Source organism: Notamacropus eugenii, chromosome 3, assembly GCF_028372415.1.
Source record: "Notamacropus eugenii isolate mMacEug1 chromosome 3, mMacEug1.pri_v2, whole genome shotgun sequence".
NCBI lineage: Eukaryota > Metazoa > Chordata > Mammalia > Diprotodontia > Macropodidae > Notamacropus > Notamacropus eugenii.
In genome coordinates this window covers 326,511,658-326,800,015 of record NC_092874.1, presented here as the reverse complement: position 1 = coordinate 326,800,015, position 288,358 = coordinate 326,511,658, and the positions used below count along the sequence as shown (strand labels likewise).

The 288,358-nt window shown below is 36.4% G+C and overlaps 1 protein-coding gene across 1 annotated transcript; it reads left to right on the top strand.

Annotated features, from left to right (window-relative positions):
- Positions 1–71,341: 71,341 nt before the first annotated feature.
- On the top strand, positions 71,342–255,086 carry LRRC2 (leucine rich repeat containing 2). The gene is made up of 9 exons (XM_072596867.1): positions 71,342–71,521; positions 95,733–95,877; positions 140,088–140,295; positions 170,904–171,060; positions 192,520–192,656; positions 234,274–234,419; positions 236,487–236,639; positions 238,201–238,337; positions 252,889–255,086. Exons 2-9 carry the CDS (start codon positions 95,753–95,755, stop codon positions 252,936–252,938), a joined length of 1,113 nt encoding a protein of 370 aa, XP_072452968.1. The 5' UTR covers positions 71,342–71,521; positions 95,733–95,752; the 3' UTR covers positions 252,939–255,086.
- Positions 255,087–288,358: the final 33,272 nt, after the last annotated feature.

The window sequence follows — 288,358 nt, the reverse complement described above, 5'->3', positions numbered from 1 at the left end:
CTCTCATCTTGACTTCTTCCAAGAGTCTTATTTTCTTTTCAAAAACCTGAAGTGGGCTTAGTTATTTGTCCATCTTCTCTCTTGAAGCTAGAATCCAGAAGTTCCTGAAGCCCAAAGAGGCTAAAGAGACTTGAAGAGCTCTCTTAGCTGCTGTCACCAACCATACCCTGCCTCTTATGCAGGTGTAGGGCATTGATCTCCACCAGTAAGGAGAGTCCCATACCAATGGGCTCTAGGACAGGGGTTACATCTACTTTTTTAGGTACAAAAGAGGAAAAAAGGAAATAAATCCTCTTTTCAAAGTACTTTAATCCTGAGATTTCTGAATGAATTGACATTGCATTTCTGTGCCAACCTGGCTTAATGGGGAAGAATCAAAAGGTACAACTTATGAAATTACTCTCTTTATGGGTTATATTATTCTTTAGAGTATATTTTAAAGCATATTAGCCACCATATTCAATTATTCCTTGAAAAGGCATGGAGAAATATTTATCATTTTAGCACTCCTGTGAAATTCCTGAGAATTCTATCTGTGGAGCACCATTGCACCATCTAGGTTCATTGACAACAATGAACATTGACAACATTTCAGCTGTGTCCAAGTCTTCATGACCTCATTTGAAGTTTTCTTGGCAAAGAGACTGGAGTATTTTGTTATTTCCTTCTCCAGCTCATTTTACAGATGAGGAAGCTGAGGAAACAGGAGTAAGTGACTTGCCCAGGGTCACACAGCTAGCAAGTGTCTGAGACTAGTTTAATTCAGGTCTTCCTGACTCCAGACCCAGCACTCTATCCACTCTGCCTCTTGGCTGCCTTTCTAGGTTCACTACGGTTAAAGCATGTAAATCACACCTGGAGAATCTCTTTCAGTATAAAATTCTCTCACTAGACCATAAAAAAGACATATAAATCCAATAACAAAATTATTTCATTGAGTGTTAAAGCAATGTAAATTACAAGGTTAGAATCATTCCCAGACCCACACATAAACGTGTCCAATCCAACTACTCCTTAAATGGTTGATGGGATAGAAAATATCTGTTAGACTCTCTATGGAGTCTAATTAGACTGAGTAAAATGCACAGGGAAGGTAGAGATGAGTCAATGACTACAGGTTCCTGCCATTAGATTGGGTGCAGTGTCACAGGGCTGAAGCAGTCGGCAGGGAGGAATTTTAAATAGCAGCAGCTTGGAGGGCTGTGACTAATAGACAGTTTTCCTCTTTAAGCCATAGGGAGAACGAGGAAAGACAATGGACACTACTGGAGAAGTATACAGACAAATAGGTAGTTGAAGCTCCGGTTGGTTCAAGTGCATGATAAGGAATATGAAGCAACTGAATGGTTTCTATTCAGCTGTGCCTGCCCTTCCTTTTCCCTCCCCCTTCCTCCTTCTCCCCAACTGGATTCTTCATTAACAAGTGTGGATTTGAGTCTTATTTTCATGAGCCATTTCCTTTATATTCTTTATTTTCTCTTTCTCTCTATAAAAGTGGGATTGACCCAGTTGTGTATTGTGTGTGAAAGTGTGCTGAAACAGCTCTAGAAATTCAGGAAACTGATTAGGAAACTTTCTTTCCAGGATGGGGTTGGGATTCCATTACCTAGCATGTTATAGAACTTCTCTGCTAAATAATTCTTAGTTAATTTGTGATCTAGTTAGTGTGGCAGATTAAGCCTTGTCTATGACTTGGCCCCAAGAAACAAAGTACTCTGTCTTTGTATGTCTATATCTTTCTATCTTTGTTCCCTGTACCTGTCTCTCTTTCCTTCTCTCTCTGTCTCTCTCTCTTCTTCCTTTATTTCCCTCTCCCCAACTCTGTCTCTGCCTCTGTCTTTTTCTCTTTCTGTCTTTATATTTCTGTCTGTCTGTATCTCCCTGTCTTTTTCTGTTACTTTCTGTCTCTGTCTGTTCCTATCTCTTGAGGTGGAAGTAAGGTTATCGTACTATCATAGACTCTCTTATGTTCTATGACAATATCTGGTGTTACACTAGGAAAATGTTTGAGGCCATGAGAAAAGGTTTCAGTTAGTTCCTCATCTCTTAGCTACTTTTTCTTGCTTAGAAGATCTATGAAACCTCATATGGGCTCCTGAACCATCAAGATTTTAATGCTGGTCTTGGGTTCAGGGTTCACATCTCCTCTTCTCTCCATTCTGATCACAGATTGTATGTAGTTCCCTCCACCTCCAACTCACAGTACCTCTATAATACCCCAGGATACCCCAGACTCCAAGTATAATTGTCTCTGCACACTGCAGAGACACCTATATTTTCTTACTTTCTGCTGATTATATCCCTCATTTTGGTATTTTTTCTAGGTCTCTGATATCCAGATATTTGAAGTTCTGGAAGTTTTCCAACAACAGTAGGATGATTTCTATCTACATACCATAGATGTATCACAATTTAAGTAAAATTTCCATATTAAAATATAGATTCATCAAGTGGATTATTTAGGAGGTGACTAATTTACTAAAGCATTCAGCATAATATTCTATGAAACATAACGCTTCCCTAGTACATTTGGAAGAATCTATCTATCTTACATGAAAATTACCTAGAATAATTGGACTGTAAACTCTTCTAAATCAAGAATCTACAGAATTTAATTCAGGGGTGAGGATGTGATCGCTGCTTAAAAAAAAACTTATTGAATTAAACCTATTTATTCTATAAAGAGTAAGATGACAACTTCTAGGGTTAGCCTTGCTGCTTCTTGATTTGTGACCAAAAGTAAGTCATTTACCTCTCTACTGTCATCAGTTTTTTCTTCTCTCAAATAAACAGGTTAGACTAGATAGTTTCCAAGGTTCTTTCCAACTTAGTCTATTACAACTTAGTTTCTTCTCTGAGAATATTGTCATTGAATCTTAGGACTCAGAAAGTATCAACGAGGATCTGAGAAGACTTTTTCACCTAGAGTTCCCAAATATCTATGTCACTGAACTCAGCATCAGAGGAGGATGCTAGAAGAAAGATAGGGTTATGGGATATGGGTAAGTGGCCGTGAGGTAAGGAATGTGGTTGGAACCAGAGCTAGATCTGAGACTCTGAACAAGAGTTGGAAATGTTGGTTCGGTCAGCATCTCACTTGTTAATCTGAGAAGATCATTGCACCTGAGGAACATTGTGAGTAGAAGTAGGGATGATATGGACCAGAGTTGATCAAATGCCATTGGAAGTAGCAGATAATGGAGTGGACAGGTGAACCATCTACATCAGGTTTCCTTTCCCTCTTCCATCCACAGTCTTGTTCATTAGCTCTTCAAATATCTATTTCCTAGTTCCCTTCCAACCCATGGAGACAGGAGGAATTCGAGGTCAAAGAGAGAAGCTAGTCTATTCTCTATCACTAGAGAGCCAGTATTCCTAATGAGTCATTCCTCAATTAATTTGTTCCCTTGCTATAAATTGATTCCAGTGGATACAAAAAGCTAATGTTCAACAACTTTGGTGTGGTTGATGGTAAGAGGAGTGGAGAAATTTGAAGAGGGAGATTTAAGCTTCCCCTCAAACCCGCCTCCCAGCATCCCAGTATAAGCTAGAATTGAAGGGTAAACCCTGGGACTGGTAGGATGCAGAAAGCAAGTATATGGAGCTTCTTTATATTGTAGACCCTTTGACATAAATGTCAGAACTCCAAAAAGAAAAGCAAGCTAAGAAAAATCCTAAGAGTGAAGGAACTGGCCCTGGGATTACTTGGTTTTGAGGCTATGCTTCTCAATGCCTGTTTTTTGAGGGGAATTTTAGAATCAAATCCAGACTCCATAAAACTCCAGAAATGAGACTTACCCATGGATACCCTGTTAGACATGTGGCTCCCTTATTACACACTAGAGTTCTATTATTATTTTTTTGTTAGAAGATTGCCAGTTCACGTTAAGAAAGATTGAACTATGGCTTTTTGTACCTTTCTTCCACAAAACTATTTTGCTAATCCAAATATTGATTCATCCATACATTCCTCAAATAATAATTATGTGCTGACTATAATTCTATCTATTCTGGATAGAATAGATACATGTAGCTATATCTGGTTGAACATAAGTGATAACAGTTATTATTTGGACAATTTGTAGATAACTACTTGACTATTTTTAGCTTTCATGTTACCTCTTGGCCCCTCTGGGTATAATAAAATATTCCTTTTATTGGCTACTGAGAATGAAGAGCCAAAGATTCCATGGACCCTTAAAAAGGGAGTGATTCTGTCTGTCTCGCTTGTATTTCAAACCTCCAGATGGCATTCTGATGAACTAGGACTTCCTATGGGTGGAGTGGGGAAAGTAGAGTTAACTCTTTCCCCCACCCTGGCTGTCATATGGATATGAACACATGGTAACTAAAGGATGGGAGCTGCCTAGGTGAGACAGAGACTAGATCAAGAGTTCCAACAGCCAGGTGTTAGAGGGGTAGAGCACTTGGCCTGAAGTCAGGAAGACCCAAGTTCACATTTGGCTTCAGACGCTAACTAGCAGTGTGATCTTGGGGAAGTCAATTAATTTCTGCCTGCCTCAGTTTCCTCAACTGCAAAATGGTGATAATTATAGCATTTATCTTCCAGCGTTGTTGTGAGGATCAAATGACACAATATTTTTTAAAACATCTAGCATAAAGCCTTGCACATAGTAAGTACTTATGAATACTTCTTCCTTTCCTTTGTTCCCTCATCTGTTTTGTGTTTCCTCAGTAGAGGTGCCCAAATATTGACATTGAGATGGATGTGTCCAAGGTTAGGGACTACCTTGTGAGTCCATGAGATCTAGATGTCTTGGGTCATTTTGTTAGGAACTGACTGGTGATAGGACTGAAGGAGTTTTTACATTAGACAAGGTGTTCACCAGCAAGATGAGGAGCCTGTCTCTTGGTTTGGTTAGCCAGGGGACAAGGACTCTGAGGGGCAGTGCAGAACTAAGGCTAACTGTAACTATGCTGGTCCAGCAATCCTACAGAGAGTTTCATTTTCTCAGGAGATTTAAATCTCACATTCCTAGGAACATGTAATAGGCAATATAAACTAAGTCATTGACTCCTAACTTTAAGCCTTTCTGTCAATACCTTCTTGTTAACATTTTACATTTAGCATTTCTTTTGTGTATAGGAAATGAATACCTGTCTGCACTCTTTGGACTTCTCCATCATGCTAACAGGAACCTCATCATCCTATAAGCTCACATCGGTCTTGGTTGGTGATCATACCTAATCAGTATCCTCTGTTCTGGGACCTCTTTGACTAGAAGGCAGAGTAGAAAGCTCCTCCTCAAATTTCCATTTAAGGAGGACCCTCAGGCCTGTCATCACTTTATTTCTCACCCAGATGCACCCCTTTAGATGTTTATGCCCCCTTTCCCATACCTGCCTTTACTCCCCTGTTCTCTTTTGTATTTGTATTCACTGAGTTTAGTTAGCACAGTGCCTGACACATAAGAGGTGCTTAATAGATGTTTATCGACTGACTGATTAGTTTTAATATTGAATACTTTTATACTTCTCCCTTTGGGAGGATTTTAGACATGAACCAAAGCCTAAATATTAAGCATCCTCCCCACCTCCTAGGACTCTACAGTGGAAGTTTAATGGACTTGAAAAGAGTTAGAGAAGGGAGCCCAGCTACTCCTAAAGAGACCAAGTTCCCCTGACTAAATCCCTGGGACCAGTTTCATGTGTCCAAAAGAAATAGGCTCTTAGTGGAGATGGAAGGATGCAGTAGCAACAGCTCCTGACCTTAGCAATGGTTTTAATTGCTAGAAGAGTATTGCAAAATATGAATTATCTAGAAATTAAACTTTGTGGACCATCTTTGGTCTTGTAAGTAGCCTTGTAAGTTTCACATAGTAGAATTGCAGTTTCTGCTTTTTGTTGTACTATGGTATAGAAATGTTTGTTTTATTCCATAAATTAAAAATTTTAAAAAGTAGCTAGAAAAAGCAAATGAAACGTTCTCATTCTCTCTCTCTCTATGTCTCCCCCCCCCATAGCCATCCACCCCTCCCCCCTAAAAAAACACCTTTGGAAGCAAAATTGTATAATTGTATAACTGACTGCCAGGCATAATTGAGTCAAGAGAAGACGTTGGCATGAGGAGGAAGGGTTGCAAATAAGGACAATTACCATAATGGACTGAGATTTTTAGAAAAATAGGTAGTCATAAAAATAAGTAGAAAGCATTTTTGTTTCCTCTCCTGATTTACCTGTGATTGTCTAGCCTGAATCCCTATTTGGACAATCATTTAGTTTTTCTGCTTATATCAAAAACTTGGATGTTTTCTGTCCTCAGACTCCCTGGTACCAAAGTGGTCTGGATTTTTTTAGTTTATACTTGCACTTTTCTTGATTGAGGCCTTGTACCTTCTACTCCCAGAGAGGGATTGCCCTACCTCACTCAGACGTTTGCCTAATCTCCCTCACATGACATCCTGGCCTCTAGGGTTTAATGAAAAAACAACATAAAATATGCATGAATGCATGTATACATACATATATAGACATTTATACATATATATTCAAAATGATTGAGACACTTGAAGATTACATTCGTTGTGAAGTAATTACACAATTTCCTCCACAGAAGGAAAGTAGCTCTCTGATTAACTGGAACCATCCACAAAATAACTTTTCCTCAAGAAACCCCAAAGTCCTAGAATGACAGGAGAATCAAAAGATAAGAAAAGTAGAGATAAGGCAGAAGACAGAGATGATAAGGAGGGGAGGTGCCAGGTGTGGAAACTGGGAGCACAAAGGATGTTGGGCAACAGGCATTGACAGCAGAACAAAAACTTACTATGAGAAGGCAGGAATTAGAACAGAGGTGTCAAAGCAGAGCTCCTAAGTGCAGCAGGAACCAGACTAAAATATAATTGACAAATATTTAACAAAATAAATAAAAATGCAGCACAACCAAAAAAATTCTAACTTGGGGTTTCTAAATCAACATACAGCTGCAAGGACCCAATTCTGTTTGAGTTTTATGCCACTGATCTAGAACAATTCTATAGTAGCAGATGAAGATGAAAAAAATTGGATAATTGAGTCTGTAGGAATATTTTCTATGTACAATAATACAGTGGTGGTGGGGGTAGAAACACCCTACCCAAAGTAAAAAGAAAAATTAAAAAATGTAGGACAGACAAGATAATTCATAATTTAATATTTTAATGGGTATGTGATTTCGTCAGCATAACAAATTACATTCTCCATAAAGCTGAGTGTGGGTGTGGATACTCGAGTGTTGCTAAAGGAGTGTCAAAAGGTGAACTCAGGACTGCTATGCCAACCCTCTTTCCATACCCACCTTCCACTTGTTGTGCCCTTGTTAACTTTTTCTCCATGTTCCAAAGCATTTTGGTCAGTATGCTTTGGAATATATTCAGTAATTATTACCCCACCCCATCCCACCAAATCCAAAACTTTCACTTACTGACTTAATATCTGTTTCCCTTGATGTACTCTGTTCTCAGTCTCAAAGCTATGAATTCATCGGATTAGATCTACTCCTCTATTAATGGCCATTCAATTTGCTAGTAGTATTAAGTAGCATCAAAATGCATATAAATATTAAAGCAATGCACGGTATGCATCAGTAGGAATTGTGACAAATATTTCTTTCTTCACCCCCACTCTCCAACCCCCATCCCTACCTCTTATTTCAGTTGGTCTGGGTGGTATGGAAGAAAAATGATAGAGATTTAAACACGAGGTGGAAATTTCTCTATGGCTGTTGTTCTGGTGAGGAAGGGGGCATGGGGGAGAGAGTAGTAGATAGGGTTTTGTGCAGTCTCACCAATTGTAGCAAACTTGTCATCTTCAGTTGGACTTGGGCTGACCTCCTCCTCTAGCTACTCCAGCTTTCTCTCTATCCTAAGGGTGGGGAATCTGTGGCCTGGAGGCCACATGTGGCCTTGTAGGTCCTTGGGTGTGACCTTTTGACTGAGTCCAAGTTTTACAGAACAAATCCTTTTATTAAGGGATCTCTATCCCTTTATTAAGGGGATGAGTTCTGTTTCCCATTTCTCTTTGGTATGAGCTTGGTTGAGCTGATACTCCAGTATGAACTGCACCCACTTGTACTGCTTGTACCCACCAGATGTTGCAGTGCTGCCCCTCCTCCATGCATTGCCTCAAAGCCAGAGAAGCAGATTCCTGAACAGCCTGCCTCTCTTTCCTTGTCTTATCTGTTTCATTTTTATATTGCTACATGATTCCTCAGCTCTTGGTGGAAGCCCATCTCAAGCCTCTTAATTCTAGTGTCTTCCATCTCTTAATTACTATTTTTTTTATCTGATAGCTTGCTTGCACATATTTGTGTATTGTCTCCCCCTTTAGATTGTGAGATTCTTGGGGACAAGACTGGTTTTTGCCTCTGTTTGTATGCCTGGTGCTTAGCAGAGTGCCTAACAAATAATTAGCACTTAGTAAGTGTTATTGACTGACTGACTGGTATTGGAAACAGAAACCTGGGCATTGTTATATACTTGCACATCTTCAACCCAGAAGTTAATTCTCTATCTTCTGTGGTCTTCCACTTTTTGTATGACAATCTGTCTGGAAGAAATGCGGTCTAACCACCTAGATTCAGAGTCTGAATGCCTGGTTCTGCCAATGACTACTTTTATGAACTTAGGCAAGTTACTTAACCTCTGTAGCCGTCAGGGTCTTCATTTATAAAACATCACTCCTGGAGAACATATGACCTTAGGTCACCTTATTTTGAAATTTTTGTCAATTGACAAATAATATTTTTCTAAACAAAATAATTTTAAATACTGGTTCATCTTCGTGATATGATAAAGAATCAAGTACCCTCTTCAAAATAAAGTTATAATTTCACATGTCTAGAATTTTCAAGTGACAGATTTATCATCTCTTGTTTATATTACATGTTAAAATGAGAGCAAAAATAATTTTTACTAGTTTTTATAATTTTTAACCTTTATTGAAAAAATTTCATAGCTATAAGTCTAACTGAACATATTAAAACTTTTAAACTAGATTATTGACCTAATTCTGAGGAAGAGGAGAGAGAGTGTATGGAACTCTTTTCGGTCCTAATATTTTTTTCTGTCCCAATATTTCCTCAATGATTCAATCTATGGATGAGGATTTAAGATATGAAGTGTTTTTACACAAGTAATTTTATGATAATCCTCTATATCTGAAGGAGCTGGTGATATAGTGGTTAGAGCAATGGACCTATAGTCAGGAAGATTTAAGTTTAAATCCAACCTCAGATTTTTACTTAGCTATGTGACTATGGGCAAGTCACTTAATGTCTGTTTGCCTTAGTTTTCTCATCTTTAAAATAACTACTTACTTCAGTGGGTTGTTGTGAGGATCAAATGAGATAGTAGTTAGCACAGTGTCCAACATATAATAGGCACTATATAAATATTAGCTATTGTAATTATTCAGGGGATCAATGTAGAATATCAAATGTCAAACATGCTTTGAGTTTTAGATAAATTTATTTTTTATGCTATATTGCAAGTTTGTGTTAATATTCTAATATTTAATTCAACAAGCTTGTGTTAAGCAATTAATGTGGGCAAGACACTTAGTCATTACCATTGAACAATTTGACTTATCGCCCTTATGTCTAACCCTTGACTCCATGGTCTTAGGGTGGAAGCCTAGAAAAATTACTATTCAAATGGTGCTTACTGAGCAATTAGAGGTAGTAACTATATATTAATGATCTAGACATACCTGAAACTTAAAAGAGGTTTTTAGGGGAAAAAAATTAATAAGACAATTCAGCAAGGGGAGAGCTGGAAAAAGATGTGACTGCCTCCCTCCAGATCCCTATAAGTTTCATATTATATAGCATTCAAAAAAGAGTACACACGGAGTGGACAGTGACCCTGGACAAGTCATTTATCTTCCATTTGTCTCAGTTTCCTCATCTTTTTTTTTGACAACAATTCTCAATTTATTTGAGCTAAACAATTCAACTGCTAAATTCAGAAAAGCCAGTAGGCATTTTCCAAAAAGGTTGCTTGAGATGTATATCAGCAGATAAGTATAAACATTAAAAAAAAAATTTAGGCAAAGTCAAAACACAAGCTATTGGACAAATCCAAAATGTGAGCTTTGGGTAGTTCCCAAAATTTTTTGTGTAGTAATCCCTGGCTTCACAATATAAAAATATTTGTTTATCTGTTCAAGAGTGCTAGACACTAAGTATTGCCAGAAATGTGCAGAAAACATTCAATACTTGCCCATCACATGGCTAATAAATGCTGAAATTCGGTTTGAACTTACCTATCTGTTATGCCACCTGGCTGCCTCTTCTATCCCCTGTAAGATGTGGGATAATAAAATTTTTACCTTGACCTCAATGGGTTATTGAGGGAAAAAAAGCATTGGAAGTCTCAGCCTGACATCTGTTCTGTATGTGTTACAGTCACTGTTACAGAGGACCTAGAAAAGACTTGCCACCAAAACCCCCTGCATTGTCGATTGTTTCAACATCAGAAACTGACATTTTATCAGTGAAAATGACATTAAAGAAGAGGTATTACCATCTTCTTTCCTGTTGTATCCTAAGGACTTTCCACCTAACACACAATTGAACTTTCCTTGGTGTTGTCTCTCCCTTTAGGGAGTGAGCTCCAGGAGAGAAGGGGCTACCTTACAATTCTATTTACATCCCCAGTACTTAGCACAGTGCTTTGCACATAGTAAACATTTAGTATATGCTTTATTGTTATTATTTATTATTAACAATTATATTATTATTAATATTAGGGACAAAACTCTTGGAGAAAGCAAGGAGGTGGGAGTACTGAATTTATATCCATGATCAAATTTTGTGTTTTTTTCTATCCTTTTAAGTAAACTTACCTGTTCATAAGAAAAACAAAATGATTCCTCCTCCCACTCCCAGCAAAATTTTGCTCTCTAGGTCTGTGAGTTATTTGAAGTGTGCATCTTGCATTCTTGTTTTCAGTTCACAACAAGATCTTTCCAATGACAAAAATCTCAAGTCTCAGAAAAATGCCAGTTGAAAAACTGGTCTAAATATCCCAAGGCAACAAAGCAATGTGAATGACTTGGGGAATCAGTACCTGAGACAGTTCAGACTGCCCACACAACTCAAATAACTATTGATCCTATGATAGTTCCATACTGTGAAAGTCACCAACTCAATGACAAAGCTATAAACTTGCTGGGATAAGGATACAGGTCAGTGATTCAGTAAATTAATTGTTCACTTAGCTTGATATTTGGCATTAGTTCCTGCCGTGTGGTGCAGGCATAGAACTGAGCCTTCCCTTCTCATTTCCTCCCTATAACTATACTCTTTTCAAACCTATCTATTTACCTACTTGAACACATGACCATACCCCACTACCCTAAAACATTAAAGGATTTTTATCAGACATGACTAAAGTTCCATAATTCTATCTTAAAAATTGGTAGTAGGTTATATAATACTGAAAAGAAAAGGAAAAAAAGGAAAAGAAAAATTTAGCTTTTGAATTAAGATGATCTAGGGTGCAACAGAAAGCATTGCTTGTTAAATTTAGGATCAAATAATTGAATGAAATATGTAGAGAATATAAGATTCTACTATGCTTATTGTTTCTTGATGCCCAGTGTGACATATTGGAAAGGGTTATGGATTTGGAGTTAGATTTGTATTTCATCTATACCACTTACTTACCACTCTATTGGGGGGCAATTATTTAACTTCTCCAGGCCCCAGTTTTTTCATCTAGAAAATAAACGGATTGGACTATGGCCTCTAGGCTTCCTTTCAGCTCTGAATCTACCATCCTGCTATCTCTGTTCTCTTGTTAGTGACTGTGAAAAGGATAAAAAAAAGCAGAGGCTGGAGTTATAGATCCCCTTTCCACAGAACATGGTGACCATTTTTTAAACTTTATTCCAAAGTCAATATCATTTCCTTCTCTTCTGGTTTTTAGTTTTGTAAAACAAATGTTGCTCCAAAATTGCCAATGACTTTTGTATTACAATGCCATCATGGGTTACTTGGAGAGACAACAAGAGATGTAAAATTCTGAAATGGCCAATGAAATCAGACCAGAGGATTGAAGTAGGTGCCAAGTGGAAGGTTGTCTCAAAAGATTTGGAAAACTGTAGTAAATTGCTCCAGTCAATAATTTTGAAACATGTGCCCTCAAACTCTAGGGAAGATAAAATCTTTTTTGTAAACACGTTTCTTCCAAGAAATTGTTTAAGACATTCTCTGAATAGCTCTCATTAATCCTAATTTCACTTGTGATCTACAGGCTAGTGGTCTATATTATCATTATTCTTTTCTCCTTGGGTAAAGGAGAAATGGTATCTTCATTCTCATTCTGTCAAGGATTGGTTTGTATTTGTTTTTAGACTGCTTATTAGCATATTTGTCTTGCTGAAATGGTACCAAGATGGAGCAGGGACTGCTCCATTTTTTCATCTTAATAGTTCTAGCACTTAACACAATGCCTTGTAGATAATACTTAATATATGTTCATCATATTAAATTTCATAGCGATCATACTAAAGACACACATGTTCTTTTTTGTCTGGGGACCAATGGAATCCAGGGCCATTTGACTCTGCCTGCCCATTGGTGTCAGTTGGTCAATGATTAATGTTAGTGACAGTAAGATGAGCATTTTCTCTATGGGGATTGCACCCCTCCCCCCCCCCCAGTGAAGGCTGTGGGGGTCAGACTTGAAACATGACTGATAGCTATTCTCAGGGATTTGGGGTTCAATGTCCTGAGTTGTTTCTATCAGAGTCTTAGGAGAAGTGATGGTTGAAGTATTGGTAGTAGTTCGACTCACTTGTACACATTTGCCTCCTGTCTCTCCCTCAGGGTCTTCTGCCCTGACCTTGGTTGTACCTTTCAGAGAATTATAGAATGTATTTTAAAAATTCCTTCTAACTTACGTTTAGCTCCAAATTGGGATCTTGTGCCCTCTGAAATTATGTTGACTATCTCACCCCCACAGAAGTTGTATGGAAGTTGGATTGCAAAGCCCACTTCCTTCACCAAATCTTTTTTTGTTGATCCATAGATATAAATGAGCAAGGATAAAAACAAAGTGAATAAAAACAAGGGCATCATCCTTTCCTACCTTCCTTCTCCCTTTTGCTATTTGTATCTGTCACTAACAAAACTCCTTGTCTTTGGCCACCACAAAGAGAGCTGCTATAAATATTTTTGTACGTGCAGCTCTCTTTGTGGTGGTCAAAAACTGGAAATCAAGGGGATGTCCATCAACTGGGGAATGGCTGAAAAAATTGTGGTATATGAATGTAATGGAATACTATTGTGCTACAAGAAATGAAGAACAGGAAGACTTCAGAACGGCTTGTAAGGATTTATATGAACTTGCCAGGCCTAGAGGCCTGAGGGCTACCCGAGTCTTACCTTACCTCGCAGGTCTTCGGCTGGCCAAACCGGATAAACATATGAGAGAAGAGACTTTCCAGAGTCGAACAAGGGTTAGGCTTTATTCAGGGTCTCGGTTACATGTGCAGGGGGAACTCTTCTTTAAGAGGGAGAGAGAAATCTCCCAAGGAGGCAAAGATCTTACAGTAAGAGATTGGAAGCAGAAGTGTAAGTGGGGAGAGAGGGGGAGGGGAGAGCGAGGAGAGGAAAAGGGAGGAGAGGCCTTCTGTCTGTCAGGGCCCCTCCACGCTAAGAGTGCCTTCAAGCTTTCCTGACCCTAATTAAGCTCTCCGGCCGCGTAGTTTGCACCTGAATACCGTGCCTGTTAGATAACAATAGGTGTGCCCAGATCCAGGTCAGTCTTGAGGGCGGGGATGCTCCTCCCATCACGTTTCTCACGGGAAGAGGCGGAAATACACAAGATAGCTCGGTCTCACCCCTCAATTCCCTGCTGTTTTCTGGGGGGCCTCATGAGAACTCTAAGATTTAGAAGTTCCCACCTTTACCCGCCCGAGACTGTCCACATGGAATTGAGCTTCCACCCCCAACATGAACTGATGCTGAGTGAAAGGAGCAGAACCAGGAGAACTTTTCACACAACAACTACAGTGTGCGAGGAATTTTTCTGGTAGACTTAGTACTTCATTTCAGTGATTCATCATGGACTCGAGGCAAAATGCCTTCCACATGCAAAGAAAGAACTATGGAATTGAATTGTAGAATGAAGCAGACCATTTTCTTTTGTTTTATGTTTTGTTTTGTTTTATGATTTCTCCCGTTCATGCTACATGATCAAAGTGAAAATGTATTTAATAGGAATGTATGTATAGAACGTATATAAGATTGTACACCGTCTCAGGGACGGAGTGGGGAGGGAGAGGGGAAGGAGGAGGAGGAAGGGGAAAAAATCTAAGATATACGGAAGTGATTGTAGAACACTGAAAATGAATAAAATAATTTAATTTTAAAAAAGAAATAATAACAACAGTAACAAAAAAACTCCATCTTTTCTTCTTACTGTGGTCAGAGCAAATCTTCAATGTCTCCTTAGACACTGATGAAGAAACTGAGACACAGAGAGAATAAATGGCCTGCTGGGATTACAAAGCATGATGTAGTAGTAAGAATACTGGTTTTAGATTCAGAGGACCTAAGTTCCAATCCTGGTTTTACTATTTTTATTTTAAATGAAAGTCACTTTACCTCTCTTGGTTTGCTTTCTTAATTTGCAAAATAAAAAAGTTGTGTTAGAATGCCACTTCTCAAATTGTGGTCTGAGATTCCTGAAACTCCGGCCAAGAAATCTACATGGCTGAAATTATTTTCACAACAATACTAAACTATTAAAAATTAATGTAGCAAATATTGGTAAATATAATCCATATAAACAAATGTAGTTTGGGGGTTTAAAAGTAATTGTTAAGAATCTCTTTACAAGAGATCCTGAAACCAAAAAGTTTGAGAACCCCTAGACTAGATGAGCTCTTAGGTCCCTTTTAGTTCTAAATCTGATTCTTAACATCAGAAGTTGAGATTTGAGCTTCAGTCCTCCAGTCCTAAATCTAAAACTCTTTCCACTATACTGTTTAGAAGTATAACATGGCTATGCCATTTCTAAACCTGTCATTCTTTTCATTAATCCACACTATTTCTTTCATCCTGACTCAGTCATTAACTAGCTATATGACTTTGAACAAGATGTTTCAACTCTTTGTGTTCAAGGTGAACCTTAAAATCAGGTGATTGGGTTAGATGTTCTTTAAGGTCCACTCTTGTTCCAAAATTGCATATTGAGAAGTGCATTAGCTAACTGCATTCAATATCACTTACTAAAATAGGCTTATTCCAATAAAACATCCTATCAGAGTTCATTTTTGACAAAGAGTGATTCAGAGAAAATCTCCAATACTGTTAGTTCACTTAGATCTTGTTAAAATTTGAAGTAGATGTAAATCTCATAAAAATGAGCTATATGGAACATCTATATTTCTTTCTTATAGTGTCATTTTGCTAAGATTCCTACATTACTAGGCATATATTTCAAGTCTGTAGGAGCTAGTGATGAATTGGATCCTTTATAAACTAGAAAGTGAAAAAAATGATGAGAACTAAGGGGAAAATACTGTACAACTGATTGGCAAAGTGATTTCCATTTTTCTGCCCAGGATTGACATTCTTTCCCATGAGAACACATTTCTCCTTAGTTTATTCCTGTTAGCAATAATTAGTCTACCCATGGATCTTCTCAATAATGTCAGGGTCTCTAGAGACACAACTAATTAGACAGGTCTACAGTCCTACTTCCACATTCTCCATCCTGTGTGAGAAAACAAGAGAAACCATTCTAGATAATAAGACCTTTTAGTAGAGAAGTATGAGATAGCTACTATCCTTAGCTATAGGCAAGTGATTCTTACAAAGGACAAATATCAAGAGATGAACTTCCTTTTGCTGTGAGGGTGGGGGGAATAAAGAGATGGTTACTTAGTGGAGGATATTGGAGTGATAGCAATTACAATTGTGCACAAAAAAATAGGACAATGGCATGATAGGGGACATAGAGATGCCCCAGGACTCTCCCTCCAAGCTTACTAAGGTCTAGTTAATTACTCACCAAACAGATCCTCCCCATTTTTGGTGTCACTATGCAACCTATTAATTATGTTTATATACAGCTACTATCAGCTGGCAAGTTAGAAGAGTTGTTGGGGGATGATAAATAAAGTGATAGGTAAAAGAAAAAGACGCTTTCCTTTTAAGGTATAAAACTGTCTTGATGACTAGTAAATAATCTTTCTGATCGATGTGGTGCTCAGGACTATAGAACTACATGAGAATATATAAAATAATTTTATGAACCACTAAAACTTAAAACATAATGTTCCATCAATCTAATAAAATGAGTCCGGTTGGATGTAACTCTATATTATTATGGACAAGCAAGAACAAAACAAAATAAAAAAAACCAAAATGTTCCATGGCCATGTCTCCAAATTTTGTCCTTCCATGCTCCCTCCTTTCAAAACCCTAGCACTGAGGATTTCATACCAACATTATTCACTATTGTTTATCAGTTACTATCTATAACCTAGATCATTATGAAATAAATAATAATTTATCCCAACTAAATGATCAAATCTAATGCAGAGCCCAACTAAGTTGTTCAGTTCTATATTCCATGATACCATCTTCCTTTTCCTACTCCTTATTAGGAGAATAATATCTGTAAAATTAAACTCGATAACCATTTGAAATTTGACATTCCCACCCATCCCCACTCCAACTCACTGGAGAGAAATTCCAGTTTCTAAAAAACAGAAATGTTTCTATTAATGTTCTCTTCCTCCCCAACCCGTCGCTTTTAGGTTACTGAATGTGTCTAATAGCTTGCACAAGTGTCTTGCAAATCAGAAATCTTTCTTGTAAGTTGCTGTATTTCCTATGTCCCATCAATAACATTCCTTTTATAATAGTGATATTAATTTCTCAACCTTAAACTATTCTGCTTCTTTTATATTTCAATTGTAATGTTCATTGTTCATTCTTTTCCTACTGTTTTTCTCTCCATTTAGGAAACTCCTGTGTAATGGACTATTGTGGTTCTTTCATTCCTCTTAATTCTCTTTATTTGTATTTATTTATTTTTTTCTTTTTTTTATTAATTAATTTATTTAACTTTTAACATTCATTTTAACAAAATTTTGGGTTCCAAATTTTCTCCCCTTTTGTCCCCTCCCCCCCAAACACCAAGCATTCTAATTGCCCCTATGACCAATCTGCTCTCTCTTCTATCATCCCTCTCTGCCCTTGCTTCCATCTTCTCTTTTGTCCTGTAGGGCCAGATAACTTTCTATGCCCCTTTACCTGTATTTCTTATTTCCTGGTGGCAAGAACATTACTCGACAGTTGTTCCTAACACTTTGAGTTCCAACTTCTTTACCTCCCTCCCTCCCCACCCCTTCCCTTTGGAGGGCAAGCAATTCAATATAGGCCAAATCTGTGTAGTTTTGCAAATGACTTCCATAATAGTTGTGTTGTATAAGACTAACTATATTTCCCTCCATCCTATCCTGTCCCCCATTACTTCTATTCTCTTTTGCTCCTGTCCTTCCCCATGAGTGTCGACCTCAAATTGCTCCCTCCTCCCCATGTCCTCCCTTCCATCATCCCCCCCACCCAGCTTATCCCCTTATCCCCCACTTTCCTGTATTGTAAGATAGGTTTTCATACCAAAATGAGTGTGTATTTTATTCCTTCCTTTAGTGGAATGTGATGAGAGTAAGCTTCATGTTTTTCTCTCACCTCCTCTCTTAATCCCTCCACTAATAAGTCTTTTGCTTGCCTCTTTTATGAGAGATGATTTGCCCCATTCCATTTCTCCCTTTGTCCTCCCAATATATTTCTCTCTCACTGCTTGATTTCATTTTTTTAAGATATGAGCCCATCCTCTTCAATTCACTCTGTGCACTCTGTCTCTATGTGTGTGTGTGTGTGTGCATGTGTGTGTGTAATCCCAGCCAGTACCCAGATACTGAATAGTTTCAAGAGTTACAAATATTGTCTTTCCATGTAGGAATGTAAACAGTTCAACTTTAGTAAGTCCCGTATGACTTCTCTTTGCTGTTCACCTTTTCATGCTTCTCTTCATTCTTGTGTTTGAAAGTCAAATTTTTTTTGGAGCTCTGGTCTTGTCATCAAGAATGCTTGAAAGTCCTCTATTTCATTGAAAGACCAATTTTCCCTGAAGTATTATACTCAGTTTTGCTGGGTAGGTGATTCTTGGTTTTAGTCCTAGTTCCTTTGACTTCTGGAATATCCTGTTCCACGCCCTTCGATCCCTTAATGTAGAAGCTGGTAGATCTTGTGTTATCCTGATTGTATTTCCACAATACTTGAATTGTTTCTTTCTAGCTGCTTGCAATATTTTCTCCTTGACCTGGGAACTCTGGAATTTGGCCATAATGTTCCTAGGAGTTTCTCTTTTTGGATCTCTTTCAGGTGGTGTTCTGTGGATTCCTTGAATATTTATTTTGCCCTCTGGTTCTAGAATCTCAGGGCAGTTTTCCTTGATAATTTCATGAAAGATGATGTCTAGGCTCTTTTTTTTATCATGGCTTTCAGGTAGGCCCATAATTTTTAAATTGTCTCTCCTGGATCTATTTTCCAGGTCAGTTGTTTTTCCAATGCGATATTTCACATTACTTTCCATTTTTTCATTCTTTTGGTTTTGTTTTGTGATTTCTTGGTTTCTCATAAAGTCATTGGCCTCCATCTGTTCCATTCTGATTTTGAAAGAACTATTTTCTTCAGTGAGCTTTTGAATCTCCTTTTCCATTTGGCTAATTCTGCTTTTGAAAGCATTCTTCTCCTCATTGGCTTTTTGAACCTCTTTTGCCAATTGAGTTAGCCTATTTTTCAAGGTGTTATTTTCTTCAGCATTTTTTTTGGGTCTCCTTTAGCAGGGTGCTGACCTGCTGTTCATGCTTTGACTGCATGTCTCTCATTTCTCTTCCCAGCTTTTCTTCCACCTCTCTAACTTGATTTTCAAAATCCTTTTTGAGCTCTTCCATGGCCTGAGCCCATTGGGTGGGCTGGGATATAGAAGCCTTGACTTCTGTGTCTTTGCCTGATGGTAAGCATTGTTCTTCCTCATCAGAAAGGAAGGGAGGAAATACCTGTTCACCAAGAAAGTAACCTTCTATAGTCTTATTTCTTTTCCCTTTTCTGGGCATTTTCCCAGCCAGTGACTTGACTTCTGAATATTCTCTCCACACCCACTTCACCTACGGATCCTCCCAGCCAGCGCTTGGGGTCTGAGATTCAAATGCTGCTTCCCAGCCTCAGGGCTTTGGGCGGGGTGGGGCTGCTATTCAGTGTGAGATTAAGTTCAGGTGCTCAGGTGGGGGCAGGGCGGCCTTATGGGCTCAGTTCCCTCAGGGGGTTTATGCAGAGACTTTCAACAATGGATCTGGGCTCCTGCCTGCTTGGGGAGCCCCGGTCTGCTCCCACCTCCGCTGTTGCCTCCCGAGGGGGCCTGAGTTGTGGGGGCACCCCACTCCCCTCTCGACCCACCAAAAAGACCCTCTCACGGACCCCCGTCACCTGTAGGTGGAGGCACCCGCACGGCCACTGGAGATCCCATCCCTGAAGCCTGCTCGGATCTGCTCTTCTCGGTGCCGTGGCAGGGCTGCGCTTGGCTCCCAGTCCTGGTGCCCAGTCCATGGTGCAAAGGACCTTTTGCGAGAGGTTTGCAGGTCCCTCTGGAACAGAAATCTCCTTTGCTCCAATGTTCTGTGGCCTCTGGTGCTGCAGAATTCACAGTGAGTTGCTATTTACAGATGTTCTATGGGTTGTGGGTTCGGAGCTATGTGTATGTGCGTCTTTCTACTCCGCCATATTGGCTCCGCCCCTTAATTCTCTTTAGTTAGTAATATAAATAAGATCAAATTTATAAAACATTTACTCAATTTGTCAAAGAACTGAATTCAACTAAATCATTTATTCATATTAGCTCCTACGGAGAAAAGGGAAGTTTTTCTTTTCGTATTTTTTTCAGGAGGTAATTGATAGATTTTTTTCTATCTTTATTCTTCTCCCTTAACTTTCCTCCCTTAAATTAAAGCATTCATTTAAAAAAAAAATTTCTCTTTCAGCAGAAATATCTACTAAGAAATCACTTAAAATTCTGAAGTTAATAAATACAAAATAAAATGAGCATTTTCATGTATGAAATAGAATAGCAATTGTATGTGAAACCATGAATCTTTATTAGATATGGCTTTTTATTTTATGATTAAAATAAATTCAACATGTAGTTTTCAAATCTATCTTACTTGTCTGTGTTTTTGGCTTTCCTTCTCTTTTCTTCTGTGCATTTAAAAATACTTCACCCTCTTTTCTCTCCAAATTTTTCTACTAGTTCCCTTCTTTTCCCTCCTTAACATTCTTTTCCCATTGGAAAAAAATAAAATATAAAAAATTTGTAGCAAATATATATGGTCAAGCAATAATATAATAATAGTATCTTCTATATCTCATGATTGGAGGATCAAATGAGATGATACTTATAAAGTACTTTGCAATCCTTAAAGTGCTATATACATAAATATTATCATCAGGTAGTGCTGATCTGCTTGCTACTGTATCACCCAGCAGATAGCTTCACTCCCTGTCTCTTCTTGCCTAGAGAGTGGCTTAAGTGCAAGTCAGAGTCACAGACATAGCTATGTCCATTCATATTGTGAAGATGTCCCCCAAACCACTTACTCTTCTTGCAGAAGGCCCTCATAAGTGACTAGCAGGCGTATGAATTGTATGCTTGCTCAGAGGGCTAAAGCGGTTGTTCCTTAAGAAGACACAGCATTCTCCCTCCTTGGCAACAGCTATAGCTCATGGTATGTTGACTGTGCTGAAGTCACCATCAGGAGCTGGTCTGTATTTAGCCTTCTGTCAATAGTATGATATCATTTGAATGCACATCCATGATGATCTCAATCAACTCATTGTCTCTGAGTCTGCCAACTACTTTTCACAGTAGAGTGGAATTTCAAGTAGGTCAAAGACATTGCACTTAGGTGTATGTTCAAAATCAGAGATTCCTATGAATTTCATTTTGTCATCCAGGCCCATGGATAGTTTCAGTTTTTATATTATAAGATTTTATATTATAGGAATCACCTACATTCTGGGGCAAGTTCAGGGCAGGGAGCTGTTTATATGCCTCGACCATTTATTAATAAGATGACTCTTATTCTTATAAATTTGAATCAATTATATATACCTGGAAATGAGACTTTTATCTGAGAAACTCCATGTGAAAGATCTTTTCTCCAGTAAATTCTTTCCCTCCTAATTTTCATTGCATTATTTTATTTGTGTAAAAGCATTTCAATATTATATAATAAAAATTTACTATTTAATTCTCTGGGATCCTTTCCAGCTCTTATTTGGTTATGAATTCTTCCCCTATTCATAGATTCAGAAGGCATGGATTTCTTTGTTCTTATTTATTTATGATGTGATCTCTTATATGTAGGTTATGTATCCACAAAAACTAGGCTTATATATGAAATTCTGAATTTCCATTTCATACTGCTTTTTAAAAGTAAAAAAAAATAAGCTCCACATATAAAACAATAAAATAAAAACAACAAACTCCACATTTTATTATATTGTGTGGAACTTATAATTTTTCTCTTTAATTTTTTAAAAATGAAGATCTGCTTTTTCTACCTCCCACCTACCCCACTCAAGTTTTTCTTGACTCTTGTCTTTGTATCTCAAAGTTCCTACTCAGGTCTGGTCTTTTCATAAGAAATGCTTAAACATCCTCTATTCCACTAAAGGTCCTTCCCTACCCCATAGGACTGAACTCAGCTTTGCAAGATAAGTTATTATTGGTCATAGGCTGATACGTATATGTATACACACACATACACACACACACACACACACATAACACACACACATTTTCCTTTTTTAATATTGTATTCCAAAATATCCTCTCATTTTGGGTACATGCTTTCAGGTCTTGTTAGATCCTGACTATGGTCCCTGGTACTTGAATTATTTCTTTTTGGATGCTGTGACATTAATTCTTTGATGTGAGAGTTTTAAATTTTAGGCTGTGGTATTCCCAGGATTTTTTCACTTTGGGATTTTTTTAGGAGGTAAATTGATAGACTCTTCCAATCTTTATTTTACCCTTTTGTTCTGGTAGTAGGATATTTTCATGCACAATTATTTTTTTTTGAAATATAGGCTCCAGCCTTTTTCTCCTATTTGATTGTGGTTTTGAGAGTCTAGTGACTCTTAAATTATTTCTCCTTGACCTCTTTTCCAGGTCACATTTGTTTAAAATATGAAATTTCTTACATTTTCTATTTTTTTCCTATCTTTGAATAGTATAATGTATCTATGCTTCTTTTGGAGTCCCTGATTTCTGTTTTGTCTATTGTAGTTCTTAGGGAGTCTGGTTTTTGGGTAGGTTTTCATTGTTTTTCTATACTTCATATTCTTCTAATTCTTTCTTCAAGAACTTTTGTTTCCTTTTTTTTTCTCTTGCTTAATTTCTTCTAGGTATTCATATAGTTCTTAGGGAAAAATCTATTTTTTCCTTTGACTGTCCACTTGCATTTTGTAATGGAGTTATTCTCTCCTTTTTTGTGTGAGGGGAGGGTTCTAGATATGTAATGATTTTGTACTCTGGTTGACATTTTTTATTGATTTACTCCTATTTCTAGCTTTAATTCCTGTATTTGGACTTTGTGTCAAGGCAGTTTCTCCTCCTCTCTATGCTTTTGGGTGAGGTAGTCAACCCTACTTGGTATCAGTCTGGGTACCCTGGATTCCTATGATAACTTTCTCTTCCTGGTTTTAGGATCTTCTGAATTTTTCAGAGCTCTGTATCTTCAGAGTCCTTGATGGCATCTCAGAACCTGGTAGAAGGAACCTTGGAGACCTTGGAGGAAGGGTTAGTTCATCAAAGCATTGCCACAGCCACTCTAGTGGCTTAGGTTTCTAAGATCTTCCACTAAAGGGGCTTTTTCAGACGTCCTCTACTGTTGATGCATTTACACAGAAAGCATTTTAGGCTTCTTGTAAATCTTGCCTTTCTCTGGTCTTGCAAGGAAGCTATCACCTTATTATCTACACTGGCAATGATTTTGCTTGTGGCCCCCTTTCCTATTTCCTAGCCACAGAATTTTGTGTAATTTTGCAATGAAAGGAGTCACTTACTGTAGTATCTCATTTGATTTGTTGATTACTATTTATTAAGGAGACCTTACTCTTGATACGGCTCAGGTGTAGGCTGTGTGGTTACCTTGTCAGAATCCAGCTGGTCAAGGACTGGCCTGGCCCCATCTCCAGCTGTGGTCCTGTTTGTCAGTTAGGCCTTCAGCCTACCCTGGCTTGTCTCTTCTCAGAGCCTCCTCAAAATTCTGACAGTCTTCTTACACAACCTTGGACTGGATTGCAGGGTTTTATATCCATTTTTCTTTGGCTTTTCTTATCATTGGTTGTGGATTGCTTCTGGGTTGCTTCTAAATTCTAACATGATGCCATCTCACAGTTGGGTAGAACAGTGGATGGATTGCTAGGTCTGGTTTCAGCAAGAGTTGAGTTCGAATCTGGCCTTAGATATTTACTAGCTGTGTGAGTCTGGGAAAGTCTCTTAAACTCTATTTGTCTCAGCTGCACTATCTGTAAAATGGGACAAATAACAGTATCTACCTTCCTGAGTTGTTGTATGTAGCAAATGAAATATTTCTAAAGTGAATAGTGCTCGGTGCATAGAAAGGGCTATATAAATGTACTTATCATCCTCATTATCCTCATCATCCTCATCGTCATCATCATCAACAACATCAACATCGTCATCGCCAGAAGTTTTCAAGTCACTTTAAGTAGTAAATGAGTATGATAACAAATGAAATCAGTTCAGTCTTTGAGAGAACTATTGTTGTATCACACAGTTTCACGGTGGGAGGGAGCGGGAGGGAGAGAAAGAGAGAGAGAGAGAGGGAGGGAGAGAGAGAGAGAGGGAGGGAGGGAGAGAGAGAGGGAGAATAAAGTAACAAGGGAATAAAGCTGCTTGCAAATATTTAAATATCTTTATTTCTTACTTAATAATTTCTAGTAAATCCAGAGATTAACCCAATTTCTCTCCAATTACAATTTATATGTTCTGTTCTGTTTTGGGTGGATCAGGTAAAGAGATCTTTGCTCAAATTGTGAAAATTCCTACTTTCTTTTAACTCACTTCAATTTTTTACATGTTCTCACTTGAGGGTTAATTATATTGGCCTGAAAGAGAAAACAAGCAAATAAGCTCCTTTCACCATTTTACAATAGATGGTCAAACGATTCTGGGATCCATTAGGATTTTAGTTTTGATAGGCTCTTATTAATAACTGATTGAATTCAACTTTTTTTTAAAAACAGGGATGTAACTTTTTTTTTAATCCCTCTCTCTTACTCAAGTTCCCAATAGATGAAACCTTCCTCACTCATTTTCTGTTCCCATTTTTATAGCTACCTACCTAGAAAAGGGAGTGAGGAGTCACACAACTACTTGGAATTGTTACAAATAATTTTAAATATGTTTGCTTCCCTAGGAACAGGCAAGCTGAGAAAACCTCCTTCTGGAATTTAGTTCTCACAAAAGACAAGGTTTGGCATGTGCCTTTATATAGAATGTGCCTTTATCATAAAGGACTGTATATATACAACATACAAAAAAAAACAAGGTTGATTTTTTTGAAAACCAAGGTGAACCAGTATTATATGTGACAGATAAAGAAGCAGACATACAGACAAACACACTGGCTACTAGGACCAGAAAAGAAGGGACAAAAATAATTCTCAGAAGAAATTATCAGAAACCAGAACCCTCCTGAGCATCTGGGGGATGTTAGAGAACATTGTCCCACAGCTGGAGGATTACTAAAGAAAAAACTTCTCTCATAACTGGGACATCATTAGAGAGATATTTTTCCTCCCTGAGGAAGATCTTCCTCTTCTGCCCTTTGTAAAATTCCATTTTATCTGTTCTACCTGATTTAATTAAGTTATATATAAGGTTGCTGGAAAGGTTACTTGGGATCTATTATATTTTTTTTTGTATAGTGGGTCTATACTCAGCATATAATAAACCAGATGTTAAATGTATGTTGTTAAATATGACTGGCAGCAGTACCTATCAAGAAATTCTTGGATAATTTGTATGTCAGGGACAACATTCCTTGCCATAGGAATGCATTTCCCTGCAGTTTCTTTATACTGAAGCACTGTGGCATAGGTAGCATGGTAGATGGAGAATTGGTTATTAAGCAAGGAAGATTTGGGTTAATGTCCCACCTGATACATGTCGGCTGTGTGACTGACCTTCAGTCATTTTACTGCGGATACTGACTAGCTGATTGACCCTGGCAAATAACTTAATCTCTGTCTGCTTCAGGTTCCTCATTTATAAAATTGAGATAATAACTCCTATCTCCCAGGAATTATGTGAGGATTAAATGAGATATTTGTAAAGTATTTGGCAAACCCTAAAAGCCCTACATAAATGCTAGCTATAATAATAATTATTATTACTTAACCTCCAAATACTATAGCCAACCCTTTAAGCAATGAATTTCAAAGAAGGTGTCAACTTGCTTTGGCAGAGGGAGGATTTTATATTGTTTTATATCTCCCAGGTATAGGATAAGCCTGTTTTATTCCTACACAAAAAGAATTCTAACCAATAAAGCAAGGCAGCTAGGTGGCACAGTGGATCGTGTGCAGGGTCTGGAGTCAGAAAGACTTTAGTTCAAATCCAGTCTCAAATACTTGCTAGCTGTGTGACCCAGGACAAGTCACCTAACCTTGTTTGCTTCAGTTTCCTTAATTCCAGTCCCTGAAGGAGAGGTAGCCTTTTTCCTGGTGCTATATGTACTTTTGATCCTATCTCTCCCAGTATTTTCCAGATTATCCTCACTTATCATTCCTTTATCTTCATCTTCAGTCTCTGCCTATCTCAAACTGAGACCTCTTAAGTACCTAGCTAAAAAGACCAATGTCTCCCACTGCATCCAGGGCTATCTCCAGTGGTCTTGATCTATATCTTGCCATTGAATCCTGATGGCTCCTGAGGAGGTAGTGAGGCTGGTGACTTTGCATAGCCCTCCCTCATTTAAATCAATTCACTTGCATGTCATGGCATCACCCCCACCCCCCACAGATGTCATGATCCTCTTTGACAAAAGACAACCAATAACAACAAAATGAACTCGAAAAAAAATGGCAAACTACTCTGGTATCTTTGCCAAGAAATCCCCAAAAGGGGTCACAAAGAGTTGAATACTATTGAACATCAGCAACCACCACCAATAAGGCATTATACTGATATAAATGGTTAAAAGGCTAGTAGTCAAATCTTCTTGGGACACTTTCAACAGGGCTACTCATTAACTTATTTTACATTTCACTTCCATTGAGTACAGCTTGATCAATACCAAGTAGGCTCTTTTCTTTCCAACAGTTTGTCTCTCTGTGGACTACTCTACATTCTTGGCCATCCACCTTTGCCCATTTGACTGTTGTCACTGCAGCTGCTCCAGTAGCTGATAGCGCACTACTCAGATGCACAGGAAAGACATGCTAGCTGCTCAGATGCCAACTGCCTTTCCATATCTCACAAGGTTCTATACTGAAGGGGAAAAAAAGACACAAAAAGGAGTTGGCCCCCATCTCAGGCGCAGGCTTACTTATGAAACTGTGTGTTTAGAAACCGTGTGACTGATAGGAGTCGAGAGTAGGAGATTTCTCAAGAGTTCCTTATACTCATAAATTGCAGTGCCAGCCTCTCCTTTCTTCATGTTAGCAATACTTAGTCCTAGTCTATCCACAGGTCTTTGCAGCAAAGTCAATTTCTCTGGGAACACAACAGGCCTACAGCCTTGCTTGTATGACCTCCATGTTATATGTCTATATCAATGAGTAACAAGGAAGGAGAGCTGAGCCAGGTATTCCAAGGCTAACGGCTGGGGTCAAAATATAATTTAAGCATTTTTTTATTTTAATAGCTTATCAATTTTTCATATTGAAAAATGCTTTTTGGAAAATGTCCATGTTGCATGTTCTGGCCTCAGACTTGTTTAGGCCAAGAGACTTGCCAGAAGGAACAATTCAAGGTCGAAAGAGCAGGAGGTGCTGCTCATGGAGATCACCATCTTGTGGCTAACTCAGATATTGCATCTGGAGTTAATTCAACCCCTTGCCAGGATTTTTCCTATGGGATCCCACAAATGAGCCCAAATATCAATATCTCAAAGTGTATGTCATACATCTTTTGATATTCAAAACAATACGTGAGGGAGAGTGCAAGAATTATTAACTCCATTGTTATGACTCCATTAGAAGTTAATTGGCTAGCTTGAAATAATCAAATAGCTAATGTTGGAGGTTGGATTTGAACCCTGTTTTCTCCTGACCCAAAATCCAGTACTCTTTCTACTATTTCACACTGGCTTTTACAGAAGGTCATGTAAAAAAGTCAGTAAAACATGGTCTCTTTCCTCATAGAGAAGGCAAAATAAAACACAGAAACACATGACCATACTATGCGTCTGGGACTGTCATTTTTCATTGTTACATTCTAAGCACCTAAAATAATAGCAATAGTCACTCAACAGATTCTTAATAAATGTTAAATTGTTGATGTGATAAATCTGGGAATGGTATAGAGTAATTTGGAGCAGAGAGAAAACATAATTGTTCTAGAAAAGAAAGGACTCTAAGTAAGTTGGAGGAAGGTGCTTGTCCTCCTGAGGTAGATTTGGAAAGTTGTCAACTCCCCTTGGTTTTCACTTCAGATGAGTTGGAGAATCATTCTGTGAAACCACTTCCTAAGTAGACTTCATTGTCGATTATCTTTAGAGCTTTGAATGGTTCTAAAATCATTTAAATGTAAAGTAAATTGAAGAGGCAGGAATGGAAAATCCTTTCTGCAGTTTCTATATTTAGAAACTGAATGCATTTTTTTAGTGAGAACATTGCCTAAATACCCTAGAATGTCTTGGAGTGTTTTCAAATATGTCTTACTCTTTGGTAGATGGATGGACTGCTTCATACTCTAGAAGAGGCAGTAAAGACCATTTCTTTTGCGCACTTTTTTATATGTTCATTTTCCTCATGCCAATTTGCAGATCAGAAAAAATATGCGATAACCATTTGGAGCCTTAGCGAGAGCAAGAGAACAGCTATTCCTGCTTAACAAGGAATTTATGTTATTCATTTAAGGATCTCAGATTTGTGCAGCAATTAGCCATTATCAAGGAAATTGACTACTGAACAGCCGCAGATTAGTGGTTTTCAGAAACAGCTTCCACTGAAGGCTACTGGTACGTTTGTATTCCTTAGACCAGATATTCTAAAACTTTTTGATCTCAAGACTCCTTTAAACTCTTAAAAATCATCAAATATTATCCAGAGAGATTTTGTTTATTTCAATTAAAGCATCTTAGTGTTGTTATGAAAATAGGTTTGACTTTTTGGACACCTGAGGATCTCTTGGGGACCCTGGACCACACTACAAGAACTGTTACCTTAGACTTTCCAAAATGAATATCTTTCAATTATACAACTGGATAGTTATAAACATGATACAACTATAGGGAGCTGGATCCCAGAAATAAAATTTCTAGAGACCCTTTGTTAGGGGGTGACTTCTATGAAACAGAATCATATGAAAAAAATGACAAATTTAGGATTAGAATGGATCTTGGAGGTCAGCTATGCTGAAATCCTTCATTTTAGAGAGGCAGGAAAATGAAGCCCAGAGAAGGAAGTGACTTACCAAATGTGACAGGTAATCAGTAATAGAGGCAGTCTTTAAATTCAGGTCCTGTAACTCTAAATCCAGTGCTTTTCTCCCCTCTGTACCACACAATGCAAAGGAATGAAGAAATAGTCAAAGATGAAGGAGAGGGAAGGACCTGGACAATTTCACAAGCTAAGTGAATAGAGATTTAAAAAATGCTCTATGGCTGAAGATATTCTAACTCTGGAATTTTTCATTTTAGCTCAACATTATTTTCATTTTCCATTTTGGTTGATTTCCCTTCTTTTTCCTTCCTTGTTCACTCATATCTCTACTTCTCATGCACTTTAAGTTTCCTTTTTCCCTAAGGAACGAGTATGCTTTGCAATAGAAACCATTATTACTATTATTACAGAAAAATCATTCTATTTATCAGTTTGATGGAATTCGTATAGAAATCATCATGGGGTAAGTCATAATCCTTACCATTATTCTTTTCTATTTAAAGTTCTGTAGAAAACTGCACAAGCTGATAAAATAGTTGGTTTCTACAGTTGAAGAAAAGTGAAAGGAGGCAAGCCCATGCTCACTAAAAGCATTCTTGGTAGCCTCTAATATTAGACAAGGCAATGCAAGGTGGCTGATATATACCTCATCCTATCCACACTTGATTTTCTCTCTCTCTCTATCTCTCTCTGTCTCTGTCTTTCTCCCTCCCTCTCCTGTTTTGTCTCTGTTTCTCTCTATCTCTTTCTCTGTCTTTGTCTCTCTCTCTCTCCACATGCACACACACACACACACACACACACACACGTATTTAGGACTCAAGATTTGGAAAGAAACTCATTCCATGTAGCTAGAAGATGAGTAATATTTGATATGAAAACATCTATTAACAATGTTGTTCTTAAGTTAACGTGGATCAGTGTTATGTCCAGGTGATTGTTTACCCTCCACAGATAACTTAGTTCCAGTACAGTTTATTGGTTGAGCCATAAACTATACCTTGAAATCTATATTTGTAGTGTGAGGGTTTAACTTCACAGTGAACTACTGGTGAAAAATTTTAGCCACAAGAACATGTCTTGCTTGATACACGGTAGGGGCTAACTTCTAGTGATGTGTTGTATAGTTTTTATTGTTTTTGTGCATAATTTGCATTGAGCAGCAAGTGTAGGTTCATTTAGGGAAACTTCTGTAATTTATGATGGTCCTGAATTGACATCATAAATCCTTCCAATTCTATAAGCAAATCCACAAGACTCAGCTCTTTGTTCAATATTCTTTTGTTGACATATTGTTGGAAAAGTTCATGTCATCTATAATATCACCTACAGAGGGCCTCTTGATTAAAGTCTTGAATTTGAGACATTTCATAGGTTCCTCCTTCTAGAGATCCTCTCCTCTCCTCAGGTCTTCTGCCCAGTGGAAGGTAAGCTTCATGGCCAAAAGCTTCTTTTTCTTCCTTTGAGTTTACTGGCTACATCTGTTGCTCAGAGATCAAGCCTTAAACCCAGTTCACTTTGGAGCTCGCAGACTGGACATCAAATCCCCACCCACCTAGCACAGAGTGAATGTAATAACTAAATAGCAATTGTTTCTCTTTTACCCAGGAATCCTGAGGGTCTTCCCCTCCCAGTTTGATTTTTTATCTTTTTTTTTTTTTTGATTAAAAGAGCCATCCTTTGAGTAACTTAAAGAATCTTGTTCATTGAATGGGTGTATCTCACTCAAAGAGAGAATGTGATAAGACTTAGCCTGAAAGGGCCAGGGTCTCACATTGCATCCTGGGCCACCTCCAGTTATCCTGACAAATATCAGGCCACTGGACTCAGATGGCTCAGGAGAAGAAAGTAAGGTTAATGACCTTGCACAGTCCTCCCTCATGCAAATCAAAGTCAACTGCAAGTCATGTCATCATCTTGATGCCATGGTCCTTTTTGAGAATGAAGGATAAACACAACAACCTTCTAGAGATAAATTCTGTTTGGTTACATTTATGCTAGTATACTAGTATAAGTTTAACAACTGACTCTCAAAAAGGTAGGGAGTACTTTAATGCTTTAAGGGAACAATTCCTTATTTGTAGCATTTAGAAATTTCTGTTTTATAAATGTCGTTACTGAGAATTTAACAATGGTCTCATAGGAGCTGGTTCAAGTTTGTTTCAGCACACCCCTGGTTTACATTTGACAAATCTAATGGCATGTATTCATTATCAGCCTTTACACTTGGTGAAGTGATGTCTGCATATTCAAAAAGCATTTCTGTATATTTTTAAAGATATACTTATATCCTGTGCCCTGAGAATTCCTCCTTTTGAGGAAGTGTTAATCTTTCTATAGCTGCTTTAGTATGATGAGCTCTATGGTTTGTTAATATTGTACAAATTTTCTTAGGATACATTTCAAGTTTGTTAGGGTCTGTTTTATCCTTGAAGAGCATACATTAAAACTGGTATTACTTAGGTGTTAATTGCACAAAGGATGTTATTCTCATTGATCTTTGACTGCAAGATGTCAGTTTGTCTTTTAGTATATTCAGCCATAGCTTTCTGCTCAATGAATATATCTTTCCTGGAGGAGACCAAGGTAGTATTAACCTCAACATTTGAGGTAAAAGCTTTTAGCTTAGTATATATTAAAAATTTTATACCTTTTGAGTCCAAATGACATTTTGAGATAATTGGAGAACAATTCCAATTATATAGCTTGATCTCATCCAGGAATATCAAGTGATTAGTAAAATAGTTGGGGTTCAAATTTCCTTTAAATTTGAAATTCATACTTAATATAGAAAAGAGGATTATAGATTAAAGTCTAAGCAGGGCCATAATATGCTTAAATTTTCTACTTGAAAAAATGCTATGTTTTGTCTAAATTTTCCTTGACATTATTTTGTGGTATGTTTTAAAAAGAGAACTGTTTTCTAGTGGACTCCAAATATTTTGCTTTAATCATTATATAAGAGTACATGCTCAGAGCAGCTCTACTGGCTTCTGGTTGACCCTGTAGGGTATCTCTTGCATGGGTGCTTGGAGAAGATGAGGCCACTGTGTCCAGTCAACCTTGGGTGATTCAACACTAAAGTATTTGAAAACCTTGATGATAATCCCCTTATTGACCAAAAACCTGCTGACTCAGTGGAACTTTGAAAGGGAATGACTTGCCCTCATTTGCTTTTTCACCTCCCAGTTGTAGATCATTTCAGGATCCTCCTGCATGAGAAAGGAGAGAGAGGTTGTCTTGCCCTTACTCCCACCCCTGATAACTGCTTCATATGACAGCTACAGGGAGTGGTCATCTAGGTGAGGTGAGGCCGGTGGCCCTCTGGGCATCTTAACTCTGGCATGTTTCCTTTCCATATCATAGGTGACCAAACAGCAGTCCTGAGAGGATTATGCCTATCTTGAAGGCAGTCTTATGAGTTTAAAGGGTTGGAAACCCTAGGTTCCTTGGTCAGAGTTGATTGGTGGCATTAGAGAGGATTGCACTGACAAGGGAAGGAGCTCAGCCCCTTAGTCTGACATGGACATGGAGGAAATTGTTTTGCTAGTACGGAGCTGAGGTGAAATATAGCAATTCCTATTCAGCAGTTCCCCCAAACTGCTTCATGGGCTAATGTTTAAGTCTCATCTTCCTGGGAGAAAATAACAGTAGCTTTTTATTGTGCTTATTTAAGTTTCTGTCATCAATGCATGATGGTAGGAGCCTTTGGGGCTTAGCATTTCTTTTGTGTGGAAAAAATAAATGCTTTTCTCATACTTGATTCATTTGTACATTGAGTACATTTCTACTTTCTCCTGTGGGAAGAAACTAGACATGAGTTAAACTTAAACTTTAAGAAAATTTTCCCCAAGAGGTAGGATGTAATGAGCCAACAAATACAAAAAAAGTCTGATCCTTCTTCTAGATTCTCAAGCTCTCTCAGAGCTGACCCAGCTATACTCACCTGTGTCCAGAGTAGAGGGACCTCTCAGAGGAGTGGAAGAAACCACATTGACCCAACCCTTTGAACTCCCTGATCTTCCTAATACTAACAACCTTTGCCCTTCAGACATCAAATAGCACTTTTTTCATACCTCTCTAATGCACTTACAGCAGCTGGGTGGGGCCATACTGCATAGAACACCAAGCCTGGAATCAGCTGAACTCATCTTCCTGAATGAAAATCTTCATTCTTTTCCAGAATATATTCTTGACTCTCTGTACTTTCCCTGCCATGCCTCTGCATGGTATTCTCCATTAGAATGTAAGTTCTTTAAGGACAGAGACTTTTTCTGATTGTTTGTGTTCATAGAGTTCAGCACAATGCCTGGCACAAAGTGTATCAGTAAGCACCCCAACATACACAGGGGGTCCTGCTATCACAGGTTCTTAGATCTGCATTCATAAAAGGAAAAGCAACTTTTGAGGCATTAACAATCACTTTAATCAAGCACAGGTATCAGAGAAAATCAAAGTCAAAATTTCAGAGAAATCAAAAAATCAACAAACAGTGCTTCCAAACTGCCGGACCACTAACATACATCTTTACCAGACAGGGAAGCACCAACATCTGGTTTTTCAAAAAGCCGCCCCCCTTTCCCCTGCAGCAGCTTCCCAGAGTTTCATATGGCACCCAGACCTTCTTCCAAAAACTAATGCATTGGAGAGGGAAGTCTTTAAAATAGTTTTTAATTTTAGTAATATTATTGTCTTACAGTTTTAAACCTTGCCTTTTGATCATCTTAGAAACTTAGAACTATATTCCTCATGAATGTATATTATTGTCTTCCAAGTTGGAGATAAGACAATGACTTGTATGTTGTGGTATGTTGATTTCTGGTAATGAGTTTAAATGAAGGCGTTTATCTTAATCATCCTCAAAGGGAGATGTACCATGTGTTGACCTCATTGTCCATGGTCTCCAAAGTGCGGCCTGCACACTCCTAGGGACCTGTGACGTTGGGAAGATGTGCCACAACTCATCCTTCCAATTATAACCAGGCATGGGCTTGCTTTCATGGCTAAACCACCCCCTTGTCCCATAATCTTTCATCACTCTCTACTGCTTCCTTCTACCAAGGACTTTCCATGGCTGTGTCTTCAGTGTGGATATAACCTAACTATGATGCAGACAAACACAGCCACTGGATAGACAAAATTGTCTGCCCTTGCTCTGACCCCACCATCTGTCCACATTCTACAAGATTACTTTTTGACTAGAGGAGGCATGCTTTAGCAGAGTAGAGGTTAGTGAATAAGAGCCCTACCTTACTCTTTTAATTTTTGTTGAAATAAGTCACTTGAACAAGAAGGCATGAAGGGTTGCCATCTGCATCTCAGAGCTTAGTATGTTATCTTTTCCTCAAAATCCACCCATGCTTCTCTGCTATTGAGAGCACCACTTCCCTTCTTGTTAAACAGGTTTGAAACCGTGATGTCTCTCATCCCATATATCCTCTCAGTTGCCAAATCTTATCATTTCTACCTCCATACCTCTCTTGTATTTGCCCTTTTGTCTACTCACAGGGAAGCCACCACAGGTTAGTCCCTCATCATTTGTCCTTTGGATTATTGTAATAGTATCCAAATTGATCTTCCTCTCTCAAGTCTCTTCCCCTCTCCAATGCATCCTTCACATGACTGTCAAACTGATTTTTGTAAAGTACAAATGTGACCCCTACTCACTAAACACCAATGGTTCCCTAGTGACTCTAAGATCAAATATCACTTCATCTTTATCTCAGCCTTTTAAAATGTTCATTTAAGTCTATTTTATAACATAACAGTACATATATTACATATCACTTATAAATACACACATATTAGAGATGTGTTTAAATTTTTTTATTGATAGGGGTTGAGGATCAAAAAAGTTTACAGCTCACTGCTCCGATGGATTAAATGAGTTGGCCTTCACTTAAGCCAATTCAATAAATATTTATTAAGGATCTATAAAAGATGTCAGAATTTAACCTTGGGACTTAGGCTTCATTAATCCATCATCAAATTCACTGGACCAGCTCTTCCCTTGGAACTGGTCGATGGGATTTTTGCCTTCCATTCCAATGTTCTTTCACCTTGCCCTTCTTACCCAATTTCCCCAATCCTTGATTCTGGATGTCCCATGTCTTCTGGACATCTCTGGTTCTTTAAATTCTAGTTAACCTACCAGTTTTCATTCTTTGGACACTGTTAAAGTCTTTGGCTGTTCTCTAGAAACCACTTTCCTGTTTTACTTTTACTCCTGTCTCCATATACTCCAGATAACAACAGTGAGTTTTCTCAGGTTGATTTATAAAGGAAAAGAAATTTTTATTAATTCAGAAAAACTGAAATAAGTATATATGAATCAGCTTAGTGGACATTGACCTGGACTTGGAGTTAGAAAGATCTGTCAAGAAGTGCTGCTTCTGACACATTGAAGTTGTGACTAAGGGCAAGTAACTTAACCTTTCAGTTCCCTCGACAGCTCTTGAAGAATATAAATTAGAGATGACTTGATGATCCGTATGAGAAATAACTTTCTGCATGGGGGGTTCCTTATATGAATGAATCATCAATTCAGTTTTTTTTTAACAGTGCATATGAAGCATCTATGGAGAATTAGCTGGTTCCAAACTTCTTAAATTTCGTATAATAAGATTTGCTCTGTTTAAGTAAGCTATCTTAATTGTCCCTCATTCAGTAGTGGAACACCATGTCATCTACTTCCCCTTGGTGACCCCAGATAACATATTTTGATAATATCTGAAATGAATTAAGGGTTCCCTGTCCTTTCTTCCAATTCTAGGCTCAGTAAGAAAGTAGTCTGCTGGATTTGTGGTTCTCTATTAGAGTACTAAGCAATCATCTAACTAGTTAACTTCCCTTCTCTTTACCAAGGGACAAATAAAAAAATGTGCAGCATTTTGCAACAGTTTTCATCAATTCAAAATCAGATGGGCCTAAACGCAGGTAAATTTCAAAGTTTGTAAAAGGGAACCTCATTCTTTACATCACTCAGTGGGGATGGGGTAGGAAGAACACTGTTGTAGGTGTTGGGAGAAATCAAAGTTTCTATATGACATGAGACCTGCATGAAGGGAGCTTATGGTCTATTCATGGAATAACATATATAATAGCAATGATAATACAAAATAAAGTGTGAAAGAGTTGAAGAAAAATACTATGTGAAGTTTGAGGAGAGGGGGAAACTGATTGCTAACAAGGGAATAAAGGCAGACTGTAACTATTATCATTATCATCTAATATCATTGCAAATATCATCACCACCATCAAATACTGTTCAAGTGCCCACTTGTACAATGAAATATGAGGTAAGATTGTCTGTGAAGTAGGGTTGGCGGTAGCTTAAATTAAATTATGTATAAGCATTTATATATGATGCCCTCATTATGATTAGCTTTTAATTTTTATTGTAGTTTTATGAAAGGGGGATTATTTGCTTTTTAAAAAAACAGTTTCATTGATGTCTGTTTTTATATTGCAAATATTTACTGCTTTATGAGAGGACACAGATAAATAAAAGTAATAATACCCTGACTTCATCTGTAAGTTCATGAAACATTTCACCCCTGAAATACCCTGTCCTGCTTCTCTATTAAAAAAAAACACACACAACAAATATCTATTTTTTCCACATGCCATTCCATTGGCAGAAGGGGAAGTACTTTTCTTGTAACAAGTAAACATAGACAAGCAAAACAAATTCCCCAATGACAGTATGCAAAAATTTATATGTCTCATTCTGAACTCTATGACCTCTTTGTAATATATAGGATGTTTTATCATCAGTCCTCTGGAATCATGAATGATCATTGTACTGAGTACAGTTCTCATAGCTTTTAAAAGTTGCTTGCTTTGACAGTGTTGTTACATCAATTGTTTTCTTGGTTTCAATAATTCTAGTCTTAATTTTATTGATAATGAGTAAGAATTAAGTCTTCCAAATTTTTCATTTTTATAATATTGATGTTACAGTATAAATTGTTCTGTTTCTGCTCACATCCCACTTACTTTTATATTACAGAGTCACAAAATCTTTATGAGAATAATCTATACATATATTAAGGGTATGCTTGATGAAGACATGAAAAGGGAACAAGTAAGTAGTCACATATGAAATTCTACTACAGATAGTATCTTCATAAACATGTAATTGACTAAAAAGTTCAAAGAATACAAGATCCCACTGGGACTACTGCTTGCTGACTATAACAGGGCATTTCATTTGATAGATAAAAATGTGGCCTTAAAGGCTTTGCTATGCATATGATAAAATTATAAATGATTCATTGAAAGATAATAAAAACTGAGATAACTTTGATGATTCTTTTCTTACTAATATTAAGAGAAGCTCACACAGAAATATGTCTTTCAAGGGGATTTGCCATCAATCAGGGAGGATATATGTTCAGTAGTGTCCAAATGGAGAGAGATTACCCATATAGCTTTAGGTCCACCAGATGCTCCTCTTTTCAGATAGCAGTATTCTGACTGTACTCTCTCCAAGTGGAGCAGATAACTTTTCTGCACTTCCCAATTCTGCGCAACTTCTCCTTATGTCCTATGTAACATGATATCGGCTCAGTATTCTAGGTAGCTTCTTTTAGATATCTTGGTCTTGTCTGCATAGCTAGAACATCACAAAAACTCTCCATTGGTTATCCTTTATTCTTGTTAAATGATCAATCCCCCTCTTTTATGGTCATATATTGCTTTAAAGTCATACGAAGCTTTAATGCTATTCTTTATGTCAATTCTCTGTTGGCAAATGTTTCAGCCAACTCATTGTTGACAATTTACTGCAGCCTACTTATGCCTACCATGTACCTTTCCATTGCCCTTTGGATGAGCTACAGTTTAATTTTCTATTGACTGGGTGTTACCTGACTTATAGCAATATTATATCACCAGAGTATTCCAGGCTTTATATCTAAGGCTTAACCATTCTCCTACCAAATACCAGTTCCACAATGAATATATGTAGGGAATAGCAAAGAAGCCCATTTATTCATGTTGCAGCAAAACAGAGATCAGAGAAGATATACATAGGAGAACATGTTCCAGGTAATACATAGTGAAGGAGCTCTCTCATCTATTGGGAGGGAGGAAATGCAGCTCGACTAACAGAAGAATCCTTAATCTTATCCCAAAAGGGGAAATTCCCCACTGTTTTTAGCATAGCCAGCTGGGAATAAGGACATGATAGAGACTGCCAGCTCTTTCTGTGTCTTCCCAAAGTCTTCTCTGTCTTCAGCAACCTCAGATGGAACTGGCTTCTTCCATCTTGCCTCATCAAACTGAAAACCAGAAACACCTGAAATAACTCAAAGCTTGAAGAGGACTGAAGAAGGCTGGAACTCTCTTATCTGCTGACAATTCTACCCTAACCCTAATACAAGATAGGCCATTCACCTCCACTAATTAGGAGAGAGATCCATACCAATGGACTTTCAAAGAGGGACTACATTATAAGGACAAATAAGGAAATAAAACCTCCTTACCTATAGCTATTCAAAAGTGGAATTGGTTGTTTTGGAATGTAGTAGGTTCCCCCTCTCTGAGATATTCAATCAGATACCAGATAAACATATGCCAAGGATGTTCTATTTGTTTAGATATGGATTATATTCGATGGACCCTGAGGTTCCTTCTAATTTTGAGATACTGCTATTTCAGCAGCCCTAGAGAGAATTGAGAGAAGGCTCCAAAGTTGAAGATGTTGTGAAAAGAGGATCTGGCAGCCAATTCTTGGAACTAGAGCTGAGTTAATGGGAAGGCAGAAAAAGAATTTCATGGAAAGAGACAGAGAAGAAGAATGAAATGTCCTGCTCTTAGAGTCATATTTCTCTCTCTGCACATGAAATACATGTCATGAGGGTGTCTTTTGGGGTCCCAATCAAGGTTTTATTACATACCTGATGAAAAGATTGTAACTTAACACAGCAGACATTATGGAGTGCAAAAAGGTAGCCATGCAGCAGGGTGAGGAACTGGGTAATGCAGGCCTTGAGTAAATGTCTGTTGAATCACAGCTCCGGAATTCTGTGATCCAGTGTGGATCCAGCTTTCTTCAATTTACAACTTGAAATTTAGAATATATTCATAACTTGTACCTCTGACCAAGATATATCAGGTTCCTCTCCCCCCACTTCTTTCACTTATTACTAACAAAAGCCACTTTGACATTTACTAAAGCTAGGGTACATTTATTGGAGTTTTCAACATTCCTGTTGCTAAATGGGAATGACAAATGCCAGATGTGACAGGATGATTAATTTCTGTTTAGTACCCATTCATAGGGGTTTCTTTCAATCGTTACCTCCCCCCATATTATTTTGAAGAACATTTGATCTGAGTGTCATTTAAAGAAAGACGTTAGGTTTCTGCAGAGGGTTTATACTTTCTTCTATTTAATTCATCATCCTAGGTGATGAACTACATTGTGACCAGCTTTAATTACCTCTTGTAATTAGAGCTATCCCCTGGCAATGTTTGTCTGATGAAATCAAAGTTAATCTATTTAACTTTGGGATGGACTTTTAATTCTTCTCTGGTAACACTGACTCAACAATTCCCAGTATTTCAACTTGTAAGCAGGTATGTTCTTGGGGCTCAGTTATAGAAGAGGCTTATGTTCTGTCTTTTTCAGTCAATTAGTCAATCAAAAACTATTTGCTTAGTTCTTAATATGTGCCAGGCACTGGAGATACTGGGGATGAGGTCGCTGACTTCAGGTCACTCATATTCTAAAAAGAGAGATAACTTTCACATATATTGTATAGCCTAGCAGTAATAACCCCTGCTGGACCTAGAAGGCTGTGGTGTTATACTTTCTCTCTTTCCATTTAGGGGTTCCCCTTATGTCTGAACCAAGGTATGGAAGGACCAAGTTCAGTCCTGAAGGAGCTTAACAAACTTAATAAAAATAGAAAAAAAGAATTTTTACCCAATTCTCCCTTCCCCTCTCGGCTTAACAGTCTCTTTATTTAAGTTTTAGATTTTGATTCACGTTGAGGATCCCCCCAAGGGAAGAGGAGAAAAAGTGTACAGTAGATAAGGAAAAAGAATAGGTATTTATTTCTACTACACAAAGGAAATGCTAAATACAAAAGTTTCACCAGCATGTATTGATAGAAAACAAAAATATATCATAACTTAGAGCTAGTATTTGCTCTCCTAAGAAGTTGATAGTTAACGTTTACATAAGGTAGTTTCTAGGATTACTGAACAGGAATTTTACATTTAAACTCCAGGCTGTATTATTTAAATCATTTTTTCAAAGTACTTAATAGGCATTTATTACACACTTAATACATGCTAAAGGTATGGAGTACATAGAAAAGCAAAAAAGTCCCTGCCCTCAAGGAACTTACAGTCTAGTGGGCAATGCAACATGTACATTAGTTGGCAATATACTTATGGAGAAGAGGAAGGCAGTAGGAGTGGGGGAGGAAGGAACACTGGGAATGAGGTGGCCCTTGAGCTGTCTAAAGGAAGCAAGAGATTCTAAGAGACAAAGGTGAGGAAGAACCCTCTGTTTTGGGTATGGGGAGCAACAAATGCAAAGGCATAGAGAGGAGAGAACTAATTTCTGAGTCTGAGGGACTGCTTATAGGCTGAGTGGTTAGACTATAGAGTTTGTGGGAGGAAATAATTTTTAATAATGGTATTTAATATTAATAGTATAAAGAATTTTAATATTTTAACAATCAATAATAATATTTAATAATAAAATTTTAATAATAATAATACTATACACTAAATAATAAGAAAGGGCCACTATGTGAGAACTTTAAATGCCAAAGTAGTTTACATTTGATCTAAGAGGTATTTGAGTGCCACTGGAGTTTGCTAGGTAGGGGTGTGACATCTTCAAATCTGTATTTTAGGCAAATCAAAATGGGAGCTTTGTATCTGATGGATTAGACAGAGGAGATATTTGGAGCAAGGAGTCTAATTAGACTTCTATCCAAATAGTCCAATTAAGACATGTGAGAAATGTTGTTGAGCAAGAAATGATGAGATTTGGCAACTGCCTGGGTGAGCTAGAGTGATGAGTTGAACTTGATAGCAAAGTTGTGAACATGGGTGACTGGGAAGACATTGGTGCCTAGAAAGCAATAAAGACGTTTCAAGTGTGTGTGTGTGTGTGTGTGTGTGTGTGTGTGTGTGTGTGTGTGTGTCTTTGTGTGTGTGTCTGTGTTTGGATTGGGTGGGAAAGATAATGTAATCTGTTTTGGATTTGTTGAATTTGAGATGAGTATAGAACATCCAATTACAAATGCTTAACAGGCAACTAACTGTATATAGAGTTGGGATTCAGGATGGATACAAGTAGGGGAGTCCTTTAAACATTTAACAACTGACTGTCCATAAAAAAGTATGTATGACATACTCTTAAGTTTAATATGAATTATTAACATTTTCTCTATTGCAAATCTAGACAATCAACAAAACAATAAATCAAACCCCCATTGGTACTATTTGCCAATTTCTGAAATGTAATTGCTCATGTTAAAAATTTAACAATCAGCTCTCATGAGTCAGTTTGACCTGGCTCCGGTATACCCTAGATGTAGATTTGAGTTGACTGCATAGAGATGATAACTGAATCCATAGGAGCTGATGGCAGTACTAAGGGAGAGAATAAAGAGGAGAGAAGACCTAGACTAGAGCCTTGAGTGACACACAAAGTTAATGGATATGATATGAATGAAGATACAGCAAATGAGACTGAGAAGGAGCTACCAGAGAGGTAGAAGGATCACCAAGCCAGGGGGGTTATGAAAAGCCAGAGGAGAGTGTATTTAGGAGAAAGTGATTGAGAGTGTCAGATGCTTAGAGACATCATGAAGAATGAAAATTAAGAAAAAGATTTAGAGGAGAGAGAAGTGGAGATAGTGTACATGACTTTTACAAAGAAATTTGCTGAGAAAGGGAGGAGAGATTTAAGACAATAGATCATAAGGGGCATAGTAGGATCTAGTGAGGTTTCTGAATTTTTATTTAATTTTTTAGTATGGAAGAGACTTGTGTTCATTTGTAGGTAGCAGAGAAATAAACTAGCTAGGGAAATGTTCGAAAATTAGAGTGAAAATGGGAATGATAGTGGGAGCAATTGACTGGAGAAGTCAAGTCAAATCAAGGAAAATAAGCACTTATCAAGTGCTTATTGTGTCAGACACTATGCTGAACAATATAAATATATTGTTTATAATATATAAATATAAATAGAAGCAGAAAGAAAGATAGCTTCTGTCCTCAAGGAGTTTATATTATAGTGAGGAGGACAAGACAGAAATGGAAGTTGAAAAGAGTGGGAGAAAGTATCTACACAGGGGAATGGTGGAGAATGTTCAGATAGTCAGAAGTGGAACCTAGAATGTAATGAAGACATGACTGACCTGGGAATTTTCCTTAGAATGGAGATCCTGGGAAAAACCAGCCAATCAAAGGAAGGGGCTGCTTAGGCTTAGTATATTTCCAGTGTGAGACATCCAGGGGTGGAATGAATTTCTAGGGTGGGAAGACATGTAGGGATGGGATCAAGAGTAGAGGAATTGACTTTGGTAAGGAGAAATGTTACCTTTTCATGACAGACTTGAGTGAAAGATGTGATAGCAGGGGTGGTAGGATAATCTCAGAAGGATATGTGATGATGATGATGATGATGATGGCAATAGCTAATATTCATGTAGTGTTTACTATATGTACTATGTACTTTACTGTTATTATCACATTAGGGATGTAGGAAAATTGGGACATGCATGCATTGTTAATGGAGTTGTAAACTGATCCAACCATTCTGGAGAGCAACTTGGAGCTATGCCCAAAGGACTAAAAAACTGCATGCCTTTGTCCCATCAATAGCACAAATGAGTCTGTATATTAAAGACATTTTAAAACATGTGTAAAAAAATATTTATAGCAGCTCTTTTTTTTTTTTTGTGGTAGCAAAGAACTGGAAATTGAGGGGATGCCCATCAATTAAGAAACAGCCGAACAAGTTATGAGAAGAGAAAAACATAAAGGATGAATAAATACCTCTTTCTATTAAATGGTCAGTAAGGAGATTGTTTCATCACTGAGTAACATGTTTCCTTGGAGTTCCTAGACATTTCAAAGGGACCTCTAATGCATGTTTCCTGGGATGCTGCCTAAAGACCTGTTCCCTTTCAAGATCCATGAATTGTAGTCTAATTTACAAACACATATACAAATCACACGCGAAAATTAGGATGTAATCTTCAGGGGATGAAGGCAAAGGAAGCAGCTTGTGGGAGTGGGTGGATTGGAGTCAGGGTCCAGGAAAGGCATCATGTAGGAGGTGGTACTTTAGCTAAACCTTGAAGGAAACCAGGGAATATAAGACATGGAAGAGAGGAAGAAGTGCATTCTGGTTATGGAGGAAAGGCAATGCAAAGGCAGGAAGGCAGAATATAGAATGCTGTGTGTGAGGAACAGCGAAGGGGACAGTTTGGCCTGAAAGGGGGTAATGTTTTTATAAGACTGGAATAGTAAACATTAAATTCAATTTAACACACATTTGTTAAGTGCTAATTTGCACAGGGCATTTTTCTAAGTGCTAAGGATACAAAGGCAGACTCTTCTTTCAAGAATTTTACACTTTAATAGTGAGGATAACATGCATACTATAGGATGCAAGAGAGTAGAGAGTCACAATGAGGAAAAATTTGAGAAGACAGCAGTCCATGTTGACTGGATGGACTAGGAAAGGTTTCATGGATAGTACCAGAGTTGGACCTTAAAGTATGAGGATTTCATTAGGTGGAAGGGAGTAAGGGAGTACACCCTAGGTTTGAGAGATGGTTTTTTGGTGAATACACAGAGGAGAGAAGATGAATTCATTGTACTTTATATCCATTTTGAGATAAATGACTCCAGTCACAACTTGAAAATGATGAAAGGTCTAAAAATATTTTCCCAGTAGTTCAAGTGACTTACATATTACAAGTTATGTTTTTACCAAGTACTTTCATTTCTCTTTATTTTTAAGCCAATTCCTTTATTTGCATACTTTGTACATATTTCCCCCTTGCTCATCATGGTGCCATTTTCCAAAAGTTCTTTGATGTACCATATGCTGCAGGAAGCCTTTTTTGAGAAAAGAAATCTAATTGAAAACAGTAAACTTTAGGAGAGTAAATCACATTTTCCCAAAGATCACAACTTCATTAGCTTTGAAATAGAAAATCCCCAAACCATGGAATTTCAGCACAGCTCTACTGGATATGAAAAACAGACCACACAAATTTGCCCATGTCTAGCTTTGCATGCTTGTACCTTGGACTCTTTACTTTCAAATACTCACCTGGATAAATCAACAAAATACATCATGCCTTAAGCAGTCTGAGAGAGAAAGAGAGATATTGCTGAAGAGATAACTGTAACTGGGCAGTTGACTTTAGGGAGAATATATCCCCCTGCTTCTTTAGCTGCTGTAGGACATGCTGCTATTTGAATTGGTACTGATGCGCAACACTTCCATTGTGATCTGTGATCTGTGACTGTGTTAACTACTTAATGAAGTCATATTCACACTATTACTGCTTTGTCATTACATATTGTCTTGCATCCCAAAGAAAACTCAAGGTTAAATTTATTATGCATATTTAAAGGGGCACTGTCCAGTCCTTAGAGCATATCCAGATTTGCCCTCCCCGGTGGAGTATACAGAGTATACGCAAGATTTTCTGCTTACTGCCACTCTAACATACGGAATTTGGAGGAGCGAGTTTCCAGTCATGAGAGATTGAAGGTCTGTGAGTATCTCTGTAATGATGAAAAAGGTTTTTGGTTGGTTGAAGTCAGAAAGACTAAGATAGAATCTTGACCTGGAACTACTGTAAATGATCCCAGCAAAAGACTTCTCAATCTCTTTCCTGCCAACTTTTGAATGAGAATTGTTTTCACCTTCTCGGTAGGGAAGGTCTCTTTCACACAGATAACACATGTCTATAAATGCATTGTGCTCCTGTTATTATTTCTTTGTTATAAGTGAAGAAATATCCTGAAATGGGAGTGTGCCAACTATCAGTGAGATGACAGAATAGGGGGATCCGTTAAAGCCATCTGGGATCCCACCAACAATTGTAATCCTAGAGCTGGTGACAGCAATAACTGAGGGTGGTAAAAAGATAGCCCTGAGGAAAGACCTATCTACCAGGTGAGATTCCTCCCTCTGTAGCTAGCTAGTTCAGTTGACTAAGGGAATGGCTCACACATTAACCATATTACACGCAGAACTGAACTTGAGTGGGAGATTTCTTGAAGAAAAAAGGACTCCCAGGGTCAGGAAGGTTGTGCCTCAGGGAATATTTTATACTAACCACTCTCCCCAGGAAAGTGTATGAACCAGATTGGGGAAGGGAAGATGTTTTTGGTAATTCCTGTCATTTGCTATGCCTCTTTAGTAAATATACTTTTATAAAAGATATTTGATTTAGCCACTGGATGTTTATTGAGAAGCTATGAACTTGGTAATCAAAACTGGAGCTCGTAAACCATAGTAATAGAATTATTAACCATTCAGGGTTACTCCAATTGTAAGGGGAGAAATAATAAGCCATTGTTGGAGGATCCAGCCTTCCAGAGTGAGAGGGGATTGGGAGAGTGAGTCCATAGAGAGTCAGGATACATATATCTGTTGTGCTCCATCCTCCCTTTGAATATCTGAGTGCGTAGGCTACAAACTTATTGTCTAGTCATTAGTTCTTTTCTGCAATGGGCATACATAAATCAGCCTTCTCTCTCCTCTATTGACTAAGCAATAATCAAATCTACAATCAAATCTTTATCTCCTATCCCCTTGTCCCTAATTAACAGCTCCTAATAGGAAGTTAGATAGATAGATAAATAGATATTTATACTGGATCTTTGATTTAATGACTATAGGGAATTTCTCCTTCCTTCTACCAGTATAGATCAGCATGTGGTTTGCAATTTATAATCTTAGAGAGATGCCTGGAGGCACTGAGATATTAAGTGGTAAGATCACACAGCCAGTACGGGTCAGTGAGGGTACTTGACCCCAGGTTATCCTAACTCCAAGGTTGAGTCTCTATCCACTATGCCAAGCTTCCTCTCCTTAAAGCACAAATCTTTCAAGTTACTTAAGTCTGTTGTTTATATGTTTACAAGAATACGTTACAGATTTTTGTCTGTTTTTACTGGTTCTAAAGCTCATTTTTTAATCACTATTTTCTGTGTACAGTTGAAAGCTTCTTAGGGACAAGGATTAGGTTTCTGTAGGAAAAGGAACCATAACAGCTTTCACTTTAGTACCAGGTATTAATGTCTTATTAGTATGAGTTGCTGTTATGTTAGTGTTCAATGGGAATTATAGGAAAGTCATCCAGGAATCAGATAATTTAGATCTAGAAAGGAGTTTAGAGGTCACGTGGCTTAATCCCTCCCACCCTTTTGTAAAATAAGTTTTTTTACTAATGCCTTTTATTTTTACATAAACATCATTTCTGACAATATTTCACCACCTCCAAAACAATTTGACTCCCTTTTAACAATGGAAAACTGGCAAGCAAAAATACTCAGTAATAGTTACTGCCTCTGACAGTGTACATAACATTTCCCTCTCCTAATCTCCAGCTTCTCCGCCGAGAGGAGGAAGTATTTTCATTCTCTTTTCTCTGTTAGTGGTTTCTCAATTTCCTAGAGTTCTTCTCATTTACATTTTTGCGGTAATTGTCTATATTGTTCTTTTGTTTCTGCTTATTTCACTCTGTAGCCCCATATATGTGTTTTCCAATGTTCTCTGTATTCCTCACTTTTTCCATTTCTTATTACATAATACTATCCCATTGCATGAACACATCACATTTTATTTAGTCAGTTTTCCAACTGATGGTCACTGACTTTGGTTCCAAGTCTTTGCTATCATAAAAAGGTTAGCTTCCTCCCACCCCCTTTTATTTCAGTTTTTACAAATGAGGAACCTGAGGCCCAGAGTGGTTTTCTCAACATCACCTAGTTATTTGTTGATACAACCCACTAAGTAAAACCTGACTCTCAGTCTATTCTCTCTCTCTCTTTAAACATGCTTTATCTATCATCTGTCTATCTATCTATCTGTCTATCTATCAATCAATCTATCTATCTATCATCTATCTATCTATCTATCTATCTATCTATCTATCTATCTATCTATCTATCTATCTATCCATCTATCCATCTATCCATCTATCCATCTATCCATCTATCTATCTATCTATCTATCTATCTATCTATCTATCTATCTATCTATCTATCTATCTATCTATCCATCTATCCATCTATCCATCTATCCATCTATCCATCTATCTATCTATCTATCTATCTATCTATCTATCTATCTATCCATCTATCCATCTATCTTTCTATCTTTCTTTTTATTTATCTATCATCTGTCTATTTATCTATCTATTTATCTATCTATCATCTACCTTCTTTTCTTTGTTTTGAAACATTGGTGTCACTCCCTAGTGACTCCCCCATGTTCACACCTTACCACATTCCTTTAACACAAATAAGCAGAGTGAAGGAAGAAGAAATCAATGCATTGGACATGTATAGAACTGTGTATTTATAGTTAGCCAACTCTGCCAAGAGGCAGAAGACATATTCAGCCATAAGTCTTTTGAAGAGACAGATCTTTAAAGTTTTTCAATGTGTTTTTCCTTTATATTAATATGAGAGTTATGTAAATTGGTCTCTTGACTCTGCTTGCTTCTTTCTGGATGCATTCATATGAGTATTCCCAAGATTCTTTGGATTCTTGTCATTTTTTCCAGCATTAATAATGTTCCATTATATTTTTAACCACTAGATGGCACTCATAACCACACACTGAGATGTCCCATGCTCATCCTGGTGGATTTTTATGAGTACAGAGTGCTCTACCTTCTGCCTCTCCTTATCGGGAGGTAACACTGGTTATGTGGGGGTATTTGAATTCATGAATCAACTTAACTTTAATTTAGTTCTGGGCCCCTACCCACTGGCTAATTTTTCTTCCTTTTGGTCATGTTATATTTCAACGAATACAACTTACATAGCCTTGGCATAATGGAGCTTGTGCCTATGAAAGGAGATACACATTCAGGTATGCTGTATAACGTATAGCTTTAGGTGGATGTCTTTGGCAGTTGAATGGAAGATGGACTAGAATGGTGAGAGAATTGAGGCAGGGAGTCCAATCAGAAAGCTACTGACATAGTCTAACCATGTGTATAAGGGTAACTGGGTGGCACAGTGGATAGAGTGCTAGACCTGGACCCACAAAGACATGAGTTCAAATATGGCCTCAGATACTTACTAGCTGTGTGACCCTGAGTAAGTCACTTAACCCTCTCTGCCTCAGTTTCCTTATCTGCAAAATGAATTGGAGAAGGAAATAGCAAACCACTCCAGTATCTTTGCCAAGAAAACCCCAAATGGGATAACAGAATCAGATCTAACTAACTGACTAAACAACAACAGTCATTTATCTAAATTGTACAGGGTGATTTTACTCAGCATTGAATTAAGAAGCAAATGATACTACTTGATAATGAGGTAGTGTATAATAAGAAACATTAAGCAGTAGTGTACCATGGAAATAACACTGGTTTCATTGTCAGGGAGCTTAGGTTCATGCACTTCCTATCACTTACTGCCTGTGCTTGTTACCTTGGCTGAGTCACAACCTCTCTGGTTCTCAGTTTCCTCATAGGTAAAATAGGAGATGGTGTTGGATAAAAGATCTACTAGTTCTAAATATATGAATCATATTGAGAGTGTCCTTACAACCAATGATGTCTTAAATCTCCTTAGACATAGACCTCACTCTGGACCCATTTTGAGACCTCTCTTGAAAAGCAAAGAAGTCTGACAACTCACAGGGTGTTCAATTCACACTTTTCTTAGAACTAGTCATCAACTGGAGATGCAGAACCTCAGAGTTAGAATTTCATCTCCTTTATAGCATGGAAGTGGCGACGTAGACTCATAGAGAACTAAAACTCAGGATTGTCTTCTCTTCTGGTCTGATGCCAGTGTCCTTTTTACCTTGTCTCAATGTTGTTAACACATCACAAAGCAGTGTGAATCAAAATGATCACCAGACCCAGCGAGACACAGGCCATCATCACATGTCCCTGGTTCCCATTCACTTTGACCTTGACCATCACTCTCTGATTCCACTGGGTCATATCACTCACTCCTCTCACTCCTTCAGGCCAAAGGTCTTGCAGCTTTTTACAGTAGAGCACAGTGGTAGCTTCATAGCAAGGAACAATCCAAATTCATATGCCACAATTTGCACAACTATTTCCCAAACAATGACTAGTGGCTTCCTTTCTGTTTTTTCTTACTCTAAAAAAGCATTACTATGAATATTACATATATGCACAAATATATTCCATATGTAGCATGTATTTATATAAAATATGTATGTATCTCTAACATACATATTTACTTATACTTGTCTATACCTATGCATCTATCTATCTGTGACGTTTCCTTAAATACTTTTTCCTTCTTGGGGTATATGATTAGTACTGATATCACTAGGTCAAATGTTATGAACAGCTTTTTAATATAATTTAGTATAATTTCAAGCTGTTTTCCAAACTGGTTCAAGAATCGTATATTAGCGTGCTTGCTTCCATAGCCCCTTCAATATTTATGAAATATTGGGGAATGTGACTGTTTCCTCATTGGTGGAAATGGATGTCCTGCCCTGCAAGGGGGACAGGGCAGAGTTCTCAAGAGTGGGAGAAATAAGAGGGCTCTTCATTTTCTTCAGATCCTCCTCAAGCTGAAGAGTCTTTTCCCGCTATCATGGAGACTACAACATGTCCTCTCATGTTGCCTTCTTGCTGGAGTCTCTTCCTTCAGCAACCTGAGGTGGAATTTGCATTTTCCAACTTCTCTTTCAAAGCTGGAAGCCAGAAGTATCTGAAACTGTTGCTGAGTGTTAAGAGATTCTCACTCTAAGAGAATCTAAAACAAAACAAAATAAAACAAAACTGAAGAAATCTATTTCTTCCTCTAGCCAACTCTGCTCCATCCCTCATGCAGAGCAGTTTTACCAAAGAGGAGAGCAAGTCACAGAAATGGGCTTTGGGACTGAGGTTACATGATTCTAATCATTTGTCGTCTATGCTAATCTGATGGATGTAATTTGAAACAACAAAGTTGTTTTCATTTGAATTTCTTTTATTATTAATGAAGAAAAAAACTAGTAGTCACTGGGAAACTATCACAGGAACAGGAAGGTTCCAGTTAGGTGGATATAGAATTGAACACACACTGGCAGAAACCCATTAGTTAGAAAACACAAATATGAATGAGTATATTGGACACATTTAGCAGAACAGAAGAAATAAAATAGTATGAAGACAAAGAATGCAAAGCAGTGACATTTTAGAGGATGCCAAGGGATTCAAATTATAGTGAGAACCCAAAGGGCTAATGGTGAGAGCAGGTGGTGAAGTCTGCTAAGTTCTAAAGAATCATACAGTGATGGTGGACAACTGTGATCACTCTGGCCAGCAGACGGACGTGAGAAGTCTGGTACGTAACATTTCAAGAGGGTACAGAATCAGGAATAATGCCCTAGGAAAAACTGAAGCTGACAGGGTATTTGGAGATAGAGGACATTATAGTGCATGCTAGGGATGCTGTGAAATAATGACTTTTTTCCTTTTCAAGTTTTTGTTCCATTTTCTAGTGATTCAAGTTTGAGAAGAGTTTGGAGTAGGATTGTTGTTATTTTTTTTAACAGATGGGAATATCTAACAACACTGGATAGCCAGTGTTTAAAGACAATATAGTTCTAATACATTAGTAAACAGTTGAATCCAATCGCCACTCTGAAACCTGAGCAAACCTAGACTGAAAATGGCTTGAGGTGAGTTTATGAACTTAATGTAAGCCAGTTAGCAATTAGGGCTCACAGTAAATGGCTTTTCATCCATCTTGGATAGAATTATGCTGTGCTTCTGAGAGTCACAAAGTCACCAGATTAGAGCACTGGGAAGGTTTTCAATGGCCATGCAGTCTTACCTGTGTTAGTAATAGTGACAATAATAGCTAACATTTATATAGCACTTACCATGTGCAAGTGTGCTACATGCTTTACAATTATCATCTCATTTGATTCTCACAATCAGTCTGGAAGATAGGTGCTATTATCATCCCTATTTTATGGATGAGGAAACTGAGGCAAATAGAGAGTGTCTGAGTTTGGATTTGAGCTAAATTCTTCCTGACCCCAGACCCCATGCTCTACTTACTGCCCTATCTTGTCCACATTCTACTGTATTTTTTACAAATGATCATCCAGTATTTGCTTAAAGACATTAAGGAAAGGGAGCCCACCACTTCCCAAGGCATCATAATCTACTCGTCCACATCTCTAATATAAAGATTACCTTTATATCATCCCTAAATTGACCTCTTTTCCACTTGCATTCATTGGTCTTGGTTGTGGCATCTGGGGCCAAACAAAGCCAATCTAATCACTTTTCTACATTACAGACTTTCAAACCTTCAAACACTTGCTCTCTCCCCCCCAACCCCCACATATACACCTTTACTTTTCCAGCCTGAACATGTTCAGTTTCTTCAAATAATTCTTATGTGACATAGATGCAAGGACCTTTTCCATCCTTTCTTTGTACACTCTCTATTTTATTAACATCCAGAAATGAGCTCAATATTCCAGTTGAGATCCAATGAGGGCCAAGTACACTGACGTTATAATCTCCCTCTTCCTGAGGACAATGCCTCTCTCAATACATTCCATGCTTCCATTACCTTTTCTGGATGCCATATCTCACTGCTGAGTCATACTGAGTTTGTTGTCCCCTAAAATCCCTAGGTCTTTATCAGCATAAATGTTGCTGAAACGTGGCTCTTCAATCTTGGGTTTATAAACCTGAGATTTGTATCCCAATGTAAGACTTTTTATACTGATCCCTATTAAATTTTAGCTCATTTTTCTAGTTCAGGTGTCAGACCTTTTTTGGCAGTCTGGTGAAACCTGTAGGTACATTCTCAGAACAATGTTTTTAAATGCATAAGATAGAATATGTAGGATTAGAGAAGAAACTAATTATATTTAAATATAGTTATTAAAAAATCAGCACAAGGTGCTTGGCATACTACTAATTGCCTTTAGGCTTTGCTACTGGCAAGGACAAGGCTGGTGGATTGCTTGAACTCTGGAGATATGAGCTTTTGCAAGGCTAAAGCCAAATGAGTGTCTGAACTAAACTTGGCACCAATAATGATGAGTCTCTGGAAGCAGGAGGAGGTGGAGACTAGGTCAGAGGGTAGGGGTGGAGTGGGGATTTGAAGAAGGGAGCAGGGATGCCCGAGGAGCGGCAAATGGGTCCAGATTAGAAATTTAGTAGGTTAAAGCTTCTTTACTAAATAGCAATGGAGTTGGGCCTATGAGTTCAAACTCAAGGAGACAAGGTGATGCAGTCTAAGAACAAACATACTAAAAAATAAAAAACACAGGTCAATGAACTTCTAGTTAAGAACCCCTATGTAGCTAGTTTGGCAGCTAGGTGGCATATGGGATAAAGTGGCAGGTCTGGAGTCAGAAAGACTCATTTTCCTGAGTTCAAATCTGGCCTCAGATTCTCAGTCACTTAACTCTGTTTGCCTTAGTTTCCTCATCTATAAAATGAATTGGAGAAGGAAAAGGCAAACCACTCTAGTATGTTGGCCAAGAAAATGCCAAATAGGGTCATGAAGAGTCAAACATGACTGAACAATAACACTTAGTTTGTCATAATCCTTTTGGATCCCACCTGTAATTAATTTATATTGACTATCCCTACCATCTTTGCATCATCTGCAGTTTTGATAGCTATGTCATTTTTGTCTTTCTCCAAGTTATTGATAAAAATGTTAAACAGAACAAAGTCAAGTATTAGATCCCTGGGATACTCCACTGGGAACCTGCCATGTTGACTCTGGGCCATTACCAACAGCTGAGTCCAATCATCCAACTCTTTGTCCTGTCTGAATGTATTGAACTGTGGTATGAACTCTCTCATATCTCTCCATCTTTGCCACAGGAATGGTATGAGAGACTTTATCAATTGCTCCATTGATATCTAGGTAAAATGTATCAACAGCATTTCCCTCACCCATTCTATCAAAAAAAGAAATGATGTTAGTCTGGCATATACTGTTTTTGATTTGACTGTTTTTAAGAGCAGCTTTTCCCCTTCTAGGTGATCAGTAGCAGTCTCTCTAGTGATCTGTTCTAGAATTTCCCCAGGAATCAAAATCAAGCTTTCTGGCTTATCATCCAGTATATTTTCATTATTTCTATAACTGGATCTTATTTCAGTCCTGATTTTGATACTGTCATTTTTAATTTGACCATAAACTATCTGAAATAAGAGATTGTATTAGATAGTTCATTTAAGTTTTTCTCACCCTACAAAACTCAGTCTATCATGACCCATATAAATCTTGAATTGCATTGATTAAATGATAAAAGTCATGCCCTGCTATCCTTGTCCTTCTTTTGTGAAGCCTGAGTGGGCTGGGTGGGGTGGACAAGGGGTATTCATGGCAGAAAGAAGAGACATGTTGAATCTATTTCACTGGAGTTTTCCTTTAACAGCACAACAAATGACCTTTCAATATCCTGGAGCTGTTTACTATGAGAAAAAAAAAAGTGAGAGGGCTATGTTGTTCAGCACGAGTTCATGCAAATTCTTCAGAGATATGTCAGGGCTGGGATGGTACCAGGAATTAACAAGTTGGACCTTTTCCATCTCCCTGTGGAGATAGCATGGCTGGTCTCCCAAGGTCACCGATGCACTTTTAAATACATGATGAGCTGTATGGCCGGAATGAATTATACATGCCTTCTGGGCATCGGACTCTCAGCTCAATCGCTTTTGCCTTCCTGAGCTTTTAAGCAGACCTGGGAGACAGCACAGACAGTGATATGTGATGTTTTGGGTTTTTGGTCCTGGAGATCATATCTTTGCTTGTGAATCATTTTATTTCCTTGAATAAGAAGTTTGCAGAGATAGTCCTATCTACATCACAATATTCTTTAATGGTTTATTCAATAGGAAAGCATTCTGAAAAGTGCAAGTTTCTCATGGTTTGGTAGATCCTTTGTAAAAGAGTGGTTTTGGCCAAGGTTTGTGCTTTTTTTGTATCCTAATCCCAGATTTGAGGCATCTTGTTACACATTCCTATTCATAGAAGGTAGCTAATATTTACTTAGAGAAGCTAAGCAGTGCAGTAGATAGAGTACTCCTAGAGTTAAGAAGCCTGGAGTTCAATTCTGGTTTCAGATACTGACAAGCTGTGTGACCGTGAGTAAATTCTTAACTCTGTTTGTCTCAGTTTCCTCATCTGTAAAATATGCTGGAGAAAAAAATGACAAACCACTCGAATAGTTTGCTCAAGAAAACCCTAAATAGGGTCATGAAGAGTTGGACAAAATTGAAACTAGTGAACAACAACAACAAATGTTTACTTAATTCATGTGTCATTTTGTGTTATTTCTCTATTTAAGTTCTACTTCTATGCTTTATTGTTCATTCAAAATACATTTAAGTACCTACTGTATGCTAGGCCATGTTAGATGCAGAGTTGACCAAAAGACAAGTATAGAAAATCTGGTGACAAATGATGAATATTATATAGGCACAGGCAATAGCTAATGCCTTTCCCACTGCCTATCAACATGTTCAGGTCTCTACTATTCAGGGTTGTGTTAGTAAATGTTTAGCAATCACCTCTCCAGTTAAAAAAAAAAAACAAAACTTTTGACAGTTTTAAGTGTAATATACCTTAATCTTCTTTTTATTACTTTCTAAAGTTTAGACAATTGACAAAACAATGAATCAAGCCCTGATTTTTAGTGATTGCTGATTTTTAAGTGGTTAATGACCACACTGAAAATTTAATAATTGGCTCTCATGAGTCAGTACTAGCTTGCTCCAGCACACCACTGCCCCTTGTAAGTGCTCAGTAAATCCTTATTCCCTTTCCCCCATATCCTTATAAATCCTTTATCTGACCCTGTCACCTCTTCAAACTATTAGCTTATATCAGACCTTCATTTCACTGCTAAATTCTAAGAAACAGTAGCCTATGTTTTCTCTCCTTCTTTACTACCTCCTTACTTCTTAATCTCTTGCAGTATGACTTCTGGCTTCATTTCTAGCTTGAAAGTTAGCGATGGCCTCCTAAATGTTAAATCCAATGGCCTTTTCCCATTCCTTATCTTCCTTGACTTTTTACTGAAATTAAGTTAAAAAACACACAGTAAAATGTAACTTTTGATATTATTGACAACCTCCTGTAATGGTAATTTAAATGGGAAGATCTTTCCCATTCATTAATAGACCCATGTGACCTGCTTAAATTACATGGAAACCTAAGTTACATGTGGTAAGAGGAGGTTGCTCAATGAGTGGAACAGGAATGATGGAGCAGAACTAGGGGGAAGTGAGTAAGAGCAGTTGGAATGGAGGGAAGAGAAAACACATGCAAGCACATCGCTAGACTCACGAGTGTTTGTGGGAAGGCCCTAGTGGTGGGTGGGTGGGGAACTGGGGGAAGCTTGGAAGTAGCTTTGTTCTTGGTTACTATGACAGATTTGGCTTTCTGGTGTCTGAATAAATATTTTTACTTCTGCCTTCTATATGGAGAGTCTGTTATATTTTGCAATTCAGAACTAAGCTGACATATTCGTCGTCACCATCGGTGCTGTGAATATTGCCTTGGTGATACACCTCTCTAACCTGGATCCTCTTCTTCACTGACTTTGATGTCCTTGCTATTGCCTCATTCTCCTCTTATTTGTCTGATTGCTTCTTCTCATTATTTTTTCCTGTGCCATTATTCTTCATTCCTAAGAATTAGTACCCCCTAAGGCTCTCTTCTGGGCTTTCTCCTTTCTCTATGTTCTCACTCTTGGTAAACCAACCCTTTAGGTTCCTATATAGTCTCCACATAGATGACTCCTAAATCTCACTGCATTCTGGACTGTGACTAGTTATCTTAACTTTTATCTTGCTACAGGACTTTGATGACTCTGGAAGAGAAGAATGAGGGTGACAACTTTATACAACTCTGCATCATTTAAATCCAATTCACTCACAAGTGAGGATATCATCCCATGATATCAGTGGTCCTCTTTGAAAATGGAGGATGGAGGGGCAGAGCCAAGATGGCAGAGTGAAACCAGGGACTCACCTGAGCTCTTCCACAAATTCCTTCAGATACCTCTAAAAAGTGAATCTGAGCAAATTTTAAAGTGGCAAAATCTACTAGAAGACAGAATGTGTCAGATTTCCAGCCCAGGATAGACAAGAAAGTAGATGGAAAGGATCTGCTACACCGGGTTGGATGAGCACTGAGCACACATGCTGCACCAGCACAGACTCAGCAATAGCAGAGCAGGAATGGCCCTGGGTGGCCTGAGTCACCAGCTGCTGTTCCCAAACCTCTCAGCATAAGATGGGAGTCAGGCAGATCTGGGTGAGAGAGAATCATGGAGCTGTAGCATTAACAGAGGCTGCTTCTGGGGTGATCAGTCAACATACTGAATGTTCAAAAGTCATCTACTTGAACTTCTGGGAGCCAAGGTGGCAGAATAAACTGTAAGTGCTCTCACCCTCCCTTGTTGACCTTGAAAAACCTAGAGAATATTGCCCCAGGAAAAATTCAGGAATATTGAGGTTAGCAGAAGGGGTACAGCAGTCTATTAGCTCTGGAGGCTAGTGAGGTTGTTGGGAAGGTGATGTCCCTTTTGCTGTGATGAAAGGAAACAGGACAGGACCAGAGGCATCCTAGAAAGTCCCATGTCAGCAGAATAGCAGGAGATCATGAGCTCCAGGTGGGGTGAAGCCAGTAAGTACCAATACCAAGACCCCAGCAGTGCCTTAACACAGCCAGGGCAATTGGACAGACACCAGAACAGATAGGGTTCACCAGCCACTGAACCTACTTATGCTTTAGTGCAGCCCTAGGGGAGGAGGAGACCTCCAGCAGCCCAACCACCCAGTGTAACCCCTGGAAAACTCAGACTTCACTCAGCCTTGACACACACCAGCTAGCTCAGCACCAGGTAAGCTGTAGCATTACATAGCTTCTAGCTGAAAGAACCAGAGGCCACAGGATGCAAAGCTAGTAACCCGGGTCCTAGCTCCCAGTACAAGAAATGTGGGACAGAGCCCCCTGTGCCCCAGAAGCAGAGATCCACTTTAAAAACCAGAAAAAAGGCAATCATCATGAGCAAGAAGCAATTGGAAAAATAAAGACCATAGTATCTTATGATGGGGACAGAGAAGATCAAAATATGAATTCAGAAGAGGATAGGATTGACACTATACTCACAATCTGAAACCTCAAAAAGGAATATGAAGTGGTCTCAAGACTAAAAAGCATTCTTGGAAGTGTTCAAGAAGGATTTAGAAAGTCAAATTAAAGAGATAGAAGAAAAATTGACCAATGATTTTAAAAATGCTATTGGCAAAATGAAAAAAAGAATTCACTGAAGAGAACAGCTCCTTGAAAAGTAAAACTGGCAAACGGATAAGGAGACACAAAACATAGCTGGAGAAAATAATTCATTAAATGGAACAATTGGACAAATGGAAAAAATGGTACAAAAGCTAACTGAAAAAAACTATTTGTTAAAAATTAGAATTGGGCAAGTAGAAGCTAATGACTCTATGAGGCATCAAGAATCAGTCAAATAAAATCTAAATAATAAAAAAATCAAAGAAAACTTAAAACATCTCTTTGGAAAAACTACTGACCTGAAAAATAGATCCAGGAGAGAAAAATCTAAGAATCAATGTTCCATCAGAAAGCCATAATGAAAAGAAGAACAGGGATAGTATCTTCCAAAAAATCATCAAGGAAAACTGCCCTGAGGTCCTAGATCCAGAGGGCAAAATAGTCATTGAAAAAGTCCACCAATCACCCCTTGAAAGAGATTCCAAGTTGAAAATGCCAAGGAATTTATTGCCAAATTTCAGAAATTTCAGGTCAAAGAGAAAATACTGCATGCAGCCAGAAAGTAACAATTCAGATATCGAGGAACTACAGTCAGCATCACACAACACCTTGCAGCTTCTACATTAAAATATTGAAGGGATTGGAATATGATATTCTGTAAGACAAAGGATCTTGGACTACATAATCTTTCAGGCAAGGAGATGGACATTCAATGAAATAAGGGATTTGCAGACCTTCCTGATGAAAAGGCCAGAACTCAATAGAAAATCTGATCTTCAAAAACAAGACTCAAGAGAGGCATAAAAAGGTAAACAGGGGACAAAATTTTGCTATTTAATATGGACAAACTGTTTACATTCCTATATGGGAGGATGACATATATTAATCTTGAGGACTGAATATTGATTATAACATTTCAAAGGGATATACATAGATAGAGGGTATGGGAATAAATTAACTGATGTGATGATAAAAAACCTAATTAAGAGATGTGAAGGGAAAAGAGGAAAGGAGGAGGCAGAAAAGGGTAAATTACATCACACAAACAGATAAAAAATATTATATTAGAGGGACAGAAGGGAAGGAGATGAGCATTGTTTGTGAGCTTTACTCTCACCGGATTTGGTTCAAGGAGGGAATAACGAACTCAGTTAAGTATAGAAACCTGACTTGCCTTACAGGCAGTTGGAGTGGAGAGAAGAGGGAGAGGGTGGTTATAAGAGAGAGAAGAAGTAGTAAGAAGAAAGGGAAAGAAAAGGGAGGGGGCTGATGGAAGGGAGGGATGATTGAGGGAGATGATGGTCAGCAGCAAAATTCTGTTGAGGAGAGAAAGGGAGTAATAAAAGCACAAATGGGTGGGGGAATAGGATGTTAAGAAAGATACAGACAGTAATCATAACTGTGAATGTGAATGGGAAGAAGTCTCCCATAAAATGGAGGTGGATAACAGAATGGATTAAAAACCATAATCCTACAATATGTAATTTATAAGAAACACATGTGAAACAGGGAGATACACACAAGGTAAAGACAAAAGTCTGGAATAGAATGTATTATGCTTTATCTGAAGTTAAAAAAAAAAAACAACTCAGGGGTAGCAATCCTAATCTCAGACAAAACAAAAGCAAAAATAGATCTAATCAAAAGAGATAAGGAAGGAAACTACATCCTGCTAAAAGGTACCATAGAAAATGAAGTAATACCGTTACTAAACATATATATACTAAGTGGTACAGCATCCAAATTCTTAGAGGAGAAGTTAAGAGAGACACAGGAAGAAAGATACAGGGAAGCTATACTAGTGGGGGAACTCATTCTCCCCCTCTCTGAACCTGATAAATCTAACCTCAAACAAGAAAGAACTTAAGGAAGTGAATAGAATTTTGGAGAAAGTATATATTATAGACCTCTGGAGAAAATTGAATCTGGGTAGAAAGGAATATGCCTTTTTCTCAGTGGTACATGGCACATAAACAAAAATTGACCAGATACTAGGGCATAAACACCTCACAATCCAGTGCAGAAAGGCAGAAATAGTTAATGCATTCTTTTCAGATCATGATGCAATAAAATTTATATGTAATAAAAGACCATGGAAAGATAGACCAAAAATTAATTAGATACTAAATAATCTAATCCTGAAGAATGAGTGTGTCAAACAACAAATCATAAAAACAATCAATAACTTCATTCAAGAGAATGACAATGAAACAAAACTTAAGGGATGTAGGGGAAGCAGTTCTTATTTATGTCTCTGAATGCTTACATGAATAAAATAGAGAAAGAGATCAGTGAATTGGGCACACAACTGAAAAAGCTGGAAAAGGAACAAATTAAAAATTCCTAATAAAATTCCAAATTAGAAATACTGAAACCCAATGGAGAGATTAATAAAATTGAGATTAAGAAAACTATTGAACTAATAAGGAAAATTAAGAGTTGATTCATCAATTTGATTAAAAAAAAGAAAGAAGAAAACCAAATTACCAATGTCAAAAATGAAAAGTACGAATTCATCTCCAATGAAGAAGAAATCAAATCAATAATTAGAAGTTATTTTCCCTAGTTGTATGCCAATAAATTTGACAATGTTAGTGAAATGGATGGATATTTAAAAAAATGTTAATTGCCCAGATTAACAGGAGAAGTAGTAAAATATGTAAATAACCCCATCTCAGGAAAAGAAATTGATGAAGCCATCAATGAACTCCCTAGGAAAAAAATCTGTCTGGCAAGATGGATTTACAGGCAAATTCTATCAAACATTTAAAGAACAGCTTATTCTAGTACTATATAGATTATTTTGGAAAATTGGTGAAAAAGGAGTCCTACCAAATTCTTTTTGTGATGTAAATATGGTGCTGATACCTAAACAAGGAAGAGGCAAAACAGAGAAAGAAAATTATAGACCAATTTCCCTAGTGAATATAGATGCAAAAATTTTAAATAACATATTAGCAAAAAGATTGCAGCAAATTATCATGAGAATAATACACTTTGATTAGGTATGATTTATACCAGGAATACAGGGCTGATTCAATATTACGAAAACTATCAGCAGAATTGATCATATCAACAACAAAACTAACAGAAACCATATGATTACCTTAGTACATTCAGAAAAAGTCTTTGACAAAATACAATACCCATTTCTATTGAAAACACTGGAGAGCATGGGAATAAATGGAATCTTCCTTAAAATAATAAGTAGTATCTGCTTATCAAAACCATCAACAAGCATTGTATATAGTGGGGATAATCTAGATGTATTTCCAGTAAGACTGGGGGTGAAACAAGGATGTCCATTATGACCACTGTTGTTCAATATGATACTAAACATGTTAGCATCAACAATAAGAGAAGAAAAAGAAATAGAAAGAATTAGAAAAAACTAAGTTATCACTCTTTACAGATGATATGATGGTATAATTAGAGAATCCTAGAAGTAAGAAACTACTTGAAATAATACACAACTTTAGCAAAGTTGCAGGATATAAAATAAACTCACAGAAATCATCTGTATTTCTATATATTGCTAACAAAGCCCAACAGCAGGAGATAGAAAGAGAAATCCCATTTAAAATTACCGTAGACACTATAAAATATTTGGTAGTCTATCTGCCAAAATGAACCCAGGGACTATATGAACACAATTACAAAACACTTTTTACACCAATAAAGTCAGATCTAAATAATTGGAAAAAACATCAGTTTCTTGTGGGTAGGCCAAGCTAATATAATAAAAATGACAATTCTACTTAAATTAATTTACTTATTCAGTGCCACATCAATCAAATTACAAAAAGTATTTTATAGATCTAGAAAAAATAACTTACAAATTCATCTGGACAAACAAAAGTTCCAGAATATCACGGGAATTAATGAAAAGAAATGCTAGGGAAGGTGGCCTAGCCATACCACATCTTAAATTGTAATATAAAGCAACTATCATCAATATCTCTTAATAATGGTTAAAAAATAGAGGGGGTACATCAGTGGAATAGATTAGGAAACACAAGACACAGTAGTAGGCTACTGTTTGATAAATCCGAGAACTCCAGCTTCTGGGATACGAGCTCACTGTTTGACCAAAACTGCTGGGAAAACTGTAAAATAGTGTGAGAGAAACTGGGCATAGACCAATGCAGCATTTAACAGAATAAAATGGGTAAATGATCTAGTGATAGCAAGGAGTAGTCTATTTGAGCTTTTGTTCTCTCAGACGAATTTTGTTATTATTTTTTCTAACTCTATAAAATTAATTTTTAGTAGTTTGATTGATATGGTACTGAGTAAATAGATTAATTTAAGTAAAATTGTCATGTTTAATATATTGGCTTGGCCTGCCTAAGAGCAATTAACACCTTTCCAATTGTTTAGATCTGACTTTATTTGTTTGAAAAGTGTTTTGTAGTTGTGTTCACATAGTTCCTGGGTTTGTCTTCTCAGATAGAAGCTACTATATTGAAGAACCATAAGTCTTAGAATACTATATGCCATAGAGCAAAAGAGCTAGGGTTATGACCTAGGGTAACTTTCTCAGAAAAGTTAAATATAATCCTGAAAGAGAAAAAGGACATTTAAACATTTTCAGGTATTTGAAATAATTTGGGTAGTTTGAAATAAAGGCTTGGGCTGAACTGTGGATGATGGAGTGATTCTAAAAAAAAAAAAAAACTATGGAGAGATGAAAAGGAGTAATCATCTTGTAGAAATCAGGCATAAAAGTAAAAATTGATATAGAAGAGAGTAGAGGTGAGGGCTGATAAGGCTGGAAACTTTTTCTCCTTGGGAATGTGTTAAAGAGGGAACATATAGATCTAGAAGGGTATAAAAGTCTTCTAAGAAGAATAGGGTGACAGGGAGAGGATAAGGGAAGGACTCTTGGAAGGGTGGGTAGGTAAGGAATAGGAGGGCAAGGTAGAAGGTAGAGGACTGAGGAGGAATAGGATAGATAGGGGTGAGAAGGATAGTGAAGCAAAATAGGAAGAAAATACGAAACAAGTAATTATACCTTAGATTGTGAATGAGATGTATTTATCCTTAAAACCGAAATGGATAGCAGATTAAAAATTTGAGTTCAACAATATGTTACCTTCAGGAAACACAATAAAAATGAGAGATACACACAAAGATAAAATAAAGGGCAGGAAGAGAATTTATTATGCAAAAAGAACAGGGGTAGTAATCATTATCTCACACAAAGTTAAAGCTGAAATAGATTTAATCAAAAGAGAAAAATAGGGAAACTATACTATGTGTCAGCAATATTATTCAATATTGTTTTGGACCATTTAAAATAACTAGACAGTATAAAATGCCTGTGAATGCATCTGCCAGAAGAGACACAGAAACTATGAACATAAATGTAAAACACTTTTTATATAGATCTAAATAATTGGAATAATATTTATTGTTCATTACTAGGCAAAACCAATATAATAAAAAATCACAAATTTGCCTATTTATTCAATGTCATCCCAGTTAAATTACTTAAAAATCATCTTCCTGAGCTAGAAAAAAATAATAATAAAATCCATTTGGAAGAACAAAAGGTCAGAAATTAAAAGAAACCAGCGAAAAAAATGTCAAGAAAGGAGATTCAGCAGTATCATACCTTAAATTATAAAACAATCAGAGAGCATTGTTGAAATGGAAAATGGATTATTTTGGTTATTTTAAATTAAAATTTTCTTGTAAATAAAACCATTATAGGCAAGAATACAAAGAATGCAGAAAACTGGGGGAAAAGCTTCATAGATAATTTCTCAGATAGGATGTGGTTGTCTTTGAATTTGAATTTGACTGTGGTGCATGAAATGATGAGCTGGTTAATTTAGAATAACATGGAGAAGGGCAAAGCCAAGGTGGCAGAGTAGAAACAGGGACCAGTTAGAGCTCTCCCCCCAAATCCCTTAAAAAACCTGAAAAAGTTACTCTAAATTAATTTTAGAGCAGCAGAAACCACAAAATGGCAGAATGAAGCAAATTGCTAGCCCACGGCAATCTGGAAGGTTGACAGGAAGGGTCTATTGCACTGGACTGGGAGCAGATTGCAGTTTGGTGTGGTTCGTGCCAGTGCTGACCTTAGGGGACTTAATCATAGGCAGCAGCTGTGGATTCCAGACTTCTCATCCCACAAACACTAAAAACAGCATGAGAGGTCAGTGGGAGGGATCTCTCTCTCACCTGGCTGAGAGGGGAGCGTAGGTAGTCTAGTCCCAGCCCTGACCAAGGTCTCAGCCCTGGCCCCATCCTCAGCGCAGATGCAGTCACTGCTGAAGTGGAGGTTGCCTCTGGAGACCTACACTTAACAAAGCTCAAAAGTCAAGTAACTGGTGGGGAAAATGAACAAAGCGGGGAAAATAAACAGACTCTAGGTTCTTATTTTCTATGTGAAGAGGAATTTTCTTATGTCATTGATGACGAAGAAGATCAAATTATGTTTATACATATATATATATATATATATATATATATACACATATGGAGAGAGAGAGAGAGAGAGAGAGAGAGAGGGCACAGGATGAGTTGAGTATGAAGGGATGATATCTGAAAAAAATTAAAGTTTTAGAGAAATGTACTAGGAGAAAGAAAAAGGGAGAGGTAGAATGTAATTAATCATCTTATATAAAAGAAGCAAGAAAGAACTTTAACAATGGAGGGGAAGAAGGGGAAGGTTAGAGGGAATAAATGAGCCTTCCTTTCATTGAATTTGGCTTCAGGAGGGAATAACATACACACTCAATTAGGTATGGAAGTTTATCTTATCCTACAGGAAAGCAGGGGGGAAGGGGATAAGAGAGGAAGGATAATAGAAGGGACAGAAGATTGGGGGAAGGGGTAATTGGAAGCAAACACTTTTGCAGAAGGCTGTGTTAAAGGAGACAATTGAATAAATGGAGGGCAGGACAGGATAGAGGGAAATATAATCTTTCACAACATGACTGTTATGGAGGTCTTTTGCATGACCACACATGTATAACCTATATCTAATTGCTTGCCTTCTCAATGAAAATGGATAGGGAGGGGGAAAGGAAGAGAATGTGGAACTCATAGTTTTAAAAATGAATGTTAAAGGTTGTTTTTACATGCAATTAGGAAATAAGATATAAAGGCAATGGGGTGTAGAAATTGCTTACCCTACAAGAAAATAGAAGAGAAGGGGATAAATAGGGGGTAGTGATAGAAGGGAGGGCAGATTGGAGGAAAGGCCAATCAGAATAGATACTGTCCTGGAGTGGAGGTGGAGGGGAGATGGTGAGAAAATGTGAAATTCTAAATTTTGTGGAAGTGAATCTTGAAAACTGAAAATAGATACATTTATTAAAAAAATTAAAAAAAGAAGTATGAAAAACTCTACCCCCAATCCCTCTATCCTATCTCAGGCTGTTGGATTGCAATCCAAGTTTTCAGTCTAGTTGATGTATAGTGAAAAAATGAAAAAGCTCAATTTAAAAAATAAGAATCTTTCAAGCAGGAAAAGGTTAAAAAAAAGAAAAACATGGAATGACTTGGACCTATGAAGGAAAATGCTATCCACCTTCAGAGAAGCAGATGACAAGTTCAAATATGCATAGTATGGTCTTACATATATATATATATATATGTATGTATGTATTAGTATATATGTGTATATATGTATATGCTTATAGATATCTAGATATAACTATATCTAGATATCTATATATTTATATGTAGATAAGATATCTCTGCATTTAACCTGTACCCTTCTTTGCCAGGGGAGGGGAAAAATAAAGCATAAAGTACAAAGCAGAGAGCAAAAGAAAACCTACAAGGAAGCGAAGTTAGGTAACTGAAAACAATGTATAATATTTATTCTATAAGTTTTCTTGAAATGGAAATTTATTGTTCTACATTGAATCCTTTCTTAGGTTCTGTTGTATACATGACATTTTTTCTTTATTTTTATTTTCTTGTTTTGTTTTTAAGTTTAAAATCAATAAAAAATTTTAAAAATACATAGTGATTTTTATTTCAGCTTAATGCAGTTATCATGAAATTGAAGATTCTTTTAGAAACCACTAGCAAAGAGTACTTAAAATCATTTAAAATAACTCAATACCCCATCATTTTATTTGTTGGGCTTTTTAACTTTGCTGTAGAACTAAAACTTCTTCTCACTAAAGACATTTAAAAATTCAGTTCAGAGATCATTGAAGAATGTAAATCATAGTGTCCAATGCCTTTGAATCTTTATTCCAAGCCATATTCTCTCAGTCTGGACAAGTATATTCTCTAAACAAATTAGTTCGACATTTTTAGATTTTAACTAGGTATATAGATTCCTGGGATCATAGATTCTTAACTGTAAAATGTCTTACATTTCCTCAAGTACAAGAGCTCTTAATCTGAGATTCAAAGTATCTTCTTGGATCCCCAAGGGGCTTGTAGATAGACTTCAGGGAGTCTGTGTATTTGGATTAAAACAAAAAGAAATCATATCTTTTATTGTTGCTTAGTCATTTTTTAGCTATGTCTGACTCCCCATGATGACTTTTTTTTTTTTTGGCAAAGATACTAAAGTGGTTTGCCATTTCCTTCTCCAAGTCATTTTTTTTAACAGATGAAGAAACTGAGGCAAATAGGCTTACGTGACTTGTCCAGGGTCACATAGCAACTAAGTGTCTGAAGTCAGATTTGAACTCAGATCTTCCTGCCTCCAGACTCAACACTCTATCCTTTCTGCCACCTAGTTGCCCCATTATACCTAAATATCAATATAACTGATTTCCTTTGCAATCGAATGCATTTTGTTTTATGTATTTAACATGTTATTCTAAGATGGCTTAATCAGATTACCAAAGTTTCCGTGATACAGAAAGGGCTTAAGAACACCTGATCTAGTCCAATGTCCTTATTTTATTGATGAGGAAACCAAGGCCTAGGAAAGTTAAGTGACTTATTTAAGGTCACACCTGCAGTAAGATATTGCCTACTCAAGTCCTCTAATTCCAAACCCAGCGTACTTTCTCCTGTACCATGAAGAATTAAAAATACATCACAAACTTTCAATAGTTTCTGGATTTAAACTCAGTGATCCCTAGGGTTCCTTCCAGGCTTAATTGTATAATTCTAAGAACTTTACCTGTTCCACCAATTATACTTAATGATGCCAGTATTCTAGGTTTATTAACCATCCATGTCAGTAAGCCCCATCCATACATAATATACCTCTGCTATTGAACCCAGGACTAGATATGACTCTCAGGTTTTGCCTACCTGCACATTCATTCTAAATCCTTGCATTTAATAAAAAGAAGTTTTACTACCTAACCTTTAGTAGGATCCAGAACTTAGTATCACATCAGAGTCAAGCCTAGCTTGTTCTTTAGTCAAACTGCTCATGACATCCAGGAGATTAGAATCCAAAATTATACAAAGAATGACATAACAACTTTAAATTGTTCTAGCTGGTAGGGAGCTAAAAACTTTTACGAGAAAGTCTTGACCCCTCAAATTAACCAATTCTCATATTTTCGCTCATAGAATTGGATTGAAAAGAAGCCTCAGACAATTGCTCCATATCATGAGATTATGATAGGAAGGTGTCAGAGGAGCTAAGAAAAATATTTACTTAGTTCTCTCTAAGGAGGCACAGTTATTCTATGGACAAAATTTAACTATACCCGTGGTAGGGGCTAAAATCCAGCTACATCCCCGAATGTGGAGTAGTACAGAATATGGTGTGCTGGGTTTGTAATTAGGAAGAAGTGGGTTAAAATCCCTGCTACTGCTTACTTGCTGTTGTGATTATGGGCAAATTATTTAACCTCTCTATGCCTCAGTTTCCTCATTTGGAAAAGGAGGGAGTAAGAATACCTTATGTAGTACCTATTTCATAAATTTGTTGCATGGATCAAATAAAGTGATGATGATGATAGCTTTAATTTATATAAGTCTTCTAAGGTTTGTAAAAAGCTTTACAAATATTATCTCATTTTATCCTCACCATGACCCTGGGAGACTGGTATTATTATCATCTACATTTTCAAAGGAGGAACTAAGGCAGAGAGAGGTTAGATGACTCGTCCAAGGTCATATGGCTACAAGTCAGAGATCAGATTTGAACCTAGGACTTGCTGAATCCAAGTCTAGAACCCTATTTATTGTACCACCTACATGGCTCATCTGGATCCAGTGACCAAGATATTCATCAAGATGTCTGGAGATGGCCCAGGATGCAATAGAAGACCTTGGCCTCTTTAGGCTAAGGCCTATTCAGGTAGTCACTTAGAGTGAGGTAACACCCACTCAGCGAGTAGACCTCTTTAAGAAGTAGTCAGGGAATGGCCCCTATAATGAGCAAAAAAAAAAATGCTAAATCAAGCTGGATGGGCCATCTCCAATCATCCTGATGAATATCTGATCATTGGACCCAGATGGCTCAGGAGGAGAAAGTGAGGCTGGTGACATTGCACTGGTGACATTGCACAGCCCTCCCTCCCTCCCTCAAAACAAAGGCAAATGCAAGTCATGTCATTTCTCTGATGTCATGTCTTCTTTGAAAACATAGGACAAACATAACAACAATCTGGCTCACAAATGTATGTATTTGGCAAACTCCAAAGTGGTATATAAATAACAATATTATTAAGATGTAGTTAAACCACTTTATCTAGTATACACTATATCTACTTATATGCCAGGAGAAATGTACACACACATATTGCAGCATGTTTTTGTACGCACATTTGTGCAGTATATATAGAAATATAACATATAGATATTCATTTATGTATGCACATATGAATGCATGCATATATGTGTGTATATATAAATACATCCTCTTTAAATACTAAATAATGTGCATCATGTTCCAAAAATCTTAGTACAAATTTAAGCTTTACTCAATTAAAACTGAATTGACTTTTTGGGAACACCCTGTATAGCCCTTCAAGTTGTGAAGCATTTCATGTACATTATCTTATTGATACTTTACACTAGCTCTGTGAGTTAGGTCCTAGAGGGGGTATCTTTATTCTCTTTTAAGAGATAAGAAAACTGGGGTGCAAGGAGGTTAAGTGATTTGCTATTTTGGGACATAATCCCACTGGTAAAATGTTCAGATCAAAGTACATCACCATTTTCATGGCTGTTCTGAATGTCCAGGTTCTTCAAAAGTTTCTATCCATTTCCATTGCCATTAGAAACATATCAGTACCTATTTCCCCATACAACCTGGGTAATTAGGGCAGTTGGGTGGCACAGTAGATAGAGTGTCAGGCATGGAGTCAGGAAGAACTGAGTTCAAATCCTGTCTCAGATATTTACTAGCTGTGTGTCCCTGGGCAAGTCAGCCATCCTCAGTTTCCTCATCTGTAAAATGGGGTAATACTGACACCTACCTCCCAGGGTGGTTGTGAGGATCAAATGGGATAATAATTGTAAAGTCCTCAGCATAGCCCCTGGCACATAGTGTGTGCTATATGAGTATTAGTTATTGTCATTTTACATTTTATATTTTTCATAAATCTCTGAGTAAGAGCTAAAACAAAGGAAAGAAAACCGAGACCTTGGACAGTTAAGTGATTTGTTCAAGGTCACAATATAGGAAATGCCACCCAGAGTTTGGGACTCAGGTTCTCTGTGTGACCTGGGCAAGTCACTCAACCTTTCTGTGACTCAGTTTTCTCATCTTCAAAATGGAAGCAATGATATCACCTGCCTCTCAAGACTACTATGAAGAGCAACTGTAAAGCACCTTGGGAAACAAAGTGCTATGTAAATGCTAGTTATTTATTATTATTACCCATTTCTCAGTGGGTTGTGAGGACAGAATGAGAGAATATTTGTAGAGCTCTTTGCAGTTGTTACAGCACTATATAAATGTCAGATCTCCTCCTTCTCTTCCTCTTCCTTCTTCATTTTTCTTGGTAGAGGGCGCAGAAGAGAAATCACGGAGCAGTTTTGCCTTCTTTCCACAGTTTGTGGTTGTCATCCTACCCTCCTACTGGAGTTGTTTTATCTCTTCCTTCACATTACTAACTTTAAAAGTGGCCACTTTTGTTATGCTAAACGTTTACTGTTAATCTCGGCTCCTTTTAAACCTCAGCGTTCCTGATACTGTTCTTAGAGGACTTTTCCAGGCGGTGGTGGTCAGCCTGCTGAGGCAGCTGGGTGTGGAGTGGAGACTGCCCTGGGTCTGGAATCTGGTAATACCTGAGTTCACATCTGACCTCAGCCTTGGTAGCTGTGTTACTCTCGGCAAGTCACTTAATCTTTCTGCCTCCATTTTCTCATCTGTACAGTGGGGAAAGTAATAATGGCATCTGCCTCCTAAGGCTTGTGAGGCTCAAATGAGAAGAATTTGGAAAGTGCTTGGTGCAAAGCCTGGCACATTTTGGCTTGTTGCTGTTGAGTCCTTACAGTCGTTTCTGACTCTTCATGACCCCATTTGGGGTTTTCTTGGTCCAAATTCTGGAGTGGTTTGCCATTTCCTTCTCCAGTTCATTTTACAGATGAAGAGTTAAATGACTTGCTTAGGATCCTGCAGAATCTGCAAGTGTCTGAGGCTGGATTTGAGCCCATGTCTTCCTGACTCCAGGCTTGGCACTCTATTCACTCTACCGTTCAATTGCCATACAGAAGTAAAGTGAGTTGTCCAGGGTCACACAGCTAGTCAGTGTCTGAGGTCACATTTGAAAACCTAGCCATACCTGGCACATAGTAGGTGCTTAATAAATGTTTTTTTACTCAGCTACCTGCTCTGGCTTCCATATTTAATTAGTTTTCTTCAAAATCAAATTTGGTTAATAAATTCTCTATATCCTTGTTGTTCAGTTGGTTCAGACCCAATTCTTGACCTAATTTGGGATTTTCTTGGCAAAGATCCTACAGTGGCTTGCCATTTCCTTCTCTACCTCATTTTCCAGTGAGGAAACTGAGGTAAACAGGCTTAAGTGACTTGACCAGGGTCTCACACCTAGTAGTATCTGAGATCAAATTTTAATTCAGATCTTCCTGACCCTTGATCACTGTGCCACCTAGCTGCTCCCTCAATATCCATTTGTCTCCTTATATGCTTTCCCTTTGAGTTGTCATTTGAATTCATGTTTGGTTAATTTAGTCAGTATGAAATTATATCTTACAACTTTCCTAATGTGTAATTTTTAATTCCAAAGGAAGAAGTGTGGTAAAGCAGAAGTTTACAAATCAATTTGAAGTCAGAAGACTTGAGTTTGAATCTTAGCTTGGTCACTTATGTATAGTACCTTTGTTGCCTTTGGAAAGTCACTTAATCTCCCTGGGTCTCAATTTCTTTATCTGGAAAAGGAGGGAGTTGGAGTCTGAGATCCCTTCCAGCTCAAAATCCCCAATTCTACAGTGATCATGTGTTCTCTTTTGTCTTTTTGTCCACTGGGGACTGGGCACTGTAGGTTTGTAGGTTTCTTGTATTACCTTGTAAATCCCAGTTTCCAATATGCATATATATGAAAAAAATACATGCACATGTACCACCAAGTTTTTTTTCTTCCCATTCTGATTTTTTTTTCCTTTTTAGAGGTTTCTCTTTTGTCACCAACCAGGTGACTTAGGAGATAAGTACACCAGTTTAATACAGTTCATACGCTACAATGGGAAATAGCAGCAAAGTACTGTTGCCTAAGATTAAACATATCTATAGAGAGCCTGAGCTCATATAAAATGCATGAAGTAGCAATAATGTTGCAATAAATAGACCATCAGCATCTATTTTCTAGAGCTTTGAAGGAAATGCCCCTTTTATCTCTTGGTCACTTGGTTTTTTATTTCCATATTTTATTTACTTGGCTTCCTGTGATTAGAGAACAGTTAAGAGCATGGACCTTGAGCAAATTTCTTCTCTCTCGTCATCCCTTTCCTGTCCCCTTCATGTATTTAACAGACTTTAGAATTTCATTGCATTCTCTTTTCAGAAAAAAATTTTTTTTGCACATCTGTATGAGAAATCCACAGAATCTCAGGTTTCATGTCCCTAGCCTGCTGCCTTTATTATTTCCTCTGTGATAACACTCTGCTATTAAAGTCTTGTGTCTCATGCCGAGTTGAGTCATAGAGGGTGGATATTTTTTTCATGCACATGTCCCTTCTCTAAGATCACAGATCATGTTATCAGCTTACAAATATAGCCTATTAGTAAAGTGGTAGGGCAAGTCATGCTGCAAAGTTCAAGCCGCTGGAGCTCATGATGAGCCAGGGCTTGCTCCTGCAATTGTAAACAACCTCAGTGGCTCTAATTAAGCTGCTGGTGGTGTGCAACCTGGAGTGCTGGACAGAGGTGTCTTTTAGTTACTGGTAAGTGGCGGTTTTTTGATATCTTTTGAGGTTTCAAGTGACCATTACAGGGAGGAATGAGAAGCAGACGATTCAGAGTTGTTGCTACGAGAATGTAAAGGAATAAAGGCATAGCAGTGGCCTAACAGTATGTCATGAGCTGGGTGGTGACTGCTAAAGTTATTGTATTTATCTCTGAAGGGAGTCTCGTATCACCTGAGTTATTTGTACTTTCCTGGGTTCTTCTGTAGTGACCTGAAAACCCAGTCTTTTTTTAGGAGTCTTCTTAGTACAAAAGAAAAGTAAGGGTTTCACAGTTACTTTTACATTGGTTATGAGCTTATAATTGAGTTGGAAAGAATGATAGGATAAATACAGGATTCTGGAGACAATATCTGAGCTGCCGCTGCATCTTACAAGAAATTCAGTGAATCTTTCTGCCTAATTGAATAGATAATGTAGAAACTTTTTGCTTCAGGAAGCAAGAGCTATTAAAAAAATTCTGAGTATAAAGCTCTGCCCATTTGGGTATAAATCAGCCCAGTTTGTGTCCCATTTGATGCCCTGAAAATGACTTATGATTGTCAGTTGCGCTTTTTCATCCCAGAGAGTATTTTGCATCCCCTAGCTTGGGAGAGAATTGTGTCCCCTAAAGTGAATTGTCAGTCCTACATAAAATAGAGCTTTGTGAATTAATAATACTACTGTGTAACTTCCTCATCTGTTCAACAAAAGACACATTGTAACTGAACATCTAAATGCATTCTCTTTATCTTTCTCATACTGATATTTTGAATTGCTTGATCTGTTGTGTGTTGGGAGAAAAAATCCCAAACTGATTTCCTCCAAGTTTCTCTTTAGTGTAACTACTAAGTGCTGGCATTAAGTGACTTTTCATTTTCTAACTTAATAGTTATTCATGAAAATTACCTAGACTCCCAGGACAAATTTCTGGTAATACGATAAGATCAGATTGCATCTTTTTCCCTTTATGGAGGTGATGATTGTTGTCCTTTATGTTTGAAGAGGACCAAAATGACTTCATTATGTTGGGGTCAGGGTACAGTGTGTCCCACTGTGGCTGATCAGAAAGACTAGTACGAGTTCAAAAGGCTCTAAAACAGGTCAGGTACAAATAGTCCACATAAACATTTGGAGTAGAGGTGTTTCTAAATTTGTTCATCTCACATTTCTTTTGAGCTACTGCAAATATTGAAGTTATATATAATTAGAGAAGGAACAGAGGAGGAAGTCAGTATTAAAGCAGTATAGTGTGGAGCTAGACTTGGCGCCAGGAAAAAACAGGATTCAAATGAATCTTCTGACGCTTGCTAGCTCTGTGGACCCTGGTAAATTATCCAGTCCCTCTAGATCTTATTTTCCTGAAAATTGTGGATAAAATACCTGTAGTACTTATGTCTCTGCATTGTTGTGAAGCTAAAATGAGATAATCTATGTAAAGGGCTCTTCATATTTTAAAAGGCTTTGCAAATGCTGGTCCTTATCATTACTGACTAATATTTCCTTTGGAAACAAGTGATTACTTTGCTATGTGTTGGAAACAGTCTTCAATTTTTGAATGGGTCTTGACATTAAAAAAAAAAATGCTCCCAAATTATTTGTTCAGAACTTGAAACTGCCTTCTTTTCTCTCTTCGTTTCCTCTCCTCTTCCCCTCCTATCTCCTCTCCTCTTACTTTTCTTTCTCTGCTTCTTCCTCCTTCTCTTTCTCCCGATTCTCTTCCTCCCTCCCTCCTCTCCTCCTCTTTTTCTCTAGTCTTCTCTCCTTTTCCTTCCCTCTCTTCTCTCCCTCCTCTTCACTCCTCTCTCCACTCACTCTCTCCCTTCTGTTCCTTGTCCTATCCCTCATTCCCCACTCCCTCTCTACTTCTTTCTCTTCCCTTTCATCTATTCCTCTCCCCTCCACTGCCCTCAGTCAGTCAATAACATTTATTAAACACCTACTAGGTGAAACACACTGTTCTGTGTTGGGCATACAAGGAAAGGCAAAAGTCCCTGCTCTCAAGTCTAATGGGGGAGGCAGGATGGAAACAACCATGCACAAACAAAAGGAGTCAAGGATGACGCCTAGATTGGGAGTCTGGCTGACTGAAAAGTGGAGTTGCCCTTGACAGTAGTGGGGAAACTCAGAAGAGAGGAGATATTGGGGAAAACATAATGAGTTCAGTTTTAGACATGTTTGGACATATTGAGTTTAAAATACTTATTGAACATCCAATTTGAGATGCCTAATAGGCAGTTGGAGATTAAAGTCTGGAGTTTAGGGCTGAATCAACTGAACTGAGAATCATCAAAATAGAGATGATAATGGAAACTATGGGAATTCATGAGATAATCAAATGAAATAGGACAGAAGGAGAAGAGGGCTTAGCACAGAGCTCTGGGGGGACATATCTTTAGCAGGTGGACTTAGATGATGATCTAGCAAAGGAGCCTAAGAAGGAACAGTTAGGCAGTACGGGGGTGGGGATAGAGTAACATCATAAAATCCTAGAAAGAATAGGGTATCAAAGGGATGAAGGTGATTGACAGTATAAAGACCTACAGGAAGGTCAAGAAGGATGAGAACTGATAAAAGTTCATTAGATTTGGTAATTAAAAGATCGGTAATCTGGTAACTTTGGAAAAATCTTCCCTTTTTCTTCTCCTCCCCTCTCCCATCTTCCTTTTCCTTCCCTCTCCTTTCTTCTCCCTCTACTCCCCTCTCCTTCCTTCTTCTCTCCTCTTCTCACCTTGAATTATACATTTGCTGATGGAAATTTTTTATACTCCCTTTATCAAGTTTCAGTAAGAGGGTGATTAAAAGTCTCCCTACTCCCCTGACCCCAGGCATTTTGCTTCTTTTTTTGAATGAGTTTCTTCACTTTCTGCCACTTATATGAAGAAATGAAAATCACTACTCCTCCACAGCCACTTGTTCCATTTTCTTCCCCCAGTTAGTTTACTTCTCACTGTTCCACATCTTTGGGATTGGTATCTCAAATTTAACAATTGTTTATTTATTTCTCTTTGGGCTTGACTACCTGATTAATTCCCTGTTTTTTGGATATTTTACATGTCAACTGCTTTGCTTAGTTCTTTTTTTTTAAAATAAAATCTTTATTTTCAGAAGAAATTAAAATCTCTGATTCTGTTGAAGCTCTAGTTTACGTATTAAGCAGTATCATGCTTTGTAGAATATACTATTTTGGGAGGCAAGATGACTTCCTTTTCTTTTCAATATATTATATCCCAGCATTTTCTTTCATTCATTTTTGTCAATAAGTCATATTGTATGATTTGAATTATTATCTTTTGATATGTAAATTTATTTCTCTTTCTACTTCTTTCTTCAATTATGAAGTTCTGGATCATAGAGATTAAATTTCTCTATGAGTTTAGCTTGTTCTTCCCTGATGGTGTTATATAGGTTCAATTAATTTGTATTTATCTTCTCTTTTCAATACTTTCAGAATTTTATTCATTTATTTGTTGAAATGTGGAGTTCAGATTTTTAAAAAATTCCTCATGTTTTTCTGACATGTCAATCATTTTTTTGGTTTATTTGTTTGTTTGTTTTTAACCAAGTGCTATCTTTAAAGTTATTTGTAGAGATCATAATTGTTCCAATTTTTCTGCCTTTTATTTTGAAATATCTCACATTTATTATTTAAATTCAGCATTTTTCCCCTTTCTGTTATTATCTTTCTCAGAGCTTACTGATTTAAGATTTCCCACTATCTATTCTAAGCTATCAATTTAATATACATCTTTTGCATCCTTCTTTGAGAGATTTGATTTTCACCATCATATATATGAGATCTTCCTTTAAGTCTTTTATTAAACTTCTAAGCCACTCTGAAGGTTTTTATGGTTGTTCCATTCTGTCTTTTAGGGATTTATTTGTAGTACTACAAATATTATTTCCCTCTGGAAATTTCTATTCTCTTTCTTTTATTTTATAATATGCCATTGTATAATAGATAGCTAGGTGGTGGAGTGGATATCAGATTTGGAGTCAGGAAGATCTGAATTGTCCCATGCTCTTATTAGCTGTGTGACTCTGGACAAGTCACTTAACCTCTCAGTTTTCTCATCTCCAAAATGGGGATAAGAGCACCTACCTTCCTGAGTTGTTTTAAGCATCAAATGAGATAATATATGTACAGTGCTTTGCAAACTGTAAAGCACTCTATACATTTTAGCTGTTAGCTCTATGTTGTCAATGCATTGAGATCTTCATTTCAATTGCTTGTTTCTTTAGTCTTTCTATAAGTTTTTTTCTATAAAGTCTTACTTGCTAGAATTTCTTCACAATCCCTTTGGTTGTTATGGGTAGCTAGGTGACACAATAGATAGAGTGCAGGGCCTGAAGTCAGGCAGACTCATCTTCATGAATTTAAATATGGCCTCAGACACTTGCTAGCAATGTGATCTTAGGCAATCCACTTAACCCTGCTTGCTTCATTTTCTCATCTGTCAAATGAGCATCTGTCAAACTCCAGCGTCTTTGCCAAGAAAGCGCCGAAAAGGGTAACTAATAGTCTGACATAACTAAATAACAACTCATTATTCTTTTGTCTTATTTGGCATGTTTATTACTGTTTTGAGATTATGGAGAGTCTGTTAAAAGTGTTTCTCATTTAGTCATAGGAATGTACTAAATGTAGTGCTGAAATTCTCAGGTCAATTTAAAAAAGTTTTTTAAAATGATAGTATGGCTTAATAAAGTACATACTTTATCCGAAAGAACTTATTCATCATCTGCTATAATTTTATATAAAAAACAAACAGACTCTGTTTCAAATCTGTATTCTAAGCTGTGTAGAACATCACAGTCTAGTTTATTGACCACAAAAACTTATCAAAATCTCAGATGATGGGAAGGGAGCCCTAAGGTCCTATTTCAGAGAAGGAATGTAAAGAGATTCAGGTGGCTGTATGGGAATTGGGTCATTGCTTACTGGCAATAAAAGGGTATTTTGGTCATCATGTCCTTAGGACCCAAGTCCTAGGGATGAGTCAGGTTTGAACCTGAGAGCCTGACACAGGATCATAGGACCATAGATCTATGATTTATGGTAGGAAAGGAACTTAAGATCAACTAATGAAATGTTCTCGTTTAACAGATGAGGAAAATGAGGCACAAATTCACAGAGGTAATAAGTGATAGAGGTATATTTGCATTCATGTCCTTTTGCTTCAAACTAGTTTGGCATAAAATAAGAAAGGACTGTATGACAATAATGACGATGATAATGGACAAGAAGGAACAAACTCAGGGTAATTTCAAAGCAGCATGATTATGGCAGACATATTATTCTTAGTTTAAGTATTTTTGCTAGGCTGAGATTTCTGCCTACGTATGGATGGTAAATCCACTTTACCTCTCTGTACCTTGTTTTCTTCATCTATAAAGTAAAGGCGTTGAACTAGCTGACTTGGTCTACACAGTCAAAGGAAAGTGGAAGGCTGAATACGTGTCTTGTGAATTCTGGGTAATGTTGCTACCTAATCCAATTATTTTATACAATGAAGAGGAAACTTTCAGATTTCCTCTCTACATTGCCCCAGCATAGTTTTGGCCCCTTTTCATTTCTTTAGGTATGCTAGATGAATGTGTATATGAGTCGGATGGATGAGACAATCTGATTCTTTTCCACTGGGATATGTGTTGTGCTCTCCTTTCCTAGCTCCCCCTCTCCCTGCATATTTAAAAGCTCTTATGCAGCTTTTTAACATCAAAACAGAATCAGAAGACTTTTGCAGCTTAGCTCTTCTTAAACTGAAGATAATAGTGTTGAAAATGTTTTACAAGTATTGCTAAATGCAGAAGTGAGGTAAGAAATGGGGCTCAGGGGAGTGCTAAATTGGCTGCAGTTAGTAGTGAGAGAATATCATTAGATTTTGTATGTTAGGAAAGAGAAGATGACTTGACATTCCTCTTATTGAATCTCTGCAATCCCCTTGATGACCCAGCAGAAGTCATAGAGTAGTGGACTGGGTATTGACAGATTGCCTTTCTAAATTAGGCCTCATGTTGGATAGATTATTGCTTGACAGGGATGTTGTGAAAGTGAAATAATGTCTGTGAAAGTGTTTTGGGTGTTTAAAGAAAGATTATTTATAAATGCAATTTTTTTCTTACCATTTGCCCACACATATCTTTATTGGAATGGATTGCCATATTTCTTATCCAGCCATAGGCATGCCAAAGAGCAAACCTAGAAACAAGGGAATCTAAGAAAAATGAAAAATATTCATTTGTTTCATTTACCCTTCAAGGTAGGGTTTTTATTTTTATTTAATTTTTTGGGGGGGAAAACTGGACTTACAGCTTCACTTAAGATTATTTTTATATTTCTCTTCCTCTCACTCATCCCCTAATTCAACAGCAAAAAATGAAGAAAGAAAAAAATGCATAGAGGAAGAAAAAGGGAAGGAAAGAAAGAAGAAAATAAATAATGAAGGAAAGAAGGAAGCAGGGATGGATAGAAGGAAAGGAAGAAGAAAGGAATGAATGACATAGGAAGGACAGAAGGAAAGAAAGCAGAAATGAAATAAGACAAGAAGAAAGAATGGAAAAAAGAAAGGAAGAAAAAGAAGGAAGGGAGGGAGGGAGGAAGTAAGTAAGAAGGAGAGGGAGGGAAAGGAAGAGATGAAGGAAGGAAGGGAGCAATAGAGAAAGGGAAGAAGGTTGGGAGGAAAAAAGGAGGGAGGAAAATAGGAAGGAAGAGAGGAAAGAAGATAGGAAAGAAAGGAGGGAGAAAGAAAGAAAGAAGGAAGAAAGCTCTCATAACAAATATGCATACTACTGCAAAGCAAATCCCCACATTGGCCATGTCTAAAAATGTGTGTCTTACTCTGCATTGTAAATCTGTCACCTCTCTAGCAGAAGGTGGGAAGTATACTTCATTTTTGCTGACTTATAATTTGAATGGTTTAGAGAACTCTAAGCATAGCAACTCCCTCCACAGATGCAGACTGACAACTCCCTTGCAATTTTTAATCTTGATATTGTCTTGTGTTCTAAGAAATTAAATCACTTGAGAATGTCAGCCAGTTAATTCGGAGAGGCAACATTGCAAGAGCACTGGGTTTGGAGTCAGAAGGTCCAGATTTAAATCCTAACCTGCCATTTACTACCTGGGTGAACTTGGACAAGTCACTGGAACTTTTTACATCTCAGTTTCCTAATCTGCAAAATGAGGGAGTTGAGCTAAATGACTTCTAAAGTACAGTTTAGTCCCAAATCTGTCAACTTTTGCGCCAGAGGCAGGTCTCTAATCCAGAACTTTCTGACTCTAACTCTGATATTGTATTAACAACATCAATTTGCCCTCCCCTAAGACAAAAGGAAATGAATATTAATTGTATAAATAACATTTTGCTGAGACACACCTGAAAGCATTGGTACTACTCACTGTTTTTTCCAATGACTTCTTGGAACATAGGTGCAGCAATAGCAAAGGGAGATTAATTTCCTAAAAAAGAGATGCCTAGTCATCCCACCTTTGACTTAGACACTTTATTTAAGCTGTGCTTAAAGAGCATGGACTTGAGAGGCAAAAGGCAAAACAAGAAAAGTTAGAAGTTAATGGAGTAGGAGGAGTAAATTAGAGTGAATATTTTAAGATCTCCACACTGAAGTGATGGATATAAAATAGTTAGCAACACAAACACCAAGAAGGTTTACCTATCCATATTGGCAAGCCATTTTCAGTCAGCATATACAGAAGGAAGAAAATTTTGTATTTGGTTTTCATATCCCTACTTGCCTCTGAAATTAGTGCAGTAACTAAAATACATCACCTGTTCTAAAGAGAATATATCCTTAACAGACCATAACAAACCTACGTACATATATAAACTCACCCCAAAGTACTTCATTCAGTCTTCAGGATTATAATTTTGGGAGCCAACTCCAGTGGCCCCGATCTATATTTTGCCACTGGGGCCAGATGATTCCAGAGAAGAAAGTGAGGCTGGTGACTTTGCACAGCCATCCCTCACTTAAATCCAATTCTCTTGCAAGTCATGGCATCACCTTATCGATGCCAGGGTCCTTTTTGGGAACAAGGGACAAACAACAACAATTTTTTAAGGTGTCAGTTTAGTGTTTGAAATGGGGAACTGGAAACATAAAAAACATATTGATTAATTATTCTTTCTGTTTAAATAGTAAAAACTGAAAACTTTATCTTGGCCAGATTTCCATACTGCAAATTGGAAAAACAAATGAACATGTTTATATAACCATGATATCCTGTTAATATGCTCAAAAGCAATTCAAATCTTCTTATAATAACACCTAGCATTTATATGTTACATGAACATTTATAAAGTATTTTATAACTATATTATCTCATTTTATTATTATAAAATTATTTTCATTTTACAGATGAGGAAACTGAGTCACACAGTCGTGACTTGCCTGAGATCACATAGCTACTAAGTGTCTGAGATTAAACTTGAATTTAGGTCTTCCAGACTCTAGAGTTCCAGTTCTATTAATTGAATCATCTCCTTCAATATCTTTTTTTTTTAACGTGTTATAGGATACACACAAAAATCTTGTGAACCCCAGTTTTTCATGGTGGGTTTATGTATGATTGTGGGTTTGGTATGTCCTGTTATGGATACAGGTGATGTGTTTTTAATTGTAATTACTATGCTAATTTCAGAGCCAAATAAAAGAATATTAAAACTAGTGACCACATAGATAACCAACTGAAACATTTCTAAGAGACCCAGACCTTTTTTTTATTTTTTATTTTGGACCTGAATCTAAGTTATCTTGAGGATTGTACAAAGGTAATATGGGATCATAGGTTTAGAGACAGAAAAGGCCTTAGAGACCCTTTATTTTAAATCCCTAATTTCACAGAAGAGGAACCAAGTCCAGAATAGTGAAGTTTCTTTTCTAAGATTACATAGGTATCAAATGGTACGATCAGCATTTGAATTCAGGTTCTCTGGCACCAAATCCAGTGTTATTTTCATTATATCATGCTACTTCCTTATGGAACTAGTTGTGGATTGTATTTCTATTGTCTAAAGTCAAATGGAGTTAAATTTAGAGCTGGACATCAAGTGATAAATTTTTTTGGCCATATCAAGTCACAGATGCAATATATATGCTACTGGACTATGGAATCATTTGCTACCCCAGGTTCAGTGTAGGTGTATTTTGGGTATGATAATTCTGCAAATGCATATTTCACCCTCATTGAGTTTCTTTTTCTATCATCCAAAAAGGCAAGAAGCATAAATCAATCAGGAAGGCATTTAATTACAATAGCAAAATATCATACAAAGGAAAACAAAGAGGTAGATTAATTTTTGATTTTCCCCTTCACAAAGGGGTACAAGCTCTCACAGACTGACTGCTTAATGAAGGAATGGATCACATCCTGAAAAGCTCCTACTTGTTGGGGAGGAAGAGCTATGGTCCACCTGGAGTGCCCTTCACATCTCTGCCTTCTCACAGTCAGCTAAACCTGTCAAGCTTCCCAGTTATCCCTCTCACCTCTCTTTTGCCATGAACTCAGATTCTTCCTTGTCCCTGATATCCCACTGCTCCCAGTGGACCCTCCCCTGGGCTTACAAAACACACAGATTTACTGTCCAAAATCTACTTTTCTCCTTCTAAGTGACTACTGCCATCTACTGGACCTATCTGTTCCTGCTGTGGCTTCTTGGTGGTGTGTGAGAATGGTGGTAAGATTGTTACCACCTTTCATAAGACTGCCCCCTGAGACAATACACTTTAAGAATTCATCTAAAAACTTTTTGGGTCTTTTATGAGTTAGATCCACAGCCATATCTAGAAAACTCCCTTCAAAAAAAGTGCCTACTAGACAGCTGTTAAGATACTTTCCTTCTAATTCTACAGGCTCGCTTCTACTCCCAGTTGAAAGTTCTCCGGCTCCTACTCTTAGCTAGGTTAGGATGAGTAAATTCCTTTTAACTTTTGCTATCATCCTCAGTATTCTCAGAGATTCTGGCTTACACACTCAATCTTATGTCTGTGTATAGTACAAATGAGATGCTACCATCTCCAGCCCTTAATGAGTCAATCTCTGTAAGTAGCTTCTATTCCCTTGGGGTGTTCATAGATGAAGTATTAAGAAAGGTTATGATTTAAATTGGTGGAGGTATTACCCTTACTGATGGATCCTTGGGGCATGAAAGTAAATTATATTTTAGAACGTGAGAGCCCATGGTACAGTAAATCTCAATGATCTAAAACCTAGCTTCCTAGAATCTTCAACCAAGCGGAATTTTAAAGTTGCAACTGACTTTTAGAAGAAGGGACAAACAAGGAAAAAACTTATCGAGTATTTATTTTTAATAAATAACAAAACTCCCATGAAATAACTAATGTCATATTCTGAGATATCTACTGTGCTAGTATACATTCATCTTAATTTCATAGAACTAAATCTATAGGTCTTCAACATCTATAGTCATTTCTGTGGAATGATAATTGATGCTGAGGATAATGGTAGAGTGAGTTTGTCACAGCATGATACTGAATTTGGGCTTTCATGTGGGCATTCAAGATGATGGGGAGAGTCAAAGCATGCAAAAAATCAGAAACATTTAGAGATGTTTCCAGAAGGCTAAATCATTGAAGATCGGACATTGCTAGAAGACTTACTTCTGCCATTGAGGATGGAATCAAGAAATGCTAAAAGGCACCAGACACCCTGGGGGTAATAATTACTGACATCTGTATGCAACATTTTCTCTGGGCTGCTGCAATTTGAATTCACAATTGTGGGCTGGGGCCTCAGAGGGTGACTGTCCTTTTGGTGCTTGGGGTAACCTTTCAGTGAGCTACTACTATCTTAGCTCATGACCCTCTACAATTGTACTTCTTACTAACATTTAGTCAGTAGACATAATTAGCCATTTATTCTTGTTATTGAGTCATGTCCAGATCTTTGTGACCCCATGGACCATAGTAAGCCAGTGCTGTCTGTGAAATTTTCTTGAAGAAGATACTGGAGTGGTTTGCCGTTTCTTTCTCCACTGGATTAAGGCAAACAGAGGTTAAGTGACTCACCCAGGGACATGCTGCTAGTGTAGAAGGATGGATTTGAACTCAGGTCTTCCTGACTCCAGGTCCAGTGTTCTTTCTACTGCACCAACTAGTTGCCTCTGATTAGCTCTTGACCAAGGACATCAGAGTTAAAAAAAATAAGGTAGGTATAAAATTTTTCCTGGCCCCATAAAGCTCAGGGGCATATTCCCACAAATACATATTGAAATCATGACTCAAGTGGGCTCAAATATAGAGTACACTGGTAGGGAGAGAGTGTAGGATACACATGTGAGAAAGGTAGCTAGCTCACAGCTTCTGACACTGTAGGGCCTGGAAGTCTCTTCTGTCTTTGCAGAGTCCTCATGAAGTAACCTTGGGCACAGTATCTCTTCTGAGAAGGCAGCTTAGCTGGGATCCCAGGGGGCTTCTCCTTTCTTACTGTGCTGCATCTTTGTTATCTATCTGTCTCTGACTGCATCCTTGAAATGGCTGCTTTCTTTAGGTGACTGTCTCCCTGTTAACTGTGCTTGTCTTGAGTGTCTCTGCTCCCTTAATTGTACTTCAAACTCTTTCAAGCTAATGAACTCTAGAAGAAATGATTATATTGTTCCCCTCTGGGCAAATCGATGCTAAACCCTATTGCCACTGAGAGTTAGATAAGAGGAAAAGAGTGCCCCCTTTCCCATTATATTTGAAGATTTGAATGAAAGTGATGAATTGAACTCAATGAATTTTTATAGCAGACACATATTCAAAAAGAAAATGTGTCTAGAAGAGAGTGGGCAGTGTTCATGAAGAGTAAAGATGGTTGAAGAGAAGCTGGATTCAGGGTTGTAGAGGATTGTGAGTCAGCAATTAAAAACAGAACAAAACAACACAATAGAAAAGCAACCTTGGCCCCAAATCTCCCCAAACCAAAACACTGGGAAACAACTACGGCTGAAATAACTCTTACTTTTTCCAACTAATAGATAAGAGTCACTCTCATTTTCTTTAAGAGACTCATTCCAAAATTCTAGGATATCTCTGTGACTATCTTTGATTTGGGTTTGCCATTCAGTATAGTTTTTGAAAAGCATACTTTACCTTTCTTTCATTTTAAGTGCACCACCACAATTGCTCCAAAGCTCGGAGGTCCTCAGCACTTAGCTACTTAAAGACCCCAGAGACACAGCCAATTGATTTTCTCAGTTGTGCCCTTTTTGGCTCAATCAGAGAGGAGCTGGCACCTCATAAAGAAAAGTGGCATAGGTACATCTTCACAATTAGTTTAACACCTCATTATTACATTGTGATTAAATTATCTGCCTTCTATGACTACTTCAACTAAGTTGAATTGTCAAAAATTGCATCTTTCCCCCCCTTTATATACAGTACTTTAAAATGTGTAGAATGCTTTAATGTTTAAGCCCCAGACCAATCCTATAAGGTAGGTTCGACAGATATTTTTATCTTGCTTTTCATCTGGAGAAATTGAGACTCAGAGAAAGCTGTCACATAGCTGGTTTTTAGATGTGAGATTTGAACCTAGGGTTTTGGACTGTCTACCCTATCATTCTACCATATTGAAGGATCTGGGAGAAGAGACTCAGAGACACATCCATATTAGAGAAGTTCTTTTTTCTGGGAACCCCAGACTGCAGAAACCAAATTTTAGAAACTCAGTTGAAAGTCATCTAGGTCACCCAGGTTTATAATCTTGGCAAAATCCTTGATTTTTCTCTCACTCATTCTACATATTCAGTCATTTGCCAAATCTTGTCTTTCTATATCGACAACATCCCCAACATCTGTTTCCTTTTCTCCATCCATACAGCCACCTCCATAGGTATAGGTTCTCACCTGAATCATTATAATAGGTCCCTAATTTATCTCCCCAACTCATCTTCCCCACTCCAATCCATTGTACACTGTCATCCAAGTGATTTTCCTAAAATTCAGGGCTGACCATATCATTCTTGTTATTTCAAGAGTCCAACATAAAATCCTCTCTTGGGCATTTGAAGTCTTTTCTAATCTTGTCATTATCTTTCCAGCCTTATCATAGACAATTTTCCATATGTGCTATGGTCCAGCTAAACTGACTGCCTTGATGTTTCTCACACATAAAGCTCCATCTCCTATCTTTATATCTTCACAGAGGATATCCTTCCATTCCTAAAATGCCACCCCCTCCACCTTGACCTCTTAGTATCCCTTGTTTTCTTCAAGGCTCAGTTTAAGTGTTATCTTTTATGTGAAACTTTTCCTCATCCGCTCAACTGCCAGCATCTCCCAGTTAACGTAACTGTGCTCTGTATACATACGTAAAGATTCAATACCCTGGGAGTGTGTATATTTGCACACTTTTACCACTAAGAGAACTCAGCTCTGGAGTCATGTAGATGGGCCACTGTCCTGGCATATTCTATCCCCAAAGAGAAGGGTGACCATGCCAATTTTACCCATCCTAGATCACCAGGGAAAGTCACTTAAAACTTAGTATGTCTCATTTCTGGAGTCTCCTTAAAACTGATTAACAAGGTCCATTTCAGAGGGGTATTCTATGTCTAAAGTTGATCAAATTATAGGACAACTATTTGTTATCTCCCCCAAGGACATGTTTAAATACAAAACACTCATAAGTACATGATGATAGGGATTTAAAGCATGACACAATAATGTATAACTCCCAGCATCCTTTAAACCTGAAACATTCCTTGAGACTGTTGAACAGGCATTTCACTTAATCTTGGCTCTGAGTCAACTGAACAACTGTGCTGTGCTGGAGTTTATCTCCTCTGAGAAGTTGCTTCAAGGCTGAACTCTTATTGGGTCAGCATCACCCAGATTCAGGGGTCCTCAAGCCTTCATGACTAAGACAAGGATTATACATCTTTTTTCAATGTATACGCATTTTATTGACTATTCAACAGTACAAACATCAACCCATCTAGGACCAAACCACCAACCGGGTTCCCAAAGGTCCTGGTAATATCTCATACCCATGCTCTTGACGTGGTTCCCTCTCTGCTCCAGCTGGGAGTCATGTGTCTCCTTCCAAGAAGAACTGTTAAGTCTTTCTCAATTAGCACTGCTCTTGAGTGAACATGGGATACTCAAATATCAGAGTTCAAGGAATGCAGGAGTCTGTTCTGGTCATGACCCAAGAGCAGGATGATGACTAGAACCTCTGGTGGGTCTTTTTAATTCTGGTTTAGGGCATAGGATCATCCATCTTAAGATTGCTGTTTCACCACTTATATTCAGAGAAACACAAGTCCAGAGGATTGAAGTATAATCTCAGGTTTATCTAGACAAGCATGTGTATCTATAGCTGCCATGTCTTCCAGGTGAAAAGCAAAGAAGACATGTTCTCTTGCCATTTACAGAAAGTCTAGGAGAGAGCCAGTGTAGTCCCAAGCCACATGTTCAGAAGAGAGGAATAAGAATGAGAGCAGAAGTTGTCTTCTCCTTTAAGTTTTAGTAAGTGGATAGTTCTTTTTGCTCATGGACGAATCTGTTTTGATGTCAGTTTCCCTTCACACAATAGTAGAAGCTTCAGATTGCAAGCTCTTTGGAAGGGATAAAAGCTCATACTTAGCTCTACATATGATCACTGAGGTGGGCTCTACTCCAAATCATCTCCCTTGTATATATTCTAAGTATTTTTTATGCTCAGGGATTATTTAATTTTTGTCTTTGCATCCTCAGTGACTAAAGCATCTAAAGTGCCTAGAGCATCTACCTAGTGGCAGGTAGGTGGCACAAAAGATAGACCTATGGGCTTAGAGTCAGGGAGAATTGAGTTCAAATCTGTCATCAGATATTTACTAGTTATGTGACTGCATGAATCACTTCACTTTTGTCTGCCTCAGTGTCCTTAATTATAAAATTGGGATCATAAGAGACACTATTTCCCAAAGTTGTTGTGAGGATCAAATGAGATAATACATATAAAGTATTTAGCACAGTGACTGGCACATAGTGGGTATTTAATAAATGTTTGCTCTTGTTCTCCTTTCTTCCTCTTTTCCATTTCCCTGGCCTAGAACAAAGATGCTGGTAGACTTATTGAGTGTCAAATAATACAAATAGTATACAGGCACAAAGTCAGACCATCTTATTAAATCTACCATCTCTTGAATAAAATATGGTATATTAATGTAATGGAATATTAGAATTCCATAAAAATGATAAATAGATACTATACATGGAAATATATAACTATCTATGTGAGGCGATGCGGAATGAAATCAGAAGAATACACACTGTGCATATTTACAATAACTATATAAGAAAGAAAGAGGAAAAAAAGAAAGAAGGAAAGAAAATTGCCTAAAGTGGTAGATTTTGAGAGTAGTCCTGAAAAGAGACATAGAACAAAAGTGTTTTTAAAATGTATTGATTGGTTCTTAATTCATTTAGTTCTGTCGTGCTAAAGGTAAGTTTTTACTCTTTTTGCTGCATAAATTTATTTGATTTCCTTTGTTATTGTCTATTAAGGGTATGCATTTAAATAAAAATGATGAGCCTTTCTTTTCCACAAATCCACAATCATGTCTGCATGTCCCTTCCCTGGGATCTGAGGTAATCATGCTACTGTTCAGCATCTCTGAGAGTCTCACAGGTCAGTTATTGGATAAAGACTGAAAAGCACTTCAGTCACAGATCTGATTTCATTTCTGATACACTATATATTCCTCATCTACCTAAGGAGACATTTGAGAGCCCAGATGTGATATGATAAACATGTTCTGAAAACTTTTTATCTGTAAGTATTGTAGATGATGTGATGATAAAAAAGACATAGTTTGTTCTCAAGAAAGTTACTATTAAGTAAAATAAGAAATCTTTGATACTTTGATTAATCTACTATTGCATGAGTATGGTTCTCATTCTTCCATCGCAAATTGTAAGCCATTTATGACTTCTCAACTTTAATGACTTTTCTCCACATTATTTTATAAATCTATCTATGGAGCACTGACTCAATGCGCTAATGAGATTTTTAAAAAATACTTTTAATATTTCATAGATAACAGGAACTTGAGTGGTCCATCTGTTTTCCCTACACACTTACTGTAGCTATGCTGATCAGTTATTCTTTGCTCTCACCACACAGCTGGTCCGCCTCCTTTTCTGGTCGTACAAGTACTTGAGATTATCTTCTAAAATACTTCTCATTCTCATGTTGTGGTTGGCAAGAGGCTTCTCTGTATATTATTTCCATCAAATGTTTTTACTTTGCCCTTTGGATCACCTGCAATCTTTATTCTTTGAGATCATACTGCTCTTTACAACCAAGTAATATCAGCTGGAGGATAACGTTAAAGGGATTTTTCTTTTTTGGATGGAGGGAAGAGGCAAGGAGTTGTTCAGTTGCATCTGACTCTTTGTGATCCTATTTGCGGTTTTCTTGGCAAAAATACTGTAGTGGTTTGCCATTTACCTCTCCAGCTCATTTTATAGATGAGGAAACTGAGGTAAACAGGATTTAAGTGACTTGCCCAGGGTCACACAGTTAGTAAGTGTCTGAGGCCAGATATGAACTTAGGAAGATGAGTCTTTCTGACTCCAAGCCTGGCTCTTTATCCACTGTGCCATCGCTGGGGGAAGTATAAATTGCTAAATGCTTGATTTCCTCCTGTTCTTCAGGAGGAAGCACACTCAGGAACTCTGAGTGTGGGTTCATTGTCCATTTATTTTGCTTGTCTGTGATGTGTGATTTGATGGACTGACTCATTGTGTTGCTGAGGCAACTTTATGTCAAAATCTGTGCAGCATTTGATGTTTTCTGTGAAGATTGAGGTTGCTAGCAAATACGTTGGATAGAGCACTGAACTTAAGTCTGGGAAATATGAGTTGGAAATCTGCCTCAGATACTTACCAGCTATGTGACCCTGGGGAAATCACTTAACCTCATTTAGCCTCAGTTTCCTTATCTGCAAATGTGGATAATAATAGCACATATACCATAGAATTGTTATGAGAATCGGATGAGATAACATGTAAAGAGCTTCACAAACCTATATAAATGCTTGCTATTACTTAAGTGGCAATGGATTTTGTGAGGAAACCCTATAATGATTCTAGGGCTTGACAGAAATGGTAAAATAACAGCTACAAATATTCAGAAATATTCATCATTAATAAGATTTTATATATTTTGACTTTGTGAAGGACATCTTTCATGACAGTGGTAAACATTCTTGGTGAATTTGTCTGTTTTATGCCTTGATCGATGTTAAGTCTCAAAGGATCCTCTGAAGTTGAATATTCTTCTTTGTCTCTTTATGACTCCTTCTGTTTATCTGCTTGTGAACTATATTTTCCCTTGGACTTTTGACCTTGATTTGGTCTTTCAGCCATTCTTAAAGCCCTAGTCACCTAACTCTGGTTCCTTACTCATACTTCTACTGCTGCACAGATTCCTGAGGTATAGCATCATACTCAGATAACACGATGGGGAGAGAATTGCATCCAGCTAGGTTTTCATTCCCCTTTTTCCTTGTCAGAAGCTCCTTCCTTTTTGGTTTCCAGTTGTTTGCTTTATTTTCTGCTTTCCTCATTTCCTTCACTCGCTCTCCTTTTCCTTCTAGTGGCTGGGCAGAGCTAGTGCCTGCTACTTATTGGGGGCAAATTGTGTAGGGTGGTGAGGGAGGTTTGGCCTCAGTTATTGAAATGGTGAGGGAATAAGCTAGACTCTGAAGCACAAGCCTGCAAAACAAATCCACACTCACTACTCCCCAGAGCAAAGGTTGGTGGTACAGTGAGAATTTGAAGAGCTCAAAATATCAAAGAAGTTTTTGTTTTTAATTTTTACTTTCTGAAGTGTTTTTTGGCATCTCATATTGTGGATTCAGCTTTAGTTACTTTATTTGTAGAACATTTAAAAAAATTATGCTTGGAAAAGTTTTCCCCAAATAAATACTTCATCATCTTACCGATCATGTGATCCTGCGTCTCTAGACATCCCAGTCAATTTGTGATTGCAAAGATCTAATCTGTTGTAGAACATTGTCTCTAAAGCCCTGACTTGTCTCTTCTCATACTTAAAACATTGGTATTTGAATTGATCCATCTCATAAAGATTTTATAGAGATGAAAAAATGTGACATCACAGATATCTTTTCAGTTGCTTTTATAGAAAATATGTGATCTTTTCCATGTTTTTATAATTTTCTCTTCTTTGAGACAGATAAATTGAAAATTGATCTCTGAGGACCTTTAAAATCGTCACTTTCAGCACACAAGTCTTCTGTTTGAATTTGGTTAGCTTTGCTGTTGTTTTTGATTCTTGAGAAGCCTGAGTTCAAACCTTTCCTCAAATATTTCCTAGCCATGCCCTAGTTGTTTTGCCAATTGTAGGAAGCACATGATATCTCAGAGACTTATTTTTCTAATCTGAAAAATGAAGATGATAGTCTTTCTACTATCTACTTCAGAAGGTTGTTAGAAGGAATGTACCTTGAAAACTTTATATTATTTTATAGATATGAGTCAGAATTATCTTCTTCTTTGTCATTGCCATTTCCTTACATAGCACATAAGCTATCAGAGTGGTGGTTTTACTCTCATTGAAAAGACTAAATTGCTACAGTAATGCAGGTGTATGTTCCATTTCATGCCTATTTACTGTCCTTCATCCAATTTCATCCTAGTGTTTCTCATGCCAAGTTTTCTGAAGAAATGTTATCACCTGCTGCTTCCTGTTTCAGGAAGTGCTCCTAATCTGTCTCCCTTCTCAATAATGTTTTTCAAATGATTTTGTATCCTGAACTTGTATTGACCTTGGCTGTCATCTCTCTCCACTTTTATCAAGAGATCAAGTGCTTGCTCTCTGGGTGGTTTCCCATGCCCTTCTGGTATTCTCTTTGTACAGACTATTTTAAATTGTACACATTCTCTGAAAAATAGTAATCAGAGGCAACGTCTTGATTTTTATTCATTTACCATTTCCCAGAGTTAATAGCTTAAGTAAATAGTTTGGTTTGAAACAATTGTGATTTCATGTAGTGTTTTCTTTAACCATTTTTGTAATCTGATGCTGATTTGACCTTTGCTTTAAGCAGTTGATGATTTAGCCACCCAGAAAGATCATTTTGAAATGGTTCTCAGTTTAGCATGCAGTTGTCCACAGCTAATTTTATTTTTTTTATGTTCAGTGCTCATTTACTGATTTTTGTTTTTGAAGAAAGTATTCATGATATACAGGGTATATCTGAGTATATTACCTTCTGAGTAATCTTTTGTTTACAATTCCTCTTGGTCTCTTTCACTCTTAATCATGAATGACATTTTCTGATTTTTTTCTCCAACCTTTCTAGTGTCCTCTTTCACAATTGTGTCACCAAATATCAGTATATGTGGATTTGGTTTTGAGGTTCTGTTAAGTTTCTAAAATTTCTATATGTCTTCATGTGCTTCAACAATTTTTGATGTATAAGTTATAATTATCTATCTCCATGGTGGTGTATTTGCTTATACATGAGAAATCTAGGTGAGATACTAAAAACCTTATGAAATTATGTTTTTTTATCTTGAACATATGATACAACCAATGTCATATCTCCTCAGTTCTCTTTCCCTGCCATGTGACTTTCTGAGGAGAAACCGTGAGCTATTCCTCTAAGACTTCTGAGATCATTTATAAGCAAGAGTGTCTATATAGATGTGATTCAGCTTTTTCAAAGATATATCAACTTTCTGTTGGACCAAGAAGGGATATTTTTACCTATATGACTGGAAGGAGGGGTGCTAGTACTGGGAGAATACACAAGGAGCTCTGCCTATTGTTGTCCCAAGTTCTGTAAGTACATGATGATGCAGAATGGAGGCATCCAGATCTCCAAGTTAGATTCTTCACAGGTAGTCTGTGACTGTTTCCTGTCTGCTTAATGAGAGATGAAAAAAAGCCTGTTGACTGGGTACTGAGTTAAGATCCAGGTGGGGAGTGGCCTTGGGACTTAGGCCCAACAGGAAGCCTAGATCATTTCTTTCCTCATTCACGTTTGGAGAAGAAGACCTGATCTGACTGGTTAGTGTCTCTTGTATGCACAAGCCTGGCAGTGGAGAGCCAAGTCCATCCATCCCATCATCAGGGGTTTCCAGAAGTAAGCACACTAAATATCTATGGGGTCCCTTTTTCCTTCTCTCAGAACTATAGTCTCAATGGTCAGTCCCTCATCACACTTGTTTAATGGATTCTCATGTCTAAAGAAATAATTACATAGTGGTCAGCTTTCTAGTAATGAGATTTCCCATTAAATATGTGATCCATATTTAAGAGGTTTCCAAATGACAAAAAAGGACCAACTTAATCTTTGGGGATTTGCCACTTTGAGTCATTGAAAACTAGGTACTTCATTTAAAAAAATCAACTCTGTATATACATACACACACACACATGCTTCACAAATTTAAACAAATCAAAATATGTATTTTTAGATCAAAGAACACAAGTGGAGCTCACAACAAAACTTAAAGAACACAGAGATAGAAAAATGAGCTACCCTTGCATCATGACACTCTTGAGTTTCTTATAGTCATGCCTTGAGTGGAGTAACCTTGGATGGATTGCCTTTAATGTGACTCCTTACCTCAGTGCACTTCCATCAGGTATGCCCATGATCTCTCTTCATGAGTAATCCTCTTCAATTTTTAATTAAAATTTTATTCTTTTTTGTTTAAATGAATCAACACTTATTTTTCTCCCTTTACCTCTGCACGAACATTTAAAAAAGAAAAAGAAAAACGAAACTCTTGGAATAAATAAACACAAGGCAAGCAAAACAATGGGCCATATTTGCTGTCTCTAAAATGTATGGCTTAATCTGCACTCTGTATTAACCTGAGGTACCAGGGATCTGATCTGAGTTAGACCCAGCCCATGATAACCCAAACAATGAGAAAGGGAAGTAGTGTAGTATAGTGGAAAGATGATTGGCTTTGGAATCAGAAGCCCTAGGTCCAAGTCCTGAAATATATCATTTATTAACTGCGTGACCTTGGATAAATCACTTAATCTCTCTGGATGTTGGTTTCTTTAATTATAAAATGAGGGGATTGGCTTTGGCTGCCATTGAGGTCCATTCCAAGTTTAAATCTGTGATCCTATGTCATTCAGTTGAAGCATCTACAAGTAACACAAACTATGTACAAAAGGATACCAGTTAGATCCAGGAAAGAATTAATGAAGGCTACAGTTAGGATGATGATAGTAAGAACAATAAAGTGGGAACAGATGTAAGAGACATTACAGAAGCAGAACTGACAAGATCAGGAGTACCTAATGGGATGCATTGGTGTTAGAGAATAATGAAAAAGATGCCACCAAGTTTTCAAATCTAAATAACAGGAAGAATGTTTATTATTTTCAGTTGCTTTTTTCAGTTGTATGTGACTCTTTGCAACCCCCTCCTGTTTTTTTTGAGCAAAGATACAGGAGTGGTTTGCTATTTTCTTCTCCAGCTCATTTTACAGATGAGGAAACTGAGGCAAACAGGGTTGAGTGACTTGCCCATGGTCACACAACTAGTAAGTATCTGAGGCTGGATTTGAACTCAAATCTTGTAAGTGCCAGATCTGAATTCAGGAAGATGAATCTCCTTGAATCCAGGCCTGATGCTTTCTCCTCTTTGCCATCTAGCTGTCTAATATCCATAGCAGAACAGAGATAAGGATGTTAGGAGATAACATAAACTTTAGGAGATAGAAGATAATGAATAACCAGTGATGGATTCTTATATGTTTATGATATTATTTTACTAAGTAAGGAAAATAGGGTTTAGAAAGATTTTTAACAAAGGATCCCATTTCCCCCCTATTTTAGCTTCAGTTAACCAAAAATCTAAAATAATTGAAAGCCTCATTCTCTTTTTTTAAAAAAAAATAACTAATTTATTTGTTTTCAGTTTCCAACAATCACTTAAATAAGTCTTAAATTTTCTCCCCCTCCTTCTCCTCTCCCTCCCTGAGCTGACGTGCAGTCTTATATGGATTCTATACCTACATTTTTGTTAAATACATTTTCACATTAGTCATGTTGCATGGAAGAATTAAAAGGAATTGGAAAAACCATGAGAAAAACCAAACCAAACCAAAACATAACACAAGATAAAATAATCTGCTTCATTCTGGGTTCCGATTCCATAGTTCTTTCTCTGGATCTGGATGGCATTTTGCCTCAAGAGTCCTTTGGGAATGTTTTAGGTCCTTGCATTGCTGCAAAGTGCTTACTTAGTTTATCAGAAACAGTCCTCACACACTGTGGCTGTTGCTGTGTACAATGTTCTTCTAGTTCTGCTCATTTCACTCAGCATCAGTCATATAAGTCTTTCCAGGTTTCTGAAGTCTGACTGTCTTCATTTCTTATAGCATAATAGTACTCCATTACATTCATATACCACAACTTGTTCAATTATTTCCAAATTGATGGGCATTCCCTCAATTTCCAGTTCTTGGCTACCACAAAAAGAGCTGCTATGAATATTTTTAAAATATATTCATTTTATTTATTTTTAATGTTCTACAATCACTACCATAAAACTTAGATTTTTCCCCCCTACTTACCTCCCAACACCTTTCTCCCTCCCCAAGGTGACATACAATTCTATATAGAATCTACTCATACATTCCTATTGAATACATTTTCACTATAGTCATGCTGTGTAGAAGAACTAAAATAAATAGGAGAAATCATGTAACAAACCAAAACATAATACACACACACACACACACACACACACACACACACACACAAATGATCTGCTACATTCTGCAACTGAATTCCATAGTTCTTTCTCCGAATGTGGAAGGCATTTTGCCTTAGAAGACGATTGGGAATTTTTTTTTTTTATGTCCTTGCATTGCTATGAAGATCCCAGTCTACCAGAAAAAACTCTCGCACACTGTGGTTGTTGCTGTGCACAAAGTTCTCCTGGTTCTGCTCCTTTCACTCAGCATCAGATCATATAAGTCTTTCCAGGCTTCTCTGAAGTCTTCTTGTTCGTCATTTCATCACATTCATGTGCCATAATTTATTCAACCATTCCCCAACTGATGGGCATCCCCTTGATTTCCAGTTTTTGGCAACTACAAAGAATGCTGCTATAAATATTTTTGTACATGTGGGACCTCTTCCCATTTTTATGATCTCTTTGAGATTCAGCCCTACAAGTGATATTGCTGGGTCAAAGAGTATGCACATTTTTGTTACCCTTTGGACATAGTTCCAAATTGCTCTCCAGAATGGTTGAATCAGCTCACAGCTTCACCAACAGTGAGTTAGTGTTCCAAATCTCCCACATTTTCTCCTGCATTTATCATCTTTCTGTTTTGTCATGTTAGCCAGTCTGATAGGTGTGATGTGGTACCTCAGAGTTATTTTGATTTGCATCTAATCAATAGTGAACATTTTTTGTATAAAATATCTTCATATGATGATAGCTTCAGTTTTTTCCTCTGAAAACTGCCTGTTCATATCCTTTGACCATTTATCAATTGGGGAATAACTTGTATTCTTGTAAGTTTGACTCAGTTCTCTATATATTTTAGAAATGAAGCCTTTAGCAGAGATACTAGTCTTAAAAATTCTTTCCCAATTTTCTGAGAAAGCCTCATTTTCTAAGCATTTTTGGTTAATGCAGTTTTTGATAGGCCTGTGAAACTATATAATAAACCATACATTAATAATTCTCACCTTTAGAATTCTCCTTGGTTTGTTTTGAGTCACTGCTTTCATGCTGGAAGACTTATTATATTAATAAAATTTATTATTGTAAGTAGGGATTTTGGGCTAAAAGGAGTCAGGAAAACAGGAGAATCTGGGCTCAAGTACTATTTCTGATTATTATATGCTAAATCTATGATTCTGGGCAAGTCACAATCACTATGTGTCTCATGAAGCTTAATAAAATTTACCTACTAAGTCACAGATGAATGGTATCTGTGTTCGTAGCACATGTTCCCATTGCAGACCCCATGTATATTATTGTAAGCAGTTAACATTCAATCATTATTTTAGATTCTTGAATCATTAACTTTGTTTCCATTTTAAATCTTATATTTAAAATTAACCCTTTTGGTACAAACTACCTTTTTTTTTGGCTGGGCTTGGGGGGAAAACTCCAGTAAGTCTGTGCTTCTATTCCTCCATCTTGGCTCCACCCCCTAATGTTTTCTTTTTTTTTTTTTTTAACAGGAAAGCTTCATGCTACCAATATGGGACATAAAGTGATTGTATTTGACTTTTCTGTCATCAGAGGATTGTGGGAATCACGAGTCAGAAAGCATCAAGAAAGGCAGAAGAAGGAGGCTGAAAGATTAGAGCAAAGTGCTCTGGAAAAGTAAGCTCACTTTCTGTAATTATATACTCATTGAAGCCTGTTTACCCAAATAAGGCTCAAAGGAAGGCAAAGGTAGGGCACAAAGGAGGTTACTGCTTTTTATCTGAGAATGCCTTTTCTCCCTGAGATATCATACTGTCTTATATAGTGCCTGCTTGAAGCTTTATGCCTTGAGGCCACAGGTTCCCCACCCTGATTACCATGTTGCTCATTATGCTCTGATAAGTGTGAATATGCAGGTTGAATGTTATATTCATTTCCAATCTAGTGAAGGCACAAAAAACTAAATGTGACCCTAGATTATTAAATGACTTTTAATTTGCTAAAAAACTCTTGCCTTTCTGGATCTCTGTTTCTTCATCTGTAAAATGAAGACTTTGGACTAGACTGGCTGATCTTGAAGGTCCTTTGCACTTCATATTCTCCAATTCTCTAAATCTTTGAGATCCTAGATTGTGCCAGGCTGAATTGCTTTTGATTTTGAACCTCTCTGACTCTGGGAATGAGAGATTTGCTCACAATGATAACTGCTATGAGTAGGTTATATAGGTCATATAAATATTTATATGAATAATATCAATTCAGCCTTGGTGTGCTAACCATGTCCCTTCCATACCAAGCCAATTTGTAATCACTTAAAATAGATTCATTCATTCATTCTTATGAGTGGGAGCTGGAATTGACCTTAGAGATGTAGGAGTCTGACTCCTTATTATATGGATGAAGAGACTCTGGCCAAAGATGGTTAAATGAACTCTCTAAAATCACATAGGGAGTACATAGAAGATTTGAGACTAAAAGTCAAATATTCTAATACCAAGTGAAATGCTTATCCTATCAGTCTTCAAACACAACTACTGCAGTGGTTTTCCCCCAAAATGGTTCTGATTATGTCATTTTGCTTCTCAATAAAGTCTAGCAGCTGCCTCTTGACTCTAGGGTTAAATATGACTTCAACTTTATCTCGTATTCCTAAAAGCTTATTTTAACATATATGTATATGATGTATATGTATATATATATATATGTATAATGTATATGATTATTATGAATGAAATATACATATATGCAAATAATTGTGAATATGCATTTATGGAAGGGTGTTCATCATATTAAACTGATAGGCATGTGTGATTAAGAAAAATGGAGTCATTTGCCTCAAAAGACAGAATCAGGATCAATGGGGGGAAGATACAGAGAAATCATTTGTAGTCCCCATCGGAAACAATTCACAGAGTTATTCAAATTTGAAAGGGCTATCTTGAGTGGAAGTTGGTTCTTCTTCCTTCTTTTTCTCTCCTCCCTCATTCTCTAAATGAAACCCTGGACTAGTTCACCCCAGTTGAGGTCACCCTGTACTCCCACTCTTGTATGTTCAGCATATTGAGGTCAAACTTAATTCAGAACCCAAATCAGTTTTAACCTTATTTCAGCTTTGAACTTGGAGTTAAAGAAATTCATTAGCTTCAGCTTCCCTAAGAAGCAGGGTCAATAGACATGTACCACCATGCCCCTTATGCTAGAGGTTTTCAGTTAAAAGCTGTACAACCAAGTATTTTTTTTTGAGTGTGTCTGTATATATTTTTTTACTTATTTCAAACTTAAATGAAAAATGAGAAAAGGAAAAATAATACTATTTTCATGTATACAAAAGAACATAAAAGAGGATTCAATATAAAATAATAAATTTCTACTTCGAGAAAACCTATGTAATAAATACTACACATTGTTTTCAAAGCTATCCAGCTTTTCTTTTCTTCCTTCTGCTTTCTTTTGTTCTCTGTTGTTCACTTTTTTCTGCTCCTCCACCAGAAGGCAACAATTGAACACAGCTAACTCATTAGCTAGCTATAAATATACACATATACACACGTACATATATGTAAGACCATGCTATGCTTTTTCTGTTTGTCATTTCTTTTCCTGGAGGTGGATAGCCTCTTCTTTCATAGCTCCACATCTTTCCATGTTTTCCCAAATCAACCAGCTCATTATTTTTTATATCATAGCAGTATTCCAAACCAAACATATTCTATCTGAAAGATTACTTACAAAGTTTTTTGCCCAGTTTTCTGCATTCCTTCTATTCTTTGCTGCATTGGTTTTATTTACACAAGAAACGTTTATAAATTGTTGTATATTGTATAAATTGTTGTAAATTGTATAGATAAATATTTATACAAGAATATTTATAAAGAAAACTTTAACATAATCAATATGATCCATTTTACATATTAAAAATGCTCTCATCTTGTAATATAGTTTGTCTGGTACTGATGACGTTTCCACCCCTTAGTTTCTTTGAAATTCTTAAACTTTTACTCTTCCAAATAAATTTTGTTATTGGTTTTTTTGTAACTCAGTAAAATATATATCTATAGCTATATCTATCTATCTATATCTATCTATCTATCTCTATCTATCTATCTATCTATCTATCTATCTATCTATCTATCTGTCTGTCTGTCTGTCTGTCTGTCTGTCTGTCTGTCTGTCTGTCTGTCTGTCTATCTATCTATCTATCTATCTATCTATCTATCTATCTATCTATCTATCTAGTAGGCGGTACAACCAGTTGTGCATGTGATATAGTGGGGATTTTTTTTTTATGATATAGTTAGAATAGATGTACTCCCTGATAGGTCTGAAAATCTGTAATTCTCTGATATCCTTGTTGATGTGCTAGGTGATTTCTGCTTAAGATGAAGTGCATCTGCAGAGATAGCTGGAGGATAAAGGAGTCAGTTAAACCTCTCACTTGGAGGCTGACCTTGGCTGGCTCTTCTGCGCCTCTATGAGATCAGCATATTAACTTTTCCCTTCTTATCCAAGTTATTTTGAGACTCCGTAATTAATGTTTATAAATCACTAATGAGATTCCTGAAAAAACTCACAGTTATTAGTATTATTTGAAGGTTAGCCCCCAGGTTGACAGCATCTGTTTGCAGTGTTGAGATTCATGTATAAAAGAAATCCACGAATGAACTCATGAATAGATGAACATAAAAAGAAATACAGCTCATTGACCTGGATTTGCTAAAACAAATCAAAACCTTCAGTTGCGCTATTAGCTTCGATTATGAAAGAAACATAATATTTCAATTTTGACCTTATGTATTATGAATGCATTTACTTGTAATATTTGTTGTATGACAATATAACAATATTCAAGAGTTGTAACTAGATATAAAAGAAAGAAGATCCTTGTGTCAGCATAAAAACAAAGTATTTATGGGAGAACTTTTAAGCTAGAGAAATTGAAACATCATTATGCATTGGCTAAAAATGAGTAATTTATTCCCTTAATGAAAAGTGGGAGCTATTTATTTTCATTGGGAGCTATAAGCTGCTTACCCTAAATAGGAGGGCTTTTTGCATATTAAAGAGATTTAGTTGATACAATAAGGCTTATCTCGATAATTGTAATTCTATTTTAATAGATTCAGGGGGCAAATCATATTTAATTACTGTGTTGATGATGAAGTATAAAGCAAAGGAATTTTATTTGCTCTAGATCTTTCCAAAGGTAGAAAATGAATACTATTAATTCCAAATTTCCTACAGACTTTTCAAAATTAGATCCAAAGATTATACTTTAGATGAAAATATCAAACTGAAACCTACTTGGATTGCATATTATAATCATTTTCTTTTCATGAGATGTTCATTTTTCTTCTGTCATTTTTTTTGGGGAGGGCCTCCAAATCATTTTGACATTTACTAGATAGGACACACAGATGATGCACAGTGGTGGTGAAATGGGGGATTTAATTAGTGCAGTTTTTGTACCTTGACAAGAGAAGTTAAAAGAGTAGTGTTGAAAGGAATTATATATATATTGGAACATATGAAAGCTTTATTGTTTGTTTTTGAAATATCTGTAAGCTTTTTCTAATATCATTGCAAAATTCTTATGTCTTAATCTACAGCACCCCAACTGGAAGATTACTATATGAAAATTGATTATGAAATCTGGTTCTATGATCATGTTCCTTCTCTACTGCTCATGGAGATTCTTGGTGGGAGAGCACTGAAGATTGAAATTCAGAACCTTAGATTCTAGGCTATGAGTTCTATCTTGTAGGCAGATCCTAAATCATATTTCTCTGGTTTATTTTGTTCATATCTAGAATTTCCTCTAGAAACCTCAGAATACAGATATATCCACCTGGAATACTTCATGTCTCATCCTACTCAGATGTGTCTAAAGTAGTCCTCAGTTTGCAAGAAAGCATTTGTGATAACAATAGATATTAGATATAGAACAGCCTACAGAAAATTTAACACTCCCCTCCCCCAAAAAAAACAAACCCCAAACATGTAATTGCAAAATCTAGGTCTTTTACTCTTCCATATTCAACTTTTTTCCTTGCTTCTGTAGCTGTGGGACTACATGTTTGATATTCTTCTCTTCTAAATCCTCAAGCTTCTCAATAATTTCCTATTTCTTGTCTAAATGTCTGGGCTGCCAAGTTCTCTAGGAATTTGATATTCTTCAGGAAATTCCCCCTTTTTGATCCAGGAAGCTAGGATTCAGAAATTCTTGATGTTCTCTACCAAGCAGTAAACAGATAGGAAATAGAGAAGACTTGGCAATGTTCAAAATTGGAAAGTCATGGCCCTTCCATTCTGCATATTCATGTACTTCCAGAAGCAGGTTCAATAAATATGCATGTGGGTCCCTCCCAAAACTGGTATCCCATTGACCAATCCACTGTTCCATCTCTCTTCATCTCATACCATAAGGACATCTTCCTCTGTTATCTCCTCCCTCATTGTTATCTCAGTTGAAAATGGGTCCTTCTTGCAGTGGTCTAGCATATAACACACACCCTTGATCCAATCCCCTCTCATTTTTCCAACAGATTGCCCTCACTATTATCCTCATTTTTTTCTAATCTTCAGTGTTTCCTTATTTCCTGTCTCCTTCCCTTATGGTTACAATTTCAATCATTTATTTCTCTCTCATCCTTAAAAAACTTTCACTCTCGCTATCCATACTAGTGACCATCATGTATCTTTTTCCCCTTTTTCATATAAACGCTTTGAGAAATCCATCTATGTTAGGTACATTTACTTCATTCTCACACAAATTCTCTGCAATCTACCTTCTGACTTTATTATTTAACTGAAACTCTTATCTCCAAAGTTACCAATGACCTCTTTTTTCAAACACATTTCAAGCATATTTTATTGATATCTTTTCTTTAATATCACCTAAATTTCCCCTTCTATCCCTACCCTACTTCCCTTCTTGAGATTCATTCCATGTAACAAAGAATATTTTTAAAAATAAGGCAGAGAAAAAATCTACAAAATGAAAACATCAGAATATATGCTTATTTCCATAGACCTCCCTCCTACCTCTGCAAAAGATTTGAGGGAAGTGCCTTTTTGTGTCTCTTCTTTGAGCCTTCTGGTAATGAAATATTTTGTAATATTTCCTGATACATTTTATTTTTAATACATAGAGCATTACAGAAACAAATAATAGGCATTCACAGAAGCAATAGTTTTATAATGAGGTCTGGTACAAAGAACTTACTTGTTCCTTCTTATTTTGGAACACTCATTTTCAATTGTTTTTATGATGATTTTTATTTCTATCTATAGTTTTTTCCTCTGGAGATGGACAGCATCATTGTGAGTCTTTTGAGATTTTCATAGATCATTATATTGCTGAGAATGGACAAGTCATTCACAGTTTTTCATCATACAATATTTCTGTTACTGTGTACAGTGTTCCTCCTGTTTCTGATTACTTCACTTTGCATCAGTTCATGTATGTCTTTCCAGGTTTTTCTGAAATCAGTCTGCTTGTCATTTCTTATAGCACAATAGTATTCCATCACAATCACATACCACAATTTGTTCAGTTGTTCTCCAATTAATGGGCAACCTCTCAATTTCTATTTCTTTGCCACCACAAAAAGAGCAGCTTTAAATATTTTTGTACAAATAAGTCCTTCACCCCCCGCCTTTTTTTTTTATCTCTTTGCGATACGACCTAGCAGTGTTATTGTGGGATCAAAGGGTATGCACAGTTTTATAATCTTTTTGCATAGTTCCAAATTGCTCTCCACAATGGTTGAGTCACTTCAGAACTCTGCCAATTGAACATTAGTGTCCCAGTTTTCCCACATTCCCTCTAACATTTATCATTTTCCTTTTTTTGTGATATTAACCAATCTGATAGGTGTGAGGTGGTACCTCAGAGCTGTTTTAATTTGCATGTCTCTAATCAATAGTGATTTAGAGCTTCTTTCATATGATTATAAATAGCTTCGATTTCTTCTGAAAACTGCCTGTTTATCTTCTTCAACCATTTATCAATTGGAGAATGACTTGTATTCTTATAAACTTGACTCTCTTTTTATATGTTTGAGAAGCAAGGTCTTTACCAGAAATATTCGTAAAAATTTTTTAGGGAATACTTTTCTAAATAATTTGTGTTTTCAGTTTTATTGAAGACTGTATTAATGGGTTCCATTAGATATACCTTTCTCTCCAGTTATTGTCACCCTGTTTCAGGACTTTATCATCTTTGCCCAGGACTATATCAATAGCTTTCTAATTGGTTTCCCTAATTCAAGACTTGCCCATTCTAATCTATATTCCACTCAGCTGCTAAAGTCATCTTCTTGAAGTACAGTGCCAACCTTGTTACTCGCCTCCTCAGTGACTCCATATCATCTTCAGTATCAAATATATAATCCTCTTTTTGGAATATAAAACTCTTCATAACTTGGATCCTTCCTACTTTTCCAGTTTTCTTACACTTTTATTCTTTCCAATAACTCTACAGTCCAGCTACAGTGACCCCAGTTCTTTTCCTATGACACTCCTTCTTCTGTAGCTATTTCTCCAAGAGTGGAAAGCTCTTCCTCATCTCTTCCACTTCTTAATTTTTCTGACTTCCTTTAAGTCTCATCTAAAATCTCACTAACTCATTTGTGCTGAATGTTAACTGAGCATGCCCCAAGGTTTGGGGTTCAGGGTGATAAGCAAGGGAGAGCTACACATATACATTTATGTGTATATATATATATATATATATATATATATATATATATATATATATATATATATATATATATATATATATATATATATGTCTCCATAACATATACATTGAGTAATATATACATTACGGAGACATATACCTAAACGTACACATGTATATATCTGCTTACAGTTTTTCCAATTTACTAGGAACTTGTGCTTTCCTGGAGAAATTATATTCAGACACCTCTCTTTCTTGTGGGACTTTCATATGGTTGCTATTCATCAAATAGGTGCATTCTGGGATAGCCCCTATTTGAGTTTTTTATCTATAGATGCAGGTGGGGAAGTGCTCCATCTTCTGTGGCAACTGCTGTGCCCTCGCTACTACCCTTTCTTTCAATAATTCTCTTCCCTCACCCCCACTTAATGGCAGATGTAGAATGTTATTATTCTTCCTTACTGAGGCTCCCCTATCCTGATTGCTGAAATCCTGACTGGAACAGATATGCTGATTACCTCCAAGTTTTCAAAATATAGCCATAAATGGTCTCACTATAAGATTTCTGAAGTATTAGGAACATTAAAGCTCATTTTAGGTGTAACATTCCCCTAAATTATATGACTTTGCCAAATTTCCTATGCATTTCCTTTGTCCCTAATATTATCTTTGACCTCTTAGAGTGATAGCTTAACTTACTGCAGAAGAGATTTTTGATTTCATTCTTTTTGACATATTTTTCTTGACATCCTCTTTGACGAATGATTCATGCTTTCCCAACTTGAAGATCATAATGTATTTCAAAGAATTGGTTGAGTCATCCCCTTAGCACTCCTAAAATGTTTTTCCCCCCAAAGAATATCACTTTGTCACTTGCCATTTCAAAAAGCACACTCTGAATGAAATATTTGGAAGGTAACATGGCTGGGAGGCATTGTCTAAATCTCATCAAATGAGAAAGAGTTGATTTTCTTGCTTTAATGCAGCCACTACCTTGTGTCAACACATAGTTCAGAAATATTCTGGCAGGCAGATGTTTTTAGCTCCTTCCCTTTTCACCAATGGCAAAGACTCTAGTGAAAAGCATTACTATGAGTCATGTTTTCCTCACAAAAAATATAGCCTTGTACTAGTGATTGTCCTAGATGTCCAGAGCTTTCAAGTGAAATAAAGGATGTAATGGAGTCGACTCAGTTTTCCATTGCTGCTTGTTAGTACTAGTGACAGATGACTAGACTAGTTTTATGGTAATGAGATCTAGGACAGAGAAAAATGGTTGTTTCTAATAACATAGCATATTCTGAAAAGAAATAAATTTTGTCAGTGTCTAAAATAATTGCTTCAATGGCACACATTGATAAATTCGGATATTTTTAGGTGTACACTTGACAGGGCCCCAAAGAAAATGGAAACTGATTGCATCATTGGGATTTTATTTCTTAAAATCCCAGAATTCTCTGTTTTTGTTTTTTTTTTTGTTGAGGCTCCCAGATGCTAATGTTTTCCCTTGAACATCACCTTGGATCTATTTTGAATATAATTATATATGTACATGTTGTACATATGTACATATTTCTAAAGTGTAAGCTTCTTGAAGATAGAGATTATTTTCATTTTTATCTCTCTAGCCCCCAAACTAGCACTATGTCTGGTATGCAGTAGAAACATAATAAAACTTGTTGATTGATTAATTGGTATCAGTATCATTTATAAGCATCCAGCTTTTAATTGATTTATGATTTAGCTACCTGATATTCATCTAATGGAGTCATTCCTGTCCTAGTTCAGACTCTTTGGACTACATCCCACTCAAAGTTTTGGGGTACAGAACGATATTCATTAGGAGAAATGGCACTTATTCAGAAAACTACTCATGAGCTATGTCATGTTGGGACAATTTTCTACACATGGCAGGGACGCATTGAAATGAGAGCAGAGGAGATATGACTACGGAGTTTAAACTTTGCTGAAATTATAATACTTTAAAAATAGACTGATACTAAAGAAATTTGTTAAATATATGGGAATAGGAATTGTCATCTAATAGAGAAAGGCCATGCCATAAGGATAGAGGCAGCACATGTATCATATATAGAATCTCTTTCTCTCTCTCTCTCTCTCTCTCTCTCTCTCTCTCTCTCTCTCTCTCTCTCTCTCTCTCTCTCTCTCTCTCTCTCTCTCTCCATCTGTTCTGAGACTTAGACCATTTTGTCTTCTTGGAGACCAAAATTGGCATCTTTGTGGAGAGTAACTGGATAGATGATCATTCATTTGTTGCCCTACTTTCAAGAAAGTTACTGGATGCTCTTTAAGAGTTAGAGAATAAAAACCAAATTCCCTGGTCACTATAAAGCCAATAGAATAAGGTAGTTAACTTTTGGCCAGTTTAAGCTCTCCCTTTACCCAAATCCTTATTACACAATAGACAATAACAGATAGCTAGCAAATACAGTTATCCAAGCAAGATATAAAACTGATATTGGGAAATTTACAGAGATTAGAGCAATAGTAAATGCACTCTAACTCAAGTGATGTCATCTCAACCAAGGAAAGAATGATCTCACTGAAGTTCACTCTTAGAAGTGTCTAGGTCAGGAGCACTGGTGCTGAGAATCAATGGACATGTGGAGGGGCTGTCTTGTCCCACATGCTCAGGGTTCCTGGAGATCTCCTAACCATTGTTAAAATTTTATACCTTGCCTGTTATCTTTTCCATTTCTTCTGTAATATTGCCATTCATTCTCTTTCATATATGTTATATGCAATGTCACAAGCTTAGGGGTATTTTGGTCAGTTAAGATTAGTGTCTCCTGGCTCATATGTAGCATCATAGGACTGTCCTTCAGGGAATAGCAAAAGTTTCCTGGAATGTGAAGAGCTACAGACATATGCCTGTATGACTATTATATACACATATGTACATATGTGTATATATAATTACATTATAGAGTAATACTACTTTATAATGCAACAATATATTGGTATAATATGCATATAACTTATATTATATATCAAAATTATGTTACTATAGATTATTCTACAACGTGATTATATTATATAACATTCTAATGCATATTATACTGCTATTACATATGAATATATGCATATTTATATATATTACTGTATAAAACAGCCAAACAGACCATAGCAATATGAAAGAGAGAGAGAGAGAAAGAGGGAAAAAGAGGGGGAGAGAGAGAGATAGAGAGAGAGATAGAGAGAGAGAGAGAGAGAGAGAGAGAGAGAGAGAGAGAGAGAGAGAGAGAAACTTTAAGGTTTCTAAGAACTTTACATTTATTATTGCAGCTTCAGAAAAACCCAAAGAAGCTGGTGCTATTATTAGCTCTATGAAGCATCCAGAAGTTAGTGACTTTCCCAGGGTCATATAGCTAGCAAACAGCTGACACAGTATTCAAACAGGTCTTTCTGACTCCAAGTCCACAGATGAGCCAACTATGTCCGCCTACCTGACTAGTGTGTTTGTGGGGTAGGTGAGGTAGAGCAGAAGCTAAGTTACATTGGAGTAGTGAGATACAGTGTTAGGTTTTCTTTCCAAGAGGCTTTCCCCTCAACAGTGTAAGAGTAAGTGTCTAGTAGAAGTGGAAACAAGAGACTTTTCCTCTCAGCTGCAGCTGTTGTTCAAAAAAGCCATGCCAAAGGCTGCTTCGCTATCCTGATGCTGAGATTCCCAATATACTGTAAGAGCTGCAGTAAGACTTCCTACCACTTTCTTTGAGTGACTGAGCTCTGTGTTGTGATGACAGAACTACTTGGTAGATTGTGCTCCCTGAAAGCTAGACTCTCATCACGTTTTGTCTAGGCTATTGCAATAACCTTCTGGTTGATTTCCTTGCCTTAAGTCTTTCTCCTTTCCAATCCATCCTCCAGATGGCTGCCAAAGTGATTTTCCCAAAGTGCAAGTTAGAAAATGTTATCTACTTATTTAATAAATTCCAATTGCTCCTTATTATCTACTGGATCACATATCAAGTCTTTTCTTTGACATGTAAAGCTCTGTATAACCTGGTCTCTTCCTCAATTTCTACTCTTCTTATGCTCTTTTCTCTTCCAGCCACTCTACAAAACATCTATACAGGTTTCATTGCTGCTTTTCCATCTCCTTTCTCAGTTTGTGCAGTGGTTATTCTCCATGACTGAAATGTTCTCTCTCCTCACCTCTGTATTTTATAATCTCCTGCTACCTTTAAGACTAATCTCAAACATCTTCTGCAGGAGGCCTTTCACAGTATCATAGGGATTAGTGATTTTACAAATGAGATTACTTTCCATCTACTCTGTATGTAACTTGCACACAGTAATTTACATTGTGAGGAATTGGTAGAGAGTGTAACTGTTTTTGCTTCATAGGGCTGGTCAAAGCCTCCCACTAGAGAAAAGAGGGCAAAAATTCACTAGGAGGACCTCCTGCACACCATGGCATAGAAGTAGAATTAATAGCACAAGCAATCAAAGTTAGTGGCCACTCTGTAGTGGTGGTGTCTGAATCAGAGGTCAAAGTCAACAATTAAATGAGCCCAAGGCAGTGGTAATGTCTCCATTCAAGACTGGGTCAAAACCAGGAGTACAATTAAACCCAATAGGGAGGAGATAGAAGTGAAGTTAGGAATTCAGAAATCCAAATTTGGTACTAGGCAGCTATTGAAGTAAAAGAACAGTTTTTAGTTTTTCCACCCTTGTCAGTCTTGTGTAGGTGAGTTTATAAATCCCATAGTGCACAGCTGGGCCCCATTCCCTTTGACTGGGAAACATCTGCTGTAGCAGTGCTGTCATGAACTTCAACAGCAACTGTGGAATCTGTGTGGTGCTCTGGACAGACGCATCTTTCTAATAACAAGAAGATAAAAAAATTAAAAAAGCTAAAGTCTTCTGACAAAAATGTATGATATTAGAAAACCCTCACAGAATTAAAAATTGTTAGAAATAAAATTCATGCTATTGTCTCCTGTGTGTCTTTCTACATACAATCTCCCCTTAAATGTACAGGGACATTTTGTGAATATTGTTAATGTGAACAACTTATCCTTAATATGGAGACTATGGTGTTTTGTTTAGAGCAGAGCCATTACTTCACTGATGTAGAGAACTACCAAGTTTGACTGGCACCTGCTTTGAAATTTATAATTTTAGCAAGTTATCTGGAGTAATGAGGGGTTCAGTGATCTGTACAAGTCACATAGTTATTGTGTTGCTAAGGCAAGACTTGAATTCAGTACTTTCTGAGTCTGGAGCCACTTTTCTATCCACCATGCTGCACTTAACTCTCCATCATTTTCTATGGTTATTTAAAATAAGGTTATTTGGGGCACATTTGTTTCTATTTTTATATTTATAATTCCTTTGTCCATGGAATTTCCAGTATTTGAAAGGCATTTGTACTTGGTTTTGGAAAGCCTCCCTGACAGAATCAAATAGTTTAAAACCACTGCAAATAGAAAGGCAGAGAAGTCATGTCCAACTGAATTGACACGATTATTCTTTCCATGGTGGGGTTAAGTAAACTATTTTTTGTTAACTGTTAGGCAGTCTACACATCTGTCACAACATTCCCGATGGACTAGTCTGAGACTGGTTGAGCCTACAATATGGAATTTCTTGGGCTCTAATTTATAGGGATTTGTTGTCACCAATTTCTACCTAATCTTTTTTGTGTTCATGAGAAGTACCCCAGTTTGCTAACCTTCAATAAATCACTTGGGACATGACAGGGTCAAAGGTTTTATAAACCTAAGATCAGGCGTACCTAAAACAGAGAACAAAAATGCCATTAAATTTAATAAAGCTGATATTGGGCTTTTAGGCACAATGGTATCATATATTACATTAGCAACTATTTGGTTACTCTATATATTACCTCCCAGAGACATTTCTATTTCTTTTTTTCTTCTTGTCTAACCCCCTTCAAAATCCCTATCTCTATCTTTCATCAACTGATTTCAATAGCCACACCTTTCTTCCCTTACTAAAGGCTTAGGAGATTGAAAGCAGACCTTTTTAATGCCTCCCTTTTTTAATGTTTAAAATAGGTTAAATTTTTATTTTCTTGTTTCTTCAAATCTCTATGGGTGTTCTCCCACATTTCTAGGACTATAAGATCACACAAACAGGTCATTAATATCTAGGTATTTTAGGCATTGTTTATAATTTACATTATATGTATAATATTTATATTATGTGTTTATGTTATATGCGTGTATATATATATATATATATATATATATATATATATGATTATCATTATTTATAATGGTAATTAGCTTCAGTGCCCCAAGATATAGAAAGTACTTTATAAATATCACGGGATTTTGTCTTCACTACAACCCTAGGATATAGATACTATTATTATCCTCATTTTTACAGATGAGGAAGCCGAGGATTAAGTGGTTAAGTGACTTGCTCAGGGGCACATAGCTAGTAAGTATCTGAAGCTGCACTTGAACTCAGGTCTTCTTATATCTAGGTATAGCATTCCAATCATTATTCTCCATAGATAAATCGAATAGAATTTGTATGCTAAATACAGTATTTGAAATACATTTCTTTAGAAACCTCACCTATCCAGATCTTGGGTCCAGTAATATATTCAAGGCAGAAGTCATATTCCACCCCACTCCCATTGAATGTGTACATATCCTTTAAATACCAGCTAAATGCCAATGCTTCCATGCAGCCTTCCCTGATACCTGCAGTCAGTAATGACCTTTTCCCTTCAACCTCATACATGTTTATTTTGCATTTATTTCATGTACTTAGATGATATTGTGTATTACTGTTGCCTGGTGGTATCATCTCCCTTACTGGACTGTAACTCCCATGAGAGAAAGGAGAAATCATTTCAACTATATTTTCTATTTTTTCTAGCTCCTAATGTAGTAGTTTAAATACAGTGGATTCTTAGTAAATGCTTATTGAATTTGTTGAATGTGAGGACAAGTATCATGGAATAGAATTAGAATTTAAATATTATTGATAATGAAAAATGATCAATAGACAGTAGATATTACATTGGTGCAAATTTTAACTTTATGCAGAAGTTTAGTAAGTGTAAATTAGTTGCTTTAACAAGGAGACAAAAAGCAGGTATTTTATATATATCTATATATATCTATATGTATCTGTAAAGTATTATAAACAAAATCCTTGACTTACTTGCCAAGTGAGTAGAGATGGTGGTTAGAGACATCATTATAGAACAAACTTGTTTGCAGCGTTTTATGAAAGACGATAGAAGACTATGAACAGAATTGTCTTGTGAAGTAGAGAGAGGAAACAGAGAATAAAACTACTGACCCAAGGAAGCAGTCAACCCAGATACAGGGACGATATTATACAGAATATAAATGGAAAACAGCTGCAAAGGTTTTAAGTACAAACTATTTTCATCACCAAGGACAATAGAGCCACCATATTTGAACTCGTCAGTTATTATAAAGGTTTGACTATGTGGCAGGTACTGTCCTAAGTGCTAGAAATACAAAGAAAAGAGAAAACATGGTTCCTTTTCTCAAGAAGCTCACATCCTAATGGATAAGATGAATTCTGAAGAATTATGTGCATACAAAAAATCATAGTCCTCAAGGTGCTTGAAGAAATAATGTTGCCAAAGACAGCAAAGACTGAATCTTTAAGAAGAAAGAGCTGAATTAGACCAAGTATACAGAGGATATAGAGGATATCCACGAGGAACCCTAACTTTGAGAATGTGGAGGGTCAAATTCACAAAGTATACAAGAAGGAGGGGAAGAGACCAAAGACAGAAAATAAAACAATACAAAACAATAACCTTGGACCATTTTGACACCAAATGAGATGACTGTGAAAGAACTTCAACAACTACTAGTCTATATGCCTATTTCCCCATCTATTCTCTTTTTCTCCCTTTCCCTCCTTAACTTCCCTGTTTTCTCCTCTCCTCTTTTTCTCTAGATACAGGCCTTTATTCAGGAGAGAAATTTGAAATCATTACAGAAGCATTGCAATTTTCTGAAAGCAATCTAGCCTACTCTCCTCCTGAATAATTCTGTGCCCAAAGTGTTGCCCATCTGTACTGTCAATCTCAGAAAACATGCTGATAGATAAGGTCTATAGGTTATCTATTCAACAGCATGTCATTAATTGGCCAACAGCACATTTCCATCCACTAACTTTGTTTTCTTGTGTGGATTATCAGAACATCCTCTTTTAAATGGGCTTCAGGTTAGACTCCATATGGAATCTTCTACATCACAATGTCAAAAAAACTGTGACAAACATATGCTTTCCTCTTTTATATCTTTGTGCAGTAGCACAAAGGAGATGTGAGATAAATCTAGAGACATCTCCATCCCAAATGTTCAGACTATTTGAGGTAGAGCCTTCTGAGTTCATATTGGATTGATCAGCCACATTCAAACACTGTATCTTAACCCCAACTTCATGATGTCATTGGTTCTGTTTAAGAAAAAGGGCAAATGAACAGCAACAACCAAGATTCTGATAGATTCAAATGAGGTAGGAGTACATTCTGAGCATGGACAATGGCTTGTGCAAATGAACAGAGGCTGGAAATAGAGTCTAAGTTTGGGAAACAGCTAATAGGCTAGTTTAGAGGAAATGTAGAGTTTAAGAACAGAAATAGCATGAAGTAAGGCTCAGTTTGCTAAGTATCTTAAGTATCAAGATGGAGAGTGCTTGACTTTTATTCTACAGAAATATGGGAGTTATGGCTGGTTGTATAGCACAGGAGTGACATGATGAGATTTGTCTATAATTTTGGCATCTGTGTTCAGGATGGATTAGATTAGAGAGAGCCAAGAAGGAAACAGGAGATTACAAAATAGTCTAGGCAAAAGTTGATGAGAGTTTGATCCAAGATGTAAATGGAGAGAAGATGACAGATTCAAGGTTATTGTGGAAGCAGAATTAGGATTTGTCAATTGATTGGATGTGTAGTGTAAAAGAGAGGAATCAAGGAAGATTCCAAGGTTTTTAGTCTAAGTGATTGGAAGAAAGGTAGAGTTCTCTAAAGAACCAGAGAAATTTGAAGAAAGGAGGCAGGCTTATGGGGTAAAAGTTAAATTTTGGACATAGTGAACCTGAGGTGCCTATTGACCATTCACGTGAAAGCAGGGGAGTTGGCAATGTGTGAATGGAGTTCAGAAGAAATAGGAGGGCCTTATAAGAAGATTTAGGAGTCATTATCCTAGGCAGGATAATGAAATCTATAGAAGATAACAGAATCCAAGGGGACATTCATGTTATGGGAGAAGAAGGATGGTGGTCTGGCAAAGTTTATTGAGAAAGACTGATCAAATAAGAGAACCAGGAGAAGACAGAGTCCTCAAAGACAAGGCAGGAAGAAGAAGGTGTCCAAAGCTGTAGAGGGATCATGGGAGATGAAGACTGAAAAAAACCCTCTATAATTTGCGTATCTTTTCCTGGCTCCGGGCTCCTTCCCTCCTGCTAAACCTCAGGTTGCTGAGTCATGGTGGAAGCTCCAAGGCTTTGGGTTATAGGAACAGAATTGCTTTTAAAAACCAAGACTTTACAAGGAAAAAACAAAACCCAGCCCATACACAATATAATATCCACCAAATTATCCCACCATACTTACTTGTTGTCAGGGTAGAGTTATATTATCATATTCCCTTTTCCTCTCATCTTTTTTCTTATTCAATAAGTCAAATCTTGTTTCTTTCTGCACAGTGTTCCTTCTGTCTGCCCTTTCCTCTCCATTTTTAGTGATGCCACTTCTTCTTTAGGCCTTTATCACTTCATGCCTATGCTACTACAATAACTTTTTAAATATCCTCATAAAATAACCTCTATTGAAATCATTTACATTTATTATCTATTATCTATTATATTATTATCTATTTTTGATACTTCCTTCTCAGGGGTCACTTACTGCAATGTCGCTAACTAAAAGATATTGTATGAAAACTTTTATGAGGAGGATCATCTCACCAGTAAATTATGCTTTTAAAGAACCTTTTTTTCTCTTTCTAATGAAATATGATTTATTGTTCATTAAAGAGAAATAATAAGCATATTAGAAATGGTCAATTAAAAATCCTTTTGTTTTGATTCAAGTACTGGTTTCTTTCTCTCTAAATGTGTTACACATTAACTAAACATATCTTTTATGATTTTTTTTACTAAGCTGTTCCTGTCCTTCTTTTTCGCCATCACAAGATTTATCTTCCCAAAGATTAAGCATTTAATTACATCATTCTCATGCCCCTAAATATTTCAGTAGCTTCTTCTTTGCCTATATGGTAAAGATGAAATTCCTTAGTTTGGCATTCAAGGCCCTCTAAAATCTAACCCCAGTCCTATTTCTGACTTTCTCTCTCATTGCCTGTTAGTTCTTCCCCTCCTCAGATGAACCCTGCACTCCAGGCGGGTAGTTATTCACTCTTTCTAAAACATATCTTGAATGTTCCTACCTTTATGCTTTGGCCCATACTGTTTCTCTCTTTTCCTGTCTGAATTCTGCCCATGTTTCAAGTTCCATCCAAGGTGTCACCTCCTCTGTGAGTTCTACCTTGACTGCTCCAGGACTCAGATATCTTCCAAAGTAGGAATTTAGAACCCTTATTGCTTAAATGACCACTTATCCATATACTACTTTAATTTATTATTTGATTGAATTCTGGGAACATTTATCATGCATTTACTGTGTGCATAGCTTTATATAAAGGGCATGCTGTCTACAAAAGGGATATGACACATATATAGAGAAGTTATATTCTATTACTTTAGTGGATCCATCTATGTGGGTATTCCTTCAAGCAGTGCAGAATGCAATATCATCATCATCATCACTAGCATTAATATAGAACGATAACATTTTTCAAAATGTTTTGCAAACATCATGAAATTTGATCCTCATATCAACCCTGGTAGGTAAGTGTTATCATTATCCCCATTTTACTAATGAGAAAACTGAAGCAGATGGTGGTTAAGTGGGTTTCCCAAGGTCACACACCTAATAAAGGTCAGATTTGAACTCAGGGCTTCTTGATTCTAGGTCCAGAGCTCCATCCATTGTATCATACTACCTAGTTGACTCGTATCAACACATTCTGCACCTTCTCCTTTTGTGCAACACTTTTCTGTGTCTTCCACAATGGATCTACCCAGTTTCCTGGGGGTGGGGGTTACTTTTAATTTCTTGAAATTATTTGGGTACCAGTGCAGCATGAGGGCTGAACATGTACTATCTCTCACAAGATTAACTGGACCATCTCCTTTCTTTTCTGTTATTTTCCCATGTCTTTTTAACGTTATTTCTCTCACCTCCTTTCCAAGTCACACATTTCTTTGCTATATTTTATGCACCCTTTGTGTCAGTTCATCTTTCCTAATATGTGACAGTATATTTGTGCCAACCATATGCCTTGCCATTGCTCTTTCAATGACTTGCAATTTGTATTCCTACTTAAACATGTTCAAACATACAGTATCAATAGAACTACAGTGATGTTAAAAAAAGAGATTTTTCTTCAGGAAGGAGATGAGGTCATTGAAAGTGCCACACCATTTCCCAAATGCAATTTAGACTATATTTGTTTTATTCTAAAGTTATTTTCAGGACAAAATTTTTCCTTCATCTTTAATGTGTATCCAAGAAAGATATACTGATGAACTAGCTTTGTGGGCTGTTCATCCTGTTACATGTCATGGTCTATACAATTTTTCATTAGCTTATTTTTGCCCTATGTGTATAGTCAGGACAAATTCCAATAATCATGGATCACAGAGGACATTAGAGAAGGACCTTGTAAGACTTTAAAATAATTTAAATGTAAAAAAGTGTGTTGATTCAAATAAATCATAATATTGGCAAGGATGTTTGTGGAAATAAAGTGGAAATAAATTCTTCCCCAACTATATTTAACCCATTGAGTTACATGTAACAGTATAGTTGTGAGGGGGTTATTCAGTAATTCATTTGCTCTAACTCTACTGCTGAGTCATTGCTTATAAAGGCTTCTCTCTCAGCTTTCCCATCTGTAACAAAATAATTTATGTAATTCACTCCATTGTCTTTTTTTCCTCCAAGCTCCAGCCAAAGAGCTCTCTGACAAAACATCTCTATTTCAAATCTTTCTCTCGCTCTTTGTGTCCCTTCTGTCTCTGTCTCTATCTCTCTGTGTCTATCTTCTCTGTCTCTCTGAGTCTCTTTCCTCTTCTTCCTGCTCTTTTTCCTTTTTCTCTCATCTTTCTCCTCTTTTCTGGGATATTTCCCACTCAACCCTACCCTCCCAACTGCAAGTACATTCAGACTAGCAAATGCCTGTGATTAATAGTATGTAGAGAAAAAGAAATATTTAAACTAAAGCTAAATAGATTTTCCTTATACTCAGAGGAAAAAGGCTCCCAAGTTGGAGCTCAACAAAGGAAGAAAATACAACATTACTGTCTTAGGATCTATAATCCATGGAGAACTGTTTCATCAGTATAGCATTTATCCTGACACTCTTCAAGCCTCATAGTCCCACATAGTCTTGTTTTCAGAATCTGGCCCTTTTTGCCTCTGCTTCTGTTCTCCCAACTACAAGTAGCTTTTTAATCGTTCCTGTCCCCATCTCCATACTCATTTTAGTAAGAACTAGGTTCTTCTCTGCATCTTCTGTGTATATTCACTTGAACTGCCCTCCTCTTGAATTGTTACACTGTCTTTTTGAAAGACCACCTGTATTCATGGTCAACATCACTGGACCTTCCTTTGTAATTCATTCGTGGGACTTGTTGGAGCTTCATAAAGGCAACATTGTATGTAACTACATATATATATATATATTATGTATATGTATATATAAACAATGAAACTTCCTGTTTTTTATTTACTGCTTATTTATTTTGTATAATTAAATTCTAAACTTTTGGACACCAACTCCATGGAATCTCAGATATCAGAAGTTATCTAATCCAACCAATGTTTCTGCAGGATTCCTCTTAAAAAGAAAATTCTGCTTAAAGATACTTAGCGAAGGTGGACATACTACCATGAGGCAACCATTTTGATTTTACATATACACACACACACACACACACACACATATATATAATATGCATACATACACATACACACATATATATACACATGTACACACATATACACATGCACACATATATATGTATATATGTACATGTGTATCTATTATATAGTCACACACACACAACAGTATCACCTTTAGCTTTATGGGTCAATTGTGTGGGACTCTACCCATTCATAGACTGATTACTCAGTGCCTCTCGTCTGGGTGAAGAATGGACAGTATTGGTGAGAAATGGAGAAAAGAGAGTTCAGGTCTCTTCTGGCTCTCCTAGATTCCAGTGTTGAAAGAGCAGATGCAGTATTTCAACCTCTCACTGAAAATAGAGAAGCCAGCACGTGGAACTTCACTCATGTCCCTATTCCCAGCTTGTTACACTAGGGATTTTAGAGAATTTCCCACTGGTTGAGACCTGGGACTCTCTCTTTTTGGTCAAGCTGAGCTATCTTGCTCTCAAAGGAAGAGCTCATTCAGTCTATATACTCTGCTATATATTCACATATTTAGAATTCCTATTTTGCTATAAATGTATATAAATGGGTTTGTTTGCTATTTGCTATATGAGTTCATTGTGAAACTAGCATTTTGGTGAAAAGGGAGGCTTAGATACAGAGTTTAGGGCTCTCCTTTCTCTGGTAATGAACAGTGGTTTAGACTTTAGCTTGAATCTAAAAATTATATCCCCTAGACTAATAATATTGAAAGTTGCAAATAGATATATATATATATATATATATATCATTCTAGACCAGCACACTTTCTCTCTGAGGAGAGCAGAATGGCTAGCCTTTGACCCCAATCTCCTGCTTCTCTTCCTAGCAAGAATGCTTGAAAGGAGCTATCATTATTTTTTTTATAGGCTAATATTCCCAAATACTTCAAAATTTCAGGTATGTTCTGAATAGTAAAGAAAACATCAGTCCCACCAACTCTCTTATTCTGGATCAATCTTTCTTCCTAAGGCATATATCTGAGTTACTCTCATGCTCAGAAAGGTAAAGAAAAAACCCCAACAACAAATTCCTCATTTAATGCCTCTCATAATGTATCTCCAACATATCTTGCTGTAATTATTTTATATCATTCTTCTTCACTGAATCTGTGAATTCTTTTCTTCCAATTCCATGTATATTCTCAATCTTAACTTTCTCCATCTCCGTATATCTTCTGCCTATCTATCTATCTGGATGGGAACTAGGTTGTACTTTGAGTCCAGCTACTGCATAGACATAGTTGAACTGCACCCTTCTTGAATTATTCCACCATATTTTTAAAAGACTATCTGCATTCATGGTCGTTGTCATTGCCTCTTTTTGAATTCAATGATGGGACTTGTTTGCACTTCATAAATGCATAATTGGACACAGAAACACTTTTTACAATGACCTATATTCGATATGTCTATATTCCATTTAAATTGCACTACAAGGCTCCCCCTGAAGTTGACATTCTATCTTACCTCTCTGCTTTAATAGTCTTCTCCCAGTGTCTGAAACACCCCCATCCTTGTTTCTTCTGTAGTTTCTTTTAAGACTGAGCTCAGATGCCACATGTATGCAAAGGCTTAATTGATGACCTTTATCCTGTCACTTTGTGTTTACTTATGGGTATACATGTTGTTGTTGAGTTATGTTTTTAGTGTATCTGGCTCTTTGTGACCCCATTTGGGGTTTTCTTGACAAAGATACAGAAGTGGCTTGCCTTTCTTTCTTCAGCTCATTTTACATGAGGAACGGAGGCAAACAGGGTTAAGTGACTCACCTAAGGGCACAAGTCTGAGGTTGGATTTGAACTTGCTAAGAGGAATCTTCTTGACTTCAGACCTGGAACTCTATACGCTGAGTCACCTCACTGTCCATGTGTGTACATGTGCTATTCCCCAAATAAGAGTGTAAACTCCTCAAAAGCAGAAATTGTTCTGTTTTTGTCTCAGTACCTCTTGCACCTATTAGGTAAGTATAAGTTTTGTAAGTAGTGGTTTTACTGCCTGTGCTGAATTGGAGTGGAGTTGAATTGTATTGGAAGCAGGCTAAGATTGTGATGAACCTTTTGGTTTCTATTCCATCCTGTTGACTTACTGATTTATTGACTTAGTATATTCAGTAAATCCTATGCATGTGTTTCCCATGAGCTGTTGTCTAGGTCCTCCTTTCCCCACAACCCTCCAGGAATAGCTAGCATGAACAAACAAATAGGCATAAGCTGCTTGAAAGCAAGGACTGTTTTTTTTTTAATTCCTTAACTCCTACCATAATTCTTAACGTAGAATCTTGGACATTGTATCTGTATTTGTATACACACATATATACATAACCCATGCATACACAAGGAATACCAAAAGCCTTAGTGTCATTTTAACTTTTAATAGATGAGATTGGCACTAAGACTTTTAGAACATTATGTATAAATAAATAAACAGATAAATAAATGTGCTTAGGCAACAGTTTATGTGAAGCAGATATGGGGACTTTAGTGAACAAGCTCATTCTGTGCCAACAGTATGAAATAACCAAAACAGCTGACACAATCTGAGACTGCATTCAATTAAGTCTATTTCATTCAAACAAACTCAACATATGCACAGGCTTTATTTCCTGCTCTCTAGAAAATAGAAAAAGAAAAAAGTGTGCCTACCTATCAGTTCATATGAACTACAGATTCAATTTGTATCAACACAGTCACCCAGATAGAAAAAAGCCATCATTATTTTAGGCTACAACTACTCTCTATATATTTTAAAATAACTTTTATTAACACCCCTAGTTTTTATAATTTTTTAAAATTTTATTCTGAGCTTCAGAAATAAAACGGACATTTTCATAATATAGCAGAACAGAAAAAAGATGATTGTACATGAAACTGCATATCTATTATGTATGACTTGTTATTCTTTTTAAATATATAATAAAGCTACCAGGTATGTCTCTTTTTTCCTCTATTTTTCTCCCCTCTCCTTGAGATGACTGCCATTAGGCACAAATATGTATATATGTACAAAAACCACTTGATGTATACTCATTTATCAGTTCTTTCTCTGGATGCAGAGAGCATCTTCCTCCATATGGCTTTTGTAATTAATTTGGGTATTTATAATAGTCAAAACGACTTTCTCCATGGGTGGGGAGCCTGCAAAATTGTTTTAAGAAGGACTTTGAGTGACTTAGTCAGAGGTAGGGAACCTGCAGTCTCAAGGCCACACGTGGTCCTTTGTGTCCTCAAGTGTGGCTCTTTGACTCCGAACTTCACAGGACAAATTCTTTAATTATTAAAATTCAGTGAAAGGGCTGCACGTGAAGACATAGAGGGTTATGTGTGGCCTCAAGGGGGCAGGTTTCTCACTCCTGGTTTAGGTAAAATTGTCATTTTTATTATATTTGCCCTGCTTACCCATGAATAATTAATTAATATTTCTCCAATTATTTGAATTTGATTTTATTAGTGCAAAAAGGTTTTTTTCTTTATTTCTTTTTTTTCTTGAAATTTTATTCATATGGTTCCTGGATTTGTTTTGGCAGGTATACTCCCAGGTATTTTATACTGCTCAGAATGATTTTAAATGGGGTATCTCTTACTATCTTTTCTTGCAGTGTTTTGTTTGTGATATATAGGAATGCTGATGATTTAAGTGAATTTATTTTATGTCCTGCTACTTTGCTAAAATTATTGTTTCAGCTAACATTTTAGTTGAGTCTTTGGGACCATCTTAGTATATTATCTTATTGTCTACAAAAATATCACCTCACTCCCCATTCTGATTCTTTCTATTTCTTTTTCTTCTCATATTGCTATTGCTAGAATATTTAATACAGTATTGAATAATATTGGTGACAGTGAGTATCCTTGTTTAATACCTCATCTCACTGGAAAGGCTTCTAGCCTATCCCTATTACAAATAATGCATGCTGATGGTTTTAGGTAAATGCTTTTTAAAAGAAATCAACTTAGGAAAAAATCCATTTATACCTAGTTTTCTTCATGAGTTGAATTTTTTAAACACCCGATTTTATTAATTTCACTTTATTTTTTAGGATTTTCAATTCAGTGTTTAATTGGGGATTTTTAGTTTGTTCTTTTTCTAGTTTTTTAATTGCATACCCAATTCATTGGGCGGCTCTTTCTCTATTTTACTAATGTAAACATTTAAAGCTATAAATTTTCCTTTGATTACTGCCTTTTCTGTATCCTATATGTTCTCATATGTTCTCTCATCATTGTCATTCTCTTTAATGAAATTATTGATTATTTCTATGATTTGTCATTTAACCCGCTCATTCTTTAAGATTAGGTAATTTAATTTCCAATTAATTTTTAATCTATGTTTCCATAGTCCTTTCTTAGTTATAATTTTTAATTTAATTGTCATCTGAAAAACATACTTTCAATATATCTGCTTTTCACTATAAAGTTTTTATGTCCTAATATATGAGCAGTTCTTATAAAGGTATCATAACTTCTGAGAAAAGTTGTATTGCTTTATATTCCCATTCAGTTCTCTCCAGATACCTATTATGTATAGTTTTTCTAAAACTGTATTCACTTTTTTATTTCTTTTTCATTTATGTTTTGGTTAGATTTGTCTAGTTCGGAGAGGGGAAGATTATAGTTTCTCACTATTATAGTACTACTATGTATCTCCACCTGCAATTCATTTAAATTTCCTTTTAAAATTTTAGATGCTATAACATTTTGTACATATAGGTTTTGTATTTCTATTACTTCATTGTCTATAGCACCTTTTATCAAAATATAGGTACCCTGTCAATGTCTTTTAATTAAATCTATTAGCCTTAATTTTGAGATCATGATTGCTACCCTTATCTTTTCTGGATCACCTGAAGCATAATAAATTCTATTCCATCTCTTCATTTTAACTCTTTGTGTATCTCTCATTACTAAATGTGTTTCTTGTAAACAACATATTTTAGGATTTTGGTTTTTAATTCATTCTGCTATTTCTATTTTATTAGGTGAGTTCATCCCATTCACATTCAAAGTTAAAATTCCTGTTTGTGAATTTCTCTCCATATTATTTTTTCTCACTATTTTCTTTTTCAGCCACTCTTTCCCCCATTCTTATTACTTTATCCTCTCTCTTTACTCTCCTATTGCTTATTCTACCCACTCCTCTAAGAGTTTTTCCTTTATCTTCTCCCCCACTTTCCTAAATCTTAATCTACACACCCTTCTAAAAGTCCTTCTTATCTTCTCTAATCCTGTTATTTCTTTATAAGTTTAGAAGACTTTTATACCTTTTTAGATGTTTATTATTTCCTCTTTACATCAGATCTGATGAGCATAAGGTTCTAGCACTACCAGCCCTTCACCCCAGCCTGCTTCCTCTGTCTTAGTTCTTCCTTTCATAATCAATTTTTATAAGATAATGCCCCCCTTTTACCTTTTCATACCCAATTTTTTTTAGGAATCATCACTTCAGTTTTTGGATTAAAGTCATTTCTGGAAGTCATATCCATTCATTTCCACTAGGAAAAGAGACAGGTAAAGAGTTAAGCATAACCACTTGAGACAGTGGCCTTGTCTGAAAATAAATGCAACATCTGTATCAGCAGTATATGTCTTGGTCACTTGTATATTTTTGTATACCTCATTGTGCTTTATACACAGGAGACACTCAATAAATATTTTCAGTTGATTAACTTTAACAGGTGTGTATACCTTATAAAAAGCATACTACAACTAGTGAATTACTTTAACTAATTTGCTCCTGTGTTAGAATAGGGTAGTGAACCTGGGAATAATGTTTTCTTTCTTAAAACAAATAATAGCAATCCTGTTCTGCAATACCAAACTGTGATTAAATGAAAGTAATGATCTCCAAAACCCGACACACTCGCCTTCCTTAGGTAGAGATATATTGATTTGATTTTGCCCACAGCTCAGAATTTACAATTTAACTGAACAGACTTTAGATTTAAAGGCACAAGGCAATTTGACTGCTGAGAGTGCCCCATTTCCCTTCCCCCCCCCCCACCCCAGACTTGCTGGGAAGAGGAACAGATGCATGGATTGAATACAAGAGCCACTTGCTGATTTATACTTCTTTTCTGGGCCAAGGAATCTGTATTGATTCACTGGGTGAGTGAATCAGTCCCCTCGGTGCAAGAGATGGTTGCAAATGATTAGAGTGCCTGCCCTTGGAATATATCATGACTTTACTCTGACTTAGGGGATAAAATCCTGTGTTGGGGAGGGGGAGTTTTCCCTCTAATATTAATGTGTTCTCCATCCTTATGAAATATACTTGTCAATGGAACTTAACCTCCTGACCATAAGATATGGCTCCCTAAAAGCTCTGAGGAATGTGTTTCCTTGCACAGATATCAAAATGCTTGTCAGATTTGCTCTTCATACTTTTACATTAGAACATGATGCATTCTCACTGAATTTGTCATCAAGATTGTAGCTGTCATACTGTTATTCATTTGATTCCAATTTCTTCTTCATTAATCTTTTCTACAATTTCATATTTGATAATTGTTTAAATGAATGACTTTGGGGGAAATTCTCTTTTATAAATTTTAATGTGTCCATTGAGAACCACACTGTGGTCTCTGGGCATGAATACAGAATTTATTCTTAACATTTTTTTCGATAAAGTGCTCAAGAAAAATACATTTAGGACTCTGTTCTATCACCTCTACATGTTTTTATTCCCCTCTTTTAAAATAACATATACTTGAAAAATCCTTTAAAGCAGGGGTTTTTAATCTGGCGTCTACTGGCAGGACAAGATGTGTGTTCTTCCTTTGTTGCCAAAGAAGACCATGCCATCAGAGAAATAATGACATGACTTGCATTTGTCTTTGTTTTGAGTGAGGAAGGGCTGTGCAGGTCACCAGCCTCACTTCTCCTCTAGAGCCATCTGAATCCAGTGACCAGATATTCATCAGGATGACTGGAGATGACCCAGGATGAGGCAATTAGGGTTAAGTGACTTGCCCAAGGTCATACAGTTAGTGAGTGCCAAGTGTCTGAGGTGAGATTTGAATTCAAGTCCTTCTGACTGATGCACTGCTGCTCTATCCACTGCACCACCTAGCTGCCCTCGAAAGACAAGGTAAGGTAAGTCAGCAAACATTTATTATGGGCCAGGAATTGTGCTAAGCACTGAAGATAAACATATAATCAAAAAGAAAGATAGTCCCTCTCCTCAAGGAACTTACCTTGTAATTAGGGAATTCAATATGTAAGAATGGAAGGAACTTGGGGGGAGGTTACCAGTGTGGGGGCATGGTGTTAAAATTTTGATAGTCAGAAGTACAACTGGAACGAAAATTAAGATTGGCCAGACTAGAACCTTCCCAATGAAGGCACTAGGAAGACTTCACCAACAATGGAAGGGGGCTGTCATGGAAGAGGGAAGTTATAGGGTAAAAGACACCAAGTTCTGAGGGAGGTTCCAGGGTGAAACTGCAGCTAGGACAAGGTTTGGAAATTAAGAAAATCAGAAGCACACCAGGGAGTGAGTGTTGGACAGCTTTGGCCTTTCCCCAAAATGGAGGCACATAAATAAACTCACCAGCTGGTGACGGGGAACTCATAAATGGGGTCCCTGAATCATCTACTGGTAGATTTCAGGGGGCCTATGAACTTAGATGCGGAAAAATCATTTTTATTTTTGAGAAGGAGTTTCTAGGGTTCATTATACTGCCAAAGGGGTCTACCCTTTGTGTTAACCTTTTAACACAAAAAGGTTAAGAATCCTCATTGTAAAGTTTCAAAAGTGCTTTCATATTCACAATCTCATTTCCTCATAGCAAGCCTGTGAGGAATGTAGTACAGTTTTGATTATCCCTATTTTACATATTTGGAAAGAAATTGCTTGTATAAAGTCATAAAGTGAGTAAATAAAGGAAAAAAAAATCTGAAACCTAGCCTTCTGGCTCTCTGCCCACCAGCATACTTTTTAGAAACTATTAGCTTTTGGTTGGAGAAAATGAGGTTTCCATTTCAATTATACCACTTGTATTTCTTATTTTCTGTCCATTTCCCAAGAACTTGATTAAAATTGATAAAATATGATCAACTGCAAAATAAGTTGAGACACCAAGAATTATATTTGCTATCTAGTCCACCATTTTGAGATAAAAAAACATAAAATTTTAAAAAGAAGGCATCTTCTTTAATATGAGTGGATTTTAATTAAATTTCTCATGTGTGTAGTCTTGCTAAATCCAGAGAGGCTAAACAAGAACAGATTGGCCAAGAGTTGGTGATTTGGGGAAGACCATAGCAGCCCATGAAATAGATAAACACAGAATGGTGAAATACAGCAGTTCTCAAACTTTTTGGTCTTAGGATCTCTTTATATCTTTTTAAAACCTTAAAGCATTATATAACTGTCAACTATTGTTGTTATGGAACTATAAAGTGGCCCCAGTGTTGAGAATCTCACATTCATTGAAATACCTATATATAGTTTAACTGTTGGTATTGCTAATGTGTAGTTCAAGTCCAGTGACTAAAAAGCCAAAGATAAGAAGAAGAACTGAATTATGTCAACTACATTGGGATAAGTGAAAACAGATGATATGATGAAGTTTCAGTTAAATGAAAGAATTGGCTTCAGATTCTCCTGAGAGAGGCAGACAGAGGAGTTTTTGGAATTTGGCTTCATTCATGTGCCCAAAAGTAGCAGAAAACTTCATTGCTATGGCATACTAAGACTAACAAATATATTTATTTAACGCTTGCTTTGTCAAAAGTGTTACGCTACGTTCTAGAAATACTAACTTATGCTCATTAAATTGGCAAAGCTAGTTAAAAATGATAAAATTCTGTATTGGATGAGCTATGCAGGAAGAAGTATATTACCTTGCTGGTATAATGTCAAATTGATGGATTATTTTTTGAAAAACAATATGGTAATTAATCAAATGCTCTTTGCAAATCTTAATATGCTATTTAAATGTTACTAGCTCTGTTAGCTGAACAGAACTCCTTTTTCTGCATCTCCTACTGAATATTAGTTCTAGGAATGTGACTTCTGTGCTGTATTTCTCTAAGTCTAGGAAATCTTACCCTTAAATTATAGGCTGCTCACATCAGTCCATGGGAGAGTTAACCTCTTGAAGATTAAGGAGAGAAATACTATGAGAATTTTTATTCTGACCAATGTAGATCTCTCTGACACCTAAATAGGCTCAACATTCACACGTGGAGGTCATTGACATAGAAATGATAATGGAACCCATTGGAATATGATTCACAACAGAGGCTTAGAGCAATGGTGACAGACTCAAAAATAAATGGGAGTCTCTACTATTTAAGGATCCCAGAAGGAGGCATATTTACTTTGAAAACCACATATTAACATCATCTGTGCTGTATTGTATTTTTATTATTTTGTTAAATATTTTTCAATTACGTTTTAATCTTGTTCCCCAGTGCAGTCTATGGACAGCATATTTGATACCTCTGATCAAGCAAAGGAGAAGTTGAATGGCAGGATTAAGATTCAAAACAATCCTACCATACTATAATTCTGCATTTGAACCAAAAGAGAACATTTAATTGGGATAAATATAAAGATCATACCTTCACCTTTATTTCTTTTCTCACATATTTGAAGGGAACCATCTTGATCTGTCAGTCTTCTCTTACCTAAACAAACACAATTCTTTCATTGAAATTCATATGAAATGATTACCAGATCTCTCAACATTTATGGTTCTCTTTTTGAGGATGAACTCTAGTTTGTCAATATTTTTCCTTTATATATTTGCTTATACGTATTTTCTCTCTCTGCATATGTATGTATGGGTATGTATATATATATATACATATACACATACACATGTATATATACGTGTACATGTATACAAACATTTATGTACACACATATATATGTATGTACATATTATATATATATATATATATAATACATATATACACTTATTCTTTTGGGGGTTGATCTGTTCTCTTAGGGTTTGAGTTTCTTTTCATCTACTCCCTTGTTCTCTCCTCTTTATTGAAGTGGTTTCTTTTCAAGGCAGATTATATCCAAAGTTGAATTATTACTTTTACCTCATCATTTAGTTAGCCTTCCAAACTGTTTCTGACTTGTGACGCAGAGGAAAACTCCAATGGATATATTCTCTCTGACTTGAGAAGCTGTAAAAATGAATAAACAATTCACTTCTTAGATTCTAAACTTCTAGCCAGAAATCTTACTCTGCCACACAGTGTTTGTAAATCCCTCTCTAGCCTGGTTGGGTTGTTGCTGTTGTTTGATTGTTTGATTGTATTTTGCTTTGTTTTGTCTTGTTTTTATTTTTGAGACTGGATTTTCTATTTCATCCAGGCTAGAAATGCAGCAGCTACTCATAGGGCCAATCTGACAGCTGATTAGAATATGGTGTTTTGATCTGTTCTGTCTCCAAACTGAACTGGTTCACTTCTTGTTGGTTTTTCCCCTTCTTTTTCCTGGTGGCTTGCCATATTGGTGCCTGGACTGGTTTTAGTTCTACTGCCACTTAGTCCCCAAAAGCAAGTGGTTCACCAACCTCAGCTACCTCAGTAGGTAGGATTATGGGTAAACATCACCAATCCTGTCCTTGGCTGTTTTGTATCACCTCTCTCACCACTTCATTCAAGCAGTAGCACACACTGTTTCACTAAGTGGTTGATCAACAACTTTCCACATCTGTTGGCTTAATAAAACCAAATAAACTTTTAGACACGCAAGAGTAAACATATTTTTTAAAATGAAGCCTCAATTTGTGCCATCATCAGTGAGAGAGCTTAATACAGGCTCATGGCTATGCTTAAGGCAGTTGGTCTCAAGTTTCATTATGACCTCTCTATTTTACACAAAACACAGACTGCAACAAAAATCTAGTCTAGATATAAAATAATTATAATTTCCCTCAGTTAAAGATCCAGTGTATGAAATGTTTATTATAATTTGAAAATGCACTTAAATACACACACATATACATATATACATACATACTATAGTTGTGAATAAATCTGTCTCTTTAGATACCTCAAAAGCATTGACTTATCTACATACACTCCAGGAAAAAAAAAATAGAAATTATTCTCCTGGAACTTTATTTTTCTCCTTGGGAACCTCATTTTCCTACTTTCCCAACTCACTATCCTTTCTGCTCCAAGCATCACATTTAGTCAGTAACTGGCAGTTGTGATGAATATGAAACAAGCACAAATCCAGAGGTCCCAGCAGGTAAAAGAGAAAAAAGGAATGAAAAGCCAATGAAGCATCATGCAATGAACAGGTGTACATGACTCCCTTTGCAGCGAAAATTAGTGGGATGGGAATGAATGAGATAAAACCCAGCTGATCACTACCCTATTTGTACTCCTGCCAATCACATCAGCACCCACAGTTGACTCCCTTGTCATAGTCCCAGGGTTTGAGACTCATCTTCCTACTTGATTTAGAGCCTCAAAAAATGTTCTTATTCTAGTAGTACTAGTGCTAACTCCCCAAATAACTTTATTTCCTTAAAACATGCCCATGATCATCCCATAACATCCACACTTATTTGCTCCTACTGCATATACAGCACTAGTGCCCTGGCAACAAACTTTGCCCAACACTGGCTTGCTTACTCAGCTACCACTCTGACCAAATATCTCTACAGATTGTCTTAGTCAACTTCCTCATCTTCCCATTCCAATCCTATCTGGGCAGGTGTTATTGCTAATTTTTTGTATGTAGCTGCTCCCGGACTGCATATCTGTCCTCTAATTCTAGGAGAATATTGACTTTCTAATTCATGGCAGGCACATAGCTCTGGACTGGGACAAGCAAATGTCTTAAATGCTGTTTTAAAGCTGGAATGACCCATCCTAAGGGAGGAGCAGAGTTCCTGGTTTAGCATCTTACAGTGTATATACCTTTGGTACAGTGTGTTGAAGGCTCTGAGGAAATAAATGAAGACGTTAGGCTTTGCATATAAAACTTGAATTGGTCAGAGTTTTCAAAATGAGATTAAACTGAGTAAAATCAATAAACATTTATTGAGTGCCTGCTGTTTGTAGAGCCATGCTAAGTGTTGGAGACCCAAATGTTAAGACATGGTTTCTTTCCTTAGTTCTCAGAGGATTGGCTATGATGATGGTTCCCCTCTACATGGAAATTCCTTGTCAGGCTCTTTGAACACACTAAGACCGCAAATAATCAGTACCCAAATACTTAGTTCTTTTATTTGAAAATAATATTTACAAATCTGCTCATTGAGGACAGAGTGTCTGTCACTGACTCAGTGTTAGATGGTCCTCATAACTCCCTGAATAATGTTATCTTGGGGATCTTATGCCCCAAAAGCATGGATACAGGGGATTCAGGTAAAGAAGCTCTATAATTTGTGTGGGACTGATCCACCGAAGGTTTTTTCTTTTGATGTAACAGATCTTTTCCTTATTTCTCTCAGAGATTTTCTGAGTTGATCTCATAAATAGGTCGTGGTCTTGCTTTAACTGATCTCTCAGCCAAAAGAAAATTCATTTGAGCAAGAATAAGGAGCAAATCTGGAAGACAAGATGCTTGTTTTCCTTCTGCCTAATCATTTTCCTTCATTTTTCTGCCTTTAATATGTATATATACCTATGTTATATATGTATACACACATGCATATACATACACACACATATATGCATGGGTATATGTATATTTGTGTTTATATATATATACATGTTATATGTATATATATATAAATCAGGATATAAGCTACCTTATATCCTTACCTCAGGGAAGAATTTGAAATTCTTGCAAATCATGCAGTTATACAAACTGAACATAAACTGTGAAGTACTGAACCAGGAACTTCCACTGCTCCCTCAAAATGGGTCACAGACTCATTCCAGCACATAGAATATAACATATTGAATACTTATAGAAATTAGTGCATAATATGTTCACATAGGTAACCCTAGTAATAAATTTAATGCAGGCTTCTTAGCAGGTAATTATAATAAAATACACATGTGGATATCTTCACTTTAAAATTACATTAAGTTTTTCATAGTACCTGTTAACATATGTAATACTTTGCACATAATGACACTAAAGCTCTCATCATATATTGGATAGAGAGCTGGTCTCAGAATTAAGAAGCCCTCTGTTCAAGAATTGCCTTGAACATATATTGTTTGGGTGACCCTTGGTAAATCATTTAATTTTTCAGTGCCCCCAGTCAATTCTCTAAGACCATAAGATGGAGAACAGTTGTTAAAAAGCTCTGGTCAAGTTTGTGGCCCCTCACCAAGAAGTTCCCTACACTAATGAAATTACAACACTATACTATGCCAACCCCCAAATCAAACAAACCAGCATCTACGATAGCCTTGTATGCAAAATCTAAAGAACAAGTCTTAAGCAACAAATGGCATACAACACATATAAGAGTTGCATAAAGTAAGCAACTTCATAGAAATAGCACATATATAATATTGTATACTAGAACACATGATAAAGTATGCGTAAGAACAAGCTATAATATAGCAGCATTAGCACACAGTACAGCAAAATAATTATCATACACAATACGTAATAACATGCGTTGCAATGAGATTCAGAAATCACAGTGTATGCATTCCAACAATGGGTTTTATTTGGGTATGTGAGGACTCACTTTTCTTGTTTTTCTTGAAACATAGTGAAAAAGTTTGATGATTTCCTGAATAAGCCTGGCAATTATTTCATGATGCCCACGATCCTCTGGATTTGTGAATGATCTAGACAATCATTATCCTAGACTCAGGGACCTTCAGTCTCAAAAGCGAGTCTCTGGTAGACCCATGCTAACAATCATCGTCTCTTCTGTTCCCTGGAAGCTTTCATGATTGGAATGTTAGACTGGAAAGCAATTGTTTTGTGATCCAGTTTTCCTCCTTTTGTGAGTAGAGGTTCCCTTGGAGATAGTGAAAATTTGGGTGAACTCTCTGAACCTTAAGAATATACCAATATTTAGTATCTTTGTCATCTGAATTATTATTTTCAGAGCCATCATCTACTTCTGGCAATTTCTCTGTAAATGATGAGCAGTCTCTTTTATTTTCATGCAGTCTCTTAGTTGATTTGCTATTGTTACTCTTTTTTTCTGTTGAGCAAAGAGCTGAAACTAGCATCTTCATTGTACAGCCTGGCCATTCTCTAGGGTGATTTTTTAATAACTTATACAATCCTTCCAATTTTCAGTATAAAATTGATTTCCATCAGCCTTCCATCTTCAGTGTTTCTTGTACATTGACATTTCTTATTGGGAGCCTCTCAATTTGATAAAGATTTGAGAAAGAACTAATGTGACAGAACTTTTCTTTATTTTTCTAAGAGATTTTCTGAGTCAATCTCATATACAGATCATGATCCTCTTTTAATTGATTTCAGCCAAAGGATATCTTGGCTTAAGTCAATTTAGCTCAGCATTTATTAAGCCCCCATCAAGTGCTTATCATTGTAAAAAGCAGTGGGGATAAAGTGACAACAACCACCTCAATAACAGTAGCAACAATACCATTTTCTGTCCCCAAGATGCTTATGTATTAGTTGGGAGAAGCAACATGCACACAAAAGAATAAAACTAAAACACACACAAAGTAAGTACAAAATAATTGGGGGGGAGTATGTGCACGAATATGGAGAAAATCAGTTCTAGTGTTGCCTCCTTCAAGAAGACTCTTGATTTCCTGATTCCCTGCTTAATGTCTCTATGTTGCCCTGAAACCACTTAATTTCTGTTTTGTATATAATTTTACTTTTTCATCTATGAATATGTTGACTACCCCTGCCCTTCTTCCAGTAGAATGTAAGCTTCTGGAGTTCTGGGATTGCCTCACTTTTGTATCTGTTGTCCTTAATGCTTGGAACAAAACCTGACACATAATAACAGCTTAATTAATATTAATTGGTTTATTGACTAAGAAAGATGTCTACTTGTGTGTGTGTGTTTTTGTAACACACACACACACACACACACACACATATATATACACACACACATATATTTGATTTAAGTCAATATTCCTTGGTAGAAAGATCAAAGAACTAATATATATTATGTTATATATCATGCATAATAAAATATATAATATATCATATTTATATAAAAATAAAATCTATTATATGTAAGAAATAGAATACATGCTGTATTATAGGTGGGAAATGTATTATATATTTATATAAAAATAAAGTATATGATGTATTATATATTAGGTCTTTTAATTGAACTCCTCATCAAGAGATGTACTGATTTGAGTCAGTTTAATTCAAGAAGCCTTTGTTAAGCCCCCATGATGCACTGTCAACTGTAAGAGGTACTTGAGATAAAATGACTACTTATGTATTCTAGTATATGTATACACATACACATGAAGATAGGGAAATTAAGAGGCAGAGGTGAGGATGCAAAGAAGTCCAGGAATGGGGGTGCAATGGGGAAGCCAATATAAAGAAATAGTAGGGAGCCAAGATGTCGGAGAAGAAGGATGAAGTTGCTGTAACTCTACCCCCAAAGCCCATAAAAAAATCTGTAAAAATGACTCTAAACAAATTCTAGAGCAACAGAAGCCACGAAATGATGGAGTGAGAGAGATTTCCAGCTGAAGACAGCATAGAAGGCTGACAGGAAAAGTCTGTCATACTGGGCTCAGAGTGAAGTATAGCCCATGAAGTACAACCCAGCCTTGGTCATGTGGAGCAGCAGGGACAGGACTAGAGCAGGCTTCAGGGCATGGAATCTTAGGCAGCAGCTACAGTTCCCAGATTACTTAACCCCCAACTGCCAAAGACAACCTTGAAGGTCAGTGAGAAAGCTCTTTCACCTGGGTGAGAAGGGAGCAGGGTCCACCCCAAGCCTCAGTCCCAGGGAGGCAGCCACTGAACCACAGCATCCATTTTTGGAGCCCTCCACCTGAAAACCCTGGGGGAATCCAGCAGCCCATCTGGATCTCAGCCCTGAGTGGTAGCTTTGCAGTGAGGAAGAGCACTGGTCTGGTGGAGCTGGTGGAGGCTCTGGAGAGGGAACAGATCCTGGGCAGAAAAGCTTCTGGTTGTTTTCAGACCAGAGTGTAGGCCAGGAGAGGAATAAACTCCTCTCCCTTGATTGTGCCACCTTGGAGGAACTGAGAACTTACAGGTCCCCAGAGTATGCTCTTCACTTGACAAGGGAATCAAAAGTCAAGTAACTGGTTGAGAAAATGGCCAAAAAAGTAAAAAAATAAGACTATAGAAGCTTACTTCCTTGATGAACAGGTATTTTCTTCCATCCTTTTGAATAAGGAAGAACAAGGCATGACATCAAAGGAAGACATAAAAGTCAAGGCTTCTCCATCCAAAATCTCCAAATTAAATATACAATGGTCACAGGCCATGGAAGAACTCAAAAAGGATTTTGAAAATCAAGTAAGAGAGGTGGAGGAAAAATTGGGAAGAGAAGTGAGAGTGATGCAAGAAAATCATGAAAAAAGTCAATGGGTTCCTATTAGGAGACCCCAAAATACTGAAGAAAGTAGCACTTTTAAAAATAGACTAGCCCAAATGGCAAAAGAGGTCCAAAAAGCCAACGAGGAGAAGAATGGTTTAAAAAGTAGAATTAACCAAATGGAAAAGGAGAGGGAACAGATCCTGGGCAGAAAATCTTCTGGTGGTTTCCAGACCAGAGTGTCGTCCAGGAGAGGAATCAAAAGCTCACTAAAGAAAACAGTTCTTTAGAAATTAGAATGGAGCAGTTGGAAGCTAATGACTTTATGAGAAATCAAGAAGTTATAAAACAAAACCAAAAGAATGAAAAAATAGAAGATAATGAGAAATATCTCATCTCAATATCAACTGACCTAGAAAATAGCTCCAGAAGATACAATTTAAAAATAAAGGGACTACCTGAAAACTGTGATCAAGAAAGTAGCCTAGATATCATCCTTCCTGAAATTATCAAGGAAACCTGCCCTGATTCTAGAACCAGAGGGTAAAATAAACATTAAAAGACTGATCACCTCCCGAAAGAGATCTGAAAAGAAAATCTCATAGGAATATTGTAGCCAAATTCCAGAGTGCCCAGATCAAGGAGAAAATATTGCAAGTAGCCAGAAAGAAACAATTTAAGCATTGTGGAAATAGAATCAGAATAACACAAGATCTAGAAGCTTTGACATTAAGGGATCAAAGGGCTTGGAATATGATATTACAGAAGTCAAAGGAACTAGGATTAAAAGCAAGAATCACCTGCCCAGCAAAACTGAGTATAACACTTCAGGGGAACAAATGGTCATTCAATGAAATAGAGGACTTTCAATCATTCTTGATGAAAAGAACAGAACTGAATAGAAAATTTGACTTTCAAACACAAGAATGAAGAGAAGCATGACAAGGTAAACAGGAAAGAGAAATCATAAGGGACTTACTAAAGTTGAACTGTTTACATCCCTACATGGAAAGATAATATTTGTAACTCTTGAAACTTTTCTTAGTACTTTGGTTTGGAGGGATTATACAGGGTGAGTTGAATAGGAAGGATGATATCTAAAAAAATAAAATTAAGGTGTGAGAGAGGAATATATTGGGAGGAGAAAGGGAGAAATGGATTGAGGCAAATTATCTCCATAAAAGAGGCAAGAAAAATCTTTTTCAATAGAGGGGAAAAGGAGGAGACGAGAGGGAAAAAGTGAAACTTAATCTCATCACACTTGGCTTAAAGAGGCAATTAGATGCACACCCAATTTGGTGTGAAAATCTATCTTACGCTATAGGAAAGTAGGGGAGAAGGGAGTAAGTAGGGTATGGAAGGATGATAGAAGGGAGGGCAAATAGGAGGAGGAACTAATTAGAAGTAAACATTTTTGGGGAGGGACAAGGTCAAAAGAGAGAATAGGATAAATGGGGGGCAAGATAGGATGGAGGGACATATTGTTAGTCTTTCACAACATGACTATTATGGAAATCTTTTGCATAACTTTTTGCATAACTACACATATGTAACCTATATTGAATTGCCTTCCTTCTCAGTGGTGATGAGTGGGGAGGGAGGAAGGGAAAGAAGTTGGAACTCAAAATTTTAGGAACAAAAGTTGACAATTGTTTTTGCATGCAACTGGGAAATAAGAAATATAGGTAATGGGGCATAGAAATCTATCTTGCCCTACAAGGAAAGACAGAAGATGGGGATAAGGGAAGGGGAGGGAGTGATAGAAGGGGGAAGGGATAATCAGAATGCATGGTGTTTTGGGATGGGGGAGGGGAGAAATGGAGAAAATTTAGAACTCAAAATCTTGTGGAAATGAATGTTGAAAATTAAAAATAAATGAAAGAAAAAGTGATGGGAGATTGATTATTATATGCAAGTAACAAGCAAAAAAGGCTGCTTTGGTAAATATTTGGAGGAAGATAACTTGTAAGACTAGAAAAATAGTCAAAGACCAGGTTGTGAAGAGCTTTAAAACCCAAATAGAGGACTTTATGTTTGATATCAGAGGTAAAAAGAAATTGTTGGAGTTTAATGAGTAGGGTGCATGACATATTCATACCTATATTTCAGAAAAATCATTTTGGCTGAGTGGAGTATAGATTGGAATGGGGAGAGACCTGACACAGAAAGTCCACTTAGAAGGACTTTGTAAAAGTTCTTGAGAAATATTATGAGTGCTTCATGAGGGTGAGACAGAGATGAAGGGAGGGAAAAATAGAAGAATAGTCTATGTAAGTAGAGAGAATCTGCAATGATTTTGATAAGGGAGAATGAGAAGACAAAGATTAAAATGAGATAGTGAGCCTGGAGTGATGAGTGGGAGGATTATAGGGACCTTAGCATAAAAGAAAAGGTCAGAAGAGAGAAAGGTTTGGGAAGAGAGATAAAGTTTTGAACAAATTAAGCTGGAGATGCCTATGGGATATCTAGTCTGAAATGTCCAAGTGACAGTTGATAATGTAAGACAGGAGCTCTACACTACATGACAGGTGGATGAATAGGTCTAAGAATCATCTTCATACAGATAAAAATTGACCACATGGAGCTGGCATGTAGAGGAAAAAGAGAAAAGGAACCAGAAGAGAACTTTGAGCAAAAGCCAAACTTATGGATGAAAATTCAGCACAGGAGACTGAGCAAGACTAGTGAGAGGAGGACCAGGAAAGAATAATGGTTAGAAAAAAAGAGTAAAGAATACTAATCAAGAGATGATCAACAATAGTTTGATGGCTTCATAACTGTTATTATTACTGTTATTGCAGAGAGCTCAAGAAAGATGAAGATTGAGAAAAGGGCTTTAGAGATAGAAAATTAGAGAGAGATCAGAGATGGTCAAGGAGATGAACTCCTACAGGACGTGAGAGCGGATGGGATCAAGGCTACAAATTGAGTTTCTTCTAGGTGACCTTGGAAAACAGTATCTCTTTACAGTGGGAGCAAAGGAGGAGATAAGATGAAGATTGTCTTCAAAGACTTCACAGCATGTGAAGTAGGTTAAAGTTACTCTTGGTCAACTATCGACAACTGTGCGATGAAAACTACAGCATTATAGCTGTCAGTTTTTTAATGTGCTCACTGGAAAGACTACATGTTGTCTTCACTGGGCTTTCTGCTCAGACTTCTGCATGATTTGCAGTAGCTATAAAGCTCAAACTCTTGGTCTTTTTAAGGGCTGCAAGGCATATTTCTAGATTTTCTCATTCCTGCCAAAACTAACTTTCAAAGACTCTACATCCTCAGAAAGGGTCCTGTCAGGAAAAAATGTAAAAAGAAATATTATTCTGAACACTTCAGCAGCTGTAGAAGATAGAAGGTAAACCCAGAGGGCAAGGTCATTATCTTCCTCTTGTCCATCCACCTTCCTGTCCTGAATATATAGGTGTAGTTGGCTACAAGCTGCCATATATCTAATGGGAGATTAAATACACATAGTAATGTGTCTCTAAGGGTAGTTTTTACAAGGTGAAAAAAATTCTGCTAGCCTAGTCTAGGAGGTAAAGCTACTCATTTTCCTCTGGCCCCCACCCTTGGAACATTAGCCTTACCAATCTTACTATCATTAGAATATTAGTATCACAAGTCTTATCCAACCATTCCCCAAATCCCAGCAGGTATGGCCTACTCTCTATTTGCTGTCCTTGAAGCCACCCTTACAGAGGCTTTTCTCTGTGTATCCATAGAGGAGAATAAAGTTTTGAAGGGTAACTTAACTGCCACAACCACCTAGACAGCCAACATACTATTTTAAGCTCTTTTTATAGCTTAGGAGAAGAAAGCCCGAATGCACGTAGTCTCTACTCTGTTGTGAAGAAGGGATAAAATATGGAAATCATAAAATTTCTCTTATATAGCTCAGGGGCTCCCAGGCAGAGAAAGCTAACTCTCTCCATCTCCCTCTTTCCCCCACCCAATTCAAGGAGTCTGTGTTCTCTGTTTCATTTTCCCATTTGTATACCTCACCTAGACACAACCCCTTTCTTTCTGGTTTCTCTTGCACAGTAACAAAGCACACAGATTAAAAGCAACTATGATTGATCACTCTCCAAGCTGGCATTACTGCCAATTAAATGGCAGAGTTAGCAAACTAAAACAATGTCAACGAGAACAACAATTAGATAAGCCTTAGGCTTAGCATGAACCCTCCAAAAGAGGGCTAGAGAGGGAAAGAGGAACAGGTAAAAGCACTTTCTGTTGTCAGTTCTTTCAAAGAAGCAGTCCTACAAAGATCAGCCAACTTTAGGCTTACCTTCCTCTACTAAACATCAGGCTGCATCATTATTTATCATGCTGCTACCTCAGTTGCTTCGTTTCAGATCTCTAGTCTTTTTTTTCCACTCTCCATTCCATCCAATTTTTGTTTGAATCCCTGACCAAAAGCTAAACTGAATGCCCATTGCAGTGTCAGAGGCATTCAGTTCAAACCTATGTACCCTTCCTTACTTCTAGAGTCCTTTATTTTTCTCCCTCTAAAGGAGAAAACAACAATCCATCTCACAGCACCTTCCTGTAAAGACTTGTGTGAACTGATGCAGAGGGAAGTGAGCAGAACCAGGAGAACAATGTATACAATAACATGAGTTTTGTAAAGTCAAAACACTGTGAAAGACCTAAGAACTCTTATCAATACAATGATAAATCAAAATTACAGAGAATTGAGATAAACTATGCTATCTACCTTCTGAAAGAAAGCATTCTTGCATGTGGATAACGTGGAGATTTATTTTGTTTGACTATACATATCTGTTACCAGGGCTTCTTTTGCCCCTCCTTTTCCCTCTTTTCCATTCCTCTCCCCTCCTCTCTCTCTCTCTCTCTCTCTCTCTCTCTCTCTCTCTCTCTCTCTCTCTCTCTCTCTCTCTCTCTCTCTCCTTTTCTTTTCTCTTTTATTTTAAATTGGGGAAGAAATAGATGGTAAAGGGTAAAAATAAATGCTTGTTAAATTAAAATTTTTATAAAAGACACAATGTCTCTGCCATGTGTGGATTGTCACAAATCAAATAACTTCATTTCAGCCCAGCAAAACTTAATCCACAATATGTATTTCTCCTTGGGAGAAAGCGGTACCAAGGGTAACATATAAACATGTGAAAAGTGTCAGAAAGAATAGCAAAAAAAGAGATATTGAAGAGTGATATGTCAGGTGTAATGAGATGTGTCTCAGAGTTTGATTTAACTTCAAATTCATACTTAACCAGTTTGTCCACAGGAGTGAAACTTCACAGTAGACCTGTTGAGTGACTGAATTTTGTTGATGTTTTTACAATTGTCAATTTTCTCAGTATGGTCTTATGAATGGGTGTGTTAGGAGCACATTTCCTATAGCTACAACATTATTTGTGGTGGTTAGTTTCTTGGCTAATGCACAGAAATCTATTTAACCCATAGTATGCCTGAAGTGTACTAAACAATACTGAAATTTTCTATTGTTTTTATGGCAATCTCATCTCAGTCCTAAAACAATGGTATCTAGAAGAGTATGTAGAAAGTATCTAGAAGAATCCACACTGGTATCTAGAAAGTACCTAGAAGAATTCCCTCTTTCCTCACCCATTTGTGTTAAAGATTGTTGCCCTTTCTTTTCCCCATTCCTTACTCTTCTCTAATGGAGAAATGGGATTTCTTCTTATTCTTCTTTGGCAATACCTCCTCCTTTGCCTTTCTTCATATTTCAATAGATATATAAAAATGTATGAGGACAGAAAGACATGTGAGGAAGTTGAGACTTGGTGAGGGACTCTTATCTAGAATATATGGAGAGGAGAGGTCATAGAATAGGATAGGATGGGAGACTGAGAATAAGTTCTGGCTTCGAGATTGAGAATTTCCATTAAGAGAAGGTCAGTTCTATTGCCAGAATCTGCGGTTGTTTTTCATCATCCTTCACTTTCAAAGAGGACCACGGCCAATGGGGCAAAGGTGAAGAGAAACAAACAAACAAACAAAAGACTCAAACCCAACAACAGAGGATTCTGGGAGGGAAATGAAAAAGAATTCTTGTAACTGGACCACCAGAGAAGGATTATGTAAATTTTTTGTGACTTAGAGTTCCTAAGTCAAGAATGCTCTACCCTAATTTATTTATTTTTTTCCTCCTGTTACTGTGGAAAGAATGTTGGGCTAATTGTCAGTATGCCTATGTCCTAATCATGATCTGTCACTACACTGCTGTACAACATTTAAAATATTATGGCAACTCTCTGGGCATCAGCTTCTCATCTCCAAATTGAAATGGTGAGGCTTCCTTTTTTCCATAGCTCCTCCAGTTCTTCCCCTTTGAGGATACTGTGAATTGTCATCTGAACACAAACATCGCAAAGTAATCCAATTACAGACAATTGGAATAGAAAGGTCAACCTGAAACTGAAAATTTTAGGTTCCTCCATCTCTCTTGTTACAGTTAGATCCTCTAACAAGGGATAGGCTTCCATTCTACAGTCAGGGCAAGTTGCCAGCAGGATTCAATTTAGCCTAGGTAGGATTGTATTTCCTCCACCCGTGGTGGAAGTCCTAGTAGAACAGGAAGAAAAAGTGAAGAGGCAAATAACATATATTAACAACAACAAGATTTAAAATTGAATTCTAAAAGCTAAGGACTTGGATAACCTAGATCAGTTTCTGTATAAATGAGAGCTGACTTACCCTATATCTCAGAGGCTTAAAATATCTCTGTGAGAATGCAATTTAACATATTGTGATATAGTGGATGGTTTGTTAGACATAGAGTCAGGAAGATCTGAGTTCTAATTCATCCTCAAGTATTACTATTTATGTGACCCTGGACAAGTCATTTAGTCTCTTGTTTCCTCAAGTGTAAAATATCAATATGTAATAGCAAGGATCACAGCATACATAGGAGGGACTGCTGTACAGGTTCCTGGATCTGCTTTTCTAAAAGGAAAGACAGCTTTTGAAGGGTCAACAAGGAAAAAGCCAGCACCCCGAACTTCAGAGAAAATACAAACAGAGAAATAAAGACCAACAGATAGGGCTTCCAACTGTCTGACTGTAAGCAATACATACACCACAGATCAATAGACAGATCCAACTGTCTGACCATACATGCATAGTTACCAGAGAGAAAAGCACCAACATCTGAGTTTTCAAAGCCAGGGGACTCCTTAGCAGCTGCCCAGAGTCTCATCTGGCCAAACAAACACTTCCAATGAGTAAGCCCCAAAACAAAACCTCACCTCAGAGTATGTATACACTTTTCAGAACCACAGGGCATCATAACCCCATAACCCTTGAGAACCAGTGCCTCATTAGAAATTAACAAAAGGTGTGGGCCTTCCTACAAAACAAATCTCCCCTAATCAAACTTCCCTTAATGGGCAGGCCCATTAATGGGTGGGGAATATCTTTAACTGTCATTAACATTGCAGGATAGTAATAGGATCTATTTCTCAGGGCAGTTATGGGGATTAAATGAAATAATATTTGTAAAACATTTAGAACAGAGCCTGGCACTGAATCAGTTATTAACAAATGATTCTTCCCTTCTCCATTAACAGCTGTGTGACCTTGAATCTGTTCTTGATATCTCAGTCTTAATTTCCTCATCTTTAAATAAAGATATCTCACTTAGAGGTTTATTTTAAGGACTGAATGATCTAACAGATGTAAAAGACTGTGAAAATGTTAAAATACTTTTATAAACATTAGCTATTGTTATGACTACTTTTTTTTGTTGTATTATTCTAGGATAAAAGAAGAATGGAATTTTGTTCAAGAATGCAGAAAAAAAGGCATTCCACAATCTGTATACTGCAAAAATGGTTTTGTAGACACCAGTGTGAGGCTTTTGGAGAGGATAGGAAAGAACTCATCACTGACAAAGGAGTCACTTTCCAAGGACAGAAGAAAAAGAAAAAATAAATTCGTTTTTGAACTTTCAGGGATGGAGTGGAAGGTAAATTGGATCTGGTCCTGTGCTTGTAGCATTTGAGTGGCTCATGTGGGACTTTTACTAATGTCTGCCACTAACACTGAAATAAGATTCTAGGAGAGACTTTTGCTTTTGCTTCTTTTTTTTTACTTTAAGTAAATAATATTCTTCCACATTCCAGAGTTTGAGGCATATGGAAGACTTAATTATAATTTCTCTAATTGTCCATGAACTACTCCTCTATAAAATGCTGTGATCCACTGTCACATTGCATTAGAAGTCTTCTGTGATCTGCGGGGGGAAAAATAGTAGCAATCAGGCTCTATTTGTTGGTCATTGTTTTCTAATATCCACAATTCTGTTGGTATTTAAGATTCTTCTATATCTATCAACATTATAGTCAAAAGCTTTCTTAAAAACAATAGACAAAATTGTAGAAAATGAGGAGCTGTGCTATATGACATTTTATTTAATTCTTGTTCATGACTATACACCAGAAAACAATTGATAAGGTTTTGTTGAATTATGATATAATTACCACGTTGGAAGAAAGATTAAGGGGTCATTTAGTCTATCTTCCTGACTCAGGAATACGTTGAACTCAATCTATGCCACAGATAAATGATCTTTAAGAATTCTTTACTTAAATATGTTTTGCATGACTATACATGTATAGCCTATGCTAAATTGCTTGCCTTCTCAATGAGGGGAGGGGAGAGGAGAGAGAGAACTTGACATTTAAAAAATCTGAAATTTGAAAAAAATTTGGAAAAAAAATTTAAAATTGTTTTACATGTATTTGGGGGAAAAATATATTAGATGATGAAAAAAAGAATTCTTTCCTTAGATATCTCCAGAGAAGGAAACTCAAGGACTTTTCTTGGGTTTTTTATCAAAATGCATTGTAAATACTATAACTTAGTCTTTCCAGATGAAATACGTGAGGAAGTGCATGAAGGAAATACTGATTTCTTCAGCCAGCTTTAGGCAAGTCAGAATTTCTAAAAAAAAACAAAACAAAACAATTTTTTTTTGGTTTGTTGACTACTCAAGGAGGGCAAAAGACCTTTTGGCCTAATTTTTCATCTTGTCACTCCAGCAGTACACTTCCCCACCTTATTTCTGCACAGCCCTGAAATTAATAGGAAGAGAAGCAAATATTTTGTTGTAACAATACTTTAAAAAAATTCAGCATCATATATTAGTTTTACATTCATTCTCTTATGGCTATTGATATATAATAATTTTCTCTCTTTCTCTTTTTTGATCAATACTTTGATTTTCATTACCACTCACTGGTGCAGATCAGCCACTCCTCTGTGATTTATAGTTCTAAAGAGTTGCCTTGGGTACTGAGTGACTTGCCTATGCTCATGCCTATGGTCATGCATCATGTATATATTAAAGGCTGGATTTGCACCCAAGTCTTTCTGAATTCAAAGCCATCTTTCTGGCCACTATCTCAACAACTTACTCAGTTTAACAAGTACTTAAATGCTTACTATGTGCTGGGCAATATACAAGGTACCCAGGATGAAATAATGATGAAACAAAAATTAATCAGACTCTGACCTCAAAGACATTACATTCTCTTGGGAGAAGGGATGAAGTGACAACAAGCTGATAGAAATTAAAAAAATTTAAATTTTATTTTAGACTCAAGGGCCAGAGCACAAGTAGCGAATAGAGAAAAGAAACAAAGATATAACATAAAGTTAAATACTGGAACTTAAATACCAAGTAAGAAAGAAAAAAATAGCATGTCATGTGCATTGCAGAACATAAAAGGGGATTCAATATATGTAACAATAAATTTTCATTTCAAGAAAGTCTATATGATGAATAATACATGTTGTGTTGAGAATTGTCCATCTTTTCTTGGCTTTCTTGTGAGTTTTCGTTTGTTCTGTGCTGTGCACTTTTTTACTTTGTTTTATAGAAAATTAAATACTAAATCACACAAATTAATTTTCCAGAAAGAGGACACTAGAGCTATCAGAACAAGTTCCTATAGGTGATGTCATGGGCACTGAGCTTTGAAGGAAGTTAGGTATTATTGTTTATAACAATTTATAACAGCAATAACTAGCATTTATATATACAAAATCCTTACAACAACCCTGGAAGGTAGGTGCTGTTAGTATTCCTGTTTTACAGATAAGAAAACTGAGGCAGACCTTGAGGTTAAGGAATTTGCCCAGAGTCACACAGCTAGTAAATATCAGAGCTAAATTTGAACACAGGCCTTCCTGACTCCAGAGCTAGTACTCTATCCACTGAGTCACTTAGCTGCTTCTATGAAGAAGAGATGTAGAAGTTGAACTTTCCAGGAATGGAGTACTTAGGAGCAACAATAAACGAGCTTGTTTGGTTAGGACACAGAGAGAGTCAGGCATAAATCTGGAAAGATATGCTAGAGCCCAGACTGAGATGGCTTTTAAAGTGAGTACTTGATCTTAGAGGCACGATCTGGACCCATTGGAGCTTTTTGAGTAGGCAAGTTACATGATAAGACTTACACTTTGAAAATTTCAATATCAGCTTGAAAGTATGAAGTATGCTGCAGAAAATCAGCCTCACTTCCTTCATTAATGGTCCCTAGGCCAGTTTTTGAGAACCACACATTACTTTGCCACATTTTCTGAGTGCAAACTATGTCCAAGTCACTACCCTAGCTGTAGTGAATACAATGATGTATAAAACATGATCTATGACTGGTCCAAAGCTAGGCAAGACATGTATGTCTTTGGCCTTCTCATTTTCCAATGTTACAGTGTAAGCTGTACCAAAACATAGTTAATCTGGAACAGTAACTCAGTAACTTGATTTTTCACAAAAACTGAACTGAGAATAATTATTGAAAGTAGCAGAAAAACAGTACATGAAAAGGGGAAAAAAAATCCCAGCATTTAGAGCTATTTGAAAATGAAATAATTTACCCCCAGAAGATGGTAAGTTCCCCATGACTGGATGACTTAAAGAAGAAACTAAGGGATTTCTTGCTCAAGGATGAGTGGGACTGATTAGAAGATTTCTGAGGCTCCTTGCAACTTGAGACTTTGCCATAGATTTAAACCAGGGTCTTCTTACCTTAAAGATAATTGGGGACCATTGTAATGAGTATGCATTGTGAGACCCAGCCCTGATCTGGGGAAATGACTCTCCAAACATGAAAAGCAGATTCAAACCTTCCTCCTGTTCCCTTTAGTATGCTGTTATTACATTTTTAGTATGCTATTATAAACCACCTAGTCAATCTTTTTTGAAATCTCTATCATTTTACAATTCTTTAATATGGTAGCTCAATCATCAACATTTATTGAGCAGCTATTATGCGCAACACAATGCTTTGTGTCCTTAGGGAGATATACAAGTAAATTATATTGATAGACAAAACATAGATGGAATAATGGACTAGGAATTAAGAGGTCTAGGTTCAAGTCCCACCTCTGGTACTTTTTAAATGAGTGACCTTGGACATGTAAATTGGTTTGATCATATTTTGACTGTCATCTAATATGGTCATTAAATTAACATTAAATAGTTATTAAGCAAATAAGATGAAAATTTCATGGAGATTACAGTATAGTAGAGGGTAAAAGAGGTAAGGTGTATACAGATAACTCTGGTTCTGTCAGATTGATTTATATCTACTCAGAAAATATTCTGCCCTTGTCTCTGTTCATCTCCATGTCCACATCAACAATTGTTTTTTGGACATTTCAAACTGGATGTCATGTTCAAGAGGATCTAGGGGTTCCCTCTTTCTGTCAGGATTCAATACAGACTCTTCTGTTTGACATTTTAGACCTATTCAGTTGGAGTCTAGTCTGTCTTTCTGGGTCTTTTTGTGTACCCTTCAGGTACCCTGTGATCTTACTGCTCTGGCATGCTATCATCCATACTGCTATTTGTACAGCCTGCCCAACTTCCTGGAAAGTACTCCTCTCCTCACCTCTACCTTTGAGAATTCCTTCCTTCAAAACTCAGTTCCAGAGCCACATAAGGTCTTCCTTCATCCTTCCATCTGCTAGTGTACCCACTTCCACCTCGTAATTGTCTTGAATTAACTTTGTGTATATTTTGTACTGATATGTATACATACATGTATACAGATATACATAATAATACTCACATATATATACAGTGCATGCATTTATCTATGAGACAGAGAGACAGACATAGAGATAGAGATACATATACAGAGAGACAGAGGCAGACAAACACAGAGATAGAGAAACTGAGAGACAGAGGAAACAGAGATACACACAGAGACAGAGAGATATAAGAGAAACAGAGAGAATGAGGAAAAGAAAGCAGAAAAAGCTACAATGGAAGACCCTATACACAGTAGAGTTAACAAGATGACATTAAGGTACATTTAAGGAGGCAAAACATTTTGAAAGAGGCTACCACTTTTTTGTCCATCACCTAAGATATCACTTGCACACAGTCATTATATGGATACTATCGAAATGCTGCCTTAAAGAATGGTGAGTGAAATACTGTATGTTCATCCTTCTTTGCCTAAGAAGACCATGCCATCAGAGAAATGATAACATGACTTGCACTTGACTTTGTTTTGAGTGAGGGAGGGCTGTGTAAGTCACCAGCCTCACTTCTCCTTCAGAGCCATCTGATTCCACTGACCAGATATTCATCAGGGTGATTGGAGATGACCCAGGATGAGGCAATTGGGGTTAAGTGACTTACCCAAGGTCACACAGCTAGTGAGTGTCAAGTGTCTGAGGTGAGATTTAAGCTCAGGTCCTCCTGACTCCTGCACTAGTGCTCTATCCACTGTACCATCTAGCTGCCCTGGTGAGTGAAATATAATGAAGACAAAGGAACTGAGGTGTTGACTTTTCTCCTTGCAGGAATGTCTTTTTGAAGTGGTGGAGAAAAAAGAAAGGGTACTCTTCCACACGAACTGGAGAGGTCATATGGGGAAGCGGCAATAGGGATGAGGTTGTACTTTTTTTTTTAACTGGAAAGTTGGCGGGTGATTTGGGACATTAACTATATTTATTCTCATGGAAAGGTAGTGGGGTAATTTGAAAGTGACATTAACCTAAGAAGGACTAGCTACCACATTGGGTTACAGAGTGATAATTCCAAAAGATCTGACAGGCTAGAGTATTGGGTTGAATCAAATAAAATTCACAGTGGATAGAGCATTGGAATTGGTGTTAGGAAGAATTTAATTCTAATCTTCTCTCAGACACTTGTTAGCTGTGTGACCCTAGACAAGTCTCACTCAGTAACCTCTCACAATCTCAGTTTCCTTATCTGTAAAATGGAGACAAAAATTGTATCTACTTCCCAAGGTTGGTGTGAATATCAAATAAGAAAACTTATGTGATTGCTTTGCTTAAAGCTTTATATAAGTACTAGCCATTAATAAGGATGCAAAGTTTCATCTGAGTTTTTTAAAAAAAATGATTAGCCATGGTTTGTCTGAAAGAAGATATGGAGATTTAGGTGGATTGCAAACTCACTATGTGTCATCACATGCTTGATATGTCAGCCAAAAAAAATCTAATTTGATCTTGGCCTGCATTAAGAGAAACATAACTTCCTGGAATAAGAAGGTGATAATGTGCTTGTACCCTTCACTGATCAGACAGCATCTGGAGTACTGTGCTGAGTTCTGGCTACAGTATTTGAATAACATTGATAAGCAAGAGAATGTTCAGTGAAGGACATTTAACTGAGTTTCCACCATATGAAGCCTGGCTGAAAGAAGTATGATTTTTTCTAATTTTTTTATTTCATTTCAAATTCTCTCCCTGTTTTCCCCTCTTCATCCTTTGCGAAGCCAAGAAAAACAAAGCTCACTACAAATATATATGGTTGTGCAAATCAAATGTCTACATTAGCCATGTTAAAAACAAAGAACAAGAAAAAGAAAGAGAAAAAAATAGACTTCACTGTGTACTCAGTCCATCAATTCTGTCTGGAAGTGGAGGATATGATTCACCATGATACCTTTGTAACTGTGGTGGGTCATTGTGTTGATCAGAGTTACTAATAGTTTCATAGTTCATTATCTTTACAATATTACTGTTACTATGTATATTGTTGTCCTGGTTCTGCTCATATCACTTTGCATCAGTTTATATATCTTTCCATGTTTTTCTGAAATCATTCTGCTTACTGTTTCTTATAGCACAGTAGTACTCCATCACAATCATATACTATAACTTGTTCAGGATTTTTTAATTGATCTCATCTTCTCAGTTTCCAATTCTTTAACACCACAAAAAGAGTTCCTAAAAATATGGATCTTTTTCCTTTTTATTTGATCTCTTTGAGGTATAGACCTACCAGTGTTATCCAAGGGTCAAAGAGTATGTACAATTTAATAATTTTTTTGTTCATAGTTCCAAATTGTTTTCCAGAATGGGTGAACTAGTTCATACTTTCATCAGCAGTGCATTAGTGTACTTGATTTCCCAAATCCTCTCCACCTGTAATTTTCCTTTTGTCATCTAAGCTAATTTAATGGGTTGAAGTGTTATATCAGAGTTGTGTTAATTTGCATTTCCTTAAGTATTAGTGATTTATAGCATTTTTTCATGAGCCTATTGATAGCTTTGATTTCTTCCACTGAAAGCTACCTACTCATATCCTTTGACTATGCATCCATTGCAGAATAAGAATAGGATGTTTAGGCTAGAGAAAAGAAAACTCAGGAAGTGGGAAGGACTGCAGGGACATGATAGTTATGTTCAAACATTTGAAGAGTTGCCATGTGGAAGACTGCTCGTTTTGTCCCATAAGGCAGAACTAGGAGCAAAGGATAGAACTTGTAAAGAGGTAAATTTAACCTTGATGTCTAAGAAAATAGCAACAACAATTTTACAACAGTTAGAACTGGCTGCCTCAGGAGGTAATCGATTGCACTTCAGTGGAGATCTCAAGGAGAGATTAGATGATCACTTGCATTATATTTTATCATATGGGGTTCTTTTTGGATAAGAATTGGACTAGAAAGTCACTGAGATACATACTAACTTTAAAATTTTGCCATTTTCCACTCTTGGTTGTTTATTAATTATCTTAATTAAAGAAAATAAAGTATAGATATCTGGGACAAGTTTTCAAAAGACCTAAGTCAAATCAACAAGCCAGACATTGTATTAATAAGCACTAGGGATACAAAGAAAGGAAAAGAGTCCTTGACCTCCAGGAATTCAGTCTAATGGGGGAGAAACAACTATGTAGAAACAAAATATATTCAGGTTGGAGATAATCTCGGAGGGAAGTTATAGGAAAAAGGAGGACCAGGAAAGGTTTATTGAAGAAAGTGAGACTAACTGACACAAAGAAAACCAAGGTAGCCACACAGAGAAGAGGAAGGAGAGAACTCCAGGTGTTATAGATAGCCAGTGAAAATTCCTAGAGTCAGAAGATGGATTGGTTTTTGAGCGGAAGGAGGCCAATGTCACTGAATCTGGGTGAGTGAGGTGGGTTGAAGAGGAGGGGGAAAGAGGGAGCTCTTAGAAAATGACCTCATTTTTTCCAGTGAAGTATAAGGCAAGTTTCTCAGCTGAGAGGATGAGGTGGAGAGGGAGCAAAGGGAGTTTTGAGGAAGGATAAAAAGATTTTTAAAAGTCATTATGGTGAGTAGGATTGTGAATGGATTAGAGAAATGTAAAAGGATTACTTTGCAACAAATCAGTATTAGATATTTTGTCATTTTCTCTTCCATTGTTCCACAGCATTGTGAGTAGTCATTCAGTCAAAAAGCATGTATTAACTTCCTACTATGTGTCAGGCACCAATTGTAAGTACTGGGGATAAAAGGAAAGGCAGAAGATAACTCCTCCTCTAAAGGAACTCATAATCTAGTGGGGAAGACAGCAAGAAAGCAAAATGTACATATACGCTATATGCAGGATAAATATGTTCTTCAGAAGCAGACATGGAGAGACAGAAACATCTTTTCTTCAGAATACACAGATACTGTGATGGCAATCAAAATAGGATCTTTTGCTGTTTTTGTTTTAGTATAATCAAGTGCCTCTGAATCTTGTCTTTTTCAATCAAGAGCCTTTACAATGAGTAAAGTACAGAAACAAGAGTTTCTTTAACTAGAAACAATGTATTTGTATTGTTAATTATTTTAATGTGATTAAAGAGCTTTCTCATCCATTGAGGGACCTGCCTGTTGTGAAAGCTTGATTAGAGGAGTTGTTTTGTAGGAAAGTCCCAAGTACCTTTTATTTTTTTCTATTGAGGACTGTGTTAAAGGGTTATGATACCCTCTGGCTCTGAAAAAGGCATAAATACTCTGAGTTGAGGTTTTACTTTGGGGTTCAGTTTTGGTAATAAGGTTTGAATGCCAGATGAGGACTCTGGGAAGCCCCCTGGCTTTCAGAACCCAGATGTCATGCTTCCCTCTTTGGTAACTATGATCAGACAGTTGGGGTCCAATTGTCTGTTGAAATCAGGCAGAGGAAGCTATGTCTGTTGATCTTCTGATTTCTTTGTATTTTCTTTGAAATTTAGGGTGCTGACTCCCTGAACTAACTGAATGATATATGTACTTGGTTAAAGGAATGATACATGTGCTTGATTAAAGTCATTGTTAACCCCTTGAAAGTTGCTTTCTTTTTATGAATGCAGATCTAAGAACCTGTGATAGCAGCCCCTTCCTGTGTATGTTGGAGTGCTTACTAATACAGACACATAGCAAGTTCTTCACACACAGTTTCAATGAGACAAATACCTGTTCTTCAAAACATGCAAACCCAATAGTGAAGGCAGTGGTTTATGGGAAGCACTCCAAGGCTGAGGCTTGGCAGAGCTGGATCTTCCATATGATAAGGGGACAAGAGGACAAGAGAACAAGGACTCCAGAGAAGAGGACAATGTAAGTTTAACTGTTTCACCAAGGAGTCAAGATGATGATGAGAAGAGAGTGCAGCTATTGTAGAGATGACAGCCTGAGAAAGAATTGATGGGCAGAGGGATTGGAGATCATAATGAGAATGAAGAATGGGGTTAAGGGATACAAGGTAGAGGAAGAAAATCATAACAGATTATGATGAGATAAAGGAATTTCAGAATTAATAAGTGGTCCATGCATCATTTTATTAGTCATTGTTAAACTGCAGATAAAATTCTGGAATAATGAAATGATATTTAATTGGAAACTAAGGAAGGTAGCATCACACACATATAATCATTGGTTTTGAGCTGGAAAAGACCTCAGTGGTCACTTAGGCTAATCTCCTTATTCTACAGATGAAGAACCTGAGACACATAGAGGCAAAGTAGCTTGCTTAACCTCATAGAGTTAGCATTATAGCTTCAGTTTTGAACCCAGAGCCTCTCACTCCATCCAGTCCTCTTTAGGATTATAAGTTGGGAACCATTTCTAGTTGTCCTGATCTATGTCTTGCCATTGGACCCATATGACTCTGGAGGAGAGAGCTCTGAGTCTGATGACTTTTTACAGTCATGTCTCACCTAAATCTGGTTAACTTGCAACTCAAGACATCACCTTCTTGATGTCATAAATCTTTTGAGAGAACAAAGGACAATCTGTGAGGATTATAAGTTATCATTGAGAATGGTTTTAACATCATTCATAACATATTACAGAAGGCGTCTTGATTATATATATATATATGTACATATACACACATACATATACATACATCTATATATCTAAACACACACATATATTCAAGGAATTTAGGCCAATGTTCATAGTAGAAAAGAACAATTAGCTACTTCCTGGAGTATATTTCAGTGTATACCTTACTACAAAGGTAATTTTAAGCTTAAAAGGTTATACCTTCATTATAGATCTTTAGCAAATGAAATTTGCAAAACATTTCTCAATGGGAAAATCATCAAATATCTTAATTTTATTAATGCCTTTGATTAAGACAAGACACCTTTTAGGAACAAAATTCACAAAGAGCCACATAATAAACCAGCACTCTGATTTTTCTTACCTTTTATGGACAAAGTTATTGAGAAATGAAGATGAATTAAGATAATTTTTGAGATGGTGGCATGCTGGGCAACTGGCCTCTTCTCCTTCCTAAAATGACTTATATTTTTTCTCAAGTTCTTAAATTGATTCTAAAGGACTTCTGATTCAATAATAAAGAAATACCACTCCAGGAAGTACTTATTCCCTTGTTGAGTACAGAGCTGCAAGAGTTGTTGATAATGTAAATCTTCAATCTTTTCTCTGTTGTGATCTATTATCCTGAAGTCTAGTTAATCACGAATGAAAGAACAAGTTGAATGATACCAAGGAACAAAACTTTATAAGTATTTTCTTCTCTTCCTTTATTCCATTACCTTACTGTAGCCCCTATTTTCTCCTCTCTCTATTCCATTTTGGGTTAATCTCATTGTTCAATAAGAATCAGTTATTCCTTGATGTTTATTATATGTTCGATTCTAATATATCTTGACATTCAAACCTTCCTTTTCAGAAAGGAAGATTCCTCCCTCCCTCCCTCCCTTCCTCCCTTCCTTCTTTCCTTCCTTCCTTTGTTCTTTCCTTCCTTCCTTCCTTCCTTCCTTCCTTCCTTCCTTCCTTCCTTCCTTCCTTCCTTCCTTCCTTCCTTCCTTCCTTCCTTCCTTCCTTCCTCCCTTCCCATTTAGCAATCATCATTAATTTAATTTTGAACAATCACACTAATTAAGCACCCAAGTAATTTTTTTCTGGGGCATAATAATTCAGTATGAAAATTCATAGTGATCTGATTATAGGTCAGCTTCCCAAATAACATCAGCAGGGTATCACCCTTGTAGTACCCAAAGTCACCTATACATTAACGAGTGGGCAAATGGTGGATAAGTATGGCTTAGATGTGCTCAAAAGATGTCTCTTTTCCTCACATTGTTTTTTATTTTTCATGGGAAATAGTTATAAACCTTTATTCATAACTCTTGTTTTAAGGCTTTCTAGTCTTGAAAAGTCTTCTAATAAAACTAAAATTCCCTTTGGAGGAAAATGGTATGCTCTCACTTATTAATTCAAACTCATCAGTCTTGTTTCTGAATGGTCAAGCAAAAAATATTCCCAATCTTCCCATCCCTTGTGAAATCATTTGCCTCAATCCTATGATACCATTTACCCTGTGAAATGACGTGGAGACTATCCTAGGCTTTTTTTTTTTACCTCCTTGAGACATTATATGGTAAACTGTCCCATTCTCTCCCTATTACCCTTCCCCTTTGATATCACATGAGAATTTTCCTCACAGTGACATAGCATCAGGATGTTTTCTTTGTCCACTGATTCAATCATTCTATTTGGTCCTACCATTCTACTGAGTATATAAATCTGTCCTGAGAGCTAGGCTGCCTCATTCACTCCTAATTTGGGAACATTGCCTCTGCTTTGCAAATTTTAATAAGTCAATGATGGTTCCTCTGGAATTTACAAATCTCTCTACCCCTCTGGATTTTGCAGAGGTGATCTGCTTGGATTTTAATAATTTGGTTTCCTTTCAGTAGGATAGTATAGAGTTGGCTTCCTTTCCCTGGAATTTTTGCTCAGCCCTCCATTTTTATCCACAAACCTCAAGATAACCATTTTCAGCAGCTCACCCAGGCATAGATTCTCCTGATTATACACTGGGGTGCCTCTTGGGGTGCTCAACTTTTTCCTTGCCACACAGTTCTTATAAGACTTGGAACTGGAGATAAATGAACTTTGATTTGGCCTAGATGAACACTGTGTGGACCACCTGGACTCTCTTGACAGTGAGATGCTAAAAGGATGTGTGCTTTGACTTAAACTCATTCTGCAGTTGTCACACAGAAGGCATCCTTACCTCTCCCCAGCTTGATTTTGACATCCACACTGTTGAGCAATCGTTTTTCTTGGGCAAAAGAAATAAAAAACGTGTCTGTGCAGATGGTGCAGGAGTGCCAATTTTCTGCTTCTGGCTGTCAATTGCGTTCAGTTCACAAACCCATCATTATCTCCCTCTGGGTCCACATCTTCATGGTGACCTGCTGTGTCTTTATAAACCCCTCCTAAGCCAAAAACTGTGTCACCAGCATGTTACTGCTGTAATTGGGCACTGACTCAATGAAAGCCCTGTAGGTGGCAAAGTTGTTGCTCTGTCTGACAAACCAGTCACCCCCAGTCACATAGAGCTGGGTGCAAATAGAGGTGATGGGGTAATTATTCAAAGGTGTACTCATCTTTCTTCATGATTTTGCAAGTCATGAAGAGCAGATTATTGTTTAGATATGAACAATCTTATCATTGCCATCTATGTAAAATTCCAAAAGGAGAAATTGTGGTAAAGTAACCTTCAGGGGCATTTCACATGAATACTTCTTTCAAAGCACATTTGTGTGGGTGAAAGTTGAAATAGGTCCAATGAGAACTTGGTGAATTCTTCTACTCCCCAGTGTACAAACACTATCATTGATGTGCCTTTCCTTTAAAAGTTGTTCCTTTTAGTGGATTTGGGGCTATGCTTTCTAATGTACTATGTCTTATTTTGATGAGTGACCCTTCTTTTCTGAATCTTCTTTTTAAAAGGCTTGAATTGCCTGGAGTGCCTGACTTGACCTGCTTTGTACTTTTCTGCTTCTGGGAGATACCACAACTCTCCTATTTTCTCTGTATTCTCTTAATGTACATGAATCCTTCTTTCCTCTGCTCTGATTACTTACTGGAAATGATGTTGACTACATGACCTAGCATGTCCTAGTAATGTTTTTTAATGGCTGCTTTCATGTGAAGCTTTGTCATTAGCAAATCCTTTCTGAAAAGGAGCACAGCCTTTCTAAAGACACTTCAGAATAGCCCTCTTGTATCCTCCATATACATCCTTAGGGTGCCATAAAAATCTGTTAAACTTCTTCCTGTCTGTTTTCTGTAGTAATCTTGGTACATGTGAGAGTCTTTAAAGTCTAAGGAAAAGAATTTTTTTTCCTTTACCTTTTTCTACTTTTCTGAGGGCATAGACAGACCTTCACCAAAGTAGAATGGAAGAGGTTCATCTAGGGCCATCTTTCTTCCTTTTTCACAGATGCTGGTGCTGAGGTCTCATTTACCCACAGACATGCTGTAAGACTTACCATAAGTGGCACAGCTGGTATCAAATTTTTATGGGTGGAGATATAACTCAATTAATGGCCCCCCAACATGTTGTGCATATACTATGTCCATTTACATACAGAAAGAATTTAATCCACCCGTTAGGTCAGCAGGGTATGGAGCACTGCTGATTGGTACATCTGCTGGCATTCCCAACAATAGCAGTAGCACCTCATCTTGTAGTGAAATGGAAAGACTTCCTCAGAGGCTTGACATTATTCACCCACAGCATGACTTGGCTTGAAGTTTCTTGCTCAAAGTGATGCAGTTCAGAGTCAATATCATCTTGTTCATAGAGTGAATTTTTGCCCTTCTCAAGGGTAAAGCAATTCGAATCTGTATAATTTCCTATTTCAAATGTAGTATTATTAGGGAGGGCACACTGTATTCTGGGAGGTATTGTATCTTTGAGAGACTTTCTTCCCTCAAGGGCTGGAGGCCCTGGAGACATAATAATTGTATGTTGAAGCTGGATGTCATTTATCTCTTGGTAGACTTTTGCCACTTTCCAAACCTAGAGATTCACTAGATGGTCTTCTTGAACCTATTGTGAAACTATATATGTCATCCTACTTATCTGACCAGAATAATTTTCTGCCTCTGTCCATGGTTTTGAAGTATATTTCCTATTCTATAAACAAGATGCTGACTGAGCTTTACATTTTATAGCTGTTTTGAGTAAAAAGTCTTTGTGACCTCTGCTCTGTCAATATCTTTCCATTTATGAGCAATCTACTGAAAACCAGTCATAACCTCTGTCACAATAAATATTCCATCCATCAAAAAGTCTGTTCATATCACTTTTCAGGTTTTCCTTTGATCTTAGCTGCACATAGTCACTTCAGGCATAGATAGTATTAATATTTTTTGTTTGTTTTCTTTAGAGGCTGTTGTCATAAATAGTTTTCATGTCACTAAAGAATTTGTAGGAGCAAACCCATTTGTTGATTATGGTAGTCCATACAACAATAGCAATTTCTATCGTTATCTAAAATTTCCCAAAGCTCATTGGTGTAGTAAAATGTGTTTTGACCCATAAAATAATACTACATGTTTGATTTTAGGAACTAATGGGACCATTGAACAACTTCAGCCTTCCCTGGAATATTGATAACAAAATGGTAGATCTGTTTTGGCTTAGAAGTTTATTGTTGGAATTTCTTAAAAATGCTTTCCCATGGAGGTATCTCTGGATTTTTTCAGTTACCCTACCTATGTCAAATACTGATGTGAGAACATAGGTCAGGACTGAACTGTCTTTAACTTTCCAACTAACTGCTTAGAATGCTTTGAATATACACACATATGTATACACACATATTTGCATGTGTATGTATATTTCCATTAAGATGGACTTAAAATAAACTTGTACTTCTATAACTGACTAACATTTAGGTTGGCCTGATGTACACCTGGTACCATGGTTCTGTTATTTGGAAAATTTTCTTATGGAGATTTGTGCAATATGTAAACATCTTCATTCAGCCAATACAATACACTCCTCATCTTTCTATTCCTCTTTAAGGCCTCTTGAAAAAGAGGTAACCTGCTTCTACAGACTGTAATTGCCTTAAATGTAGCCTATATTCTTCACATATTGGAGCCCCCAATGGTTTGAGAGCTATACAAAATATAATGAGATGTAGAGAGTAATATAAGTCTCTTATATTTTATGTTATGGTATCAGCCATGCATCTTTGATTAGTTTCATATGTTTATGGCTTTATGTTGATCATTCACAACATTTCTGTGGTCTATTGAAAGTATAGCTTATCTTAGATCCTCCCACAGTTTGGGGTTTGAAGTGATAAATTGATTGTGGGCAACCATCTGGCATGCTTCAACACTATTAATCTTATTCAGGATGGCTATTAAAAATACATGCCTGCTATAATATTCATCATTTTCACTTTAGAAGCCACATATGTTATAAGGTTCAGCACTTAAGGGATTTTTATTTTTGCATGGATGTCATAGATTCAAACCTTCACAGCCTCATTGTATTATTCATTACAAGACAGCACCACCTGTCCAGGTGCATTTACCATACAACTGTCACAACAATCTTTTTGATCCATTTAAAATTTCAAAAATCACCTAGGAAGAATACACATTTCCTCAGTGGTAGTGCAATAGATAAAGCATTGGAATAGGAATGAGAAAGACAAGTTCAAATCAGGTCTCATTTACTCCCATATGACTTTGGGCAAGCCACTTAACTTTTGCCTTACTTGCCTCATCTGTAAAATGGGAATAATGGCAAGTACCTCACAGGCTGTTGTGAATCTCAAACGAGATATTTGTAAAAACAGAACAAAAAAGTTTTAGTATAGTTTCTGGTATATGAATGCTTTTTCTTCTCATCTCCTCCACAAGACATCCTACCTCTAATGGAAAAGTTTCTTCCCCTTTCCTAGCACCTGAATGGACAAATTTTTGGTTGTGGTCATTTTTCCCTTTATACAGAACAGAATGTCATATTTCTAATCTAATCAAATGTAATTTGGTAGGCCTTATTGAATTATCTGTAGAATTTCTGTACCCATGGATCCTTAGCAACAGATATTGATGCATAAGCTGCAATGACTTTCATTACAGTCTTTTTAAAAATACTTATCATTAGTGAAATGTTTCTTCTTACCATTGCCCACAGGATGAAACCAACTCCTTTCTTTGCCTCGCTAAGGAGAACTTATAATTCACTTCTGGTGAAGTTGATAGTGAGAATGATAAGTTTGATTCAATTCATTTCCTCTTCTTTTAGGTATGTTTAGTCACTAGACAAGGGCCTTACATTTAGAATACCAACAGTTAAAGTTTAGAGATGCTCTAAAAACCTGTTTGATTCTTAGAACCCTCTTTTCTCCTTTTCTGCTGTTCTGGCAACATTGCTGGAGCACTGAGCGTCATTTTTAATTTTATTTCATAGGTTGCCATAGGCAAAAATAATCAGGAATTGACCAGTCTACTTTGATGACCTTTTTTTTGATTCATTTCAGAAAGTATTCAGACTGTTTCTTAGACAGTATTCGGGACCATGGTAGATCCTGTCAGAGCTTTTGCTCTGTTGGAATAACCCTTGAGAATGCAGGGCCATTTCAGGCCGTAATGATGAATCACAAAAAGGTTTGGTGGAAGATTATTATTACTATGATTATTGTGATTGTTAATATTGTTGAGGTTAAACTCTGCCAGCTTTTCTAGAATCACACCACATTTCATTTGGTATATAGATATTTTGGATATTCTGTAATGGCAAATAGCTGAATAGTTGTTTATTTCAAGTTGCGAAGTGTTGACTTTTTTTTCCCCAGCAGAAGCACTCAGTCAATCAACATTTAAATATTTATTAAATATTATTAGGTATATGACAGACCCTGTGCTAAGTCTGGGGATACAAAGAAAGTAAAATCACATTCCCTGCCCTCATCTAGGTTACATGACACCACTGTTGTGATCTAGTGTGCCTCTGAGGGTAGGGGTGCCCTTGAAAGTAATAGAGAAGTTTAGAAGAAAAAAGGGAGAAAGGCAATGGGTTCTTTTTTAACCTGTTGAATCTGAGAAGTTTTATGGGATATCTAGATCAAACTGTCCAACAGATGGCTGGGTACATGAGACTGGAGGTTATGACAGAAGTTAAGGCTGCATAGATAGGATAATTGGACCCACTGGAACGGATAAGATCATCAACCAATATAGTGCAGGGGTTCTTAATCTGTGCTCTGTTAACTTTAAAAGAAAATTTGATAATTATATTTCAGTATAATTAGTTCACAATCCTAAGAATTATATTTTATGCTTTTAAAAAGATTATTATTAAGGATCCATAGGTGTCTTTAAACTGCTCAATGAGTAATGACCCACCAAAAGGTTAGGAATCTACAAAACATCTACAATAGATGGAGAAAAGGAGCCAAAACAGACTTTTGAGGAAACACTCACGGTCAGAGGGCATGACTTAGAGAAAGGTACAGGAAAGGAGATTGAGAGAGAGCAAGACAGGTTAGAGGAGAACTAGGAGAGAAATGTATCAAAAAAACCCTCAGCCTATGAAGGAGAGTATTCAGGAGGTGACTGACAAGTGTCAATGACTGAAGAGGCCATTTCATCCGTCACTGAGTGAAAACTGGTAACTTTGGAGTAAATCATTTCAGTTGACTGACTAGATGCCAGACAATGCATATGATTCAAAATCTAGGGAGAGAAGAGGAAGTGAAAGCATTGACTGTGGAGGACTTTTTCAAGGAGTTTATTCAGAAGAAGAAGAAATATAGGATGATAACTAGTGGGGATAGTAGGATCAAGTGAGAGGTTTGTAAAAATGAGGGAGATATGAATGTGTTTGTAGGCATTAGGGAAGTTAATACGGAATGGGAAAATTCAGATTAGCAAAATAATGAGGATGAGAGTGGAATCTGTCAGACAACAGGGGATAGAATACTATCAAGGCAAATGTAGAGGTGTTTGTCTTGACAAGGAGAATAGTTACTTCTTCATGTGAAAGATGTAGGAGGAAATAGTAGGGAATTTATCTGAGCGATGTGAGACTTCTTGTACCTTGATACTAAAAATTGCCACACACTGTTTTTGTTGTTCATTATTACCATCTCATTGGGGTGTTCAGGAGACTAGCACCTCTGGTGTGAGGACTTATGGAACTCTTTTAAGGGCTGTGCATCCACCTTTAGTGTCTACCTGATGCACCCAATTCTCATCTGTTGCTTCAAGAAGCTATAGCATGTATAGCAGCCACTTTCTGGTAAAATTAGTTCAGTAGATGAGCTAAACTAGGTTGAGGGCAACTGATAGACCTCGTACTCGCTAGTGAGTTAGGGGATGTCTACCCTCAAACATGTGAGGACTTCTATAGCAGCAAGCACCCTGACACACATCCAGGATGATCTTCTGGTACAGGTTCTTAGATCCACTTTTCTAAAAAGAAAGCGACTTTTGAGGGGTCAAAAATATTCTTTCATCACATATACCAATAGAGAAAATACAAGCAGAGAAATAAAGACCAGCAGACAGGGCTTCTAACTGTCTGACCATAAGCAATGCATACATCACAAATCAATCGACAGATCTAACTGTCTGACCATCACATACATACATAGTTACAGGAGACAGAATTGTCAACATCTGGGTTTTCAAATGGGGGGGGCGTGGAAGGGGGAGTGGACCTTGACAGCTACTCAGAGTCTCATCTGGCACACAAACCTTCCAAAGAGTATGCCCCAAAGCAAAACCTCACCTCAGAGTATATATACACTTTTCAGAGCCAGAGGGCATGACCCTTTTGACCCAGTGCATCATTAGCAATTTTTTTTCTTTTTCTTTTTTTTCTTATTAATTAATTTATTTAAATTTTCAACATTCATTTCCACAAAATTTTGAGTTCCAAATTTTCTCCCCATTTCTTCACTCCCCTCACCTCAAAATACTGAGTATTCTAATTATTCCTATCACCAATCTGCCCTCCCTTGCAACATCCCTCCCTTCCCTTATCCCCACCTTCTCTTTTGTCCTGTAGGGCAAGACAAATTTCTGTACCCCATTACCTGTATTTCTCATTTCCTAGTTGTATGCAAGAACAATACTCAACAGTTGTTCCTAAAACTTTGAGTTCCATCTTCTCTTCCTCCCTCCCTCCCCACCTATCCCGACTGAGAAGGCAAGCAATTCAATATGGGTTATATCTGGGTAGTTTTGCAAATAACTTCCATAATAGTCATGTTATGTAAGACTAACTATATTTCCCTCCATCCTATCCTGCCCCCTATTTCTTCTATTTTCTCTTTTAACCTTGTCCTTCCCCAAGAGTGTTGACTTCTAATTGCTCCCACTGCCTTCCCACTGCCCTCCCTTTCATTGTCCCCTTCACCCTGCTTATTCCCTTCTCCCCCACTTTCTTATATTGTAAGATAGGTTTTCATACCAAAATGAGTGTGCATTTTATTCCTTCCTTGAGTTGAATGTGATGAGAGTAAGCTTCATGTTTTCTCTCCCACCTCCCACCTTTTTCCCTCCCCTGAAAAGTTTTTTACTTGCCTCTTTTATGAGATAATTTGCCCCATTCCATTTCTCTCTTTCTCCTCCCAACATATTCCTCTCTCACCTCTTAATTTCATTTTTTTTAGATATGATCCCATCCTATTCAACTCACTCTATGCTCTCTGTCTCTGTCTCTGTCTCTCTGTCTCTCTGTCTCTCTCTGTGTATGTGTGTGTAATCCCACCAACTGAAAAAAAGTTTCAAGAGTTACAAATATTATCTTTCCATGTAGGAATGCAAATAGTTCAACTTAAATAAGTCCCTTACTATTTCTCTTTCCTGTTTACTTTTTCATGGTTCTCTTGATTCTTGTGTTTGAAAGGCAAATTTTCTTTTCAGCTCTGGTCTTTTTATCAAGAATGCTTGAAAATCCTCCATTTCATTGAAAGACCATTTTTTCCCCTGAAGTATTATACCCAGTTTTGCTGGGTAGGTGATTCTTGGTTTTAGTTCTATTTCCTTTGACTTCTGAAATATCACATTCCACGCCCTTTGATCCCTTAATGTAGAAGCTGCTAGATCTTGTGTTATCCTGATTGTATTTCCACAATACTCAAATTGTTTCTTTCTAGCTGCTTGCAATATTTTCTCCTTGACCTGGGAACTTTGAAATTTGACTACAATGTTCCTAGGAGTTGCTCTTGATGGATTTTTTCAATATTTATTTTGCCCCTTGGTTCTAGAATATCAGGGCAGTTTTCCTTGATAATTTCATGAAAGGTGATGTCTAGGCTCTTTTTATGATCATGGATTTCAGATAGTCCCATAATTTTTAAATCATCTCTCCTAGATCTATTTTCCAGGTCAGTTGTTTTTCCAATGAGATATTTCACAGTATCTTCCTTTTTTTCATTCTTTTGGTTTTGTTTTGCGATTTCTTGGTTTCTCATAAAGTCATTACTCTCCATCTGTTCTATTCTAATTTTGAAAGAACCTCCTTTTCCATTTGGATAATTCTGCTTTTTTAAAGCATTCCTCTACTCATCAGCTTTTTGAACCTCTTTTGCCAATTGAGTTTGTCTATTTTTCAAGGTGTTATTTTCTTCAGCATTTTTTTGGGTCTCCTTTAGCAAGCTGTTGACTTGCTTTTCATGACTTCCTTGCATCTCTCTCATTTCTCTTCCCAATTTTTCCTCTACCTCTCTTATTTGATTTTCAGAATCCTTTTTGAGTTCTTTCATGGCCTGAGACCACTGAATATTTATTTTGGATGTTTGAGATATAGAAGACTTTTATGTTTTTTCCTGATGGTAAGCATTGTTCTTCCTCATCTGAAAGGATGGGAGAAGATATTTGTTCACCAAGAAAGTAACCATCTATAGTCTTATTTTTCCACCATTTTTTGGGCATTTTCCCAACCAGTTACTTGACTTTTGGGTCCTTTGTCAAGAGTATGGTATACTCTGGGGGTCTGTAAGATCTCAGTTCCTCCAAGGTGGTATAATCAGGTGTGTACACTGGTCTGGGAGCAAGTAGAAATTTTTGTGTCCAGAATCTGAGTAATAGAGTTTCCTCTTCACAACCTCTTCACCTCCAGTTCTGCCAAGACAGCACTGGGGGCTGAGATTCAGATAAGCTGCAGGGGCAGGGCCACCATTCAGTGTGAGATAAAGATGAGCTTCTCACATCCCCCAGGAGTATTAGATGGGGGCAGGGCCTAGGGCTGAGGTAACAGTCAGCTGTTCAGTGCCCCCAGGGATTTTATGATCCAACAATGGATGCAATCTGCTATAGGGACTGCTGTGGAAGCTGCTGCCACCCAGCAGATGCTGCCTGAGGCCAGAGCTATGGGAAGGCCCTTCTCCCTTCTTGGCCAGCTGAAAAAACCCTGTCACTGACCTTAAGTGACTGTGGGTTGAGGGATCTGTGAACCACTGCTACCGTGACTGGGGATTTCACCCCCAAGGCCTGGTCTCATCCTCCTCCCAGAGCTTCACGGCCAAGGCTGGGCTGGGCTCTGCTCTGCATCTGGTGCGACAGACATTTCCTGTCAGCCTTTCAGGTTACCTTGGGCTGGAACTCTCCACTCTGTCATTCTGTGGCTTCTGCTGCCCTAGAATTTGTTGAGAATCTTTCTTTATAGATATTTTATGGGCTGTGGGGGAAGAGCTAGTGTATGTGTGTCTTTCTACTCCACCATCTTGGCTCCACCCCCATCATTAGCAATTAACAAAAGTTGTGGGCCTTCCTACAAAACAAGCCTCCCCTAATCAAGCTTCCTTTAATGGACTACACCTGAGGCCTATTAATGAGCTGGGGGAAGATCTTTGCACTATAACTTCTCTGGACAAAATGAATAGAAGAGAACTATTTGTTCCAATGGCCATAAAGTGAGCTGAAACAAGTACTGTGGAGCACTTAGAGCTTGGTCAGATATTAAAGACACCACAGCTATCCACTTCATCCTGGGCTACCACCATCTTGTCTTTTGTCCTGTCATTGGACTTCTATGACTGAGGAAGAGAGAGTGAGTCTGACAACTTTGGACAACTCTAGCTCACATAAATCCAATTCACTTGTAAATCAAGATATTACCTGGTCATGTCTTTGGTAGGCTTTTAAGACAAAGGACAAAAACAACATTACCATCTAATAATGAATGACTTATGATGATGGTGTCTGTCTAGTTCAGTTTCCTTTATCAGGATTCCAGTCATATGGATAAACTTAATTCATTATATAATCACTTATATACATTCATTATTTAAATAAAGGCACACACATATGTTTTATATATAAAACTTTCTCCAGAGTAACTAGTTCTCTTTATTAATTGAAAAAAGAAAGAGTGGGCAAAAGAGTCACATTTTTTGGAGAGAGGTGAGGGAGGAAGTAAATAAAGCCAAGAGGAAGCATGTCAAGGAGATTTGTCACATGTACAACTACCATACATTTTTTTCCTTTTGGTCTACCATTACATTGTTCATGTATGTACATTTAATATTCAACTATTTTTGTGGACCTTTATCAGCTTTTCTGGTTACTCAATGTTGCTGATTGGCTGTTGTATTCTTTACCTCTTTAAGAGATGGCAAAATAGCTTGAAAGGTTGCTCACTCTGGAGTTAAAGGACTGGGTTCAAATCTTCCTTTCTGTATATATGTGACTTTGGAAAAGTAATTACATTTCTCTGGGCTTCAGTCTCCTCTTTAAAAAAGTGAGGGAATGGATCAGGTGAGCTCTGAAGTCTAGTCTGAAATTTTTATTTTTTATTCATCCCACTTATCCCTCCTTCCCCAAGAATATAAGCCTCTTGAGGGCAGGGATTATGTTGTACTTCTCTTTGTATAGTACTTTATATTTAATGGGCACTTTTAAAATGTTTAACACTAAAAATGTTAATTCCATAGAATTAGATTGATCAAACTAATTAAGAGTTTCCCAAAGAAAGTTAACAACTGGATTTATTCAAAAGGAAGCTGTCTTATTTACTACTGCAGTAAAAAATGGATTTTTCAAATGTCAGTCACTGCTTTCAAATTGTACTTTGAGAGTGGAAAATAATGCACATTAGTACATCTAATAATCAAAGGCAACGGCATACTCTGGAGGAAAGCAAATAAGGCTGGGTATGGTAGAGGGGAATGTCAGGATTATTGGGGATCTTAGAAATGTGTTCTTAACAACAGCATGAATAAGAAAGGCCTTTCAAAGACATGTTGTCATGTTCAGATGGATGACATCTATGAAACAAAGAAACCACCAGCTCCATAATACTAAAAGTTTAATCTTTGATCTTATTATCAGGTCAGCATCTCATCTCTCTTCCTTTCTTCTCTCCTCCATTTTTTAAACTGAAATGTCATTCTTAAATGGTTTTCTTTTCCTTGAGACAAGGTTTTACAGCATTTCTTATTGTACTTGGAGTCAAGACTTGACTCGAACACAATAGCCATAGGTATCACAGGCAGGCAAATCCTACAAGCTCTCTGAGCTCTAGATTCCTCATCAGTGAAGTGGACTTAGTAATGCCTTTAGTATCTTCCTCATATTTTCGTGTCTGTCAAAAGACATGATGTACATAAAATCATATTCATTTACATTTATAAGTATATGCATACATACACAGAAACATTATACTATGCCTGAGAATCCCTCTAAATATCTGCTAGTATCCAGGTATCTTGAATAAATGGATGACAGAAATAACTATTTATGGGTAAGCTATTGATTTTTCTATCTTGTCAATCATGATTCAAGGATATTGCAATAAACATGATAAAGCACAAATGGAATAAATGGAATAAAGACAAGCAAAAATAAAAGCAGGAAGGGGGCAAGAAAAGGACAACTTTGAACAGCAAAGAATTTTTTTTTGGGTGCAGAAAACTGTGAAGCCCATAAAAAAATTCTATGGGAAGTTGGAAAGATTTCTCATTACCAGCCTTGAGGCAATCCAAGCATTTTATTTTTTTAAGCTGTCATAAACTGACAAAGATATGAGATGGATTACATTGTAATGTACACCTAGTGGGAAAATGAAGCAGAGAATGAAATGGTCCATATCAGAAGGGGAAAAAAGCCCTGCAGAGTTATACGTGGGCTAAATGTCTGCAGGATTTCAGTAAAGCTTTAGATTTGGTATTGTGGAATTAGTGCTAACTTTACAGTAGTTTTTCTTCTAGCACTGTATTATCTTTCAACATTCTATCATTTGCATTAGCTAACTCGTTCATTCAGCAAATATTAAATAATTAAATTGGGACACTTGAGGTCCAGAGTGATTAGAGCTATGGCTTTGGAGTCAGGAAGTTGAAGAGTTGTTAGAGTTGTCTGACTGTATCTCCATTTGGGGTCTTCTTGACAAAAATACTGGAGTGGTTTTCTATTTTCTTCTCTAGTTCATTTTACAGATGAGGAAATTGAGCAAACAGGATTAAGTGACTTGCCCAGGGTAACACAGATGGTATGTGTCTGAGGCTAGATTTGAACTCAGGGAGACGAGTCTTCCTGAGCTCCAGGCTTAGATCTCTATCCATTGTGCTACCTAGTTGCCCTAGGAGTCGGGAAAACCTGAATTCATATGTAGCCTTAGATACTTACTAGACGTTTGACCCTGTACAAATCAGTCAATCTCTGCCTCATTTTTCTCATATATATATATATACACACACACACACACACATATATATATACATATGTATGTACATATATGTATATATAAAGGGCATATGAGCAAAAAATGAAATAGTAATTGTAAAATGTTTAGCATAAGTGTCTGGCACATAGTAAGTACTATGTAAATGTTAGCTATTATTATTAAATATTATATGCTAAACATTGTGCTACGTACCAGGAATTCAAAGATGGAAAAGAATCAGTTGTTACCTCCAAGAAGCTTACATTTTCTTTAGGGAGGTGGTGCACAGAAAAGTTAATATAAATGCTACATCTGTCCAAAACTTGCATATTGGTTTGGATCCCCTGGTGGAGTGATTATGCCAAGGTCAAAGTACTTAATTAGTTTGTACTCTTAAAACTATAACTCTCAAAATTTTAATAGCATATTCAAAACCTTTACTCCAGTTATTCAGAGAATATAATTACCTTCAAGAAATACCATTTAGTGAAATAACATAGCATGAACCAGAGTAACAAAACATCCCCCCTACAAACCTGTGGTACAATTTCCCTAACTGCTCACAGCTTTCATTGAGAAGAATACACATATTGAAAGGTAAATGTGGCAAAGGCAGGTCACACCTCCAGCACTGCAGGGCTCTAACTCTCTTCCTCATCTTTTGGGAGTCCTCTCCTCCCAGACACTGAATCTCTTTTTGGCAGACTGCTCAGTTTTGCTCCCTGGGATCTTTTTCCAGAGTTCAGTTTGTCTCCACAGCTGGACTTCTTTGATGAGTGCCCTATGTCCTACTGGGCAAAATGTTCTGTGTAAGATGTCTTTGGTGATGAAGAGGGAGAAGATTCTGCAGGAAACTATTCTTCCGTAGCTGGTTTTCCCTTCAATTACAGGGGCTGAGTATCTCTCACATTATAGTACATCTCCTGTCTTGATTGATTTCCCGAAGAGTATTTCTCACCTGTAGATCTGGCTGCCTTTGTAAATGGCACCAGGGGTGTGGCTGACCTTTCACACGTTCATCACAAACCACTCTATAATTCCATCAAATTGAGGGAAGAATTTTTTCATATCACCTAAAATAGCAACAATATAGAAACACTTCTTCATCCTTCCTTTATGAGCACTGAATGGGTCCTCTTCAGTTTTTCACCCTTTACAACCTACAAATAAGCCACTCAGGATGGGAGTTATTCAAGATCTCGCACACTGTATAAGAGGGAAAGGGTTCATTCAAAATTTAAAGCTATTATATCCTATGACAAGGGGCAAACACAAATACCTTAACACCTCATTCTTGACGTTACCTGACAATTGCATTCTTTAATTTCATCAAGTGGATTGGTGACATTCCATTGGTTAGAGGACTCCTGAGAAACCCTTTTCCCTCTATACAAAACATAAAGTTATTTGGAGGCAAGGGTACCAACGAGGAGGAGAAGGATCAGAAAAGACTTTTCGTAGGAGATGACACTTGAATTAAATTTTTGCTAGGAGAGCTAGATAGTCAAAATAAAAGATAGTGACCCTGACCTTGTTACTTACTCAACAATAATAAAATAAATGCCCAAGAAAATTAATGTTGAAGTTTATAGATTAAAATTATTGATCCAAAATTTTCCTGTGCACAAACTATTTCTTGGAGTTTGCATTAACTCTTTCAAACCATGAGAGTTGTTCCTGGAGGTGATATAAAGCCTTCATAATTAATTAAGGGAGTGACAGGTCATACTTACACTTTAGGAAGAATACTTTAGAAGGCAAGTGCAGAATGTAGAGGTTTTGATTCAGAGAAAATAATTAGAAATCTCTTTCAGTAGCCTAGGCAGGAATAGATGAGGGACTGAGGTAGGATCATGATAATAGGAGTAGAGAAATGATATCAGATGAAAAAGATATTATGGAGGTAGAAAATATAAGATTTGGCAACTGCATAGATATATGGGATGAGTGAGAGAGTAAAATCATGGCTACAAACTTGGGTGATTAGAAAGATGGTGGTGACTTTAATAGAAATAGAGAAGTTGGAAAGAGGAATGTGTTGGGAAGGGTAAAAGATAGAATTTAAGGAAATTCAAATCAAACTGAAATCAGCTAAAAGAAGCTCATTGTTAAATTTTCCAGGTGAACATTTACACTTCAGAAATTGATAAATACTACAAATCAGTGATTAGTGTGTTTTGTTGACTTCTAGATTGAAGAGGGTTATTTTCAAAGTGTTATTGATGCATATTTTATTTAAAAGTATATCACATATTTTTTCCTTTTTGGAGAGTCAATTGATAGGCATTTACCAGTATAGATAGTTTGAATATGTTGAGTTTGAGATGCCACTGGGACTTCCAATGTGAAATGTGTAAAAAACAGTTGGAAAAATATGATTAAAGCTCAAGAAAGAGAGACTTGGGCCAGAAATATAGCTGTATGTATAAAGATAATAATTAAGCTCCAATGAATTGATTTGTTGATCATATTAACGTGTGTGTGTGTGTGCATGTTGAAAGAGAGGAAGGGAGAGAGGGATGGAAAGAGGGAGAGAGAGACAGACACACACAGAAAGAGTCAGAGAGAGAGACAGAGACAGAGAGATTGAGACATAGAGATGGAGCAAGAGAGAAAAAACAGAAAGATGGAGGAAAAGAGAAAGACATAGACAGAATAAAAGAAGGCATAGTGCAGTCTTATAATCCACTAACAGGGAGGATGTATGCAAAGGAAAATGAACCAACAGAGGACAAGGAGAAGCAGATAGGTAGGAGGAGAAACAAGAACAATGAGAATGACAAAAAACTCTGAGAAGAGAGAATATCCAGGAGGAGGATATGATCAAAAGTGTTAAATGCTTCAGAGACTTTGAGAAAGATTGAGGACTGAGAAAAACCCATTGTATTTGCCATCTAAGAGATCATTTGTAACTTTTGAAAAAGCAGTTTCAGTTTAGGGGTAAAGTCAGAAGCCAGATTACAAATGGAAGAGGGAGAATAGAGAAAGTTGAGGCAAGGACAGAAGAGAAAGAATAGGTTTAAATGGGAGAGATGAAAAGATAGGAGGACACAGTCAGATGGAAGACTACCAGTTTTGGAACATTGAATGGAATGAGAGGAAGTAGGGACTCTGAGTATAGACAACTTTTTTCCAAGGAATTTGGCTGAAAGGACAGGTAGCTTCATATAGGTTCTTGTGAGTCTCTTTTTTCTGGATGGATATGTTTCTAGACTAAAAAGAGTTTCTAGACAAAGAAAGAGAGTGAAAGTTGATGAGAAGAAATGATCTGGGAGGAAAATCTGGTGAATGAAATGGTAGCAGGTACAATCAAAGGTACATTTAGAGTCTTGAAGAGAAAGGAACTGGAGTAATGCAGACAGTAAGAAATGATGCAAATAATGATTTAAAGAGATTTAAAGATAAGGAGATGAGGGTAAGATGTAGAATAATGGGCTCTGTTTTTTAACTAAAATGAGGTTCTTGACTAACAAGGAAAAGGAAGTGGATGGTATGAGAGAAGTAAGGAGAGAAGAGAAGGTTTGAAATATACTATAGGAAGTGGGGAAATCAATTAGAGAAGGGAAAAAGGATGATCTTTTCTTAATTTTCCCTTTTATTATTATGAACTTGAGAAAGATCAGCAAAGATGAAAAATTTCCAATACAGGGAAGAATAGAGGGAGGGGGACTGAATATGAAATATGACCTTCATTTCATAGTTTTTAGTTAGATAAATTTCAAATTTAACATGGTAGTTCCAACATTGTCCTGCTTGATTGTGTGTGTGTTTGTCCTTCATTGCCGAAGAAGACCATGCCAACAGGAAAATGATGACATGACTTGCACTTGACTTTGTTTTGAGTGAGGGAGGGCTGTGCAGATCACCAGCCTCACTTCTCCTCCAGAGCCATCTGAATCCAGTGACCAAAATTCTGTCCTTTTTTATTGCTTTTATTTTTAATAATCTAGTGACACTCAAATTTCCTTCCTTTTTAAAAATATCATTATCTCAATCTTAACTTTCTTCTCCCCCAAATAAAAACTCTGCCTTATAAAAATAAATATAGTCATGTAAGATAATTGTATACTTTAATTGTGTCTGAAAATTCATGTCTGATTTCACACTTTGCTAAGAAATGGAATACATTGTCAATTTTCTATGCTTGTGATTGAGCTTTGCATTGATCATAGTTCTTAAATATTTCATTTTTCTTCTCATTGTTGTTATTCGATAACTTTCAGATATGTCTGACTTCACGACTTCATTGGGGTTTTCTTGGCAGAGATGCTGGAGCAGTTTGCCATTTTCTTCTCTAACTCACTTTACAGATGACAAAACTGAGGCAAACAGGGTTAGGGGACTTGTCCAGGATCACACAGGTAATATCTAAGGACAAATTTGAATTCACAAAGATAAATCTTCCTGACTCCTGGCCAGGCACTTTATCCACTGTACCACCTAAATGTTTTCCTTTTCAGTGTTAGAGAACTCCACTGGCTCTGCTTACTTCACTCTGCAAAAGTTAATAAAAGTCCTTTTAGATTTTCATCATTTCTTGTTGCAGAAAGATAGTCAGGTACATTCATATATCATAGTTTGTCCAACCATTCCCCAGTTGATGGGCACTTACTTTGTTTCTAGTTCTTTATTACCACAAAAATGATGTTATTGTTCCTGACTCCTTTCCCTCCAAAGGGGTTGTATGGTGAGGTGAGGGCTCAGTTGAGATAAAATGCCATGAATTTATAGTGGATTCAGTTTGGTTTTGTGATTTCTTCTGTTTAGCAGCACATGAGTAGGAACAGAGGGAGAAGATATTTGGAATAATCCAAGGTTGGACTATGATAAGGTGTCAGTTTAGAGAAGAACAGGACTTAGGGTGAGCACAGGATCCAAAAGCATAGAGCACTTAAGAGTTGAACTGGTTAACTATGAAGTTCAGATTCCGAAGTGTGAAAAATGAGGTTAGAGCGGGAAAAGATTGGGAGAGAGCTGAGGGGAATAGAGATTGCAGGTTCTTTTGAGAAAACACTTTAGGTTTAAGGAGGATAAAATTTAGGGAGAGAATGATTGGAGATAATGGACAAAAGCACTTTAAAATTTTTGCCCATTGAAGTGTAACATTTTGTAAGTGATGATGGGAGCAAGTAACTGAGGTTGAGTGGAGTGGTTAGAATGTTTCAGGAAGCATGACATGATGTCCCCAGTAAGAGAACAGGTATTAAAGTAAAGGAAAAGACTACAAAATTCCTTAAGGAAGCAGGGAAAATGCCCTGGGGTGCCAATAGAAAATTGCTACTAAGACCTTGAGCGGGTAGTAAATCTCAATGAAATGAAATATGGAAGATGTGGAATGATGGCAGGAAAGAGATATTCTGGAAATAGTATTGGGAAGCAACAAATATAATAGCATCCCTCTAGGATCAGTATGTTGGGAGCATGATACAAAGGGCAGTTGGTGGTAGAAAAGTGGCTAGGGCTGCAGTTCCATCTGAGCAGAGTGACATCTCTATGTGTGTGAGTAAATGGAAGAACTCTTTCAGTTTATGAAGTTTAATTATGGAACAGAATTCTAGAGAGCACAATAGAAGAGGCTGAAGTGAGATATGAAATGGGTAATGTTTTGAATCAGGATAAAAGAATGGCAAGTAGAGGTTGAGGAAAGTTCTGGATTATAGTTATGCCCTTGGTGAATCACCAACACAGAGAGTAGGAGAAGAGGAGGTGGTATTAGTCACTTTGGTTGATTCTCAGGTGCAAACATAAGAGACTTTCTTTGGTCTCGGTGGTCTCCACAATGAAATGACTTATTCTAGGTTACTCAGGTAACCTAACCATCTTCTAGGATTAGAACACATATTCCTTGACTCTCTAGTGTTCTGTCTTTTATAAGTACCTCATAAAGACAATCTCTTTCTGTTGTTTGGAGCTATTTTCACATAGACCTATGGGGACATTCATCAAGTGTATAACATTGAGAAAAACGCAGCAAAATTATAGAAAACTCATTGGTAACTTATGAATATAATTAAGGAAAAAGGTGTAAAAATCAATAAAAGTATTAAACTGCTATAATGTAAGTTAAGGATTTTATTGTATCTCACTCTCCTTCTCCCTCCCCTCAAAAATTCTTTCTTAATTTCACTCAACAGGTGATTAAAAAAAAACTATTATCTCTGTAATGCATTTTTAAAAGTGGACAAATCTTTGAAACTAAAGTAAATGACCTCTATAATCCTCTCATGCTTTATTTGATAAATAGCTATGCAGATGAAAGTTTAATAGCTAACTCTTTTGGCAACATACGGTTATATTTGACTATTGTATATATTGCCATGTGTATGTATATAAGTATGTAACATTGCCAGTGAGCACCGTTACACATTTGATAGTTCTGATTCATACAATTTTGTTCCATTTTAGGAACTTCCAGATTCTCTCCGGGAACAGACCCATCTGAAAGAATGGTACATAGAAAATACCCTGATTCAGACTATTCCTACTTACATTCAGCTCTTTCAGGAGATGAGAATTCTGGATTTGCCAAAAAACCAAATCACACACCTTCCTGCTGAAATTGGTATGTGCTTGAGCTACTGCAATTTGACCTCTCTTTAGGGGTGAGCAGACGTTTATACCATTATATTATATTTGGGTGGAGACTCTGCAATCTCTTCCTTTAGATTACTATTTTCAGAAAGTGGGTAGACTATTTTTATAGATTTATATATATCATCCAATTACGTCATTATCCTTTATTCAATTCTCTTTAGTTTATAAGAAATGGATACATATCTGTGATTCAGAGATTTGATGGCCAGACTGATCCTTTCATTAAATATATTCTTTCTCTATGTTATAAACAGATTTCTGTAGTTGGAATCAGATAGATCCGGAAAACAAATCTTGTCCCTAATATTTACTAGCAATGTGACAATGGGCAAGTTGTTTAACCTCTCTGAGTTTCTGTTAACTCATCTGTAAAATAGGGTTAATCATACTAGTAGCATGTAGCTCACTGGCTTGTTGTGCAGCCCAAATAAAATAATGCATATAGTCAATAGTTAAAAAACATTTACTAAGCACCTACTATGTGCTAGGCACTGTGCTAAGCACTAGAGATGCAAATTTTAAAAAGAAAACCCCCATCTTTGAGGAGCTTATAACCTAACGGAGAAAGGCAGAGAGAAGGTTCCCGTAATGGGGCATGATAGAAGAGTCAAAGAAGTCCAAAATGAGTGTTACTAGAGAATTCAAAAGTACCAAATGAATGAAACAGGGCGGGAAATGAGATGTCTGAATCACAAATTATGTTGTACATTTTAAAGTAATATGAAATGCCAGCTATTATCATTAATTATATACAGTTTTTCATAATACAAAGTTTGTTTCTTCAGAACAATCTTGTGAGGTAGATTATATAAGCATAAGTATTTTTTTTTTAATTTACAAGTTGGAAAACAGGCTAAGCTAAGTTTTTCCTCATGCAAGTTTGTGCAGTTTATAAATAAAAGAACTGGGAATAGATCCTGGGTCTCCCAAATCCAATGCGATTGCTGTTTCAATTATAATAATTATTATATATAACATATTTATCATAATTCGATTATAATAAAGTTATAGTAGGATAACAACATTACCTATGATAATCATAGTAATAATACCCATTATAAGATTTAAGTTGTAACTAACAAATGATGTCCGAGTGTACCTATTTAATTTATCAAGACATAGTTTATCAGACTGAATTCTTTGTGAGACCAGAGTTGTGTTGATCATGTTCTCATTATCTCTACTGACCATGGACTCTCCTATACTTATAGTCTTATGCTTAGATCTCTTGCAGTCTAGGGTGTAGGGTGCAACCAAGGAAGTGCCAGAACCTTAGTCACTCTGCTGTGATTTTTATGGACTACAATTTTTAACCGAAACATAGAGAGGGAAAAGTCTTATCACAGGAGAGTTTGGTCGACATAGGGTTTAGGGGACAGACCGTTTGTTTAGGGTTTTGATTTTGCTTGAAGAACTACCATTCTGCTTGTTAAATGTGTACAAACATCCCCAGAAAATAACTTTCTTATTTTCCCAAGCATTGATTTATTTTTTTTCCAGTAAAAGGGACTTTGACTTTCATATCAAGGGGATTTCTTGATGGGTACAAAGAACCCCATGGACTCAGTCTTAATATTAGGGATGATTTGATTGGCTTAAACTTTTGTGAACAAAAATTATCCTTTGGCCTAATTGTAAAAGAGCACAAACACATCATTGTGTGTGATGTAAATTCCTGAATTTCAATCTAAAGAGTTCCTAGACTAAAGATTAAGTACATGATCCTGGAGCTGGAGAGGGAAAGGACTGAGTCATGATGCAAAGGAGCAAAACCTGGACTTTTCCCTCTGATCCTAACATGAGTTATTTGGATTGTACTTGTCCACTGCAGAGGGGATTGCCTTTATAGATTCCTTTCTGGGATGTGGGAATAAATACAAAGACTTAGTGTAGTATTATTTTTTAATTAAAATATTTTATGTTTAGTTTAATTTACTATTAATTAAATTAAATTTAAATATTTATTTAATTAGACAGAATCTTCTCCCTCACTTTCCCACCCCATGTCTCCTCCTAATTGACAAAAGGAAATCAAAACCCATTATTAATATACATAGACCATCAAAATAAATTTTCAAAATCATTTTTCTCATTTTTCCTTCTGAGTCTTTCATTTTATTTTCATGAGGTAAGCAACATATTTTATCATTAATCATTTAAAATCATGGTTGGTCATTGCTGATAAGAGATCAGCACAACAGTATTTATTGTAATGTGTAAAATCACATTTATATACAATAACATGTTTATCTATTTCCCAATTTATGGCTATACCCTAAGATTCCCATTCTTTCTTAGCATAGTTGTATATGATTGGGAGTTATAAAGGTATGTGGGTGGAAGGTCAAAAAGAGAAGAGAAATATAGAGACCTATTGTAGACTGTGTTTGCTTTTTAAGTATAGAAGCACTAAACATCTGAAGCTTTACATGTGTTGATGAATTATTTGGCCATGGTCAAAAAACAGATAAATTAAATTTAATTCAATTCAATATTTCTTTTTTCCCTTTTACTGCTATTTTCTTTTTTTAAATAGCATTTTCCCCTAGTTTCATTTCAAGGAAATTTTTAGCATTAATTTTTAGAAGATTTTGAGTTCCAAATTTTTATCGCCCTCTCTCCTCCCTTCTTCTGAAAATGGTAGGCAGTTTGATATAGCTTATATATTTACAGTCATGTAAAATTATTTCCATATTAGTCACCGTTTGACAAAAAAGACAATGTGCTAGTTTCATTCTATGTAGATGAGAAAAACTCCTTGCTCTCAAGAAACTTATATTTTACTTAAAATCAACATACATTCCCTACCATTTCTATAGTGTTAATGGCAGAAAATAGTGAGTTAGACAGTGCTAAAAACTACTTAGTACTTAAAATGTTTACAAAGATTAATTTGTCAATTCTTATAATATTATTTTTTCCCATAATGGCCAATGAATTCATACATTGTTGGAGAAATCACATATACATTGCTAATTCTCCCTTTAACAGGAAATGGAAGACAAAGAAAATAATGCTAAATTTAAGGATGTCTCCTTCAAAAGGCAGGAAAAAAGATTTGGTTTCATCATGAGAATTAGCAAAAATGTAATTTCATGATGCACTTGGCCATCTCATCTTGAGATGCTTGTAATGAGACTGGGTAAAGAGGCTACTATGAAGATAATTGGAGTTATACAGTGTGTCATAGTGGATCGAGTGTTGGTTTTGGAGTCACAAAGGCTTGTATTCAAATGCTGCCCCAGACACTAACAAACTGTGTGCCTGTGAACAAGTTGCTTCACCATCCTCTCAGCCTTAATTGTAAAATTGGGATAATAATAAATAAGGATAATAATAGTTCCAAAATCACAGGCTATTTATGAAGTTCAAATGGGATGATATATACAAAGCACTGTACAAACCACAAAGCCCTAAATAAATGATATATTAAAATAATTGTACCTCATGCATTGTACACAGCTGGTGTAGATAATGAAGGAAAGAAATTAGATGGAGATGCTAAGAGCCTGCAAACTAAGCCAATGCATTCATGAGTAGCTGATGACTTCATTGAGAAAAGTGGGCATGATAAAGATGGCGAAAACTACATTGGAAAATATCATATGGGATGAAGAAATAAAAATGTTAAAACCTACTGAGAAGTTTCATGTCTATAAATAAGGAATACTTTCTCCTGTTACAGAATTTGTATATTTTGTATATAACAAGTTTTGAGCAACATCCACTATAGCAAAATGATCCACTTTTTGTTAGAGAAGAAATCACTGGTTATTGAAATCAGGGTCACTCAGAAAACCTTAATGTATTGCCATCAAAGTGAGAAATGAGGAGATGTCTGAGCTGAACTCTCTCCTTAAGTGGATATTTGGAGTTCATAGCCCCACCCTGTAATAAGAGATGTGGAGAGTTGCTGCTGTTTGTCCTTCATTCTCTAACAGAAGCATGACATCAGGGAAGTGATGCCATGACATGTAAGTAAAATGGATTTAAGTGAGAGAGGGTTGTGCAAAGTCACCAGCCTCACTCACTCCTCCATCTGGGTCCAGTGCACAGATATGGATCAGGACAACTGGATATGGTCCAGACCGCAGTGGGGGACCTTGGCCTTTTCAAGTTAAGATCTTTAATACATGCAGAAAACATTGATGAAGTGGCTTCACTAGTATGCATAAAATCTGACAGAATGATGAGATTATCCCAAACAAGAAAATTTTGTATGGCAAACAGACAGATATAGCTGCTATACACTGAAGAGGCTAGCAATACTTAGCACATGTATTATATGACATATACCATAATAGGCAATCCCATGGAAGGCATACATATATTGCATAGACAAATGGTATCATTATCTTGCTACATGTATGTCTACTTCCCTGATTTCTCCTATTGTGTTATAAGTTAGTCTTGTTACTAGTTGTTTGGTTCCAATTCCTTGAGGCTAGATCACTAGGTATAGATTAAAACTTTTTGCATTGACATCAGAACTGGTTAATAAGTAGATTGTAATTTTCATCAGAGCTACAGTCCTCAATTCCTAAATCTCAATTTATTGAGGAACCAAACTCACTTTTAGAATTTTTAATTGTTATAATTTGTCACTGTTTTCTAGGGGTCTTTAGAGCTAAGGTTCTGGTTAGAGATTTACTTCCTTGAAATTTAGTTTCCCAGTCTCCTCCCAAGTAGGATATCATTCAGTTCTTGGAAAGATTTTTATATTTCTTTTCCTTTTAAAATTTATTTTCAGTTTTCAACATTCATTTCCACAAAACTATTAGTTTAGAATTTTCTTTATCTCCCTGCTTCCCTCACCCCAGGACAGCATGTATTCTGATTACTCTTTCTTCCAATCTGCCCTCCTTTCTATAATCCCCCTCCACTCCTTATTCCCTTCCCTTCTATTTTACTGTAGGGAAAGATAGATTTCTATACCTCATTGCCTATATATTTTATTTTCTAGTTGCAGGTAAAAACAAATTTTAACACTCATTTTTAAAGCTTTGGATTACACATTCTCTCCCTCTCCCCCTCCACATTCACCCTTATTGAGAAGGCAAGCAATTTGATATAGGTTATACATGTGTAGTCATGCTAAACACTTCCTAACAGTCATGTTGTGAAAGACTAATTATATTTCCCTCTACCTGCCCCACCCTCCATTTATTCTATATTCTCCATTGACCCACACCTCTACTACAGTGTTTGCTTCCAATTACCCCTTCCCCTAATCTTCTCTCCCTTCTATTATGCCCACTTTCTTATCCCCTTCACCTCTATTTTCCTGTAGGGTAAGATAAACTTCTCTACCCGACTGAGTGTGGATGTTATTCTCTCCTGAAGCCAAATCTGAAGAAAGGAAGGCTCACTTATTCCCTCTCATCTTTCCCTTCTTTCCCTGCATTATAAAAGCTCTTTTTTGCCTCTTTTATGTGAGATGATTTGTATATACACATACATATATTCTCTCCAACTGTCCTAATACTGAGAAAGGTCTCATGAGTTACAAATATAATCTTCCATGTAGGAAAGGGACTTCAATAAGTCCCTTATGTTTTCTCTTTCCTATTTATGCTTCCATGCTTCTCTTGATTCTTATATTTGGAAGTCAAAATTTCTATTCAGCTCTGGCCTTTTCAACAAAATGCTTGGAAGTCCTCTATTTCATTGAAGTTCCTTTTTTTCCACTTAAGTATGATACTCAGTTTTGCTGAGTAAGTGATTCTTAGTTTTAATCCTATCTCCTTTGACCTCTGGAATATCATATTCTAAGCCCACTGATCCCTTAATGTAGAAGCTGCTAAATCTTGTGTTATCCTGATTGTGTTTCCACAATACTTGAGTTGCTTCTTTCTGGCTGCTTGCAATATTTTCTCCTTGACTTGGGAACTCTGAAATTTGGCTACAATATTCCTAGGAGTTTTCCTTTTGGATTCTCTTTCATGGGGTGATCTGTGGATTCTTTCCATTTCTATTTTACCCTCTGGTTCCAGAGTATTTGGACAGGTTTCCTTGATAATTTCTTGAAAGATGAGGTCTAGGCTCTTTTTTTCATTATGGCTTTCAGGTAGTTCTATAATTTTAAAATTATCTCTCCTGGATCTATTTTCCAGGTCACTTGTTTTTCCAATGAGACACTTCACACTGTCTTCAATTTTTTCATTATTTTGGTTTTGTTTTATAATTTCTTGATTTTTCATAAAGTCATTAGCTTCTATTTGCTCCATTCTAATTTTTAAGGAATTATTTTCTTCAATGAGCTTTTGGACCTCTTTTTTCATTTGGCCCATTCTGCTTCTTAAGGCATTCTTCTCCTCATTGGCCTTTTGAACCTCTTTTGCCATTTGAGTTAGTCTATTTTTAAAAGTATTATTTTCTTCAGCATTTTGGGGGAATTCCTTTAGCATGATTTTCTTGTATCACTCTCATTCCTCTTTCCAACTTTTCCTCTACTTCTCTTACTTGATTTTCAACATCCTTTTTGAGTTCTTCCATGGCCTGAGACTTTGGATGCAGGAGTTTTGGTTTTGTTATCTTCTTTTTGGTTGTATGTTTTGATCTTCCTCATCACCAATGATGTAAGAAAATACCTCCTCACCAGGAAAGTAAGGATCTATAGTCTGTTTGTTTTTCCCCCTTTTGCTCATTTCTCAGTCAGTTACTTGACTTTTGAGCTCTTTGTTAAGTGCAGGGTTCCAGAAGCAGCCTCTGCTTCAGCAATAGCTGCTGCCACCCTGGGGCTGGGGCTGGGATCAGACCACCCTCCCCTCTCAGCCAAGTGACAGACCCTTCCCATTGACCTTTGACACTATCTTTGGTATTTGTGGGTTGATAAGTCTGGATACCTCAGCAGCCACCAGCGATTCAGTCCCCTAAGGCCTGCTCCAGCTCTGTCCATGCTGGTGTGGCCCATGCTGAACTGTGCTCTGCTCCCAACCTCATGTGACAGATGCTTCCTGTCAATCTTCCAGATTGTCTTGGGTTGCTTCAGTCTGTCCTTTTTGTGGCTCCTGCTGTTCTAGCATTTGTTTAGAATAATTTTATAGGTTTTTTGAGGGGTCTGAGGGAAGAGTCTTATGAGGTCTCTGCTTCTATGCAGCCATCTTAAGATTTTGTGTTTCCTGATGGTGTTTCTTTACTTGGCTCAATACCATTGTCTGAGGTATTATTTGGCTCTGACAGACATTTTACAGTTGGTGGCTACTCTTTTCTCCTTCAGGTTTGCTAGATAATTGACCATTCTCTCTTTCCTTCTGTTTTTCAAGGAGTCTGAAGTCTACAGTTAATAGATAGTTTGAATCAATGGTCTTCATAGGTTTTCACCACTTTCTGGGACCATTTTATAAACTGTCAAGTCTCTTAACAACTTGATATAAAGTAAATTTCACTATATCTACTAATCCATGTGTAATCTTAACACCAAGTTTTCTCAGCAAAGCTCTGTTACTTTGAGGCAATTTTTGCCTGTGTTCCAGAGCCTTATAACCCAAAATTAATGGGTGACACAGCATTTTCTAGGGGCCTGAGAATGACATCTCTGGCCAGCCAATTCCCAACAGTAATATTGTAAAGTTAAGACTAGGCAGGAAATTAAAGAGGTGGATGCTAACAAATGTAGGCAAAGGTAGTAGAGTTGGTCTTGAGGACCAGGGTACCTATAAGAATCTTTTTAATTTGTGAAATTATTAATCTTTTCATTTGTTGCTATCAGCTACTCATTCCCTATCCTATATGCCCTGTCAGTTCTCCGTAGTAAAGTCCTTTTAAATCACTTAAGGGACAAACATGCTTTTGTCAGGTAACAGAAGAGAGTTGGCGTCAACAGAAGTACTTGTGGTCTTCCTGAAGAGGACATAAGTCAGTCAAATTTCTGGTGGACAAAACACTTGGTGTCTGGGGTATAGAGGTCCTATTGTACACCATGACTCCAAAAGAAGTAAGCCATGATTTCTCCCCACTCTGTTGACTGTTAGTGGGGGAAAGATTGTTGTTGGAGTGAGATGCTCAAGGCAGATGTAACTAACTGGGAGGGCTATGCAGGTGTAGTAAGTCACTTAGTGAATGAGAAATTCTTGACTTGGGGTCAAAGGATCCTAAGGGAAGGGATTACTACTATTAAATGTTTAACAATGCTCTCTGAAAAGCAGAACACTCAAGTTTCATGTGCATCATTAATGCTTCCTCCATCACTTTCTCACTTCCAGATAATCAACAGAATAACAAATTGTCTTGATTTGAAATGTTTGCTAATTTCAAGGTGTTAATACTCAGATGAAAAACAATTAACAATTGGCTTTCTCTAGTCAGTTTGAGCTGGCTCTAGCATACCTTTACGTTTAAGGAGTCTGTGGAAAGATTTCTGGGGGTCCATGAATTTATTAATTATTGTTGTTCAGTTGTGTCCAACTATTCATGACCTTGTGTGGAGTTTTCTTGGCAATGATACTATAGTGGTTTGGCATTTTATTCTCCAGCTCATTTTACAGATGAGGAAGTAAGGCAAACAGGGTTAAGTGACCTGCCCAGGATCTCATGACTAGTAAGTGTCTGAGGCCAGATTTGTACTCAGGAAGATGATCTTTGTTGACTCCAGGTCTGGTAGTGATAACCTATGCCATCTAACTCTATGTGTGTGTGTGTGTGTGTGTGTGTACACACACACACACACACACCACATATATATACATATTATATACACACATATACATATACTCACATATATATCACATACATGTTTATATATGCATAAGACATACGCATAGATAACTATCTTATAATCCTATATTTTTATTTTATTCACTTAAAAACATTATTCTGAAAAGCCTTCACCAGACTGCCAAGAAATCTAGAATACAAAAGAGCTTTAAAAAACCCTGTGTTAGGTTTGTATTGGAGAAAGAGAGCAATTGACAGACAGATAAATCTCTGAATGTACTGACAGACAGGAATTTACCTCTTTGGATTCCCTAGAATACTTTCCCTGGTCATTTTGGAAAGAAAATGAAAAGAACTATTTTTAGGGAACAAAGCTTCAAATGAAATTTCATTTTTACAAAGAATTCATTCTTCCACTGAACTCATGTACTCAGTGGTTTCCTCTCCTCCACCCTAATGACACAGAACAAAGCAAACAAATGAGCAGCCACAGCAGAGGGATACATTATTTTCCCTGCAATACTTCAGGCACATGTACTACAAGTAAGACATTCCTTAATGAGCTAACCCTTCTTGCTGTCCAAGCCAATGTTCAAATTGAGGTTTAAAAAACAAACTCCATTTCCTAAAGGCAATCAACCTGAAGGGAATGTTTACCAGATCATCTTATCTGTGTGTCTGTATACCCTCATATGTATACAGTATATTCCTCTTTAATAGCTTTGGATCAAGCAAAGATGACCACTGGAGCTGAACGCCCCTGGTTTCACAAAGCTACATTAATTTTCAGATAGTGGTAGAGATAATAGGGCCCCATTGTGCCTGCTGCTCAATGTGAGTCTGTTGCTTGTAAAAAGGCCTGAAGCCCAAAATGTATTACAGCTGGCAGTCTGTGCTGGAATGCCTTTAGACTGGTGGGGAAGTGGGTATGCGCTGTCCAAATTGAGAGATGGGTAGACAGAGCTGAATGTGGGGAACCTGACTTTGTTGTACTTGGTCCCCAGCTAAACACAGCCAAGCAGAACTATTAGTCCTTTCCATTTTAAAGTTTTAACACCAAATACTTTCCCTTCTCTTTCTTTCCAAAAGATATTTAGATTTGAGTACTTCTTGCTCTCGTTATCTGACTCTTCCCATTTTGCATAGAGAAGAATGCATTTCTATAACAATCCAGTTAGCAAAATTTAATAAAAAATAATTAGTGAAATAGGTTTTTTCCTAGCATTGAAAAATATCCCAGTTCTGTTATTCATTATTTCTGTGTCCTTAGACAATTCACTTAAACTCAGTTTCCTCATCAATCAAATGAGGGGACTGGGTGGACTCTGCCAGCTTCAGATCCTACAATCTTATGTGTGGCTTGCATCATTCATGCAAAAACAACTTTGATGGACAGGCAGGCAGTATCACTGATGGGCTTACTAGTCCAGGCTCTTCACCCTATAAAGTATGAGCAGAGGTTGATGAAATCCAAAGCCTGACCAAAATATTCACTGACATTTTCAAGATAATTATTTGTACTTTCCCAATTGTCTTAACTTTCTCTGTTTTTTTGCTTTTTTAATTTAAAAAATTTTAATTTTAGGAACAGGTGAGGAAATAGGGTAGTGATGGGGGTACAATTCACATTAGTTCCACTTTTGTCATCTTGTATATTGGTACTCTCCTCTAGGGGCATCCCCTTTGGTAAGGATCAACTATTCTTTGATAGTCCTCTTTGAAAACATATCTTCCCTGAGCCATAAATGCATTTGATTTGTGCTATTCTGACAGAATCAACATTACCCTGTGTCAGCCATATTAGTCTGGTAGAACTTTTACTTGAGATCATGGGTTTAAGTCAAGGAATAAGTCTACACACATGTACCATTTGATTAAGGCTACGTACTGCCGGGGTTTTCAGCAGGATCTTGTTTTCTTTGTCTAAAGCTATATCTGACCCCTAAATGTCCAGTGATGGTGTGAGGCTTAAATGAGATCCTGGATATAAAGCACTTTGCAAACATAAAATCAATATGAAAATGCCCATCATTTATTATTTTTATCATTGTTCTTATTTATTAACCTGGCTATGACTAGGCCTGTACTCAGGTGATGATCTCATTGGCCATTAGCTCCATTCCTGCTGAACTCAAATAATGTTTATAGAGTGAAACAGGGGGTCTACTGATAAATGTTTAACAACTGGGCTCTCTGGAAAGAAAGGAAAAATGTGCACATACACACTTTTAAATTTAGTCTTCATTGTTAATATGTTATGAAGTCTAGATAATCAATAAGACAATAAATCAAATGCTGATTTATAGAAATTTCTGATTTGCGAGGTGCAAATGTTCACATTGAAAATTTAATAATTGGCTCTTGCAAGTTAGGGCTGGTTCCCACACACCCCTTGGTATATCACAGTGAGGATTTTGCTTTAGACAAAAGGTGGCTGAGCATTTAGTTAGGCGACAGGAGAAAATGGTGTTTAGTATTAGTATCACTTTAGAGTCTGAGTTATCGAGGATCATTCTCTGGCCTTATTAAATCAGTTTGGGAATTTGTCGTCCAAGGCAAAGTAACAGAGTGGCTACCTGAATGTGCAAGATTTTCTACAATTTTTGTTAGTATAAATCATCAAATGTTATGACCCTAAAATGATCAGTCTTTGTCATCATGGAATTCATAGTATTACAAAGTAAAGAAAAACATTATGGGATATTCTAATCATAGTATTTTAACGGATGGTCTCTTACACGAAGACACACCTTGAATTTATTTCTTTTTAAAGTCAAAGTACAAAGTTATATATCAATCAGAATATAGATTTATAGGTTATCTTACCTAATAACCATTTGTCTTGGAATGGGAGTCTAAAGGGAACCAGAATGAGGTTGCAAGCACCCGAAGGGAGAAATTTCAAAGAAGGAAAACAATAGATCCCTACAAATGATGACGTCTTAAGTCATGAAATGGAGAGATTGTGACAGCAGAATGTTTCTGGTCACAAAAGCTTGTAATGGTGAGGTCCCCAAAACTGCCCCAGACAAGGCAGCAATAAAGAGCTCTAGCTCTTTTGCTAACCCGGAATGTAGGAGTAGCCAGAACTTTTTCTGTGCTTCTTAGTTAGGGCCCAATTTTCTATCCTTTTTTAAATAGTCATCACTGATATCTTCTGTTTTACATCATCATAATCTTCTCCAGAATTCCTCACTTGCCTCTCTCAAAGAGTCATCTTGTGTCATAAGTATTATTCTTTAAAGACAAAAAAAGAAAATAAAAAGAGAGGAAAAAAACTGATCAATACATCGAAAAGGCTAAAAACAGAGTTGAAGCTCTCCCTGAAGAGGAGAGAGCTTGGTGTTCAGAGGAGGAAGCAAGCTTCTTGATCTCCGGGGAATGACACAACAGAGACACAGAAAATGTCAGTGGAGGGAAAGTTCATTTAGTAAGAGTCAGAGGAAGGTCAAAATATAGGGTATGAGTTGGGGATTTATTGCTCATGGTTACTGAAGCAGTTATCTGTCAACATCATGTCAACAGAAGAGAGATCTCTTGTACAACTTACATTTCTCTGTCCTTTTTTTCTCTGTAGATCACTCTCCCACTCTCTACCTCCTGGTGAGGCTTGTGTTTTTCTTTTCCGTCTTCTATCCTTTTGGTTGTGCTGTTTTATTACTTTTTCTTCCTCATGGAAACTTTGCTTCCATTTCCTTATGGAATACATCATTGTCTTTAACAACTGGAATACAGAGAGGCATTCCTTGGGTCCAATAGGTCTTGGAATACCTGGAATCCAATTATCAAAAAGTTCCAATTGCCCCACCCCTATTGTCCAGCCAGCTTAAATGCAGAGACAAAAAAAAAAAAAAACCAAACAGATAAAATGTAAACATCGTTAGCAATTAAAAGCCAGTATATGTTGCTGCAGCATCTCTGCTGTTCTTTTTCGGTCTATGTAACATCTTTATCATGTTGCTTTAGGTTTTAAGTTATGAAATGGTTAGTCATAGAATTTAGAGTTGAAAAGGACCTTGCAGAGCATCAAGTCACTTCCAACCCGTTTTGCAGATGAGGAAACTGAAGGCCAAAGTTGTGAAGTGACTGCTTTGGGTCACACATGCATTAAGTTCTTTGACTAAGTTCTCTGACGCTAAATCTAGGACTCTTTACACTGCACTCTACTCCCTACACAGAGCATATTGAGTAAACTCAATAAACATTTCCATGTTACTTTTTCATTTATGGAGATTCATTTAAAATTATTTTACAAAATTTAAGTATGAAAAAAATTAAAAATCATTTTCTACAGTTAAAGAGGAGGAAACATGGTAATATTTTCCTTTTCTAAAGTGTAGAAGAGGTAGTTAGGTGATATGTGGATGGAGCAATGGATTTGAAACCAAGAAGTTCAAGTCTTGCCTCAAAAACTTCCTGGACAAATCATTTCACCTCAGTTTACTCATCTGTAAAATGGGAATAATAATGGAACCTACTTTCCAGGGATGTTGTGAGGATCCAATGAGATACTATTTGTAAAGTGTTTCACAACTTTCAGTGTTATATAAATTCTAATTGTTGCTATTATTATTACATGTGATGGATGCTAATAGTATCTGAGACAGTGACATAGAGGAGCAGGAAACTTTGGTTTTATTATGAAAATTCCAGCAATAAGTGATCTGTTACTTTACCAAGGCAAAACTTTGGAATAAATCAGAAGCAATATTTAAGTTAAATTTTTAAGACATAGAAGATTAATTTCATCAGGGAACAAGAGGTAGCTACTCATAGAGAAAGAGACTCACATTTCTAAAACACTGTGATTTAAATAATAGTTGCCTCTGACAACCCTGTAAAATAAGCAGTATTACCACCCTTATTTTATAGCTAAGGAAACTGAGGTAAAGAGAGTGATGAGGTTTGCTCAGTGATATCCATAGTAATTATTACTATATAATATGTGACCCTAGACATGTCACTCAACCTCCCTTGGCTTCGGTTTCTTTAAATGTAAAATGAAGGGGATCAGCTGGATGACCTCTGAAGTTCCAAGGCATAGTGGAGTCATGCTTTGAAGCAGGTCATCAGACTTCCAGCGCACTGATCATTCTACCGCACAACACTGTCCTCATATAGGATCATAGATTTAGATCTGAATGGGACTAGGAAACTCAGTTAAATTCTGTCTTATTTTCCTCATCTGCAAAATAAGGACAATAGTATCACCTACTTCCCAGCATTGTGAGAATAAAAAGAGATAATATTTGTAAAGTGCTTTGCAAATCTTAAAGTGCTATATAAATGTTAATTCTTGTTATTATTACTTATAATAATCTAATCAAACCAAGTTCATTTTTAAAAGTAAGGCAACTAAGGTCCAAAGAGGAAAGTGACTTGTCCAAGGTGACATACTTATGGAGCAGAACTGAAACTGTCATTTAAGTTCTCTTACCTCAGATTCAACTCCTTTTCACAATATCATGTTCCTTTAGTCTCCTGGGTTCAGCTTGATCTAGCACCTACTTCAAACGATTATTCTTAAGTATTAATTTGTTTTCAACATTTCTTATTAGCTTAAAATAACACTTAAGATTTACCTTTTATATTAATCTTATGAGGTTGGCTAAAAATAATATTCATACTTTAGAAGAAATGGAACAGAGGGAAAATTTATTCAGGAAAATTTGGTCATAGTCACATGACGAGTGAGTTACAAAATACTTCCCATTTATATTATAGTCTTTTAATTTTTAATGCACTTTTACATCTATTATTTTATTTTGTCCCTTGAAGTAAGTAGAGTGAATATCATTACCTTTATTTTTTTAACTAAAGAAATTGAGTCAGCAAGAGAGTAATTCACTTAGCCAGAAATCATGTAGTTACTTAACAGTTGAGCCATGACCAGAATTCAGGTCCCATCACTTTCTGCCTGATGACATTTCAGTGAAGTCATATTTTACTAAGTCTTAGAATGGCAAGCCCTCCTTCTGTGCATGACTTGGTTGCTACTTAGTCTCTTCCAAAGTCATATAATTCAAAGTACTTGAAAGGCAACCATTTTGAGGATAATCATTCCAAGGAGTTTATTGATCACAAAGGACCTGTTCATGATGGTCTTTGGGCATTTACCTAAAAGAAGAATGCCATCCTCTTTGCTGACCCTTCAGCAGGCCCTTTCTTACCACTGATAGTTTTCTGGCTGTGCTGCTGCTGAATCCTCCTGGAAGGTCCTAACCCTCTCAGCTTTAGAACTTCATCCTGGAGGCTGTGTTAGTCTGTTTGGAGAGTGTGTCACACAGGCTTATATTTGACCATCTTAAGTCATGCTTCACCTCATTCCATCCAGGTAATCTTTGGCTATCCACTTAGCTGCCAAGCAAGCACCATTCTCACATCCTTCCACACAATTTATTTATTGGGAATCATGCTTTGAATTTAGATGTTTAGGGAATGTGAAATTGGAGAAACTTCAGTTTAGAATGGACAGAAGTATTGCATCAAGGGATTGAGATGTGTGGAAGAGATAAGAAAGTAAAATTTGCAATCATAGATGAGTTTTTCTCCTAGGAATTTGCTTTTCAAGGGTGAAGAGATATGGGTCTATAAGTTGAGGGACAGAAGGATCAGGTGATGATTTTTTTTAAGAACATATTTGTATATAGCAAGTCAATTCAATCAACAAACATTTGCTATGCATGTTATGTTCTAGTCATTTGCTAAGCACTGGGGATAGAGAGAAAGGCAAAGAAAAACTTCCTGCCCTCAGGAAAGAAACAAGCAGTTGTTAAGCATTTATTAGGTGCCAGGCACTGTGCTACTGGGGGAGATAATATGCAGAGAAATATGCATAATACAGGATAAATTGAGGGTAGTCTTAGAGGGAAGGTGCTAGCATTAAGGGAGATCAGAAAAGATTTGTATGCAGTGGGATTTTACCTGGGACCTAAAGGGAGCCAGGGAGGCCAAGGAAGAACATGAGAAGAGAGAGAATTCCAGGTATAGGGGACATTCAATGAATATTACAGATTCTGGAGACTGAGTATCTTGTGAAAGAAGCAATGGTGTGGCCAATGTCACTGAGTCAAAGACCATGTGCAAAGGAGTAAGGTGTAAGAAAACCAGAAAATTACAAAGGGGCCAAATTATATGAAGGTCTTTAAAGGTCAGACAGAGGATATTATATTTAATCCTAGAGGTAATAGAGAGTCACTGGAGTTTACTGAATGGAATAGGGATCAAGTGACATAGGTAGAGATATACTTTATGAAGATCAGGGATAGAACAGGTTCATAAGCCAGAAAATAAAAATTAGAGGAGAAACTTCGCATTGAAATGGCAAGCTACCTGAACAGATAAGAGGTGAAGAGATCAAAGGCCTAATCTGAGCTTTCGACATTAAAATATTTGATATCGAAAATATATTGAGACATCTTGATGGTGCAGTGGAGAGAATATTAAATTTAGAGTCGGGAAGACCTTTAGTTAATCTTGCCTCAAATAGTGAGTAGCTTTGTGACTTTGGGCAGGTCATGTAACCTCTATTTGCCTCAATTTTCTCATTTGTAAAATTGGGTTAAACTAGCACTTTGTGAGGATCAACTGAGATAATATCCTTAAATGCTTTGCAAACTTCTCCATTTGCATTTGGTTTGAAGATAGAAGCATAGGATGATGTGATTAGAAAGGGGATTTCAGAGTTCAGAATCCTAAAGTTCCTCATGGAATTTGAGGAGGTCATGATGTTTGTGGGAATAGGAATGTGTATATTGATGCTTCCAAGTATTAGAGCAGAAATCCATTTGGGGAGATAGACTGTGTGTCAGATACTGAGCCTCTTAAAAAAGGGAGGGTAATGCTCTGGGGGCAGGAAGATGATATTAAGAAAGATTTGGAGAAGATGGCACATTAGGGTGACATAGTCCTCAAAGGAGATGAGGTCCAAAGTCATAATTAAAGAAGAACGTTAAGTTCCTCCCAAATAAATAAAGCTTGTACCCTTTAAGAATTGTGAGAAAGGGGAAAAACAGTGCCTATGTAATGATATTTAATTGCAACAATTATGGAAAGAGCAAGAAAAATACTGAGAAGAGTGGATAAAATGACATATGTGTAAACAATTCAAAAGAGAATTGGTTTTTTAGGCTTCCTAGAATAAAGACTTTCTATTCCTATCACTGAGTGGGTAGAAGTTAAAAAATACTTTATTTTCAGCCCACCCTATTATAACATGTGTTTATGCCAAGGTATAAATGTGACATAAGCTCCTGATTAGAGCAAATGCCTCCATAGATTGTGCCACATTACTCTGGTAATAGATACAATTATCTTGATGTGTTAGAAAACCTGAAAATAGAATGAAATATATACATAATCCAAGTGAAACCTTTACTTTCCCTGTTTAAGCTAAATGAAACTTTCCATAGAACACAGATTTACAAAGTCTGCTCCTAGAGAACTCAGTTAATCTGATCCTACCCAATCACATTTATAATCCAGCATTGACAATTTACATTGCCTTTGGTCCAAAGGCAAGCACTTTTTCCTCATTTTACGTAAACCTGTTTCTATCCATTTCTACTAAATTTCTAACAGATGACAGAAGGGTTCATCTGGGTGTAGCTGTGGCCTGGGACTAAAAAGGCAGAGAGATGGACTTGATTTATAGCACTCTCACTAATGTTCCACATGCCATTAATAATCTTTTAATAGTGGGAACCAAGAAAAGGTTCTTCTTAGAAACTGCTTGGTTTCTTATGTACGTATGTGTATATATATATATATATATATATATATATATATATATATATGTATGTATGTGTGTATATACAAACATATATACATTTATAATAATAGTTCACATTTCCCCGAATTGTTCTGAATATTAGCCATTTTTACCCCCAAATCTGGTTATTGTGGCCTATAATCATCTTTTGAAAACAGTGCAGAAAAACATTCATACACAGAGAAAGATACATAATATGTTTTGTTGTTGTTTGTCTCTCATTCTCAAAGAGGTCTGTGGAATCAGGAAGGTGATATTATGACTTGCAAGTAAATTGGATCTAAGTGAGAGAGTGCTGTGCAAAGTAACCAGCCTTACAGAGAGAGAGAGAGAGAGAGAGAGAGAGAGAGAGAGAGAGAGAGAGAGAGAGAGAGAGAGAGGGAGGGAGGGAGGAAGAAAGAGAGGGAGGGAGGGAGAGATACAGGTACGTAAACATATATAACATAGTCATGTTGGCTGCTAGGTAGCACAATGGATAGAGTTCTAAGCTTGGAATCAGGAAGGTTTATCTTCATGAGTTCAAATCCCTCCTCAGATACTTCCTAGCTATGTGACCCTGGGCAAGTCACTTAACCCTATTTGCCTCAATTTCTTCATCTGTAAAATGAGTTGGAGAAGGAAATGGCAAACTACTCCAAGATCTTTGCAAAGAAAAATCCAAATGGAGACATGATTGAATAATTTTATTTTTAAAACCCCAAATGAGGCAATTGAAAGTCAGACATGACTGAAACAATTCAAGAGAACAAAATTTTTTGCAGGTGAAACAGTTTTCCATTCAAGGATATACCAAAACAACTAACAGAACATAGTAAGCATAAACACTCACTCAAAAGCATGCTTTGGGAATTTTTTTTAACTACCTGGACTTTCAAGACCTGTCCCCATTGAAAGACAAATTATATTGGTAAACTGAGAAAGAAAATTGTTTCAGAATTGTTGTTGTGTTTGTCCTTCATTTTCAAACAGAACCATGTCATCAAGATGATGACATGACTTGTGGTTGACTTTGATTTGAGTGAGGGAGGGCTGTGCAAGGTCACCAACCTCACTTTCTTCTCCAGAGCAATCTGGATCCAGTGGCCTGATATTCATCAGGATGACTGGAAGTGGCCCAGGATGCAATGGGAGATCTTGGCTCTTTCAGGTTTCTGTCTTATAGCATTCTCACTTTGAGTGAGATACACCCATTCAATGAATAGGTTTCTTTAAGTAATTTCTCAAGGGATTGCCCCTTTTAATAAAAAAAAAAATCAAACTGGGAGGAGAAGACCCTCAGGATTCCTGGATAGAAGAGAAACAATTATTATTTAGTATTTAAATCCACTCTGTGCTAGGTGAGTGGGGACTTGTGCAGTCTATGAGCTCCAGAGTGAATTGGGGTAATGGAGATGTAATACCGTGACATAAACTTATAATATACCATCTATCATGAAGGGTTAAGAAATTTATCCAAGAGATGGAGAAAAATGTGCTTCACTGGTCTTAGAATTTATCTGATTTCCATCCCATTAAAATCCTATGTACAAAAATCAAGGTTGGGCTGTCTCTCAAACATTTATAATAAAAATGTGTAAACAATGTGGTTTCATGATGAAGAATAAAAGAATACACAAAAATTGTGACTCCTTTCTCATTACCAAATTACGTAAATAACTTGACATGCAAAGTAAGATATATTGGAAGAGCAGTAGGGAACAAGCATTTAGTAAGTGCTAACTATGTGCCATGCAATGTGTAAAAGTACTTTACAAATATTATCTCATTTTATCTTCACAGCAATCCTGTGAGGCAGGTGGTATTATAATCCTTTTATATTGCAGGTAAAGAAACTGAATCACTCAGAGGTTAAATGACTTGCCAAGTCTGGATTTGAACTCAGGACATGCTGCTTTAGATAGAGTGCCAGGCCTGTAGTCAGTTCAAATCCAGCCTCAGACTCTTACTAGCTGTGTGACTCTGAGCTAGTCACTTAATCCTGATTGTTTTAGTTTCCTTATCTATAAAATGAGCTGGAGAAGAAATGACAAATCGCTCCCTTATCTTTGCCAAGAAGATGCTGAAAGGAGTCAGGAGGAGTCAGACACCACCAAAAATGACTAAACAACAAGTTCTTAACTTCAGCCTCAGCACTCTACCCACTTTGCCACCTAGCCTCAATTTTGCATATTAAAAGTTCTTTAAAGAAATAAAAAGTTGCAACTTTCATTGCCTAAAAATTTATTTTTTATGCTTTGTTCCAGTTAGCTTATACATTGCTGTAGGTTTGTAGTGCTACATACCCCTGCTGCTTGAATTGGAGATAAGAACCTTAAAAAATGTCTATGACTATTTGTCTTATGTCGAATAAGAATGCATATTTACTTATAAATTCTTCTGAATATATATCATAACCTGGTGGGGAAGGAGTTTTGGTTTATTTGTCTTTTTTTCTCTCATGGACATTTGTAAAATTCTAAAAATTCAACTGAAGTAAAAATTAAATTCCACATGTCCCCGGAAAATCCATAAATGTTGCAGGAGCATGAAATTAACTAACTATAAATTATAACTTCCATCACCTTCAGCAGAGTTCTGAAGAGTGAACTGGACAAAGGAATTAGATTTCTTCTTATTACTCTTTTTGATAATGGTTTTTATCTCCTAAGTCCTTGCATAGCACATTAGAAAAGGACTCTCAATATATTTGATGTGTCTCAGTATAATTTCAGTTATCAATGTATAAGATATCCCTCTACTAGACCATAAGCTCCACAAGGGCAGGGATATTTTACATTTTCCTCAACACCTACATGGCAATGCTTCTAATTATTTCCAAATAATAATTGATGAATTTTAAAGTATATGTATTAGTCTTTTGTGGGGAATGATATGAACCCTATCCAAGGGTTCCCAAGAGTTACTAAAGATTAAGATTGCTTCAAGACTTTTAGGACACCAAGCACATCTATAGATATTTTCTGTCTCTTTCTCTGTTTATTGGTCTGTCTGTCTCTCTTTCATAAATACATAGTAATTAAAAAATAACTCTCAACCAATGTAGAAGGGAATCTACTCTATAGTTGGATTGTCTCAGATTGTTGCATTGGGGGAGGGGGTGTCGAGAAGTCACATGATGTGCCTAATGTTCTTTAGCCACTCTGTGTCTGAGGTAGGATTTGAAAGTCATTGCATTGAGCTGCCTCTATTACGGTGAAAAGTAAGTCCTCACTATTTATTGAATATAAACAAAACTAATTGCATCAACTGAATGCAGTTACTAATTTAAAAAAAAAAATAAATTCAACTCAATTCAATAGACATTTTCTGAATGTTTAGCACTTTTCATAGCCAGAACAAATAACATTCCCAAAAGAAATAGCGCAAGACATTCTCTCATCAATTTCATGATATATAAAATGAAAATAATTCAAGAAGTAATTAAATCAAATTCATGTGATCTAGAGAGGGAATTTGTTATTATAGGCCCAAACATGGATCTTGCTAGTAATATGGCTGTCGGGTTGCTTCATATTTTAACTATGTTTTTTCACTAACTAGATCCTAAGTTCAGTTGTTTCTATGCTTTTAAAGAGATATATGTGATGTCAATTTATAAATACTTATTCATAATTTTTATCCCCTCTAAATTTTGGTGCTTTGGAGTAAAGCCTCCGTGGGCCAATTGTAATTACAGCTTCAGGGTTTACCATGCGACTGATACTGTGCTTGATACTGAGGTGGAGATATAGGACAATAAGAAAGCATATTCCCTCCTTTGAAGGTTCATATATTCTCATTGGGAAGATAAGACAAAGCATATGACATGAAACAAAGAAAAATTATTTGAAAATTTATGATCGAGGGGCAAAATATATGGGAAATCACATATTTTTCTGCTTATAAATAGATAATTCAATTTTAACTCCTTCTGCAATGATTATTTATGCAAACGTTTAACAAATGACTTTGTTTCTTTCAAATGACACCTGTTCAACTGATGGCAACATTCTATGGCAACAGGTTGTTTGAAGAGCTTGAAAGAACTCAATGTGAGTTTCAACCATCTGAAGAGTGTTCCTCCAGAATTAGGAGACTGTGAAAACCTGGAGAAACTGGATTTGTCTGGAAATCTAGAATTAACGGAGCTCCCATTTGAAGTAAGATATATCTATTTCTATGTAGAGGTTTATTCTTATCTGAGTTATGCAACTAGTTAATTTTATTTGACTTAAAGTACGGGAAGGAATTTTTAGAAACTGAACTTCATTTTATTACATCAAATCATTCATATATTTTTAATCAGGTGAAGCAAAGTGTCACATTGTGCTTATAGCTAGATTGTTAGGCTGAAAATTGAATAAATCCAAGTTTTTCTGACAATATGGTGTCACAGTGGAGAACCAAGATGCAAAGGTTGAGATATCTGGGGAAAGATCTCAGGGAGAGATTTAGCACCAGGGAGATTTTATTGTTGAGATGTTTTCCGGTTGTGTCTGACCTTTGTGACTCCATTTAGGGTTTTCCTGGCAAGGATACTGGAGTTGTCTGACATTTCCTTCTCCAGATCATTTTGCAGATGAGGAAACTGAAGGAAATAAGGTTAAATAACTTGTTCAGGATCACACAGCTAGTAAGTGACTAAGGACAAATTTGAACTATGAGTCTGACACCAGTCCTGTTATTTTACCTACTGTGCCACATAGCTGCCCTACCAGGGAAATTAAGAAACTAAAATGGGGGGATTGTCAGAGACTTAGCAATTTGTCAGACAGGATTCTGCAAAATTTCAGTAAGTACTCTGTGTGTGTGGGTGTGTGTGAATATTGTCTCTAGAGTCTGAAAACTGGGGTTTGTCACATCATTTACATGTGTTTACTATGCGATCTTGGGCAAGTCCCTTAGTATCTGTGGCCTCAGTTTCCTCATCTGTAAAATGAAGAGCTTATATTAGATAGCTTCTTAGCTCCCTTCCCACTCTGGATATATGGGCTTCATGATGGGCTGGTTGCCTTCTTTTGCCTTTAATAAAAGAACTGCTTAGCAGGAAATTGACCCTCAAGTCTCTGTAATTTTTATACTTGCTAGTTTGATACCAACTGTAATTTTTTCTTTAACCTGTCCAGTATAAAAATCCTAAATGATTTCCTTTACATGTCCTCAATAAATTGTTTTATGGTCTCAAAAACATGCATTTTCTATGTGTGATAAAAATGGGAATGGAGAAAGAAGATGGACTGATAACTAAAGATATAATTCAGTTCCAAGAGTTCTGATGATCTCATAAACCTTTGTAATACTGTTAGAACTTTAGACTGAATTACAGTCACCCAATTAATCTCTCTGAGCCTATTATCTACTGCCTTATCACTGTCTCCACATCCATTTTTCTAAGTACAAAACCACAGTAAAATTAGAATGTAACCCTTTCAAAGAGTGTGAAGTTAGCCTGCATCTTAATAAAGCAGGTTTGACAAGGGAATTGGACCTTAATGCAGAACTAAATAGAATGATAAGTCTTACAGTTTCCTATTATTTAACATTTCCATAGCACTTTACTCTTGTCATATGAAACCCATTTTTCATAACTATTTACTCGCCAAATCTTATAATGGTCCAACTGTGATAGGAAGGAGGAGGAAAACATAGCTCCTATGTGCCAGGCACTGTGTTAAGTGCTTCACAAATACTATCTCATTTTATCTTCACAAAAGCTCCATTTAGGAAAAACTAAGAAAAATAGAAATTTTTGGTTGTTTTTTTTTGAAAGTGTCATATAGCTGCTAAATGTCTGAGGCCATGTTTGAATTTGGGTCCTACTGACTATATGCCCAACATTTTATCCTTTATAATACCTATCTGCCCCCAATGTTTTTCAATGTGTTTTACTTGCTTTTTAAAATGAGTTTTTATTGATATTTTCTGTCTCATATCACCATGTATATCCTATGTATCCCACCCACTCCCAGAAAACCATCCCTTATGACAAATAGAAAAAGAAAAACCAGCACAACTAATCAATACATTGAGAAAGTTCAATAACATATGCAGTGTGCAATACCTGTGGATGTCCCATTTCCATGAAGGGGTGGGTTAGGGGTGTCTTCTCATATCTCTTCATTTGAATTTCCTTTGATCTTTATAATTAGGTTAAGTTTACATTCGTGCTGTTTTGTGTGTGTGTTGTTTTCATTAACATTATTGTAGTTACCATTTATATTATTTTCTTGACTTTACTCTGCATCAGTTCATAAGGTCTTTCCATATTTGTATGTATTCATCACTTGAATTATTTCTTATAGCACAGCATCCCGCAATCTGTTTAGCCATTCAATTGCTGGGTATCTGCTTTATTTTCAATTTTTAGCCATCACAAAAAATGCTGCTAGAAACATTTTGCAGTATATGGGTACTTTTTCTTATCAATAGCTCTATTGGGGTACAAACTCAGTAACGGAGTCTCTGGTCAAAAGAGATTATAAGCATTTTTTTTTTGCATATTCCAATTTGCTTTCCAAAATGTTATTTACTATTTCGTAGTTCCTCTAATAATGTATTTGTATGTCCATCTTTTCATCACTTCTCCAACATTGACTATTGCCATTTTGAGGGGTCACTTCTTACCTGTTTGCTAGTTTGGAAGGTATAAAGCAAAACCCCTGGCTTGTTTTGATTTGTATATGTCTTATTATTAGTAATTTGCAGCATTTTTAGTTGATTGTGAATAGTTTGCAGTTCTTTTGAGAACTATTTATATCCTTCAAAATTTATCTATTGGCTTATATCCTTTGAACATTTATCTATTGGGGGGGGTGGTAATTGGTTTTTAATATATGTGCATATGTTTGTACATATATGTATATATTGATCATATACATAACTGATTATATATCTTGAATACCAAACCCTTACCAGAGAAATTTGATGCAAAAATTTTTTCCCATTCTGTCACTTTCCTTCTTATCCTAGATACATGAATGTTGTCTGTGCAGAAGCTTTTCAGTTTCTAGTTCCCTCTTCTGCTGTAAACAGAGTATTAAATTCCTTCAGTCGCTTGACTTTAATCTTCTTTTGAAGTGTCTCTGTTCCCACTGGCTCTCTTCCCCCACACCTCTGATGCCCTCTTCTCATCTGATTTTTCCCTTTCCACTCCTCCCCTTCGGCTAGTCCTGCTCCTTAGTTTTTAAATTTAATTTTTGCACCCTTCTCCAAAAATATTGCTCTAATTCTCAATCATCTCTTCTTTCTTTTTATTCTATATTCTCATTCCCTTAATCACGATTCCTATAATTATCTGGTCTCTTTCTTTTCTAAGTACTCTTCATGCTAGAAAAGCTTCCAGGGTATCCATTCTAGGCATTTCCCTCCAGGCACTTTCTACCTCTGCCTACTAAGGCTTGCCCCAAGGATTGTACTTTTCCTTTGTGTCTCATTTATAAAACAATAAGCATTAATGCAAGTGTCAGAGAAGATACTACCCCCTGGTAATCTTCCCCCCAACCCCCATCCCAAGTAGCAGTCTGCCATTGATCTATATCCTCTCTCATTGACTTATTTTTCTCATTTGCCTGGAAATCTCCAGATTCTAGTTGTCCTAGGAGCTTCCAGTTCCCCCTCTCCCACCTCCCAGAGAAGTAGATTTTTGAAGTACCAAAGCTCCCAGACTTCATCCAATGTAATGTCCTTATCTTCTTTTATAGCTGTCTCTGTTTACCCATAGGAGCATTCTACCATGGAACCCCTTCCACATCCAAAGTAAGGCCTCCTTTTTCCCCTCCTTTTTAATCCCCCCCTCACTTACCTGTAGGCTTTTATCTTTCTGAGAGTAGGTGATCTTCCCCTCATTGCCAGTCCTTGACTGACCTTAGTGCATCACTCAGTCTTCTCCTTCCTCCTCTTATTTCCCCCCTTTTATGTACCCTCTCATGTTGTAATGTAGTTCCATACCAGATGCATTCACCTGTAGGTAAGGTGTGGCCAAATTTTGGCCATGATACTGCATCTGTCTCTTCACTATGACCTCTACCAGATTTTTACCAGTTTTCTTGTGCACATTTAGAAAAAAAAGCCTCTTGTTGGTCTCCCTGTTGTCATTTTGTACCTGTAACTGTCCTTGCCTGCTATATTTATTCCCTCCTCCTATGTTTCTGTTGTTTAGGGATGTTTGGGAGGCAAATAATTTCATCAGTTCTGATTTCTTTCTAAAAATGTGTCAGACTTTGTTACTGAATGTCCATCTTTTGTCCTAGGTAGTTAAGCCCAGACTTGCAGGATAGGTCACCCTGGTCTGTATTCTGAAAGTCATTGATCCTTGGAATGTATTATTCCATTTCCATCTACTTTTTCTAGTGGGTACAGAATAATCTTGTGTTATTTGAAAGTCCTTTCCTTTGTGTTTGAAAGTCTTTCTCCTGATGTCTTGTTGAAGTGCCAATCCTTTCTGAACTGAATTGATAAATTTAACCACTTGGAGTTCGTAGTATTTAGTGGTGTTTCTTTTCCCCCTTTTTTTGGAGATGATCTGTGAATTCTTTCAATCTGAATTAGTAGAAAGGAATTAACAAAAAAAAGTGATACTTTCTAATGATTAGGAAAGGGCAATGGAAGTTTCTTTTTTTCCTTTTTAAAAAAAAGATTCTTTTCCTGATTTTTCCTCAATGCCAAGATAATTAGCATCTAATCATTTAGTACCCAGTTTAATAAAGGTATAAGAAATTTAGTTTTTAAAGAAGAATTAGGACACATGACTTCAAAAATGAGACTAAGAAGTAAAAAATGCACCATTCAAAAAGGAGTATTTGAAATATTAACTTTGCTTCATGTCTCTAACATTAGAAGCACAGAATTTTTAGAGATGAAAGTAAACTCTATGGTTATCTAATACAAACCCCTATCAATAAAGAATCTCCATTATAATAGTGTTCAATAAGGTATTATCTAGTTCCTATTTGAAGACACTTGATTAAGGAGTTCATTCTACTCTGATAGCACCTTTTTAAAGAAGGATTTTCCTGCTGCCAATCCAAAATTTGTTTCTTCTGTTTTGTGCCTAATTTTACTATTTTTGAACCAAATGGAACAAATGCAATTCTTCTTTCACATGGCAGCTCTTCAAATATATTCATATAATGATCTACCACTGCCAGTTCTCAGTCTTCTCTTCTCTAGGTTAACCAACCCCAATTGCTTCAATTGATTCTTAAATGGCATGAACTCAGATGCCATCTCTTCATAAAATGATGAGAGAACTTGTTGCTCACTAATTTTTTTGTGATGCATGACTTGGTATTCCTCTTTTACTGATATCAGTAAATGACCATTTCAAGTCAAATGCCATATAGGTATTCCTTACTTAATATTTAATAATAAATATTCTGTAACATAGAAGGAATTAACCTATTGTATTATTCCTGAACTGAAGGAATTTATGTGTCACAGATTAATTTAAAATCTATCTAGCATCTTTCATAGTATCCCATTTTATACATTTAAAAACAAAGGAAGTTTTTATACTATTAGCTTAAAAAGAAATTTTCCCAACAGCTCTTTAAATATACCTTTCATATAATTTGCTATTTTGACAAATTGGCCATTACATGCATCAGGAAAAGAAAAACTAGAAGGAAAACAAAGTCAAGAGATAGAGGATTGTCTCAGGGTGATGACCTTCCTTGCTGTTCTTGAACCCTGAAAATTGCTCAGCATTTTCCCAAACTCATAGAACTGTTGAAATCTTAACCTCCTCTATGAGAACAAGACTACAAGTTAAAATAATTATCGACCATTGAACTGGGAACAGAACAGTTTGCTCATGATGAGCTCATCATTGTTGAACATCATGAAACTGATAGATGACTACTTGTCCCAGCTTCAATTTCTAAGAAAAATTACAAGCTCAAGTAAGATAGAGCAGGGAAGGACATTTGAAACTCTCCAGTTCAGCCTTTTCATTTTATATATTATTGAAGTCCAGAGAAACTAAGGGTTTTTTCTAAGGTCACGCAGGTTATAAATAGCAACGTTCATATCTGTCTGACTACAAAAACTGATATTCTTTCCATTATTAAATTTGGAAACTTCTTTTCTTGAGCTTTATGTGCTAATAATTTATTCATTGTCTGGAAAGAGTCCAGTAAATTCTGGTGTTGAGGTTTCTCCAAAAACCCTTATATTTCTGATGAAGTTTACAAAAAGAAATTTAAAAGAATTCCTTAGTTATGAAGTTAGACATATTGAGAAAGTTTGAAATCAATTTAAAGCCTGGTTAAATTTTTGAAGTAATATGCTTCCCCCCCCCCAATTGATTAACAGTTACAATCTAAAAATATCTCATTTGATCATTCTATTATATCTATTAAGGTGAAATTTAACACCAAAAAGGTAAATTTTTACTCTTAGGCTCAAAATAACTTCAAATACAAGATAGTGAGAGGCATGATGAGACACAATAATTGAAAAATATTTGAAACTCATATTTGCAGAATACCTAACTGGGATAGAAATGAATTTTCATTGCTTTTCACCATATCATATGCCAATATTTTCTTTTCTTTTTTATGTGGGTATGTAATCAGCAAAATAGTTTTAAACAATTCTAATTGCTTTTCCTTCATATGTGAAGGACCTCCTCTTGAAAACTTGTAAATGTTCATATTGATGATGAAGCCCTGGAACCTTATGACTGTATTTATGAGTGAGTTTAACTCTAAGTTCCTCTCTGATGGAGTCCTATGGAGGTCCTATCAATCCATATTTTGCCCTCACTCTACAATATTTTTGAGAAACTTTCTTATATCAGAGTTTAAAATATGGTATTCAGGCTTTTTTTCTATGATATTTTGCTATTAAGACTTGCTCTTTTTGATTGTTTTACTAAAGTTTCTCTGTAAAGGCAATTGATTTGGTTTACAAAGATTCCATTTTTTTTTTACTTTTTATTCATTTGAACACTTTTCTAATATTTTTATTGCATCACAGCATTGCTGCATTTTACCTTTGCACTTATCTGTGTGTGTATGTGTGTGTGTGTGTGTGTGTGTGTGTGTGTGTGTGTGTTTGATATATTCTTAAAATTTTTAACCTTTTCTTCTAAATCATTAGGCAGCTGATGGCACAGTCAAATGAGATTTGGACACAGGAAAACAAGTTCAAATTCGACATCACTTCTACATGTGTGACCCTGGGAAAGTCACTTAACCACTGTTTGTCTCAATTTACTCAATTGTAAAAATAGTACCTACTTCCAAGGTTTGTTGTGAGGATCAAATGATATGATAATTGTAAAAAGTACTTAGCACAGTATCTGACACATAGCAATAACTATATAAATTCTTTTCTTTTTCTTCCCACTGATTCTTTTTCAAAAAATTTCCTTTAAGAACTTAGCTCTTTTTAAATTATTTTATTATGCTTCCCAGTCACTCTGGGACTTCCTCTTATCATTGCTCTTCATTGTCTAAGTCTTTTTCAACCCTATGTGACCCCATTTGGGGGTTTCTTGGCCAAAATACTAAAGTGGCTTCACATTTTCTTTTCTAGATCATTTTACAGATGAGAAGTGAGGCAAAAAAAGAGTTAAATCTTTTGCCCAGCTACTACATGTCTGATTTGAAGTTATGAAGATGCTTTCAGGTCCAGCACCCTATCTACTGCACCACCTAGCTTCTACAAAATATAATAGAACATAGAAAGATACTGAGTCCCAGTCTCTTAGGGAGCAGAAGTGACTCGTCTGAGTATATAGCAGTTCCAGGAAAGTAACTCTGGTTTTCTTCAGCTGTTTTCAGTCATGTCTCACTCTTTGTTACCCTATTTTTTTTTGGCAAAGATACTGGAGTGGTTTTGCATTTCCTTCTCCAGGTCATTTTACAGATGAGGAAACTGAGTCAAACAGGATTAAGTGAATTGCTCAGGGTCACACAGCTAGTAAGTATCTGAGGCAGAATTTGAACTCAGGTTTTCCTGAGTTCAGACCCAGCTCTCTATCCCCTGCACCTCTTACCTTCATCTTGTAGTTGTTCCAATTTCAGTTCTGAGGATCCAGATGTAGTTATGATAGCATTTGTTTGCTATTCTCTCTCTCATTGTCCTGTCATTATTTTATGCCATAATATTTCTTCATGGCAATATAGAACATTTTATCTATTTAATTGTTCAGTCTTTCTGCCAGTTATTCAGTAAATGTTTCACTGTGAGCATGTCTTTGCTCCATTTTTTGATAATGATATTTTTCCTTTATTTAGTGTATATGTTGTTGCTCTGAGGTGATGAAGAGAAGTTGGGTTTATGCACAATCATTAACTCAATAATCTTTCTAGAAATTCATTTCTAATTTCATAATGGAAGTCAGTATAAAAATAGGATTCACAGAACAGAAATTTAGATCAGAACAAACATTAAAGTATTCTATTCATCTTGTTAAATATATTGAAATTATACCATTTTACTGTTGAATCACTTTTATAATACGTAGCTAATTTATCTAAGAAATCAATTTAAATTGTTTGATTTTGCTTACTGTTGCATAACAGAGATCTACATATATACTATGTATCTGAATTAGTGCCCTTCTGATTGAAAGAAAATAATTTTTTGCAATGAAAATTTTAAATAAAAAAATCTGTCAGCTTCTAGTTGATAAAGAGGCCAACTAAGGGCAATATTTCCTAAGAAACAGAATAATTTCAGTCTTTCATTGTTTTTTTTTTTTAAAACAGGAATATTATTGCTCTAACCCATGAATCTTGACCCATTCTCTGCTTTACAACCAAAATAAATCATACCTATTGTGAAAGGCTGCATGAAAACAAAGAAGTATAATTTAGTGATCTCCTTATTTTCCACTGTTGATAGGCAAGGTGGTATAGTGTTAGAGAGCTAGTCTCAGAATCAGGAAAATTGAGGTTCAAGTCCTAGTTTAACATATCCTAGCTTTTGTCTCTGACAAGCCATTAAGTCCTTACTGTCCCAGAAGAAAGTAGCACAGGAATTGATGATCTCTGTTTAAATTGATAATTAATCTGTGAAATTATGAAATGGGGGCAGGCACACCTGGTTCTTTGGATAGTTGCTGGGAAAGACCATTAGGAAGTGAAGGTGCAATTAGCACTTTAATAACTACAGAGGGTATGGGGTCAAGTACACAGCAAGTACAGAGACAAGCAGTGAAAGTCATACAGAGGCAGAAGGGGTGGGAAAAGGAGATGGGATGGTGAAGAAAGATAGGCATTCTGGGGAAGAGGATGAGGAGGGTAAGAGAAACAACCACTCATGTAAACACAGATTAGAATTGGGAGTTCTTGGCAGCTTGGATCCAATAGTGACAGAAGAGGCTTGGGATACAGGAGTTTGAGATCTCATTTTAAATGGGTTTTAGCAGTAAGAGACTAACTCTTATATGTGCCACCTTCGGGTTAGTCATCACTGTATTCAAAACATTTCAAACTTCTCAGTAATACTTTAAAGTTCATATGTCCTCGTCATCTCAAAATTTTCAGCCCCAATTGGTGATTGTCTGGTCTTTACTCTGGAGGTCTGGAATTTGTCTGGGATTTATATATCATAGGACCAAAAGGCCTGACAGTGAAGATTAAATGGCTTCCCCTGATTTAGCACATATTGCTAGGATGTGATTTTTGATTAATACGGGATAAATTTGTGAGTTGTGTTCCTTTGGTCTTTGAGACTGTTTGTATGTTACTTTCAGGTTCTCCTTTACAGTCTTCGTACTATTGCCCCTTTATACTGCACACTCATAAACTACTTACTATTCTGACTTGGAATGGGAGGATAGTCAGGGGGTCCAGAACAAGATGCAATTTAAATACGGAGTTAGTAAAGGAGTTTCTTTATTAGGAGTTCCAAGCTAAAAAGTAAAACAAAACAAACAAACAAACAAAACCACAGGCCCAGTATAAATGCAAGAATTGTTTTGTTTTTTTTTTTGTCAAGGTGGAAAAGCCTTAGGGAGAAATACCTGTCCTGAGGCTATTTCAAGAACCCAACAGATGGAGGGAGGCAAAGCCAAGATGGTGAAAAAAAAAGCAATGATTTACTTGAGTTCTCCCTCAAAACCCTCCAAACACCTGTAAATAATGTCAGAAAACAATTCCTGAAGCAGCATAACCCACTAAAGGTTGGGGTGAAATGATTTTCCAGAGAAAGACAATTTAGATGGTCAGCAGAAAAGGTCTGTTGCACTTGAGTGAGAGTGGAGCACAGTTTAGCACCAGCTATGTCAGCACAAACTCAATCCTAACAAACGAGGGCCAGGCCTTGGGAGTCACTGAATTAGCAGTGGCTACTTCTGGATCTCTCAGTCTACAGATAATAAGGGGGTCAGACAGCTAGTCAGAAGGGAGATTATAGGAATCTCTTTGCTGACACTGAGGCAGGATTCTATTGCTTTGCCCATTCTCCAATGCAGGTCATAGTCCTGGGTGGCAGTACCAGGGTAAGGAGGAGAACTAGCATACCAGAGCTTACAGCTGCAGTGGAGCTAGGTCTCTTGTCACAGTTCCAGAGCAGAAGAGTTCCTGTGGTCACTCATAGAACAGAGCACAAGCAAGGAGAGTAGTAAATGAACTTATCCCTAGATTATACCACCTTGGAAGAACTAAAAACTTACTGATCCTTAGAAGTATCTCTGAAAATAGCTCTACAAAACCCTGGAGCTTGGGACAGTGTGCCCTCAACCATGAAAGCAGAACACTACTATAACAAAAAGTTAAAAGTCAAGAAATAGATGGGAAAAAATGAGCAAACAGTAGAAAAAAATTTTGACGATAGAAAGTTACTATGGTGGCAAGGAAGATCAAGGCATACACTCAGAAGAAAACAAAATCAAAGTTCCAACATCTAAAGCCTCCAAAAAAATGTAAATTTGTCTCAGGCCATTGAAGAACTAAAAAAAAAGATTTTGAAAATCAAGTAAGAGAGGGAGAAGAAAAATTGGGAAGAGAAATGAGCGATGCATGAAAATAGTGAAAAATTAGTTAATATATTGGTAAAGAAGATACAAAAAAAATTGAAGAAAATAATACCTTAAAAAACAGACTAGATCAAATGGTAAAGATGGTACAAAAAGCCAATGAGGAAAAAATGCCTTAAAAAGCAGAACTGGTTAAATGGAAAGGAGGTCCAAAAGCTCACTGAAGAAAATGATTCCTTAAACATTAGAACTGAGCAAATGAAAGCTAATGACTTTACGAAAAATCAAGAAAAAATAAAACAAGAGCAAAAGAATGAAAAAATAGAAGATGATTTGAAATATCTCATTGGAAAAACAACTGCCCTGCAAAATAAATCCAGGAGAAACAATTTGAAAATTATTGGGCTACCTGAAAATCATGACCAAAAAATGTGCCTAGACATCTTTTTCCAAGAAATTCTCAAGTGAAACTGCTCTATTGTTCTAGAACCAGAGGGCAAAATAATAAATGAAAGAATCCACTGATGTTCTCCAAAGTAAAAATTCCCAGGAATATTAGAGCCAAATTTCAGAACTCTGAAGTCAAAGAGTTTTGCAAGTAACCAGAAAGAAACATTTCAGGTAGTGTGGAACCACAGTCAGGATAACACAAGATTTAGCTGCTTCTACATTAAAGGATCAGAGGGCTTGGAATATGATACTCTGGAGGACAAAGGAGTTAGGATTATAATGAAGAACAAGCTTTTCAGAAAATTGAATATAATCTTTCAAGGGAAAGATGGATATTTAATGAAGTAGAAGACTTTCAAGCATTATTGATGAAAAGACCTTAGTTGAATATAAAATTTGACTTTCAAATACAAGACTCAAAAAAAGCATAAAAAGATTGACAAGAAAGGGAAATCATAAGGTACTTAATAAGGTTATATTGTTCATATTCCTACATGGGAAGATGATACCTGTAACCCATAAAAACTTTCTCATTATTAGAGCTGTTAGGAGTATATATAGACAGAGAGCACATGTGTGAGCTGAATATGAAGAGATGATGTCTAAAAAAATAAAATTAAAAAGTGAGAAAGAGAAATGCATTGGGAGAAAGGGAAAGGAAGGAGTAGAATGGGGCAAATTATCTCACATAAAAGAAGCAAGAAAAAGTTTTTACAGTAGAGATGAAAATGGAGGAGATTGGGAGGGGAGTGAGTGAAACTTACTATAATCAGAATTATTTAAAAGAAGGAATAATATACACACTCAACTGAGTATGGAAATCTATCTTACCATATAGGAGAGCAGGGGGGAGGTGATAGAAGGGAGGGAAGATTGGGGGAGGCAGTAGTCAGAAACAAAGTATTTTGGAGGAAGGAAAGGATGATATGAGAGAAGAGAATAATTATGGGGGGAAAGAATGGAGGGAAATACAGTTAGCAATAGTAACTGAAAAAAATTGAAGCAAGTTTCTCTGATAAACGATAAAAATATATAATCAGTTTTCAGATGCAGTAATCAAAGCTACCTATAACCATATAAAAAGGTGCTCTATTGGAGGAATGCAAATCGAGCAATTCTGAGGTACTACCTCATACCTATTTGATTGACTAATGGACAGCAAAGAAGAATGACAAATGTTAGAAGGGATGTGGGAAAAATGAGAAATTAAGGCACAGTTGTTGGAGTTGTGAATTGATTCAACCATTCTTTATGGTTGGAACAATTCCCAAAGGGTTATAAAACAGTGCCACTGGTCCTCCCTGAGCACACTCTACATCCCACTTTATCATGGTGATGTCATTTTGGTCCATTTCAAATCCAAAGAGCAACAACCATGAGACTTGAAGAGGTAAGAAAAAGAGAGGAAGGAAATACTGAGAAATATTTTAGAAGCTCTTGATAACTGATTGGATAAAAGTGTAAGAGAGTCAGAAGAGTAAAAGAAAACAAGGTTGAAAACAAGGGGAATAGGGTTAATGAAAAGGAATAAAGGAGTCAGAATAAGGAGGAAAGTTTGGAAATGATTGCTAATGTGGAAACTATGAGAGTATAGGAAGTGACCATTTTCATTAGAACCATTAGATTTTGTGATAAAGGAGAGAAAAGTTGTACATAGTCTTCACATTTGAAACAAATTTCAAAGATTCAGATAAAGGACAGGTTAGAGATTATGGATTAACAGTCTTTAAAGAAGGTTAGAAAAAGACATAATGGTAACCTGTAAAGAATGTAATTTTGAAGACAGAAAAGGGAACAATTCTGATGAGCAGGAGGAGTAGTAGTTTGAAGAGACTGATTTGGTGGTACAAGGAAGGCACAAACCAACTCAGACTTTTAAAATTTTATATATATATATATATATATATATATATATATATATATATATATATATATATATATATATATATATATATATATATATATATATAAAAGATGGAAATGAGAAAGTTGATGTGGGTGACTACACCCTTACTATCTTGTAGGAACACCAGCAGGATCATTAAATGTCAAAAATAAGCTGAAGTTATTGAGGGAATCCAAGAACAACAACAGCAATAAAAAGGTTTTCTCATTATGTTTCATCAAAGAGGAAAATCAGTGAGGAAGGGAAATGCTGCTAGGGTTGCAAAGGACAATGGTAATGTACAACAAAGACTAGGTAGGACTGCTCAGCTCTTAGTTTCTTTCTGTTTTCTCTGCCAGGAAGAATGATCTTTAGAAAGGAAAAGTGAGAATAAAAATTAGATTAATTAATGACTGAGGTAAGAAAGAAGATAGTAAGGGTGCAACAGACTACCCTTAATTAAATCAAATTACTATATTCAGATGAATTATGCCCTCAAATTATAGAAATAATTGGTAGGTGTTATTGATGCGTCTTTGGCAATGATCTTAGAAAGATTGGGGAGGATGAGAAAAGTATTGGAAAAGGGCAAATAACTCAATTTTTTAAATAGAAAAATTAATCAGAGACATGTTACATCATTGGATAAGGAAAAACTTCCTAATTTTTCTTTTCCCAAAAAAGGGGATCAGAATGGGTTCTGCAAACTATAGAGTATATGTATTTTGGCATCTTTATCTCAACTCCTCCCACATTGATGCATTGTGTGCCCAGAACAAGTCTAGATAATTTCTCCTCAAGGATCTAGAAGAACTGAGGGATAAGCTTGAGGTTTAGGGGTGTCTCTGTAATGCTCATGAGGGGCTCATAAGTCCCTAATAGTGTACTTCCTCTCCCATTATGAGATGATACAAATTAGGCAGACAATTAGCTTTTCAAAAGTAGTATTTACTGAAGTGGCATAGGGAAAATATGTGTCATGAAAAATCCCCCGAAGTCTAAGTCATTTCTTCTCACAAATATGACAGAGTTCAGGAGAAAGTTGGTTTAAGTTTAGAGAGCACATTTGTCCACAGGATCAGTCAAAGCTCCTGGAAGTTCTTTTAATGGAATTCTCAATGTGTTCCCTTAGATAAGATGTAGTTTTTTTCCTCCTAGGCTTTTGTCGAACCTTGACTCAATCTGTCCTTATCTCTTGATGCAGATTCTGCCATTGGCTATTCCAGAAATGCTGCTAGGATACCATGGAGAAGATCGAAAGTTCAATATCCAAGGCACACATTTCCTAACTCCCTGTCAAACAGTTGTTCCTTGAGTCCTTTACTAGAACACTCTCTTTTAGCTAACTACTTGCTTGAATTTTTAATTCCATCTACCTTAATGATTTTATATAGACTTCAAAAGGTGTGATCAGGTTCCTCAGATAATCCAAAGATATTTCTTGTAGCACTTAGCATGCTGTCCAGGACTTGTTTAAATCCAAGGAATCTTCAAGAAGTCTTACACGACAGGTATATCAAGGTTAAGTAGAGGTAAATTCTACCCCAAATTTACAATTTGTTGGCCAGTGATCTTGAATTCAATTCCTGGCAAAATTCAAGGTTAGTATTAAAAAGGATTACTAGTGAACATATAGAAAAATATGGTGATCACGTGGCTTCATCAAGAATAGATTCTGTTGCACAAACTGTATCAGTTGTAGCCAGCATGATTACGCAAGTAGATTTGGAGAAAGCTACAAATATATAATTTACCTAGATTTTAGCAAATCATTTGACAAAATTTTTCATACTATTATTTTGGAAACATTGGAGTTCTAGGCTACATATTAGTGCAATTATCTAAGATTTGGCATTAAAACTCTCCCTTATTTTTTAAAAACTTTTTATAATTCCCATTGATATTCTGGTTATTCTTTCATGTGCATTATATTATCTATATACTTATCATGCTTTTATATGATTCTACAAAGCTACCCACTGTTTTTTATTGACAATGCATTAAATAATAAACAAATTTGGATATCTTTAGTATAGTGGCTTGACCTCGTCATTTTCACTGGATAGTTTTCCAATATTTTATTTCTTCTTTTCCCCCCTCTCTTGTTGAAATTGTTTCAAAGTTGTTTCTTGGAACTAGTTGAGAGATTATTCCAGATGAGCCAACTCAGAGGGAGATTACTAATGGTGTGTCCTAGGAAGTGGATCTGTGGTGTTCAACATTTTTAGGTGGCATGTTTATCAAATTTGAATATGACACAAAACTTCCAAGGACACTGAACATGTTAGGTGATAGATTCAGAATTCAAAAAGATGTTGTCAGGATAGAACACTGGGTCAAATTTGACAAGGTTACCAATGAACTCAAATACTAAATCCAATCATATTTATTCTGTTCTCATCCAACCTGACTTCTCTGTAGTTTTCAACAGTGTTTTCTATCACTTTTTGGATACTTTCTCCTTTCTTGTCATCTTTTGGCTCTCTTCTTGACTCTTTGGGTTCAGTCTCACTTGTTGGATCATTATCTATCCCTTACTTTTTAAATATTGGTATTGGACAATGTTCTGACCCGGACTGTTTTCTTCCCTTTACATTTTTTTCTCTTAGTAATTCTTTCAACTCCTACCAATTGAATTATCATATCTGTTGGGCTGGTTCCCAAATTTAGATAAACTTTATTTGTACCTATATGCATACAAAACACACACACACACACACACACACACACACACACACACACACATATATATATATATAACATATGTATACATATACTAAGCACCCACACATGTATAGATATATTTATATATCTATCTATGTTTATATCTCTATATAGATATATCTATATATATGTACTCACTCAAGCATTACTAATCCCTTTCATGAATTTCACTTTCTCTTTGCCAGTTGACTGCAAAACTCTAGCTGGATGATCATTCGTCATCTTAAACTATATCCAAAACAGAACTCACTGTATTTTTCCCTAAACATGTTTTCAGTAATTTTCCTCCTCTTCACAATTGTGATAGGCAAGTCATTGCATTTTCTTCTAATTTCTTATATTAACTTTCATATTTAGATAATTGATCCACTTGAAATTTATTGCAGTGTATAGTTTAATGTGTGGTTCTAATCCCATTTTTTTTTGTTATATAGCAATCCAATTTTCCCATGATTCAATTCCTTAGTGTTATGTGATTTTGAATTTATCAAACTGTCTATTGCATACTTTTAGTTCTCAGTCTGGATTATCTACTCAGTGTCAGTGACCTCTTTTTCAGTTTTTAAGCCTGTATATGAGTACCAGATAATTTTAATGATTATCTTGAGATTTGGCATCAAAAGTCCCCTTTACTTAAAAAAAAAAAAAAACAACTTTGTGTAATTCCCATTGAAGTTCTGCTTATTATTTCATATACATTACATTACCAACACATTTATTATATTATCTATAATAACTCTACAAAGCTATCCACTATTTTTTTAATAATTAGCATTGAATTAAAAATTAATTAATTTAGTATTGCCATCTTTAGCATATTGTCTTGACCTAGTAATTTTTTTTGCATATTTTTCCAATGATTTATTTCTTCTTTTTTTCCCTTCCCTGTAAAATCATTTCCAGAGTTGTATTTAATATATCTCTTGTATACATCTTGGCAGGTTATTGGTAGGCTATTGCTCAAATATCTGAAACTTATTGATTACCATAATTTTTCTAGCAATTTCTTCTGATTATTGTTATAGATATTGATAGACTGATTGATGAATATTTTTATTATATCCCATTATCTTGCCAAAACCATTTACTTTCTTAATTATTTTGTTGTTTTATATTTTCTCATATAATATTTTATCATTTGCTAGTAAATCTTTTAAGTTTGTTTTTTTGCCTCCACTATTTCCTTAATTTTTCTTTCCATATTGTTTTACCTAGATTAAAACAATGTCAAGTATTAACATTGAGAGAGGAACGTTTTTTTTACTAATCCCCATGGTTACCAGGAAATCCTAATGTTTCTCCATTAAAATAACTAACCTGGTTTCAAAGAAATGCTTTTTTCATCACATACCAGAAAAACAACCTTTCATGTGTGTGCTCTTTATGCTTTTAGAAATCAAAAATGGGTGTCGCATTTTATCAGTGGCCTTTTCTGAAACTATTGAAATAATTTATTTTTATGGGTTTTCTGATCTGTTTAATTTAAACGAAAATAGCACAAACAAAAATGAACATAACTCCTCATTTAATAATGGAAGTAAAGTCTAGGTGTGTTCCGGACCTTACAACTTCTTTAGGAAGCCACTTAATTTCTCTGAAAGTCTGTTTTTATGACTGTAAAATGAGAGAAAACACTGCTTTCTGTGCCTTAGCTCATAGGGATCTTCTGATGATTACCAAGAATGCTGTAGCAAAGCTTAAAATTTTTCCTCCTTAGAGGAAAATGTAACCTATGTTTTTACTAACTCCCTGTATTTTAAATCCTTGAATTTCCCTTCAAATGTTTTAGCCTATCTTTGACAGAACAATTTAGAAAACATTTCTAGCAAAAAGCAAAGACTGACATTTAAATGTGGAAGAAAAGGAATCTAAATTTTAAAATAGTATGCTATTTTTCAATTTCTCATATACACCTTGGGCAATATAGTAAATGGATAATATGACATTCAAGATAATTTTTTCCAAAACCTAAACTTTCTGCTTGCACATTCCATTGCTTTTGTATAGATACTTAGAAAATCTAGCTATATTTATTATCACATATTTCCTAGGTTCAATGAGTATGTCTTGTTCTTATCTTTTTGTTGCATTAGTTGAGAGGAGGAGAAGGTAATCTTTGTAATTAAAATGGCAAAGTAGAGTTTAAGAAAAAGAGATACAGTTGCAAATGTGTAAAGGCCCAATTTTTGAGCCATAGAAAACAGGTTTAGTTCTAAAAGGAAAGAGCTTGATGCATAATGACAAGCAGTCAGGCATTAGGGAGACCAGATTTTGGAGGAAAAAGAGAAAAAATAGATGGGTTGATTCTACAGGGAAAGTTAGCCAAGGATGGACTGGAAGATGTTGACAATGAAATTCTGAAGAAAGAGAAACAATTCTAAGGAAATCTCTGAAACTAAGCTTAGGTATAGTTTATGTTTAGATTCACCCCCAAATTGGAGTAACAAGGTCCCCTCTAGAAAAGGTACTCATTATAAAATATGAATGCCATCTCTGGACAGTGATTTATTTCCTCCACCATAGAAACTGCACAAAATGCAAAGGACTCAGTGTGAAATAGTTACATAAAGCATATCAAATGGCCCGTTGTGTACCCCTGAAAGGTAAAGACAACTTTACGAGACTGCTGAATAAATACTTCACATTCACCTTGGATATACTCTCTCTGAGCAGCTCACAGGGTACCGATTTAGCTAACGAGTGCAGGGCCTCAGCCAGTGGATGACTGTGGTTGGGAAATAGAATCACCTTTTCCTTGAGAACTGTCATGATTAGGGCAATAGATCTGGTCACCTGGAGCTCAAACCTTGAATCCAGGAATCCACTGGACCCTGAGCCATAGCCAATAGTCTTTATCTTTCATCTTGACGCTGCAGTTTGATTACTCTGGAAGAGAAAATGAGGCTGATGACTTTGTGCAATGTTGCCTCACTTAAATCTATCACCCTGTGATGTCATTGTTCCTTTTCCAAATGAAGGACAAACAATACAGTACAATGACCTCACACCACCATTTGACACAGTGAAAGGCAAGACTCAGGTTAAAAAATGTTTTAGTTTTAAGGAATTTTATTTGTATAGTATTATGGTACTGTAGTTTTTCATGTGTTAAAACAAGTGAATATTGTCTGAAATCAATGCCTTTTTTTCATTGAGATGTCAGCATAAAAGATCACAGAATTCTAGGAAATTACTAGTGTGTACTGCATTTTGTGGGTTATTTCATGGTTATTGTGTTAAGAAAAGTACTTACTATCACAATTAATGTTTTATTATAAAGAATTATATGCAAAATTTGTATTTTCAGCATCTCTGGTAAAAGATTACAGTTTTTGGTGGTCTCAGGAACCTGACTTCCTATTTTCCATAGGTTCAATATGTCAGCATACATTGTTTTGTCTTTTGTGCCATTTTCTAGGAATGTTGCCCCATGAAAGTTGAGGATTGACTATTAGCTCTAGGTGGATGATGTCTAGAACTCTCTCTTTGTCTCTTTCTGCATCTGTCTCTTTTTCTCTGTCCGAGTTTCTCTGTCTCTGTCTGTCTGTCTCATGTTTTTTTCTCCTGAGCTCCAGCCCCTTATCGCCAACTATTTATTATACTTCTTGAATTGGTTAGATCATAAGCATCTCAAATTTATAGAATTCACAAAACCTTTCTTTTGACGTAACTTCTCTATAATGAAATTACCTATCTCTGTTTATTGTATTGCTGTCATCCCAGGCATTTGGAACCACAACTTTGGAGTCATTCCTGACTCCTCACTCGTATTCATCCCACATATGTAAGCAGTTTCTGTATCTTGCCATTTGTACTTCCACAACATTTTCCTCTTCTCTCTACCACACAATCTTGACTCTAATTCAGACCTTGATCACCTCTCCCTTGGATGACTACAGTCATGTCCTAATTGGTCTCCTTGCCTCACACTCCACCCTGATGTACTTTCCAGTTACTAAAATTGAAATATGGTCTTATCACTCCCCAACTCTAATAAATTCCAATGGTTCCCTCTAGGATCAAGTATAAACTCCTCTGACATTTAAACAACTTTTAAATCTGGCCATAACCTACCTTTCTAGTCTTATTATGCACTCTACTGCCCAGGCAAACTGTCCTTGTTCTTGTTCCTTGTACACTGCACTCCATTTCCCATCTAGATACCTTGGAGTTAGTTATTCCTCATACCTGGAATGTGTGTAATCCTCACCTCTGCCTCTTAGAATCCTTAATAACCTTGAAGACTCAGCTTATATGCCATCTCAAGCCTTTCCTAACCTATCTCAGTAGCTAATGTACTCTCCCCCCTACCAAACTGTCTCATATCTATGTGAAGATATTGTCTCCTCTGATAGAATAAATGCTCCTTGAGGATGGAGTCAGTTTCACTTCCATTTTTTATCCCCCAAATCTAGCACAATGACTGGCACATAGTATATGCTAAATAAGTGCTAGTTGGTTGATTAATTCAACTTGAGTGGTCTAGAGCAGGGGTGGGGAACCTGAAACCTCCAGGCTATATGTGGCCCTCTAGGTCCCCAAGTACAGCCCTTTGATTGAATCCACACTTCACAGAACAAATGCCCTTAATTAAAGGATTTGTTCTGTGAAATTTGGATTTAATCAGAGTACTACACTAGAGGATCCTAGATGGCTAAATGAAGCATTGAGGCTACAGATTCCTCACTCCTTGTCTAGAGAGCATTAAAAAGAGGGCAACCAGGGCCTGGAGTTTATTCCACAGGAGAATTAACTGAAGGTACTGGGAGTTTTTAACCTAAGACTCAGAAACTTCATGATAGCTGGTATCATTAGGAAGAGGGGTTAGATTTGTTCATTTGGTCTCCAGAAAGCAGAATGAGGAGAAATGTTGTAAAAAAAAAAAAAGCAAATTTAAGTTTCATAGACAAACTTTACGATAATTAGAGCTATCCAAAACTGGAATGGAGTTCCTTAGGAAGTAATAATAAACATCCCTGGAGATTGTCATGGTAAGCCTATTTGAGGGTACATTGTGGAAAGGACTCCTGTTTATGTATAGATTGGTCTAGATGTCCTTTGAACTGGGTTGTAGGCTTAGACCATACTCTCCCATTGACTGTTCCTAACTTAAGCAATGTCCAGTTATTTGAGGCAATTTGGAACCCAGGACCACTTTTCTCTGTTCACCATTTTATCATTACCTCCTAACTTCTGATATTCACAACTTTCTGTTGTGACTAAATTTTCTACTAGGCTGATTACAGGATTGTTGGAGTCAACTCCAATGGACCTTCGAGAACTGATTATTAATGGAAATCAGAAAAGTCTACACATCAGGGCTTGTTTTATTGTTTGGTTGATTGCTTAAACTTAAGAAAGTGATGGAGAAAAAGTTAATAAAACATATTAAATTTAAAAGTACGTCCTTGATTTTAGGAAGCTAATTGTTAAACATTTACCAACACACTCTTGCTGATGTAGGACCCTGATTGCTTCCTGGAGCTTGTACGTCATTAGTTGAGTATAGTTGCAGAGGGAAGCCTCTGGGAGGCAGGAAGAATGCTACCTCTCATATCTGACATTACCCCATGGAGCCCTTTTCTCAGCGGATTTTCTCTATTACCTTTGCTTCTTTGGCCCTTTACTTCTTTAGTAACCAAAGCTTGGATTGCTCCCTTCACCTGTTTATTTCTCATCGCTTTTTCTCCTTCATCCTTCAGCTTATTCCAGCCTCATTTGTAAAGGAGAATGATTTGAAAGAAGGGTATGAACTTCAAGCTATAGCCCCTAACTTATAGCTACCCCTGCTGAGGATGGCTTGTGATTTGGGGCCTCTGACCTATTTTGCTGTGAAAAACTCTTTACAGTCACTTTCTTCATTAGTCAGTAACTTCTTTCCATCACATTTACAAATGGTGCATTTGTCCTCCTTAACTTATTAGAGTTAAAAAGAAGGATGGCCTTATTTGGATTTTAATCAGCTAGTCTTTTCTTCCCACAGTACCCTGACATTATCTTGCATCTTCCTTCACTTTTGGTCAAAGAGAAAGTAAGGAAAAAAGCCCCAATTATATAAGTGCTATGATTACACCATTGTGTGAGGACCTTATTGATGACTTTTCCCCAATTATTCATTTCCCTGACAGCTAAATTTAAAGTCTTTTGAAGATAGAGCTTGTAGTACAGTTCATTTAACAGCAATGAAAAAATTCATGCATTAACACTTCTCTTTTGCGTTTCTTTTAGGATGATCACCTCATACCAAGGTTAAGATACAGAACTGTTTTCAGTTAGTGTTTTCAGTTAGTGTTTGGAAATAGATACAAGGTGGAGTAAGCATTAATAAGTATTTATTTTCTGACTGCCAGTCCTCTGATTGTACAGATAAGGAAACTGAATCCAAGAAAGTTTAAGAGTGAGTAGCTTATGGTTATGCATGTTTGAAAGGAATAATTGTTTGGGGGTGGGTAGATGAAAACTTGAAAGTGAACTGTTCTGTGATTTGCTTAAGAATAGCTAACTTATATTTGTGATATGAGGTTATACAAAGGCTATTTGAATCTATTATAGACACTTTACTTATAATTTTATTGTTAGATAAGGAGGAAGAGACTTTCTCGAAGGTCTGGGAAAACATTGGAAAGCAATATTATGGGAATGGAAGGTGTATGAGTTGGAATATAAAGCTACTGCGGATCCTTCCAAATTTTATGTTCTGTGATTCTAGGTTGGTTTTAGGAATAAGAAGTAAGGGGAAGATTAATACTTCCACAATACATGCAAAATTAGACACAAATCTTCCCAATGATTTCAGGAGGAGCATCTGGAGACTGACCTTGAGCTATTTTCTAATGTTAAAATTGAAGTTCTTATAGACATTCTATATTCTCCCTTTCTTCCTCAAGAATTCCCCATATGAAATGCTAAATCATATTCAAGAAAGGAAGTTGGAATAAACTTCTTATGCATGAAGATCCTAACCTTTCCTCATTTATTAATGTACCTACATGTATATGTGTATATATTCTATCCCTTAATGAGTAAGGATAGCGCTTATGGTTACAAAATATTAAGAAACAAAACCATATCCTTAAATATGGCGTTGTACAAGATTCTGAGAGTTGTCCCAACTCCCCCTCAAGACAAGTCATATTCCTTATAGAGGAAACCTCAGGTTTCTGGAGGTACTTCTGAGGGCTTGAGCTGTCTTTCTAATGCTATCATCTTAAGTTCCTATTTTAGTGCATTTTCCTTGGATATCGTTGATCCAGATTAGTATACCCAAATCACTGGCCCTATCACACGGTATCATTGATATATCTCTAACATCAATTAACTTTTTATGAAGGGATATCTACTAAAGAAGACGGAAACAGGCATTCATTAAGAACCTACATGTTCCAGGCGCTGTGCTAAGTGCTTTATAAATATCCCATTTGATTTTCACAACTATCCTGGGATGTGAGTGATAAGAAGATAAAACAAAAAGAGAAATACAAACATGCCTTGCCCTCTAAACCTCTGTTCTTGGGGAAAGTGGGCTAAAACTTACAAAGCTTTTGATATACCAAGCTCATTACCAGTTGTAAAATAGCTGGAAAACAGAGCTGCCTTCTTGTTTACAAGAAATGATATCTTGTCTGCCATTGATCCACAGCCTGGTTGAATCCTGAGGATCATTTTTCACGGCTGTAGTCCCTACAGAACTTGGCTGCTGGAAATCCCTGGTATGAGTCTGTCAAGATCTCATAAAGCTCTTGACCAAAGCAAAGAAGACTAAAAAAGGAAATTTTCTCCATCTCAGATGCATGTTTCCCTAGGGGATCATGTACTCACAAAACAACCTAAAGGAAAAAAAGGCATACCCTCACCAAACTTCTGGAATTCAGAGAGACATCCTTCTACTTCAATGTCATTAGGAATGTACAAGTTCTTTATTGAGTTCTTTTGGATGAATTCAGTTCCAGATTAGCAGCCAAACAGTAGGAGGAGAGGAAACAAGTCAATAGATACCTGAGTGTAATCTGAAGGGGAGGTCTAGGCAGTTCTAATGCATGTCATCAGGAGCTTCTAGAAGCAAGGTTAGCAAATGTCATGTTAGTACCTCATGATTTTCTCAAGACTAGGCTTTCATTGGCCAGATATCTGTTATACATACATAATTGATAGGGATATAGAATTTCTGTTTCAACAAGTATTTATTCAGCATATATTATGACTCAGTGTCAAGCTCTGGGGATACAAAGAAAGATAAAAATGGTCCCTGCTCACATTCTAATAGGGAGGACAACACATAAATAATAAAGCATATACATTATATATACAGTATAAATGTGAAATAATATAGGAACGTTGGAGGGAGAGAACTCTAGGAAAGACTTCTAGTAGAAGGTGGAACTTGAGCTGTGTACTGAAGGAAATCAGGGAAACAAGGAAGCAGAAGAAGGTGGGAGGGCATATCAGGTAAGGGACACAGCCAGTACAAAGGCTCAAAGGAAGGGTGATGGAGAATCCTATGTGAGCAATGCCAAGCAGGCCAATGTTGCTGGATTTTAGAGATCATGGAGGAGAATAAAGTACAAGAAGACTGGAAAGTAACAAGGGTTCTGTTTATGAGTAACAGCAAGCATAGGACCTTATTTTAAGTTCCTACACTAAGATTTTTGGGATACCCTGCATTTAATTCTGGAGATAATAGGGAGTTTATTGAATGGTGGAGAAAAGGTGAGATAGTCAAATCTATGCCTTAGAAAAATGACTTTGGTAGGAGATGAGGATGTATTGGAGAGGGGAGAGATGAGGCAGGAAGTCCTACTACTGCAGGCAAGAAGGTACAAACTGTGGGGTTGGTATAATTTAAAAGAAATGGGAGAATTTTGAGATTTGTCAGTGTTTTATATATAGTGGGAAATGATATAAAGAGTTGAAGATGACACTCTGATTGGAGCCTGGGTGATTGGGAGGATAATAGTACTCTCAGTAGTAATAGAGAGGTTCCCCATAGGGCAATCACTGAAGTAGTTTTGTCGATCTTGCCACCTGACTGTAGTATCAACTTCATAGGACTGCTGTGAAGGAATGTTTTGTATCACTTAAATCTTGAATTGTAAGTTATTATGGTACAAAGACAATTATACCAAGAGAAAATATATAGTTGAGCCCATCATCTTAAACTAACGTTGAAGAATTCCATTCTTTTTTTTTACATGATTATAGAGCTAGATGCCCTCTAAGTTTTGTTTCAATGCTAGGATCCCACAATTCTACAATAGATGATATCAGCCCTTAAGAGCTAAAGAAAAAAAAATCACTTTCAAAGAAGGAAAATGATAGAAAACACATAAGCAAAGAAACAGCCAAAAGTCTGTCTTTCCAGTGGATATTACAAGGAATCAATTGATGTTTAATTTTATTTTCTTAAGGTGATTGTTTTCTTTTTATTTCAAAGCTTTGTTTGCCCAGTAATTTAACCAAGATTAAAAGTGCCTTGCAAGTAAGCCCATGAAAGGTGGTGCCATATTGATGCTTCCAGTGACTTTTGCCAAAGTACTGCCAACCCAAGGGGTAAGAAGAGCTGTTTGCCAAGATATGTCACAGTGCCAGCTGTTTGTCAGAGGGTGTGGAAATATTATGCACTTTTTACGAAAACAAGAAGACAAAAGGCATGATAATATTTGGAACAAAATGAGCAATTGATTCTTTGTTCTGGACCTTATACCATTAATATTTTAATATGGTTTATGGTTTAAAACCATATTAAACCACAAAACCACACATATCTTAAGATAATACCTGTATCATTAGTATCTTATATCAGTAACATTCTTCTAGAACATATTCTAATTTCTACAAATTGTTTTAAAAAAATATGAATAAGTGAATGAAGGGATGAAAAATCACTTAATTATACTATGCCAAGCATGGTGCTAAGTGCTATGGCTACAGATAGGAAATTAAGAAAATTTCTGTTCTCAAGGGACTGATGTTCTAATTGAGGTAGGTTAGACACAGGATAATTTGATGGCTGTTCAGATGACAAGGCTCAGGGATCCTTAGGTTCTTAGCAATCATTGGACCAACTACCTTATGAAGACTGAGGGAAAATCCATTGAAGTAGAAATGAGAGATAGGGTTAGGAAAAAAAAATCCAGAAAATTATACATCCCAACAAATGTGGCAACATTTTGCAAGTTTTATTTTGCCTATACTGATTCTGACATTTATTGGTTATATGGATCATTTAATCTCTTTGGGTCGCAGTTTCATTATTCATAAATGGTGGATAACAATGTCAGTATTATAGCACAATGCAGTTGTAGAGTTCAAATAAAATGCAAATTTTAAAGTGCTCTATATGCATGTCAGTTAGTAATACCTTGACAAGTGTAGCATACCAAGAGAAAGTTATGGAAGGTTGTAAATGACTTCAAACCCCCCACTCCCAAACCTCCTATGGAATTATACCCTTCCTTGAGTTTTGGAGGCTTATATAAATCTGAGTCACTTTCTGTAAACAATTGAATTTGCCTTCATCTTTAAAGACAACCAATCTATTAGCTACCAACACTAGGCTCCTTTCTTTTACCCCTGTAACACTTTATATACTATGGCTTGTTGTCTAATAGAGAGCTCCACCTGAGGGGAAACTCAGAAATACTCCATTAAGGCAATAAAGGACTTAGTGGCTAGGATTTAAGGGGCAATCCTTTCTCACATGTTCTCTTCATATGTCTCATTGCCTTTAAATTTGAACTGGTTCTTCATAAAGATTTTGTGTATGCATGTGAATAGTATACTCTTAGGCAAAGGAGGGGAGGAATTATATGATTATCATTCTTGTTATGCAACTTTGGTAAAAAATATAATATCGTTCTAGTGGTTGATTGATAATGGAGAGCACATCTAATGGGGGCTCAAAAACTTAAGTGTTAAAAACCCTAGTGACCTTGCAGGTTACCCTTAGAACCCTGAGAGACAGTAGTTTCTCTGTAATCTGTTTTTCATCTGGGCTTTCAACCTTTCAGTATGAGGGAGACTTGGAAGAATGATCCTAGAGAGGGTACTAATAATGTTAATTTATATTTATGAGGGTTGTATATGTATGTGTCAATTAATTATTTTATTGTGGAAGAAGCAAATGACAGTTTTATGCCTTCTAGTTATAAATATAGTTCTATATCTAGCTGTGCATAGTAATACTGTTTTAGTATTGAGAGAAGTCCCAGACATAATTCATATGTAAACTTTGCTTCAGTGATTCCTTCTCCCCCAGTTCTTGAAATGGGATGAGACAAGTTTGTAAATAAAGACTAATTTCCTCTTTTTGGCATCAGACTCTGCCAGGAGTGAATTTGGTCTGTATAAATCCACAAAGTAGCTCCTTGTGGGAGGAGATGTTCACTGAATTGCAAGTGACAAGAAATGTTTTATTTGTCCCAGACCCTAGCATTTGTGGTAGAAGCAATGGTAGTTGGACTAGGTCTCAGATGGTGTAAAAGAATTGAAGTTAAATGGATTTGAGAATGTTAGAATACAAATAGGGGGAGCATGGAATAATTTAGCTGTTAGGTTTATAGATAAAGAAAGAAATTATTACCAAAACAATGATAGAGAGCATTACAGGATGTAAAATAGATAATGTTAATTACATTAAATTAAAAAGGCTTTGCACAAACAAAACCAATGCAATCAGAGTTAAAATAAAAGCAAAAAACTGGGGGAAAATTTGCAAGTTTCTCTAATAAAAATCTAGTTTTTCAAATATATAGATAATGGAGTCAAATTTATAAGAATCCAAATCATTCTCTAATTCATAAATGATGAAAGAATGTGAACAGGTAGTTTTTGGATGAAGAAATCAAAGCTATATACAATCATATGAAAAAATGCTCTAAATCATTATTGATTAGAGGAATGCAAATTAAAGAACCCTGAGCTACCACCTTATACTTATCATATTGTCTAATATGGCAGAAAACAAAAATGACAAATGTTAGAGGGGATGTAGGAAAAGTGGGACACTAAGGCACTTTTGATGGAGTTGTGAACTGATCTAGTCATCATGAAAGATAACTTGGAACTAAACCCAAAGGGCTAGAAAACTGCATATTATCTGACCCAGCAATATCACTATTAGGTTTGTATCCAAAAAGAGATACAAAAGAAAAGGGAAAAAGATCCACCTGTACAAAAATATTTATAGCAGCTCTTTTTGTGGTAGCAAATAATTGGAAATTGAGGGGATATCCATCAATTAAGGAATGGCTGAACAAGCTGTGGTATATGATTGTAACAGAATACTATTGTGCTAAAAGAAATGACGAGCAGTATGCTCTCAGAAAAAACCTGGAAAAACTTACATAAGCTGATGCAAAGTGTGGTGAGCAGAACCAGGGGAACATTGCACACAGAAACAGCAATATTATATGATATTCAACTGTGAATGACTTAGCTATTCTCAGCAATAAAATAATCTAAGAAACTTCCAAGGAACTTATGATGCGAAATGTGCTTTCATCTCTAGAGAAAGAGTTTATGGAGTTTAAATGCAAATTAAAGTATAATTATTTAAAATTTCTTCATTTTCTTGCTTTTTTGAGTACATTTTTCTCTCATAACATGACTAATATGGAAATATGTTTTGCATGACTGAACATGTATAATCTATATCAAATTATTGGCTTTCTGAAAGAGGGGGGAAAGGAGGAAAGAAGAGAGAGAACTTGGAACTCAAAATTTAAAAATAATGCATGTTAAAAATTGTTTTTACATATATTTGGTAAAATATTTTTAAAAAGAATGTTTGAATATGGGGCTCATGAGTATATGAAGGTTTGTAGTTCCAATGACTGTAAATAGCAAATATGTCTTTGTTATGCTCTCCAAATAGATATGTTGATGAGCATGAGCTATTTCATGTCTATACTATGGTTTGTGTCCATGTGAATGTATCCAATTAGTTGCATATTCCTGGACAACTTTAGGGATCATTTGTCCTCTCAGTACCTGGAGATAGATTTGTTTGAATGGACTTAGCTGGCAGATGGCTAATCACAATGGGTGGTATCCCATTGTGTGGGAAGATTCTGAATTAGGTTTTGAGTTTGTTTCTGTGGGACCATAGGGGTCATTATAGATCAGGGAATCTCTAAATCTTCTTTGACAGTAATCTTTTTGTTCAAGTCTTTCTCTCATCACTTCTCCTAAAGATATTTTTCAACTTCATCATAAACTCTACTCCTTTCATCGCTCAGAGGACCTGAGTTCAAATCCAGGGACTATCTTTTGCATCTTTTTGTATCCCTAAGGTTTAGCATAGTGCTTGGCACATAGTTGGTACTTAATAAATGATTATTGATTGATTGATTGGTTGGTTGGTTCTTCTATTAACTAGATAAGTGATTAATTTCTCTAGGTTCCACTTTCCTCATCTGTAAAATGAGGGAGTAGATAACTTTGAGAGTCCCTTCCTGTTTACATCTATGGTGCTTTTATCTTAGATTAATCAAAAAATCAATGGGCAGTAAACTTGTTTTCCTGTTAGATGCTAACAAAATTTCATATTTAGAGAAGTGACTAGAGGTAAAGAACAGTAGCTTGAGAGTTAGGAGACCTTCGCCTGACTACCAAATCTTTTAGTACTAGCTTTATTTTGGCCTTACATATTCTCTAAATTTCAAGTTTTATATCTATAAAGAGAGGAATTTTTATTAGATTAGATTTGTATTAGATTAGAGATTAGGTGATCTCTAAGATATCCTAGCTCTAAAATTTTGTTATTCTCAGCACCTATGAAGACTTTTCTGTGCACAATTAGATTATAAAACCAAAAGCAATAGACTTTATCAGTCAGTTCTTTTTACTGATGGCAGTAAAACTGCAATAAAAACATATCCATAAGCCTTTTGCAAACCAGGGACCAACTCTGCATTTAATTGTCAAAAAGAAACGAAGAGTATTTTGAACTTCGTCTAAATTCAATCATCACAACAGGGAGCAGTATGGATAGTGTTTTAGCTAATGATAACTATCATAATTAAATATGAATATAACTCATACTGTGATCAGATATTTGAGCCGTCAAATATTGTTAAAATGCAATTGACATAAAGTTACTCCTCTGACTAGTTCTGATTGATAATACCTGGAATAGTAGAAGAGAAAACTTCATAGGTAGAACTGACATTTCAAAGAATCATAGATTCAGAGGTGTTAGGGGCTTTGGAGATTATCCAGTCCAATCATCTCATTTTAGTTTAAAATGGCACTTAAAGTATTGTTAAAGTTCCATTCACAGTTTTATTTAGATTAATAAGAGGAATCCCTCAGACTGTATGAATAATAGCCAAGAGAGCAAAGGTAGAGGGGCTCTCCATATATAACTTGGGGGTAGGTACGGATTCTGCAAGCAGCAGAATATTGCACATATAACGTATATAAATATGTACATATGTATGTTTACACATACACACATATGTATACATAGATACACACACATATGGGATGTTGAGGAGCTAAGTGTTGTGCTAGACATCCTTTCACTTTAAAGCAGTGGCCTCTTTCAGCCATTGTCATTTCCTTTCCTTGTCTGAAATTAATCCTTTTTTTCAGTAGCTAATCTAAGGGATTTTATTGTTTAGAGTGTCAAAGTTTAGAGTTTATGTTGCCATATCTGGATACTGGCCAATGAAAGCCCAGTTCTTATGAACATGTACAGCATGCTGCTGATGCAATTCCCCATATGTAATTGACAGAATGTGCAGATCATCTATAATTGTTTCCTGTTCACTTACTGTGTGGTGAAGAGGAACATGTAGCCCATTATAGACTTTGAAAGTACTTAGCTCCCATTTGCACTGGAGTCAGGTTCCTAGATGATAGCTACATTTTTCCCTTAGCATTCATGGGTAACCCTAAGGACTTTTGGGATTTTCTCTAATAATTTTCTCTAATAAATTAGCATCTCCCTTAATTAGCACATCAATATCATTTAACCAACTCATATCAATTTTTTTTTACAAAGGGATATTTATTAAAAAGATATAACCAGAAGAGAAGACAAACATATTCCCCCTAAAGCAGGGCCACATTCCCCCTATACTAACTTAGTTCCTGGGGAGATTTGGCTAAGATTTAAAGGGGTCCTTACAAAGAATTTGCTCCACTAAGTTGACTCTAAATGTGGTACATTCAATGGATGAGTTACTCTCTTGTTTATAGACAATGGATAAGTTTCTTGCTTCTCTGACCATTTGGTTCTGAGTCAGATACCACAGATCACTCCTTGTACCTACACTGGTTTTGGGCTTGTCTGTCTATCTGGGTATAATGATAGCACTTGTCTCCTGAGGTTGTTGTGAGGATAAAATGAGATAATATTGTAAAGCACTTAGCACAGTGCCTGGTTCATAGTGAGTGCTATATAGAAGTTAGTGATTAGTATTATTTAGGAAGAAAGAAGCCAGCCTTCTGGTTTGAGTGTCAGACTTATAGTTTGGAAGGTCTGAGTTCTAATTCTATGTTAGACATTAACTAGCTATGTAATTCAGGGCAAATAACTTAACCTCTCTCTATCTAAATTTCCTTATTTGTAAAATGAGGATATTTATCTTACTGGGTTGTCATGAGGTCTTAAAAGTGCTTTGCAAACCTCAATAAAATGCACTTAAATGTTAGGAATTGTTATTATTCATTAAAAAAAAACATTTTTGCTTTTCTAACCATTTTATTTATTTCTCAACCACAGAAAATCATTCTTATAGTTTTAGTGTGTAGTGGAAAGAATTCTGGGCTAATATTCAGAAGATTAGATTCCAACTCTGACTCTTCCTTTATCTAGAGGTAAAACTAAATTATTTCTTTTCAGTTCTGGAAGGCTATCATTCTTATTCTAAAGGGTACAATGTCTAGGTTGCATTTTACATCCAAAGTGGAGTAAAGAATTGAAGAACTTATCTAGATGATATAAACCAAGTATTACCTCAGTACACATAGTGGGTACAGTGGATTGGAGAGAAGTACAATCGTGCCAGAAAGAGCTACTGCCAAGCTATTGCAATATTCCAGATAATGAACAAGTTCTAAAGACATCCTTAAACTTTAAAAGCTTTTTGATTCCCCTTCAGAATTTCTCTCTACTTTGATATTGCATTGAAGTGGCAGCCAAGATGGAGATGACTGATTTTAAAGTGACATGTCCAAAATGACTCCTGTATTTTAAAGGGAATCATTATATTGGAAGCTGAATTTAATAGTGTTGTAGTCTGTAATCGAGTTTCTTTCACTAAATATCTCTCTATAGAGTCCATCAGCCCTCAAAACCTACATGATCTCAGGAAAACTGCCAGCTATTTGAGATTACATATTAGGGTCTTTGAAGATCTTGTAAGAAAAACTTTGATTGTAAATGGTGTAAAACATGGGGAATAGTCAAGTCAACAGTATTCTTAAGACATCACCTGGGTGCTTGGGCGCTCAACATTACACAAGTTTCAGTTCTAATCAATTCATTAAATTCATTGAGTACTTACTATGTTCAAGACACCCAATTAGATTGATATTCACAAATGATCCTATTTTAAATTTTTGGGTACCTCTCTATGCCCTGAAAAGAAACTCATTCCTATTAGATAAGCCAGAAACAAGGCTGTATTTTATTTTTATATGCTCCAATTTTTAGTGCTCTCTATCCACCTACCTCAACAAAACATGTCCAAAAGAGTCAGACGTGAAACAGAGATAATGATGGTTATTTCCCCTACATGCATATCTATGTGTAATGAATGCACACACATTCATGCACTCTTACTTTTCTTAATACCATTTCTTCTTTCTCAAACAGCATATCAGGTATTGTTAGATTAGGAGACCAAATATAGGGGATTCATCCACAAAGTTGAAGAAAAGAGTTTGTCATTGAAATGTAAAGTTTGTACACTACATGCAGCATAAATGTAACAGGATTTCTCTGGCAAGTAACCCCTCTGTGCATTAATAAATAAGTTAAGGAAATAGAAGAACCCAAATTCAACCCTTCTTTTCTCCTCCTTCACCAAGGATTTTGGCTCAAAATAATAAAAGTGCAAGGGGAAATTTATGTCTTCAGATTATATATCTCTCTCTTGGCTTTTTATTTCTCTTACCGTCTTAGTCTAGTTTACAAGGCTTTTGCAGGTAATACCTTCATGTCTGGAATTTTGGAAGAAAAATCCATTGTTCAGCAGCTTCCCTACTAGGGCAACTGCATTCACAGTCAAGTCAAATAAATAATTATTTATTTAGTTCCTCCTGTGTGTCAGACACTGTCCTAAGCATCAGGATACAAGGAAAGGGGGGGGGGGGGGAATAGTCCCTACCTTTATAGATCTAACAGTTAAATGGAGGAGAGAATATACGAGAAATTATGTACAAACAAGATAGATACAGGGTGAACTGGAGACAATCTCAAAAGGAAAGCATTAAGGGAACAAGGAAAAGTTTCTTGCAAAAGGTGGCATTTTAGCTGAGACTTGGAGGAAGTCATGGAAGCAGAAGAAGAGATAAGGAAGGACAACATTCCTGACATGGGGAGACAGCCAGTGAAATGGCCAGAGCTGAGAGATGGAGTGTTTTATGTGAAGAACAGTCAGGCTGCTAAATCTGTGTGGAGGGGTCTAAGGTGTAAGAAGATTAGAAAAGGCCAGATTATTCAGGGCTTTAAAAACCAGGCAGAAGATTTTATATTTGATGCTAGATGAATTTATCACACTATTCCAGATAGCATTGCCACTCATTTTCTATCACCCAAATAACAAGACATTAAAGTTATTGATCACTAATAAATTATGTAGAACACTAGGATAAACAGTGATGAAGGAATGCACAGATATCACAGTGAGAAAGGATGACTATTGTGGGTGGAAGCTGCCCATGGCTTTAACTTTTTCTGCTCACAGAGAAGTGAAACAAAAACTACAGAGAAATGGAATAATCAGTTTCAGCTATTTTCTCTCTGGTTCAGAGGCAGGAGAGGAAGAATTTGTTTTTAAGGGCATCAGGGATCATCTCACGCATTCACTACATTTAGTCTTTCCCAGTCGCAGTCATTGCGTTGTTAATGGGAGGTAGCCATGGTTGTGCTAGTGATAACTACATCTTTCAAGTCTTTCAAAGAGAGAGGGCTAAACGTTTTACTCTGTAAAATCTGTATGATCTTAAAAACAGAGGCAATCTGAGCTTCTAACTCTCAGTCACAGTTTGTTTCTTGTCTCCAGAAATTTTTGTTAAATAGTCTATGTATCTCATCACCCACTCCCATGTTCTTGGCTTCGGTGACCAATGGTCTCCCGGGAATCTTTCCATTTTCATTGTTATTCCAATCAAATTCGGATGCCATGATAGGGAAATATTTAAGGTCGGATCATTCTCCTCTATTCCTCTCCTCCTCCATCATTGTTTTCATTCTAATTTCATTCTTAAATGTTGTCAGAAAGAGCAGACTTAGGTCTCTTACAAAGCTTTCTTTAAAGCTTTTCTTTGGCTACCACTGTTTTTGGTTCTTTTATGAATTACTACTGTTCCTAACCTCCTATTATCCTTATTCACAGGATATTACAGTTTTACATTATCCTGTCATACTGTTCTTGGCTGTTATTTTTCTTCATCTAGCAAGAAGATAGGAAGATTTTTGTATAGGTGGATGGTATGGGTTGGTATAGGCTCTTTTGTTCTCATACTAGCAATTCATGTGCAGAAGTTAAGCTTCCTCAAGACAGTGATAGTTCTTTGTCAAAGTCTGTTCTTTGAAATATTCCATTTTTAAAAACTATCCAGAGCTTCTTTATGTGGGTCAGGTTGAAGTCATCTCGATTGTACAATACTTCTCATTCTTTAATTTTTTCTTCTAATTTATTATTGATTTCATCCTTGTCTTAACAAGTTAATCATCTGCACACAGACAGATGATTCAGAAATGACTCTACATTGGTAACCATTTATTTTCTATTTGTAAAAGGTATGATCAGTTTTCTTTTTTTGGTCATATTTGGTGCTTGTCATGTTTAATTCATCCCAAGATTTTTCTCAAACAAATATTTTTGTTATGGGGGCAGCATTTTTCTCTATAACCCACAAACCTTTAACCTTTCTCATATCTCATGGAAATCTTGTCTATAAGCTACAAACTTTTAATCTTGCCCATGTCACTTCTGAGCCTTGTTCTTCAATATATTTTATTCCATCTACCTTTATGCTTGATTTTGCTTTAAAACTACACAGTACTAAATTTTATGTCAATTTAATTTTAAAGGTCTTACCAAGGCATTTATAGATTTTTCTCTACTTCTTCATTTACTACAACAAATTCAAATAGACACAAATCCCTGTGAGCTACATACTGACTTAGAAAGTCACATATTAATACTGTTTATATTATGTTGTATTTTTACTTATTTTGTTAAATATTTTCCAGTTACATGTTTATCTAGTTGAAGCCACACTGAAGTTTCGTGGTTGCTTGGAGCAGGTGGGCCTTGAGTTTGACACATCTGTATTATAACATGTCAGCCTATAAGCTTTGTCTTTATAATGTTATTTTTAGAAAATGCTTATTATTATGACTTGAAATATGAGATGATCAGGTATCCCATGAAATGATGCTTCTTTTTGTCTTCAGATATGTGATAAAATCAACTTCATTAATATCATTATTTTCATTTCTAAGGGGAAATCTGTGAGCCATCCTCACATTTATCTGCAATTTGCTTTTGTCTATTCATTTCATCTGTAGTAAAGGTATCGAGAACTACATGCTTCAGTCCAACCTCCAGGATGCATATTCATTGGCCAAAGATCTCACATTTAGAATGTTAATATGAAATTAACGTTTAGAAATGTTAAAGCATTTTTCCTGAGTATCCTTTACCTCCTCCCATGTTCTTCTAATATAACCGTAGAAATGGAGGAGAGGAGTCACATAGGCTCATTTTCCATGAACTTTTTTTTGCTGTTGTTTCTACTGTCATTTCATAGGTTGATATGCTCAAAGAATCAGTCACTAAGAGGGGTCAACTTATTAATGAGGAAATTCTTCACATTTAGATAGGTTGGTCCTTAGTAAGTAACTGGCATCATATCAGGTAAATAACCTCTTCTAGTCTTCGTTTCCTCATCTATAAATTGTAGTTAATGATAGTATTTACTTCCCAGGATGGTTGTGCAAATAAAATGAGATAGCATGGAAAGCACTTTGTAAACCTTAAGGTACTATAGAAAGAAAGAAAGACGAAAAGAAGGAGGGAAGGAGGGAGGAGAGGGAGGGAAAGAAGCAATAAATGTAGGAAATTAGGAGGGAGAGAAAGAAGGAGGGAAACAAGCATTTATTAAATGCTTACTATATGCAGGCACTATGCTGTGGCTTGTTTTTCAATGGGATTGTACTCATTGTATCAAGAAAGTCTCGTAAAACTGCAAAAGCTTTCTGGGTAATATCGATAACCACTTGAAAGTGTCCAAACTATCTACACAGAAAAAAAAAAACAAATGAATGAAGAATACCTGTTGTCAGGCTATGAAATGCAATTGGAAGGACAACCTATAAAACTGATCCATTGACATAAGTATCTTGAGCATTTACTGTACTCCCCAAATGAACTGCACTCCCCAAAATAGAGGAGCAAAAGCTTGACTTGATTGCTTATGGGTAATAGTGCAGTGATTTTAATAATCCTAAATTTATGAGACATGAAGGAAGTCAGGGAAGCTAGAGGATAAAGACATAGAGGCAGAGAATTCCAGATATGGGAAAAAGATAGTGAAAACACTCTGAGTGAGGAGATGGAATCTCATGTGCAAAAGAAAAGCAAGGAGGCTAGCATCACTAGATTACAGTGTACCTGGAAGACAGTAAGGCACAAGAAGTTTGGAAAGGAAGGGCCCAGGTTAGAAAGTTTTTAGAAATCAAACAGGATTTTATTTTTCATCTAGGAAGTTATTGGAGTTTAGTGTGTGTGTGTGTGTGTGTGTGTGTGTATGTGTGTGTGTGGCAGAGAGAGAGAGAAAGAGACAGACACAGAGACAGAGACAGAGACAGAGACAGAGAGACAGAGAGATGATTGGACCTGAACATCAGGAAGATGACTTTGACAGCTAAATGATGGATGGACTACAGAGTGGAGAGATCTGAGGTTAGAGAGTCCAATAAGCAGGCTATTGCAATAGTCCAAGAATGAAGTGATAAGGGCCTTGCACCACTGCAGTTGCAGAGAAAAGGGAGAATATACAAGATATGTTAAGAATGTTGAAACAACTGAACTTGACCATTGATGGAATATGGGGGGTGAGACATCAAGGGGTTGAGGATGATACCTAGTTTGTGATTCAGGGGAACTGGGAAGATGATGGGACTCTTGACAGGAATAGGGAAGTTTGGAAGTGATAACAGTTTTGGGGAAAGAAAATGAATTCAGTTTGGGACATGTTGAGTTTAAGATGTCTATAAACTGTTTAGTTTGAAACAGAAAAAGTCAATTGGAAATGCAAAATTAAAGACTGGAAGAGAGGTTAGGGCTAGACAACTATATCTGAGTATTATCTGCATAGAAATAATAATTGAAATCATGGGTGCTGATTATAAAAGGTCAGAAGAGAAAAGAAGAGGAGAGGGCACAGGACAGAGACTAGTTGTGTTACTATCTTCACTAATTGAGATGGTACTCATATTGATGAGATCAGGAAACAATTATAATATAGAAATGCTATATGGAATTAACATTTCTATACTAGAATGTATGCATATTGAGGACAGGGACTTTTTTTGCCTCTGCATCAGCAGTGCTTAGTATATAATAGTTGCTTAATAAATGTCTGCTGGTTGATTGACTATTATACATGCCATTATTTCCCCCTCATGGTATACATTGACCAAAGTCTATTTTTAAAATTAAACAGTATTGTAGATTGTCTTTGTTGTCATCATTTTCTTAGGAATGTTTTATGTCTATTACTAAGGCCATGTGTAGACATATAGTTCATTCAAATGTACACTTGCACTTTCTTGGCCTTGTAGAGGTGTCAAGAGATCTCGATGCTAGAAATGGATGCCTGCTGGTGTAAGCAGCATTGCACTCAAAAGAGAAATAAAGAAATATAATGAAAGCATCAGTTCTTTTGAAAACAATTTAGAAAAGAAACTAACAGAATCAGTTAATAGGGATTTGTTTGGCACTGAATTCAAACACAGTTCCTTTCCAAATGATTGATGTTTGTAACAAGTGCTAGTGAGACAGAACAGTTTGTAATAATCATACCCTTCATCCAAGGGAACTCAATTTCCTCTTTGGAAAGTAATTACTGGCTGATAGAGTTTTTGCTACTCAATGAAAAAGCCCTTTCAACACTTAAATCTGTTTTTATTTTATGAACAATGCATTTAGTATCTAGTATTTACTCCGAGATGTTATTGCTTAATATCTTCTTTGACTTGATATCATGACTTTCTATAAAACAGATAGCTTTAAAATGCATTTAAAATGTATTCAGATGAAAGGCATTACTCTACGTTAATATTATATTTATGTGTTTGGGTCAAACCATTCTATTAGTTATTCATGTAATGCCTATTGCCATAGGTATATATAAAAAATGGTGAAGGCTTGAAGGTTTAAATGGCTCTTGAAAGAGATTTCGTGAAGATTTATCCTCAGTAACAGCACAGATTTTATTCATAAATTTCCCATCTAAGTCAATAACAGTTAGCCATTAAAATCTTGAGTTCAAAAATAACGATCAAATTTGCACACTCCATCAAAATGTGGAGTCATTTTTTTCCTGATACTGTTACTTTGTCTTTCAAAAAACAAAGCTATATGTGAGGTCAAAAGGTGTTTTCCCTCACTAACATTTCAATGTTTCTGCACTCAGAAAAGTAGGAACAGAAACCATAAAATAATGCCTATCATAAATACCGATAGTACCTACCTAGCAGTTTCTGCACAAATAAAAATGAGATGGTACATGTAAAGGGATTTGTAAGCTGTAAAAATCCGATACAAATGTCAGTTATTACTATTAAGCTTAGAAACCTCTGAGCAGTCGTTTTAAAATTCAATCCACATACAATTCCCTTGGCCCAAAATAGATAGTAGATAATATTTTTAAACTTTGACTCCTCACTCTCACCCCAACCAACATATCCAATGTTATTGATTTTTATCTTCATCACATCTCTCTTAGGCCCCCTTCCTTTTTATGACAGTGCCACCAGCCTAGTGTAGGCTCTCATCACCTCATGCCTAGACTATTTCAAAAGTCTTTTGGGTTTCCCTGTCTGATCTGTCCCTATTCTAGTCCAGTCCCTATTCAGCAATCAAATTAATTTTCCTAAAGCATAGATCTAATTATGCCATCGTGTCACCCATTCAATAAACTCCAGGGCCTTCCTATCACCTCCAGGATCAAATATAAAATTTGCTGTTTGGGATTCAAAGCCCTTTACAACCTAATCCCGTCCTACTTTTCTAGTCTTAATTCTTCCCTCCAATGACAGTGGTTTCATTGCTGTCTGCCTCCTAACTCCCAGGCATTTTTACTGGCTATTGCCTCTCTAGAGTATTCTTCTTCCTCATCTCCATTTCCTGGCTCCTCTGATGTCCTTCAAGTCCCAGTTAAATTCCTACTTTCTTCAAGAAGACTTTCCTGATCTCTTTTAACTTTAGTATCTCCCTTTTTGGGTTATCTTCATTTTATCATATATTTGGGCAGCTAAATGGCACACTGGATAACGCACTGGACCTGGAATCAGGAAGATCTGAGTTCAAATCAGACCTCAGACACATGGCTCTGGGCAAGTCACTTAACCCTGTTTGTCTCAGTTTTCTCATCTGTAAAATAAGCTGGAGAAGGAACTGGCAAACCACTCCATTGTCTTTGCCAAGAAAACCCCAAATGAGGTCCCAAAGAGTTGGACACGACTGATATTGAACAATACTTATATACGCATACACTCATATATATACACATACACATAATTTTTGCAAATAGATGCACATATTGTATATAATTAATTTCTAATCTAATTTAATTTCTATGTTCAAACTATACATATATACTTTAATCTCTATGTAACTACAATTATAACTATAAATTTATATATGTACAAACTATGCATATATGTATGCATGCATGTATGTCTAGTTTGTACATAGTTATTTCATATTTTCTCCATTGGACTGTGAGCTCCTTGAAAGCAACGGTTGTCTTTTGCCTTTCTTTGCTATCCCATTGCTAAGTGCCTGGAACACAGAAGGCATTTAACAAAAGCTTGGTTGCGTGGTTATTTTGCTTAGTTCTTGAAGTGGACCAAAATGACATCACTATGTTGCAGTCAACATACACAGTGTCTGACTGTGGGTGATCAGAGCAATACAAGCTTGGAATGTTCTCTACCACAGGTTGGGCACAAATAGTCCATATGAACATTTGGAGTGGATATGTCTCTAAATTTGCACATCTCACATTTCTTTTGAGCAATTACAATTCTTCTTTGCTCGCAGAGCACAGTGCCTTCTTTGATGTGGGCATGTCACAGTGTTTGGTCATTTGCCAGCATATCCCATGTCAAGAAATCAATTCCAAAGGACTTCAGAGAGCCTTTGAGAGTGTCCTTGTATCACTCCATCTGACCATCACATAAGCACCTGCTTTGTGGGAATTCATAAAATAGTTTGACACTTGAACAGCATGGCCAGTCCTAAATTGCACTCTGCAGCAGCATTTGAATGTTTGACAGTTTAGCTTGAGAAAGTTGGTGACTTATCTTGCCAGGTGATCTTCAGAATCTTCCACAGGCAATAGAAAAGAAAGTGACTCAGTTTCCTGGCATAGCACTGGTATACTGTCCAGGCTTCACAGGCATACAACTTATTAACTGACTCACATATCTCAAACTCCAGTCAAATAGGACCGCTAACCATTCCCTGAACAAGCTGAACCCTGTGCTATTCTTTTTTCTTAGCATACCCTCCCCCTACAATCCACACTGGTTGAAATTTTTTCCTGCTCTTCAAATCCAGACTCTAAAATGAGCTCCCCCATACAGTTTTTCTTTATCTACAGCCCCACAAAGAAAAATGCTCTCTCTACCTATGACTCATACTTTGTACCTTTCTTATGAACTTTTCATTTTCTTACATGTATTAGATATGACATATTCTTGTATGTATTATAGCTTTTTAGTGTAGTATATTCTTTACAAATTATAAGCTCCTGGAGGATAAGGACCATTTGATCAACAAAAAGCATTTATTAAGTGCTTACTAAGTGATGAGCATTGTGCTAAGTTCTAGAGATATTTAAAAAAAGACAAAAACCAGTCCCTATGCATAAAGAGCTTGCGGTTTAACTGGAGAAACAATATGTAAATGACCAGGTACATACAGGATAGAATAGATGGAAAGTCTTTTGAGACAAGAAGGCACTCACACTACAGGAGGTGGGAATTCGACTGAGTTGAGAAGGCATTCACAGAAATGAAGGGGCAGAGGTGAGGAGACAGAGTGTTTGAGGCATGTGAAATGGTACAAAGACCTGGGTGAGGGTGGGGTGGGGGGTGAGGAATGTTGTGTGTGACAAACAGTAGGGAAACCACTGTAGCTGTTTGTCACACACAACTGTCCTTCCCTCTCCATGCCAGTGCTGTTTTTCATACTCCCTGGGTGGCAAAAGCCAAAATAAAACAAAACAAAAAATCCAGCCTTCAAACAGAAATGTATTTGGTATACATTATTTTTACTTCCATAAAATATAATTAAAATGTGTTATTCTTTCTTTTTAGCTAAGTAATTTGAAACAAGTTACATTTGTAGATGTGTCAGCAAATCAGTTGTCCAGTATTCCCATATGTGTTCTCCGGATGTCAAATTTACAGTGGTTGGATATCAGCAACAATCACCTCAATGATCTTCCACAAGATATAGACAGGTAGTTATTTACATTACAAGGTAAAATATTTGATTTTTATTAAAAGTTTAATCAAGTATGACCTTGAAGAAAACATGTAACATTATTTTTGAAACAACAATTACTTTTAGGGATTCTTTTGGTTTCAGAAAAGTGTTTTGCTATATGAAGCAGTGGAAATATTTTTTGTTGTTCAGTCATGTCTGATTCTTCATGACCGCATTTGGGGTTTTCTTGGCAAAGATGTTTGAGTGGTTTGGCCATTTCCTTCTCCAGCTAATTTTGCAAATGAGGAAATTGAGGCAAACAGAGTTAAGTGATTTGCCCAGGGTCACACATCTATCTAGTAAATGTCTTAGGCCAGATTTGAACTCAAGAAGATGAGTTTTCTTGACTTCAGGCCTAGCCTTTTATCCGCTGTGCTACCTAACTGACCAGTGGAAATAATGTTATCTTTGAATCCCAGAGATATGGATTGGAGTATTATCTGACTGACCCTGACTCCGATGCTCAATCCTCATGCACCATTGGGAAAGTTATTTCACTTCCCAAACTGGTTTTCCCATTTGTAAAACAGGCATAATGTTTCTACTGCTTACCTCATGAAGTTTATTAAGGAAGAATTTTGTATAATTTAAAGTCTATGCTGTGAACTGTCATTTAATATTAGTGATTAACTTTCACTTTATGTATTCTTTGCTTCAAGTACTCTTTAACTCACTTAAGTCTCTAATTGGCACCTAATTGTACCATTACCTTTCTATATTGAATTCAATTTAACAAACCCTTATCAAATTGCTACTATGTGCAAGGAATTACATTAAGTTACATGAGATCAAGTGATGTTACATCAACATATCTGCAATGAAACACTCGTATTATTTATTTCTTCTTTCCTATGTATGTCAGTCACTAACTTCAAAGTAATTCTTCAGATGTGGATGAGACAATTATGGAGAAAGTAGTTATGTGATTTCAGCACTTCACAGGACCTAATATGGTTGGTTTAATCTGTTTATTCTTATTACTCATGTCTTATTTTGTCAAAGTATAAATAATTTTTATGATATCTCTCAATCTAAAGGGGATCAGAGGCTACCTAGTCTAATTATCTAATCTTACAGATGAAGATAAAGAAGTGGTCCACCAAAGGACATGCAGCTAATAAGTATCAGAGGCAAGAGTTGAACTGAGATCCTTTGACGTAAGAGCCACTCTTTCCCAGATAACCACACTGTGGTTGTATAGGGATAAGGGTGTTGGACTCAGAAATTAGGTTCTGTGGTTAAAATTCCAGCTCTGATACTTGTTAGCTAAATAACCATGGACAAATCAACTAGCTTATCTGAGGCCCACTTTCCTCATCTAAAAAAATGGAATAGGGTCTCAGCTTTAGATATGGCTGTTGTAGGGCACTCTCTGGTAAAACAAACAAACACACACTCAAAAAATGCCTTCTACCAGAGTGACACCTTGTCTGAAAGTTATTGGCACATTGAGAAGTTAAGCAACCTGACATATACACATACACATACACAAATATACACATACACACATACATGTACATACACATACACATACACATACACATACAAGTATGTGTCAGAGATCAGGCTTGGACCCAGGTCATCTTGACTCTGATACTTGTTCTCTAAAGTGAGCTTCACAATAGGACAGTTGTGGGAAAAAATGTGCCTTTTCAATCTCAAGTGCCATATAAATGTGCTAATGATGAAAAAATAAGTTTATCGCCATAATAGTATCTATTGGTTACATTTCCTAATAGAGTGTAAGCTGCTTGAGAACAAGCAATCTCTCATTTTTTTGTTTGTTTTATCTCCAGTGTTGCCCTAGCACATAGTATGTGCTTTGATAAATGCTTGCCGATTGATTAATTCAAAAGAGAATCAGTTTTATTCGAGCTGACACATTGTTAGATTCAGCTGGTTATAAAAGAGCCAAATGTCTACACAAAATCCCAGTCGCCATGCGATTTTTCTACCACAAGGAGCTGACATATGATACTAACACAGGCTTGTACTCAAGTGGCTTGTTTGCTGAAGTACAATGTCTTTTCCTTCTTCTTAGGCTGGAAGAACTGCAATCCTTTCTCTTACATAAAAACAAACTGACCTACCTCCCTAAGGCTTTACTCAATTTAACAAAGCTCACCTTGTTAGTAGTCAGTGGGGAAGATTTGGTGGAGATTCCAACAGCTATTTGTGAATCAAGCACTTTAAAGTAAGTGAGAAAAGAAAAAAAAATAACCTACAAATCGATTTAGACTGAAAGTAAAGTAAATGATTATCATGAAAGGGATATGGGAGGAAAAAAAAATCTTTGTTTTACTTAAGTGTGCGTCTTTATAAAGATAATTGCACCTTTGGTTGGTCATTTCATGTAACAATGTGATGGCAATAAGGTTTTATTTTGTGCAGGTTTTTTGATAGTATTTTATAGCACTCTAAGGTATATGGAAGTTAGATTAGAGAGACATTAAAATACAAAGCACCAGGAAATCTCAATTAGTCAAACTGAGCTTGGGAAATGGAATCTTCTGACTAACTGGATATTTTGATTACCTGTTACTCAGAAGCCCCTTTTACTCAGATCTTTTTTTTTTTTAAATCTACTGTCTTGTTTAATAAGTATAGCATATGGAACATAATTTATAATTTTTGCAAGTATGAATTGAAGATTTTGAAAATCTTTAGGGGTCCTAATCTTTAAAATCAATTTCTTTGGTATACTCTTGTAAATAAAGGGGATAAAGATAGGTGGCTCTGTTAGATTTCTTTTTTAATTAAATTGCTGGCAGGTTTTTTTTCCTTGTTTATTTAAAAAAGTAGGCCATGTGAAATAAATGATTACCCAAAGCTTCTGATTAAATGTTTTCCTGTATCATATGTTTAAATATTTAAATCTTTCTACATAATGATGATATTAGAAAAGCTTTTGAGCATCTGACAAATACTCACTCACCTCTAATTCATTTCATCATAAGGTTTACTTTGCACCATTCTTCTTATCCTTTCTTTTAATTTTAACAGATAAAGTCTAACTTCTCTAAGCTCAGTAACACTTTATATTCATGGGGAAATTGAAATACTTGAAGGCTGGGATTCACTAAGGACTATAGCTTTCTTCTAGTCTTAGTTTTTCTTTCCTTCTCTTCCTTTCCTTCTCTTCCTTTCCACCTCCTTCACTTTTTCCTCTTCATTCCTTATTTCAGAGGAAATTCCAAATTCAAACATTTCATCACTGGCATACGGGCATTAGAGTGAGAAGCATGATGATGGTGGGTTGGGAGTGGTGACGAGTGGAATGGGGGTTAGAGTTTTACAGATCAGTGCAGTACTGGGAATGAGGAAACAGCAATAGGGGAAGAAGAGAGTGGCTGAAAGGTATTTACTTCCCTCTTTTTTCTTTGCTTTCCCTCTCCACCACCAGTTCTATCACCAGGTTCTTGCTCTCCACCAGCACTGGGACGTGATGAGAGGCAAAAGCAAGAGACTGGAGTGAGGAGGAAGGATGAGGACCTTTTTAGCATGACATTCAGCTGCAAGGGAGGAAAGAAAGGCAGAAAAGGAGAAAGGAGAAAGGGAGGAAATACCCAAAGGGAAACAGCAAGAAGGAAAGGGGAACTTTGGTAACTACCATACCCCAAATTGCAGAAGGCTGTTCTTAAGTAACTATGAGTAGGAAAAGGCCATATATAGAAGATTCACTTGAAAGAAAAAAAATGAAGTTATATATTAAAAGGTTAAAGGAAAACAATATTTTCTTATATCTTTTGTGATAGATTTGTAAGCCTCATGGATAACCCAATTGGCAAAACCAACTATCAAGACAGTGAAGAAATGACAGGAAGTGAACAAGATCGTCAATATTTTGAAAAGGAGTTTATGAAAGCATACATTGAAGATCTAAAAGAAAGAGGTAAATATGTTTAACTTTGGATATATACTTCATTATTTTGTTCATTAATAAGTAGCCAGCCATAAGATTAACACAAGGTGTTTAGAGCACATCATATAAGAAAATTCACACTTTAAAAAAAGCACATACATAAATTTCAGTGAGTTGTGTGCGGTATTATTCAATTTTTTTTTTAAAAATCTCTTTTTTTATACAAATCAACAAATATTTATTAAATGCCTACAATGAACAAAGCAGTATGCAGATACAAATGTACTCTAAGGAAATAAAGAAGCTAGTATGCTGCCTTCACATATATAAATCAATAGAATGGTTTAACAAGTAAGCACGTAAAAAGATATTTTTGTCTTCCAAAAGAAGTCCTACACCTAGAGCCTAGGGACCTCAGATGCTTTCTGTTCCAAATCCCATATTTTACATGTAAGTAAACTGAGGACTCTGTTGGTAAGCTAAGCTGCTTAAGATCACTAAGGAAGCATCAGAAACTCTCATTTTCAGAGCCAGTGCCCTTGGGCTATCTCCCCTTGTCCTCACCTTCCTTTAAAAATTAAGTTTCTCTAATGAATTGAAGTGGTCATTAATTATTTGGCAGTTGGATTGGTAGAACTGAGAAATATAAAGATAATTGAAAATGAATTCTTAATGATGATAGCATGCATTTATATAGTTTTTAAAGGTTTAAACAATGTTTTCCTCACAAGAAGTTTGTGAAATAAATTCTGGAAGTAGTTTTATCCACTTTTGTACCTCAGAAAAACCCCTAAGACTTACAGAGGACCTGCAAAAAAAAACATGACAAGTTAATATTAAAGAGGTTAATATTAATAGAGCTTTAATTAAGCTCTTCTGACTGAGTGAACCCTTAATAAACACTTTTGATTGATTAATTCTAAGTCCCAAAGTATACGCTTTTAAAGTTCCTTGAGTTCTCTTATGATGATGGCCCACATCTATGTGACCTTTTCAGACCAAAAGTACAACAATCATTCACATACTACATTCCCCTATTAGAATTCCTTGGAAACAGGGACTGTATCATATTTGTGCTTGAGTTTCTACCATATAACCCAGGCCTGGCACATAGTAAGCTTTTTGACTGATGGAGCTGGAAGACATTTCAGAGAGACCACTTAATCCAGCCTGTGCCTGAATGGAAATCTTTGCAAGATCTTTCAGCTACATACCCTTTTCTTCTCTGCCACTGCTACCACTCTAATTGAGACCTCATCACTTCAAGCCTTGATGATCCTAAGAGCCTGATGGTGGAACTATCTACTTTAAGGCTCTCTTCACTCCAATCCATTCTCCATCCATCCAATAAAATGATTTTCCTAAAACACATATAGGACTATTCTACTTCCCTTTTCAATAAACTCCCATGGTTTTCTTTTGTCTCCAGGAGCAAATACAAAATGCTCTGTTGGCATTTGAAGCCTTTTATAATCTAGTGCCTTCCTACCTTTCTGGTTTTTATACACCTTATTCCCTAACACATATTCTTCGACCTATTGGTATTGGCTTCCTGTCTCTTCCATGAATAAGACATTCCATTCTCAGCTCCCAGCATCTTCTCTGGTTGTCCTCCATGCTGGGAACACTTTCCCTCCTCCACTCTGACTACTGACCTCCATAGCTTCCTTTAAGTCCCAACTACATGTTTTATTCCTCATTATGTTGTAAGCTTTTTGAGGCCAGGAACTGTCTGTTGCCCCTTTTGTATCCCCAGAGGTTAGAACTGTAACTGGCATAAAAGAGATATGGATTCATTAAAATTTTTTAAATTAAATTTATTATTTATTTTTAACATTCTTTAAAAATTTTTTTTGAGTTCCAAATTCTCTCCCTTCCCCTCCACTGAGAAGTCAAGAAATATAATAACAATTATAGATGTGCAATCATGTAAAACATTTCCATATTAGGTATGTTGCTAAAAAAGCAAGAAAAATAAAGAAAATAAAAAACTTATGCTTCATTCTACACTCAGATTCCATCCATTCTCTCTGTAGAGGTGGAAAGAATTTTTCCTTATAAGACCTTTGGAATTGTCTTGGATCATTATATTGATCAGAATAGTTAAGTCATTCATAGTTAGTCATCACATAATGTTACTATGCATAATGCTCTGGTTCTCCTCACTTCACTCTGAATTAATTCATAGAGTCTTTGCGCATTTAACCTGCTCATCATTTCTTATAGAACAACAGTATACCTTCACAGTCATATACCACACTTCCTTAGTCATTCCCCACATGATGGGCATCCCCTCAATTTCCAATTCTTTGTCACCACAAAACAGAGCTGGTATAAATATTTTTGTATATATAGGTACCTTTGCTTTTTCTTTGATCTCTGGGATATGGAATGCCCTCCCTCTCTCCCTCTCCTTCTCTCTCTCCCCCTCTCTCTCTCTTCTCTCTCTCTTTCTCTCTTTCTTTCTCTCTCTCTCTGTCTCTTTGACTGTGTCTTTCTCTGCCTCTGTCTTTATCTGTCACTGTCTCTGTCTGTCTTTCTCTCTGACTGTATGTCTTTTTGTCTATCTGTCTCTGCTTCTTCTCATACATGTATACATACAATACGCACACCTGTAAGTCAGGATACAAATCCCCAGTGCATTTTGACTCAATAACTAAAGGGTCTGTGACAGGTCCCAAAGGGCAATCTCCTTCTCCATCGCCCTAAGAGATAGGGAGAAAGTGAAGTCTTGAAAGAAGTGAGAAGTGAGCCATCTTCCTAAGGAGAGGGCATCAGAATCTCTAGAACCCTCTGAGGAGAAGCTTCAGGAGCTTTAAATAAGTACTGCTACACTTGGATAAAGGAAGGCAGGAGGGGACACCAGCTCTTGCCAGAGCCCGGTTTTTCAAGTGAATTTACCTGCATGAGAACAGGAAAGTGGAGGCCCCTGTAATTCTTACAGCACTGTGTGATTAGAGCTGAATGCAAGTCAGATGGAGAAATTGTAATTACGTAATTCTGAATGCTGGGGATTGTCCTAAAGCAGGAGGAAGAGAAAAGAGAAATGATTTCAGTTAGACTACATTATTGTTCTGAACCTTCAACATATTTACAGTAATTGGATTTTATGGTTTCCAAAGTGCTTCAGTCACCACAATCCTGCGTTGAAAGGTGTGCAAATATTCCTGTTCACATTTTACAGGGGAGGAGACTGTGACTTGTTTATAGTTACATAGCTGGTTAAATAGTAAAGTTGGGACAAGAACCCAGATCTAGTGGTATTTCCTAGTATGTAACTGGGCCTCATTCATGTCCATAGGAATGTATGGTCCCTCGTAAGGCAAAGAACAAATAAACACATAAACGGATGAATAAATAAATAAAGGTATGCTCAGAAAATGTCACTTCTCACAAAAATGTTTTTATATGACATGCATCCTTTTGAAATTACAAATGATAAAAGTATGCTAGATAATTAGTCTGGGGTTATTAACCACATGCAGCAATTTCTATAAAGTTGATTTTTTTTAAAAAAGTCATTTATTAGAATCTTTCAAGGCTTCCAAAATTGAGAAAGAAAATTCTATTTTGTTCATATGAATCTTGAAGGTCAAAAAAATGAGATTAGATTCCATGACCCCTAATTTTCCTTCCAACTCAATCTATTTTCCTATGATAGAATCACACATCTCTTCCTGTGGAAATCACAAATCCCTTCCTGTGGTCTATAAAAGTGAACTGTTTACTCTTTCTTGGACTCCCTTTACCTGCAGAATTCAAACCATAACATAATGTTATGAAGCTGTATTCTGGGAATAGGAGTGTTGAGGAGTGGGGAAGACCCTCTGTCTATATGGAAAATTAACGTTGAAGTATAAAAAAAAAACAAGTTGTGTATGCTTGGCCAGGTGAACTGAGAAGAGAGTTCCTGGACCTCAAATCCCTCTCAACCTTCTGCTTTGCTGTCTAAGGAAGTCAATGAGACTGGAAACTCGAGAGAATTTTCCCAGATCAGCAGCTGGTAGTTAGCAGGTCACTGAGGAATTTCTTGAAGGAGCACATGGCAGAAATAGACATGTACCAGCTCACTTTACCCAAGACAGGAATCACAGCTTTGGGAGTTGTCTTATAGGTGATAATGTGCCAGAGTTTGACAGTTTGGACACTTGACCTTCTAGAGAGAGGAGGGAATTTCTTGATACAGTGTACTCCAAGGAGAAGAAAGAAGATTATCTATTTAAAGAACAGAGCTAGTAAAAGGAAAGACAGTGCAGTTCCAATGAGAACGAGATTGTTGAATAAGAGGACTGGATATGGTGTGGGAAAGAGGGACTTTGTAGAATGTCAAAAGATTGTCCTGTTAGGAACACCATTTTTAATTCCCTTCTGAGTATTGTGGTATCTGGTTATGGGCATCTATGCATTTTGTTTATTTTCTGCGGAAATATGTATATATGTATGTTATAATATGTACTTTGTTATCTTGAATATTTGTACGGGAGAAAATATTCTATTATCCATTTTTGGGAAGAGCTAGACATGAGACTGCACCATGAGCAAAATGGGAGATTTTTCTGGAGAACTTCATGTGGACGTATTCAGCTTAAGATACTAGTTTGAGGTCAGGTCCCATGCTTGGACAACAGAGAGGAGCAACTGATTCCTTGTCAGTCAATCTTTAGGTAATTTGATTCTCTGAAATACAATGAATAATATAACAGTGGACATACTCATAGAATTCTTAGACACATCCAAATGAAAATCCATTCCTTATAATCTTAATAAGTTTACTGAGAAACTCATCAGTTTGATAGGCTCACTTTAGATCAGAGGACTTGAAGTTAAGGTGGAAACTAGACCATAGGCAGGGGGTTACTGGTGAATGTTGAATAACCAGCTCTGGGGAAAACAAAAAAATGTGCATGACATTTTAAAATTTAATCTGCATTAACATTTTCTCCATTAATTTGTTAAGGCTTAAATCAAATCCTGATTTGTATCTTGCTGATTTCTGCAAGGTAAATACATTGAAAATCTAACAATTGGCTCTCTTAAGTCAGTATAAGTTGACTTCACCAAACTAAAATAATGAATCCTAATTTTTAAAACATTCTTTATAGTTTCTGACATTTTTTTCTTGTGAAAATTTGAATCCTTTTAACTCATGTCTCAATACAGTATCCTAGATTTACATAAGTTGATCAAGGGATAATAACTTGTATATAGAGAGCTTTTTATGGGTTACAAAGTATTTTCCTCATAATAATCCTGTGAGAATTCTCTTGGGAAAACAGATAACAGTCAGTAAAGTTGGTTTTTATCGTGACTCTAAAGGTAAAAGAAACTTCATTTCATGGACATTTGGTCATCTCGTATTTCAATGATACTGAAAGCACATGACTCAGTCCATCCACAGGCTAAGATACAATGGCAAAAGTATCATTAAAAAGAGATCTTTCTTCATAAGTAAGGAGACAGAAATAGTACAAGAAAGCTAATTTTAGTTTTATTCAAAAATCTAATGAAAAATTCATTCAAAGAAGTCACTGCTCTTACTGTCCCTAGAGATGTGGCAGAATAACAAAGACCTCACAGAAAAGTCAGTCTCTTAGTATTTGAAGGGTTGTCAGATGGAAGATGAATTAGATTTCTTCCCCTTGGCTTAAGGGAGTACAGAATGAGGAACAATAGATGGGAGCTATGAAGAAGTAAATTTAGGCTTGATGCTAGGGAAAAAAAAAAACAACTTCCTAATAATTAGAACTCTCTAAAAGTATAAATAATGAAAGTATAATAGAAGTATAAAAGTATAATAAAAACTGTCTAAAAGTATAATAGGGAGGTTGTGTGATACCTTTCAAGGCATGTATTCAAAGAATCTAGAAGACTTGAGAACTGACTGGACTTGGGTAGATTATCAATGTGGGTGAAAGTCAAGGAAGACTCAAGTAGCAGTTAGATGGTACAGAGAACTAACTGAAGGTTGGATGTGGAATCAGAAGGAGCTGAATCTGAATCTTGCCTAAGATGCATGTTAGCTGGGTGATTCTGGGCAAGTCATTTAACTGCTCTCAGCCTCAGTTTTCTCACCTCTAAAATAAGGATAATAATAACAACTACATCAAAGGATTGTTTTGAGGATCAAACGAGATAATATATAGAAAGCGCTTTGCAAACCTTACAGCACTACGTAAATGCTAGCTCCTATTGTTAAGTGGCAATTGTCCACTTTGACATGTCAATAGTATAGATGGTTTGGATAATTCAGTCATTGAAATAATGTTTATAATCCATGTAATTTTTTTGTTTTTAGTTTCTAATTGTCTAGATCATCCTTAGTTTTCTTTGGGGGTGTGATGCTTAAGTAGTGTTTAATTATCAACTCTCTGGTAGAAAAAAAATGCATGCAGGGCACAATTTTAAGTTTAATTTGCAATATTAGCATTTTTTCCATCACTTTTTAAAATCTAGAAATAAAAAAAGGAAAAAAAAGTCAAGCCTTGTTTTGTAGTATTTGCTGATTTCCAAGGTATAAGTAATCACATGGAAAATTTAACAATAAATTCTTGAGAGCAGTTTAAGCCGATCCCAGCATGCTTCCTACCTCAAGTTCAATCTTTTTGGTAAAGAGTGGCATAATCTCAACTATTTTCAAAACCTAAACACAAGGAAAGAGCTTGTTAATTTACTGTAGAATTTAAAAGTCTAAAGAGTCATTAAACATCGTTCTAGAAAGTCTGTGTAGTGTGAATGTATGGAACACATCTTATTAGGCCTCCCTTTTTCCCTCTACCCCTTCTCTAGAATATGAAGAAGTCATCTTTAACTTTGCTGGGGAAATTGTAACCATTCTTTACCACCTCACTTTCTTCCCCTTGACATGTCAAAATCTCTTTTACTTTTCTCCAGTCCCTGATAATGAGGTGGTCCATCTCCTTGCCAAGCAAGCTCCTCTACATTTGCTCTTGATCCAATTTCCTCTCATCGTCTCTACCAAATTGCCTTCTTAATCATTCCACTTCTCATTCTTTAATCTTCAGTCTTGAGACTTTCAGTCAATATGGTTGCCTGAACAGGGACAAAGTATCACAGTTCCCTCACCTCTATTCCAGGAAAAACCCAGAAATTCACACTGGACTTAATAACGATGAAGAAATTGAAGGAGAAACTGCAGTGACTTCTTTCACTTCAAAACTGCCAGCAGGCCCTGGAGAATAGGAAAGATGTCAACATAGGAAAATAAGCCCATAGCTTCCCAGTGCAACCTTTGAAGGGCAGAAGCACATGCTGCTTATAAAGCTGTCTAGAGGCAGCAAGTGTAAAAGGTTCCCCTGAGAAAACCCCAATGTGGTTGAAACATATTGGGCCACACTTGGAAAATCTGGGTAGCAGCAGTGACTAGGGCAGGCTTGACTTGGACCAGGACACCCTAGGCCTCTAAGTTCTCTACTATCCTGTCATGATGAAGATACAACATTCTGAACTTCAAAAATTCAGGGAGGCCTGACCCCAGGTGGGGGATGTCAGTACAGGTGACCTAAGTAAGGCAAAGCAGGGCCAACCACCCCATCCATCCAAAAGCACTTCAGAGTATGCATCCTATTTCTAGCATAAAGTTCAGGAACTAAAGCTGAAGAAGGAAACAAACCAATAAAAGACACTGATTGTAATTTTTTGAGCCATCCCTTAGTTGATGGACATTGTCTTTTATTGCCACCACTCACATACACACACACACACACACACACACACATGGTGCTATTAACATGTCTGCCTTTTCCTTCTTCTTTAATATCTTTTGTATAGAAGTCTTGCAGTAATATAGCTAGGTCAAGGGACATATGCTGTTTAGTAACGTTTTGTGAATAATTCCAATTTGTTTTCTAGAATGGTTTTATGTGTTCACAGGTCTGTTAACAGTGCGCCAGTCTGCCTATTTTCCTGATTTTGTCATTTTCTTTAGTTAGTCATCTTTGTCAATCTGGTGACTGAAGAGTGAAACCTCAGAACTGTTTAATTTGTAGTTCTCTAACTATTAGCGATTTATGACATTTTTTCCATCTAGATATAGAAAACGTGGGTTTTTTCCTTTGAAGACCTGCCTGGTCATATCCTTAGACTGTTATTGAAGATTGTTCTTTATTATTACAAATTAAATTAGATCCTTATATATCTTGGAAATAACTTTTTCAGATGAAATTGCTGAAATTTTTTCTGAGTTAATTGCTTCATTTTTAATCCTAGCTTTATTGTATTTATGCAAAAGATTTTTAAATTTTCTGTAATTAAAATCCAATTTATCTTCTGTCATATTCTCTGTTATTTTTTTGGCCATGGAATTTTTTTTCTTTATCAAAACATCTGATAGGCATTTCCCCTTCATGTTTCTCTAATTTGTTTATGATGTGACCTTTTTATATCTAGGTCAGTATCCATTTGGATCTTATCTTGCCATACGATGTGAAGTGTTGCTCTAAACCTAATTTCTTCAGCATTTCTGTTTAATATTTCCAGCAATCTTTATCAAAGAGTGAGTCCATTCCCAAGTAGATGAGCTTTTTGTGTTTATGAAAACGAAGAAGTAGATGATTTCAAAGAAAATAGACAGACTTGTATGAACTAGTTCAGAGTAAGGAAAAGAGAACAAGAAGAACAATTTATGTCATGACATCAATAATATGAAAATGAATAATTTTCAAAACTTCTGTAGACTGAAGAATGAAATAAGCAGGATCAGGAGAAAAATTTATGTATCGAAAGCAACATTGAAAAGAGAAACAACTTTGAAAACTGCAAGAATTATTATGAACACAATGACCAGCCATGAATCCAGAACACCAACGATGAAATATGCCACCCACCTCTTGACAAGGAAGCAATAGATACAGGGCACAGAATCAAACACACTTTTTGAACAAAGCCAAGTATAGCAATGCAGCTTGGCTACACATATTTCTTGCAAGGAAATTCTTTTTTATGGAATTCAGCAGAAGGAATAGAAAATAGATTTCTCTTAATTAAAAAAATAAAACTTTAGCTAAAAAAAAAAGACCTTGACCAATATTAAAAAAAATTATAGGAAATATAGAAATTCCCCTGAAAAAGAAGAGTAACTATGATAACTACATTCTGGGACTCAAAGGGGAAAAAAGGGTCTACAAAGTCTAATCTTCAGTCTCTTCCTATATATTGCCTTTTCCCTATAACCTTCAAAAAAGACCAAGTCTTCCCCATCCAAAAAAAACAAAAACAAAAAATAAGACTAACTTTTATTAGACCCTACCCCGAGGTATTATCCTTTATCTTGTTTCCTTTTATCAACTACACTTCTAGGAGGAAAAAAAAATCTTTCTACACTCATAGCTTTCATTCCTCCTCATTTTATTTACCCCTCACCTCTGCAATTTGGGTTCTGATCTCATCACTCAAATGAAATTTCTTTTTCCAAATGTAATAGTTGTATTTTAATTATCATAGCTGATAGTCACTTTTCTGTGTTCCTAGCTCTCATCTTTTTCAGTCTGTCACATTATTGACCACCTTCTTCTCCCATATACTCTTTCCTCTCTATTGATTGTTTGTAGAGTGTGTGTGTGTGTATATATGTGTGTGTGTGGTGTGTGTGTGTGTCAGAGAGAGAGAGAGAGAGAGAGAGAGAGAGAGAGAGAGAGACAGAGACAGAGACAGAGACAGAGAGAGAGACAGAGAGACAGAGACAGAGACAGAGAGAGGGAGACAGAGAAGGAGAGAGAGAGAGTGATCTACTGTCTCCTGGTTCTCCTCAGGTTTATAACCTTGGGCTTTTCCTCTACCTCACATCAGATATCCAGTCAGTTGCCACACCTTGCCATTTCTATCTCCAAAGCATTTGTCATACTTGGTATGAGCTCTCTACTTATATAGTGACCACCTTATTTCAGGTCCTTATTCCTTCTTATCTGGACTACATGAAGCTTTTATCAGTTCTCCCCAACTGTTAGTGTCCTGTCTTCCTAATTATCATTTTTTACTACCTTGTATATTTTAATACATAATAAGAGCTAGTATGTAGGGTTTGCCAAGTGCCTTACAAATTATCTCATTTTATACTCACAATAGCCCTAGGAAGTAAGTACTATTATTATCCGAATTTGACAGAATTGGGAAACTAAGACTGAGAGAAGGCTAGGTGACTCATTCATGGTCACACAGCTAGTAAGTGTCTGAGAATGGATTTAAAGTCAGACCTTCCTGACTTCACTACCAGAACACTATGCTCTAAACCAGATTGTCTTCCTCAAGAGAGTAAAAATTCTGTAAGAGTATGAATTGTTCCATTTGTATTCTTTTGTCCAGTGTATAGCATAATACCTGGCATATATTAATTGATCAGACCTGAAATCAGGATGATCTGGGATCACATCCTGCCTCAAACATCTATTTGCACTATGACTTTGGGCAAGAATAGCTAATAAAAACAGTTAGCATTATGTAGCATTCTAAGGTTTGCAAAGCATTTTTCATGTCTTATCTAACTTATCTAACAATGTTGTGAATTATTAGTGAGGTAGGTGTTATTATTATCCTCATTTTACAAATGAGAAAACTGAGGCTAAGAGAGGTTAAACAGCTTGACCAAGGACACTTACTAACTGTCTGAGGGAGGATTTGAATTCATGTCTTCCTGATTTGAAGTAAAGCATTCTATCCACCAGCCCATCTAAGTAAGTGACTCAACTTTGTTGAAGCTCTATTTCTGCATCGGTAAAATAGGATTAACATTAACACCTACTTCACAGGGTTGTTGTATGAATAATGTACCTAAAGAGCACTGAAAATCTTAAAAAAAAAAAAACCTCATTTGTCAGCTCCTATTGTTATTATCTAATTCAACGCTTAATTTTCCAATGAGGAAACTAAAATCACCAAAATTATAGGCTTGTCCACAATTATACAACTTGTTAGTGGCAAATCTAGAATTATACCCCAGGTTTCTTTATTTTTACTTTAAAGAACTTTGCAGTATATGTTGTAGACCACTATTCTTTTACATTGTTTAAAATATTCCTTTAAAAGATTCTACTTATGTACTTCTGACAATATATTTTGGCATTGAGAATAGAAAATGAGATTGGAACTATATAAGAGATATATATGATTTGCCTATCTTAGAAAAAATGAAAAATGCCTCCTATTTTCTGAAGTTGTTTTAATTTTCAGGAGTTTTATTATGTGACTAATATTGAGTTTACTCCATGATTTAGGGGGAAAAATTAGGGAAGGAGTAGGGAGGTTATTAGGCTGCAAGATGTCAGGTTTAATTAAACATGGAGTGCATGCATTATACACTATTGAATTGATGAAGATGTAGCCTTAGTTAATTCATTCTCAGTTCAGTACGTTCCTCAGCTTCTATAAAATTCATTTTTGTTCCATCAAATCTTTATGCTGCGAGGTTGTCTAGATGGTCTCTTGGGTCCTTTCCATCTCTAACATTCTGTGCAATTCAGTGAAATTTAAGGAGGCAATTGGAATAAAGCAAAGCTACTCTTGAAGATTAAGATTGAAGCTTTCCTCTGAGGTCCATGTCATCCTGCTATATCACTGGGAGGAGGGGAGAGAATAAAGGAGCAGTGTTTTCTTTTAATGAATTTTTCATTAGGGTTTTGAGTAAAGCTAAGACAGGCTCATCTTATTTTTGTCCTCTCAGTTATACTATTTACTTTTTAATATAAAAATCCAGAATTCAGAATCTATCATGACTACCATTTTATTGTTACTGTAAAAAGTAAATATCTTTTTTTAATTGCTACTGCACCTAATTCTGTCAGTTGATATGTCATGTGCTCTGAATAATATTTTTGCTTGTTAATCTTTTAATATCACCTTAGTAAAAAAGAAATACATTCTTTAAAACCATTTACCTTTTTACTGAACTAAATGTGTCTTAAAAAAATAAACTATTCTTTCTGGATGATCAAATTCAGTGACTTTATTCCTATGTTGAGAGAAGTTACAAGATCATTGGATTTAGAATTAAAAGATATCTCAGAGATTAAACCTTTTCATTTTAGAAATGAGGAAATAAGGTTCAAAGAAATAGACAGACTTATCCGGCATGGCACACATTGTAAGTAAGAGAACCAGGATTTAAACTTAAGTCTTTGAATTCATGATTCAGGATTCATTCTATTTATTTTCAGTTCCTGTCTCATCAACCAATTGATTCATCCAGGGGACAGGGGACAAAAGTAGGATTCAACTAATCAGTAGACACAAATGTAATACATTATTACTAATATATTATATAGCATTATTAATATACTTACAATGCAACTCAAAGACAAAGTAAACCCATTTGATAAAAGTAGGGAAATAGAAATAAATTAACTGGAACCAATTAAATTATTAATAGTCATTTAACTGAATTCTATACTTTCATCAGCCCTTTTAAAAACATATATATATATATAGGATCTAAGATATCATGAGTGCTGGTTCTCCTTCCACAAATGTAAATTTGAACTCCTCTGTTACTTCATATGTTTTTTGCGAGTTGCTATGGGATGCATTTGTAGAAGAATATATACACACTTATGTATGTATTGTAAATAGGATATGTTGAGTTGGATTATTCAACCATGCTTATGCATTGTTTTTCTCATCCTATTACTGACTCAATGCCCAAAAGTATTTTTCCGTGTAAATAATATCCACTCTCTTTTTGCTCTAGAAAACAATGACAAAAGACTCTCTAAGTCTCTATTTTTAGTTCCAAATCTCCAGACAGATGTCACTCTGTGAAAACATTTCAGCTATATGAAAGAAATTAGGTTAGAATTATATCTCCGTTGCATACCACAATGAGCTCCAAATAAACGACCTAGATAGAAAAATCATATTATAAAGAAATTAGAGGAGAAGGGATGAAAATACTATTTACAACTATGGATGGGGGAAGAATTCTTGATGAAACAAATGATGAAGAGGATCAGAGGAGGTTAAACAGACAATATTTATTACATAAAATTGAAAAGTTTGAGTAAATCAAAATCAAGGTATTTAAAATTAAAGTTGAAATAACTAGGGGAAATGTTTGTGGTAGATTTCTCTGACAAAGATCTGATATCCAAGACATATATGGAATTAATACAAATAAAGAAGAATAAATATCATTCCTTAATCTATAAGTGGTGAAAGAATATCAGTAGGTTGTCTTCAAAAGAAGATAGGCAAGCTATCACAAAATGTATGTAAAATGCTCCAAATCATTAAGAAGGAAGATGAAAATAAAGGCAACTCTTTGATGCCTCCTCACAGCCATCAGATTGGCAGAGATGTCAGAAAAAGGAAATGACAATTGTGCAGCTATGAAGTAATCTAATCATTCTGAATAGCAATTTTTAATTATACTCTAAAAGTCATTAAACTGTGCATCCTCTTTGACTTAATAATATCACTAATAAACTTATAATCCAAAGATTATAAAAAAGAGATAGAGGAACCATATGTACAAAAATATTTATCATAGCACCTTCTGGTATAGTAAGCTGGGTGCCCATAAATTGTAGAATGTCTGAACAAATTATAACACATGAATATGCTGATATATCATTGTACCACAAGAAATGGTGAAAGAGAGGGATTCAGAAAAGCTTGGGAGGACTTGCATAAACTAATGTAAAGTAAAGTGAGTAAACCCTGAATACAAGGACAAGAGAAATAATTGTGGAAGATTTAAGAATTATGATCAATACGTTGACCAATAAAAACTTCAAAAGATTGATGATGGATGATTCATATTTTTTACCTCTTCACACAAATATAATAGACTAGAGGAGAAGAATGAGACTTTCAGATACAGTTAATATGTGAATATGTTCCCTTCTAAGGAGAGCTTTTCAATTTTTCTTGGTGTAAATGGATAGGTGAAAATAGTGATAAGAAAAGGAAAAGATGGAGGAGTAATGATGAATTACAAAAAAAATGGAAGGAGGCAGAAGGAAGTTCAGAAAGAGACACAGATGAGCAATGGAGTGTTGAACTACCTTGTTAAATATGAATTATTAAAAAACCCCCAAAGTGTTTATAATGGAAATAAATAAACCAAATTATATGTAACAGATGTTCATAGTTTCATATACAAAGTGAAATAGTAGAGATTGACCCATAAGACACTAAATACCACTCAGTCTTTTGTGTTGTTGTTGTTATTGCCTCTATCACTTCAAAATTTTTAAAAAAATTATAAGTACCTTTGCTTTTTTGATTTCACTCCCAATCCAATGTCATTAGCTCTTGTAACTTTTATTCTAGTAAGCTTATATGGGTGACCAACTTTTTATTCTAGTAAGCTTATATGAGTGAACAACTCTTCAGAGCTGGCAACTCTTGATACTAGACAACTGAATATTATTTACAATTTAAAAATTCCTACTATTTGTTTGGAATGCAATCGCTTCTTCCATGAGGGCAGATTTTAACTCATTGCAGCAGTTGTTATGAAAAGTTTCTTTCTTTTTTTTGAGTGGTAATAACATGCTTAGAAACAGAGTTAAGACATATATTTTCGCTTATTTATGAAAGGTTAAAATTAAATGGATTTTTTTTCTTTTTACAGAATCTGTTCCTAGCTATACCACAAAAATATCATTTAATCTTCAACTTTGATGTCATCCTGCAAGAAGACTTAAAAATCCTCTGATTATGATCTTTATGAGTGGAAAACTTTGGTCTTCTGAACTAACTCAACTGTCCTATAAGTACAACAGACTCATTTTCTTTTTATTCCTAACAGCAACGGCATGTGCTTTAGAACAAAACCCAAAAAACTATTTTGATAATTAAGAAGTGATCATTTTAGAAAAATATGTGATTTTTGAAGCTGCATTTTTAGAGACCAAATTCATAAGTTGACAAATTATTTTCAAAATCGGTGAAGTGATATTGTATAAAGTATTCATATTAGATTATTTTGCTCTTTTAAACATAATTTGTAAAGTTTTATTTTTTTAGAATTATTTTCCTTGGTTTTTACAAAGTGTTCTTTCCATGGATTTTAAATGATACTGTAGGAAGTGGAGGTTTCCACATCTGGATTATGTATTCAATCCAGTAGATATTTTTTAAGTGTCTACTATGTGCCAGGCATTGTACCATGTGCTGGAAATACAATGAAAAAAAAAAACAAAGACAGTCCCTGACCTCAAGAAGATTATAACCTAATGCAGGGCTCTCAGAAAACACAAAAGAAGAGTCAGGAGAAAGACATGGGTAAAGAGTAGAGGTTACATAGGTGTGGGAACATCTTGTTCCATGGGGTTAAAACCAGGCAGAGCAGCAGATGAAGATTGGACTGAACTGAAAAGTCTAGTTTCTGTCCTCTATAAAAGAAAGGCATTGAGAGAATAAGTTTATTATGTAAACTAATCATGGGGATGCTTGGAGTATTGAAAGGGGGGATTTGGAAGAGGAGTTTTCAAACGGTTAGGGTTGGAGAAGGACATTTAATGGTGATGAGAATCACCTGTTTTCAGGCTTATTCCTCTTTTATCTTCCTTACACTAATTCCATAAACTCATGAAGCAGTCCTTCAGTTCTGCAGTGACCAAACGCTGAATTGCAGAGAAGTAATAGCAGTGTTTAAGTCTCTTCTGACAATAATAGTGATTGACGATGACGATGATGATGATGATGATGATGATGATGACGATGATACCAGACCTTTATATACAACATTAGATACATTGTTTCATTTTTGTCACTTGATAACATTGTGCAGTAGGCAGTAACAATTACTTCCATTTTACAGAAGAGGAAACTGAGACTCAAGAAGTGAACTGATTTGGTGGTATTTATACAACTAGTAAGAGTCAGAGGCAGAATTTGGACTCTGATGTCTTTAAACTGTAGTATTAACACTCTTCCCATTATGTCCCACTGATATAAACCTATTTCTGCTAACTGTGAACCAGTTTCTTCTCACTAAAACAAATATAGGAGGCAAATAAACAGACACAATCATGGAAACCATTCGAACACAGGTAGGGTATTTAATAGTGTACTGTTATAATTAAAGAGATTTCTATCAAATAGATTAAAAGATTAAGGAAAAGCAAAATAATATTACTATAACTTTAAATAAGAGCATTTTTGTTAAAATTATTTTTGAACCAAATTTAAAGTCTCTAATTGTATAATATTAATGATTTTGGAAGTTGTTTATTGACTTATAAAGGTAAATTTTATAAAGAATCAAAAGAAAAAATGAATGTTAACTTGGTGGAAAGTGTGGATTTACATATGAATCAAGTTCGCATAATTTACATATAATTTTCTTTCAATAAAGTTGGAGTTTTATGCAAAAATCCCAGTCTGTCTCATATATGAATGAATGTCAAAAAAGTTTTAATAAACTATAATTATTTTGATATTAATGTATCCCAAAGATTAAATGCACCATTTGAATATATTTGAAGATACTATTTAATTGATATATTCATGTAAATATAAATACAACAGATCAAAAAAGGATGTAAACCTCAGTGAAAGTAATGAAAGCAAATTTTAATATAGTGCCATAATACAGTTTGTTTTGAGGAAGTTAAAAAATGTAAATGATGTATTGCAAGTTAGTAAATGATTTGGGAAAGAAATTTACATAGAAGAATGTAAATGGGACCATTAAAGCAGCTTAACTCAATGAGGAGAAAAGAATTCTTTGAAAGAAGAGTTCCTATGTTTAGGAAAGTTTTAATTTCCATTTCTCATATGATGAAAATAAAGCATGGGGAACATATATGACTTCTTTAGAGAAAGAAAATAATTAATAGTAAATTAAAAATTAAAAAATTTATTTTTTCACTTTCCACTGGAACTGATGTCCTTTGTAGGAAAAAAATAAAGTTATATTTAGAAAGAAGAATCTTTTATATGATTTCAAGGAGGTTATGATAGTGAATATCTGTTGAGGATATGATGACTTTTTTTGGTACCTAAAAGTTGAATTTGCTCTATTTGGACCCAACCAGCAGAATTAGAAACAATTGCTAAAGTTGCATGACTGTAAATTTAGGTTTATCAACAAGAAAACTTAATGTTGAGTAGTGGCATCCAAAAGTGAATGAATTTCAGCAGGAGCTAATGGAATCTTCCTCTTGGTCAGAGAGATGTTGGATGTACATCGTAGAGGGGATAATTAATATAGTACAGATTAGACTAGATTGGGGAGGGGAATCTGTTACCTTGAGGCCGCATGTGGCCCTCTCAGTCCTCAAGTCAGTCCTTTGATGGAATAGATCCTCAAGTGCAAAAAGGGCCTCTCTAGAGGACCTATAGGGCCATGTGTGGCCTCAAAGCTACAGGATCCCCATGCCTGGATTAGATAGTCCAGAAATTTTCTCCCAATGCTGAGATTTTTGTTCTTAATGTGAACAACTCAATTCAAAGGAAGGCCCCTAAGTAGTCAGCATATGCTAATCAGAGATCATTTATTTTTATTTTTGTTATTGAAAGGGAGGAGTTTTGGGTGGTGTGAAAGGCATCAAAGTTGCAGCTGGGGTCCTTGTTTAAGACTAAAAGCCTTAGAGGTGAGATGGGACCTAGATTATAGCCACATTTGCTCAATAGCATTCTCATTCAATTTTGTTTACCTTTGGAATCATATGCTGGCTTTTTTGAAGAGTCTTTCCCTCCATGAGCATTTCCTGAAGAGAACCTGCAATGGCTTGTGTGTTCCCTGTCACAGTCAGAAGTCCAAAGGACCAGGTGCTAACACTACTTTCCCAAGATCTTGCAAACTTCACCTCTTTTGCAGATAGGGACCATTTAAATTATTATTTTCCAACAATATAGATAGACTCATACAAATGGGTGTTGGTCCCAGATTAAAAACAATAGGGAAGCCCTGTCTCTTTAGGAGGAAGTAGCGAAGTCCTCACATTCAGAAGGCTGGGCAACATTCTTCATATCTTTGTGTTCCTGGTGTTGAGACCAAGTCAATAAACACCAATTATATGCCACATTATTGAGGAGATAAAAGTTTAAATGATAATAAAATGATAACATTCATATAATCTTTTAATTTTCAATAATACTTCAATCATAACAGTAGTAAAAATATTATGTTTGCCACACAGTCCTTCTTATTATGTAGCTCAAAGTCTACTAGAAAGTATAGGTTTTTAAACATTTTCACCTTTACACCTCATTCCCTGTACTCCAGAGATTTACTTCATTATTGCAAAAGTGCTATGGTGATGTTATATGTGATGTTATATATGCTAATGTGGTGTTATAGCTGGTTTTAAAATTTTTTCATATTTCTTTTAGATCACTCCCTTTTCAAAATGAGCATCTGGCTGGAATCTATTTGATTACTAGAGGCCTCCTATTAACTATCTGTTTCCATGAGATAATGGAAAAATCTTTATGTTTTTCAGTATCTAGTGACATCTCCCCTTTCCCCTTCCATTTCCTCACATCAACCCCCAGGCAAAATAACAACAATAAAAGAACACCCATAGATTTCCTGTGTGAGTTTTCTCACAGTGTGGAAGACTTCCACAGACCAGTTTGACCTACTTTGGAGGTCTGCATGCCTGAAAATATAGCTCATAAGCCACTTACAATGTGTTTCCTTTAAACAGTAATTCAAAGGACAAAACAGAGTTATTTAATGAAATATTCAAAACAAAGACATTTGATAAAATAGCAAACAAAAAATGCCAAAACAAACTCTGGCAAGGGATTGGTTGGTCATAAAAACCTCCAGTGTGGGAGAAGCATAAATTAATGTGAGATCAGCTCTCTGACAAAAGGGTGAGGTTTTCAAGTAAGTACTAAGTCAGGAGTTTTGATACTAGTGGAAAATGAGGTAAGAAGGGCAGGGTGGCAGTAGTCCATGTCAATAGTAGCAGAATGGTGGCAGCCACATCTGTAGTACTGCTTTTTAATATCAATTCAATGTAGGTTATACACATGTAGTTATGCAAATCACTTCTATAACAGTCATACTGTGAAAGACTAACTATTCTTCCCATTTACCCTCCCTTCTATCATCTCCCCCATGTCACACATATCTCCTTCCTCCCTACTTTCTAGTAGTGTAACATTGATTTTCACACCAATTTGAGTGTGCACGTTATTCCCTCCATAAACCAATTGCAATGACGGTAAGGTTCACTCTTTCCCTCTCACTTCCCCTTTCTTCCCCTCCATTGAAAAAGCTTTTTCTTGCCTCTTTTACATGAGATAATTTGCCCCCTTCTATTTCTCCCTTTCTGCTTCCAATATATTCCTCTCTCATCCCTTAATTTTTTTTAGATTTCATCTTTTCCTATTCAACTCACTCTATCTAACAACCCACTATCTCTATCTATCTATCTATCTATCTATCTATCTATCTATCTATCTATCTATCTATCTATCTATCTATCTATCTATTTATCTATCTACCCATCTAATCCCTCCAACTACCCTAATACTGAGAAAAGTCTCAAGAGTTACAAATATGATTTCCATATAGGAATGTAAACAGTTCAACTTTAGTAAGTCCCTTATGATTTCTCTTTCCTGTTTACTTTTTCATGGTTCTCTTGATTCTTGTTTTTGAAAGTCAAATTTTTCTAATAGCAATTTAAATGGAAAGATTCTTTCTCATTAATTAATAAGTCCATATATCTGGAAGCCTGGGTCATAAGTGGTAGGAGGAGCTTACTGAAGAGGCAGAACAGGAAGGGTGGAGCAGAACCAGGAGGAAGAGAGTGAGTGGGGTCAAGTCAGAGGGGATAGAACATAGGCCAACTGACACAGGCCCAACTGACATATTGTGTTAGTTGATAGTGAGAAGACCCTGGCTAAAGGAGGGGAAGTTTAAGAGTGGCTTCATCCTCTGCTGTGATCATGCTTATTAACTTCTTGGTCACCATGACAGATTTTGCTTTCTGCTTCTGGGATCTGCCTTTCTGTTGCTTAAATAAATGTCTTTCTTCTGCCTTCTATGTGGAGAATCTTTTATATTTTGTGACTGAGAACTATGCTGGCATATTAATAGTCACCAATAGTTATTAATAGTGACACAATTTTCTATTCAGCTTTGGTTTTTTAATTTGAAAGTTCTATATTTCATTGAATTACTATTTTCCCCCCTAAAGTATTAAGCTCTGTTTTGCTGGGTAGGTGATTCTTGGTTTAAATTCTAACTCCTTTGACCTCTGGATTATCATATTCCAAGGCCTGCGATCCCTTAAGCTACTGGATCTTGTGTTATCCTGATTGTATTTCCACAATACTTGAATTGTTTCTTTCTGGCTGCTTGCAATGTTTTCTCCTTGACCTGGTTGCTCTGGAATTTGGCTACAATATTCCTAGGAGTTTTCCTTTTGGAGTCTCTTTCAGGAGGTGATTGGTGAATTCTTTCCTTTTTCATTTTTACCCTCTGATTCCAAAATCTCAAGGCAGTTTTCCTTGATAATTTCTTGATGATTTCTAGATTCTTTTTTTGATCATGGCTTTCAGGTAGTTCCAGTTGTTTCTCCTGGATCTATTTTCCAGGTCAGCTGTTTTTTCCAATGAGGTGTTTCACTTTGTCTGTTATTTTTTCATTCCTTTGTCTTTGTTTTATAATTTCTTGATTTTTCATAAAATCATTAGTTTCCATCTGCTCCATTCTTATCTTTAATGAATTATTTTCTTCAACAAGCTTTTGGATCTCCTTTTCTATCTGGCCAGTTCTGCTTTTTAGGGCATTCTTCTCCTCATTGCCTTTTTGTATCTCTTTTGCCATTTAGGTTAGTCTATTTTTTAAAGTGTTATTTCTTTTGACATTTTTTGGGGTCTCCTTTAGTAAGCAGTTGATTTGTTTTTCATGATTTTCTTTCATCACTCTCATTTCTCTCCCCAATTTTTCCTCTGTTTCTCTTACTTGATTTTCAAAATCCTTTCTGGGCTCTTTCATGGCCTGTGACAAATCAATATTTTTCTTGGAGGCTTTGGATGTAGGAGCTTTGATTTTGTTGTCTTCTTCTATTTGTATATTTTGATCTTCCTTGTCATCAAAGTAAGATTCTCTAGTCTGACTCTTTTTCTGGTTTTTGCTCATTTCCCCAGCCCTTTACTTGACTTTTCAGCTCTTTGTCCAGGTAGTTCTCTGCTTCCAGTGGTGGTGGGGACTATACTGTCAGCCGCTAGATCCAGCCCACAATCTGTGGGCCTAGGGTTCTAGAAACAGTCACTGCCCCTGCCCCTGTCCCTGTTGCTGCTGCCTTGGGTTCCTTCACCCCCTCAGCCATCCTGGGACTATAGCTGGACCAGTCTCTTCTTTCACACAGGTCCCACAGTATTTTGCACTGATCTTCCAATTTGTCCTCGGCATTTTGGGGCCATGAAGTGTGGAAACCACCTCAGTTGCCCAAGATTCAGTCCTCCTGAGGCCTGCTCAGATCCTGTCTGTGCAGGTGCAGCACAAGCTGGACTTCATTCTACTCCCAGCATAGCACAATAAACATTTCCTGTCGACCTTCCAGGATGTCTTGGACTGGAGATTTGCTTCATTCTGTCATTCTGTGGGTTCTGCAACTCCAGAATTTGTTTAGAGTCATTTTTTACATGTGTATTACTGGGCTTGGGGAGAGCTCTAGCAAGTCTGTGCTGTTGTTCTGCCATCTTGGCGTCACCTCTTAATTGCATTTTTTTTAATAGAAAGTATTCTGTTAGAAAATATGTTTATTGAAAAGAAAAAAATAAGTTTATTGAATTTAGTATTATTTCCCATAAGTACTTGTGATTGACTCTGTACTTTTTTTGCCTTGCCTCTTTGTGTCCAACTCTTGCAGAAAGAAGGACCAAGAAGAACAAGAAAAGCAAGAGAGAGCCTTGCATAGAGAGGAACTTATCTTAGCAAAGGGCTGAGAACTCCCTAGCCCATTTTTAAAGAATTATACTCTAACTGGTGGTGTCAGTACATGTTCAAAACTATCCTTTTAAGTGAAAAGAATTACTATTAATTCAGTCTATATTTTATAATACTGCTCTATAAATACAATCCAGTGTTACAGCAGCAAGAAAATATTTCCCAATAAGCCTGGGGCACACTGTCCCCAAAATACACTCTTTAGTAGGAAGAGTGTACATATGTGGGGAGTGAAAATGGATGGATAAATATTCACACAAAGAATATATGTTGCAGAAATTTCTTACCTGGGCTCCTCCAGAGCTTAGAAAGAATCTTGTTGACAACACAGGCTATAACACTTGAGATCAAATAAATTGAGTAGTCAAATTGAAAGAAAAATAAATTTATTGGCATAGTCCCTGCTCAAAACAGTCCCCTTCACCCTACTCCCCTTTCCTAGTGTTAAAATTGGATTTATTTTTACTCTTCAGGCCAAAGTAGAACATACATCCAGTCAATCAATCAAGAAACATTTATTAAGAACCTATTTTATGTCAGGCACTATGCTAAGTGCTGGGCAAAGAAAGGTAAAAGATAGTACCTACTCTTGAGATGCTTATAATTTAATTGGGGAGATGCCATGCAAATAAGGATGTATAAACATGCTATATAAAGGATAAATTGAAATCATAAACAGAGGGAATGCCTAGAATTAAGAAGGTTTGGAAAAGACTTTCTGTATCAAGCAGAATTTTAACTGGGACTTGAAGAAAGCCAGGGAAGCCAGGACACAGAGATCAGAATGGAGAACATTTCAGGAATGGAGGACAGTCAACCGGGGAAAATAACCAGTGATAAAAAATGTCACATTAGAGGAACAAAAAGGACAATGTCATTGGAATGAAGAGCATATAGGGAAAAGTGTGTAAACAGAAAGGTATATGATGAAGTGTAGAGTATATGAAGGGTTTTGAATGTCAAACAGATCATTTTATACTCAACCCTGACAATGATAGGATGTCACTAGGGTTTATTAACTGTGACATAGTCTGCAAATTATGAAGATTACTTTAAAAGTTAAATGGAGGCTGGAAAGACTTGTGTCAGGCAGACCAATCATCAGGCTGGTATAACATTCAGATTTAAGAAAATGAGGGACTGCAACACACTGTTTGTAGTGTTAGAGGAGAAAAGGAGACATATGGGAGGGATATCCTAAAGGCAAAATTGACTGGTCCTGGCAACAAATTGGATATGGAGAGGGATGAGAGAATGAGGAGTTGATAATGACACCTAAGTGGTTAGCCAGGGTGGATGGGAGGATGGTGGTGACTAATTATCCTAAAGCAATATAGAAGACTCACTGATGGGAAGGTGTTTTGAAATCAGGAAATATTTGCCAACTGGAGAGTCAGGTTGTCTTTTTTTTGTCCATCTCTTGCCTCAACCTGACAAATAACCTCAAGGGTGAGATTTCTGGAGGATTCAAGGGGAAGAAGCTCCTAAAGGTCTATGACTATGGGTCATTGTTACTGTAGAAGAAAGAACTTCATAGCACTTCAGCTGAAAAGAGGACACATAGTAAATAAGAACACAGTGCCACCCAACCAATCACATGACTAAAGGTAGAAAGGAACTGCAGCTGTCCATTGAAGACTGAACCAAGAATAACCAATGGACCCAACCAGCAGAGGGCCCAGGAAAGAGTCCATTGGCACAGCAACCTACTCAGACCCATCTGGCAGATACTGTCTAGCTGTTACATGGCCTGCAGAGCTTGGCAGGGCAGTCAATTTCTAGTAGCTACTTGGCCCAATTTATCATCAGTAGAACCTGGTGAGAATCCCACAAAACCATTGAGTGATCTGCTCAACTTATCCTATCCAGTCTTGAGAGCAAAATATACACTCTTTAAAGGGCATTGTTTTTAGATGAGGGGGGAGGGATCTTGGTAGGGAGAGAATACAGGAAGGTCCAGAAGTGCCTTAGCATGATGGGCTATGTGCTGGGGGCCAAGGAACTCTTGTATCAGTGTTTATGAATGTATGCAAGCCCAACCCTTTCTTCTGGGAGAGTTTCATGGCCAAGGACTTTCCTGGAGTCTTTTACCCAACTACAGTCTTGGGATGGGGATTCTGGACCATGAGAGACTTCAGATACTGGGGTTGATCATCTACATTCCTGGGATGTTGGGGGAGCTCTCAGTCTGAACATGACTTCTTTCTCAACAACAATAATGCACTCTAGGAGGAGGAATCTCATTTGGGGCACCATCCCAGTGCAGATGTGCTTAATGCAGAGCCAACTTGGCTATGGGGACCTTCTTGAGAGAGGAAAGACATCAAGGCCATAAGGATCAAGAGTTCTGACTTACCTCGGCCATGTGGGCCCTCTAAATGTGTGCCTCAGTACAATTGTACTTCAAATTCATGCCCTTCTCTTGAACCCTGAGTGTATTTGTGGAAAAGTTTTCTGCTATTGGGGAAATACTTTGCAACTGTTTTTCTTGCTATGATATTTAAATAAATTCCTTTAATTAAATAAACTTTTAATAAAGGAGGAAGATGAGTGAAGGGATTGTGAGCTAGCATTTATAACACCAACCATCTACAAGATTACTCCAGAACTCTGAAAGTAGTAACAGCCACTTCACTTGGGGGCTCTCTACCTATAGCAATGTATGTTGGCAAATAAACTGCAAAAGGAGTTACAGTTGCTTAGAACCAAAGGGGAAAGACAATAATGAAGTGATGTGATCAAGAGGAATTAATAAGAATTTGATATTTAAGTTAAGTGGAATAATATCTCAAGGTTATCTCCGGGAGGGGGTAGGGAAGAAAAAAAAGAAAAAAAGAAAGTTATATGATACCTTTATTATATATTTAAAAGGAGTACATAATAGATTTGCAGTTTCATATACAATCATTTTTTTTTTGAAAATCTAGTACGTTATGGAAATGCTTGTTTTATTTCTTATGTCCGGAGCAAAATTAAAAAAAAAAAAAGGAGCTAAGAAGTCTTCTGATCTTGTCTCCAAAATGATTAGAAAAATTTAGTCTAGCCCTTCACTTGTGCTCTGGGGAATTCACCTAAAATTTTATCAAGCTATCCCATCATCAGGTATTTCATTCTAATCTGGACTCTACCTGTGTTCAACATTTGTTTAGCAAGGTACAAGAGACAAGGAATACACACGCTTTTAATGCCTTTTAAGTATTTACAATGAAATGAAAGAGGACTAATACTGCCTACTATGAATAGGTGTTGTTTTGTTGTCCATCAGTGTAAGGGAATGTGATTTTATTGGAGATGAGAGGAAGAATGAAAAGAGTAGGTGTTCAGTCATGTCTTGGCAGTAGCAGCTTATCTTTTTATGAATGGAATAGATAGAATTTCCTGGAGGAAAGTGGTGAATTAGTTTAAAAAAGGATTTGACCTTTAAGCAAAGGTCTTGGTTCATGAATGGTTCACCAAATACATAATATGTATACACATACAAATGTGTGTATAATATATGTTTCCTCATATTCATACACATGTACATATAATGGTTTGGAGAAACTCAAACATTTAAATAGAGAAAGCTTAGAAGAACTCTTTACTGAAAAAGTAGAATCATCTCATCTTGTGCTTAATTTAATTGAAACATTTGAAATGATTTTCATCCACCTTTACAAAATGATTCTATAATATGTTCCAAATATCATAGTAATATTTTGGCTCCTTAAAATGCCAAAAAAGCATGTGAGGCAGTGCTATAACTGCTTTTAAAAATTTATTATTTTTTTTTACTACAATTACAAGTAAAGAAACAATTGAGAGAAAGGTGCCACATTTATAAATATTTGGATTTTTATCAAAAGACAATTCTTGTTATTTTCTAGAATTCTGATATATTATTTTTGTTCTGTCCTCCCCCTGACACAGAAGTTATTAAAAATGTACTAGAAAACATTACTGGTAACTTTTAGAATCATCAGAGACAACTCTGATCACTAAATATCCATTCAATTTAAAGCATTTTAACAAATATTTATGAAGGACCCACTATGTGGAAATCACTGTGCTACTAGTGAGGTTACAAAAATGAAAAAAGCAACATAGTCTTAAATCTCTAAGAAACTGTAATTTAATGGGAGATCTGATAGTTATTACTTAGATGGCCTTGGGCAAGTATCTTTCCATTTCTTGGTCTGTTACAACTTCAGTTGTAAAATGAGGGGATTAGATTAGAATCCAACAATTTTCAAAGGTTGTTTCTTGGACTATTAGGGATCCACAAGACTCTTCAAGGTCAAAACTATTTTCATAATAATATGTTTTAACTTCTAATATGGTACATATAAAACATAACTCCATAAGGAAAAGTTCTTTGGGATCTTCAATATTTTTTAAGCATATAAAGAGGCCTTGGATTAATAAACTTAGAACATGCAAACAAATACATAAGCTATCAGGCAGGAAAGGTGACATGCTCTATTGGATAGAGAGTAGACCTCAAAAACAAAAAGACTTCAGTTTAAATTCTTTCTCTGATACATACCAACTGTGCTAGTGACTCTTAATCTTTCAGTTTAGGAAACTCTCTAAATTTATAAATTTCAGAGAAGGAGGTTAGAAGGAAGAAGGAGAAACTCCTCTTCCAGGAGTTTCCTATACTTGTAAATTCACAGGTCTAATTCCTATCTTGTAGTTAATTATACTTGAAAATGATATATACCTCTAACACAATGAACATTTTTTAAAGGCAAAGACTCTCTGCTTTTGGGTTCGTTATGTATCTTAAAGGATATTGTATGGAAAAGGAATTACATGTCTTTCTGGCTCCAAAATGCAGAACCAGGAATTGTGGGTATTACATAGAGATAAACATAGGCTTAATGCAGGTAGATGGTACAATGGAGAGAGTACTGGACCTAGAGTCAGGAAGACTCGTATTCCTGAGTTCATATCTAGCCTCAGAAATTTATTAGCTATGTGACCTTGAGAAAGTCACTTACCCTTGTTTGCTTCAGTTTCCTCATCTGTAAAATGAACTGGAGAAAGAAATGGCAAACCACTCCAGTATCATTTCCAGCAGTGTCACGAAGCATCAGACATGACTGAAAACAACTGAACAATAAGAAAGGAAAAACTTCCTAATATTTAGAGTTGCTCAAAAGTAGAAATGAACTGTCTTTAGAAGTAGTGGACTCCCCATCTTTGACATTATTCAAATGAAGATTGGCTAGCCATTTGCTGATTATTTTAACATAGAGATTTGGAGAGGTGTACAGATTAGACTGAATTAGAGAATTAGGGATTTTTCAACTCCAAAAGTCTATGCTTTCCAGATATAGGAAATAACATAGGAGAGGGAAAGGAAAGGTGTTATTTTGATTGAGTGCTACTGAGCACCTTCCTCTTAGGTCTGCAAAGTTGGAAAAGATTGAGCAGAAAAAAAAATCAAATTGATGATAGTAGATTGACTTTGATGTCAAGGCTTCATAATTGTAGGTATGAAGTATGACTTTGGTTTTGGAAGCAACATGAATAAGGTCTTGAACACAAGGGAAGAACTGACTTTTTACTTCCAGCCTTTCAGTTTCTTCCTTTGCATTCAAGATAACATACTCTCTGTTTCTGTGTATATCACCAGTCACATACCAGCCCTCCGTCTGCCTTTCCTCTGTGTATTTGCACGAGTATTCCAAGGTGTACTTGTATATATACTGTGTGTACAATGTGTATTGTGTGTGTATATATCTGTGATTCCATCACTGTTGGGGTCCCACTTGACTTTCTGTAGTGGTAATTTAAATGGGGAGATCTTTTCCATTCTTTAATATGCCCACGTGTCCTGCCTGGGTCACAAGGAAGTCTGAGTCACAAGGAGCCTGTGCTGGGAGGAGTTTGCTGAATGGGTGGAACAGGAAGAGGTGGATCTAGAGCAGAGCTGAGAGGAAATTAGTGAGAGAGCAGTCAGAACTGAAGGACCCAGGCAAGCCCATTGTTGGCTGTATGAGAAAGGCATTTTGTTTAAAGGAAGTCTTTTTGTGATTTGTTTAATGGAGCTGGTTTGTGGGAAACCTAGCATGGGGAAGGCTTGGTGATGGTGTTGTTTTCTGCATTGTTATTGTGTATAGATTTTTGTTACTATAATAGATGTGGCTTTCTGGTATCTAAATAAATGTTTTGGTTCTGTCTTCCTTGTGGAGAGTCTGTGGGATTTCATAATTCAGAATTGTGCCATGATGTTCACGGCCACTGTGGGTGCTGTGAATATCACATTGCCGCTACACTTTCCTAATTCCTTCTTTGCCATTCTTAAGAAGCCTTCTCCCTTTGGAAGCTCCTTTCTCCATCATGTTCTAGCAGTTTTCTGACCCTGCAAGATTCCTCTGTCTTTGTGGATCCTTCCTCTGATTATATATTTCCTCCTAGGACCTCTATTTTAACTAAGGTCCTCAGGATAGTCTTGTTCACACCTTCATCACTTTTAGGCTCTGTTCCCAACATAGTGCAATGTGAGTGCTTCTCCCCTCATCTTTTGAGCTTCTTTTACGTGTGTCTTCTCCCTTTAGAATATAAACTCCTCAGTGGCAGGGCCTATCTTTGTTTTTGCATCCCTCATGCTTTGCACAGTGCCTGGCACAAAGTAAGTCATTAATAAATGATTGTTGAATTGACTGTAACTTTTGGTCTTGGAGACTTGCTTATAGTGCAGAGAGAAATAGCGACTTGCTCAAAGTGACACCATCAGTTTGTGTCAGATATAGGACTTAAAGCCAGGTCTTCTTGACTCTGAGCCAGGTCTCTATTTTCCATGCCATGCTGCCTTTTGCCTGTTGTCTAGCATCCATAAATACAGAAACAGCATCGCATTCTCTGTATTAGCTCATTCTACAGTAGGAAGAATTTGGGCATTATACCATTCCTTGTCCATCCTCTCGATGTTCTTGCTGCAAAGATTATAGATAGATATTAGGCCACCCTCAATTCTTCTCTCAGCAAAATGAAACACAGGTTATAGGTGTGGATTTTCTCTGTGTTCAGAGACTCCAAAGCACAGGCCAGCCATGGCTCTTCCTACTCAATCATCAGTACAAATGGTTGAAAGTCCATGATATTATTTCTGGTTCTTTTGTGCAGTGTGTAAGGTCACAAATTGATTCCACTGAGTCTTGCTGTCAAGATCCAGTCTCCAATGTGTTCAGTAAGGTGTTATAAAATGCTATGGATTTAAGTCTAATTAAGGATGATATGAAATATTTCTTGACTTTCTAATTCCTTCTTTCTTGATTTTCTAGTTCCTTCTTTCTTGTATACCTCTTGTGTAGCTTGCTCTAAAAATCTTTACTCCAGTCAGAATGAATCCTCAAAGGAAATGGTGATTGCTATTTGGTTGCTGGTTTGGTAGTCCTGCGTATATAAAATGTATGTTTTATCACTACTATGTTTCTGTTCTTCTGCTCTCTTTTCATAGACAAGAATTCTTTCTATAGGAACACCAAAGTTTTGCTGCTATTTAGACTGTCCAGGAAAATAGCTTAAGTTAGTATCACTTTCAATGTACTATGAATAATTTCTTGCTTCTTGTATTTAAATATAGGGCTGTTTGGAGTCAGTAGTACCTATTTTGTGCCAGATCCAGAGTTTTCTCTTGATTCAAGTATCCAAAATCATCATGGTTACCTTTTGTGCCTTCATAGTCATAAATAAAGGAATTTGAAGCAGATAATTGAATTCTCATAATTCATAGATTCATAAATTAAGAGTTGGAAGGAATCTTAGAGACCTTCTCATTTAACAGATGGGGAAGCTGAGGAACAGAGAGAGTGTGTCTTTCCCAGGATCTCACGAACAGTATGTGTCTCAAACAGTATTAGAACCCAGGCCTTCCTGACTTTACATCTTGAATTAAAGTTTATGTCCATTATGCTATACTCATTTTGTAGTCTGATTCAGTATTCCTTGACAGAGCTCCAAATTCTGCAATTCCTACTCTACTGAGTGCTATAAAGATGATCTAAGTCTGATTTTCTCTCAGTCTTGACTCTTTCTTGGTAAAAATCATTGCTTGTTGACCCGAATTCTACAACTAGAATCCACCAATGTTTTTCTATGTTCATTCTTAGTAGTAGGGATTGATTTAAAAGTCTGCAATTTACTTCCACACAATGACACACTTTATAAGCAGCCGTTGACCCTTACCTGTGTTTTCCTATATTCAGGACCTACTGCTTTTCTTCAGAGATTACCTTTATCCACTCCTGGAATACTGCAGTATTTTATGATGTTGGAGTCTGGGGGGGTGGGTAGGGTATTTGAACCTTCCTCTTTAGAATATCTCTAAATCTTAATTAGTGTTGGTGAACACAGCAGGGGCCTTAGGTTGACTTAAGCTCTGAGTGATTTAGTCTAATCTGCCTAGTCCTTCATCTGGGCAGCTGCTGCACACTTCCACTCACCAGGAAGTTAGCACTGTGGGATGAAAAGCCCATTGTCTTTTACCAATTAACTCAACATACCTGATTTTTAATCTTGGGTCCTAGATTCCTCTGAAAAATGAGGGGATTTGTCTAAATTACCACTAATATGATTATCAGAGCTAGTATTTTGAAGATTGGAGTCAATGCTTGGAATCAGATGCTACTCATTGATGGAAGATAGAGTTTCGGAGTAAGACAATGTAAGACAGGTGAGACACTAATGATAGTTTGTCTGGTGGTAGTACGAGGTACTCTGCTCTTAGTGCCTTCACCAATGAAGAAATTTAGGCAATTTGGATAATTCTTCATCTCCTTCAGAGCTATTCAATTTTTGACACTGTGCTAGTTTCAAAGGGAAATCTCCATTTCTTAAAGAGCAGGGTAAACAATTATTTAGCAGCTGTCCAATTGCTTCACATTTGCAGGAGTTTATAAAAGTGAAAAAAAATGTGAAGTCTACTATTCAGTAAACCACCATTTGTATGTTTTTCTCTCTTTCATCCTATATTGCTTCCTGTATTTTGAGTGACACAGATGTAGCCCTGAATTACATATTATTAGTTATTTCATAAAGGTCCTTTGGAAATGTTCAATGGCTTGGACCAGTTTATATTTTCATCTTTATTTTTTTCTAGAAAACTAAAATCATTGAGATTAGTCAAATTCTATATTATTCCAACTCTTCCTGTTGCCCAAAAATGCATCTGTCTGGGGGCAACTTATTGGTGCAAGATTCTGAATGTATCCTGGCTGGTTCTCAAATGACAGATATGAAGTCTTCTACTAGGCCTGAACTTGTAACTTTTCTGTATAGATAAGACCTGCTTGATACTATATTCCACCAACATAGTCTTTGAGATACATGGGTCACTTCTGCTTCCTAGAAATACATCAGGGTGTATCTTCAGTCATTTTAGATTCATTATTCCATCTTGGAGATCACACTAAAGGAGTAGATCTTAAGATTGAGTTGTGGAGGTTCTTGGATTGATTTCAAGGGCATGTGAATTTGAAGGGGAATATTATATCTTTACTCTCACTAACCTCTACATAAAATTTAACATCTTCAACAATTTGGAAATTTTAAAAAAATATCATTTTTTGCAACGGTCCATAGATTTAACTAATTTTCCAAAGAAGTGCAAAACTTGCAAAAACAAAAATTAAGTGCCTTTATACTAATGAATAGGAAACTAAATGGGTGATTCGATTAAGCTCTGGTATGGAATATCATAGAGGAGATAAGCTTTCTCACATTCATTACAATAATAAACTTAAAAAAAGATATTATAAAATGATCAAGAAATCCTAGGAGAAACATAAATGATCTCCTTCATTCAGTGCAAGACTGTACAAAAGGAAAGTCAAAGTTATGACACTCAAAGTGATATCCTAACTCAGATGAATAGGTCAGAAAAATCTACAACTGTGGCCTCACACAAAGAGATCCTGAGATGAGAAACTGTATCACAGCTCAGACTGGAAGAACATCAGAAAAGATATATAATAGCAGCAATGTACTACAAGAATACTTAGAAGAAATGCAATCAAGGGTCTTCTTCATCTGTTTTTGAAAATATTCATTTTTGGCTGTATTTGACAAGTTCAGAATATCCATTGCTCTTATCCATTGCTTCCCACCACTTTAAATATGGAAAAGAAATAGGCAAATGTTTGAATTGCAATATTAGGTAGTATATGCAGATACAGTAAAAGTAACACCTTAGATTTATATAGTAAATGTTTTCACATCCATGGTCTCATTTAATTCTCAAAACAAACCTAGAGCTATAGATATCAGCCCTAGTTTATTAGTAAGGAAATTGTGCCTCAGAGATGTTGTAACTTAGCCAATATAAGTAGAAGTTCTGTAAACCCTGCCTTCTGCTTCCAAATACACTACTCTGCTATAAGATGATTCCTCTTAATTTATTAGGTGTAGCTCACATTTTTATATGAAACAGGAAGAACCTATCCTTTAAGTTCTGAGTCTTGAGGAAATGAGGCTGAGCATAATATAATTAGGTAGTTAAAGTATCTCAGCTTAGAGTATCTTCTGAATGAAAGATTTAGATGCCCAAGTCATTATATTGTGGAGAGGGGTAAATTACGAGAGAAGCAAATACAGAACATGATGCCTTTGCCAGGTGTTGGACTTTTCACCATGCATAATTCATAGAAAAGTGTATGTGTAGAGGAGCATGGAGTAACCTTAAAAATAAATCAATGGAAACCAGTTAGTAATCTGCAAAGTAGTTTAGCCAGAGGAAGGTAATTTGAAGGAAAACACTCCATCACCTTGCATAGCTTAATGCTCTTCCTGATGAAAGTACCTGGGGGCTACATGTTAAATGTGTTTGTAATAAATATTTACAGAAAATATCTTACAATTGAGAAGAAATCACTCAAACATTGATAATTGAATTGAGAAAAGAGGGTACAAAATTAAGCAGATAAATTTCACTTTGATCATATCAGTCAGACAGACTGGAGAAATTGGAAGCATAATGAAAAAAAGAAGTCCTTGACACTGTCCTCAAGACACTCTACCTGGAGGAAGAGACAGAAAAGTCAAGTCCCTAACCCTGTACATTCCTGCCCTCAGATTTACCAACATTACCACTCCACCCATGGGAGAGACATTAAGACCTGAAGGCTGAGCTGATAGGACTGTGAGCAATCTTATTTATATATACTCAACTCTACCCTTACCCTTATCAAATTCCTACCACCTATCACTCTCAGAAACTTGGTTTTATTTAATTGGCTCCTGCATTGGAATGAATTATCTCAAATCTCCGTTTCCCATTTCTATCTCCATCTTCCTTAACTCTACCCCTCCGAAATCCCACTCTAACTCTACCTATCTCTTCCATTGTGTCTTTTAAAACTCTTGATGAACAAACTTTTCTTCATTCTGAATGTCTTCCTCTCATATTCCTTCCATTCCACAAGGACCTGTTTTGTCCAGATGACACTAAAACTCTGGCCACCTTCTTTAGCGCTATCTGGACCTTCTCTAATACATCTTTATCCTCACTTGTGGTCCTACAAGGGGAATAAGAATATTCTTTGATCTCTATTGCCAAAATCAGACCTTTTTCTAACGTATTCAGTGATCATTCCTCCTTTGAGGCTTTATTAAAACTTTCTTTTCATCCATTTCAAACCATGATAACCTTTATTTCCCAATGTCCAGGTCATTCTTCTTCCATTTTCAAGGTGTTCAGTACCTCCTTCTACTCCCCACATTACACCCTTCTACTAAAACACTGTAATGTATTTTTGATATCCTATCAAATATGAAAACATCCACCATCTCCTCAAATTCTATCAAGTACCCTACAACTGAACCACACACTGAATTCACACTCTCCAGATCTCCCCATTACCCCAAAATGTTCTTCTGTGTTTGAAAACTCTGCAATCTTTTACCTGAACTTGACCTGCTATCATCCCATCTATTCTTATGTCTTATGTCTTCTAAACTTTATTTTTCTTCTCTATAGTCATTTCCTCAGTCTCCTCACTCAATCCTCAGTTCTTTACAATCTAGTTTTCAATTTCATGACTCAGAGGACCCTTAAATGCCACATCGTTTGGTTTATTTTCAGTATTTATCCTTCTCAAACTCTCTGCTGCATCTTGATACTGCTGACCACTGTGTCCTCCTGCATACTTTCTCATCTTTGTATTGTTCTGATGACATTCTGTCTGCTGCGTCTCACTCTCTTTTGCTGGATCATTATCCATATTATGTCCACTAACTATAGTGTGCTTCAAAGTTCTTGCTTTGTTCCTCTTTTTATCATTCTCAATACCTTCTCCCATAGGCTTAATTATAAGCTCTATGAAGGTGACTCAGATCTGTATATCCACCCCAGTCATTGTCTTGAGTTCCGGTCCTTTATCACCAACTGACTATTGGACATTTCAAATTGTATGTCTTGGAGTCATCTGAAATTCAACAAATCTAAAACAGAAGTCATTGTCTTTTCCCAAAAGTGATTTCTATAGTGAATTTCTCTACTTCTGTTGAGGGCAACCCTATTATTCTACTTTCTCAGATTTGTAATTTCAGTGTTATCCACAATTCTTTATTCTCCATCACTTCATATATTCAATCAGTTGCCAAATCTTCCTATTTTTACCTCTGCAATATATCCCACATATATCCCTTTCTTTCCACTCACATAGTAGCCATTCTAATTCATGTTTTCATCACTTCCCTCCAACATTATTGCTATGACTTTTTAATTGGTCTCCTTGAGTCAAATATCTCCCTGCTCCAATCAATCTTTCACACAACTGCCAAAGTGACTTTCCTTAATTGAAGATCTATCCATCTATGCCACTTCTCTACTCAATAAATTCTAGTGGTTACCTATTGCCTATGGGAGGGAGAAATAATTCCTTGCTAATAGCCAAGTTATTAGTTGAACTAATTTGAATTAATCCCCACTCTTCAGCACCATGAACAGGTACTGTTGTGAGGTAAGACTTTGAGTAGCAGACTTAGGACCTTTTAAATTAATTTGACCTTGAACGCAGTCATGGACCTTCAGTAAAGTAGTACATAAAGAAAGTTTTAGGACTTTGGTTGGGATCTCATTAGATCAAAAGGAACTTCTGTGCCTATTACTTTTATTTTCATGCCAAGAAAGTTTATATCCTTTTGTTTTTCTGTGGCCTGCTTTTACCAACTTGCATTTGTTTTTACCTTGCAGTTTTTGAATGTTTTAATTAAAGGAATTCTTGATATGCATTCTCAGGCACTGAGTCATCCATTGTACCAGAAATGAAACCACAACCAGGACACTTTCCTTTTGGGTTTTTAAAACATTTTATAACCTGGCTCCATTTCTGCCTCATTTTGTATTATTTCCTTTCACTCACAGTCCAATTGAACTGACTTTGTTTTCCATCTCTGTACTTTTGCATTGACCATATAGCATACCTGAAATGTATTTCCACCTTATCTTTGCTTCTAAAAATTGAATCATTCACTTCAAGGTGCAGTTTAAGACCCACTTAGTACAAAAAAACCTTTCCTGATTCTCCCAACTCTTCATTCCTTCTCTCTCTACTTTGTATTTAACTGCCTTGTATTCATTATGTATTTTTTGCATATATTCATCTTGAATATCCCTTTGGATGTCTATATTATCTTCCTTGTTAGAATGTCAACTTAATAAGAAGAGACATTATTTCACTTCCTTTTTGTATTTATATCTCTAGTACCCAGCACAATGCCTGACATATAATAAATATATTTAATAATAATTGATTAATCAATCAATCAATCAATTAATTAACAAAGGAGGGATGCAAACTGATATAAGTACTGAAGCTTAAGCCTCTGTCTAATTGCATTAATGGCTTATATGGAGTCAGGAAAATTTCAAATATAATATGCAAACTTTGATAAAACAATATTTCTCAAAAGTGCTAATCCTATCCAAATTAATATAATTTTTCCCCTGAAAAGAAAGTATTTGACCAACTGGAGTATATGTTTCTTTTTTACTTGATAAACTAAAATTCTGAATTTCCCTATTCAAAAATTTGTTTCATAGCTTTCAAGGGCATATAATGGCAATTTACATGGGAAGATCTTTCCCATTCATTAACAGGCCTGTGTGACCTATCCAGGTCACATGGAAGCCTGGGTCACATGAACGTGTGGAGGGAGGAGTTTACTGACAGAGTAGAGCAGGAAGATGGAATGGGAAGAGGTAGAACTAGAGCAAATCTGAGAGGAAATTGGTCAGAACTGAAGGAGAGAGAGGAAGCAGACAACTAAGCTCCCAAGTGTTTGTTTGTGGGAAGGCCCTAGCATGGGGAAGGCTTGGGGATGGTGTTGTCCTCTGCATTGTTACTGTGTATAGATTTTTGATCCACTGGTAAGCCATGATGAAAACAGAAGCCTGAGCAGTATCTTCCCTAAAATCATCAAGGAACAGTGCCCTGAGGTCCTAGATCCAGAGGGCAAAATAATCATCAAAAGAATCTGCGATCACTTCCCTAACGAGATCCCAAATTGAAAACACCAAGCAATATTGTTCCCAATTTTAGATTTATAAAGTCAAGGAGAAAATACTGTCAGCAGTCAGAAAGAAACTATTCAAATATCAAGGGATTCTAGCCAGGATCATACAGGACCTTGTAGCTTCTACATGAAAAGATCAGAGAAATTGGAATAGAATGTTGCATAAGGCAAAGTAGGTTGGACTGCAAGCAAGGATGAATTCCCAAGCAAAATTGAGCATAATCTCTCAGGCAAGGGGCTAGACATTCAATGAAATAAGGGGTTTCTAGACCTTCCTTATGAGAAGACCAGAGCTCATTAGAAAATTTCTTTTTCAAATACAAGACTCAAGAGAGGTATAAACAGGAAGAGAAAAGAAAAGGAAAACTTGTTATTTAATGTAGGCAAACTATGTACATCCATATATAGGCATTACCTCCCTCTGAATGAGTACTTGAAAAGACCAACGTCTCCCATTTCGTTCTGGGCCATCTCCAGTCATCTTGATGCATTGATGAATATATGGTCATTGAACCCAGATGGCTCAGGAGGAGAAAGTGAGGTTGGTGACCTTGCACAGCCCTCTCTTACTCAAAACAAATTCAAGTGCAAGTCATGTCATCATTTCTCTGATGTCATAGTCTCCTTTGAAAACAAAAGCTAAATGCAGACAGACAGATTTTATGGTGTTGGGATTTGGATTTCTGGTGTCTGAATAAATGGTTTGGTTCTGTCTTCCATGTGGAGAGTCTGTTGTATTTCATAATTTAGAATTTTGCCAGCAGATTCATAGCTGCTCTAGGTGTTATGAATATCACAATACAGTGTATTAACACATCACTGAACCCACTTGTTATACTCTTAATGAAATGATCTAAGTTATTAAATGCAACTTGTGGTAGAAACAAACTTATAATATAACTATAGATATTTTAAAAAATAAATCTATAATTTTAAAGCTGATTTTTTTAGCTGATTTTAGTGAATTTTGGAAGATAGATAACACTGATCTCCTTGTTTTTTGAATATGATACTCACAATTTTGTGTATTTTCACTGGCTACCTGCCATGTCTGCAACTCTTTCCCTCTTCATTTCTATTTATTAGCTTCCCTGGCTTCCCTCAAGTCTCAGCAAAAGTCCCACTTCATTCAAGAAACCTTTCCCAGTCCTCCTTGAAACTAATGCCTTCTTTCTGAGATGCCTCTCAATTTATCATGTATACATTTTGCTTATACATAGTTGTTTGTTGTCTCCTCCATTAGACTGTGAGTTCCTTGAAAGTATTTTGCCTTTCTTTGTTTTCCTAGCATAGTCCCTGACACATAGTAGACCCTTAACAAATGCTAATTGATTGATGGGTAATATAGTTTTCTCTAAATTAAAGATGCTATCTTTTTTTTTTTTCAAAATGAACCTCTTTAAAAAAGAAAACAAAATAAAAACAACAAAAATCAACCAAACAGAAAAACAAGCATGAAGTCAATTTTTGATTAGCCATATCAACTGACAAAAGAAAGAGGAAGTCAATTAGCACACTACATAGAACGCTAGATTTCGAAAGATCTGGATTCAAATCCTGCCCCAGAAATTTATTGATTGTGTAATGTTGGACAAATTCCTCAATATGTTTCAGTTTCATAATCCATAAAATGAGGGGGTTGGAATAATGGTCTCTAGGTTCCCTTAATTACCTTATGAGAACATACATTAAGGAAATACAGAGAACTTCCAGTTATTCTCACAGTCTTATTTTGTAGTACTGGAGAAGTTAAGCTGGAGGGCAGTATGGATGAAAGTGGAAGTTTATCTTTGGAAAAACAACTACTGGACTATTTCTCTTTCTTCCCTTGTGAGGAGAATGGAACTAGGAAAGGCCTTCTAATTTCTACCCTGTTAATTCTTTATATTTTGTTTTACAGTCTTGGAAAAGTAGGTTGGCGATTTCTATTCCTTGGAGTCTCAGTAATTTGCAACCTTGTTTTTCCTTTCCGGCTGTTTCACTGAACATTGATTAGTACTTCTAATAGATGTTACTGGAATGTTCAGAGAAAGGAAAAGAAAGGAATAGCAAAAATCAGTCAGTTGGGTCTAGTGAAAGAATTCAAGAAGTAGAATGTTGGAATTATTGATAAAGTTATTTTAAAAAAATTTGGTTTAAAGATTCATTCATTGGTCATAAATAATAAAAATATTTTTAAATAATACTTGGGTATCATTGAATTTTTTGCTCTGTTGCCCTGTCTCCACTCATTATCCAGAAAAATGAAACAGAATAGAAGTTTTCACGCTTTTATGAAGATTTTTCATAGAAACTAAATATCGAAGTGGTAGTTAAAATTATTAAGTCCACACTCCTACCATTCTGATATTCTTTAACATGTCATAACTAGTCTGTGTGGTAACTATAGTAGGCACTGGGTTTGGTTTGATTTTGACTGTGGTTATTACTTCATTGACATTTTAAGTGTAGTGACTACTCACTAGTCAGATCGTAAACTGGTCAGTCCAAAAGCTCTGCTCTGCTCTATTTCTGATCTGAACTGGTTTGCACTTCCTTAAGTAACTTGGTGGTCCCCTGTATTTAGAGGCCCATCATATTGGTGCTAGATTTCTTGCAGATTCATGATAGTCTTTAGCTCTACTACAGCTCAGAACTCCCAAGTTCATATTAACTACCAGCTTTAGTCTCTCCAGTAACAAGGATACAGATATGCATCACCATGCCCGGTAAACAGATATTGTTAATCAAGTGCTCCTTGTCACCAATGATGCACAGCATCTAAGGGGACTGTGGGTAACTTCTAACCTCTCTCTGGCTCTCAGAAAAATGGTGACCATTCTCTCCCTTTGCCTCTGTCTCTTTTCATGTGGTACTTATTTTTCTTCATTAGTATAAAAGTTGGGGTATGAATTACCTAAACCAATCTCATAACCTGCTGTCATCTTGACCAAGCAAAATTATTTCCCTATAGCTTCATTTTGAACCCACTCTGTTTCCTGATTACTATGGTCTCCATATAAGGATGGGTGAAAAAAAATATGAATGTTTAGACTGGAGAAGAAAAAATTAAGGGCAAAATGATAGCTATTTTGAAATATTTGAAAGTCTGCCATATGGGAAAAGATTAATCTCATTCAGTTTGTTTCTAGGAAGAAAGACCAGAAGCATTGGCTAAAAGGTCCAAAGAGAAAAACTTCGGTTTATATAATGGAAAACTTCCTAACATGTTATTGTTGTTGTTCAGTTGTTTCAGTTGTGTCTGACTCTTCCTAACAATTAGACCTCTGTTGTTTGTGAGAACAAACCCAAAAATATGAAATGGTTTTAGAAAGAAATGTATTAGGTCTTGTGGTAGAGGAAGGTAAGCCAGAAAGGAGCTGTGGCTTCCCTCTTGTCCAGGCTCTGTAAGGTTTATGTTATACAAGATTTATATAATAGTGCCTGCACGTGAACCACACATAAAAAGGTAAGCAATTTTGCTGAGACAGCAACTTGAAAGCAAGGTAGAGTCTTATGGGGTATGATGAAAAAGTGCAAACAATAAAATTTGGTTGAAGCTCAAACAGAAGGGACTCCTAAACTCAAGCTTGAGTAGACCTAAAATGAGACCTGGGTATAGGGACCCAGAAAAAGAATGTTTTGGGTGGATGCAAGCCTGGCATATAGTAGACACTTAACAAAAATGCTTGGTGATTTGGAAAGCTTTTGCTTTAAATAGAAAAAACAGGAATATGAGGTGAGATTATGCTCAACTCTCGTTTGTTTGTTCACACAGACACTCATTAGGGAGGAGGAGTGGAAGGAAAGAAAATAAATGATTGTTAACTGGAAAAAAAAAGGTAGATTGGATTCAGGCTAGAGGGCTTTAAATGCCAGTTAGTGCTTGCATTCTTGGCTAGAGAGCTTTTTGACAAAGGGAGAGCCATGATGAGATATAAACTTCAAGGATATCACTTTAGTAGCTACTTGGAGGATTGGTCTGAAAAGGAAATGTTTGGAGGCAGAGAGATGAATTAGGAGGTTGCTGTAATGGTCCAAGGAAAAAAAGCTTGAATTACAGTGGAGAGAAAGGGGAGGTGGGAGAGAAGTTGTGGAGGCTATGTGGGGTGAGGGAGAGTGAGGAGTAAAGTTTGACTCCAAGTTCGTGAATCTGGGTGACTGAAAGTACCATGATGTTCTTAACAGAAATAGGGATATTCAGTGTGATCTGCTTTGTGTCATCTGCAAATTTTATAAGCCTGCCCTTTTATTCCTTTTTCTAAGTCACTGATAAAAATATATCATAAGGCAAAGGACAAATCCTTGGGGGGATTACATCAAAGAGCTACTTCAAGTTGACATCAAAGTATGACTACTCTTTGGGGCTAGTCATTCATCAGGCTCTGAATCTGCTTCAATGTACTTCTGTTTAGCTTACTCCTCATATTTTAAAAAAAGACAGCATGAAAAGACTTTGTAAAAATATTCATCTAAAACCTAGATAAATTGTATTTAAAGCATATTCCTAATTTTCCAGTTTAATAACCTTGTCCCAAAAGGACTTCTTTCTGATGAAGCCATGTTTGTTTCCAAGCCATCTTGGAAATACTGCTTCCTTTTCTAGATATTCACTAACTTGAATAAATGATTGATAACGTTACTAGAATTTAAAGCCAAATTTACTGGTTGAAATTTGTTTTTTCTATTCTCTTCCTTGTTTCTTAAAATAAAGAAACATTTTCCTTCTCTAGTCCTAAGATATATCTGTTTTTACAATTTTTCAGAAATCACTGAAACTGACCAATAACAACTGCCAATTCTTTTGGTACCCAAAGATGTTTTTCTGGGCCTGAACTCATCAAAGGCTCTTTTGCTCTCTTAATATGGCCTAATTTATTTTGTATATGAACTCCCTGTTCAATAATTTTGTCCTGCCTATCCAGTCTAAAAATCATACTCCTTAACTGACTGACCCTTTGGCAGAGAAAATAAGAAAAATATAAATTTAGCACTCTGCCTTCTTTGCAGCATCTTTTACTATTGTCTGATTTACTCCTTCCTTTAGTTCTTCTCTTTTTTCAATATAATTTTAATTTTTTTGGTGTTCTTATCAGGTTCACCATATTTTGAATTTTAGCACTTCTGAGATTATTCATGTAGGACCATACTTTTCTATTCACCCCTTTCTTCCAATTAACTGAATTTGCTTCCATATTTTGTATATATTATTCGAAAATCTAAGTTGACTTTGGAGATCCTTGTAAGCATATTCTTTTTAGGTAACTTCTCATTGTACATTTCATCAGTATTTTCCCTTTTTGTCTGGAGAGTTTCATTCCCCAACATTTCTCATTGCTTAAGAGATTAGCTCCCCTATAGAATTTTAGATAATAAACTGCCTTTTAACTTTACTTTCCAATACTTTGAAATTTGTTTACCCTAAATCTAAGGAAGATTTTAGAAAATGTATGACTTTCTTCTTCTCTACCAAAATAAAAAAAAAAATTATGAAATGAAGGCAATAACAAGTAGTGAAGTCCCTTGAAGTTTCTGATCATTCAGACCTAGAAACTATTTCTTTGTGAATGAGAATTACATCCTCAATAGACAAATCTCCTTGTTGTTTCCTTATCTTGCTAAACTAGAACAATCAGTTCATTATGAAAAGCCATTATATAGAGGTAGTCAAAGGTCTAGTAACTGTCTAAGTCATTAAGAATGATCTACATACTCTACTTCAAGTAGGTCAATTACTGACATGAATGACTTAGGGAATTGTCTTTTCTGATATGGTTGAGAGACTCATGGGTTTAAATAAAAGCAACAAACTTCATGATTTCTTCTCCTACCACATGAAAACACCAGGAGAAAGAGTAAAGATTTTCTCTAACTGGATGAGTGAGGTAGGTGGTGTAACTTTGGCCTTGCAAAGTGATGGTTTTTGCCTCAATTTTAGACCACCTAGGCTTAATACCTGATATTGCCACTGGCCTCTTAACACATGTTAACTTTCTAACAATGGATATGACAATTAACCTCTCACTGCCTCAGGGAACTCTCTAAGACAATAAATTACTGATGAATTGCCTTTTGCATCAATGGATGGAATTTCCACACTAGAAACTTACCTGTACCAATGAAAACATCAATTTGTCTTGGAAAAACATGCATTTATGTGTGGGTGGCATCTTTTTTTTTTAATCATTTGCATTCATCCATCCATCCATCCATCCGTCCGTCCGTCCGTCCGTCCGTCCGTCTGTCTATCTATCTATCTATCCATCTATCTATCCATCTATGTTCATTTACTCTTCTTGCTGGTATATATCTATTACAGTCACATAGTAGGTATTCAGTAAATATCTAAAAGTGAATATCACATGAAAGGATTTGCCCAGGCATAAATCTTTAAGTTTTGTAAAATAATTTCTCACATTTATATGCATATATATGCTTTTATAGAAATTTCTATAATTTTCTCATAGAGAAAGTAATAATAATTCCTGTGGATGGATGTTATAGAAATATATAATATTTTATAGAACATATGTTATAGAAATAGTATGTTACAGGATATAATATATAATATAATTACATATATAATATAGAAAAATATGTTATGGAAACAGAAATATGTTATATACATATGTGTGTATCAAGAATGAGAGAAATATTACTTTGGCAACTTGCCTTTGAATTTGTGAAGTTCATAAATAATAAATAGATTTTTTAAAAAGATATAACATTTTCTGACAGTAAAGGACAGAACATCTTAGGAATATGTAGAAATCTCTTGGGAACTATACAGATAGCCTGAATTTCCCAGCACTCACAATAAGTTACATTACTTATCATCCTTGTTGCAGAAATTAGAAATATGGAACTGGTTATCACTACTGCACATATGCAACAAAGTTAACTATATGCTTTTAGGATGATAATCAGCAGTTATCATTTTCTCAATAACCTGGAAAAATACTGCTCTAAATGAACTTTCTTTTCAATGCATAGGTCTGTAGTATAAATTGCTATACAGAAACATGAAACCTTTTAATTCAATCTTCTAAAGAAATAATTTCAACTTAAAAATTTGGATCATCTAGCAACAATTATGAGTTCCACTGATATAAGCCTTATTCATCTTTCTGTTTTTTTGTTTTCTTTTGATATTTGAACTCTAGTTATTAATGAATTATACTAACAAGCATGCAAAGTATACACATATATATCTATATGTATACATACATATAATAACTTATTTGATACATATAACAGCCCTGTGAGTAAAGTATAAGAGGTGTTATTATTTTGCATATAAGAAAATCTAGACTGAGAAATTAGATACTTTCTATGAACCAGCATCAGAGTTGGGACTTGAATCTTTCCTGACCAGAAGTACAGTGCTCTTCTTAGTATAAAATGTTGCCACTATGTAAGTTTTTGGGATGAGAAATATAAATATAAACCCATTATTCTTAATTACGTCTACTTCAAATAATGTAGAAAAAGTCCTGAGGAAGAGAGAGATTGGGAGTGGGAGAGAGAGAGAGAGAGAGAGAGAGAGAGAGAGAGAGAGAGAGAGACAGAGACAGAGACAGAGACAGAGACAGAGACAGAGACAGAGAATAATTTAGATTTGTCTTACATTGACATTTCCATGAGAATTTGAGCTACCACCCTTGTCTCAAAAATCTTTACCCCTTGGTGAGATCCACGGTAACACAGATGGGTTTATTTTTTCCCCCTTACTTTGCCATATATTACATTTTTAAAAAATCCACACCAATGAACAGTACCCAGTGTGATCATTAAATAAAATAGCAATTAGGGTGACATCAGCAGTTTTTATAATTGCACTCTTGTAGGAACAAAAATAAAATTTCTGAGTATAGAGATGAGCCACCTGGCAGGCTGCATGCTGATAGCATATCTTAATAATTTAACATGACAAATTGTAAGGACATTTCTTCACAGGAGACTACATTAATCTTCAAAAGTTTTCAACTCTATTTTCACAGTTCCCAACAGCCAGATATTCGCCACTTCTGCAAGCACGATTTATTTACCTGTCTTGCCAACCACCTGAGCTATTTTTTGCATTCAGGTTGTCTGTTAATGTCCACCTATTTGGGTGCACTGAGAATCACTGCCATGTTATATCCAACTTAATAAGGGTGTAGAACAAAGTTGTTCAGCCATGGATGATTTTGCTCTACCATTTTTTAAAGAAAAAAATCTATTTGATATTAGTAATTGCCAATGATCCTATGAAAGGAACACAATTTTCTTTCACCTTTTTTGATCTGTTATTTTATTCCCTCTTTTTGATCAACTGAAAGTGTTTTCATTCTCTAGATATTGCAAAAATCATCATTTAATGAATGTATGGATCAAGAAAGGTTTGACATGAGGGAAATCATCTCTTCCTTTGATGAATTCCTGAAACTCATGTTTATTTGTAGTATGTTCTTTTAACAGTACATTACCTTGTTTTATAATATCTTCCTTTGTAATTGGGGAAAACAGTTGTATTTGAAACCTTATTATTTTCATCACTCATGAAGTCCAGAATAGATTTATTTTATTTCTTTCCTGCTGTTGCTGATCCTTTGTTTTTGAAGAGCACCCAATGACATCATGGAGGTTGTCTTGACTTGAGTGTGAATTAGATTTTGTGAGTGAGAGTAACGTAAAGTCTTCAGTCTTACTCTCTCTTCCAGAGTTATTGAAATCCGGTGACAGGGCAAAAGTCAAGAAAGTTAACAATGACTCTGAATGCCGTGGATGACTTTGGTGCCAACCCCCTGGGAGGGAGATCTATTGTTTCTCAAGGCATCCCCTTCCACTTTGGGACAGCTCTTGTTGTTAGGAGGTTGTTCCCAATATGTAACCTCAATTTGCTTCTTTCAAACTTCCCATAGTTCCTGTTCCTGCCTTCTTGGGACAAACAGAAAATCCTAATACAGCCCAGAAGATTCAAGGAAGGGATTGGGGGTGGGGTGGGCAAAAATCAGCTGCCTTCAATTTCATTCCTTTAAAAAACACCAACAAGAATCACTTTTGCTAATTTTATTCTTTCTCGAGATTCAACTCAATTTTGGTCATGTTACTTAATGAATTTTATATCACATGGTAGCTGAATAAGAAGGAAAGCCAAATTTAAAGAATTGTATTGCAACTCAGTTTATAAGGTGTTTAGGTTGTTTGGCCAGGTTAGAATGTGCTCCCATTGAACTTGTGGATTAGGAAATTATTATACATTAGTTTCCTTCAAATTCTCTATGGTTTCTTTTCTGCTGGTTTCTTGCCATTCTTCACACAAAATATTCCATCACCTCTTGTCTTCTAACCTTTGCACAAGATGTCCTCAGTACAAGGAATGTGCTCTGTCCTCACCTCCCCTACCTTTGTATTGGGACATGTGCTTTGGGCTTGGGAGAGGAAGAATTGAATTCAAATTCCAGTGAACACTTGTTATGGATAGGTTACTCAACTTCACAGAAGCCTCAGTTTTCATTTCTGTACTACCTAACAAAATTGTTGTGAGGCTCAAATAAGATAATGGAGGAAAAGACCTGTAGACTTCACATAGTTAAATCCCCTTATTTTATATATAAGGTAACAAAGGCTTCAAAATAAATTACTTAATACAGTACAATGAAGTAGAAAGTAGGAGAAAGCCTGGACCATTAATTATATTTAATTCAAGAGTGTGTTTTCTTAGAAAAATATAAAAGAAATGAGTAAACCTAATTCAATTATAATTTCTTTTGAATTAATTAGATATTGTATTAAAGACATATTTACTAAATGTCTGCCATGAACTTGAACTATGTTAGACAATGGGTAAACCAAGAAGAAAAATGACAATCTCTTTTTTTCATGATGTAATGTTAGAGAGAGATAGAGAACCATACCTTGAATTAATATCAATGTCAACAGAAGGGTCCATTCATTCATTCTTTCATTCATTCATTTTAGACCAACCATTTTACTTTTATCTGAGTGGTTCAGGAATTTTAATGGGATGACTTTTGGAGGGGGATTGCTGGCATCATCTGCAAGTCTGAAGAAGGGTGGGGGTGTCCGATGCTTTCCTGCCTCCCAGCACATATTCCTCACTAACTTGATATAGATTGTGCAGCGCACACAGTAATGTAGTTTCACCTACAGGTTGGGTAGCATATAGGAGTTGAAAAAACTGATCTACAAGATGTCCCTGATGACCTGAGGTTTCCACCATGTTATGGATGATGAACTTCTTGATGACTTCGTGCTTGGGCATGCAGCAGATGCAACTGGTGTAGTGAATAGGTTGCATGTGGTGTCAGTGACCCTTCTTAGTGCACCTGTTGTTTCTCCTCTTCTAAGTCATATTATAAATAGAAAAAAGCAAAGTTTTTTTTAATGATAATGGATAACTGGATATAGATTTAGGCAGTCAATCAATCCCAGATCACATACACAGCAATCATCTGAGTTGAGATTTGAACTCCAGGAACTGACATCTAAAGTCACTACCAAGTTTTAGGCAATAAGCAAGAGAAACTGGAGTTCCTGATATGAAGAGGCATGACTGAGATTTAGTAAGATGAAATACATGACTAGAATATAATTCTCGATGGCAATACCTCATTCAGAAGAAAGAGAATAGGTTAAAAGAGGAAGTGGGTGTAGTATTGTATGTTAAGAAGGTACGGTAATGTGAAGAAATCTCAAAACAATAGTGATGGAATATAATGGAGATTATTGTGTTTACTTAAGAAACTGGCATTCATACTGGAGTGGGCAGTTTGCATCACTACAATTCCTCAAGTATTGCATAGGATACTCCATCCAAAGTATGCAGAGCCTACACTCCAGCACAAAATTAAAGGTTTCTTTCTTATTTTATTAAATTAATTTGTTTGTTTTCAGTTTTCAACAATCAGTTACATAAGTTTTAAATTTTCTCCTCTTCCCTCTCCCCTCCCTCCAGGAGATGGCATGCAATCTTATATGCGTTCTACATATACATTCTTATTACACATTTTCACATTAGTCATGTTGAATAGAAGAATTAAAATGGATGGGATAAACCATGAGAAAAACCAAACCAAAACATAACACAAGAAAAAAGTCTGCTTTATTCTGTGTTCCAATCCCATAGTTCTTTCTCTAGATGTGGGTGGCATTTTGCCTCAAGAGTTAAACATGTACTTCTAAGCACTCTTTTTCTAGAGTTAGCATAGGGTAAGGGTAAAACATTGGACTTGAGTCAGGAAGAACTAAATTCAAGTTGCGCTGAATTTTTGTTGTGTCATGGACAATTTCCTCAACTTCTCTCAAGTCTCTGTTTTCTTGTACCTCACAAGGTTGTTTTGAGGATCAAATAAGATAATGGATGTAAACTATTTTGAAAACCTTAACTGACTCTACAACAAATACCAGCTACCATTTACAACTGTTCTGAGGTAAAAACTATTATTTTAAAATGTAGTTATTTACTAAAATAGGCTTATTGGAGACAATATTAAAAATATTTTTGAAAGACAGGTTTTTTTTAAATTTTGAGGAAGTATTTTTCTTCTCCAATGTGTTACCCATTAATCACTGGGCATAAATGTTCATTTCCCCCCCAGAATTGTAATTGACCAATTTATGATATATTACGCATATATGTGTATATGCATATATTACATAGTTCCATGTCTGTGATACCAACTAACATTTGCATGGTATTTTGAGGTTTACAAAACATTTTATAAATATTGTCCCATTTCCTCCCTACAATAACCCTGTAAGGTAGGTACTATTATTATTATCATTTAACAGATAAGGAAACGGAGGCAGGCAGATTTGCCCAGAATCCCAAAGCTAGGATCTGAGTCCGGATTTGACCTGAAGTCTTCTTGACTCCAGGTCCAAAGCTCTATGCATGGTGATATGTGTCTACATCTATCAAAATTACCCCAAAGAACACAGTCCTAGATGAAATGATCCAGCCACCTCCAATCAGCATACTGATAACTGCTGATGCATAAATTTGCTGCCTTCAGTAGAATTTGATTTTGTGAATATTTTGTTGAAATAGGCATACTTTGAGTGTTACATTATGGATATAGAACATTCTTATCATATGAAACACTATTTACTGTAAGAGAAATTGCTGAAATCTGAAGAACTCTAAAAAGAGAACAAGTGGGATCCAAGAAGTAGGAAATAGTTTTTATTTTAGTTAAAAAAATCCTTTTAAAGGAAATTGTTCTCTTAAGTATATCAATATTTTAATGCTCAAGATTGAAAGATGAAACTTCACAAACAAACAAAAACAACTACCTAATCAAAGCAGTCTGCTTTGGCTTAAAAAAAGATAAAGAACTAAAAAATGGAAGAAAGACCAGTGGTGTCAAACTCAAACATAAACAGGGGCCACTAAACCATAGAGAAGGATCTCTAAAGATAGCATATTGATTTAGTTTTAATTGATACTACTATGCATATTTTATTGATTTTTACTTATTTTGTTAAATATTTCTCAATTACGTTTTAATTTGGCATGGGGTCATATTTGGGAGTATTGTGGGTTCTGGGCAGCATGTTTGACATCTCTGTACCCGACCACCCTGTTGACTAGCAAGTTGATCCAAGGAATATTCATGGAAAAAAGGAAAGTATTCCACATAGGAAAAAAATGATTCAAAGCAGGCAGAATGGTAGAATAGTTTGGAATAACGCATTTTGAACCCTTTCAGCTCAGTCCCCTTGAATCATCTCTTCTATTTCACTTTCAGTACATCCAGATGGCACAGTTTCTGTGGAGACAGACAATGGATTCTCCAAAGAGTCAGTTCAATTTCATCATCAGTTGCACAGTTCTTTGTATTCTGATAATTTATTAAAATAAACATTCCATTAGTGTATTTGTATCTAACTGGGAAAATAAAACAGGTCTGTAGGCCCTAATATAATTATTAAAGGCCTTTACATTCAGATATTATCTTAGATGATAATATTCCCAGAAATGTATCTGTCTGAAGTGCTTATCTCTGAGTAAACCTAATTTCATTTAAGACCATGTTATTTGCATGGTCTAGTTATCCCACCTCTATTTACAGTCTGAGTACTAATGAGGAAAGCTTTAGGTTTAGCCAGTGAGAAATTCATATCCACCACTCCAGGAATGCTATTGGTTTCTTCCTATTTAAAATGCACACTTGGTACCATCTTCAGGGCATACAAAAAATGAAAGACATTCAGACCACATGCAATAACAATATTCTTCATTTAGAGAACAGAGGGTTTGAAATAGAAACTAACGGAAATAGTTTAACTGAAATTTAACTGAAATAGTCAATCTAAATTCATAAGGAAAAAAGCTAATCCTGCAGGACTTGATGAGATAAACAGATCTTTACAAAATAAGTTTGTTAATACATTTTTTCTAAAACATTTCAGAGCCACAAAAGCAACATGAAGACAAAACAATTTTTGAGCATATTTCCTGTTTTATTAAATGTGTCAAACTCAGCTGACTAAATCTGACCTAGAGCCCATTCCCAGACCCATGAAATACCTTAGGCTGACCAGATATTATCACTCTCAATCTTGGACAATTTTGTGAATGTCCCAAACTCTTCCCTACAGAGATTCTCAAGATTTCTCTATGGACTTTGATTATTAGGCAAAACAACTTACCTTGTGAAACTGTAAGATGCCTCTAACCCCTATCACTGGC

Coding starts and splice junctions, on each gene's coding strand:
- LRRC2 (XM_072596867.1), top strand. CDS start 95,753: ATGGGACATAAAGTGATTGTATTTGACTTTTCTGTCATCAGAGGATTG. Junction 192,657..234,273: donor TAACGGAGCTCCCATTTGAA/GTAAGATATATC, acceptor CTTTCTTTTTAG/CTAAGTAATTTGAAACAAGT. Junction 234,420..236,486: donor CTTCCACAAGATATAGACAG/GTAGTTATTTAC, acceptor CCTTCTTCTTAG/GCTGGAAGAACTGCAATCCT.